The 288,358-nt window shown below is 33.6% G+C and overlaps 13 protein-coding genes and 1 non-coding gene across 26 annotated transcripts; 7 read left to right on the top strand and 7 right to left on the bottom strand.

Moving 5' to 3' along the window:
* Positions 1–16,515: 16,515 nt before the first annotated feature.
* On the bottom strand, positions 16,516–22,083 carry LOC123705613 (protein tailless-like). Of its 2 annotated transcripts, none has more exons than XM_045654485.1 (3): positions 22,033–22,083; positions 17,027–17,766; positions 16,516–16,880 (listed from the first exon to the last, which is right to left on the bottom strand). In XM_045654485.1, the coding sequence occupies exons 1-3, from the start codon at positions 22,055–22,057 to the stop codon at positions 16,692–16,694; spliced, it is 954 nt and encodes a 317-aa protein (XP_045510441.1). In that variant the 5' UTR covers positions 22,058–22,083; the 3' UTR covers positions 16,516–16,691. The 2 variants fall into 2 exon arrangements, with proteins under 2 accessions (XP_045510441.1, XP_045510442.1); XM_045654486.1 differs by lacking the exon at positions 22,033–22,083 and adding an exon at positions 17,856–18,008.
* A 10,488-nt stretch (positions 22,084–32,571) lies between these two features.
* LOC123705612 (ras-related and estrogen-regulated growth inhibitor) lies at positions 32,572–53,020 on the bottom strand. Its single transcript, XM_045654483.1, has 5 exons — positions 52,816–53,020; positions 41,503–41,559; positions 41,129–41,202; positions 33,905–34,081; positions 32,572–32,952 (listed from the first exon to the last, which is right to left on the bottom strand). The coding sequence occupies exons 1-5, from the start codon at positions 52,901–52,903 to the stop codon at positions 32,719–32,721; spliced, it is 630 nt and encodes a 209-aa protein (XP_045510439.1). The 5' UTR covers positions 52,904–53,020; the 3' UTR covers positions 32,572–32,718.
* Positions 53,021–56,718: 3,698 nt separating this feature from the next.
* On the bottom strand, positions 56,719–70,275 carry LOC123705611 (protein GPR107). The gene is made up of 12 exons (XM_045654482.1): positions 69,962–70,275; positions 68,969–69,079; positions 68,725–68,885; positions 63,688–63,818; positions 63,481–63,581; positions 63,196–63,300; positions 62,799–63,082; positions 61,826–61,943; positions 61,198–61,328; positions 59,314–59,455; positions 58,202–58,350; positions 56,719–57,340 (listed from the first exon to the last, which is right to left on the bottom strand). Exons 1-12 carry the CDS (start codon positions 70,046–70,048, stop codon positions 57,250–57,252), a joined length of 1,611 nt encoding a protein of 536 aa, XP_045510438.1. The 5' UTR covers positions 70,049–70,275; the 3' UTR covers positions 56,719–57,249.
* A 2,910-nt stretch (positions 70,276–73,185) lies between these two features.
* LOC123705293 (rho GTPase-activating protein 1) lies at positions 73,186–83,447 on the top strand. Of its 2 annotated transcripts, XM_045654028.1 has the most exons (9): positions 73,187–73,579; positions 73,655–73,789; positions 77,964–78,079; positions 78,903–79,060; positions 79,154–79,471; positions 79,543–79,781; positions 79,909–80,109; positions 80,202–80,308; positions 80,378–83,447. In XM_045654028.1, exons 1-9 carry the CDS (start codon positions 73,531–73,533, stop codon positions 80,546–80,548), a joined length of 1,494 nt encoding a protein of 497 aa, XP_045509984.1. In that variant the 5' UTR covers positions 73,187–73,530; the 3' UTR covers positions 80,549–83,447. The 2 variants fall into 2 exon arrangements, with proteins under 2 accessions (XP_045509985.1, XP_045509984.1); XM_045654029.1 differs by lacking the exon at positions 79,154–79,471 and having other exon boundaries at positions 73,186–73,579.
* Positions 83,448–86,226: 2,779 nt separating this feature from the next.
* Positions 86,227–103,081, top strand: LOC123705292 (PHD finger protein rhinoceros). Of its 4 annotated transcripts, none has more exons than XM_045654024.1 (6): positions 86,227–86,504; positions 87,355–87,676; positions 88,982–89,176; positions 89,277–89,493; positions 92,042–92,231; positions 92,311–103,081. In XM_045654024.1, exons 2-6 carry the CDS (start codon positions 87,501–87,503, stop codon positions 99,216–99,218), a joined length of 7,686 nt encoding a protein of 2,561 aa, XP_045509980.1. In that variant the 5' UTR covers positions 86,227–86,504; positions 87,355–87,500; the 3' UTR covers positions 99,219–103,081. The 4 variants fall into 4 exon arrangements, with proteins under 4 accessions (XP_045509980.1, XP_045509982.1, XP_045509981.1 ...); XM_045654026.1 differs by lacking the exon at positions 86,227–86,504 and adding an exon at positions 86,706–86,757; XM_045654025.1 differs by lacking the exon at positions 86,227–86,504 and adding an exon at positions 86,707–86,990.
* Positions 103,082–110,342: 7,261 nt separating this feature from the next.
* Positions 110,343–132,452, top strand: LOC123705291 (protein nervous wreck). 2 transcript variants are annotated; one of them, XM_045654022.1, is made up of 18 exons: positions 110,343–110,458; positions 113,107–113,250; positions 114,335–114,420; positions 118,000–118,144; positions 119,709–119,845; positions 119,962–120,115; positions 122,432–122,659; positions 122,899–123,084; positions 123,163–123,399; positions 123,504–123,648; positions 123,714–123,883; positions 123,967–124,116; positions 124,206–124,472; positions 124,552–124,665; positions 124,755–124,863; positions 125,796–125,990; positions 127,702–127,736; positions 128,540–132,452. In XM_045654022.1, the coding sequence occupies exons 1-18, from the start codon at positions 110,438–110,440 to the stop codon at positions 129,011–129,013; spliced, it is 2,997 nt and encodes a 998-aa protein (XP_045509978.1). In that variant the 5' UTR covers positions 110,343–110,437; the 3' UTR covers positions 129,014–132,452. The 2 variants fall into 2 exon arrangements, with proteins under 2 accessions (XP_045509978.1, XP_045509979.1); XM_045654023.1 differs by lacking the exon at positions 127,702–127,736 and having other exon boundaries at positions 128,540–128,725.
* A 446-nt stretch (positions 132,453–132,898) lies between these two features.
* On the bottom strand, positions 132,899–143,240 carry LOC123705215 (atypical kinase COQ8B, mitochondrial). 4 transcript variants are annotated; one of them, XM_045653907.1, is made up of 9 exons: positions 143,076–143,240; positions 142,191–142,776; positions 140,870–141,086; positions 140,266–140,475; positions 136,331–136,446; positions 135,616–135,778; positions 134,989–135,191; positions 134,042–134,194; positions 132,899–133,621 (listed from the first exon to the last, which is right to left on the bottom strand). In XM_045653907.1, exons 2-9 carry the CDS (start codon positions 142,767–142,769, stop codon positions 133,334–133,336), a joined length of 1,929 nt encoding a protein of 642 aa, XP_045509863.1. In that variant the 5' UTR covers positions 142,770–142,776; positions 143,076–143,240; the 3' UTR covers positions 132,899–133,333. The 4 variants fall into 4 exon arrangements, with proteins under 4 accessions (XP_045509863.1, XP_045509866.1, XP_045509865.1 ...); XM_045653910.1 differs by having other exon boundaries at positions 142,191–142,496; XM_045653909.1 differs by having other exon boundaries at positions 142,191–142,496; positions 143,187–143,229.
* Positions 143,241–152,555: 9,315 nt separating this feature from the next.
* Positions 152,556–164,488, bottom strand: LOC123705227 (phosphatidylserine lipase ABHD16A). The gene is made up of 9 exons (XM_045653923.1): positions 164,308–164,488; positions 161,790–161,843; positions 161,407–161,714; positions 161,167–161,327; positions 160,846–161,096; positions 160,604–160,768; positions 157,695–157,879; positions 157,432–157,624; positions 152,556–154,216 (listed from the first exon to the last, which is right to left on the bottom strand). The coding sequence occupies exons 1-9, from the start codon at positions 164,386–164,388 to the stop codon at positions 154,118–154,120; spliced, it is 1,497 nt and encodes a 498-aa protein (XP_045509879.1). The 5' UTR covers positions 164,389–164,488; the 3' UTR covers positions 152,556–154,117.
* Positions 164,489–172,436: 7,948 nt separating this feature from the next.
* LOC123705479 lies at positions 172,437–178,209 on the top strand. The gene is made up of 3 exons (XM_045654262.1): positions 172,437–172,644; positions 176,293–177,585; positions 177,670–178,209. Exons 1-3 carry the CDS (start codon positions 172,437–172,439, stop codon positions 178,050–178,052), a joined length of 1,884 nt encoding a protein of 627 aa, XP_045510218.1. The 3' UTR covers positions 178,053–178,209.
* A 53-nt stretch (positions 178,210–178,262) lies between these two features.
* LOC123705157 (peptidyl-prolyl cis-trans isomerase-like 1) lies at positions 178,263–179,427 on the top strand. The gene is made up of 2 exons (XM_045653818.1): positions 178,263–178,624; positions 178,960–179,427. Exons 1-2 carry the CDS (start codon positions 178,554–178,556, stop codon positions 179,402–179,404), a joined length of 516 nt encoding a protein of 171 aa, XP_045509774.1. The 5' UTR covers positions 178,263–178,553; the 3' UTR covers positions 179,405–179,427.
* Positions 179,428–217,162: 37,735 nt separating this feature from the next.
* Positions 217,163–227,005, bottom strand: LOC123705375. 2 transcript variants are annotated; one of them, XM_045654119.1, is made up of 9 exons: positions 226,987–227,005; positions 226,583–226,791; positions 225,904–225,978; positions 221,299–221,370; positions 220,851–220,946; positions 220,431–220,502; positions 219,387–220,184; positions 218,859–219,158; positions 217,163–218,376 (listed from the first exon to the last, which is right to left on the bottom strand). In XM_045654119.1, the coding sequence occupies exons 2-9, from the start codon at positions 226,662–226,664 to the stop codon at positions 217,532–217,534; spliced, it is 2,340 nt and encodes a 779-aa protein (XP_045510075.1). In that variant the 5' UTR covers positions 226,665–226,791; positions 226,987–227,005; the 3' UTR covers positions 217,163–217,531. The 2 variants fall into 2 exon arrangements, with proteins under 2 accessions (XP_045510075.1, XP_045510076.1); XM_045654120.1 differs by lacking the exons at positions 221,299–221,370; positions 225,904–225,978; positions 226,987–227,005 and having other exon boundaries at positions 226,583–226,865.
* Positions 227,006–228,227: 1,222 nt separating this feature from the next.
* LOC123705061 (nuclear pore complex protein Nup153) lies at positions 228,228–252,247 on the top strand. Of its 3 annotated transcripts, XM_045653635.1 has the most exons (8): positions 228,228–228,590; positions 230,257–230,481; positions 231,043–231,316; positions 231,390–231,719; positions 233,619–233,772; positions 247,412–247,707; positions 247,873–250,496; positions 250,743–252,247. In XM_045653635.1, the coding sequence occupies exons 1-8, from the start codon at positions 228,537–228,539 to the stop codon at positions 250,920–250,922; spliced, it is 4,137 nt and encodes a 1,378-aa protein (XP_045509591.1). In that variant the 5' UTR covers positions 228,228–228,536; the 3' UTR covers positions 250,923–252,247. The 3 variants fall into 3 exon arrangements, with proteins under 3 accessions (XP_045509591.1, XP_045509590.1, XP_045509592.1); XM_045653634.1 differs by having other exon boundaries at positions 247,412–250,496; XM_045653636.1 differs by having other exon boundaries at positions 228,529–228,590; positions 230,343–230,481; positions 247,412–250,496.
* On the top strand, positions 246,343–246,418 carry Trnas-gga. Its single transcript has one exon. It is a non-coding gene; the product is annotated as a tRNA-Ser (tRNA).
* Positions 252,248–259,990: 7,743 nt separating the features above from the next.
* On the bottom strand, positions 259,991–261,299 carry LOC123705427. The gene has a single exon (XM_045654188.1). The coding sequence runs from the start codon at positions 261,153–261,155 to the stop codon at positions 260,091–260,093; it is 1,065 nt and encodes a 354-aa protein (XP_045510144.1). The 5' UTR covers positions 261,156–261,299; the 3' UTR covers positions 259,991–260,090.
* Between the last annotated feature and the right edge of the window lie 27,059 nt (positions 261,300–288,358).

Genomic DNA, 288,358 nt, shown 5'->3' with positions numbered 1-288,358 from the left:
ATCAAACAATAATAATAATGTTTTAAAAATGGTAAAAAATATTAAGGAATAATTCTGTGCCTCCAGTGAATAAGGGAGTAAGACGAGTTACCCTTTGGTTTTTATTGCACCATTGGATTCAGCTCGTCAAAATACACAACATATCAAAAGGTCATATCTCTAGCTGCATCCTAACCCATTTTTTCGAATGACCCAAACGGTATATTAAGTAGGGTGTGATAAACGGTATAAGTTACCTTATCCATCATTTTAGGCAATCACAAAGGAACTATTCGTCTCGAGTCAAAATAACCCACGAACACAAAGACTTATGTGTAGTTATACTTTTTGAATAAAGACTTAATTCATTTTGTTCCATCCGTGCTAACACTATTTTAGTATAAACGCAGTTGTGTCATTTTTCTAACATGAGCAGGAACAACTCTTAGTGTCATTGGTTCAAGTGACGACATGAGACAGTTTCGCATTATTGCCGTGTTGCTACTTGCTATTGGTCTATTTGAATACTGCACGGAAACAACGGACACTATTCCTTTTTGCTTAATAATATTTTTCAATCGTTTTTTATTTATCAGTTAACTTGGGATACTAATAATATTTCTATGGAAATTAACTATTTTTTGCAATAGATATTAAAAATACAGTTTTAATTAACACATTAAAGTGCATGATATTATACTCTTTGTTTGTATAAATACAGAATGATAATTGAATCATCTAAAAAAGCCAACAAAAATGTTAAACTTATATTTTCTTCTTATATTTAGGAAAGTTTTATAAAAAATAACTAGCTTTTAATTTTTTTTTATTTAATCTAACTAACTACAATAATACTATACTTAATTATAGTCGCATAAAAAAAAATTATAACCAGTCTTGCCAATTATTATAGAAACAATCTCAATAAAATATATACCTTGTAAAAGTAAATAGGTACGTTTTTTTCAGTGCTATATTTCGAAATCTTGTCTTTTTTGGACGCCGAAGGCTATTTTAATGTAGGTACCTACCTAAATTATTTATAATGCTTGATATTTGTATGATACATATAAGTATTCAATAATTATTTTAAACCAGAATTAACAATACTTGTACTTATGTAGGTATACCTACTAAATTATTTTTAAAACGATAAATTAAATTAAATTAAAAAAACACAAAATATGCAAAAATAAATTAAAATTATTATTATACGAACATAGAACCTCCTTTTATATAACCTTTTTGTTTTAGGATGAAAAAGAAAATAGTTTGACAGGCTTAGTGCTTGACAAAGTGGTAAGTCACGTATCGATAAAAATACAATAATTATTATAATATCTATCTTTTTCTTCCCTAATATTTACGTAATTATGCACATAAATTTAAACAAGATTTTTAAAGGTTTCCATTTTTTTTATTTTCGTGCTCTTCTAGATTGCGTAAAAAATAGATGCGGTCTTTAAACAGACTGGACTCCTAATAGGTACTATTTGTAGCTATCATTTTGGTAGAAAATATGTCAACATAATTTAAAACTCATACTGCCATATCTATAGAAATTAAAAAATAGTCTCTTTTTAACTTGTAGTCAGATACGATACAGATATATATTTGTTGAAAGGGCTACAAACTGAAACAATCGATATTTATTTAATGTGAAATGACATCACTTTAAACTTTTTTCCATACTATATTCAAAATCTGTGGATGTGTCACCCGCTACTATCGATCCCCCTCAATACCCTCGAAAACACGCTTTATGGGGGGGGGAGCCATTTCGAACATTTTGTATGAAGTTTCCTTACTGTATGTATCTGTATATTGTGTTATGGATACACTGGACGTACCACATATTTTGAAAAAATTGGGATATTTACAAAATTCTAGTCTTGTATTTGTCAAGATACTTCAAAGTGCGTGCCACTAGTCGTATTTGCATCCAAGGCACCTTCAAATCTGTGCTTAATTTTTTCATAAAATCTTTGCGGCTCATTGTATTTTCTTTATTAATTATCTATATTATTATGATATTATATGATATAGAAATTGTTGAAATTCCATACCATGCCGTAAAATATCGCCACTTACCACCTATAACTTTCCCTGTAAGGTAACTGAACATACAGGAATATGGTTTTCGAGCTTCTCTTATCTCTGTATAGTGCTTGTATCCTCAATGTATAACCACCATGACATACTTATTCTTTTTTTCTCCGGACAACATCTTCAGCCACCCAATCCTCTTGCTTGGAGTCCAAATCCAGCGGAGGACAATAATCGTCATTTACTAAAATTGAAGGTTTTTCGTCCTAGTGTTAAAGTTTTCTGGATCCTATTTTATACTCAATATATAGTATATAATACTATATCATGTAAAACGTGACTTGGAAAAAAAAATATTCAAATAAATCACAAAATAAAAAATTTGAAACAATCGTAAAAAATACGAAAAGCCCAATTATACGTCGAAATGACGTACAACATCCTCTTTACTACAAAATGGCGGAATTTACCGGGATGAGCCAACTATGTACTGCTAGGTCTCGACGGCTAATGAGTTGGTTCTGGATTTGGAAGCGATTCGATGGTAAATATAGAAAAGACAAAGATATTTTGCCGTGGTGTACGTCAAATTTACGTAGATTGGACTTCTAGGGTTAAATGCATATTATAAACACCTAAATGTTGTTTTGTTTTTATTATATTTAATAACGATAAAAAAATCCGTTGATTTTATTCGTTTTTCAAGCTACGTGCATGGTTGTTCCACTAAAAGGCCTCAATTGAGTCATAAAGTATCTACACAAATTTCAAGCATAATAAGTCGCATCATTTCTATAAAACCAAAGCTGACAATAATATAAGTCGTGTTAAGTGATTATGAACATAGTGCATTATGGCATAAGTCGTTATATTGCAAAGAGCAAAAAAAAAATATGTGAATACATTGAGTTATTCCATGAAGTTCTCGTTCATAAGGCCACAACTACAAAAAAACACGAAAAAAGTATATTTATGGGGTTGTTACAATATGTGTTCATATGTAAAACTAAAGTCTAACATCATATCTTACCCATACAAGCTTAAAAATTTGAAGTTATAAAGATTTAGTATTGATATATAGTTTTTTGTCTCTCCTGAAAAGTGCTGTTTTTGAGTTATTCCCTTATTCACTGGAGGCACAGAATTAATAATTTAAAATGATAATATAATAAATAATTTTTTTATTTAATTTTATCCATTCTACTATCAAAATCTTCAAAATCAATTTAGCGGTTCAGAAAATATATCGTAACATTACATACTTTACATTTACACTATAATACATTCGCATTCATAATTTAGAAAGTGTATCATACAAAACACACCACAAATTTATCTATAAATATAATACATTTTTAAAAGAGTTTTAATTTTAAAGTTAAATAAATAATTTGTTTAAATATAGTTCTTCTAGTAAACTTTATATCGAGTACAGCGTTGGTCAGGTCAAATCACTACGATCACGTGGCGGCAGTGAGGCGCGCGAGCGAGCCTGCGCGTGTCCACCTCCCACCTACCCTTCACCCCCGCGATGCTAGATTTATTTTCATAAAATCTAATATATAAAAATCAATGCCACTTTTCGTTGTAATTCCATAACTCGAGAACGGCTGAACCGATTTCGATAATTCTTTTTTTATTATATTCCTTGAAGTACGAGGATGGTTCCTATGTAGAGAAAACGTTAATATGTACCACGGGCGAAGCCGGGGCGGACCGCTAGTTATGTATAACAATCGACTTACTGATGAAATGTGATAGTGGATTTCAATTTTGTGTATTTTCTAGTATCGTTTTTGCAAGATAGAACTGCACATTTCACCATGTTTATTCGTAAATATGAAAAAAAATCCAGAGCAACGCACTTCGTGAGCACTCAACCACGACCGCGAGCGCTCGCGGCGGGAGCGTCGTGTTGTTCCCACCTGTGCCTACTGTTCCCACTTGGTTGTTCGCACTCTATAGATAGTATATATACTCTAAGGGTGTACCTAACTAATTATTTACATTCTGAAGCTGGGGTTCCCAAACTGTGCGCCATAGAAAGTGTAGAGGGGCGCCGTGAGTCGATCTGCTTAAATTCCCGAGTATATTTTTTTGAGCGCTCGAATCAGTAAGAAATATAGCGTCATAAAATGACATACAAGATTTTAAATTTGCTACGACGATAGGTAACCTACTTACGACGTGCGCATCGCCTTACTTGTTGATTTCTTAGTTGATCCTAACTGAAACTCTTTATGGTACGGGAGCTAGCAACGTTTAAAAAAAAGTCATTTTAGTATAGTTGGCTTTTTGATATACTGTTTTTTCTTGCTATTTCGGTTACAGTCCGGGCTGTCTGGCTGGCCGCAGTGGTTGCGTTTAATAGTGCGCATCTTATCTGCACAGGAAAATATCCTTAATTTAAAGTCATTTTTTAACGCGTAATTTTTAATCTTTTGCCTTTAGATAGATCCATCAGACATAATTTTTTTATTGCAAGACGTTTTTTTCGTTGTAAAATAGGTGCCATACGCAATTTTTATTTCAAAATAACTAAAATGTCATCGAAATAAGTGAAATTACATCAACATGAGTCCGCTTAAAAGGTAAGTAATAACTTTATTATTTATATTGTATTATCCTTTTTTAATACTTATATTGAATACCTAATTAGTAAACTAATATTTTTAATAGATGGTTTCATATTTATTACACTTTTGGGTATAAATATGAATTTGATGATATTTGTATTTTCTAGTGTTTGATTTTACGCGAATATTATACATTTTGAAATTAAAGACTTGGGAAAATAATACAATGAATAAATCGCGTTTAAAATCCGTTAAAAAGTCTTTAATTTCTTGATGATATTTGGTTTTTATCAAGTTTACATTAACGTCCTATTTGAGGTTCGTTGGGAAAAAGGAGGCGATATGGTAGATTGTTGCAAAAAAACTGTAAATAGTAAAATGAATATTATATATAGTATAAGTAACACAGTGATTACTTATCCTTCACTGGGACTCATGTTGATGGAATTTCACTTACTTCGATGATATTTTAATTATTTTGAAATGAAAATTGCGTCTGGCACCTATTTAACAACGAAAAAAACATCTTGCAATAAAAAATGTATGTCTAATGGATCTATCTAAAGGCAAAAGATTAAAAATTACGCGTTAAAAAATGACTTTAAATTAAGGATATTTTCCTGTGCAGATAAGATGCGCACTATTAAACGCAACCACTGCGGCCAGCCAGACAGCCCGGACTGTAACCGAAATAGCAAGAGGAACAGCATATCAAAGAACCAACTATACTAAAATGCTCACTTGTCAACGTTGCTACCTCCTATACGATTAGATACCTACCTATACTGCACTCCGCCACATCTGCACCAACCTATTATAAAAAACGGCCAAGTGCACCGAGGGCTCCGAACAAGCCTGTTTTTTATTATATTTTAAATGTAACTTGGCAAGAACGATGGAAAAGGTTCGATTTCCGGGTGTGACAGGCAATATTTCGGAAATCTATAAGTTAAATTTTCTTAAATTCAAAAAAAAATAATGGAATCTACAGTAATAATGCATTATTTTTATTCGGATGGCGTTACAAAATTCCACTCGGTTTATAAAAATCAATTAGGTATATCATTTTTAGTCTAGCTACAACTTGACAAAAGGCAAAAAGACGGGGCTGCTTTAAATGATTTCAGTTTTTCAATCTTTGTTAAATGGAAAGGTTTAAATGGTGAGAAACATAGAAGACAAGTATCTACTGTTAAATAATGATTTATCTACTATTTAATCAATAATCAATAATAATATAATATGATATTTTTGATTTAAGTAGCCAATTTGTATTGGCATTATCTATTTATAAAAAATTGGTCATAAAAAGCACCTATCTGTTATCATTAGTCACAGAAGAAGTACATAATAAATTAATAATCCCTGAAAATGTTACCTATCTAACTATCACGGTTCATAAGAGTCTGGTGAGTGGTGACAGACCGAAGGACATACAGATAGGCAGACAAATACCGAATCGTTTACAATATATAATATATGTAATATAATAGGATTCTCGTTTTGCTCTTTGTCTACGTAGCCTAAAACTAAAAATGACGCATCCAAAACATCTTAGCCACTGCAGCACCATTTTAGTTAGTAACGTGAAAATAAAGGTAGCGAGTTCCTATGTCCCTTAGTGGGGTAAGGGGCAGATGCATTATATGCATACCATACATCTGTTTCACTGATCGATTTTCTTTAGGGACAAGTAAGTGATCAGGCTTCTCGTCCTCCTCTACTCCTTGTCTCTTTCTCGTCTCCTCCGGGAATCGAACCCTCAGGACCCCCTGACTCACTTTAATATCATAGAGATTATGAATATACCTGGGCTATATGAAAGGAAGTCGTGTTATTTGTACCCATTATAACTCAATATCAGTTGAGCGAATTTTAATTACTTTGGTTTGTTGCATGCTTACTTACTTGTATTTGTGTATAAAAAGCTTACAAAATGTAGCGAGTAAGTAGGTACAACAAATATGTCTATCCATCCGGGCGGATCTAGGTAATTCCATATTGATTATGCTATGGCTGCTGCGTAGTTAGATATAGGTAGTAAACTTCTTGGAATTTTGATCATAAGTAAGTAGGTTTAGATTTGTGGAGTAAGTAAGTGTAGCATAAGAGATAGGTATAAATTGCATAAATTGATATTTTTACGTATCTTGTTGTATTATAAATCGAATTTTCTAATAGAAAAACTTTTTTTGAAATATAAAAGATACAACGCCGTTTATAGGTCATCCTTACAAACAATAACCATAGATTAATACAATAGTCTAAGATCTGGGATTAGAAAAATATACTTAACCTAAGACTCTCATCTGTTAATTTTTGAAACTACCTAACTACACATAAAGGTTTTAATTCAATATTATGAATTTAAAAACATATTATATATAAGTATTATCCTTTATTTTTATCGTATCCTTTTCCCGCTAAAAACTCCTATTTTTCAGGTCACTCCTCTCTCAGCCACAGCTAGTATTGGTAGGTATTCTCGATATCGAAATCTCGAGTAAAGTGCAGTTTTCCTGTCATTTGGAAGGCAGAGCCAAGTTGGCTTCTCAGAAACTTGGTGAGCTCTGGTACAGCTAGACACTTAGACAGTATTTCACGTCGCGCCATCATACTTTTTAGTGTATTTTTACGAATCAAACGAGCCCAAACCAAAGTCGTTAAAGTTGAGTCAATATATTACTGAGTTCCTATGGCCACCTTCCGACTCCATAATAAAATCAGCTCTATGTCATGATAAATGATAATGTTTCATCGCTATCCAATTTACGTACATATACAAAATTTCAGCTCAATCGGTTTCCGGGAAGTGAATCAAAGTTACCTACTTGCTACCTACATTTCAATCAGGTCAGACAAAAATGCTCATAAAATGAAACTAGCGGGCCTATCCAAATAAAACTTTTATAGGACCAATGGCCGCCTCCTTGGTACAGTGGTTGACGCGTGAGCGTAGAACCGAGGGGACCTGGGTTCGATTCCCGGTGGAGACGAAGAAAAAAAATGTCTCGGTCTGGTAGGATACAGAAGGCTGATCACCTACTTGTCCCTAAAGAAAATCGATCAGTGAAACAGATGTATGCATAATGCATCTGCCCCTTACCCCACTACGGGGACATGGGACTTCACACACAATAATTCGACACCATTCCGCATCAAACAAAAAAAGAATCACGTAAATCGGTTCATAAAAAAAAAATATACCGGCCGAATTGATAACCTCCTCCTTTTTTTTGAAGTCGGTTAAAAATCGTCGCCTTACTCCATGACGTGACGGTATTGCCATGATGCGAACTTGAATTATTTTACTCTCAAGACTCTTAATAAAGTTTCTTCAAGAAGTTACTTTTACCTCCCAGTAATAGATGTGATATTCTAGTCCCGTATCTTAGACTATAAATACTAATATTGAAAAATGCAGGACGTAGGGAATATGGAAACTCAAATTATTAGTTCGCTCAATATTATGAAACAGAATTTTTGTATTATGATGTTCTTTTTTGTCGTCACTCGCAGGACGCAGTCATTCGCCCGCTTAGTAGATAGGGAGGCGAGGTAGCTAAATGGCGTAATTAAACGGCGCCGTCGAGACTTATCAAAATCGATAGATAAAATAATTTCGAAAAGAAAAGCTTCTATGGTAAAAACCATTTTAGCGGTGGGTTTGGCGTGTACGGATTTTCAAAAATGTAAAAAAAAATAGTTACTTGGGCATTCTCGAGCGCGTCAGATATTCATACTACGTATGGCCCAAGTGCCTCTGATAACAACGGTATACTAATCTGCCGGTTTGCGTGGTGGGGATAGGCATATTAATTCGTCAAAAATGCACAAAAAAAAAATTTACTCGAGCGCGTCAGATTTTTGGAAGCGGTGTTAAGTAGGCCCCAAGGAAGCTCCCCTTAAAAAAACTGACGATTTCGGCGTGACGATAAGTTACGATGAATTTTTGAAAATGCAGAAAAAAAAAGTCCTTTTGAAATACTCGAGCGCGTCAGATTTTCATAGGGGAGGTTTATCTCGGTCTCCTGAAAGCATATTTTCTTAATCTGACAAAAATGTTGGTGGGTTCTCTTAATCTGACCGAAAAAGGTTTGAGAGTTTCTTTTTTTTAATCATCGTTATTTCATATCAATTTTTCTTAACACCCTCAGTTTTCGAGATATACTCAAAAAATCGGGAGTTTGAGTTTTTATGATGCTTCAAGTCAAAAAGTTTTAACTTTGGACAAAAATGTAAAGAGACCTTTTTTGTGTAAAATAAAATTACCTTTTTTGTTTATTCAAACTTTTTTTTTGTAAAATGTATCGTTCGCGACTTATATACTGCAACGCGTTTTTCGGAAGACGAAATGGCTCCTCCAGACTTCCGGTCACGCGGAAACCGGCAGATTTTGTATTTTTAGTAAGTTTTAGATTATATTCTTCAAAATAAAAATAAAAACAATCGCGCTCGAGAATGCCGGATTAACGTTTTTTTTTTACAAGTTCGCGACCCTATAACTTGGCGGCGTCAAGGACTTATCGTCAGATTAGTTAAATTTAGTCTTAAAACACTAAAATCAACCCCCAATATCTTAATCTGACGCGCTCGAGTATTTCAGACTATCGATTTTTTTTTACTAATCTGATCGTCTATCCTGGGCGCGCGTCACTACTTAAAGAGCTAAATAGTTAACAAGGTTGTTCTATTAGGTCTAAGGTATCTCTCATATCTTAAACTGCCACGCTCGAGTATTGCAGAAAATTCCCCTCTTCGCCTCCCTATCTATAGTTAGGTAGTACGTTATATTTTGCAAGTAAAATTTTAATTTACAGTCACTCAATTACATACTACCCCTTTGAAACAAACTGTCGCTTCGGTCTGACAACATGTTTAAATAACGTAGAGAGTATTAATTATTTGTGTAAACTTTTACAAATACAGCAGTCGGTCTGACAACATGTTTAAATAACGTAGAGAGTATTAATTATTTGTGTAAACTTTTACAAATACAGCAGCAGACTTTATACAATGGAGCTGAAAAAATATTATTATACAGGTTGTCCCAAAAAGTAGTGATGAAAGGAAGCTGGGAGGTAGGTGGTAAAAACGTCATAACTCCGAAAATACGAAAAATCGCATAACATTAATGGGGGTGATTTTGATAGCCCTCTAGGTCCTCTACCTCCCAGCTTCCGTTCATCACTACTTTTTGGGACACCCTGTATATAAGATAGTAATATAAATGAAATACCTTACCTAATATTGTAGGTACCTACTTATAACTTAACTAATATTAAAAAGAGTAAATATTTGATATTTTGTTTATTCGCTACGATTAACTAACTAGCGAAACTACTGAAAAGCGATTACTTAGATTTTTTTAGAACTTCCTTCGTTTTACTACAATTAAATTACCTACTAAAGTAAACTAAACTTTATAGTAAATATAGGACGTAGGTAATACGCAAGAATATCGATAACTTCCGTAGTATAAAGGGATATCGTAAAATCGCTGGTAACCTAATTTCCTTGCGACATAAACATCACCTAAATATACATAATATAATAAGAATATCAAAGTAAAGTTAAAACTTACTTTGATATTATGTTTGAAAATCTCTACTATGTAATTTACGTTTTTACAATGAATATTTTCTTGTGTCATCCCGGATCAACCCGGGCGAATGTTTGTTTTTTTCTCGCGGCTGTTAATATTATTAATGCGTAATGGTAAGTTACACTTAACACAAGGTAAACAATTTCGATGTTGGCATATAGAGGTAGACTTGGGAAAAAACACATTAGTGGTACATTTGTCGGGAAAACAAAATTTGATGTGAGTGAAACAATGGATGGATAATGCAGCGTCGTCGACTGAAATCTAGTGAAAAAAGTAAAAACCGGCCAAGTGCGAGTCGGGCTCGCGCACAAAGGGTTCCGTAGCAGCAAATATAATAAATTACAGTTAAATCAACCTATCTCAAAAACTATAAGAGATACTTTGATCAAACCAAAAATCGTTGAAAGAGTTAATTAGCATGCATCACCTCTATTTTTTTTAGAATTTTATACCCCGTAGTTATAAAAATAGAGGGGGGGGGACATACTTTTTACGACTTTGAGAGCTGATATCTCAAAAACCGTTCACTTTAAGAAAAATGTTTTTTAGAAAACTTTATATCATTTTAAAAGACCTTTCCATTGATACCCCACACGGGTATGTACATCGAAAAAAAAAATTTCATCCCTCAGTTACATGTATGGGGGGCCCCACCCCCAATTCTTTTTTTTACTATTTAGTGTCATATTTTTGTAGCGGTTCATACAACACATATTCCCATCAAATTTCATCACTGTAGTACTTATAGTTTCCGAGTAAATCGGCTGTGACAGACGGACAGACGGACAGACGGACAGACGGACATGACGAAACTATAAGGGTTCCGTTTTTGCCATTTTGGCTACGGAACCCTAAAAATGTAAGGTCTCTCACCAGAAATCGATATTCCATATTTCGTCGGAAGCTCATCGCTGTAAAATAATAATAATAAAGTAATAAGTGTTTTGCAGTTCACTTCAATTTTCAATTTGTAAAAAATGCCCAAATCGATAGGTGCGTCACGGACGAGTCACGTTCAGGCACGAATCACTTCATACAAAAGTATACTTGCAATAATGTTTGATCGAGCTCCGGGGTACAAACGTGGCACGGCCAGGTCGAGCCACGGTGTAGCGTAAATCAGCCTTCAAAAACTTTAACGATATGATTGTGACATCTGCCAACCCACTTTTGGCCAGCATTGTGGATTATGGCCTGTGCCCTCATAGGAGACCCGTGTCCGTGCGAACGTGATGATAATGATTCAGTAGCTTCATCTTCGCTGGAATTAGCATATAGAACTGATAGAAAAAAAAAATAACAAGCAGAAAGGTGGCGGCACGAAACGCGAGTTTTCAATAAATTCAGCGTCGAATTATTGGAAAATTGCTCACAACAATCGGGCACTAAAATATTGACTTGGTAAACAGACAAAGGTAACTAACCAAATTCCAATGAAAGTAGATTCATGGCTGTGTTGTATTTCACAGAAAAATATTTTGGAATCATGTATGGGACAAGTTGATATAGGTACTTAAATTTCTCCAAAATATTTTTTTTCGGGACTATAGGTACCTCTATAATAAAACTCAGATTGTTTAATTCCTATTAATAAAGATTCAATAATAACATTTCTTTTTAAGTAATAAGTTCGTTGTTAGCTTTGAAAAATAGGTTTATTTAAATATGTATGTAAGTAGTGGTTACAGGAATTGTTAATACTTATCTAAGATACTTATATAGCTATTTACTTGCTGCTATTTATGTAACCATTTGAAATAATGACGTTTATAAAATGTTATAAATAGGCTTAGTAAATAGGTAAGTAAATTCTTATATTTGCAACAATAGACATCGTGACTTCATTGAGAAATATCATCACGTAGTCAAACCCTATGATGTGACAGAAACATAAAGGACTGTCGCTCTATTATCCTTTATTAAATTCACTCAATAATCGGGCCATATTTAGTTAAGTAGGCTTTTCAAATTCATATTATGTCTCCCATCCCGTACACCCGTGCGAACAACCCTACTTGTAAAAACGAGAGCCAAACTATTTGCCCCTAAAGCTGAGGTAAGTTTCGTCAAATGCCAACCAATAAATCCGCGGGGATGGCATTGCTATTATGTCAAAATGACAATACAAAAATTGACTGACGTGACCGAAAGACTAAACTCTAGAAGTTAATGCGGGCTCCACCACTTGGAGTTTATTGCGAAGTCAATCCTATTGAGTCGTCGTTAAGGGAAAAAGTCCCGCGCCTTTACAAATACATGCACATATTTTAAAATCGCTTCTAAATGGACTACATAAAGTGACAAATAGAATGATCGCAGTGATATCATTGTTACAAAGTCGGGGTGATATAAAAAAAATGTTGAAAGGGAGTGAACAAAAGCTTATAAAAGTTGTAGATTAATCGGGGATTTACACACAATATGGACGATGCACACATGTCAGGGCAGAAGATCTGATGATCCTATAGCTATATTATTTATCGTTGTCAACGGAATGAGGAGTGATAGTAAACGCAAAATAATTTACTACTCAGGATCTTTTGCGTTTATTAATTAATAGGTGCATTATATTTATTGGGATTCAGGTTTTCAATTTCAATGTCGTATTTTCTTCTATCCTATAAGTTACAAACTGTATCAAATAAAAAAATAGAATATTTAAAGCAAATTCAATATTAAACTTGAACTCTATTATACAAGCGTTCTCATTAATGTTACGTGCACGGAGCACGTGTGACCGTATTCACCTGCAGGACTACGAACGGCCGACGGACACTGTCTTTGTTAAGAAAATCCCATCATCGCAATTCGGTGAACCTACGCAAATTGTTACGCGTGATAGGCGCACGATGTAATAGCAGAAACTTACGTGAGCTTTCAGACTATGCACAGATAATTAATTTAGAAAATGTTATAGCACCAAGCGGGTTAAGAAAATAGTCATCATCATTCATCATCATCATCATCATAAAATTGGACTGTCTATTTGTATCTAATATTAAACTATTCATTTTTACTAAATAAATTACCTAGGTACGTTACAAGGTCGGTACCTATAGAGAGATTCAAATTAAGGCTATTTAGTATTAACAATTAACATACTTGCTATAAAATCCATCTTAATAATTGATTTGAAATAACACTTTGATCGGTAACTAGGTAATTGTAATTAGTAATCAAAAGCGTGATTTATACTTTTATAATAATAATCATATAACTTCAATATATGTACATAAAATTTATCTTCAAGCGTCTTGACCATTAATAATTATCGTTCAATTAATTTGAACAAGTGAATGTGGAAAACTAGAGGCATTCCCTGCATTAATTATGTTTTTTTGAGGAAAAAACTCAATGTTAGCACGTAGGTATCGGCACAAACTAATAATAATATACTACGTATGTATCGGTCAACTGTGATGTTAGTAACTTAGGTATGTTCACAAATAAAACAAATATTCACTACATAACATTTATTGGATTGTAATTGGAACATCAATAACATCGAATTTCTGGAATATATTCGCTAGTTAAACATAATAATTATCTCCTTTGAAAAGAACAAATTTGTAATTTAATATTTATTATAATAACCTTTCATAAATTATATTCGTCAGGATACAGCAGGAACATAACTAATTGAATTAAGTTGAATATTGATTATTTGATCAAAACATGTATTCCAAAACATAATTCAAAAGTCACACTGAAGAATTTCTAAGAAATAATTTGCACCAAAAGTAAATATACTATTAGGTATATAATGATAACGTTACTACCTACTAGCTAATTGACAGAATACATTCTTCTGCACAAAGTACATTTCCAAATGGTGAATGTAGGTAATAGATGAGCGAGCTGTTTAATAGCATACAAAAAGCATATTATTCACTAGTTATCCTATTTAATGATTATTAATTATGGATAATAACTTATAATTCTCTAGAACTTAGAAGACGTTTATTTTATGAAGTATATATTCAACCATCTACATATTATCTATTTAAATTATGTCTTACGAAAAATAACAATAACAATAGGTTTACAATATCAAGTGACTGATATTTCACCGTTAATAAATAATTTATAATTAGTTAAGAAGGGAGACGATGGAATTTTGATAAAATGCATCGTTACTTAACATATAATCGTCCATATACCTTTAGATATATAATAAATTGACTAGATAACAATACTTTTAGTTTATTTTAATGAATAAACTCATATTTTTTATCATGATTAAATTGACACAATAATTTAAAAAGAGTTCAAGAAAATAAGTGAGTAGGTACATCAAATTACACAAAAAATGGGAACCCCGTCGTTTTTAGGACAGCCGGTTAAAACATTGTGATAACACTTATATACCTACCTATTTAGAACATCACTTAGCTCCTATAAGCAATAGTATCTATAACAAGCATACCAACAAGAAATGCATGCAATATAAATTAAGTGTACTTATTTTAACATAACATTTCCACGGTAAATCATCTCATTAATTTTTCTAAGTTGATATTCTTGACCTAATAAAACCGAAAAAAAGGCAGCTTTAATAATTTTGCACTAGGGTAAACGCAGGTATTAACGACCCCTCTAAGGCAATTTCAAAATCAACCATATTTTTTAAGTATACTGGTTCTTCTAAAGATTTATAATTTCATTTTATATGCTAGTGTTATGTATAAAAAATGTATTTATTGAAGCAAATACATTCTAATAAAGGATTATCTTGTAAAAAATAATTTACAATGTGACTTAGTCGATTGTTGCTATTACCGACCCATAAAAACGGCTGTGAAGCTATTAACGATTTTTATGCAGCTATTCCCGATCGTATGTGAGAGGAAGCCTTTTTCCAGCAATGGAATGTATAGAAGCTAGTGATGATGATGATTACCGATCTTAATAAAATGAAATAAAAATGCAAATATATTCGTATATTTTTATTGTAGTTATTTTTAATAAAACAAATGAGTACTTTTTAGTAATGAACTAAATAATTACAAACTTTTAAATTAATCAACATAATACTATTAATATATGTACATATATTAAATTAAGGATTTCAAACTCTAGGATATTTCGTTATGCTATTTGATTGATTGCTTCGGCGAGTTGTGTTTTACTGAATACTTTTCGCCGCTTTCGTGGCTCCATATTTCTGGAAAAAATATACCTAATTATATGTTTTATGTTAATTGAACCTAAAAAAAATATAATTTTTAATAGGCACCTATTATGTCATAAAAGTAATAAAAATATATTTGCACGCTCAATTACGAGCGGAATGTTTAAGGATCAATATTATCTGTATATACAAACATCTTTATTCTACATTCTGCAAATAAAGCAATTTGAATTTGAATTTGTAGATGAGAAACTAAACAATCTATATTCGATCGGTAATAGCTTCCTATAGTTGCTATTGCCGACCCACATGGGTCGGTATTAAAGTATGTAAGTATAAACCTAAATTGTATTACCGACCCATAAAAAAATGGTTATTTTAATTCATTTGACCATCAGACTATAAAATAGATTATAATTGATTAATGTCATACAAAATATGAACAAATGCATATTGTTTAAACAAAAAAAACAATGATTTACTACTGTAACTATTCGATAGGGATCCTCGAAAATATCATAACTTTGTATAAATTGACAACGCTAAAAGACACAACACTAGACAAAAAAGTTTAGTCGCTAATAGATTTTTATGAAGACTCATAGCTTAGATTTAAACTGGTCCATAAGACCACTTGTGTTAGTGTGATATAATAACATAAAAGAAAATAAAACAAAAAGTTACGTTGCTGCCATTGCCGACTTACGGGTCGTTGATACCTGCCACGACTTAAACTGGTGAAGCTAACACCGTCCCATTTTAATTTTAAGTTTTATCGTTTCAAATTACTTTTTATTAATAAAATGTTGTAAGAAATGAAAAGTTGACACTTAAATGCATTGACATTTAGTAATATAAATTAAAGTATAGATGTCATTTGTTTGTAAATGTCTTAAAAAGATACTCACAGTACTTACCCGAAGGAACAACGGAACAGTACGACACGTCCTGCTTCCACGCTACCCCGCAGCAACTTACGCATTTTAACTCTTTTTTGCTCAGTTACTCACTCTAACGTTAAAGTATACGATGCTCAATTAATACATTCGTGTATAACTTTGCCTACCTATAGCTAGAATAGTTCTGGAAACGTTTAAATTTCGAATTACTTTTATAGGTCGGTAATACCTTCAGATTTTCGATGGGTCGTTGATAGCTGCGTTTACCTTACAGTGATCTGTCTATATTAGCCAACGATGTCATAACATTAGCAGATTACACAGAAGTCACTACCATGACGTCATATTTTGAAAATCTTGTTACATGCCACCATGTAACTATTTTGGCACTTGAAGGGGATTCTGCTCTAATACCGCCCCTCTTCATCCAAGTACCAAAATGGTCCACAGCTCTAGAAAATCTGTAGTTCCCTTTTCGTAGTATACATCTCGGTGATTAGTTTTTCAACTGAAGTATGCCCAATTGTGGCACGCAGGAACAAGTCTTCGATGATGTTGGACTCTACTCTTTTCATTTTGACCAATATATGCATAAAGTTACTGAGCCGGCTCACGTCGTAAGGGTGAACGCTCAGTTCATACTGTAACAAATTATTTATTTATTTTAATTATTATCACTGTCGAGGCAGGTTAACGAGCAAATAATAAATTTAAAGTGAAAAATTATATATTTTTTTAATTTATTAACTAAGTACTTAAAAGTTAAAAATAGCTTATTAAAAATTACCTGATGCAAGGAGAACTGGTAAAAGCTTGAAATTGCAGATATGGCAGTTAAGTCTTCGAATTGCCGTGTCCTTTGAGTGATCAGATAATTGTAATTAAAAAGAGTTATTGCTCGAAAGCAAGAATATTCATTACCATCTGGACGGATGGTATACAAATCGTTAAGGATTAGTTGAAATTCATCGACGGCAACCATATTAAACATTCTATGGTTCGGGCCTATAAGAGCCCTTAAGCTTATGGGTTCTATCAATTGGGTTAAGCCCAATACGAAAAGATCTTTCCAAGATTCTTCCAAAAGAATTGTTCTGTCGGAAAGTGACAGGCCCTCAAAGCCAGGTACATATCTAGCCCAGTTGACGTTCAAGAAAACTATTTTTGCACCAGCTTCTCTTAAGGCTTCCGGCGACATCGAGGGCAGCGAGATGGGAGGTGGAGTTGGCACTCTCAATACGACAGGGGGTGGTGCAGGCCACGGACTAATACCATTGTAGAGAGGTCCATAAGGATTATATATTGGGACCATAGGAGCAGCTGGTATAGGCACAGGTTGCGGCAGTGGCGGAGGCAACATATTAGTGGGGTCTGTGGGAGCGGCAGTCGGTGGTTTGTTCACCACCAAATCCAACGGCGGAGGTGGAGGCATACCCACATCTGTGGGAGGGAGCGCTGGGTCTACATAGTAGTACGCCATTTGTCTTCGTAGAGTTGAATTTCTGGGCCCACGTTCGTGTTGCACAGCTGTAACAAAAAAAATATATTAATAAACACCGAAGTGTTTCAATCAAATGGCCCTCTTGTTGTTAGTAATTATTAAGATCTGTAAGCACCATCTTTATTCATGCCGGCGTTGAGACATTTTGACAGACGACAAGCCCGACATTGATTTCTATGAGCTTTATCGACGAGGCAAATGCCTGGGTTCCGAGCTTTACAAGCGTATTGGCGGTCTCTTCTCACTGATCTTTTGAAGAATCCAGCGCAACCATCGCAAGCAAACACTCCATAATGTTTACCGGAGGAGTGATCCTTGCAAACAACGCAAGGCACGTCGAATAATATGCGGTCTGCAACAAAACAGGGGAAATTTATGTTTAAGCGTTATACGACGTAAGCTTTTACATACAGAAGAAATCCTTTGCAGTTTAAATTAAATTCGAATCGCGTTACTACTTAATATAGAGGTATAAATGAATTTATTCTGACAACACGAACAACAGCTTTTGTCAGGCAGGTCAGGCTAGCAGCTATAACCACTTGTTGCGAAGTCATGCATCGAGGCTCTTTCATAATTGATAAAAATCTGAATTAACAATTTTCCAGTAACTATCTACTAGCAGATAATTTAATTTCAATATATCCAATATTTGTGGACACACGCTTTGATGCTCGAAAACGTCGAAAATATAAACATAAACATCATTCCCGAAACGATGATGTAACTTAATTGCAAAGAGTAAACTATTGGTGAAAGCTCAATGAGCACAGATCACAGAAACTATCAATGAATATACAGATTAAAAATTCTTTGCCCGGAATCCCATTGACGACCTTAGGTACTTTGTGTTCAATTGTACGCCAAAAATTGCTATATCGCCCTATGTGAAAATCAACTAACCGCAGCTGAATTTCGAAAACCGCACATTTAATGTTTACATTTAAAATTAACTAAACAAAAACAGTTGACATCTTCAGGAAAATTACTTTGATTGCAATTTTTATGTACCTAATACTCTTAGAAAAGTACATGCTATTATTATTTGCACGCGATGCAAACATAATTTATTGGTATTTACTTAAATTTAGTAGGTACTATAGTCATAAATCAAAGACCTACAAGAGCGTGACGATTCCAACTTTTGAAGTCAAGTTGGAGGCGAAAAGTAATTGTATTGGACCCGCTGCGGGAAACTCCGCCCTTTGCAAGGGTGACTCCACCCGACATTTAACAACCGCATTCACGCCTTTACTTTATCGGCCTTTCTGTCAAGATATTATAATCTTTAAAAGTATACTTAGTCATAGAATATAAAATAGGAACGCGATAATCAATAAAGTTTTATCCTTCACTCAGTAAACGTTGTTGGGAATTAAAAATATAGCGAAACAAAGATTTTCTCCGCGGCGTTTCACATGTACCTAGGTATCATACTTACATGAATACTAGGACACGAGTAAATTAACTGCAACTATTCTGCGCCATTAAGCAGGCATCAGTAACGAACATCGCGTATAGAATATCTTTTACCTACAGTAGGTAGGAACCTAAGTAATTGAATAATAATTGAAAGTCAGAAAGTAGGTAAGATTACCGTTGTAATAAAAATAATTGAAATATCTATCTAATAAAAATCAAATCGTTTTTAAAAATGAGTACATACCTATTCTAGTATATATCTATATTTATGTGGAATCGATCATTAACGATAACATTTTTGACGTAAGTACACATAACATCCTTTTTATTTGAATTGTAATTGCCAAAGTACTATCCCACGGCACAAAACAAACCGTTTAGCAGAAAGAGATCAGGAGATAATAACGTTTTTATTAATACACCTCCAAACGCAACCCCAGTCGAAAAGGCACAAAGGCACTTCCATTCAATAAGACATACCGAATAAAACGGTGCACATGAATGCCTACACTTGCGGAGCAGGAAACGCGGTGTCGAATGTATGATGATGAGAAAAAAATCACGAAACTTCTGAGTAAGTATAGACAATAGAAGGACAATAGGATAAAAGCCAAGAAGTGGGGTTTGGGAACATTGACGTCTCAATACAACTTAGGTAATGACAGGTTCCAAGATAACATTGGGCAGTTACGTGAAAACATTGGATTTATTATCTAGGTACATATTGTATATTACTAAACTTATAACCTTTTACATGTAGATACGTTCTCAATAGAGAACTTTACGAGATGTGGTGTAACGTTTCAATGTTATTAATGTTCGAGTATCCTACCATGTACTTATATCAAAACAATGCAATTCCTAGTAAACGTCGATGAAATTATTGATTTATGATCATGCAACAGCCAACATGTACATTGAAATTGTAGGTTTGAAGTTACTGAATAGGGTAAATTAGAAGATTTATTTACATACATTACGAACAGATACCTAGCATGGGAACAAATAGACACGCTTTTACAATAGAATTACAATTCTGCCCACGTATGATCGTAGTTTCACTCATGTGGGACAGCTGAATTCATCTCTACCTTTTAATGCGTTAAACCTACTTTTTGATAGTTGAAATATTTCCAATAGGTACCAACTTTTAATTTTTTTTTATTTTTGCCATATCCAGTATTTCGTGTTGTACTCTAATTTTATAGATAGAACCGGCCATTGTTGTTGAGTTGACAAAGTAGTTTATTTTTAAAAGCTTCTTGCGTTGTAAAAGAGATCGGAAATAGAAAATCTATTGTTTTATTATTAGCCTACAGCAGCGGATGGGTATGGAACATTCATCCCTTTTAACGATAAATATCAACCCTAACGTGCGACCTGTCACCTGTGACCAGTATTGCGTGACTCGTACGCAGGGTTAAAACTCTTAACGAGAGACTATTAATCGACTGATAACGACATCAGTCGGTTTTTAATTATTATGAATCGTTTTTAGTGTTTTAAATTCGACCAATATAAACCAACACGGATACATAAAAATAACTAATTAGGTAGATTTTTATAATCACGAAATTGGAACACCTTAAAAATATAATAATAAATAATACACATTACACACATAATAATAATATGAATAATATACTTACATACACTTGAGATTGAATAACATAAATATCCTGCTAGAGAAGTAGAGTAGAATAACGCTACGAAATAAGAACCTCCGCAAACATTTCTAGGACCGATGTTTGAAAACATCATAAATTTTCCAGTACAAACTCATATCTATATATAAATTTATAAAGAATAGAAAAATATAAAAAAATATAAATTCATATCTATATGTTAATATTCTGTTATAAATGAGAAATATCTGCATAATTAAGGTGAATAACATTTCCATAGGAATTTGTTTCAGAAAATGTAATTTGCAGTGATACGTTTTCGTGAAATTGAATCAAGCTTTTCATTAAAGCTCTCCTCAAATTATTTTGAGCACACTTCAATAATTCTCAATATTGAATCTTTATTCTTCTCGTACATAGTTAATTTCTTTTCATCGATTGATTTATTTATTATAACCATCGAATCTCAAACACAAAACAAGTAACAACATGAGACATAAGCATTATAGGTACATATGTAGTTATAACATTTATATATTTCACTATCGATTGCAAGCAGAAGTATAGAAAACTAGTTATTAATCTTAAATGTTCCGAAAATTTACACTTGAATAGCCAAAAGTAACAGAACAAACATAATTATGATCCATCTAACGCACATTACCATATAATAATTAATTCTTATGTATTACAAGTTTGCAGAATCTACTTTTTCAGCTAAGTTTTTTATCGCTAAATAAACTATTAAATAAAACAAATGATATTACATTGATACGTATTATTAATAAGCATTCGTTGAGCTAATAATGTTGTAATTGACTATCGGTATCATGGTAATTCGCCGGGATGATGGGGTGTGAACGGAGGCAGATGCGTGGATGCACGCGTGGGAATAGCATTTTGTTTTGTTTCGAAGCCCAAATTAGCTGTAACACGTCATCTCAACACTGCACCATTCCCACTATTTATCTAACCAATTTATCTTTGGTCATTAGTCAACAAGGTAATACTTTTTTTATTTTTCAATACGTAATATTAAAGTATCTATATAACAATATTAAATGGTGTGGTACTATAAATATATAGTAAAATAAATAAATAAAGTAGATATGTATTATTTCTTTTATTATTTACATAAGACGTTATACATTGCAAGTAATATAAGATTAATGAGATATATTATAATACATATATTAAATTTAATATATCTAAATATAAATAAAGAAAAAGAACATCTATACTTACTGGACGTGCTTGGAACCGAGTGCATTTTGCGTCACTCGTTAGAGCAGGCCTGCAAAAAAAAAATTGAGTGTCACATAAATTCATAAATTTAGATTCATACTATAATATTAAATCTTAAACATAATTATATATTAAATATATATTAAAGTACTATAAAATAGGAAATAAAAAAATATCTTGCCGGTCATCATATAAGTTTTTACTTTTTTTTTAAATAAGATGAAATATTTATGCTTATATAATCATTATCTAATACAATTAATATTTTACGTTACTTAACATCATGTTTGTCTTTTTGTTCTCATGTAATTATACCCGTGCATTCTGCATAGATTCATTGTTAGCACGAAGGGCGAAACATTCGTAGAATAACTTACATCCTATACCTACATATTACGTAATATATAGCTACCAATATAAAATTTCAGTTTCAATATCATAATGTATTAATATATATCTATAAACGGTTAATATAATGATTTTTTTATAGGAGTTAATAATAATATTTTCATAGTTTCACTCATACTTTAAAATATACACATTGCTCTACAATTTATCAGGAATGCATATTTTTTATTTAATTTATTTATTGTTTATGGAATTAAAATAGTTCGCCATCATCATTTGTTACTAAATTAATGTAAACCAATTTTCTCACACTGCTCTACGTGCGAATTTAACCCTCAAGTGCCGGATAGTCACTTGTGGTTTTACAAGGGCCCTTCAAATTCATTCACGAAGTAAAAGAAAAAGTAAAGAATCGCAAATAATTGCAACAAATGTAAGAAATAAAGCACTATTGTTTATTTCACCTAACATCTTTTTTGACACAAAGCGAAGCACAACTTATTTTTTATTAATTATTCTTATTGTTCGACAATACTTGTTAAACTAAACGGCTTTTACGTCGAGTGCTCTTCGACAAAACACGTAGCTATTTAAAGCGCCAATTTCACAATTGAGTATTTGTAAAAAACTTTATATTTAAAACTGTAGGACTTTACATTTGCTCTAATATTAAAAGGACAGCCATAGTTTACCATATTATTATCGTGAGATATATACGATATATCGTTAACCTAGTTTCTAACTTTTCATAATTATAAAACATGAGATTATAATATATGAAATGGTACAATACTTAGGCATAACCAAAAGATCAGTAAGAATTCGGAGAAAATCCAAATAATGATTAAAAGTTATTGAGTATTATGTTTGCGTAAACAGAACAATGCATCCACAGTAGCAATGGACTTCGCACTCATTGTTTGTTTGTCGGTCATTTAGATGTTAAAGTTGCATTTTTTGCGACATAATTATTAAGTTTCGCAAAACAGGTAATTACCCGAGGATAATCCCTGTAAGTAGAGGCGGACAATGGTGCGGATGAACCGGCCGGGATCGAAAGGCCCGGTGTTCAGCGGAGGGTTGTCAACAAAGGCAACTTCAATAATAACATCGGAAAGTCGGTAGCTTCTTGCTTTTAAAATTGGGATGCAAAAAATCCTCGTAGGTAATACGTTTTTCACATATCCGAGCACTTTTGTTGTTTTTTTTTTACGGTAATGTGGTCGTATCTCGTTGTAAACGTTAATAATAACAAACGATTGTATTCAAATATTATCAGGTTATTATTATTCAAGGTAAATAGGTAAATGGTACAAATATATACAATTGATAGAAATCAAATGATATTCCTATAATGATGCCACATCAGCTACTCTGAAAATTTCATTTTATTATTCAGAAGGCGTCAATCGAAATATTGAAATCTAAATGTGGTAAGTGCAAAAATTGAATTAACATGATGATTATGTACATAAGTAGATACACAGTTTATTGATTCGTAAACCATGACGATTTTATTAGCTTGTGAATTCCAGCAAAGATGACCGAGATGCATCGTATTACTTACGTAGATATATCGATAGGAGATGAACTCGTTTACTTTTAAATGAAATCATATGTATCATCGAACGATGGGTATCTAAATAAATTATCCATAGAAAATCTACTGTTAAAGATACGAACGTCGTCTTTTCTTATTAAAACTCTTATAATAACTTTTCATCAAGCAGCAAAGTATAACTAATTGAATGTAATTCTACCTGTAGAATGTAGATGATTAAAATATATCAGTCACTAATATAACTAAAACTGGTTACAGCTTTTATATCCTAATGGAGCTTAATTTCAGCTCTCTTCATAAATGCTGCAAATAATGTGCTTTGACAATCATTTCAGTAGGTAATTACTAATTACCTACATATTGAAGTAATACTTCTTTATCCCTACCACGCGTGATTCGACGTATTTCTGTAAAGTTGCATATAGTAAATTATTTTTTGAAAAATAAGGTCATATAGAAGGGTCACTTCTTACTTGTGTACACGTTTTTACACGTACACATTTTTTATAAAAAAAAGACCTTCGCCATGCCTTCGCCTCTTCAGTTTCCCTGTTTGCAATAAACTCAAAAACTACTGCACTGATTTTAATTATATTTTAACCAATAGATAGATAAGTAGCATGATTCCAAAGGAAATTTTTTACTGTATATTTTTTTAAGTTTTGCACAGAGCACGCAAAGCCACGTGCGAAAAGAAGACTATAAAAATATCACATATTATAATACTCGATGATATGAAATTATCAAATTGATACATCTTAGAGAGATATCTAGATCAACGTAACATTATATTACGCTCCACATCACAATCACATACCATTATCAGTTTAGCTTACTGTTTAATAGCTGATAATTATGTATTTCCACCGTTATCTTGTATATTAGGTTACAGCATTAATACTATTGTCAGTTGTACCTTTAATTTTAGATATAGGGTAATCAATTAAATGGATTGTCTTCATTGTGTGCGTCTCATTGTATCTGCCACGGAACGTACAACAATCTGTCTATAAACAAAACAAGTTGTCTATTTGCATCACGATTTCTGTTATTGACAACTAGCTATTTATAGAGTTTAAAATAATAGTTTATGTTCGTCTCAAATGCATTTAATTCTTAAGTATATTGTTTTAAAATGGCAATTATTCAATCAAATTCGTAACATAAAACCAACATGTTACAAAAAACCGTCTTAAAGAATAATTGAATATAGTAATATACTAGCTTACCGCCCACGGCTTCGCCCGCTTTCTCTAAAACGATTTGAGATTTAAACTATCCTATCTCTCAAGTTGTATCGAACTGCACATGGTGTGCGAATTTTATTATAATCGGTTAAGTGGTTTAGGAGTCCATTGAGGACAAACATTGTGACACGAGATTTATATATATTAAGATACATAAAGTTTTCTTACATAGCAACAATGAATAATAAATAAATAAGCAATAAAGTAACAAAACGTTGCATACCCGGTCAAAATACAATTGTATTATATTTCTTGTCACGAAAAACGAAAGTTAGACAACCAATGAATGCGACGAGAATCAACAGTTTAAAAACAAGCTACAGGTGTTAGAAGCAACAAATATTAACTCTCGCTTACCGTGTCCGAAACACATTAAAGGCGATTTTTACGAGTTAATAAGTAAGTGAAAATTAATTTATAACATTAACACAGGGAGCCATTATCGATTTTAATTTTAAATTAATTTAACGCCACTGATAAAGTAGTTAGTATCAATAGAAACGTGATTTTAGGATTCATAAATAATATTTCCTATACGTTCGTGTTATTGCATTAATTCACTGTAATCCCTCTCGTCGACCTGTAAAATACTAGGTAGGTATAACCCATTCGCTTGTTTGTAGAGCGCGTCGACAGATTATGGAACTTACGATTCTATGTAATGGATTTGTATATGTGTACCAATGTTTTATGCGAATTTTAATCGAACTATATTTTTGCTATAATTTCAAACACATTTCAAACGAACACCTAAACACAACAAGATAAATTATTAGAAATTTTATGAAATAAATTGCTTTAAAGGCTTTATTCAGACAACACAGATTCATATAGTGCTCACTCGGAACAATAGCAACTGAAATCGATGTTCCCAAAATCGATGGAGGTTCTTAATTCGTAGCGTATTTTTACGAAAACATTCAATAAACACTATTCTTTGTCTATTTGTTTTTTCAGTATTAGGGATTTTCAAATAATTATCTAGTAGTAAATAACTTTATCTTCACGAAAGGCGGAGTTATTTTAATGAATAAATCTCAAATTGTCGAAGCCTTTCGCTATTTAATATACTTTGTTTTTATAGGTACTTTATTAATTATTTGCTGTTTAGGAAAAGAACAACAAAATGTAGATATTGAATCACTTTCTATAATAATAACGATAGACAGTTTGTAAAAATAACTTCTTTATGCCTTGTCGGTAAAAAGCGTATCAACCACAAAACATGAAACCTTTAACCGCTAAATTTTGTTGAGCTCAACATATAATTTCAAATGTAATTATTGAAATTAATACATACATGTTTAACCGATGTTTATACGGCCTTCATAATATAATTTGTATCATAATAACTGTATTTGTATAGTTTTATTGAAACTAGTTATTTCTGTTAACATATCTACCCTTCAAAAATGTTATTTTATTTAACATTGATTTAATAATTACTACATATAATATAAAACAAAGTCACTTTCTCTGTCCCTATGTATGCTTATATCTTTGAACTATGCAACGGATTTCGATGCGGTTTTTATAATAGATAGAATAATTCAAGAGGAAGGCTTTAGTATATTATTTATTAGGTTTTAGACAAAGCGAATGAAGCCGCGGGTGGTAGGCTAGTATCTAATAAGCTGCCTGCCCTATCTATACTTCAATATTTGTACAATTATTATCTTAATACAAGTAGAGACAACTCTTAGAAACCAAAAATCATTAAAACATCAACAGATCATTACAACAATCAACATCATCCTGGCTTGATATATATAAGTGTTACAAACATGATTTTCTTATTAAATATTTTTAATATTTTCTTATAAAATATGTTATTATATAACAATTTTGAACATCAACAAAAAATAAGTTTACGCGGCATTACAAAACCCGTTCTTCCCACAAAGCAAGCCAAAATAAGTTAATATGAAGATTATTATAATCGCATATTGCTATTAATATTGTATATTTTTTATATAAACTGTCGAACCCGCATCGTTTGAGCTTTAAGTGCTGTTGACATTCGAGCTACGCCGGCTACGACCTACCACAACGCGTAGACATACGAAATCACGTTCGTGAATTAATAGGCATACCACAAGATTGTACAAGACAATGACGCTCAGAAAAAAAATCAAATTAGAATGCATAAAAGGTGTTAATAAAATTATCTATGTATAAGTATTTATTTAAAATTATATATGTTTGTTTATCAGCTATCTACTTTCGATAACACAAGCGAAAGCTAATGGAATCAGATCGTGCCGTGTGTGAAAAATGTCCTGAATATTAAAAATATACTAGCGGTCCGCCCCGGCTTCGCCCGTGGTACATATTAACGTTTTCTCTACATAAGAACCATCCTCGTACTTCAAGGAATATAATAAAAAAAGAATTATCGAAATCGGTTCAGCCGTTCTCGAGTTATGGAATTACAACGAAAAGTGGCATTGATTTTTATATATTAGATATACACAGGTACATATATTACAATATCTAAATCTAAATCAAATTACAATATTACAATATAATTATATTTTAAAACATTCGTAACGCTCTAATATTAAACCTACGTAGCTCCCATACCTTTAAATAAATCACTAAATACACACAATATAGATATATAAATAAGTATACTATATTAATAATATATGATACCTATTGATTCTGGTTAAACTACATTGTAAATTCTTCCAACTAAAGTATCAGTATTTTTCACAGAACATATATTGTAAAATACATATATCTAAAAATCCGTGTAAACTTCACTATATAAATTCAATATTTAATTTAAAACGCTTTTGTGCAGTTAATAATACTAAAAGCTGTTCATATTTTGCACGGAAACAAAACAAATATTATATAACATCAAAACAAATATTACATTTCCAAATGTATTTTCTTATATTATACATTATGCATAGCTTTATATAAATATTTGGCGTTTAGTTTCATGTGAAAATGTCGGTAGAACTTTACAGCTCCGCAAAGTTATTAAACAGAAAGATAATAAAGTGCTAATTGCTAAAAAGTGCGTGAATTCAAGAATAACGCCACTCAATCAAAAATATTTTCTTAAACTAACCACCTAGAATAGTCGTAATTTGAAATATTTCAACATCAATTTAATCTATGCTTATTAATTATATTTGCCTATATATTTATTACTAATTATAAAAAACTAGCGGTCCGCCCCGGCTTCGCCCGTGGTACATATTAACGTTTTCTCTACATAAGAACCATCCTCGTACTTCAAGGAATATAATAAAAAAAGAATTATCGAAATCGGTTCAGCCGTTCTCGAGTTATGGAATTACAACGAAAAGTGGCATTGATTTTTATATATTAGATAACCACATTTAAAAATTAGAAACCCATCGCATTACAAAAAAAAAATCTTAAATAATTTCGCAAGGGCAATAAAGTACGCTGAAATAAATTGCGTAGCAGCGTTACAAAGGGGTACAACTCACCTGGACACAAAGAAGTAAGCACTCTTTATCACTGTTTTATCACTTGTAAGTTTATTGAATTTTAATTGCCACGGACAAGCTACTGTCGGGCGAGAGTCCAGTGTCGAAGTGAATCCGGCGCACAGCGGCACAGCAGCACGGTCTTGACGAACAGCGAGCTACCGCGACGACGATAGGGGTGCAATTGCGGGGTGCGTCGGGCCGCCCGAGCGTCCGTCAACTGTTAGGCTGCCTTTACACCGAATCAGAGCGATGAAATATAAACATGTTATTTCCTTTGCGAGTTATTTAACACGGGATTACATACGACTGAAAATGGAAATATAAAACATTTATTTCTAGATGAGAGTTTCCGCGCACGGTGATCGATGTTATTATTCGAATTCAAGCTCTCGACAATTAATTAAAGATTCGATAAAATTCCCGTTAAGCTTGAAAAACATGATCGGTCTTAATGATATGCTTTCATGAAATTGTTTACCGTATGTTTGTTTTTCTTGACGACAATTCTATTGTTTTCGCAAGGTTTTCACCTATATTTCTTTGTGTATGGGCTGTATGGTTAGGACATACACGTCATGTAAATAGAGATACATATGGATATAATGTATCTCTATTTACATGACGTGTATGTCCTAATTGGAGATTTTATCACGAGTTTAATCTATACTTTTGTAATAACATGTACATATAAAGCTGCGAGTTTGTTTGTTTGAACACGCTTATCTCAGGAAATAGTAACTTGATTTCAAAAATCATTTCATGGTTGGTTATGTACGTGATCCCTGAGTGCTAGAAACTATATTATGTACCACGCGCGAATCCGGGGCGGACCGCTGGATTATTTGTATACGTTTTGAAAATAATCCAAGATATGAATTATATTATATTGATTCAGTATATAACTAATATAATTTACTATTGTACACACATTAAAGTGAAAAACTATAAAGAGTTTTCAATACATTATTTAAATGTTTATTTATTTGACTGCAGAAAACTCTATGTAGAGTTTAAAATATGGGTAGATTATAATTGCTAAATAAAAACTTTAATTTTATTCAATTCTTATTCAAACAGAGCCGATATGTTAATAAGTGTTATTCCAATTTATAATTACAACAATTTTGTGAAATCCTGTGGAAGCATTACCGATATTTTAATATTGTAAACTGAATTTCGACCGTGCGCGCTCTACCCAACTATGGTAAATGCATTATATTGATTTGAGATGGGCTTCGCAATATGTTTATCCATTTTCAACCAAGTAATATTTTTCATATTAAAGACCGAAACAGATTTTTAAAAGATTATTATTTTTCGTATTTAGTGTTTTTCATAGGTTTACAGAGGTTTGAATTGCTAATATGAGCATTACGTGCACCCGGTTCCACTAACACCTCTCTATTACCGTTGAGGTTCGGATTATTGAATGTAAACGCTTTTCCCTTTGGACCTTTCAAACACTGTGTTTGTTTTGCTTCGATACTAAAAGCATTAAATGTTTGAGAGCTATGTTCAATTGCAATAGCCGTTAGTTTTTTTTATAAAATATTTTATTTCTGGTTTGGAGTTTTTATGAAAAAATTCATCAGTGGATTTAAAGTCAATGTCTAAGATAAGATTTCTAGGTACATATTTTATTGGGTAAATTAATAACAGAAAGACGATTTTGTTAGCAATTGTTATCATTGTGAGAAACTACATTATGAAAAACTTATTGTTGGTATATTCAGCCCAATTTTTTTTTCATAAAATTAGATATAAATGTTTTATTATATATGTATATCCTTTTTTAATTCGAAAAAGTTTAATATGAAACAAAAGCTACAATTAGGTTGTAATAACTTTGTTACATTCGTATAAAATACTAGCTGTGCCGCGCGGTTTCACCCGCGTGGCTCCGCTCCTGTTGGTCTTAGCGTGATAATATATAGCCCATATTACTCGTGGATAATGTAGCTTTCGAATGGTGAAAGAATTTTTAAAATCGGTCCAGTAGTTTATGAGCCTATTCATTACAATCAAACAAAGAAACAAACAAAGTTTTCCTCTTTATAATATTAGCGTAGAAAACCTTGTTTTGCTTTTATTCTGTTATCGGCTTAAAAGGTCAATTAAAGCGTATGGTGATGGCTACTTTAACAAATTTTAATCCTGCCAATTATAAATTCTGCAATATCGTAACGGAAAATAAAAAAGATTAATGGGCCTCTCGGAATTACTATAATTATATTCTACAAAATATAATGTAAAAGAAGGATATGATTATTTTACATTATTATGATATGATTAATTTTACAACAATGTAAAATTATTAATTTTGGGGCCACTCACGCGTGCACTCCGTTCGCACCTATCCCGATAACTAGTGCCTGCTCTACGGACTACGCTTTAACATTGCCTTTCGGTGCCTGGATCTCGGTCACGAGGACATATTTTAAAAGCATTAACAAATTTCATTAAGTTTTCAAACTACAAAATGTGCATTTCATATATGATATTAATGTAGTCTATATACTGTAATTAATAATTTATAAACGGCTTATGTTGTAATGTCCCATTTTTACATAAAAGCTACACGCTACAGAAGCTTTAATATAGCTTTAAGTGATTTTTAAATGAAGAGATTTAATAAAAGTATTAATTTTTAAAATGAGAACTTATGGACATATTTATTTTTATTTAATACCGCAGCTCAGATGAATGCGAAAGTTCCTTTCAACATTCAATTCCCTCCTAAAAGTATAGTATGACACCCTATCATGTCAGTACTGAATAATAATAGTAAGGACAGACAATTTAATAGCGGTGCCATCTTTGAATCTGACATAATGACAACTGTCAAATCTATAACGCAAATCAAAATTGGGCCCCCATTGGTCGGCGCCTGAGTGCGCCCCGCAGCGAAGGGAGGCGCTTTTATTTTAACTTAGGGCCACTTACAGATTACCCTTTCTTTATCTGACTCTGGGGTTGCCTTTTGTGAGCTAGTCATTTTTTAATCGCAGTTCATTATATTTTATTGTCGTTATTAAAATGTTTTGAATCAGATTTCTTTTTGTGTAAACAAAAGGATGAAACGAATGAAACGATAAATTCGGGATAATACATTTATTATATTATTATAATTAATAACTAAGTCGTTATAAATAACGAATATTCACATTTCACATTACACGATGAACTTGACAAGAAAAATCTCACACATCTCTATCCATTTACAACGGATACAAACTCACTGTGTTCTAGTTATTATTGGACGAACCCCGTTGATAATTGAATAGGGTACTAATTGCGTATTTTGGTTACAATGGTATATCATTTATTTGCATTCCTACACCGGCTACACCAAATCAGTAACAGTACGTACTGATTTGGTATACAAGCAATGACACGCAGTGTAGTGTACCTACTTATATACTAATTTACACCATTCATTCGCTATTATACTATTGTTATACAGCAAAATATAATGAACAACGCAGTTAACGCGACAAAAATAACTAAAAGAAAATACTTTTAAGGGATCATCCCAACAATCACCAAATGCACGTGACACCATCCGTTATCACATTCGCTTTTTTAATTCAGTTACATTATATTTTATATCTCAATGTATTTATTATTATATGCATATACCTTATAAAGTCACACGTAATAGAATATCGTCTTTTTATACTTTAAAAGTTTTCTATGTACCTTTTTCCTCCATTAAGGAAGAGAAAATTCTCGTTACTCTTTGTCATAAAGCTAGTTACATTAATTAAACTAATAAAGTATTTAGACTCGGTCTTTACAGTAAGTAAGGAAATGGTTTTTAAAAGGGCGTCTTTTGTCTATGTGAAGCGTGTTCTATATAATGCATAATAACCATTAACATTTTTTTTATTTATTTACTACTACATAATTTTCACCTTTTAACAAACTTACAGGAAAACGTTTCTGATTGGAAGAGTGAACATATTGTCATTACAACAATAATCATAATATATCAGTCTCCGACACCCAAATGATATAACACGTTGAAGTGAAATCACGTTAAATGCCCGCGACCAAGTTAATCTTTTGGTAGAGCGCTGTCACTTTTCCCGCGCGAATATACGCGATAAGCAGTTTTCGAACCTAACATTCTGTCCAAAAGGCTATGTTTTGCTCTCCTTCTATGAGTGAGAACTTCCCGGCAAAGCTCGTGGAATACTTCGCCCACTTGATTGACTTGCTCGGCCGCCGCAACCTCAGCGAAACTGCATTCAAAGTCCTTTGCGAGAATTTCTCCCTCTTCTGGGCTCACCTGAAACGCAAATCATAATATTATAATATATATTAACTTTATTCAGGGCGTTCCGAGAAATGTAATGTCGTGTCGTGTATTCGAAACAGATAATAAAATCGTATTTTAAAAGAATTCTACGAATAGAGAGGTAGAGGTTTTATATTATTCTTAATAGAATTTAATAATGTAATGCTTATTCTCCGTAATGTTTATTTTTATTTCAATTTCTTCTTACTGGGTATTAGGAAAAATCCATTTAAAAATAACGGGTTCTGGAAAATCGTTGAAGTGCGCAGGTAGGTACCTACTAAACGGGATCACGTGTTTGTAGATTTCTCTCGTGCTCTTGTTTGTAAGCAGCTTAAATCACTTATGTAAAACAGAAGCATAAAATAAATAAGTACCTATTGAGAATTAAATGGTATGTTGTTTTTTTTTATAGCAGGTTGGCCCATATTGATGACCCAGTTAGCGTGGTCAGTGGGTTATATTACAAGGATAGGACAAAGATTGTATTAAAAAAGCGTGTTAAAAAAGCGTGTGTGCCGAGCACACGTGGCAGAACTGAAACTTCTTTGGCAAGATTCAAAGTTAAAAATATCGTCGCCTTACTCCATGACGTGACTGTATTGCCATGACGCGAACTTGAAAGTTGACTATCAACGCCCCAAAAAGTTTCATTTCAAAAAGAATATGGTTATTGATTTATTTTCCATTCAGGTTCGTTGCTTTGTTTGCTTTATGATTTAAGATTTTTGTTTACTACTTTCAGCAGTTTAATTTTAGGTCAACAACAAACATTGTTAAAAAAGCAGATTAAAATCAGGAAAATTTGGAATTAAAAATAATAAAACTTACTAAATATCTCAAATTTTAATATTTTGTAAATATATTGAAATTTGAAATCATTATAAATCATTGCGGTATCAAACAACGCTGCGTTATATAAATAGTTTGGGAATCGACTTACCTGCCGTAAATGTACCATATCGGCTTTATTCCCGACAAGAGTCAGGGGCACATCGGGCTGCAAGCTTTGTTTCGCGCGACGAACATAATTGAAGGACTCCCGATCCGTTATAGAATACACAAGGAAAAGCCCGTCCGCCCACTGTGCGATTTCGTTTCCCGGTAGCTCGTCAACATTCTGAAAATTTTAATCTAACTAAGCAAATTATGTAATGATTTAATGTTTATAAATTGCAAAATAGATTTTTTTATAATTTTACAATTACATATATAAGTAGTAAGTTACAAAATATTGAAGTGATTATATAGTTTTTTTTAGTATGACACAAGATATTTAAAACTATGAATATGATGTATAATATCAACACAACTGGATATTTACTAGAAAAGCTCGATATCGAGCTTGAGCGTTACAGAGCGTAAAAGAAAAAGATACGCTAATAAAACAGTAAAACAAGACAGGTAAGTATTAGTTCCTTAAATTTTTAATATTAAACACTTGACCGTAATTTGAAGCTTACTTATTGAGAAGGTACCTAGCTTTTTCCGCCTATTTTCCCTCTCTTTCTCGTTGTATATATGCTATCTCTCTCGCACACGGCACACCTCCCACCAGGTGGCGCGGCCGGCGCACGATAATGTGCAGGCGCTAGATCTTCTTCATTGGCGTCTAGCTTCCGCCGCGAGAAGGTTGTCTACAAGACTACAACCTTGGTGCTATTAAGTATTAAGTATTGCATATTGCAAGTGCTAAAAGTGTGAAAAAGTGTATCCCGTCGGATCGGTACAGTGAGTTATTTTTACATCTATTGTAATGACATTTTACTTAAAAATGAGCAAAAATCTTTTAAATCGACGGTATATCCGTTGGACTTTATTTAAAATGCTGAGGTCTTTTAGTGAATCCTTCAGCAATAGTTTATTTTTCAATATGCTTTAAATACTTAATAGCATGTTAGATATTTAAAATTAACGATACAACCGTTACATTTTACGTGAAATAGTAACTTTTCTTTTGAAATATTTTATAAGTAATGCAATATATACTAATGAATATTTGAATTTCTAATACTGTGAGTAAAGCAGATTTTAACGGATTTACCGTTCGGCTTTACTCGTATCGTTAATATTACTTTTGTGATTATTTGATATTGACTAAATATATCAAATACCCTCTCTTTTATATAGATATTTTTATTTTATTTCATTTTTAATGTGTTTTTATTACAAGGTTACAAGTGAATATTAATAGTATGTATGGATAAATCCAAGGCTAATCCTATGAGCCAACTCAAAGCTTAACAGGCATGCAATCCATTGCTACGACTTTATTACATTGTCGTTATCACTAGGAACGGTTCGGAGTATAGTTTATAACTAAAAATTATCGAACGAGATGAGTCAGCTCAAAGAACAAATTATATAGGTATTACCTATAACAGGAACAAATTGATGTTAGCGTAATTGCACGAATCACAACGTGTCCGAACATGTCGAGATATGTTATAAATCGTCCGGGAGTTAGCCGCTCATCTGAATAATGATGGAATACGCACAATGCACATGTTCAGTAGGTACCATGAACGTACCACACATTCAAAAGTATCCGTAGTCTATACGTGTCCTTTTATGAGTATTAATCTGATCCGTATATAAGCGAAAATAGACATAGGTATTACACACAGCAATTTTGGTTTGAAAATTACTTTTATTTATATTACGTTTCCTATGTTTCAAATGATGCAACTTTTTGGTTAAAACGAGTAAGTGCCAAAATTTTACATTTAAATTTTCTAGTTTGGAAAGAGACTTTATCGTATAGTTATCGAGATACCTTAATTAGAAATTAAATTTAGAGACATTTCAAAGGATTTACTATTCACATATTCTAACGTTTTAGAATAATATTATAAACTTGTACACCTTGACAAAAAGTAAAAAATTGCGGGTGAGCGGAGATTATTTTGTGCAATAAAACCGTCCTACGATGGTATGGCCACGTATGGCTGCGTTCGTAAGGAATGTTAACGGATATAAAGCAACTGAATGTGACATCGATTGTATGAACTAAATTAAATATGAATCGAAGTTCATTTTAAAATTTTGTGTAAATGATTTGAATTTTGACTTTATTAAATAGTTAAAGCCTTCTTTTTATATATACATAACAATTAATTACCATTGTCAAATCAATTCTTATTTCATCCTGGACAGCTGTTGCTAGCATTGGAAAATAAGTTAAAGTACCTTGTTACTATATTATTATTTTAAATGATTATTAACTTCTAATTTTATATTAGCACCTTAAATCTTGCTCGAAGCAGATTACATAAATGTGGCCGCTAGGTTTAACCGCTACTCCTCGCAGGTTAGGTTCGTTAGCCAGGTTAAACCCACCCTCGCAGGGTGACTATTAAGTATTTTTGGGAAGGCCCTACTTATTTCAAATTACAAACATCCCTCGCGCAGCTGTCGCTCGCACGGAAATAGGTGCAAATATATCAGCCCTCGCGGGGCTTTGATTACAACCGCCCTCAAGGAGAAATGGTGGAAATATATATCAGCCCTCGCGGGGCTTTGATTACGACCGTCCCTCACGGGGAAATGGTGCAAATATATATCGGCCCTCGCGGGGCTTTGATTGCGGTTGGTGCAAATACAAAGGATTGATCATTAAAATGATCATAGATATTTGCTTTCGTCAACGAGGACCCACGAAAATGTTAGAGATGACAGTAACGGATCTTCACTCTTCTAAGGTAGGTAGAAAAAGGTTTTGAAATCTAATTCACAGTGGGCCATCGATACAATATAAGTATAGTAATATAACCTAATAAATACAATAAAATAGGTAAGAGACGTTAAATAATGGACGCATGAAATGAATACTTTGTATCCTAAAAGGTTAGCTTACGCTTATTTAATCAGGAAACCACCATTGGTTTATCAATTATGGAAATTGCGACTTGAACAAATTGTATTTACCAATGCAGAGCCTCACAATGCAGAGAATCACAACAAAGGGAGGCGAGTCGGATCAAATATCATCTCGCAGATGATTTGTGGCGGTGGTTTCCAGGATTGTCACCAAGCCTTGTGTCAATGGTATATTTGTTATCGTAATTCCATGGCACTAGCCGACCAATTTTCACATAAAATCACCTGAAGAGATTTTTTAATCGCAAAGCGATTGAATGTAACAAATTACGATTGGTTATGTATAGTTGACCTCTCATAGGCCTACTTTAGTTGCCCGGTCTTGTAGGCAATTTATTCGACTTGTTTATCAACCCATTTGGCCTCATTATGGCACCCATGAGTTTTTCTTCAGGGCTCAAACAATAAATCGCTGAGGGATTAGGATAATCATTTGCTTAGACAAGTTTCTTGTCATCCCTTCAGGATTATTATATTATACATATAATAAACTTATATGCAACTATTAACGTAAAACGTTTAAGTACTCAACGAGTGCTGTGAATTCTGACTATTGAGTTACTTAGGATAGAGGATAATTAATAACGGAAGGTCAATCCTTCCAAACAAAAGCCTCGTATTATTAGATATTACTTGGAACCCCTACCCTTCACGAGAAAGCTCTGCCAGATGACTTCACATTTCTTTGATTTGAAGGGGGGGGGGGGGGGGGCAATAAATGCAATGCAATACAGACTATACGGCTTTTGAAACATTATAAATATACCAGATAAGCGAACTAAACCTTTCTGGTTTAGTTCTTGCTATATCGATATCCGTGCCTGCTTCTCGTGGTTGCGGTTGAATTAAGTTTATCAATGGTCATAAATGCAATTCTATACAGATGATATACTGCATTTTAAACATGACAAAGTCTAGCAAGCCAACTAAACTTTGCTAGTTTAGTTCTTACTATATCACTGTCCGTGGCTGCCTCTCGTGGTGGTTACAGATGACTAAAGTAACGTCCTGTCTTCGCATCCACAACCAACTGTCCTTTCATAATCTTAAAAGAGATTCATTCGACATAGATCCCCACGAGTTCAGTTCTTCATTTTTGCACTCGAAAAACTGTGGACAACCCACGAGCAGTGCCTCCATTGGTAGCAGTTACAATCAAGGGGTAACTAAGGTAAGCTAGCCATATTAGGGATGTTGGAACAACCGACCATATTCAGGGCAACTTTCTTTGTCCAGTTTAACGTTTAGGCAGTCGTAGCATTCCTACGGAACAAAAATGGGATCAGATCTGCACCCTTAATGCAGTTAATCGAAAGGAGATACCTTCAGATGACGATAGTATTCAGAACGCACCATATTCCTGAACATAATAATGCATATTAATCTGTTGCCATTGTCCTGCAGCAGAATTCCTTAGCGATAATTTGTTCTCGTTAGAGCGAGCGAGGGTTGTAACGATAATATGAGAAATCCTAGTCAGTTCGAGGCCTGAACGACGTGTAAGAGTACTGCTATTTCAGTAGTAGTAGCACCGAGAAGGGCGAAGGTATTCTGGAAAGCAGAACTGAAGGCCCGGTCAGCAGCACCATTCACCTAATAGACAGTGTTTAGTGCTGCACCACTAGAATCTGACTCTGAAGGTATACAGAAATGTATACTTTTTCCAAATATCAAATGTTATAGTCGGAAGAAAAATCCTATTTGCCTCCGTCTACCCAAAAGACATACGGAGTAGCTAGTAGAAGTTGGTTGAATTAGAATAAGTATAATTAAAAACCTTTGTTACTTACTGGATAAATTTGGCTCATTTCCTATCTGACGTTCATATAGCTGTTGATGGCCTAGATGTTATGCACAAACACTTTCATTATAAATAAGTCACGTTATGTAGTCCCGAGACTTTTGGTATATAAGTTCTGATGTAAACCATAACTATACCTTAAAATTAATTTGATTAAAACTTAACGTACTTAGCTGTAGTAATTGCAGGTTTGGGAAACAGATAAGCTCTTATCATTTTAGTCTCTAACTTCTTGAGTTCATTATATGTTTCCAGTACAGAGTTTAAAACCTATCAGTTTTAAATAAATAATTCATGCATTGCACTGAAAGTACCAGCCATGTTTATATTATGATCGGTGGCGTTGGCTCTAAACATTAATAGACACCGCACGCTTTGGTTGGATGTTACATATTATCTGTATTATAATTTAAACCGCTTACCTGGTTTATTTTATTACCTTATCCAAGGGATGACCTTTTAATTTATTTGACCCTAAAAGTAAAGACCAAGGTCTCTACTTGTCCGCTAGTAGCAGGTTGGGTTAGAACTGTGTGAGTTGAGACAGCTGGTAAATCTATGTTATGAGGATTCAATGGTGCTTCTACAGAAGTCTAATTGAATAAATAAAGGTTTGAGTTTGAGGTATTCTTGCCTCGTCGGTGATGAGCTGTTGCTTAATTTTGTAAGTAACATCTAAATGCGTAATTAAAAGTCGTTACTTGCTCTTTCGCAGATTTACGCTAAAGATAGTGGAAATTGTAGTAACTTTAACTTTTCAAGCCCAAAAGGTTAACTAAGGTACGCTTGAACCAATCTCATAAGTTCTAATACTTTTAATCATTATGATTTACTTTTTGGTTCTTATTTGATTAACTTTTTATTGTTAATATAAATAATATAAAAATTTAAAAATTTGTGTGATTTATTGGTATACTATCTGCACACCTTACTCTTTCAAATAAAGAAATAAGTAATTACTTATGTACCTATTCAAATTCACATTGGCGTCCATATATTGTACACCAGGTGGGTAACAAACAGGTCTCAATAAGTAAGCTTCAAATTACGGTCAAGTGTTTAATAGCTGTGTTTTACCTGAAATAAAACACATATTAAATACTTACCTATATTTGAAGCTTACACTTAACGTCCACCTGTTGAGTATTTCGACTCAATGAAGAAGATCTAGCGCCTGCACATTATCGTGCGCCGGCCGCGCCACCTGGTGGGAGGTGTGCCGTGTGCGAGAGAGATAGCATATATACAACGAGAAAGAGAGGGAAAATAGGCGGAAAAAGCTAGGTACCTTCTCAATAAGTAAGCTTCAAATATAGGTAAGTATTTAATATGTGTTTTATTTCAGGTAAAACACAGCTATTATAATGCTAAAACAGTGTCTAAGTTTAGATTTCTGCTTGGTAACCTAAAAAAACAGCATTACGCCCAATTTTTAAAAGCCTACTACGCCTTCTGATTTTCCATAAAACATTACAGAATGAAAATAACGGGATTAATTAGTGATTATTCGTTGACGTAATACCCGGATTATTACAATAAAGGGAGGTAAAAAAAGGAAATATTGCTTATCTTTATAATAATTACCCAATTATAAAGATAAGTAATTTTTTTATTTCGATTTTCCGTACCGTCTAAAATTTAAAACTAATTTACTGTAAATGTGATTGTAAAGCTTTTGTTTTAAAACCACCTTGTTACGTAGCATTATGAGCGATGAGAATAAACAAAAAGAAATATAAAATAATTTTCATAAAATTCCAGCATCGTGTAATTTGATAGACAAGTGAAAAATTATACAAAGTATCCGTGTAAATTTGTGCAGAACTTGGATGAAAAATCTACTATATACAAGGTGAAAGGTAAGACGTTTGACAAATTTAGACAGGAGCTCTTGAGTAGAACTCATGAAACTGAACAACTTTTGTTCTACAACTTTGCTGAATTCGTAGAAAAAAATTTGGACTTTGTATGGAAATCTGTCAGCTGATTAGCGAAGTTTCCTTACAAAGTCAAATTTTTTTTTACGAATTCAGCAAAGTTGTAGAACAAAAGTTGTTCGGTTTCATGAGTAGAAGCTCCTGTCTAAATTTGTCAAACGTCTTACCTTTCACCTTGTATAGGTACGAGTAGGTACCTATTTCAAACAGAATTCATAACGTTTTATTAAAAAATGTGTGCGTGTACTAGTGTACACACGTAAAACTTCTTTATGACCTTATTTTTCAAAAAATAATTTACTATATGCAACTTTACAGTAATACGTCGAATCACGCGTAGTAGGAATAAGAAAATGATGGCGCGTAACGGAAAACTGTCACGCGTAACGAAAAATTGTTACACTAAATTTTTTCCAACCCCGATAAAGAAGTTTCACGTCAAAAAGTAATTAATTAAAAGGATTTCATATACGCACGTTGTTTAAATTTTCACATTAATTTAAAACTACGATGCATTGTAGTACATGTTTAAAGTAGGACGTGTACTTACCTTAGGACAAGTGTCAAGGATTTCAAATAAAATTGGTTCACCGTCCAAAAGCGCCTCGTGTTTGTATTTACTTTCTGAAAACCAAAATAACATATTGAAACATCTCGATGTTCGTCTTGTGTTGAAATCTAAACAAAAGGTTAATCCGATGCAAGTGATGTATAAATAAAGGAATAATGGAAGTAGGGGTGCGATGAAAAGTGCCTTAGTTAAACAAAACCAATATTTTATCATATATTTTATAACTTTCTACATATTAGTTATATAGTTATAATAAGTTTATTAAAAGAACCTCTTTATTGTACCTATATTTATTTTCTTTTTTTAATTATTATAGAACTATAAGTACTTAGTAAATTTAAAAATAAAGTTACCTTGCTGGTGGTCGTATTCTCCGATGTATCGTTTAGTCAAAAATCGTACCGTCAGTGCTGTGGAAAAATAAAAAGTGAGACTAAAAAACCAAACTACCTATAATATAAACAATGATCAACAGTTGAAAAGTTCTGTTTCAACATTTCATAAGCGTTGATTCAAAATTTTTAGACCGTCTGAATTATTTATAATAACATGCGCACGAAATTGATAATGTAAATAAATAAATGTCGAATATAAAACATATCCGCACGAATGTATGAATGAATGTACCTAACTCAGGCGAACGCACTAGCTTCGAAGATCTGAAATAAATTATATTCGAAATCTACTCTGGTTTAACCGAACGGCACTTGTAAATTATAAAATCAAAATACAAAAGGTGGATATTTCAGGGATATGGATTTAATTAGTACCAAAATTCAATGCATCGAGATTGTATACGAAAATCACGGTCTCCTGCAGTTTCATAGCGTAGGTTGGTGTAACAGCATACGTTCTATTATTATCATTTATCAACCACTAATTAATGATATAGATTCAAACGATCAATAGATATTCAATGCGCATCAGGGTTTACATGTATGCACCGATAATCCTAAAGCCTAATATGGAACCTTAGTATGGAACAATGATATTACACAGAATTTCAGTTCAATTAACATATTATATAAATTAGGTAGGTAACAATGGTCATAGTTTGGGCTCAGTGTCCTTTTATTGGGCAGTATGGGGCAGTATCGATTTGTTTTATTGAGGCACAAAAGATATGCTTACTGTGTGCAGTTTGAATATTAAGATATTTTTCAATGCATCCTGCACGCCTGCCTGACCCATCTGCTATCAGCGAACCGTATCGAGTATACGCTATACGGACTTTTTATTGAAGAAAATTAGTCCACAAAATATATCCAGCTAATGATTACATGTAGTTAAACCACGACTATATTCTGAAATACATTTTTACTATCCATGCAGACAATAGTTTTATTGAGTCAGTCCAGTCAAAAATACTTTTATTATTATAAGATGCAGAGTGATGCAGATGTATACTATTCGTCATATAATAATTCAGCAGAGGCGGCAATACTGCTCGAAAAATATCTGATAAACGTCATCTTACCAGTCCTTATTATATAAATAAGATCTTTGGCACTCACGCAGTCAATATTCTGATCTCATTTGTTAAATAATAATTGACCAGTATAACTTATGTTTTCACGAATGAGACACCACACACTTCGTGTCAGAGAAGAAAATAATATATATTATCTTATTATCTTTTAGAAAAAAAATGTAACAGTAAATAATATATGAACATTGTTATTTATAGATTGTATACTATATCTGAATTTTATTAGAAAAGACTGCTCTCAAATTGTATTAAAAAAACGAGAATACAGAGAGAGCTTTCACATAAAACTCGTACATTATTTTCTGTATCCAATATCAGGTTTTTGTGTTTTTACAATTTTTTCCGTAACACCAGACACGACAGCTTTTCGCTACAGTATAAGAAAGATATAATGAATATTTTATCAAATAACCTATGAAAGGATTTTAATTAAAGAACGAAGCACAACGAGAGTATAAATTCAATGCTTTGATATACGCTATAGTAGATATACCTTTCTATTTCCTATGATATTATAAATTATAAAACACGGTGGCGTAATAACGTTTTTAATTTTTGATTAGATATTAATTATTATGCCTAGCTATTTATTATCTATGATATCAGCGAAAACGCATAAAACGGTGTAGAATGAATCCACTACAATACGATTGGGAACTAAAGATGCACTAATTGCATTGTGTTCAATGTTTTTATAATATTTTATATTTATAATATTTTTGTTTATAAATACATCCACATGGATTTACGTGTAGTGGATTCATGCACTAAATTTTTTTCACAAGGCGCAAGCAACTCATGGAAATAGGCTAATAGATTGTTACAGAGCTATGATGTCAGGTCAAAGTTCACTTTAAAATGCAATATCACAACAATATTTTGTGTAAGTAACACTTTTTGCTTGTGGTGGATTGATTGACATACAACAAATGAGTAGATCGACATAAGTATCTATGAAAAACTTTAATTACCTAATAAATAAAGCTTCTTAGCTCAATATCTCAGTAAAACATCATTGTAATTGTTGAATTTGAAATGCTTTATAAATATAAATAAGAAAGGATGAGGGTTCGAATCCCGCCCCGTGATCGATTTTTTTCTATTTATTAGTTGGTTTGTAATTGGTTATCATAACTGTACATTATACTTTTTATATGAAAAATAAGTATAATCAAAAATAATCTGAGAACACGTACCTATTTGATTCAATAAAATTTAAGATTTTGTGAGTCAACATGATTTAATATTAGGTAAGTGCCGAAAACTATATGACGACTCTAGAATCGAAAATGAGATAAAAATACAGTAGGTACATGTATAATATTTTCCCGGCAATATGAAGAGATCTGTGAACTGTGAAGAGATCAAAGCAATGTATTCAACACGACAGCGTTCAGCATACCATTGTGAAGTACTTACTTAAAACAAAGAAGTGCTTTAATTATCCAATGTTTAGAAAACAACGGGTCGTATTTATAAACTTAGGTACAAATGTTTTGAACTTTATAAACTACGTGAGGAATGGTGCAAATTTTAAAGCTCTCATTAGGTAATTACTATTTTCAGTTGTCTACACATTCCTCGTTCTTATCCGGAAAATAATAACATGGTAACAAAAACATTTACAGAAATGTAACTAAATAAACAAAACTTATGAAAGTTGGTTTTAGAAATTTAATTAGTGGTAGTAAGAGCTAAGTATATGACATGAAGATATCATGTACTAATTACTATTTTTTATGTCAGCTCGACCTTTTTTCTGCAAATGTGTATTGGGATAAAGTAAGTAAGGGATGGATTGACTATCGAAATTTAGTAATGGACTGCGATCTCACCGCTCATGACAGTATGAAACACATTAGCTATTAGTATTTGACGGCGATTTTCTTTGAGAGTGTGGTATATTTCCCGATGTCGGTCCATTACGTGCCGGAGCGTGTTTGTAGTGACATTAAAACTAGTTCGGATTTATCATATTGCAATTTCCAAATACAATGCGCAATTTATAGATAGTATCTACGTCATAGGTTCGGTATTTGTATAGGTGGTTCTTTTTTTCCGCTATTAAAAACTGTTACATCGTTTTTTTTTAATCTCCGTATTAAAACCATCGTTCGTGGGTTTATGACCGTTTGGAAAATTTAAGGGGAATTCTTTTCCTCTATATTAACACGTGTGACGTGATGCTACTTTAACGACTATGACGAAATAATCCGGTTAGATAAAGCATTAGGTATATACTCGCAAATAGTCTTCACGTTTCTTGGGATATTTTCAGCACAACAAAGGTCGACCTACGTGCCATTGTCTTATCTTTGGATCGCAATTCTTGGCTAAATTTACTATTTTTCATCGTGAATTTAAACCGATAATAATTCACCGAAGAGCATTTTTTTTTTTTACAATCGATAGGCAGACGTTTGACCACAATTCCTACCTGATGGAAAGCGGCGATGTGGTCTACTTGGGTGCACATCTGCCTAGGAGGAGCCTATTCACCATAGCTTTGAAGAGGTCCTGGGTTGTATTGCTCAGGAAAAATAGTGGTAGGGAGTGATTTCCATTGTTTGGCTGTTTTAATTATGAAAGAAGACTCGAAGCGACGAGTTCGAATGTTAGGGATATCCACAATGAAAGGATGAAACCCCTCAGCACGCCTCGAAGTACGATTGAGGAAAGGAGATGATGGAATTAAGTTGTGTAAACCTAGCGCACACTCGCCGAAGTGCAACCTGTAGAACACCGAAAGACATGCCACCTCACCACGGTGCTCAAGACTCAAGAGTCGAGCATCAACTAAGGGGGTGTTGTTAATAATACGTTTGGCACGTCTTTCTATTGAATTCAAAGCTCCAAGGTGGCATCTAGCCGCGCCTGCCCACAAGTGACTACAATACTCCACACACGAACGGACTTGAGCTTGGTAAAGATTAAGAAGCTGTCCCGGTGTGAAGTATTGCTTGCAGTATTGCTTGACCTTGTTCAGAATACCGAGCTTCTTGGCGGCCAGATGGGCCTTGGATTCAATAAACTGACCGTAGTTGATTGTAGAAGATAAAGTGACACCAAGCAACTCCAGACAGTCGGCTATTGCTAGAGGCACATCTCGAAAGATCGGAGTGGATGTTATAGAACTCCGTTTTGCGGAAAACAGACACGCTTGAGTTTTGGATGCGTTAAACCCTACAAGATTGGCATCGCCCCAATCGGACACAGCCTGAAGAGTTAGGTTCAAGCGAACAACCATGTCCTCCCGAAGAGATTCGGTCTCAACCTTTGAAGTGCGGGCACTGGACTTGTATCTTTCGACAATAGTGCTGTCATCTGCATAACTAAACATATTCGGAGCAATCATGTCGTCTATGTGCAGAAGAAACAGTGTTTCCGAAAGAACGGACCCCTGCGGAACGCCGGCGCGGAGAGAGTATAAGAAATTATATTCTGATGTTTTGTTGCTATGTGTCTATAATCGTTTATAAGTACGAAACTTATTATGAGATTATTATGAGATTTGGGATAAAATAACATGATAACTGCTTGATACGAAATTTATTATGAGACTAGCTGTGCCCGCGACTTCGTCCGCGTGGAATAGTGACTGCATAGTAGTTACTACTTATCTTAAATTATTGAGTAAACACAGACTACCATAAATAATTAAAAGAACTGTAAGTAAAATTTATTACTAAACTGAGCTAAACAATACAAAAAAAAAGCCTTATTAATTTTCTACGTAAAATTTCTTTTAAATTATGTCATATTATTTTTAGGCACCAGGGGGGAGGGGAGCAAATTTCTTTTCCTTCCTTCCTTGTATGGATGTTTTTAACTATGTATCGTGCAGCAACTGATCAGCTTAATCGATACTCAGTTTTTATCAAATCCAGCACAAAATCCAAATCAGATCTTTCCTGAATCCTGTCTCACGCCTGTAGGTAGTAACTAAACCGTTTAGACCGTGCAATAAAAATTAAATAAAAAAAAAAAAAACAGCGCTACGAAGAAAAGTGCATACATAGAAAAAGGAATAAATAATTTCACAAACTTCCCGAAGATTTTTAAAAATAAATACCATTTTAAATATTTATAAAAAAAAAACAAAGTCATCGGGGCTGCCATGCCAACATCATCATAATATACCTCATTATCAAAATACATATATGGTACTTAATTTTAAAGATCGTCGGGAAGTTTGTAAAATAATTATTCTGCCCTCAGAAGCCAAAAAGCGGTATCTCAAAAAAATGCCAATTTCAGATTTTTGTTGCATCTGATAGCTTAACAAATTCCTTACATGTTAAGTGAAGTTACATGGCGCTATCTCAACCAGAAACCACCTAAAACCTACTAAGAAAATATTGCATATCTCAAATTTATACGATATTACTAAGGAGCTGAGAGGTATATCATTATTTTTAAACACAATGGCCGTATATTTACGCTTATGGTGGAATCGCTTAGAAATGTTCTTATAATTGCTGGCCAAAATTTTCTAAGATTATTGGCGGTATCTGTTGAATGCGTAGCGAACTATTGATAAATTTGTGAACGAATTCTTTTGCACGATGATACACACGATAAAAATAATATAAAGAGTGACTGTATTTGTTGTCAAAATTTGGTTGGGCCAAGGTTGGGCATATGGAAAAAGCAAATAGATCCAGACATAATAAATCTGATACAGAATACAAATAAAATGATACTGTAATATATTCTGTGGACTTACAAAAATAATAATGCTTCCTAGGATAGATATGTTCATTGTTCAAGTCTGCTGTTTTCAATCACAGGATAGTCGTTTATAATGAGAATTTTGTACCAACTGGTAAAACTGGTGTTGTGGCATCAGGAATAGGCATGACGACAGTATCCATAAATGATCGTATTAGTGTTTTTAAGGGAAAATGTATAATAAATAAATTAAATATAAGTAGTGACTTAAAAATCTTAAAAACATTAAGATTAATGAGATTATCAATAAAATAAAACATTGAAATTCTGCAGTTCGCCATTTTGACTAAAACACGCGTGACGTCACGATTAAGTAAACAACTCACGTCAGATGTATTTTGTTGTTATGAATATGTTGAGAATACGCATTTTTATTTATTTTCTATTGTTTCACGTATGCTTTATCGACTCAGAACAGAAATATAATTGCGAATTCACGAATACGTGGTTTCGGGGTTCTCCGCGCCAACTTTATACAATAATTTCTTATTATTTTCTCGCTTGAAATAATTACTAACACATTTTTGAGCATTATTTTTATGTGGATTCACACTGCAATACTGCACACTACTTATAAACTTTGAAATTCGTTTCTATAACACATATTAAATAAATATTTCTTTAATTTTCTTCGCAATGTGTACAAATAATTACGTATTTACCAAAGAGTGACGTCACGCCTATGCCATGACACCTGCGAGCTGTTTTGGCACAGTTAATAAATATTTTTTGAAAAATGGCTTTTATCTTCGTTAAATTTAAGTATATTACCGAAATATAGGGTTTTTCTTGTATAGTAAACGTATACACACATTATGGAAGAGGATTTCAAAATCTTTCGTCATGCCTATTGTTTCACCGAGATGACTAAAATATAATTATATGGGCTGACTGAATTATATGTGTTCAGCGCAAAATAAAAACTGGACATTCTTTTCTTTTCTAATTTATATAGATTATAGTTAATTCGGGTGAAACAGAATTGTTATAAAGTTTTTTGAAGCCGGCCACACTTTTATGTCTGCTGATTCATTTCATCACAGAGTTGAATTATCTATGAAGCGGATGAAGAATAAGACACGATTTTAAAAACGAATGCTCTTCCACCTCCAAAGAAGAAAATTTGCCAAGCTAAGCTAAGCCAAGAAGGACAATATTTTTAAATCCCTTCAAAATATAGTGGAGAGAGCTCCCTACTTCTGACTGATTTATGACATAGATACCGATTTTCAAAATTTTAAATTTTGTAATTATTTTAATCTTAAGTTAATTAAAATTATTTCCAAATGTACTTTTTTCGGGTTTTATTTTATTTTACATGGATTTTTAGCAAAAATGTTTAGAAAAACATTTGTATGAAAATTCCTATGAACACACTATAACTAAAAGCGGTAACTCATATTAATAAACATATTATTCGAAGCCCAATAGCGGTATCTCAAAAATGAGGTAAAAAAACTTATTTTTTCTGTTTTTTAAACATATCAATAAGAAATATGGGTATGATTATCTAATATTATGAATGAATAATTTTAAAACTACTTTACTAAGTTGACGCGAAATCAAAAAAACTAAAACATGAATTTTCTCGAGTCTCACTTTTTTGAGATGACGCTTTTTGGCTTATGAGGGCAGTATTTATTCCTTTCGGTTTCTTATTTTCATGTAATATTTTCAAGTGAGCGAGACCTACCTCTACCTCCATATTACATTCCTACATCATATTGATATCTATAAGTTTGTTGCTCCTTGACATCTTTTAAGTTGGGCCGTAACCGTGCACAAATTGTAATGGACCACAGTGGCAAAAGAAGTGGTATACTTAGGAAAAAATATTGCCAAGGGCCAGGCCTATGTAGCTTTGAGTAGAGTTCAAAATTTCCAGGGTGTGGCTATCCTCTCGCTCCCATATCCCCTCTTCTTTCACAGACTTTCAACCCTTCCCTTTCCATCCCTAGTAAATGGCAGAACCGATTTTGGTGTAAACCATATCTAATTGTACCTATATGTACACGTCATATCCTGTAGTTTGATGCTCCATTTGGTTTATTTATCCCCACTGTCACCCCTAAAAAGCCCTAAATGTAATAAACGGATGAACCGATTTCGATAAAATATGACTAATTGTAATTCACACGTTGCTCTTTCATATTTTGATATGCCGCTTGAGTATATTATTTGACCACATTACTCATTCCCAATTTTACCGCTGTAATCTAATAAATGGATAAACCGAATTGGATAAAAATATAACTAAGTGTACTTCACCCGTTATGCACTTTTATTTGATATGTCACTTGGGTATATTTGACAACATTCGTTTTTTTTCATTCCCACTTTTACCCATAAAAAGGTATAATAAGTGGATGAACCGATTTTGATAAAACATGTCTAATTAAACTTTACACGTCATGCCCTTTCATATTATGATATGTCACTTGAGTATATTTTTGACAAATTCATTTTTTTATTACCACTTTTATACGTATATTAAATAAATGGATGAACCGATTTGTTACTGATAGGTCGTTCACTTTCATTTAATATATCACTTAGGTACTTATATTTGATAACTTTCGTTTTTTTCATTCCCACATTTACCCCTATAATAATATACCTAGGTATAATAAATGGATGAACCGATTTTGATACACTTTATCTAAGAACCAGCGTCGGAAAATATGCTGCCTAACTAAAAAAACCGCATCTAATTCGGATTACCTGTTAGCGAGCTACGGTGGCACAAACAGACACACACACACAGACACACATAGCGGTCAAACACTTATCACCCATCTTTTTGCGTCGGGGGTTAAAAATATAATACGACATAATTTAAAGGACATTTTATGTATAAAATTTACCTAGAAGTAAGAATAATTCTAATTTGACCAACCCCCCCCCCCCCACCCTTGGGCACTTTCGATATGATCACTTGGACATTTACAGGAATAATAATTGTAACAGATAACTTACGTTTTATCGTACAGTGCCTTGAATGCCTTAGCAAATGTTCGCCGTGAATACTTAAATGGTCATAACTTTTTTATTTACGAACCGATTGACATGAAATAAACACTAAATGTTAAATGAAGATTACCACAATATATTAGTGAAAACCGCATCTTAATCGGATAAGCCGTTTCTGAGATTAGCGTGCACGAACATACAGACAAACAGACAAACAGACAAACAGACAAAAATTTTTTTAACTACAGTTTTGGGTTTGGGATCGATTTAATAATAGCACCTGCTATTTTTTTTTTATATATTTTGATTGTACAGACACGACTTTTCTAGAATTTTATTATATGTATTGATTTGGGATAAAATAACATGATAACTGCTTGCACAAGCAGATATCGCCTACGATGAAATGCTATTGGGAAACATAAGTGTATTGGAATTCATACTCGCTGACCCATATACATATCAAAGTTTGTACCAATAACATTGTTGGCGCCAAAATTAGATGCGTAACGAAACTAAACCGAATCGAGCAAATCTTTGAAAGTAATGTTGTTCAGGCCACGTGGCTGAAATTCATTGCTGTAGGTACGTAGATACGTTCGTGGGCTGTGGCTTAGGATTTGATATACCGCGCTGAAAACGAGAGGCGAGACCGCGGTAAATTATGGGACGATTGAAATGAGAACACTGTTATGTGTTCTTTAAATTTATTAAAAAGCACGATGTGCTCGTGTTTATTTTTGTTGTGTATTACACATCTGAATATTGACGTACCTAAGTATTTCAAACGTGAGCACTTTAGTTGGAATATAGATATCTACATAATAAATTATAAATTTATTATAACTGAATAACATCTATTAGATAGATACATCTAGATACCTATGACTAAACCATTTGTAAAAAAGTGGGTTCATTAAAACAAGTTCCGCGCAATCTTTGAATGTACTTAGATATAACAGGTAAGTAGGTATTTTAGACAATTAGGTACCTACTCATCCATACTAATATTATAAATGCGAAAGTAACTCTGTCTGTCTGTCTGTTACTCAATCACGCCTTAACTACTGAACCAATTTGCATGAAATTTGGTATAAAGATATATTGATACCCGAGAAAGGACATAGGATGGGTTTTACCCCGGAAATCCCACGGGAACGGGAACTATGATGCCGCGTGTGGAAAGCTAGTGTACCTAAGTATAAATTATATATACCCACACTAATAAAAAAAAACCCTTTCTCACGCCAAAATTACAGAGTGGATTTTGTTGAATGTTTTATTCAAAAGTTTTATGTTTATAAGTATAGGTAGTAGCTATTAGTCCTCGGCAACATAATAAATACCTAATGTATTTTGAAGGATTTAATCTGAATATGAATGTACGCATGAGCAAACGAAATCGTGGCTAATCTATACCTACCAATAATAAAAATCGAAAAATAAGCGAAAAACTTCCTGAACGGCTGGACCGATTTTTTTAAAGTACCTAACCTAAGAATACAAATCGCAATGCAAGCAAATGCTACTGAAATGCTCAAAACATGCGCAAACTGCCATATTTTACGTAAAATCACATAAGAATTTTAGCTCGACAACAATTCTAATATTCATTAATTTGCTACCGCTTTGTTATGGAGGAGTTGCTAAGAAATTATTCACATTCGTTAGGAATGAAGATATAATACTAAAATTTATTTTTTTACAAAATATTGTATTTTCAACGAACTCGGCAAGTAGCAGAAAGATATAGAAATTGATCATAAATTTTTATCCAAAAAAATTAATAGTAATTTTCAGTAGAAAAAGCCCAAAAGATACTTATAAAAAAACTTGTCAAAGATTAACTACGCTGACAGTAAAGACATCTAAAATGTGAAAGCATTAGTAGGTACCTACATTTGTACATACAGAAAACACATGCCATTTTATTTATATTTTACTGGAGTACGCCAATCATCATTAGCAGCGTTATATTATCGTATTAAAATTTAAAACATAACATTAAATAGAATCTGGAAAATATTCAGGACCTTGAGACACCACTTGTAGTTCATCGTTTTATTTTTGTATTAGCATTGATGTCGTTACAATGCGTAGGATTATTAAATACCACATTTTTTTATATCACTTAAAATGTATAAAGTAGGTAGTGATGTTTATTGAACGCAATTATTGCGAATATAGGTAAATAGTCCTCTTCACTTCCAGATTTATTATTATTTTGAACAATTCACTGACGTATTTTAATTCTCAATTAATATACCTACTTAGGCATTAAAAATCTCCACGCGAAATCATTCAAAATTAAAGCCAACTTTTGTTCCATGAAACTTTTAAAAAATAAGTCAAATATAGAGAATTTTACCAAAAGCAAAACACATAAATATTTTTTGTAAATTTTTGTGAAAATTAAATAACAGATATTGGAACTAAACACATAGCCATTATATGCCTCGCACTGTCACTCACGTACCACTTTTCCCGACGGACGGGGCGCCGATCACCGCGACTTTCACTTCTGACAGCGACGACTTCTTCCGCCTGATCCCGCGCGTGGTCATTTTGCCGAGATCATGGTCCTGCCGCGCAGCGAGCCTACGGAATGCCCGCGGGCGCCGAAGCGCGAACACTGTTCCGATCGAACCCCGCTCCCGCTTGCCGGCTAAAAATACATAAGGCGACACAGCTCTGACATCGGCTCTCGTGTTAATGGGTCAAGATCTGGCCAAGATCAGTTGTGCAAATAGGCATGTTTACGTCGCGGGCTTCCTGACGCCCGCCCCACGTGTCCGTGGCGATAGGCCAACGTCGCCCGAGGCTCTTGACTTTGTTTTGTATGAACTTGTACCATATATCATCTGCCCAAACAGGTTGGTTACAAATTGATTTTAGACAACGTGGAAGCAAATTGAAATGAACATCTATTATTATCATTTGTATTATGTGTCAGTATGTATTTTGTTATGTGGAATCAAATAAATGTTCCTTCTTCCTTGATTTTAGGAGCCGTCCCTAACTATAGGTATATCCCTATCGATCTATGATCTACAAGCAATAAGCGGCAACCCACCCAATTCTAATGGCCACAAGGTTGGTAAGCATATATTTATTTATTTATTTATGCTTTATTGCTCAAGATAAATTACAAAATGAGACTTAGCCTAGGATACATTACAACAAACGGCGGTCTTATCGCTAAATAGCGATTTCTTCCAGACAACCGGTTGTACAGAGAGAAATTAAGTAAAGGATAGGAATAGGGCAGAGCACAAATAAATATATACATACAAAAATAAAATAAATAGGAAATAAAAATAAATAAAATAATAACAGCATAATATACAAGCCACAAGAATGAGATAAATAATATACATATGTTCACAAATATATACATACATACTTAAGAGAAGAGAAAAAAAAATACCTATATAAATATATCTAATAAACATACTAGGGACATTGAGAAAGATAAAAATCACGAACCATATTTTTAAAAGTATCATATACTTAAAACTTCAATATCAAATCACATTTCAAAACATTAGTTAAATAAACGAAGAGTAAAATAAATACACTAACAAATTCGCCAATTATTTTAAGTGCCGCGGCACTCACAATTCATCAAGGATTTTGATGTATCCGCACCCTTGGTGCGAACCTTCAAATTTTGCGACCTCTTCAAAAATAATATAGTTACTATCCAACGCCACATGTTACAATATATTTCAGGTCGCAATATATGCGTACCGAAGATATATCTCAAGCTATCAACACGTCCGTGACGGATTTTCTCATTGTGGAAAGGCCAAGATAATTCGAAAACAAAAGTAACTGAGTACTTTTAGTTAATGCAATATGTTCCTCCATCGGAATGCCTGGCCCGGCGCCAAACAACATCTCAGGTACAATTAAAATGTCCATATGTGTTAAGAATGGCATTATTGTTACATTTATAGACAATCAACTCTGGATCACTGCGAGCTTGCTATAATAAAACATCGTGGAGTAAACATGGGATGCTTATAAAAATATTACATCACTTTTAGTACAAAGTACAAACTATGGTCTATACTCTATGTTACAGTTTTACGGATTCAAAGACAATAAAATAAACCATATTATCATCATCATAATTTTATTTTGTTTAATAAACATCATTTCAAATCGTAATGTAGCACTTAAACATGAATATTTTTAAATAGACAATATTATATACATTGTTAAGACTTAAGATACATTTATTTCTTCATCAATATTGCTTGTTATTTTTTTAATCGCAAATAACTGATTCTTAATAATGTAATTTTAATCATTCGTATAATATAAAGGATTAAACAAAAGTAGATAACTTAAATTAGTCTTATATAAATGGAACAAATTATCTTAATGTCATAAAATAAAATTAGAAGCTTTATATCGAGGTATTGTAACTTCTACTGTACATATTATCGTTATATTTCTTTTATGTACCTATTATGTTTTAAGTCATTTATCTGTTACATTATGATATGACAAACTGAACACTTACGATTATTAATAAAAACGAAACTCTTCACGAAATAAATTAAATACAAAAATATAATGATTGAATTAGTTTATTATAAGGTAATAATTATAGGTACGTTTTAATAGGAATGTATAGTTTTTAGGTACTAAATTATCATTTCTCTATTCATTAATAAATACAATACATACCTACCTACTTATTTAGTTCATACACATTCTTAGTTCTGGGAACATTTTTGACCAATTCAATATTTTGTTTTTTTAAGTAAGTATGTATTTCTTAGGAGCAATGAAATAAAATAATTTCTTGGTGATAAATGTTGAAAAGTAATAAAAGGACATATAATAAATTTATAACACAGATAAACCTCGGTGTATTAATCTAAAGAAATAAAATACTATGGTGATTTTAAAAGACGATTAATTGTACGTAATAGTTCTTTGCGTCATTATTAAAAACGGCCTATTCATTACTTTGTTCAATAGTATAAAAATCGAATTTTAAATTCGATATTTAAACACTCAAAAATGTTTAAAAATGTTGTAAGCGTTAATTTTTAATTTGGAAAGCTTATTTCTTTTCAGTTTTCACACTTCGTATAGTTTTTAGTAAATATACAGTCAGCATTATTTTCTTTGTTTCGACTCGCTACTTTGACTGGCTATAAAGTACATAAATATCTGTCCATTTAGATGTATTTTAATGCTTATTAAATTCAGATCAGTTTATAAAGATAATTATCCCTTGTTTATTGCATATTATTTTAAACTATAATTATTATCATGAACTTTTATAAACATATTTATTATATTTTTAGTAAATAAGATCAATGACACAAAGAGAAATTTCAATACTTACATATTTCACCGGTTTCACAACTTCTTAGTATGTTTTGTTTGGGTTATTTTTATTAAAATACAATTTTTAAAATAAAATTAAGAATGGGTTAAAAATTATGTACTTGAAGAAATTTTAAAATACATTAAAGTAGATAACACGAAATAGGTTAAAAAAATTATTTTTAAAATGTCAAATATTTTATCAGGCTCAATATCAAAAAGTTGCAGAACCGTTTTTAAAACTTGTAATAAAATAAGAAATATCTAGAAATGAAAAATAGTTATTCATTTTTTATCTATACATATTTTGTATAATTTTTAACTGTATTTATTATATTACATTACATAAATACTTAAAAGATATTATTACATATTTCTTAAGACAAGCTACAAAAAAAATGAATAGATTTTTATAGATTAAAAATAAAAAAAGCAATCAAATAGTGAGAAAAAATTTTAAGTTACATAAAATAATATTTTCGCCAGAACAATAATAAACATTAAAATAAACTGCATATTATATTGGACTAGAAGTACCTGCATAGCTTTTCTTCAAAATTTAAGTACATAAATACTAATTCATCAAAATAATAAAAAATGACTTTACCCATTTCCAAATATATATCTTCCCAAATTCAAAAACATGTTTTTATTACACTGAATAAATTCAAAGCTTTGTATTACGATTTTTGAATTTCATTTTACTAGACACTGTTGTAGTATGAAATAAACCACCAGGTAATATTTAAAATCCTCAGGTAATAATGAAAAACAAATTGTTTAATAATAATTAATTCTCAATGTATATGGACGATAATAAAAAACAAATTGTTTAATAATTAATTCTCAATGTATATTATGGACAATAATAAAAAACAAATTGTTTAATAATAATTAATTAAATCTTAACACTACAATATTGCTATAAACATGTAAACATACATTTATTCTCACAGGGAAAAAGTGGTACACGGAAAAGGAAGAACAAAACAGGATTTAGTTTATTTTACAGAAATTAAACAACATTATGTACATCAATAATAACTTTATTATGATAACATTCGATACTTAATAAAATAATAAAATTAAGCAGTAAACCGTCATTAAGATATTAATAACAATAAGGTAAATTCAAAAGTAGTGTTACCACTTTATTCCCTGAACAAAATATTAATTCATAAAAACATAATTTTATTGCTTATCTATCAATATTTACGATAAAACCACAACTCTAAGGGTGATAATTGTTTCAGTCTACTTTATACATCTTCACAATTCTCTTACAATTTAATCTACTCCTAACTACACACATAATAAAATAATAAATTCACATTACATGCTTGTCAACAATTATAATACAGTCAGTAGTTAGAAAGGGTTAAAAATTACTTGAAGAAATTTGAAAATACATTAAAATAGAGAACAAGAAATAGATTATAAAGAAAAAAATAATCATTTAAAAAGATTTCTCCAGACAAGCAATGTAATATGACTGAATTAACCGGTCCCATATTTGTAAGTATAATAATTTAGTCTATCTACTTTTGATTTATTTATTTTTTTATTCAGAATTTTCTTGCATAAGAGGTTGCATATCTTCGCGCCTTTTCTCTCTATTTGTTATACCGTCGAGGACGCCAATTTCCGATAAACTATAAAAGAGAATAGAAAATTATTTAAAATCATATTGCTTCCCAGTCACTATAAATATATAGATAATAATAATTTTAACTGCTAAATGTTTTCACGAAAATTTTCTGGTCAGTGTTAGTTGTCATACTCCTCGGACAGCATTCCGCTCTCTTTGTTACTTAACAAATTATAACAAATTTTAATGTATAACAAAATGGCATCAAAATGCATTGCGTTTTTTTAAAGATCTAAGCATACATAGGAACAGACAGACAGCGGGAAGACACAGCAGTTACTCTTTTTTAAACTCTTTTTTAATATGTACAGAAATGGTCAGGTTACACTACACCGTGTCGTTACCGGGCCGTGCCCAGTACGGGGCTCGGTCAAACATTGTTGTATACTTTTTGTATGAAGTTATCCATGACTGAACCTGGCACGGACTGAGTACGGCGTTGAAATTTCTATGGATATAAATGTGTTTCCTGGCTCTGTCACGGCCCGTCGCCGGCATGGTGTAGTGTGAATCATGCTTTATATGTATGGAAATGGTCTGTTTACGGTTTTTACAGGGTACCACCCTGGGAATTTTTAGTATATTGGAATAATGTAATATTTAGTAATAGCTGTGCCTCGCGGTTTAACCCGCATTGCTCCGCTCCTGTTGGTCTTAGCGTGGTGATATATAGCCTATAACCATCCTCGATAAATGGGCTATCTAACACCGAAACAATTTTTCAATTCAGCCCAGTAGTTCCCGAGATCACCGCGTTCAAACAAACAAACTCTTTAGTCTTTAGATTTATAATATTAGTAAGGATTTTGCGTTTTTGTATACAATTTATTTGAATAGATATTAATGTAAATAGCTTCATACTCACACTTTAGGTTCGACGTCATCATATGTGGGTGTAAAGTACGGGTTGGCGGCCGCGGGGCGGAACTTGTATCCCGTCATCACGAAGAACACGAACGTCGCCATTTCACGGAACATCTCGTCGATCCACGAGTATTGGAACGGGACTGTGTTCTGTAAACCAATATCATATATTATAAACTAGATTTTCGCCCGCATATTTCCCATTCCCGTGGTATTTTCGGGAAATATAATAATCCAATTTACCCCTGTGTGTACGCCAAATTTTATGAAAATCGGTTTAGCAGTGTTTGCGTTAGGGAGTAACAAAAAAAAACTCACATATAAACTTTCGCACAACGACGTCATAACCTAATAGACATCTCATCTCTTATTTTTACGAAGATACGTTTCAGACAACATCCAGGGTGCGGGGGAGCGATAAATGTATCAACCGTTTTTATTAGTTTGAATAGTAAAAGTACATCACTATCGGTATATGTCAAAAACAAAAGAGAAGAATATATAGGCATTGTCACACTTGAAAGAGAGGGATGCAACATTTTTGACAGAGATTCTAACCAGGTTAAGTTGAGCTCTAAACATACTAATTTTTTCAGAGAAAAAATATTTTTGTATAGTGACAGGAGATGTCCATGGATCACATATGTGGTCGATACTAAACGTCAGACGCGTGGTATCGAATATATACTCTAGTGTGACATGTAAGTTGTACTCATTAGTCAAAGGTATTAGTAACATGTTCGCTTTAGATACGGTGTCTAGTAGGTTATAACGTCGTTGCTTTGGCATTGATAATATTAGTAGGATTACAAGATTTTTAGTAACTTGCAATGTATGCATCTTTCACCAATTGAGATGAAATTAAGATCATTTTTATGATCATGAATACAACATTGTTGTTAGGATGACAATATTATGATCATGAATACAAAATTTTTGTTAGGATGACAATGCATGATTGACTGTGTGACGTCATTCTAAATCCAACGTGAAGGCATATCCAAGATTGCAATTTATTAATATTTTACTATATGACTTCGGGTTTTTTGTCTATGCCTTCCTAAAATGGACAAATATAATGTTGACAAAAATCAAATTATTCATTGATCTTACCTCAAGTATAGTAACGATGATTCTAGTGAAGTATATATAGCACAGTATCATCACATAGAAATGTCTGAACAACTTCAACTTTCGTAAACTAACCGCAGCCTTGCCGTCCGTCGTCGACGAATCCTCCAAGTGGTGTATTGACCTGAAATATAAATAAAATATATATGTTTACTAGCGTTTTTAACGCGGCTTCGGTCGTTTTCATTAAAACTTTGTATTTTTATATGTTTACTATTACGAATATTCAATATTTGAAAAGCATTCAAACTCAAAAACTCAAACTCAAACATTTATTTATTCAATTAGACTTCTTTGAGAAGCACTTTTGAAACGTCAATACACATTTTTAACATTTACCACCGATTCGGAAAGCAGTATCTATGGAGAAGAATCGGCAAGAAACTCCATAGTTGCTCTTTTAAAACATTCCAGTATTACAATTTAATTATTACAAAATATGTAAGTAACTGTACGTACATATATATATTATCATAAATCATTGTCAAAATATTTTGCTCATTCTATATCATAGCAAACACAAAGGCAATAAAAAGTAAACAACTATTTTACTTCGCAAAATTTTTCATAAAATAAGTTCACTTCATACTCTTTCTAATTCATAATTCGCAAGAACGGTATAAGATATCTTATGCAGACGGAATCTTATTAAAATATCACTTCTATTACCTTTATGCCTTTCGTTTATGAAAATAACAGAACGATGTATCGCGTCTTTTAATCGACAATCGATATATTTACACTTCTACAAAGTGCTAAATAAACAGTTTAAAATAGAAATACATACTACGTTTTTATTTTACAAACACGATTAGAATAACACATAAGTTGAAATATAAAAGTAATACAGATTAATTACTTCTTTAAGTGCGTATATGTGCGTATTGTAAATATAATAGATACTTGAACAATTTTACAGTAATTTTATACGCTTTAATTAATGAATATAGGAAAATAGAATTAATTATGCAATGCAATTTAAGAGATTACAATGATTTCTGGCTTATCCCGGCTCTGTAGTGCATAATATAATTTCACCTATAGCACTGGGATCACGAACATTATAATAATTGTTGAAATAATTTTTGAATCGGTCCAGTAGTTCCTGAGATAATCGCATTTTAACAATCTAACAAATCAACCAATCAACTTCCAACAAACGCTTTAGCTTTATAACTATAGCTTTAAACTTGAAAATATAGAAAAATAGTATCTCAAAAAAAACAGCAAAGATGATAACAGCCTCCTTGGTACAGTGGCATACGCGAGAACGTAGGACCGAGGGGTCCTGGGTTCGATTCCCGGTAGAGACGAAGAAAAAAAAAGAGTATGTGTACTTATGTACACGCGTTAGAAGTTATACTTCTTTGGCGTATGGAAAAAAAATACTAGAATATACAACTTGAACATAGTTATCAATTTTCATACCACCTAGAACTAACTTCATGCTGTTAAATTTAGGTGTGGGTGTGCGCGCGCATCGTAAAAATTCACTCTCATCATTTTTCTCCAGCGCGCCAAAAGAAGTATAACTTCATAAAATCTGCCCGTTAACCTATTAGGGGACACGGGACTTCACATTTTTTTAATGATCTACCACAACTTACCAAACTCCCATCCTATCCTTCCTACTAATATGTATTATAAAATCGAAAGTTTGTGAGGATGGATGTGTGTGTTTGTTACTCTTTGACGCAAATACTACAGAACGGATTACAACGAAATTTTGAACACATATTAAGGTTAACTTGGATTAACACATAGATAGGTTTTATCCCGGAAATCCCACGGGAACGGGAACTATGCGGATTTTCCTTCGAAAACGCGTGCAAAGCCGTGGGTGGAAATCTAGTTCACTATACATACCACACAACAGGAAACATAATGGCACCGCAGCAAAGCACATCCACGAACATTAACAAAATCCTCCAAGCGTTGTGCTCAACCGCGCCCTCTTCACTCTCGGCTATTATAATTTCCGCGACGTTTGCTACAACCTAGAAAAAAAGGTTATAGCTTTACTTATAATAAAATCGTAGGAAAGTCAAAACTGTACATTGAATGGGGTAGGAACGGGTATTAAGGCCATTTATATTTTTACAGAGATGACTGTTTTAAAATGAGAACTGAGAATAATAGAGAAATGGAGAAAAGGGAGAGTTTGTGTTTATTAAACCTATTATTATATGAAAAAAGCCAACTAAATTAAAGTCTATAATATCCTACTAATATTATAATTAATGCGAAAGTTTGTGAGGATGTGTATGTGTGTGTTTGTTACTCTTTCACGCAAATACTACTGAACCGATTACAATGAAATTTAGCACACATATAGAGGGTAACTTGGATTAGCACATAGAATAATTTTTATCCCGGAAATCCCACGAAAACGGGAGGGTTTTTCTTTGAAAACGCAGCCGAAGCCGCGGGCCGAAAGCTATTTATGTCATAAACTTAAAAGTCAAACAAAAATCAACAAAATAACCGCACTTACCTGCAATGGAATGACAATCATGAATATTTTCTTATCCCGATCAGCCAGTATATGCTTTATGAAGTTCCACCCGGTGCCAACGAGTACGATGGTTACGAATAATACTGCTCCTTTTAACCTATAAAATGATTAAATATTATTACTTAGGTATGTTGGTTTTAATGAATTTTAATAAGAATATATATAAAAATATATGAAATAATTGTTGGGCATTTATCTCGCTCAAACTGCTGGCTGGGCCGATTTGGAACTGAACTTTCCTATTCACTTTTATTAAATATTTAGCGTAATGTAAGAGAAAGTAAATAAGAAGTGACGGAAAATATTTCTCAGTAATAAAAGCTATATAATGTAATTATTTGTGTTATGTTCAATATTAACAAATGCTCTATTGGTTTATGTTAAAGCTCATAATCTATACTAATATTTTAAAGCTGAAGAGTTTGTTTGTTTGAACGCGCTAATCTCAGGAACTATTGGTCCAACTTGAAAAATTCTTTCAGTGTTAGATAGCCCATTTATCGAGGAAGGCTAAAGGATGTATATCATCACGCTGAGACTAACAGGAGCGGAGCAATGCGAGTGAAACCACGTGGCGCAGCTAGTATAGAATATGAGTTATAACATTAGCACACGTTGTTTACCATTACAATAAATAAATTGTTGTAAAAATGACTACTACAGAAAATTATTGTCCAGGAACTATTCAATAACGAATAAAAATAAACTAGAAACATAAACAAAGTCGCAGGCAACCGTTGGTGTAAAAATAATCGTTTATAAAAATTCTATTGAAGCAAGCAATTAATTTCATATGCACAGAGTAAATACTAAATACAGTTAACTACCTATGCGTGTCTAACCTACATTACCAACAATGCATTTAAAAAATTAAAACTACCCAAGCACCTAATAGCCCCCACACCATAACTATCAATTATCGAATATATCACAATGTCAAAGGAATACTTACAAATGGGTTATATAGTACAATATCGCCCAAGCTGTGACGTGTTCGCCTCGTGTTTGTATGAAATGATAATTAATTCCATGGAAAGCGAGCGACATGGCCTTCAAGTACACCAGAACGCACATTATAATGTGAATTCGAAACACTTTATGTCGACTGGTTTTGAGAATAAACGTCCAGAAACCAGCACTGAGGAAGAATATAAGAGACATCATGCTGTATAGAGCTGGCAGTGGCATTTCACCCGCTGACAAGAAATTGCCATCGTTACTTTCATATATTTCTATCTGAAATGTATTATTATAATTAACAACTTAAATATAAATGTGTATTAAGTATAAACTTTATTATTGGTTCTATGTTCAATAAAATAATTATAAACAAAATTGTGTATAATTACCAAAGCATTAATAGTAGGAGCTGGGTCTGTACTCTCATGGGGACAATTATGGAAATACAGATTGTACAAGCCCTCTTCTTTATCAGACGCCACATACATCGCAAACTGAAATAAAAATAACATATAAACTAACAGCCTCCTCTGCATAGAAGAAAAATATATGGTTACATATTGTCGAAAAATAAATTACGACCTTTATAATATGTAATTACTATGCTTTATCAATAAAATTCCCATACAATGCCAGAAAAACGTTAGAACAATAAATAGTTAAAGAAAACTTACGCTGGTATTATAATAATCAAATCCATCCCGCGTTTCTTTTGTAATTGGAAGAACAGCATATGAACATTGTGGTCCTAAGTTGTCCACAGTATTATCATTCTCTATTGGAAAAAAATAAGCAACAATTTAATTTACATGGAAGTATTCACAATTTTCAGATATTTTCAAGCATATACATTTAAGGCATTATTAAAAAGATTTATTTACCAGAGACAGATCGCCTGCGTCGATTCAAAAATATGTACTGCGATTGTCTTTTTATCCTATCTATTGGAATCATTGATTTGTTTTGGTAAAGGTGTAGAGCTGTCACCTCTCCTTCACATGTAATGTTTAACCTGAAATAAAGTTACGAGTGAATAGGCTTCTTCTAGGCAGATATGCTCCTATATGAAACACATCACTGCTTAAAAGCAGGTAGGAGACCGGTCAAACGTCTGCCAATTAAGTTTGTATATAAACATCTCCAATGCCATAATTTTTCAATAAAATGCTACAATGCAATATATGCACTTTCTGTACTATAGAACCTAAATGGCATATAATATATACTTTACATGAATATTTTGTCATTGAAACATTGAGTTTCTAGGTAACATAATTTTAAGGTAGTAACATAATAATTTAGGTAACTAAGGTAATATGGAATAGAATATAGTTCTATTGAACGATGATAACTAGAATTTGTCACAAGTAATTAATCTAGTGATGTCTTCATGCATCAATGCATAGTTTATGTAAAATTAAGCAAACACACATTGATACACATACAAAAAAACATTTTAGATGCATAAAAAATTCGAATTCGCATTTTTATAATTCTTTAGATGACTATACTATAAAATAATAGGCAGAAATGAGCATGATCATGAAAATATTAAAGTACATCATAATTGTAAAAAAAGTATGCAATTGCAACAGCAAATAAAACAGGACAAGAAAATTGCCATAGCATGAACATGCACCATGAACTATTTGAAAATATCTAGTATCTTTGAATTGAGTGTGAATTATCACTTGTATTGCATGAGGAAAACAATCCAATTTTATCATTTTGTATAAAATAAACATACTCCTATAAGTATTAAATCAGGTTATGTTGAATTTGAGACTATTGAAAGCTAAGTAAGTAACCAGTTCTAGTTACTAATGAAATGTTCATTTTAAAGAATTGTGTTGTTGTGTTGTTGTTTTGAAAATCAAACGTGTGGTATGCTTGCATTGCTTATCTATGTTGCATTGACTAAAATACACATTCGCTTTGCGCATAAATAATTATAATAACTTACTAAAATTAAACTATAAAACTCATTATGATTTCAATACACATATGAAATGAAATGAATGTGTTCTAGCAATAACAAAGCATAATATTATCTTCAAATACTAAATGGAACACATTATTAAAAAACTAGATTTGCGCCCGCGACTTATTCGCTAATATTAGTTATATACCGCGAATATTAGTATTCATAATATTATATTGAAATAATATTCATATTCATCATATTATTAAAAAGAAAATATTGGCAAGAACTGTACAAAAGTACAAGTGCCATAACTCATAAGCATTGCCGTCTTTACCATAGGGGCACAGGGGGCCAGTGCCCAGGGCCCCCCATCGTCTGGGGGCCCCCTGGAGGAGATTTTTGGAGACAATTTTTCTCACATATATCTCAAAATATTTTATTAAAAGCAATACACTTTTCTCGTTCGATCATTTTCAGATTTATTCGAATCAAAACATCTATGTATAGAAATAATTCGAGTGATTCGAACACCATTATAATTAACTTATCAGACATTTACTTGAATTATTTTCGGAATTATGAAAATAATAACAAGTATAAGTTTACAGAATACCTAGCTTTTAATATGGGCGTTGTGACAAAACTTTAATCTCTGGGCCTGTAGACAAGTGGCAGAAACGCTAGAGAATAGAATCCGCTATTGATACTAATAATTGATATCCCACCAAAAACATAAATGTAAAAATTGGAGCCGAGTTCAGTTTTTACATTCATGTTTTTGGTGGGATATCATTACTTTTTGGACAGAAAATTACTCTGCAAATTTGATTTACTTCAAGAATATAATACTTTTTAAATACGATTTTTTTTTTGTTGCGGTTTCTCTGTATGGTTTGTTTAGTATTATTTTCTATATTTTCTTGTATCTTTTGAATGTCAGCGCACATTGCCCTGTGCAAAAAATTATCTGCAATTTTTTAAACACGTTTTCTGTTTAAAAAATTACATGATTTTCTAAACATCCAGCGTGAATTTGTACACACACTATTACCAAGATGCAAAGATCGTTGTAGAAGAATCGTCGCCGTGGTCGCCTTACTCCATGACGTGACGGTATTGCCATGACGCGATCTTGAAATTTTACTCTAAACGCGCCTAAAGATGTTTCACTTATATTATATAAATTAAATCATTGCGACCTTCGACGAAGCCTTCTTTCATTACACTGAAATTAGGTAAAACTAAACTACGAACACGAACACGAACGCGAACGCGAACGCGAACGCGAGCGCGAACGCGAGCGCGAAAGCGAGCGCGAACGCAAACGCGAGCGCGAACGCGAACGCGAGCGCGAACGCGAGCGCGAACGCGAGCGCGAACGCGAGCGCGAACGCGAGCGCGAACGCGAGCGCGAACGCGAGCGCGAACGCGAACGCGAGCGCGCACGCGAAAACGAACGCGAACGCGAGCGCGCACGCGAGCGCGAACGCGAGCGCGCATGCGAGCGCGAACGCGAACGCGAGCGCGAACGCGAACGCGAACGCGAACGCAAGCGCGAAAGCGAACGTGAACGCGAGCGCGAACGCGAACGCGAACGCGAAAGCGAACGTGAACGCGAACGCGAGCGCGCACGCGAAAGCGAACGCGAACGCGAACGCGAGCGCGCACGCGAGCGCGAGCTCGAAAGCGAACGCGAACGCAAACGCGAACGCGAGCGCGCACGCGAGTTCGAGCGCGAAAGCGAACGCGAACGCGAGCGCGAACGCGAACGCGAGCGCGCACGCGAAAACGAACGCGAACGCGAGCGCGCATGCGAGCGCGAACGCGAACGCGAGCGCGAACGCGAACGCGAACGCGAACGCAAGCGCGAAAGCGAACGTGAACGCGAGCGCGAACGCGAACGCGAGCGCGCACGCGAAAACGAACGCGAACGCGAGCGCGCATGCGAGCGCGAACGCGAACGCGAGCGCGAACGCGAACGCGAACGCGAACGCAAGCGCGAAAGCGAACGTGAACGCGAGCGCGAACGCGAACGCGAACGCGAAAGCGAACGTGAACGCGAACGCGAGCGCGCACGCGAAAGCGAACGCGAACGCGAACGCGCACGCGAGTTCGAGCGCGAAAGCGAACGCGAACGCGAGCGCGAACGCGAACGCAAGCGCGCACGCGAAAACGAACGCGAACGCGAGCGCGCACGCGAGCGCGAACGCGAGCGCGCATGCGAACGCGAGCGCGAACGCGAACGCGAACGCGAACGCAAGCGCGAAAGCGAACGTGAACGCGAGCGCGAACGCGAACGCGAGCGCGCACGCGAACGCGAACGCGAACGCGAGCGCGCACGCGAACGCGAACGCGAGCGCGCACGCGAGCGCGAACGCGAGCGCGCACGCGAGCGCGAACGAGAGCGCGCATGCGAGCGCGAACGCGAACGCGAGCGCGAACGCGAACGCGAACGCGAACGCAAGCGCGAAAGCGAACGTGAACGCGAGCGCGAACGCGAACGCGAACGCGAACGCGAACGCGAACGCGAACGCGAACGCGAAAGCGAACGTGAACGCGAACGCGAGCGCGCACGCGAAAGCGAACGCGAACGCGATCGCGAACGCGAACGCGAGCGCGCACGCGAGCGCGAGCTCGAAAGCGAACGCGAACGCAAACGCGAACGCGAGCGCGCACGCGAGTTCGAGCGCGAAAGCGAACGCGAACGCGAGCGCGCACGCGAGCGCGAGCTCGAAAGCGAACGCGAACGCAAACGCGAACGCGAGCGCGCACGCGAGTTCGAGCGCGAAAGCGAACGCGAACGCGAGCGCGAACGCGAACGCGAACGCGAGCTCGAAAGCGAATGCGAACGCGAGCGCGAAAGCGAACGTGAACGCGAGCGCGAACACAAACTCAAACTCCAACACCAATTCGAATTCGAACGCGAACGCGAACGCGAACTAGTACTTGTAGATCATAAAATTATTTATACAAAAGAATCAATACATTATTTGTAGATGTAGCTTCCTACCATTTTAATAAGAAACGGCTACGAAAGAATAATGTGTGCGTGTACTTGTGTACACACGTAAGAAGTGAAACTTCTTTATAATCTTATTTTTCCAAAAATTATATACATATATGCAACTTTACAGAAACGTCGTCGAAGACATCGAATCACGCGTGGTAGGGATAAGAAAAAAATGGCGCGTAACGAAAAAATGTTACACTAAATTTTTTTCCAACCCCGATAAAGAAGTTTCACTTCAAAAAATCCAGATGCTAATATTAAAAAGATAAATTTGAAAAAGAGAAAGGTAATTTGAAAAAGTAATTCTTAAAATATTTCTTAATTAAATTTAATTTAAGTCAACTTTGGAGCGCCATTACAGCAGCAGCAAAAAATAAGGAAAAAAAGTTTCATCAAAAGACCATATACCTAATACAAAATTGGTCAGAAGTAACTTTTTTGTAAAATGTATAAAAAAATGGAGCAAACATTTTCTCATTTCTTATTGGTTACTTCTATAAGTTTCAATTTAGGGCAAAAACACATATATTTATGGGAAAAAATTTGTATAACCAGTTTGGTTTCAAAGGGCCCCCAATTCTTGTGTGCCCAAAGGCCCCGGCATAGTCTAAGACGGCCCTGCTCATAAGCCACATTTAATTCTGATTGAATCATATAAATCTACATCCTCAATACTATTTCTATAATGCATTAGCAGATAAGGGAAATAACATTGCTGTGCAGAGTGCAGATGCTGTATTATATAAAATTTGCTCTGCAATATAATTATAGTAATGAATAATCTGTGTAAATAAAAATTATCACCAACAGTTTTTTTAAGTTCAAAAATTTAAAAACGGTTTGACCAAATTTTATCTTTTTGTGAGGCAAGGTCCCTATTTATAAGGGAAAAAAATACAAAAAAAGGGAAAAGGAAAAGGGATAATAGTGCAAAACAATGTCTGCAGACGCAGCTAGTAATGAAATAAAATATCTTTTACATACCTGAGATTCTGGAAATCCATCTTCAAAAAAACAATAGCTGGGTGATGGGGAGATAATAACGTACTGCTCTTTTCAACGCCTTTAAGAATGCAGGTATCTGAATGCACCTCCAAGTATGGATTGATTGCATCATTCACAGTTCTGTCCAGTGTAAATCCATACTGTTAAACAAAACACAAGTGTCTTAAGTACATTTTAAAAATTATTTACAAGTAATATATTAAATGTATGAAAATTTGTTTACCTCTCCTAAAACAGGCCCTGATGGCAATTTGAAGTTGATGACATGCACATCCAGTATGCCTCCTTGGAAAAATCCAAATGTAGTGAGATCCACATAGTGCCGCTCATCATCCTTGAATAAGAAATAAATTAGTTGAAATCATGAAAAAATTAATTTCCATTCATTCATTCATATGACATATATTACATACACAACATTATGACTTGAATACAAGTGTAATAGAGTTTTTTTTATTTTTTATTGTGTTATTTTCACAATTTATCACAAAAAGATCTTATACTTTTATGGCACAGTAAATATTTACTCTTGCTATAAACTAACCAAACTACATTTTTTATCTTTATTTTCTTGCGGAACATCATTTGATAAGAAAAACAAGACATGCGATTTGCATTTTGTAACATATTTGTATTAAACAAGGATATAGATTTTACAAGCTTCATGAAAAGTATTTTGCATGATCAATTCTCAAGCACAATGAATTATTTTTTGGATACAGATTTATATTAAGGTTTAAGTCTGAAACTATTACATTTAAATAAGATTAATAAGTCACAAAAACAAAACAATTTTGTGCCAAAAAAACAACACTTTTGTTTACTTTGATCAACAAGCCTGAAAACAATGAAACAAATGTTAAATGATTTAACATCAAACTTAGTATGATTAATTTAAATGTATTTCTAAGAAGTCTATTTAGTTTGTTTTATGGCAAAACATATCAAACATCAAACAAACATAGAAAGAAATAAATCCGGAACTGAAGTTATTGATATTTGCATGGAATTTGGTATATTTAGTATAATAGTTACAGAAAAGTATTTATTGTTTTCCTTATTTTTTTTAGAGGTACAACAATATTAGTTTTTCTAAAACAGGCGTCTCTAAATCAATGTTATGACTTGAAACAAAGAGTTTAATTCCATATATATAGAGCTACCCGCGTTTTATCAGATTAGATATACCTACATAATAAATATAAAAAATACTTACCACTAGGGGAAGTTTATGAATTCTGGATGTTACTGAAGCTGCAAAAATAGCTATCAGAATAAAAGCCTTCTCTAGAACAGAAATCATGTTTCATGTCTAGCTTGCGCCTTAAATATTATAAACACAAATTCTTCCCCTATAAATACTTCAAATTTGATAAAATCACGACAAATAAAACTTGGCACAACGTTTTAATTATTACTTTTATGGAAAACTATATACACATCCTAATGATAATTAAAATTTCAATGTTTTGTAATCCAGCCGTTCATCATTCGCCACCAATGCTCGAGACTCGAGTTCGAGTTTGCAATTTACCATCTACGTCAATCGCAAGTGTCAATTATGACACGTACTTGTGGTAAAGATACAGATAATAATTCGTACAATCACATGGGTAATTTTATTGGTATAATATTATAATTATAATGGTATATAGGCTAAGTATATAGGGTATATACTTGGGTATATATATAGTCGAGCCAATTAACAATTATAATAATAATATAAAAAATTAAATTATAACAATATAAACAACAATTAACAATAATAGGCAACATATTTTGACGTCTATCAATTTTATCTTCATAGGGTGGTAACCTGCATATAAACATCGATTAAAGTAAATTAATCGATACGGACTTGAAACATTTGTCAATCGAACTTGAAAAACATGTCAATAATAATTTATGATAATTTTTATTCCCAAGTAATCAATGTGAATCAATGCATTCGATTCTAGATGTCAGATTTCGATTTTTAGAGTAACGTCTCTGGTATTTAAAAAGAAAAACACAAAATTGTAGCGACGTCAGTTCTTTGAATCAGAAATTGTTTATTATGTTTAGAATGGTTTATCAGTAAAATCAAATCCTAAAATTACTTGTATCGGTCATTATTATTATAAATATGTAATCATAATTGAAAAAAAAATGTTGTGTGGTTTTATGAAACCACGGTAAAAGTGAAACTGTTCGAACGGTTCCGAACACTGCTTTGTGTAGCGCATGTCGCGTGCCGAGTAGGTATACCTACTCTGCAGCCGCGATACACGCGACAAGCGCTACACAGACCAAAAAGTTTGAGACGATGTAATAAAAGTTTCACTTTAAAAGTTAAGCAAATGTGCAGTTCTAACAAAACGAAATATCATGTTATTCTATGTCGTCATTACTAGGTTACGTTGTTGAATTTTATTGAACTGTCAAATGTTGCCTATTAAAATGGCTCTACTATAATATAGGTCTACCAGAATCTGATGGCATATTTATATTTAAGAAATAAAAGATTTTCATGTGGCAACTTATTTGACAACTATCAAATTGGTTGTCAAATTATTTGTCTTTTTTGCAGTTGTTATATAATTTTTAGGATTTTGTCTAAAAAATCTTCGAAAATGTCGAAAAAGCCGCTGTGGTCACAAGCAAGAGGTGTTGTTTATAATGTGTATAGAAAAATATTTGATGGAGAAGGGTCAAACACATCACAATTTTCAATTTAGAAGATTTTATTGGTAAATTGGACTTACCCGCTTTGATACTTTTAATTAAAAAATATTATATGTAGGTAACTATAATATTGTTTGTTGATTGGAATATAATTTTATGAAAACTTATTACAGGAGTTTCCAATACGGCTATTCGTCCAGTCCAATCTGTCCAAGTCAATTTTATAATGTGTGTTTCTGTTAATACTTACGAAAATAAACATAGTTTTATTTTACTTTTATTTTATTTTATAAAAAATTATAAGCAGTCTAGTTTTCTATCGATATAACATCGATATTTTCACATGGCATAATGATAATGAACATACAAATATAGGTATGTGTAAATAATAATATGTATTACCTGTGTAAAAGTAATATGTATATTATACATGTAAGTATGTACCTACATAATATTAAGTGGATATCTCATTATTAAGTACAGTATTGTCCACTTATGTAATGTGACTAATGATATTGAGAACAAACTAAAAAATAAGCAGTATCAAGATCGTTCAGTCCATTTTCCCTAGGGTTGCACACTCAAAATTTTGATTTCCCTAATTGCCATCAGATTCTGGTTTACCTATAGCTTCAATTAAGTAAACCGTAATCTGTGCTTTTACGCCACGTTTACCGTATCTTACAAAACTTAAAATTCTGCTATTCATGAGTAATATAAACGCGAAAGTTTGTATGTTTGTTTGTTACTTGTTCAGTCAAAAATTTTTGAACCGATTTTCATGAAATTCGACTGGACATAAATCGCACACTGTGCTTCTTGCTGTGCTTCAATGTTCATAGATACTATAAGAATTCTTTTTATAATGAATTTATATACGTTGTAATGGTACGCCACATTGATAAATTTATTCGTTAATATTATGTCAAACTACCACAATAATTATTTTGATTAAGATTCTGATCTTGATTCTGATCACAGATTCTGATGAACAAAATTGAATGACTTAGCCTCCCCATTCGCAGTCTGGTAAAAATACATTTCCAGACATTTCCTTACAATTTTTGAATGGAAAGACAAGGGAAAGACAGGAGCTAACCGAATACCTACCGATTCTTTACGTTATTTTCATTATAGGCAGGTAGTAGTGTCATGTAATCACTATTTAATGTAAAAAAAAACATTCGCTTTCCGCCGTTTTCGTATAGGTATATATTATAATATTAAGCATTAGATCTTTAATAATGTGGAAAAGTGTTTGAGGATGTTTTTTTAAGAAAGAGTGATATAAGAAGAAGGGTTTAGGCCGTTTAGGTCATCGAGCTATTGTTGTTAATCTAAGGTTGTTAGTATCTCAATGGTTTAGGTTTACTATTAGGATTTAAACAAAGCGGAAAGCCGCGGGTGGGTAACTAGTAAAGAACAGTTTACATTCACACACACGCGCACAGCTGGTTTTTATTAAATACATATAAATAAATAAAGTTCTTCATGATATATTCAAAATCTGCTAAGAAAAAAATACAAAAATTCAATATGTGAAAATTTCGCAAACAAGCAAAAGGCGCGTTAATCGATATTATTAATGTTCGATTTCATTATTTTCTAATAAGGCGAAACCACAGGGCGAACCGCACACATACAATAATATTTTTAACCAATAATTTACGGTTACAAAAAACGTGCAAAAAAAGATTTCAAGAAAAGACAAAAATAAAAATCTGTACCTATAGCACTCTGGCAAGCTTGAACTGTCACACACAACTTACAAGTGGCAGCCCTCTGCTAATCAGACTTTTGCGTAAATTGTTGTATTTGTTCTGACTTCCGTTCCGTACCATCGTTTTTCATAGATACCTACATATTATCTATTGAGTATTCATACCATCCTATAAATTTAAGACGTAGTGGATGTGAATCACTCCTGTTTTCTCTGAATAAAGTGTTATACTCATGTGTAATTTGTAAACAATAAACATTGGCTAAAACCATGAATATCTCGAAATTTAATTAACGTTCCTAATATTGGTTTATAACTTGTTATTTGAATTTTGCGACTAGCTAAAGGTACTTTGAAACTAAACATATTTATTGATATATCGGTTTAAACAGCCTGTTCATATGGAGTCAGAACATCAACCTAAATTAAGTCCGATACGAGCGTTTCAAGGTTTGTGTGACATATTCTAAATAGAGAAAAGTTTTTCGTATGCCCTCAATTTGTGCATTTTTTTTTTGTGAACAGTTCTACATGGAGGTAGTATGGATCCTGAAGATGATGACGCAAATTTAAACAATCTCACGAGTCTTTCAGATTACCACGATTATGAACCGAGTTTAGAATTCGATGATTCCGAACTGATTCAAGCCACTGGCCTTGGTAAGTTTGTTGAAAGCTGATTAAATTTTTTATTTTTTGTATAATTTCATTGCCTTATAAATTATAAACTGAAGAGGTAATTATTATATATGAAAATTTAAATTGTTCTGTAACATGTCCTTTATAAACCAAGAATTTGTATATTACTATTATTTGTGTAAATTTAAACAAACTGCAGCTGATACATGAATGGAGGTCATTAAATATTATAAGTCAAATTGCATTTGTTTCTCAATACATTACAACTTTATAAAGTGTAAATTATTAGATTTAGTAGTATATAAGGAATAGAAATTCTTAATTTTCTATGTGATTAACAAGCCATACTGCTTAATTGTAAGGATAGTGTTGAACTATAGTATATATATATTTGTAGTTTAAGTTGGTGCTGTTTTTATCTATCTATATATATATATATATATATATATAAACTAGCTTTCCACCCGCGGCTTCGACCGTGCAGTCAAAGAAAAACCCGCATAGTTCCCGTTCCCGTGGGATTTCCTGGATAAAACCTATCCTATTTCCCGGGGTAAAAAGTAGCCTATGTCCTTTCTCGGGTATCAAAATATCTCTATATCAAATTTCATGCAAATTGGTTCAGTAGTTAAGGCGTTATTGAGTAACAGACAGACAGACAGAGTTACTTTCGCATTTATAATATTAGTATGGATGAAACCTGTTTCGCGTTGTCACAACATCACCTGTTAACAGGTGGACCCATTTCGATAATTCTTTTCTTGATATATTCCTTGATGTACGAGGTTGATTCTTATGTAGAGAAAACGTCAATATGTATCACGGGCGAAGCTAGTTATTAATAATCACAATGTGAATAAATGAGTTGAAATTCTCAGAATAGCTATAAATATAATTTACATTGTAAATTATAAGCTTTATTATTACTAAACATATTTTGTTTATAGTTAACAAAAGTAGTGAATAATATATGTGGATTGATTCTTTTGGAATTTGGCAATATAAAGCAACTAGCTGATGATTGACATTCTTTGTATAATAACAAACATAATGAAAAAAGAATTATCGATATAGGTTCAGCGGTTCATGCATGATTCTGTGACCAACAATAAAAACAAATCATATATGTAAATAAATTGACTGGTGGTTCTTTACTCTATATTATATAAGTCTAGATTTGCAGCTGTGTCATTTTGTTTTGGTTATAATTAATTATTGAAAACATTTTCACAATTATACATTAATATATGTAATTAAAGTTAACTTTCTTTATTAAACAATATAAACTATACAACTATGTATATAAACTGTACCACTAGTATGATGACTTTATAAAGCCTTAAGAGTTTATGAAGGGATATTTGAATATATGTATATGTCACAGTCATCTGGTTGAATCTGCAATTTGATTTAATGACTATGTTTAATTGAATGATAAGATAACTCACCAAATTGTTGAATGTAATGTTATGTATAGTAGTAGTAGTTATGTATAGTTTAAACGGTGTCTTGATGGTAAGTTATTATGTTACTTTCATTTTGTTTTAGCCCCACAATCATCTTCGTTTGGTAAATGTCAAGCCTCAGCAACCCTTGCCATTCAATGAACGCTCTAGTCATTCAATTGAATGTCCTCATTTAATGACTAGCATATTCATTCAATTGAATGTCGTCATTCAATGAATATGCTAATCATTCAATCAAATAGCTGATTCAACCAGATGACTGTGACATATATGTATACATACATACTGCATATATGCAGGCCCTATAAATAACAGAAAGAAGGCTCTATAGTGCATCATAATTACCAGACGGAAATCGGAATAGATATATGTATATATTATGTGCTTGATGCACCTTGTGGTTTCACTTATGGCTGAAACCACAGTGTCAATCTGCCTTTCATACATTATTTCTCTCTGGGTCTTGGACTATTTTTATAAAAAATTCATCTTAATAGTTTTACGCATAGATTTATTGTACCTTTTATATCTTATTTATTATGGATATATTGTAATGTGTTTTAAAAGTTTATTATTTATAACTGATAAAACACCAACATTCAATAACAGATATAATACATGTATGTTTGATTATATTCTGTTTAAAGAGACAATCTTATCTATTCCTGCCCACTCATGTTTCCACTGTTTATGAAGGGAACATGCACCTTGTTACCATATAACTTTTTTAACACAACACTTCATATTAACTATATTGATATACTTTATGAAATTTATGAAAATATAATAAAATTTATCTTATGAATTTTCGTATTCGCATCCCAAAATGTTACACATGACGTATTTTCTGATTGCATTGAGAGAGAGTTAAGAAAATATGGCCTATATTTAAATTATTTTTCTCATTGTAAAAACTGTATTGGATAATATCTGTTAAGTTTTTAAAACTTAACTCAAGTAGTTTTTGAGTAAAGTTTAAAAAAAAAGAACAAACCTATTTTTTTTATGTTGTAACTTTAAATTTATGATTTTAGCAATTTTTCCTTTAACTGTACTATATGTCGTTGCTACCTACCAAATTTCAAGATTTTGTGTTCACGGCAATAGCCCTGTAGATTTTTATTCCCTTGCGAATGTCGAAATTTGCGAATGAAGTTCATGAATATAATATATACAGCTACATTACTCTAAATTTTACATATTTTCTAATCGGCTATTTGTCTTTTTGATCTCTCCCTAGGTTCAAACGAATTAAAAGATGAGAATTTGAAAATAAAATACTCTATCCACCTACCTAGGTATGTTAGAAAAATTAATAACTTTTAAAACTACTGGAACCAAAGAAAAATGTCATTAAATAAACATTGCCGAAAATAATGCCTATTAAACACATTTTGTCTCTTCTGTATAATAAAAAATACATCTAAGTGACTTTAATGAGGGTATAGGTATAGAGATAGCTCTTCGATTTTATGATACTCACAATTATTATAAATCAGGTTTGATACTTTCACACCCACTCACATAAATATTCAATTCCTACTAACTACACTTATTGCATACTAGCTTCCGCCCGCGACTCCGTCCGCGCGGATGTCGGTCTTTGCGTGGATGGTTTATTTCTCCATTTTGAGTAACTCGGATATCTTATAAATATCTATTGGACCCAAATACGGCTAGGTCTATAATAATACGCAACGTGTGTTCGCGGTACCTACTACAGAACAACGTCTATGGATAACTGAAAAATTGAGATTAATTTTTTTTCTACGTATTTTTCCAGGATAAAAAGTATCCTATTTTACGCCCAGGATAATAAGGTATAATTATACCAAGTTTCATCGAAATCGAACCGGTAGTTTTCACGTGATGTCTTCACATACAGACAGACAGACAGACAGACAGACAAAAATTTTTTTAATCACATATTCGGGTTTGGTATCGATCCAGTAACACCCCCTGCTAGTTATTTTTTCAATATTTTCAATGTACAGAATTGACCCTTCTACAGATTTATTATATGTATAGATAATATGTATTACGTTATTAATAAAAAATAAATACATAATACCTTTCATGAATATATCCGGTATAACAAATTTTTTAATGTTAATTCATACAAGACAGTATTGCATTACCTCACCGAATTTTTTTTAAATTTTGAACCCTTTAAATTCAAAAACAGTATTGAACTGTTAGATAACGTTGATGTTTTTGAAATCGTCGTCAATCGATAATGAATAATAATCTTGCTTAATATATAATAATAAAAAATGTACAATACCATAAACTTCATTATTAATTTCTCATGTTCTCCATTTGCTAGCCTGCAGCACTTTACCTATAGTTCGAATTGTATGACGTAAATTCATTTCATTTTAAATTGTTTGACTATGAAGTTGTAATTGCAAGCCTTAGCACTCATATTATTTACAAGCCCGCTAGTAACCGCTGCAATATTGTCCACCCACCCCACACCCCACATTGCACCTAACAGCCTTTTATTTTACACCGTTGTCAGTTGCTTATTGATAGTAGAGCTATACACATCTCGGTGATACCTTGTGTTTGTTATGATCTACTGTTATATTAAAATGTGGTCGATTCACGAGGACGTGACTTAATTAATTTTCAAATGAAAATGAACTATTTAGTGTGTTTATTTAATTTCATGGAGCAATGAAAATTTCATCGATGTTATAAAATGTTGTGAGGAAAATTAATTTTAGCGCCACTACCACCGGAATTGCTTGATTTGTCGGAAGAGTTGATTACACGTTCAAGTAGCGACGGCACCATAGAAGAAAACTTTGAAAAGGAACTCGGTCCGCAAACTTACTCTGAGGTAATAATTTTGATCACTCGTTTATTTCATAATATTTTTTTGTTTGCAAGAATATTTTTGATGGAGCAACTTGTTAAAGCTTTGTTTGTTTATAAACTTTTACATTATTTTTGTGTCATGTCGATATTTTTGTGTCAACGCTATGCTAGTTAGCGGAAATAATTAATAACAATGCAGCTATGCGAGATTAACTTAAGTTACTCATATTTAATTATTAAAAGTTAAGTTAATTTTAACACTGACCCATCGAAATAAATTTAGACCTTTTCAAAATATTTAATCAATAAGTTGAAATTTAGAAAGCATGCGTCCTTACTATCGTGTGCATAATACAATTACCCTGAATTTCAGAATAGATATAGATATGTAGTACTGCGCGGCGCTCGATCGATATTAAAATCTAGGTCTCCCAGGGTAGCGCAACAGATTCAGGTCATTATTAACGTGGGCGTACAAGCGACCTCTAGAACAGTACACGCTTCGTAGAGTTCCCGCTAACTTAACACCTACAACATCCTCATTATATTGTTATCATCAAAATATACTAATTATTTTTGTTACATGAAGCGTTAATTTGTTATCTCTTATTACTAATATTTATCCCTTATTTTTCTGTTCTCATCAAAACCTCCGTTACATTCAAATTTTATGAATTTTTAAATCTTTTGTTATTTAATAGGTCAAGTTTTACACTTGAAAGACTGAAATAGAATCAGGTAAATTATATTCCTTTTCATTAAATGTAGGTCAGTACGATGCTTGAATCTTTCAGGTTGAAGTTAATTTATTTCTTTATAAATATCGCTTGTATACATTTCTGCAGATTATCTCATGCTCCCTCGACTATGACTTGTTCTCGGAACTAAATCAGAGTAGGTTGGTCGAAGTAGTAGGCGATGATGATATCGGTCGCCGAATCATTGTAGTATCGGCTTGTCGCCTGCCTCCTGCTAAGGACATACATCCTGACTATTTGCTGCGGTAAGCCTCGTTGTATTTATGGACTCCATACTAGTCAATTAGATTAATTTCTTCCCTGGCATAATTTCTAAATGAGGTTTATATCATCAACAGGTTCCTTATGTTCACATTGGATAAGTACGTGGAACAAGACTATAGTGTCATCTATTTCCATTATGGTCTCACTAGCAGAAATAAGCCACCTTTGTCTTGGCTTTGGAAAGCTTACAAAGCGTTCGATCGAAAGTACAAAAAGAATCTCAAAGCTCTGTATCTCGTACATCCAACAAATTTCATACGAATCGTTTGGCAAATGCTAAGACCCGCTATTAGCGTTAAGTTTGGTAGGAAGATGATGTACGTTAATTACTTACATGAATTACAACAATATTTAGATTTGGAAAAAGTTCAAATTCCCGAGCGAGTAATTGAGTGAGTATACATTAGTTAGTTGTGTTTGTCTTGATTGGTTTGAATTTTATTTTTGACTGTGTATATTTTAGGTACGACAAAGTCCTTTTGTCAAAAAATCCACGTGCCGCAGAAATAGCGCGTCAAAATATGGAACGTGCAGGAAAGCCTCAGGAACGAGGGGAGGCCAGCGCTAAAGACAGCCTGTCGCCTCCCTCCACCCAACAGTTCGGGGTTTCTTTACAGTTTATCAAGGAAAATAATTCGGACATGGTTGATGCCATTCCGCCTGTAGTGCGGCAGTGTGTTGAGTTTTTGTCGCAACCAGACGGTGGGTTTAATTTTATTTTCACTTTTAAGTTTTAATTCAAACATAAGACATGTTTGAAATAAAACTTAAAACATAAGGATACTTAAAATAAAAAGAACTAGTGTATAATGTTACGTGTTTGTTATAGCTTTGGAAACAGAAGGCATATTCCGGAGATCCGCAAATTTGGCAGTCGTTAAGGAACTGCAACGGGCTTGCAACAGAGGGGAAACAATTTCGTTTAAAAACGATCCTCATATTGCTGCTGTGTTATTAAAAACATTTTTACGGGATCTTGAGGAGCCCCTGATGACATTCGATCTTTATGACGAAATTATTCAATTTCAATGTGAGAATGCGGCATGTTTTTATCTCGCTATTTTAAGTAAAATTTGTGGTTTTTCGTTAAAACATTTTAATTTTTATCTTATTTTTTTTCAGCCTGGCCAATAAGTGAAAGACCAAGGAAGGTAAAGATATTAGTCTTGGAGAGACTTCCGCTGGATAACTACAAACTGCTGAAATACGTTATCCAATTCTTATGGAAGGTATGTATTAACCCATGTACGTGTTATCGCTCCGTCGAATGGCCGGTTGCAACTTTGGCAATTTTTCAGGTCCAGGACAGAAGCTGTCTCAATAAAATGACAAGTAGCAACTTGGCGGTCGTGTTTGGCCCTAACTTATCTTGGCCTCCGACTGGACAAATGTCACTTCAGTCAATTGCTCCCATCAACGCATTCACTGACTTCCTGCTCGAAAATCAAGAAACGATATTCATTATTTAATAATCGAAGTTGTATGTTTGAGTACGGCATAATGTTTGAGATCGAGTCCGAGGAGACGCTGAAAATATGAAACCATTTAATAAAAAATAATATTATAAGTTAACCGGCAAAATGTGTCGTCTTTGTCGTACCTAAATTTGAGATTATTCTAAACGTAATTTATATATTGGATGGTCTAATTAATAATTTTCTTATCAATGGTTGAAATAAAACCTAGTTATATTCATAATAACATATAAATGTTGATGTCTAATAGTATCGTTTTAAAATGAACGGTAGTAATTATTGTTGATGTTGTTTTGTAACGAAGAGATCTAATATTGTTCTTATGAAGTAAATGTTAACAGGAATGAATATATTATGTACATGAAATGTGTGAAAAAAATTGCCAAAAATTTGGTGCCACGTTTCATATTATGGTAAAATAATTCTAAAAGATAAGAATGGCTATCACGTTATTACCCGCTCCTAACCTGAGATACTTGTTGTTATACTATTTGCACGTTAGTCATATTTCTTAAGATATAGCTACCCTACTTTGTTTCACCACAATATTATTCCACTCAAAGAGGAACTTCAGATATTTGTATAGGCCTGTTCTTAATTATATAAACGATGAAAAGACAAATAAAAATTTATTAGCGCAACCTAACATTATGCACGTCTTATATTAGTTTTCAAAAAGCGTTCATCAAAATATAAATGCTTATGAGATTTGTATGTCTGCGCATTGGATCCAGCTGATTGTTAGCAGTACTCAGCACATCGGAAATAGCGAATTTGAAGACTGATTTTAAACAATAGTAGAGTGGAATGGTTTCTAACGTTAGTTCTAAATACGCGTGTGTTACGTTCACATTATGGCGTATTGGTTTTAGCACTTTTCTGTGTTTGTTCTAATTCTAATAGCTTTAGTTGTGATCATTACTCGATTCCAATTAAAAATATGTCAACACACTCGTTTGTTTATAGTACAATTATTAAACCACCATTATCATAACCTTATTTAAGTTATTTAAGTATGTATATCGAATGATAAAAATCGCACAATAGAACGTACGTGGTAGAAGGGTGCAAATACGTTGTATCAATATACTTTTTATTTAATGTTTAGTTACTAATATTTTTCATCTCTTGTAAGTTTTTAAAATTTTTATTGTAAGTAATTGCGCATCCATCTTGAATTTTTGACAATTTTTTTAAGTTGGACTGTAGTAACGATATAATATGTGGTAATTAGGCATAATATGTATTTGTCGTTAAATGGATGTTTCATATTGTATTATAAATTAAATATAAGAGTATGGAAATTTGTTATTTGTCAACGAAACAAAATGGGTATTGGGTATTTATGGATCTAACCAAAAAATAAAAATGTGTATAATTATTTACTTATGTTTAGTTTCTAAAAGTATTTGTTGTAGTGAATTCATGTAGATATTCAGGGTGTAGATGAGATTGTAAGGAAGTCAATACACTATGTGTAAAAAAGTAGCGATCTGGTCTTGGAAGAAAATGTATTACCTTCTTATTTTTTAATAAAAAATAAATAAATATGCACTAGGTGCAGCACAAAATAGGTGGTGGCACTCAATTATAAATTTTATAAAATAAGAATTTATCAATTGATTAATTTACATTTGACATAAATTAATTATTGATGTAACACCCTGAATGTTTAAAGCATATTCAAAGTGGTCTAATTTGTATGTATAAAAGCACCATGATACTACTACATAGGTGCAAAACGAATTAAGGAAATTATATAATTTAAGTGGTTTGTAAGTATACCAAAATTTAGGATTAATCCAATTAGGTTATAATAAACATACGATGTTAAATGATATTTTGTATAACCTTTTTATAAAAATACTAAGTATACATTATCATATTTATTTGTCCGATTGTAGTTGAATATTTGTCTTTGTTTCTACTTGTATTTTTCCATGATCTCTATATATTTTTGATGATTTTTCCTTTTTGTACATTCCTACATTTATCTGTATTTTTTTCAATTCTATCCTAATAGTTACATCCGATGAAATATTTGAGAATATCAAATTGACCATCGATATTGCGATTTTATAGTATAAGTATAGAATATATAACGTTCATATTATGATGTTTCTGTGGATTGTAAAGTCAGTAGTCACAAATTGATGTTCAAATGTTAAAATTGGTGTGAAAATATTGTAGTGAATACTGAAAAATACATTATCTACGAGAGCTTCATTTATATGTTTCATTAGAAAAATGTTGATGGTACGGATAGACACGTGTCCTAAGCTTCATAGTTATGTCTGTATAACCGAGCCTTATAAAAAAGTAGGGACCGTTCCTTTCTTCTGGTTGATAAGTAATTTGGTATATTAATATGTATATCTATTCCTATATGAATTGTAACGATGTAGAGTATGTTCTATTACGGTCTAATTTTTGTTATACATTGGTAACATTATTTGGGAAATTGTGTAAATGTAGGTATCACAGTTATAGTAAGACCTGAAAGTGCCGTGAACGGCTTGTATTTATTATACAGTTTCAGTTCAACAACATCGTATTATTAAATAATTATTTGAAGGATCAGTTCAAATTTTTACTAAGTTGTTAGACATAAACCCCGTTATTTCATATGTTAAAGTTTACTTTCATCTCTTTTTAGATACTTACAGACTTTGCCACTGTAGCCTATATCATATATATTTACATTATCATACATTAAACATACTCTATTCTAATTTCTAGGTAAATATATGTTAAATGCACAGCGAAGTAACCATGAAGTAACGATATATCGTTGATTATTAAAATATGAGTCGTTGTTTTTTTTCACAGTTTTGTGTTAGAGCTAGCGCGCAAGAGCAACTTTTGTCTCCGCAACTATTTTGTCTCTCCCATCAACTCTATAGGGAGTTGCGTCGCTACGTGCGCGCACTTTCTTACTAGCCCATGGAGTTTATGGGAGAGACAAAATAGTTGCGGAGACAAAAGTTGCTCTTGTGCGCTAGCTCTTAGCGGGATATCATCGCTAATTTTGTGTCACTTAAATTTTAATCACGAAGTATAATTTCGGAGAAATATTCTTCAATGAAATACCTATGTATTGAATTCTTACAAAATATTTTGAATTGCGTATCTTTTATATCTCACGGTGTCCTACGTTTACGATCTGCCTGAATGGTTCCAAACTATTTTAATATTAACCGTCTTTATATACAGTCGTCCGTTATTATATAATTATATGTATAATAATAATAATTAATGTAAAATAAGTAATATGTTTGCGTGAGGGGAATATTTTGTGAAGCTATTTAATATAAATGAAAGCACCTTAAATTTACAGTGTAAGTATTTAAAAAGTTAAAAACCTTGAATCTCATATAATGACATTCCACGTCAAACTATAATAATTTCTCGCTGAATGAATATTCATGTAGGTACCTACATCGGATATGTTTGTGGTTTAAAAGTTTAAAATTGTTTATTTTACATCGCACAGATATTTAAACGTTAAGTAATATTTTAATTGATATTACTATGACATATCTTTATATCTAAATTGTTTCTCTGTCCTTTTCTTCATTTCTCATTTTCTTAATCTATACATACCAAAGTTGTGAATTTAGAGCAACAGTCATTATTACGTACAAAAATTACATTATAATATTTGTTATCATTATTTAGAAGTAATATTATAGATTAGGGAAAACATTCGATGTTCTAAAGAATAATAATAATTTAAGTTAAGTAAGTAATTGTTTATTTTAACAATATGTTTAAAAACATTAAGCGTAGATAAATAATTTATTGTCTTAATTAAATTTGAATTGAAAGTTAGTGGACCTTTATATATATATGCTACCTAGGTACATAATATTATATTACTTTAATCAATCTGAAATTAAAGTTTAAAACAATCAACGTCAATAACACAATTTTTGTAAATATTGTATTACCATAATATTAATATATTAATTGAAAATAACATTTGTTTTATTTATTCTCTCCTAATTATTAATAACAATATATGTACAAATCTAAGTATCTTTGGTCCCGTGCCGAGCCAATACGAGCTATAAGTTATTTTTCTAGATCAGAAGGTGAGCATTAATGTTTATGGAATAATTGATAATAGCAAACAGTTTTTTCTCAAATCATAGCTACATTATGTGTACACTGTACATTATATCCACGAAATAAATAGTCTTGAAGTTTAACAAAAGATTTGAATTTGTTCGCGGTGTTTGTACTTTGCTGTGGTACTTTGTAGTTGAACTCATCCGAAACGGCTTGTCCGATTTTCATGAAATTTTGTGTGCATACTTTTCATCATATTTTCCCTCCCCTTATATCATAATAGTAAGGCAGAACGGCGTTTGCCGGGTCGGGTAGTATTATTTACAAAAAATATTTTTATCGATATCTGTGATCTCAAAAATGTTTAATACTTATTTACATATTATAATTATTACATTACTCTATCATTAGGTATACGAATTTGATAAGTTTTCACTCTTGTCCACAGTCCACAACATTTCCTTATTATTTTTACAAATAAAATGATTTCAATAAAGTTATACCTAATAGGATTCCAATGTATAAATAACAAAGTGGATCGTAGTTCGTACCTACATATTATTATAGTAATTAATTGTGATAAACAGGTGAGCGGCGCGCTTCGGCGCAGCGCTCTTGACGTTCGATCCGAAGTATCGAAACGAAAGTAGAGCAAACGCGAAATTAAACAAGTATTCATAATACAGCGGCAATAATGTTGTTGTTGGACATTTGTTGGAGTGATTTTGCAAATATTTTAATAATGATGTACGGATGGATATAATATAAACAAATTATTGGTAAATGGGGGCACTAATTACCTATATTATTGAAATTTTTCCTTTGAAATTTTATGTGAATAAAAATGTAAATTTCTTGCAAAATCTCCTTTAAATGCGGTGTGTAATTATATTATGAATAACGGAAAAACAAATCCGTTTTGGTACTAGGTATATTGCTTCTAAAATTTTCTAGATATTCTTTTTCCGTTTTAAAGCAGTATCTACTTCATGAAGCACAGTCATGAAGCATAAACTACCTCCGATTAGACCGAATAGAATTCACTGAGTTACCACTACATACCTAGTAGGTATGAAGCACAATGAAGTGTAGTAGTAGGTATTCTACATTTTAAGTTTCGCTAGGGCTTAATTAAACTACCTAGCAACACTATGTATATTGTATATGACGTAGGTATCGATTCTGTAAATTTTTTGAACAATGTTTCCATTTCTTAAAATTATTTTGAAACAGTTACAGAGATTGTAGATTTTGGAGCAAAATAGGCAGTCATATGCATGTAAGCAAATTAACTTATTTTATACGTGTAAAACATTGAGTAAAATACATTTTATTGAAATCGTACATTTTCTAATTACTTTTTTCAGTAATAGCTGAATTGTGTATTTCGAAAATAAAAGTGTTAGATCAAATATTTTTGTGATATATTGTATATTCACTTATATTAACGCACAAATAACTGCATGAATGTACTCAAAAACAAAAAGGATGCATAATTCAGTCTATATTTTTTATAATGGCAATTGGTAATCAACTATAGCTCACCAGGCGCGAGCGCCAACTAGTGACTAATTTCCGTAACTTCTTATTGATATCTCTCACCGAAAGTTCATGTAAAATTTAATATTTGTGTTACATATTTACTAATTTTATGCTTATTTATTATGTGTTTGTGAATAATTTGTTATCCGATGCAATGAAAAGATAATTTCATCTAAATGTTCACGCTATATAGCAAGTGCCGTTCGGAACCTATGACATTCAATGAACTCGATGTGCGTTTTGGCCATTTTACTTGGCTTGCGTTAGTGATTCGTATGTAGTCACGTGATCTCAGTGGATTTTGGATCAATGGCGCCAAATTGTTTATACAGAAAATGTATGTACATTAAAACCTTTTTAAAAGTATTTAGTATGCATAAAATAATGTAAAATCGACCAGAGTATGATATACATATACATATCTATAGGTTTATTGAAATGTAGTTGAACAAAATGATGCGTAGGACTAACGTCAATCTGGCAACAATACAGTGCTGCTATCTATGTTGTCAATTTTGTTATGTAGTTTCAATGGAGAATATCTTTGTGATAAATATTTACTGTTAATGTTCCACAAAAAGAAATTACTGGTATAGTTTCGTGTCCAGTGTTATTATTTTACGTATGATTTCTTTTTACCCGTGTGATTATCTGCATAAATACAACAATTGCTTCGTTTGTGTTCGATAGTCCCATGGAGTACGATACTCTGGCCCGCCATACATTTTACTCATGCAATAGTGAAACGTCAAATGAAATTAATAATCATTTCCCTCGTTTATTCTAAAATAATGAATCATTGCTAAGATTTTAAGAACAACAGGTATTTGATACACTTTTCTGTAATCGTTGTTTAAATATTGCACTTAACAAGTTGACATTTTGTTTCTTACGTCAAAAATATTTTCGATATAGTAAGCTAAAAGACATAGATAATTATGCGAATTTCTGTGGTTAAAGTTGGATTTAAAGTTAATTTCCTTTGATTTAGTAGAAAAGATAAAGTATATCCATTACTGGACATGTAATTATACTGAAAAATGTTTGCTCTTAAAAATCTTAATTATCACAATTGGGATGTATTAAAAAGTAGGAATATATCAAAATAATCGTTATTATACTCAATTGAATTATTACATCTACCTCTGGACCCTGAAAGTAATTGGTTACTTATTTTTGTATTTCAGGCTGTACTTGTTGGTGTCTTGTGGCAAATTGAAGTACCATTATGTAGCAAACTATGTGACATTTTACACAATGTTATTACCACGCTCAAAGTGTAAAGTAGTGTGGGGATCGTGAACATGTAGGTTGTGAAAAAAAACTATTAAAGATGTCGTTGAGAGGCACAAAGCGGACAAGTGGGGTCCGCGGGGACGAAGCAGGCACATCCAAGCGCCGCAGAGTGGAGTCTGAAGACGCCCTCTGGCAGCTTCGGCCTGTGAGTGACCTCAAGATGTCATCCATTTATAACAGAAATGCCTCTGAGGCACCTGCAGAACTATTCAGGTTTGTGCTCCTTTTTATGAAGTGCTTTATTTTTAAATAATATTGTGATACAAAATACATGTGTTATAATAATACTATGTTTTATGCATATGCAATTGTTCCTAAACAAGTGAATTGTGAAATGTATCTCAAATAATATAATGGCAAAATGCTATTTGCTCTTAATTATAAGTATTTATTGTATTTATTTATGTATCATGTGAAATGCAATGCAAATGTTATTTATGTGAATGAAGGAAATTTTAAAAATATAACCAATACTTATTATTATTATCATATATAATAAATTGTTTTTAAAATTTTCTTTCACTTTATAAGCTGATGCAATTTGAATTATATTTGTATACAATTTAATATTACTTGCTCAGCAATTGAACTTAATTTTACCATTAATTTTAACATTTAACTCTTAGTGCCATCTACTTTTCATTTATAAAATGGAAGGTTAATTTTGATTATGAACTAATTTGTGTGTTTATTATACACAAATAAGAAGATTGTAATAAATAATTCAACTTTCTTTATAAAATTATTTGAACAAATAATGAAATATAAACACAAAAGATGCTTTCTTCTTTAAATGTTTTCAATTGTATTTTGTCAAAGCATAGCTAGGTATAATAGTTTTTTTAGCAATTTATTTAAAATTATTGATGAATTAAAATGATGATCCAATGCCATCATTTTAAAAAGCAATTTACTTCACTCCATTCCATAAATACTTCTTTAATAAATTGTAAGGATTTCATTTAATAGTTGGTATTGAGAGTTATAAATAAATTAAAAACACAAATGTTTGTGTATGTTCCATGATGACTTTAGGATTTTTCTCTGCATCATATTAACATGAAGGAAATAGAATTTATCATCATATCATTTGAAGTGTACCAGCAATCTGTTAACTAGTTAACAATTGTAAAAATAGCAAGTTATGTTTTAATAGAAAGGCATTGTAATAGTAAGTGCGATATATATTTCTTATGTTTAAAAATATGTATTAAACCTGCTTATTCATTTGTAAAACATAATACGTTATTGATAGTTTATAGTGAAGATTATCTGCTATTGTATTTAAAATTCATCATGAAAATAAGGATTGTCACTAAGTTTTATCATTTCAGAATGTATACTATAATTTAGAACATTTGTATGTACATATATCATTTCATTAATAAAATGTCTCAAATTTTTCTAATTTGAAGCAAAGCAAGTGTTGTAAGAAAATATATTGTATTTCAATCATTTCACGTGCAGGCATGACAACGTTGAGCCATTCGTAACAGTTTTGTTTCATAAAAATTTCAGGAAAGATTTCATCTCTATGATGAAACTAGCTGATTCTGAGCCACTAACACCGAGTGATTACTGGATTATCACAGATACTTGGAAGCAAGATTGGGAGCGAGGGGTACAAGTACCCGTCAATCCTGATTCTTTGCCAGCACCAAAAGTCAAAATCATTAAAAACCCAAAGCCACCAAACTTTGTTGAATTTAAACTGTAAGTAGGAAGCAGTCTTGACTGTTTCAAGTGTTTTAAGTTTTTATTTTAATATTTTTTTAAAATATATTTCACTTAAATTGTGAACCTATTTTTATAGACCCAAGGACAAATACATTCATCTTACCAGAGATGCCCACTATGAAGCAGACAAACATTTGCTCAGTACAACACCAACACAGGCAGAGGCTGCTTGTGGCTATGACCTCGATGCCATGGATACAGCTTGGCTGAAGTTGTTGAACGCAGAACGTGCAAGAGCTGGTGCAGCAGCCATTACAGAAGATCAACTTGAAAAAGTGATTGAAGAATTAGAGGTAGGTTTATTTATACATATAACAGGGTTTATTGCTTAAAGTATGTCATGTCAACATGACATAAATATCTTATACAAATCTTTCAAACTGGTGTTTACCTTTCTGTGGAATAATATCGGTATTTCTTTCATGAATCACAAGAAAAAATAAAATAATGTAATATTTTGATTATCTGGTAAGATATAAGAAATAAATAATTGTAATAAAAATCACCATACAAAGGAACACAGGACATAAAAAAGATACCTTGACTTAAAATTGAGTGGCTAAGTTGTAGATCAACATTTATTTAGCAGGTTTAATAGTGGATTGTCATATAACAATTTTTAGTTTAATTATCATCAGCCTATATACATTCCCAATGCTGGGACACGGGTTTCCTGTAAGGGGTCCAGCCATAATCCACTATGATGGCCAAGTGTGGCCTATATGGAGTTTTATTTAGTCTTAATAGAACAGTTGGCCTTTATTAACAGGTTGCAAAGCAAAAGGTTGGACTTTACTTGATTCTAATTATATATTATGAGATTGTAAAAGTTACAGGTACATAATATGTACTTTTATGCCCATATTATGATATTTGCTCCACCTTTGTGAAGTTTCTATTAGTATAATAATAGATTAAAGTTCAGCTACCTGGATTGACAATAATTGCTGTGCTATAAATTTAAGCTATATTACTAAATTGATAAAGTTGAAAAAATGAAGAAACTTGGGCGATAACCAAGCAACTTTATGCCAAGTTGATGAAAAACGAGATAGGCGCAGAAATCTAAGACGACCAGACCTCTGTTGATTAGAGGCCGTTGAATAAAGCTTAAAAATTATTGGTGTAAAAGTAAAAAATACCAGGCCAAACACCGGGAATGCTGGAAGTTAACATTGACCCAGGCTGAGGCCCACTGGAGCCAATAGTGTCTCAGATGATAATAGTGTGAAAGAACAAAAAAAAATCTTTTGAATAAAGAAAAAAGTAAAGAAGCATAATATAAGTTGTGCTATGTTCTGAAAATAATTTGCTTTACTATACAGAACTCGGATCATTCTTATGACTGAAACCTGCAAAGAAAAACTGATAATCTAAGAAAAGTAGTATGTATACTGTATAGGTATACTACACTTAGGTCGAAAGACGACTTGCAACTAACACAGCTATGTAGACTCTAACATTAAAATTCAGACACTATAAACTACCTTGACACCAAGATTTTGTATTCATCAATATCTTTGTTATTTGAGGTTTCCATTAGTCTATCGTTAATACACTTTATTTTAAACTGTTTCCTCTGAAATGGGGAGCCAAAAAGTTTATATGTTCTGGAATTGAAACAAGGCGAAAATGCAGTATATGGTAAAGTATTGAGAACCGAATAAGATGGTAGAAGTTTTTTTAAATTCTGTTCTGGTTATATGACTTTAAAATAAGAACCGATAGCCCTCTATCGGTTCATATTTCCTTGTAATATTTCTATTTTTTATTTATTTTCTGTCGACTTTTAGGTGTTATTTTTCCTATGAAATCTAAATTTTACATTGTATACATTGTATAATAAATATGGTATTGAATTTTGATGTGTAATTAAAAAAAGTCCTCAGAAATAGAACTCTAAAATTGTACTGATGTGCTATTGTAGGGTTAAGAATAAATAAATAGATAATAAAATAAAAAATTAATGTTATCTGTCACCTGGAAAAGTTAGGGAAAGTCGAGAAGTAAGTGTCCAGCACTCGTTAATGTCATCTTTCTGCCGACAATTCGCCACCACACGCGGCAAAGGTGATTCAAGAAGAAAATCACGCTTAAGTGTGTTTTAACTCTGTTGGGTTAAAACAGACATAAGCATGGTTTTCTGTGGACTGACTGAACTGAGCATGAAGTCTGTTGACTTACCAATTTTTCTGAAGCCTGTAAATATTTTGTATGAAAATCAAAGTACATAAGGTTAGGCTGTTGAAAACAACTACTTACCATTCTTCTAGTTCAAAGAAGTCACATTTTAAGAGGAAGGCATTTATTAACTGCCAGGTTAAGGACAACAATGATAAATACATAAGAAATTGATGTATTTTTTTACAATTTAATGAGAGGTGTGATACAAAAACTGCAGTTTGTTATGACCCCCCTACCAAATTCTCACTTCATCACTTAAAAATCAATAGAATAAAAATAACAACTTTTATTAACAATCTATAAATATATAATACAACTTTACGAGTTTTTTAATGAATGGTGGTACATATGTTAAACAACCCACATCCTGACAAATCATAGAAAATTTCAATCTAAGACATAATAATGTGAATAACATGTTTTCAACATACATATTTTTCATTTTGAAGAAGCAAGCAAAGTTAATATTAAGAAATTCTATACATTTTAAACACTGTATTATTTTCTTTAGTACTCAAAATTGTATGTTAATATAAAAATATACTAATTTTTACAAGACTGAGTGAGAGGAGGAAGATTTTTTAAATAAATAATTGTATAGATAAACATCAACTGTATTATGTGACATGTGTTTGATGAAATATTTTTTGTCTCCAGGTACGGACATGGGAGAAGATTCAGTCAATTATAAAATCTGAAGAGGGTTTGGGACTGGAATATGACGAGAATGTCATATGTGATGTGTGCAGATCTCCTGATTCAGAGGATGGTAATGAAATGGTGTTTTGTGATGAATGTAACATCTGCGTGCACCAAGCATGTTATGGCATTACTGTTATTCCAGAGGGTAAGTTTTGTAAGTGTTCATGCTATTATAATATCTGAATAACAAATCACTTTTCAACACGAGTTTATTTTTGTTACAGGACAGTGGCTATGTCGCCCGTGCCGAGCCGGTGTCAAACCAGACTGTGTTTTGTGCCCAAATGTAAGTGGTGCCATGAAGTGCACTCCTTCTGGTCATAAGTGGGCTCATGTCAGTTGTGTTCTTTGGATACCGGAAGTGTCTATTGGTTGTGCCGAAAAAATGGAGCCTATTACAAAAATAGGATCAATACCCCAGTCACGCTGGTCCTTAGTTTGTGTTTTGTGCCGTGAGCGAAAAGGAGCCTGCATACAGTGCTCTGTAAAGACTTGTAAAACAGCTTATCATGTGACTTGTGCATTTAAACATGGGCTAGAAATGCGTGCAATTATTGAAGATGAAAATGCTGATGATGGTGTTAAATTACGGTCATATTGTCAAAAGCATAGTGTGAATTCTAAAAAAGAAAAGTGTACTGGTTCTGGTGAAGAAGAGGAGGAATCCAAAAGAAAGCGTCGTAAAGACATGACTTCAGAGGAAAAGAGCCAAGCTAGAGCAGCTCGCCTGCAAGAAATTGAAGCTGAATTTGATGAGCATATTGGTATCAACGATATTAGCTCTCATCTTGATGTTGACCAAGATGCCATAAGTTACATTTATAACTATTGGAAGTTGAAAAGAAGGGCTTGTCACAATCGCCCGCTTCTACCGCCAAAATCTGACAACAATGAATTATTAACTCATAGACAAGAACAAGCTGATCTAGAGAAGATGAAGAAGTTTGTTCAACTTCGTCAAGATTTAGAGAGAGTACGAAATTTATGTTATATGGTTAGCAGGCGAGAAAAACTTTCACGATCCTATTTTCGGATGCGCGAACAAACATTTCACAAACAAATTGCTGTGTTATCAGCAGAGGTTACTATATCGGCGCCCGAATTGTCGGCTATTATTGAGGCAAATCATGGACCTTCTATTTACGACAGATTATACTCTGGTCCAAATGCTCCTGATCATGAAAATGACTTTGATGATCTCCTTGCGCGAATAGCTCCACAGGAATCTAGTGACGATAAAAAGAAAGATCGAAATGGTCTCGTTAGAGGTGCAAAGTCAACAAATCCTTACAAAAAGCTTTATGTCAATGGATCTCGTAGAGGTGGTGTGTATACAGGTCTCTCTAGTGAAGAAAGTGGTGCAGAAATTAGTCGTTCTAGTAAATACCGAGGAAGAGCCATAGGGTCAAGTACAGATGATGATGCAAAGAAATTAAACTCTTCAAAGAAGAAAGTTTCACCCAAAGGAAAAGGGAAAAAATCACCTAAAAAGTGCGATCAGAGGAAGAAGAAAGTACCACAATCAAAAGCAATTGTGGAAAGTAGTTCAGAAGAGGATACTGTAAAAACACGCCAAAAGAAAGATCAATCAGGTAGTAAGACACTTCAACAAATGGAGAAAGAAATGGCTGCTGGTAGAGCAGGAGATTCTGGGTCAGATAGTGATGAATTAATTCCAATAAGATCTACTCGAAACAATAAATTTCCAGTTGATATTTATTCTGATAGCAGTGAAAGTGTAAAAGAGGCAAAGGTCAAAGTTGATAAATCTCCAACTGAAAATGATTCTTTACAATCATTGCCTAGAACAAAGGCAGCAATGAAAGAGTTCATTCCTAGCCAACCTGAAAACAAAACATCAGCAGATCCCAAACCTTCACCTAGAAAGAGAGGTAGAAAACAGATTAATAAAGACAAGAAAGTATTAAATAAATCTATTGAGTCTGATGATGAAGCAAAAGATAAGGAAAATATTAAAATTGCTAAACAAAAAGATAATCCAACAGATTTAATTGTTCCTCAACGCCAAGCTGCTAAGAAGGCTTCTGAAAATATGCGCTCTACTACTACATCAAAGAAAGATGAAACTTGTGTAGAGAAGCCAATGAGTAGTGATGATGCTAAAAATAAACAAAAAACGAGTCAAGTCAAGGCTAAGGGTAAAGAAATTAAGGATCCAAAACCTGCAAAAGTTGGCAGAAAGAAATCATCAAAAGATCAAAAAGAGACCATTGCATATGTCCCACAAAGACAGGCTGCGAAAAAAGCGGCAGCACATATTAAGAGTGGCCTTGGGTCTAAAGCTCCAGTTGTAGAAACAGTTGATGCTGACAAAAAGAAAGATGTTGATAAACTAAATACGTCAAAATCTCCAAAGAAAGATGACGCAAAAAGTACTAAAAATGTCAAAGAAGAAAGTTCAAGTTCCTCATCTAACTCAAGTAGCAGCAGCTATTCTTCATCGTCTAGTTCTGATGAAATTAAAGAAAAGCCAAGTATAAAGCCTACAGCTAAAGCACGCGAAATAAAGCCATTTCCGAGGCAACCTTCGATGTTTTCACCACATGTATCTAGACCGACAGTGGATTTGCCCTTTCTCGACAAGGTGTCAAGACCATTGTCTTCAACTAGTGCCTCTAGTGATTCCGATAGTTCGAAGGGATCCCGATACTCTATTACGCGTCCTCGCAGACGCAGAAAAGCCAAGACTGTTACAGAAGAGTCCCCTCACAAGACTCCAGACAAGAAGCTTAAAACTTCCGAACGGAGGTCCGAGTGTGGGGGCTCATCACCGACTACTGAAAGAGAGGAATCGAGTCGACCCAACAACACGGTTCCCGCCGCGCGTGCTCGGACCAGAAGCACTACTGCAAGCGGAAATATGTCTGATAAGTCTGATACCAGAGCAAGAAAATCATCTCGGGAGCTCGAACATACCTCTTCGCCAAAACAAAATACCGAAGAGAGCAGTAAGTCCGTTGAATCTACAATTACGAAACGGCAAACGGACGAGGCGGTAGAGGAACAAACTAAAGAGGAAATTGCTATAATTGATCAAAGTATCAAATCTGATGTATCTGTTTCAGAGAATATGGTGATAGCTGATGATAAAATATCTGATAAAATGTTAAGCCCGGAAGAGTTTAATAATCAAAAGGAAGAAGTTAAGGATGAGAAAATTTCTGATGATACAAAAGTTTTTGAAATTGAGGCCGAAAATAAATCATCAAGTAATCACGCGTTTTCAACAACAACAAATCTATCGCCTCCTAAAGAAACAGTAGATAACTTTGAAGATGATGCTATTAATACTCATGAAACCTGGTTATCACAGGCTCCAAGTCCACACATACATCCACCTCCAGTTGAAAAGCCAGGTGATCACGAAAAGTATATGACAGAGGATAAATCACTTGATGCAGATTTTACAGACAGAAGTAGTATAAGAATGATAGCTAAGATACAAGCAAATCTCAATGAAAACACTATGATAAAATCACCAAAGACACCCATGGATGCAAGAACAAATACAATTGATTCTATTGATGTAGATAATCCCATGTCGCGAAATAGTAGGAAACGCCCCATTGATAAGAAATTTATTACACAGGATGCTAGTCATGTTCAAGGAGTAGAAATATCAAAGAGTGCTAAGATACCATCTGTCGTCAATATTTTTCCCAATAGAAATATGTTCTCGCCACAGCCTCGAGAAAATGAACATTATGAAATTGACGTATTCCCATCATATTCGGAATTCATATTAAAAGAAGATTCAAAGGAACAGGGTGCACAGGAAACATTAAATTTGGTTGATAGACTCAGAATGCAGCTAAGTAACAAGAAAGCACAACCAGAGAACTTAGTACCGGATGAGAGTTTTACAAATGAAAATAAGGATATGGTTATTGATCTGATTGGTATTTGCACACCTAAGAGTGATCATGGCAATATTAAGGACAGTTCTATAAATTTAATTAATGAAGAAGAAAAACATAGCTCGGTAAACGAAACATTAACACACAATCATATTCCAAAAACAGTTGAGGCCCTTCATAACTTGACTCCCCAATCACCTCAAAATCCCCAAGCAATGCTTACAACAAATTCCACACTTTTTCATCAAAATGATCATAACATTCTGCGAACAACAAATGAAAAATCGATGGACTCCATGGGGTCTAAACACGAATCTCATACAGAACATACTAATGATAGAAAGTATGATGATACTGCTTCATTTAATGAGGACTTAAAGGAACCCTCCACAGTTAAATCTGATATGCACTCTGCTTCTGAAATTGGAGATAATATATCATTGTCAAAACAAAGTGACGATTCCCAGTCTATATCAGTAGTTGACCACTCAATTGACAACAATGATTTGATACCAGACCATCCAACCTATGACAATAATAATTCTGTTTTAAACTCAGAGATTGCAACTTTGACCTCTCCATACATATGTAATGATGCAAAATGGCGGGAAAGCAAAATAGCAACCAGGAGATCTTCAACCTCGAGCACAAATTCAGAAGCATCCCTTGGATCTCAAAAGAATAATTTGCATCTAACTACATGTGGTCGCTCAGATCCACGAGATACTAGAGATCTTCGAGATCCCCATCAAAGTGGCGCTATAACTGAAATGGAACCATACCCACCAATGCCCGCCTATCACGTAGATCCGGCGTTATCGCTGAATCAATATGCTAATTATGCGCCAAGTCCTTCTCCTTATATGGCACCATTGGCTCTACCACTGTTTGCTCCAGGAGCATGTCCTTCTTCACAACTAACCTTACCATCTCCCGCGCCAGGAATATATCCTACTTTATCCTACTCTGCACCACCATTGATGCCGCCATTACCAAAACCTGTATTTTCGAGTATTTGTGCTGCTTTCACATCTTCTTCTCAGAATATTGCTATTACACGCGCCATGATTTCATCGCCGACATCAAAACAAATAGATTCGCCGTCTGAAGATATCGATGTAACAGGCAGTGATAAAATGTCATCGATTGCGCCCTCCAGTCCCACCATAAGTGTGGGTTCATTTACCGAGGGAAGTAATACAAGAGATGCATCCAAACTAAATGAAAATGCGGAAAATTTGATTAATTTACAAATACCAGAGTCAAAATCGCCTGCCAAAGTAATAAAACCTTTGCCGCCAAAATTACCTGGTAAAAGCCCCGGAATATCACCAAAACAGACTGAGGTAACAAAAGCAACAAAGAGAATAAGCAACAAAAATAATAGAAGTCAAAGGGGACGAGGTCGTTCGAAGAGCCGCGGCCAAGGAGCTCATAACTTCCCTGCATCTCACTATATGGGAAATTCGATTCAAAGTAAACTTGTTGGAACTGTATATGATTTTGAGGAAGAAATAGCCAATGACGGTGTAGATTTAAAAGCACTTAGAGAAAGGCGTAAATCAATTGATGTAAAAGATGATCGTAAATCTGAACATAGTTATAAGGAGCCATCGCAATCTCCTCGCACTCCAAATCCACAACAAGTAATGATCGAAAGAAAAGATAATAAATCACCAACTCCAGAACCCCAAGATGGTCCAGAATCTCCAGTAAATAAAAATAATTTGGAACATACAGGTTTTTCACAAGTACAACCTGTTCTTCCGGGTCCTGTTGATATGCGTACATATTCTATCGATAGCCAGCCTCCAGCTGCCACTACTGATGTCTATCATACCCATCTCTTAGCTTTCGCAAGTGGAACTGCTGAACAACAATTAGCTGAAATAGATGAAGAAGTTGAAAAACAACTGCACACTGCGTTAATGGCGAGCAATCCAGAAACGGAATCACAGTCAGATACATCCAATACCCAAGTCAATCACGCCAATAAGGAAACTTTGGTGGCTCAGTTACCAAAAGTGTCATTATCAGACTCAAGAAATCAACTTAAAGTAAAAATTAAAGGCCCCTTTTTAGACGCAAACTACTCGGCCAGCTCTGCACCACCTGTTGTGCCAAAACCACCTGTACCAGTACACGATCCTAATACGAGCTTATTGAATGTATCCACAAGCTCAGTTGCGTCAACAGGCTCCACAAACCTAAGACGTATGCGTAAGAAAGAACTTTTACGGCAGTATTGGACTCAGGACATGAACATGGATGATCCAACCAATACTGCAACCATAGGTATCGTGCCGCCTCCCGTAGCACCACAGCCTCAATTAGCCAGAGCCGTCATAACAATACCTAAAGCTGTCGCTTCAATGACTAGTATACCAACACGAGAGGATTACAAGATGACGGAAACTACCGTGGAAAAGAAGAAGCGCAAGTCCAGCGCGCTATCGCGTGAACTAAGGCAATTAAATAGTGATATTGATCTGTCAGATAATGTTAAATTGTCAAAATTCGTAGCTGGGTTAGGACAGTATCCAAAAAGACGAGCGCGTGTTCCTCCTCCTAAGCCCAGTCCTCCTTCACCGAGTGAAACTTCACCTGTTGCACCTAAACTTAAGATTAAGATCGGATCTAACATAGTGCAATCGATGCCCGAGGATACATCGGGATGCCAGTTTCGACCTCCCAAAAAGCGACTCCAATCGCAAGTCATACCTACGCCTAGCATGGAAGACTTAAAACGCGAGAGTATGATCTACCGTCGCATGGTAATGGCGGACTTCGAAGAAGATAAGAAACCCAAGAAGCCTAAAAAAGACAAAGGAAAGAAAAAGAAGGACAAAAAGTGTGATAAAGAGAAGCTATTAGTGGTGAACAGTGAAAGTGAAAGTGCGACAAAGTTAATAATAAAAATAAAGCGGCAAAAGGAGGAAGAAGTGAAGCAGGAGCCGGGAGACGGTAGCGCGCTGGCTAGCGCGGCGGCCGTGGTGCCCGAGCCGACGGTGGACCCGTTCGACTACGACCCCAAGGCGCCCGACCCGCTCGCCATCGACCCGCCCTTCTCCGACTCCACGGCCGCGCTGCGCCGGATACGCACCGAGAAGGTGACGCCCATCCGCTTAAAACGCAGCTCGCAGGGCTCGGGCTACGTGATGAAGAAGGCGCGGCTGGAGCAGGCGTCGCTGGAGGCGCAGGCCGGCGGCAGCGCGCCCGAGCCCGCGCCCGACGACCCGCCCGCCGTCAGGTGATACGGCAAGTTTAAGACGGGACTATAAACTCTTCTTGTTGTGAGTGAACCTTTATTGTACATAGTTACTTCAGGAATTTAATTTTACCTTTAAGTGTAAATTATTTATTTGTATAAAACGAAAGCTCAATTTATATCTTAAATATAATTCGAAGCATGTCGGAGTATTTAATGAATACACAATGTTATGTGATTTGAAATAATTTAAATCAATAAGATTTATATACAATTAACTGTATGACTCGTAATATGGAATCTCATGAATTTGCTTCATAATTGTAACAGATGACTATGACTTCATTCACATCATATTTAATGGTATTTATGTATGTATTTATTATTTTTTTACTTCATTTTTACCAACTCCCTTTTATGTAATATAGAACATTATATTATAATATATTTTTATTTAAACATAATATTGAAAAAAGACAAGAAATGACTTGAAAGTTTTAAACATGAATTATAAATATATTCATAATCATTTTAACTGTCCATTTATACACTTTGTATTTGTCCCATTGAAACAAGTAATAGAATACAGAAACATTTATATTAAATGTCTTCAATTGCCACTGAATAGGAGAATAATTCAATTTTACTATATTAGCATGTTTTTTTTTTATAATTTACATATATATTATTGCTGTTCTGAATTATGTTTTTATTAATTATTAATATGAAGCTAATTTTAAATTTATTCACATTACACATATAAATCACAAATAACGATAATCTAATTAATTTATGATCCAAATCCTTTTCAATGTTATAATGAATATAATTAATAATGATAATTTTTATTGTAAATTAATATTTCGTCTATTTGCATATCACTTTTTGTGTATCAATAGGAGTAACTGAAAAATTACTTTTTGTAATGAGAATTTGAGGTCAGATTCTTATCTTATGAATTCGTATGTTGTATGCATAATAATAATGAATGTGCAATATTTGCCAATACTCATCGGATAGTCAGGTTTGAATCGACCTTCACGGCCGGTAGTAGTTTTAAGTGCATGTTTGTTAAGTGTAACTCGTCTCTTAAATGTTATTTCATCAGTTTGTAAATAAAGCATATTTATTAAAAATCAATTTTAGCAAATATAACGAAGGAAATTTCAGAATTGTGGTTAATTCTTTGCACTGTTGTAAATTTATAGTTTTATTGATCATTAATCAGAAAGAACCTGAGTTTTGATATTTCCTCTTGTTAATATACATTGTCAATGTTTATCGAAATCTAAGATTATCATTTCATTGTACATGTCATCGATATAAAAAAGTAGTTTAATCGAATTTGATCTTTGAAACGTGGTAATAATAAGCTGTCATGTGTTAATTAATGTCAAATTGTACAGAAATTCGTGCATATTATATCTGCAAAATGCAATTCTTTGCTGCTTACACCTACTTCAAAATGCATCCATTTCCTCACACATTTACAGTTACTTTAGAACAATTACTATCTTAGTCGTAGATGGTGTAATGAATGACACTAAAATATTTATTTTTATACAAAATCCTAGAAAATATAAATTTTAATTACTAAACATGCCGTTATGTCGATTTGGGATATAATTATTATTGTTTGTAACGAGAAAATCGAAAGGCTTTTAAAGTGTGCATTTATTATTTTAAGAATTTTGTATGATTTGTATCCATTCACAAAAATAAAAGTTTAAAAACTAATTTGAATGTAAATAATATATTTTGTCGACTATATGAGTATTATTTTTTATACTGACTGGTTGAGATTTCTTTTCACACAATTTGTCTAGGTGTGCGTAGATTTATGATAAATAATATATTATGTACACCTACATTCATAGGCTTTCTAGATTGTGCACGAATTTCAAGTGGTATTTTCTTGCGCTCGATACATTGAATAGAAACAGAATCATTTTTGACGTATTGTAAATTATGTTAATTATTTTTAATTATTTATTGAAGGTACGACATTTTCACTTCGATAATAATAATTTGCGTTCGAAGACATGTTGTATTTTTTATTAGATTAAATATGCAAGTTGTAGTTACTTGACCTTAACGTAAAACTTTTAAACACATTTTAAGATTAATCCCCAAATAGTACGAATCTTATATTTGATGATGACTGTTTTCTGTAAAACGTTTTAAATATTTAATCAATAGTAATTGATTTTACAATTCTTAATCTTTCGCTTTGATCAAAGAAATGACATACTTTAAACTAAGTATAAGGGGGGGTTTTAGTATTTATTTATAAAATAATTTGTCGCAGGCGATACCAGGTATGTAGTGAAAGAATAATTATAATAGATTGCATTCTGCAGGCCGCTAACCTTTACTTGCTAATATTAAAAAAAAACTATTCGCAGGCGAAATATTTTGATTTTAAACCGATTATAATATAAAATTATGAATGTCAGCTTAATCAACGAAATGATGACATGTAAATAAATAAATAAATGAAAAAAAGTAATAATTTCAGAAATATAGTTATTTTTTTATAGGGGTTTATTTACGATTTTGAATATAAAGGGAGCTTGTTGATGCCTATTGTAAAAAAAATCTCAAAATTTCAATAATATTCTCTGTTTTTCAATCAGGAAATGTTCATATGTATTAATAATATAATCGCAATCTATAATAATATATAATTATTTAAAATTTATTTATGCCAATAATAAGAATCGTGAATTCAACAACAAAATCACATTGAAATTGTCTTCCTACTTCTGGTTAAATCTCATGTTTATTTCTACACTCGCAACACACGCTGCTTTCAAAATCAAACTGAAAGTGTTTATTCGGCACTATCACATTTGATATCACCTGTCTACGCACAATGTTTTCACAAGATATAAAATCATCACACTTCAATGTTTGTCGAGCATTACCTTATTACTGTGATTTGTTTTAATTTATATATATTAATTTTTAAGAATATTTAGAGTAATATGTATTTCGAGATTCCAATCGTTGATAATGACGTTATCTCTGCAATGTAAATAAATTAAATCTATTAATTGGCGATAAATATTAAATGATTTTGGTACTACTATATATATTTGGTGTTATTTAGATTTGAGCTTTGAGCGTATGATTTTATATTTTAATTTACCGAGTTTTAACTACTGTAAGTGTTGTTTGGAATCGTATTTTACTTTTAATATTGTAAGCGTCGTTAAAATGAGTGTTGTTGAAATATTATATGTGTTACATGTACGTAAGAGGTTATAACTTGTAGCAGTCTCAGTAGTGTGGGCCGCTAGAGGCCGCCCCGATCTCTTCGCTTCTAGACTGCCTTGGAGCTTACTCGAGTCATTCGAAATAACCTAATAATTACTTTATAGCATTAAATGTAGTCACAAGCTTTCGATAGTGACCGACCCTCAGGTAGCTCTCAGTGATGGTTTGTGTAGTATCTGTTGATGAGAGACAATCTTTCATTATGATATTTATCTACTATGTAAATGATTTTGTGTGCCACAGTCGCAAAAATTATCAATGTTAGATATAATTGACTTGGCTGAATGACTCAATACAGTCATTAGGTTAAATACATATATTATTATTTATGTATTAGTCCATAAGTGTAACTTTAAGAGAGATTAACACCTAATACCATTATCCTTATAAGTATTATGATCAAGAATATTTCCATTGTTTTAAAAACTTAGATTGTTAGTAATTAAATTTAAGAATAAATTGTACAAACTACTTATGTACAGTGTAGAAGAGTAAGTGACAGAAAGAGAGATGCAAAGAAAGCAATGTGTAGCAAAAGGATAATGTAATGTAACGCGGGTGTTGTAAATATTGTAAGTTTCAATGTGCACATAGTCGCCTCCTTCATTAATAAATTTTTTAGATCAATTACTCATATCTTTCATTTCTTTTTACACATAATATAATTTAAGGTGATTTCCTTGACACATACATGAATAAGTTTTCAATGAATTAATAGTTAGTTGTGCTTCCTGAAAACGACTAAAAATAAATAAATCACTTGCATTAATTCAATTTAATTAATCAGTAATAAAAAGTAAAATCTACATACTATGTACCTAGATAATATTATTATAAAAATCATAACATATGTATTCGTAATCCTACCAATATCTTAAATGTGAAAGTTTGTTACTCCATCAGCATAAGATCACTGAACGGATTTTGATTATACTTAGCAGTGATGTAGGCTTATGTACAAGAATAACAAATTGTAGAAATGTTTGCTTTTGCCCGGCGCTGATGAAATCGCGCGACACAGTATTATTTTTTTACATGATAGTTTGAGAAAGAATGTATAGATGTTTGATATTATTTCACGCAAAAACCTCCTGAGCAGGTCTGTATTACGTCTATATGAGATTACGTACAGGGATAGATTACAGTAGTAGGTACATAATATTATGTACCACCCTCAAAGGGCCGAACAAAATGTAAGCAAAAATAAGTTTGTTGGTATAAGACCAATATCGTTTAAAATAAACTAATAGCACCAATAAATAACTAAGTATGTGGTTTCAATCACAATTAATTTTTATATTAAATTATACATTGTTTTCTGTGTTTATATTAGTATAGACTATAACTGTTCAAAGTCAGCCTTATAAATTAGACGGTATATCGTCATTATATTGAGAGAAATTAAACAGGCTGCAGTGGGCGAGTCGTTTATTAGAATCAAGTAACTCGAGTAAGTATTATTTTTTAGGCTTGTTTCAAACAAAGAGGTATCTACAATCTTCATCTTACGTATAAACCACAGTCATTATAAACTGTTATAAACTAATAACTGGAGGCATAAGATTTGAACGCCATTTTGACGTCACAACAATATGATCGATCCGTGTTCCGAGAATGCACGCCAAATAATTGCGAATTTATTTTGATCTATTTTGGAAAACGTTTGTTTTGATTTATATGTAGATAATATTTTAAAAACTGTACGCTAGCGGTTAAAATGGAGATTTAATTTTCGAAATAGGTAATTGAATCCTTTACTTTCAAAATCTAAGTTCAAAATGTTCGAAATATTCAGATTTGTTCTATAAATTTCATCTTTACTTGATGGTGAGTATTTTATTTGTTTGGCGAATTGTCAGTTTATTTGAATGTGCGTCAATAACAATTTGATAAAATTTACGTTTGCATGGACCATAGAAATCTAAATAACAAGATAACACTGTTATTTAGATTTCTATAGTATGTACTATCCATACATGTAGGTAACCGGGGGATAAAAAAAATATAAGTAGTGGAGATAAATCGCGAATCTGTAATTAAATGAGGTCAACAACGACAGATCTTTAAAAAGTAATACTAAGTAAGAGCATTTTAAAGAATTTTTTTTTTTTCTAAAATAAATTGTGGCCAGATATTCCTGCGTATCAATTAATATCATATTATATTAAGTCGTTAATGTAAGGTGGTCCATTTGAGTGAGCGAAGCCGCGGACGGAAAGCTAGTCAATTTCACATGCACTTCATCGATTTTTTGTGTTAAGTAGACAAAAGAGAGTAGTAAAAGTTACAGAACTTTTCAAAATCAAAAATGTAACTATACTTTTATAACCTACCTAGTTAGTATCTAAGTAGTTGTAGTTACCTACTCCAAAAATTTCCAACCAATTTCATAATTATAATATTATCCTTCATAAATAAACCATCTCCGAACTCTATATTTTTGCCTTTCAATTTTAATTAATAGAAGTACCTAAACATTTTATTGTTATACAAAATTCATTAATAGGTATGTACTTTTCTAAAACACTAATCTATAATACTCTTATGTTATCGGTGTTCGTATCATATCTTTAGATTACAACATTATCGAGTGTAAAGGATTTCAATACTTCAGTTGATACAAGTTTAATTTGAAATTATAGTTAATTTTTTGCATAACAATGACTTATAGTCACACTTTCGAAAAGTTAGTAACCGCGTGCTTGAAGTCATGTATTAGGTATGAATGATTTTATACTAAAAATATTTGTTCACATAGTTTTCCTTCAATAAAATTGTCAACAGTTTTTTGTTAATGACAAATAAAACAAAATGTCCAGTTACTATGAACGTAAATACGGGACTACAAGATATTTTCGGGTAAGTTAAAGTTTTAATTATATTTTCACATAATATAGAAGCCCAAGGCACCCACACGTTAACTAGGATATAGGTACCATATAGATAGGCATATTCAATTTATCGGGACAGGTTATCGTTGAGTATAATTTATTCCCGATCGCTGCCACAAGGAATTACTAATCGATACGTCGACTGTAATCAAAGGAAAAACCATACCTTTGAATATATAATAACAAATTTCCCCGATAACTAAGAACAAATTACAGCGATGACAAAGGAATATACCTGCCTACTAAACTTATTTTCTTTAATAATTTGTGTTATTTTTATACTTAACTAAGTACGTTAAAATTATGGTAAAAATATTAAAAGTAAAAGTGAATGAGCCAACAAAAATTAATAAAAGCTGTGACAGGATTTTAGCTGTCTTCATTAGAATGATTTGTATTTATTCGTAGACTAGCTTTCCGCCAACGGCTTCACCCGCGTAATCAAAGAAAACCCCGCATAGTTCCCGTTCCCGTAGTATTTCCGGGATGAAACCTATCATATGTCCTTCCTCAGGTCTATTGTAGACCATTCCCCAAGTTTTCTTTTAAAAAATATAAAAGATACACTCTACAGTTTTGAATTTCCTATGATTTTAAGGATGGTTCTTATGGAGGAAAACGAAAACTCAAAACATGTAGGTAGGTACCATGGGCGAACCCGGGGCGGACCAGTTTAGTATCTATTAAATTATAAAAAAGTCTTTCTGCAGCTCGTATTGAGTGAAATATTCTATCAAATATTTAATTTATTGTTCATCAAATTATGCCAAATCACCAAGTTACCAATTGTAAAAATTGTAAAGCAAGCATAGATATACCTAAATGATAAAATTTTATGATAAAAATAAATGTCCTCTGTAGCCATATAATTTAAAGTTATTCTGTTGTAGTACATAGATACGTTGTTTTCAATAAGTAGGCTATAGTTTAAAATAACCTAGCTTATTATTAGGAAACAGGTAATATCTAGTTGGACTAGCATTTTAAATGGAAAAGCTGTAGAATATCGTAACAATAATTATCCTCAATTTTATTTTAAAAAAGCCCCATTAACTGTTCGAGTTCCGTAGGCGGATTTTAGCAGTCATTAGTAAATGATACCATATAGTCATATCGACTATCTAATAATAAGAGAATAATTTTGTATATGTAAAGCTTTTTTGCCTCTATTTTTAATTTGACATCTATATTTATATCCATATACATCGCTGGCTGTTCCCCGCAGTTTCACCTGCATTGCTCCGCTCCTGTTGGTCTTAGGCTGGTTGCAGATCTTGACCGACCATCAGTGCGTACCGTCGGTCTTGACGATACGCATGAGCAATTGTGTGACTATGACACTAATGCACATGACAATACGCGTGCGTATGGTCGGTCTAGCTATGAACGGTTTTATGAATTTCCATACATATGACAAGCGCGACTGACGTACGCACTGATGGTCGGTCAAGCTCTGCAACCAGCCTTAGCGTGATGATATAATATAGCCTATAGCCTTCCTCAATAAATGGACTATCTAACACTGAAATAATTTTTCAAATCGGACCAGTAGTTCCTGAGATTAGCGCGTTCAAACAAATAAACAAACTCTTCAGCTTTATAATATTAGTATAGATTACGTTTTCTGTTAGAAATTGCTCTATACTCTAAAAACTAGTGTAGTTTTATAGGTAAGTATGTAATGGTATATTGTATTAGTACATAATCAGTTTTGCATATTTTCGCGAAGCCGTGCGCGGAAAGTCAGCCACAGATTTCGTGCCATTTCCTTGGAGGTATTGTTTGTGTAATTCCGAGGTAGTTGCCGGTTTTTAAATAAACGATTTTAATTTTTTTCATTGTTTAAGAAGTTCGTGTATCATCCAGCATGGTGACAGTCAGCTTTAGCTCCGCTTGTGGATTTAGCCACCGTTTCGTAGCAAAAATATAGTCATTTAGTCCAGCTTGAAATTAAAGCAATTAAAAAGTCAGGTGGTTATAGGTTGGTGGATTCTACGTCAGCTGGTCATACAAAGATGTGAAATAAACACTTGTACTAATGACGCCAGCTTTTTAATTGTAGTTATTAGTGGGTGTAAATAATAAATCCGGAAAAGAGACTATCGGAACTGCAGCTGACTGTCACCATGTTCGATGATACACTTATCCGGCGCCTGTCTCCCGGACCATACGAGAGGGGTACCAATGCCCAATTAGATTCAATGCTTCATCAATTATTTAGTAAAAAATACATGTTTCCTAATTTTTATTTCACTGCGGACTTCTAAGGAACATTAGAATTTGTACCTATTATAGTTCTTATTCTGACAACATAATAAGCCCACACCGGCATTTTAAAGCGACTATCTATCATCGATTATACAGGTTACATAGTACTAGGTACTAACAGTGGTCCTACATAATTATGTCTATCTAATGTCTATGTATTATGTAGAAAGAAATAAAACATACTTATAACAATCTGAGAATTCAACATGTGTAAGTAGTTATTCATAACTATTGTTAATCAAGACAAAAGACTTTGGCAAACAGCAATCAAAATATTTTATTTTACCTACATTTCACAATAAAAAAATCGCTGATTCGTTGTTTAAAAAAATATAAAAGGTATTATTGCGACATGGGAATTCTATCGAATCGATAATCGAAAATTGCATTTTTCATTAAAATCATATAAACAAAAAACGGGCAACTTTTTTACACAGCCTCGAAGCAAGAGATAACCATGAAATAAATCCCACCAAAAACATAAATGTAAAAATTGGAGCCGAGTTCAATCGTTGACTTAATTTGCCAAAAAAAGAAATGAGATCTAAATGTGTGCCAAGTTCTGCAGACAGTCCAGAAATTTATTTACAAAGATGTATTAAGTTCTTAGGTTGACTGAAAACTCAATTGTTTTATTTTCCCTTAGAGAACAATGTTTATTCCAAAATATCACTTTTTTAATTTGAATAATATAATTATTTTCACAAAGCAAACAACTAATGACCTAGAACCCCATAATTTGATGAGGCTAGTTTTACATACTGTTTATATTTTGTGAGGTTCTAAAAACTAGCCTCATCAAATTATGGGGTTCAATAGGTCATTAGTTGTTTGCTTTGTGAAAATAATTATATTATTCAAATTAAAAAAGTGATATTTTGGAATAAACATTGTTCTCTAAGGGAAAATAAAACAATTGAGTTTTCAGTCAACCTAAGAACTTAATACATCTTTGTAAATAAATTTCTGGACTGTCTGCAGGACTTGGCACACATTTACCTAGATCTCATTTCTTTTTTTGGCAAATTAAGTCAACGATTGAACTCGGCTCCAATTTTTACATTTATGTTTTTGGTGGGATATCATTACTTTTTGTACAGAAAATTACTCTGCAAATTTGATTTACTTTATAAATATAATACTTTTTATATACGATTTTTTTTCTTGCGGTTTCTCTGTATGGTTTGTTTAGTATTATTTTCTATATTTTCTTGTATGTTATGAATGTCAGCGCACATTGCCCCGTCATTATCTGCAATTTTTTAAACTCGTTTTCTGTTTAAAAGATTACATGATTTTCTAAACATCCAGCGTGAATTTGTACACACACTATTACCAAGATGCAAAGATCGTTGTAGAAGAATCGTCGCCTTACTCCATGACGTTACGGTATTGCCATGACGCGATCTTGAAATTTTACTCTAAACGCGCCTAAAGATGTTTCACTCATATTAATATTACGAAAATTAAATCATTTCGACCTTCGACGAAGCCTTCTTCCATTACACCATTTATGGTAATTATTTTTGCATGCTTGTATTGGCTAAACATGTTTGTGCTTTATTAATATAATTGTATCACCATTGAATACCATGTTTAAAGCAAAATAAAGATTTTATTTATTTATTTATTTATTAACACTGAAATTAAAACTAAACTAAACACTCATAAATAAAGAATAAATAAATGTGAATATGTAAAATTATATATTATTTTTAACTGTATGAGCAATAAAGGCAATATTTTTATTAAAATTTTCTTTTATTTTACGTTTAATAACAGTTTTGAATAAAGAAATCATGCAATCGAAGTAATCCGCCCAAGCGAATACTAGCGCGAGTGAGTGTGATGTCAGAGGCGCATCGAATCTACAGATGTTTCGTAGGTACTAAAATATGTAAACTTCAATAATCTATATCTCAGTCATTTATTGATGGATTTCAAAATTTTTTTCGGCCACTGATTAGTTTTGATCTATTTTTTAAGACTAGTAAGGTGAATATACTATTTTCTTTTTTTTTAAACTTTTCCATTTTTCCATACAAACAAAATTTATGTCATTGAAAAAAAATTTAAATACAAATAAATTCAGTATTTTCTGATTTTTTCCTTTGTACACTCACTATTACCTAGTTGATTACAAAATTTGAACTTTCTAGGTCATCTGGAAGTGGGTTAGGTTTTGTATATGTCTATAAGTCAGTCAGTCTTAAAAATTGCGATTTTTGGATATTAATATCTACGCAACTGTTTAATCTGTATTTATGAAATTTAAGGTTCTTGTTTATCTTAAGGTCCTCTTGATATGTACCAAATTTGGTTTATATAACTTAAATAGTTTTTGAGTTATAAGGGGGTGAAAAGTGGCTCGAAATGGTTCGTGTAAATATACACACGGCTGCTGCTCGCCAGTTCTCTTCGCTTGAACTCGGCTTGACACGCTGCCGCGTGTCTAGATATATTTTTTGGTATCTTCTCTATGATTTTAATCTTCCTTGTCTTAGCATAACGAAGACCTTTATATTCAACGAATAAATCTAAAAAAAATATTTTTAACCTCTCCTGATTAAATAATTTACATGTTAATGACATAAGGTCATAGTTCACAAAAATAATTGTAGCTATCAAAATCTTGAGAATACTGTCTACTCTGTGGGTTCAGCCAATCTATGGTGATAAGAGGTATAGGGTACGCATGCGTAAAGTCTGCCTCGGGCAGGCGACGAGCAAAAGCGGCAGAGCACGGTCACGCTTGCGTGTGTCGCCATCGATCCGAGTAGCTTCGCGTTCATACCCGTCGGCCGCCGTCGCGGCGATCCGCCTCGCCATGCAACCCCCGCCGAGAAAGGTAAGCCCACCGTTGTTAAGTTCACGGCTACGACAATGACTGCCCTCAAGACCGCGACTCCCTCACAGAATTTAGCGCAACACCTACACCTACTAACTGGTCTCGTTTCTTGGCATCGACGATGAAAGATTACTAGCACACATCCAGTTTTTGGACCCTCTTTAACAATCAATTATTATGTAACATGAAAAGGAATTCCATTGTGTATTAACTATAGCAATAATGTTTATTATGTTTCAATGAGATCGTTGCGATGCATGATTGAATAATTTGCACATCCTTTAGTTTAATAATGGAAGCATTTGAGAAGGTAGCATCATGTCCATATTCGTGCTTACTTACTATTTGCAGTTTTTATTTAGTAGTTTGTAAGTAAAACCCATTCAGCCCTACAACAATAATAAATGAAGCGTAAACTTTTAATTTAAAAAATAATTCTTATTCACGACAATTGTTTGTACTTATGTATTTAAATATTACGTTTGTTTTTTTTTTTGTATATGATCGAAAATTGAACTGAGTGTATTTTAGCACTATGAATATGAAATGTATTAGAATATTAATGCAGTAATAATTCTTTAGTTTTTCAAAATTGTGAATAGTAAAAATAAATTTTAATAATTTCTGGAGAAATAATAAGAATTATTATGTAAACATTTTTTCATTGCAAAACATTACAGTACACACTGAAAATTAAAAACAGGTTATTCGTAATTGACTGCTTATATTTTATGTTTATAAACATTATAAAAATTATGAAGTTTGACCAAAGGAAAACTAACTAGTTAAGTTAATTCTAATTAAATTTATTTTAAAATGGGACAATCTGTTTTAAAGCCCTTAATAATTTTAACAGGCATATTGCAATTTTATTGCTCTTTCAACATTCAAAATTAGTTTTTGGGGGTACTTTATTCATTTTATGACCGTACTAAGGACATAATAATATAAAAGTCCAATTCCAAGTTCCTACGTATTTCGTAAAAGGAGCATTATTTTAATCTTAAAAAAAAGTCAATTTAAATTTTCTGGGATCAATTTATATACAATACCAGTTTAATATGATTTACAAAGGAATATCCTGGAAAAAATTCTCTTGAAATAAATATAAAATGTAAAGAAATAAATAAATGTAGGTACTTAATTATAATTCAGAAGTTTGAGAATACACAACAAATCGCAACTTAATACAAAAATGTTTTTGTTAAAAATAAATGAACAAAATTATTATTTAAAAAGCCTTATAAGTGCATTATTATTAAGTGAATAAACCTTTTCAAAACAAGGTCGAGCTTATTATAAATACCTATACAACACCGCTCTTTTACTTCACCTTTGTTAATTTTTTGGAAGTGCATCTTATTTTTACTTTTTTCGCTTTTTGTACCAGATTTTTCACCGCCTTGACTTATTTTGTATCGTTCTTTTTTATTTTAAAGTTTACTTTTTTATTTTTATAGTTGACTTGCAGTTCAAGGGTCATTCATTGTCTCAGAAATTTTTGGTTTGCTGTTTCATTTTCGTTATATTGTATCTAACATTTTTAATACAGCTGAACAATTATACAAGAGTTTAAATGCGAAGCGCATAATAGGTAGATATATACCTACTTACCTATTACAATAGCGAAATTGAAATCATACTTATTATAATATAATTACAACTCAATTAATTATAGTGAGGTTAAACTTAGACTCAGAAAAGGCTGTACAACGTACCTACCTACATGTCTTTTTATTTTTTACAAAATCAAGGGATCAAAATTGTTTTTTCCGTAGGATTCCTATAGGTTATGATAAACACAGGTACTGTGTTAGTTAAACAAGGTTATGAAGGTATAAAAATAAGGTTTATCTTAAATCTTTTTTTTAATGTATTAAAAAAATATAAAATAATAATAGTTAAAAATATAAAATTGACTTATAATGGTTCTTTAGTCCGATCATTTTGAGCAAATCAAATAAGATTAGTGAATTCTTAAACACATATGGAAACAGGGGCCTTAGACAAACGTACGTAACGCCATGGAATAGAAACTGCTAACGCTAATTATTGACATAAGCTCATGACATTTTGGTAATGGTTCGATCACACTACCAACGACGCAGACGACCACGACCAAAGTTCCAATCTTGCCGAAATTTGTTCAAAATCAATATTAAAATCTCCCGTCATTCTGGTACTCAGGAATAAAAAAATTCGAGGTCAATTAATAAAAAGAAATAGGGTTTTTTGCGATTTTCGCCGAGACGGTAAGTTTATCATACAATCACCTGAACCAAAATTGTATATAATCTAATTATCTATAAAAAAGGTTAAATACATTTTTTTCTAGGAGCCACCGTTTCTATGAAAAACCTGTTTGTTTATCCATTGATCTCAAAAATTTTTTTTCCAAACACCAATACGACAGGAAATTCTTAAATTTCATTTTTAATTGTGTTTTGCACAATTTTATTTAATTGCGACTGGATGAAAATTTTGTTCGTGGTCGTCGTTGTCGTTGGTAGGGTGACCGAATCCTTATGCAAAACATCATACGCTTATGTCAATTTCTATCGATAGCGTATTCTATTCCTTGGCGTTTTGCCGTTTGGCTAAGGCCCCAGTTGTTTAATCCTTTTAGTAACTGGCTACATTGTCCTCAGAGTAACTACACGAAGTTTCTGAAAAATCTACACTCTGAACAAATCGCCAAACTTCACGCTAAGAACCAACATGAGTGTGATTTGCTTGAAGATCTCCGCACCTACACCATCAAGCGCTCGGCAATTGAAAAATCATATTCCGAGGTAAGTAATTAAAATAAACAGCAGTTTTACATACATTATACATGATATATATGATTATAATTATTATACCTAATCATATATATATGTCGTGGTCATATCGTAGATTTGATCATATCATGAAATGATCAAATCTACGATATGACCACGACATATACATAACAAATGATTTTAAAGATATAAGCAAGTCCTACACGGTATACTTTCGTGACCGTAGAACATACGAACGGCCGCGGCGTAGCACTCTATATTACTCAAATTGTAACTATATTATGTCGGAAAGATATAACAGAATCATACGAAAAAAATAGATGTTAAATACAAAACATTTACTTATTCCTTCGAAGGTTCAGTACTGTTATTTATATATTTAACGCAAAATAAAATTTATAATAAAAACATCACATTATATCATTTCCATCAGAATACTTTTTACTTTTCTTTTCATCTGCTTTCCACAATTGCAAGACGAAAAATCATATAACATGTTATTGAATCTTAAACATAAATACGCTATTGAAATTGAAAAGTAGGAATATTATATTTATACGTATATGGATTCGCTGCAAAGCTCGTAGCGCTTCTACGAATTCATTTTCTCCATACTTATTGGATTTCTATCAATGGATTTATATTTTCTTTATCAAAGTAAATACAACAAAATATTATCTTTATTATTCCAGCATTAATAAAACATAGCTTAGTCTAAAGGTAACGGGAAATTAAATTTTACACAGGATTTTACTTGAATATATTCCTATTTTATGATTGTAACAGTATCGTAAACATATCCAATAGAACAATAATAATTAATAAGGATAGGAGAATGACCTTTTAGTTATCTAATATTATTATCTTAGTTTTTACTTATAAACATTGAAACTTATGAAAAATTATTCGTATACGTGCAATCAAACAATTCAGATTTCAGACAATTCAAGACAATGCAGTCCTAATCTTAAACCTCAAAGAAAAAAAAAGTCTATAGCCTTTTGTCGTTTGAATTTATTTCATCATAATATTATGTATTACAATATAATATTACATACAAGATATTACAACATTGCTTGTAATGTTTCATTCCTAGGCTCTATTGAAAATATCTTCTGCATACCTGAACAAGAAGATACCTAATATACCTGATATTAAGGTGGATGGAGCTGAAGAAAAATGGTAAGTATTTTCTTTATAATACAGCTAATAAAATTTGTCACGAGGTGATTTTTTTCTAGCGACGTTGTTTTGGATAATGGTACAGTTTATTTTACTATTTAACCTGCACTGCCACGGGTCATTTTCCGCTTTTATTGCAACTATAATCCTAGTATCTAAGCCTATTTAAACTTAAACTATTTACATATTTTTTAACATTATCAAAGATACAGATGGGTACCTAACGCTAGTAAGTTAATCTGGGTTATAAACATGATAATAATGTGAAAAAGTTCTTCATTCCGTGCAATAAAAGTGTGCGAAAGGTTGAAAGGAACATCTAATTATATTCTTTCATGGAGCGATACTCAACTACACGATGGGCTAAGACCTGAGTAGATAGCTATAGAAATAATATTCGAAAAACATAACATTCACTGAGGATGAAAATGTTTACCTCACATATTCTATTCCAAGTATTATGAATGCTTCTTTTTACAACCTGTATTGGCAATCGGTAGCTTAAAGAGTCCTTTACAAACAAATGACGTATGTTTTAAATTTTTGCGCATTGTATGAGTAGATTAATATGGGTAAACCAGAATCTGATGGCAATTAGGGAAATCAAAATTTTGAGTGTGCAACCCTGGGGAAAATGGACTGAACGATCTTGATACTGCTTATTTTTTATTTTGTCCTCAACATCATTAGTCACATTACATAAGTGAACAATACTGTACTTAATAATGAGATATCCACTTAATATTATGTAGGCACATACTTATTATAATATACATATTACTTTTATTTATGTAATACATAATATTATTATTTACACATACCTATATTTGTATATTCATTATCATTATGCCATGTAAAAATATGGATGTAAGGATAATGCAGATCAAAACTAGATAATGCTAATATTTTTTTTTATAAAATAAAATAACAGTAAAAGAAAACTATGTTTATTTTCGTAAGTATTAACAGACAAATAATTATAAAATTGACTTGGACAGCTTGGACTTGTCGCATAGCCGTATTGGAAACTCCTGTAATAAGTTTTCATAAAATTATATTGTAATCAACAAACAATATTATAGTTACCTACTTATAATATTTTTAATTTTTAGTATCAAAACGGGTAAGTCCAATTTACCAATAAAATATTCAAAATTGAAAATTGTGATGTGTTTGACCCTTCTTCATCGAATGTTTTTCTATACACATTATAAACAACACCTCTTGATTGTGATCGCAGCGGCTTTTGCGACATCTTCGAAGATTTTTTAGACAAAATCCTAAAAATTATTCAACAATTGCAAAGAAGAAAATAATTTGACAACCATTATGATAGTTGTCAAATAAAATTGCCATATGAAAATCTTATATTTCTTAAATATAAATATGCCATCAGATTCTGGTAGACCTATAACTATTTACATTGGTACGAAAGAAAATGTATAAAACTTTTGACTATGGCTAATTGAGTAGCAAGCAAAATGCATGCATGATCGCGTGGGCGAGCGTGGTCCGACGTGTCATCTGTCATGGAACGCAACGTTGACTTGTTTGCGTACGTATCCCATCTAAAACCATTCACTCGAAGTAATCGTGTTCAACAGTCTATCACATCCCTCTTGAAGTGTAAATTTAGCTTGGGCAAACATTGTTTTTCCATTAAATATAGGTATTTATAATAAATACCGAGATACGAACTATATGAACTCCGAACAGTACCTATCGAATCTCGAAAGTAGAAACTAGATATCGTGAAATAATACTAGAGAATATTTGGTCTAGACGAAAATAGATTTCCATTAAATAAATTCCCTAAACAACTTCTGTGCATTAGTGTCAGCGTGGTTGCAAATTTCGTAGCGGATATATATTATTTATGTACCTACGTGAATGTGTGATCATCATAAAAGATAGGAAGTTACACATCGAGCGCTTCTTAAGCAGTCCCTGCGGAGACTATTTTTTTAAAGCTAATTCTTAAAGAAGCTAGAGTTAAGTCTTAAGGAAGAAACTTATAGCTACCCAATATTATGTATTTAAGTTATCTAAATAGAGATGCCTATTCATTTCAAGTCTATATTTATATCTGAAATTTCGTATTATTGTAAACAATGAAAGACTTAATGAGGAAAGCAAGAAGCTACAGTGATTTCCATCACATTGCTGTCTTCCAGGCATACAAAACAATGACCTCCTAGCCAATGTGACTTGATGAATACGATCCATACAAATCTATTATATATATAAATGAAACCCGTTTTTCTTGGTCACGGCATCATGCGTGAACGGGTGGACCGATTTCGATAATTATTTTCTTTAGGTATTAGTTATATTCCATGAAGTGCGAGGCTGGTTCTTCTGTAGAGAAAACGTTAATATGTACCACGGACGAAGCCGGGGAGGTTTATAAATCTTTTTTATTAATGAATATATTTATACAATTTTCAATAAAAACGTTTTACTTTTCTTTCAAAATGCTTAGCCATAGAAAAATAAACTTATCGTTTATATTGAAATACGTCTCTAAAAATTTAATATTGGCAAAAGCTTCCTGTTGAACTAAGCAAATACCAAAAGCCAACGGGTCTATGTCTAATACTTTAGTCCAAATAGTCAAATACTTTCCCCAAATAAATAGAGCCAGCGGAGTGTGATGTCATTTCGGTCTACACAAATAATTTTGAGCTGCTATTACTTGATCTTTCTTGGTTTTTGCTTTTTATTTTAAATACTAATCGACAAATGTGACAGAGATGTGAGAACCTAAGTACTACAATCAAAAAATTAATAATATTAAGTATATAATCAATAGGTACTTACGTTTTATTTTTTTCGCATCTCCAAATACTCATATATTAATTAGTAAATTTTAAAAACTGTAGATGGATAAAATGAATTAGGTCATATTAAGATAATATATAGAGTAAGATAATATCGAGTAAGATAATATGGAATCCACAGATAATAGGATATCCTAGATTCGTTATTTAATACCCGATGGAATCGCTATCGCTTCAATACCTACGTATCGTCACTATTTCAAATTTTTTTAGAAATCATCTAAAAAGGAAGTTTCACAAGTATTTTTCTTATACATAGAATATAATTATATGAATATGAGTCAGACATAAAACATTAGGGGATTATTTTACACGAATAATAAATACCTAATTTCAATAATTTGTTTCCCGTGTTTAGATTTTTTGGGTATTAATACTTTGGCTAAATAAATGGTTGGAATATAATATAAGTCAGAAGTACAGTACGATTCACGAAAGATGACCATAAATGGCGCCCGTCTGCGCATGTTCACTCACGAAGAAAAGACATAAGACAAAACATAGAGACAAAATAATATTTTAATGTTGGTCAAATAATTTATTTTTTATATTTTATTTAAAATTAAATCCGCCCGCGCCTTACCTCGCACCTCCATAGGGACCTAAAATATGCCTTCTGCGCCGTGGTCATCTTTCGTGAATCTTACTGCACCTAGGTAAATAACGGGAAACAGTTTCTGTTACGTAAAGTTTTTAAAATCGATACCTACTTTATATTTCATGATTATTAAAATGCTAGGAACATGTGGAATGTGTGGCGAACTGTTTTGGAAGAAAACGAGAAGTTAGCTCGCGCCCGCCTCGCCGCAGTCGAGGTTTTTCAACAGCAAATCGCCGACGAAGCTAAAGTGTTACGGCAGCATAAGATGAATGTTGCTAAGAAGGTAAGAGGAAGTTTCAGCTCTTTTGATTAAATGGCCTTTCTTAATGAATTGAGGATTGATAGTTATGATGATAAAGTGTTTTTTTAAAGCTGATATGCAAATACTTATGTACAAAATTCATATATTATTATGTAGGTACATCAGCATAGGAAAGTAAAAAATTTTAAGAATATCTACCCACTCATATAATCTTACCTCAAATTAGAATTATGTAGGTTTCGTGGCCCTGTTATCCTACAGGCTACAGCCTTAATGTATTGTAAAAACGTTACTAAGTGTAACGGTTAAATCCAGCTGAATTTCGTGGAAATTTAGATTTGATACTTTTGCAGAATAATGTTGCCGTTTTTTAAATATATATATATATATATATACAGGTACCTACTCTTATTTGAGGCTGGGTTAAAAATTTTCTAATGGAATATTTACAACCTCGGCTTGAATAATTAATTATTATTCTATCAATAGAACTTAACAAAAGTCAGCGCTAAATTAAATTAAAACTTTTACAACTGAAATAGATGCTACAACTCTACGGTCTACCGCGTCGGAAAAGTTAGGACTTACCGTTGGTTTTATTTATGAACTTCGTTAGACATTGCTATAAATGGCACAACCTTTCCATTATTAAATTGGAGTTGAAGATTCCTATTCTAGGTAATGTCAATCACAGAGAAATTATAAACAATTGATAATAATGTAGTTTCCATTAGATTGATAACTTAATTTTCATTAAATATAAGTAGATAATATAAATAGCAATCTTTGATATTTTGAGTAGGAGGATAGTAGATTTACTACCGCAAAATGTAATAATTTTCCTTATAAATGCCTATCATCTATACATATAATAAATCTGTAGAAGGGTCAATCCTGTACATTGAAAATATTGAAAAAATAAATAGCAGGGGGTGTTACTGGATCGATACCAAACCCAAATATGTGATTAAAAAAATTTTTGTCTGTCTGTCTGTCTGTCTGTCTGTCTGTCTGTCTGTATGTGAAGGCATCACGTGAAAACTAGCGGTTCGATTTCGATGAAACTTGGTATAATTATACCTTATTATCCTGGGCGTAAAATAGGATACTCTTTATCCTGGAAAAATACGTAGAAAAAAAATAATCTTAATTTTTCAGTTTTATCCATAGACGTTGTTCCGTAGAACCGCGAACACACGTTGCGTATTATTATAGGCCTAGCCGTATTTGGGAATTGGGTCCAATAGATATTTATAAGATTTTATTGTCAGAGGTACCTACTCAAAATGGAGAAATAAAACAATCCACGCGAAGACCAACATCCGCGCGGACGGAGTCGCGGGCGGAAGCTAGTTACAAATAAAGTTCGTTGTAGTTGCCAATTAATGATCAACTAAGTAACTTTAGACTGTAGACTAAGTATTAACAATTCTCATTAAAATTGTATCTTGAAACATGTCTAAAAGTTTTCATTGCATAATTTTAAATAATCATCAACATCTCTCATCGCAAAATTGCAGTAAACACAAAAGTTTTGCCACGTTTTACATTTCGCTAATTCAAATATATAATTAATGGTTGATAGAGCACAGACTTATTGGCTCAAGCTCACAAAGAACTTCAACTCACTGTTCTGGACGTGGATAAAAACAAAAAGCTGTATTTTGATGAGGAACACACAGCTCATGACGTGAGGGACAAAGCTAAAGACATCGAGGAAAAGTAAGTCTTAACATATAAAGTCAATCATCTCCCTGTTTATACTTACATTTTTTTAAATTTGATTCAATGATTCTTGTTTTATCGTCACAAATATTCATGCGTCTAAACAATTTTAGGCTGAAAAAGAAAAAGGGATCTTTCTTTCAATCAATAACATCGTTGCAAAAGAACAGCGCCAAAGTCTCTTCTCGGCGGGATCAGCTTGAAGAAAAATCAACGGGCGCTAGGAATGACTATTTGTTGAGCATTGCTGCAGCCAACGCTCATCAGGTTATTTAATTTTCTTACTTAGATACTTAGATCATCAATAGCTTAGATACCTATTTGAAAAGGCTGCAATAATTAGTTTATGCAAAGAACTTCCATCATAAATTAGCTGTCTTATTAGTTGTCGCCATTCTTCATAGAGAAAGAAAGAGTTATCATACCATATCTTTGTTTATTTAACATATTAACTCAAATGTCGGGCATTGTAGTTATGAAGTTTGTTTGTTGTTGAATACTAGAGTACTTAGAATAATTCAAACAGTTGTCCATTGTTATGAACATTGAAATTATACGAATGACTTATTTGACTTAGGTTCAAAAGGCGCATGGTTACGACTTAACAGTGTACTTAGAATTTATAAATTAACTTCAACGTCCGTCTTAATCTTGAAATTAAAATTCATTCATAGACTGTTTAATAATAATACCATACCCTGAAAGTTTATCGTTAACAGCACTTATATCAGACGCGAACTCTTAAAAGTTGCAAGGATATTGAATGTTTTCAAATTCTATTCAGTAAGACAAAAAAAGTAAAGCGCTATCTTCCATATTATATGAATAGGGTAAACGCAGGTATTAACGACCCCTCTAAGGCAATTTCAAAATCAACCATATTTTTTAAGTATACTGGTTCTTCTAAAGATTTATAATTTCATTTTATATGCTAGTGTTATGTATAAAAAATGTATTTATTGAAGCAAATACATTCTAATAAAGGATTATCTTGTAAAAAATAATATACAATGTGACTTAGTCGATTGTTGCTATTACCGACCCATAAAAACGGCTGTGAAGCTATTAACGATTTTTATGCAGCTGTTCCCGATCGTATGTGAGAGGAAGCCTTTTTCCAGCAATGGAATGTATAGAAGCTAGTGATGATGATGATTACCGATCTTAATAAAATGAAATAAAAATGCAAATATATTCGTATTTTTTTATGGTAGTTATTTTTAATAAAACAAATGAGTACTTCTTAGTAATGAACTAAATAATTATAAACTTTTAAATTAATCAACATAATACTATTAATATATTATGTACATATATTAAATTAAGGATTTCAAACTCTAGGATATTTCGTTATGCTATTTGATTGATTGCTTCGGCGAGTTGTGTTTTACTGAATACTTTTCGCCGCTTTCGTGGCTCCATATTTCTGAAAAAAATATACCTAATTATATGTTTTATGTTAATTTAACCTAAAAAAATATAATTTTTAATAGGCACCTATTATGTCACAAAAGTAATAAAAATATATTTGCACGCTCAATTACGAGCAGAATGTTTAAGGATCAATATTATCTGTATATACAAACATCTTTATTCTACATTCTGCAAATAAAGCAATTTGAATTTGAATTTGTAGATGAGAAACTAAACAATCTATATTCGATCGGTAATAGCTTCCTATAGTTGCTATTGCCGACCCACATGGGTCGGTATTAAAGTATGTAAGTATAAACCTAAATTGTATTACCGACCCATAAAAAAATGGTTATTTTAATTCATTTGACCATCAGACTATAAAATAGATTATAATTGATTAATGTCATACAAAATATGAACAAATGCATATTGTTTAAACAAAAAAAAAACAATGATTTACTACTGTAACTATTCGATAGGGATCCTCGAAAATATCATAACTTTGTATAAATTGACAACGCTAAAAGACACAACACTAGACAAAAAAGTTTAGTCGCTAATAGATTTTTATGAAGACTCATAGCTTAGATTTAAACTGGTCCATAAAACCACTTGTGTTAGTGTGATATAATAACATAAAAGAAAATAAAACAAAAAGTTACGTTGATGCCATTGCCGACTTACGGGTCGTTGATACCTGCCACGACTTAAACTGGTGAAGCTAACACCGTCCCATTTTAATTTTAAGTTTTATCGTTTCAAATTACTTTTTATTAATAAAATGTTGTAAGAAATGAAAAGTTGACACTTAAATGCATTGACATTTAGTAATATAAATTAAAGTATAGATGTCATTTGTTTGTAAATGTCTTAAAAAGATACTCACAGTACTTACCCGAAGGAACAACGGAACAGTACGACACGTCCTGCTTCCACGCTACCCCGCAGCAACTTACGCATTTTAACTCTTTTTTGCTCAGTTACTCACTCTAACGTTAAAGTATACGATGCTCAAGTAATACATTCGTGTATAACTTTGCCTACCTATAGCTAGAATAGTTCTGGAAACGTTTAAATTTCGAATTACTTTTATAGGTCGGTAATACCTTCAGATTTTCGATGGGTCGTTGATAGCTGCGTTTACCTTATTAAGATTTTTTTTCCCAGAACCGTTATTTTTTGGTGGAACTGCAATCATGCATGCAAAGCATGGAAGCTGCCGTATATGAGAAGGTATCTGAGTTTCTGACCTTGATGGGTCGAACAGAGTTACTTACGTGCTCCGCCACTCAACATTCTTTCGGAAAAATTCGGGATCAAGCACAACAACTCACCAGGGAGTACAATTTACAATGTCTTTATTTGTACTATCCAGTTTTGAAACAACATATTCAGGTATACACCCATGTTACTTTCTATTATTGATCTATTCTGAAATTTATGACGGCCTAATAAAACTATTGTTTGCATGATTAGTATCTACCGTATTTATGTAATTTATTATCATTGTGATGCGAACAATTAATTAATTGTTGACTTGATAAAAGCATTTAACATAATTATTATGTTAAATGATTTTATCGGATTATATTCAATATTGATTATATTCAATATTTAGACATTTGATTTTGTAGTATGATTTTGAACCCTGTGACAATGATCCTATTGATACGGTTACAATGGAGCATGAAACTGTTGCACAAACTTTGGCTCAAGAAGCTCGTCGTTGGGCTACTAGAGTGGTCCGAGAGACAGCTCTCGTAAGAGATGCTACCAGAAAATTACATTTGTATCAAGCTATGAGAGATGCTGGTCAAAAGGTTGGTAATAAATAATATAAAACAACATTAAACACTATGAAAACGAACATGACATTTTAATTTTGATACAATTTTAAGGTTGATCCGAATGACCCAAATGGTCCAGAGTTAGAGGTCCGAATGGACGAACTTCGCACAAACATAAGACGCTCTGAAACATCTAAAGCTAAATACGAGGCTAGATTAGAGTGTCTCCGAACTGGAGGAGCTCCTGTCGACGAATGGCTGAAAGAAGTCGATTTGTTAGCTGTTCAAGAAACATTGCCGCGAAGCAGCAGTCTAGTCAGCGTCAGAACCGATGCTTCTGGTGCAGCTGTAAGTGATAAATTGTTACTTGCAATTTTTTGTCTTATTCCTGAAATATATTTTGTTTCAATTTTTACTTTTGTTGTAATTATTTGATTAATGGATTTTTGTAGGACCAACCCAGTTCGGATTCATTTTACGATAGTGACAATACTGAAGGTGAAGCTGCCACAACTTCAGCCGTCGCTACTACGTCTGGACATCAACGAACTACTTCTGATTCCCAACATGAAGATGAACATGAGGACGATGAAGACGGTAAAATATTTTACATAATTAGGTTAATTTGCAAGTATCTTATAATAAATGACAATTGTTTGCAGCGGAATTGGAAGAAGATCGTATGCGTATAGAACAGCTTACCGTCGGCTGGGATGATCCCACACAAGTGAACTGGGGTGAATCGGAGCCTGAAACAACGGCACCTCCAGCTGAAACTATTGAACCACCAGCACCTCCGCTTTATAAATGTACCGCTTTGTACTCATACACGGTAAGCTATCATAATAGATAATAGAATTGGAAATAATTATTTATCGAATATTTAATGAGTAAATCATTGACTTGTTTTTATAGGCACAAAATCCAGATGAATTATCTATCATTGAAAATGAGCAATTAGAAGTCGTTGGAGAAGGTGATGGTGACGGTTGGCTTCGTGCTCGTAACTATCGTGGCGAGGAGGGCTACGTGCCACACAACTATTTGGATATTGACAGGGAACAGGTAAGACGATAACAATTACAAATCCTCGACATGTTTCCTTTTAAAAAATTAACTGTAAATTGTTCCCTTTTAACTTTGGTTACTTTCAGGCTTCAAGCGCTCCAGGATTGGTAACACAGATATCTTTCTCATCTGTTGACTACACGGTAGAAGGTGAAGATGCTGACGTAGTGCAATCCCCAGATCAAATATCTGTTATTTCAGCACCGGTCACCAAGCCTGAAGAACAAAAAGTTGAACAGCATCAAAAACCCGCTCAAGCTAAGGAAGTATCGCTACCAACTCTCGGTTATTGCTTTGCACTTTATGATTATGATGCCGAAGCCTCAGATGAACTCAATCTTGAAGAAGGACAGGTACGCTTATTGTAAATTCAAAAATAGTGTTAGTATTATTTTAATATGCCTTAATTAAATTATACTTTATTTGTTGTAGATTATCCGTATCGTCTCCCGAGATGCACATGGTGTTGATGATGGATGGTGGCGCGGGGAAGTTAACGGCGTTATAGGAAATTTCCCATCTTTGATAGTCGAGGAATGTGATGAAGTAATGTTTATTTTTGTTGCATCATTATTGTTAATTTTATTCTTAAAAGTGGATGACGATATAAATTTGTAATTTGGATATACTTCCAGAATGGAGAACCATTGAGTGGTGCGGATGAGGACTGGACTCCGCCGGATTCAGCTCCACCAGTGTTTGCTTCTCCTCCTGGATCCCCAGGTGGTGGCTTTAATGATGACCGTAAGCGTTCAAGATTATTTAACTTTACTTTCTTCTATTTTATTCTTGCACTAGTCTCTCGTACTTTGACAACATTTTCCTTGGTTCTTTTCTAAAGACTTAATTTTTCCTTACATATTCCATACGTTTTTCCTTCTAAAGACTTAATTCAATTCGTTTTGAATTGTCCACGTACGAGTGACGAATTATGTCGGTGTCTTGCAGCGCAGTATTGTATATTTCTGTATTGTATCGTACAATCATAGTGGCAACACATTGTGCCGTATCTCACGCCATAGATAGCTTCTTGGCTGATTGGGTAATTGGTTGTGGTTTTTATTCCCAATTGGCATGATGTGTTTTTAATAATGGCACGTTTAAAGATTCTCGATAGATTTCGGTAGGACAATCGGCGCTACAAATCACAGGTCCATTCGTAATCGCTGTAATTGCATGATATTCGTAATTTGCACGAAATTATTACATAGAAATAACTGTCATATTTAATATGCAATTACGCAAATAGAAAAGAACAGATTTCCATTGTTTGATCAAATATTACATAGGTTAGTTACCGGACAACGCGCTTTAGAATTATGAAGACTATAATATATCCTTATTAATTTCTTTTCTTTTGCTTTTTCTTACCTTCTACACTTGCTCCAACTTTTAATTAAAACTACTATATACATAAGGGATCAAGAAATTAATTGCTTATCAATTTATGAAACGACACAACACACAAATGGCTAAGTTTGTTGCATCGTCACCGCTTATCTATACCTTTTGTCAATAACATATTTATGACAAAAATAGAACAAGTTAGAGAAATGGATATATGTGCCTGTAATCCGTATAAAAATGGCACTGAACTCATATGAAATTCATACTTACTACGAAAGTAACCATGGAAACAGCTTGCTGAAACATTTGCCCTTCTTGGACGCTGCTAGAGGTCGAGAATGAAAACAACAATGTAAAAAGTGCTGCGCCTCCTGCTGATCCACCGCCACCACCACCAGCAGGCATGGGTGACTCTATGGACAGTCAACCAGATTTCAGCTTTAATCTAGAACTAAGTAGGAATCAGCACGATCAGTACGACACACAATTTTCGCCTCAACAAGGTGGCGCTCCTGCTATAATCGGTAAGTAATGCGAACAAATAATTTTACATTCGTTTACATGATTGGTGATTCCAAAATGCTTCAAATGACTAATTAAAAATGAATAACAACTTGCAATTTTTCGATCGATTTATTAATAAGGTAAAATGAGCTTGGTTTACTTATTAAATAATAAAGGAAACCTTGTGTCTGTGACCCCTATATCTGAAAAATAAAATAGGTAGATATTTTGAGCGCTAATATTCCAACGCTACAATTTGAAGAAACCCATTGATAATGTATGGCGCAAGTATGGCGCAATCTTGGCGCAATTTATCCTGACGTTAGTTTCTGCTATTATGACATAATAGGATTACAATCTTATCTATTCTAGGAGGTAGCAACGTTGACAAGTGAGCATTTTAGTATAGTTGGTTCTTTGATATGCTGTTCCTCTTGCTATTTCGGTTACAGTCCGGGCTGTCTGGCTGGCCCCAGTGGTTGCGTTTATTAGTGCGCATCTTATCTGCACAGGAAAATATCCTTAATTTAAAGTCATTTTTTAACGCGTAATTTTTAATCGTTTGCCTTTAGATAGATCCATTAGACATACATTTTTTATTGCAAGAGGTTTTTTTCGTTGTTAAATAGGTGCCAGACGCAATTTTTATTTCAAAATAATTAAAATATCATCGAAATAAGTGAAATTCCATCAACATGAGTCCCAGTGAAGGATAAGTAATCACTGTGTTACTTATACTATATATAATATTCATTTTACTATTTACAGTTTTTTTGCAACAATCTACCATATCGCCTCCTTTTTCCCAACGAACCTCAAATAGGACGTTAATGTAAACTTGATAAAAACCAAATATCATCAAGAAATTAAAGACTTTTTAACGGATTTTAAACGCGATTTATTCATTGTATTATTTTCCCAAGTCTTTAATTTCAAAATGTATAATACTCGCGTAAAATCAAACACTAGAAAATACAAATATCATCAAATTCATATTTATACCCAAAAGTGTAATAAATATGAAACCATCTATTAAAAATATTAGTTTACTAATTATTCAATATAAGTATTAAAAAAGGATAATATAATATAAATAATAAAGTTATTACTTACCTTTTAAGCGGACTCATGTTGATGTAATTTCACTTATTTCGATGACATTTTAGTTATTTTGAAATAAAAATTGCGTATGGCACCTATTTTACAACGAAAAAAACGTCTTGCAATAAAAAAATTATGTCTGATGGATCTATCTAAAGGCAAAAGATTAAAAATTACGCGTTAAAAATGACTTTAAATTAAGGATATTTTCCTGTGCAGATAAGATGCGCACTAATAAACGCAACCACTGCGGCCAGCCAGACAGCCCGGACTCTAACCGAAATAGCAAGAGAAACAGTATATCAAAAACCCAACTATACTAAAATGACTTTTTTTTAAACGTTGCTAGCTCCCGTACTAATCACAGTATGCAATAAATCACAGCAATAAATGGACAACTATCGTGTCAAATCTAGAATTCTTTATTTGTGAATAAGTATTATGTCGTTTACAAGTCGTTTATTATGCAATGTTTGGGTAGGTACAGCAAGTTATAAATTGTTTCATTAATTGGATGTATGGAGTTTTCATAATAGGTATCCTGATTTCGATAGTTTATATTTTTTAATAATTATTCATGCTATAATAAACTATGTTGTGTTAATTTCCCACATTTTTTCCATGCTTCAGTCGATGAGGTTCTGGGTGAAAATATTGAAGACGAGGTTTGACTTTATGTTTAAAAAATAATATTTAAATACAATAATGATGATAATGTGGTGTGCTTCGTGCCGCTATCACAATGCTTTTTATTTGCTTCTGTGTTTATATTTTGTAATTATCTACTGACGTGCTATATGTAAAGTAGGTACTTATATGCCATAAAAACGCAAACATAAATGACAATACATGAACCTACCATGGAACAATGTCTATTCTTTCATACAACTTTATTTTAATATTATTGTCGTTTATGTGTGTCTAAACTGTATCTTATATTTTGTGTGCTAATTATCTACTTATATTTAATAAGAGTAGGTATTATATATCTCGAGCTATGGTGAAATATATTGTGACTAGTTTTATTAAATATATATGTGATATATCTATATTGAGTAGGTTTGACGAACACTGTAGTTACAAATTGTCTATCAACGAAGAGTTTGTGTGTAATATAAAATATAATAATAATAATTAGTAGCCTAAAGTAAAAGTAGATAGACATTCATCTCATCACAAGCATGTTGCCTAAATAAAAGCATGGTGTGTTGGATGTAGAAACAAATAATAGCTCTACAGTTAAATTAGTGAATTTAACAGAATCGGAATGACTAATCTTTTATCAAAAGAATATTCTTAAAAGCTTCTTAATCATCTTCTGTAAAAAAACGTTAAAAGTTGCCCTGCTGAATTTGTAACAACGCTACAGCAAGGATATACATATATATGCGAGTAAAAGTGTTGATACCTAATGGGTATACATATCTTTATATGAAATAAGAATGATTAAAAATTGTTTTGATACTAGGAAGAGGAGATACCCCCCGCCCCGCAGTCGAAACCGCCGCCGCCAAAAGTTGAACTACCCACCGAAGATTGCGGCCTAGGCGTGGCACAAATAGTAATCACTGCCGCCACACCTATGGTAGAGGAGCCGGATCAACCATTCCCACCTACGGAGCCGGAGCCGGAGCAGCCGGAGCAACAGCATGAGGAACCCGAACGCCCGGAAGAGAACGACGACGAAGAATCCTCCCTTTCCGAACAGACCGCCGTGTGCTTGCGCGAAACTGATGAAGGCCACGCCGACTCTGCTCCGCACCCTGCCTCGAGCTCGACGGCATCCGAAGGCGAATCGACCGGCGCTTCCGTAGCTTCCGGACCCCCGACCGCTCCCCAATCCCCGCCCTCCGCGCCCCGCGCCGGCCGCGCCTCCATTCCCGACGAGTTGGAGCCCGCGCAACTGGCGAGGCTCACTGATCTCAAAGAATCTAATGCTTAACTTAATGAACGCTATTTTAACGTTATTCAGAACTTTGTAATACGTTTTCTACGCGTTTTCGTGAACGCAACGTCTACGCAATCGCTGTAGACGATCGGACTCTATCCGCAGGCGACGACGCGACGTTGACTGATATTTATTGACATCAAACTTTATATTAATTGCTATGTTTACTGTACAAACAGACTGCTTCTGATCGTCTACGCAATAAGACCGTTTCTCACGTTAATATTTTACACAGTACCGAATGAAATTAGTAAATTACCTACCTATACGTTCACTTACACACTGAGACGCACCGACCCTGCGTCAGTCCACAATAATAATACCTAGGCCTAACTTTGTCTGACTTCGTGTTATTTGAGACTCATACATAGATAAACATAATTTAGTACATAATTAGGTAATGGCGTTTGTAGGATTCGGTACGTTATATTTCAATATAAATTTTCCGAATGAATTCAATTCTATTAAGCCGGCTACTCACGTACCCGCCGCATGGGCAATATTGGAACAATATCGGTTGGTCGGAGGTCGGAACAATTTCAGTTGCCCCTGCTGTTGGTACGGTCTCAATGGTTATTGCTTAACGTTATTTTTTGGCAGATTGCGAAAGTCTAATTAGTTAATGAATAATATAATATTCAAATGATTACAAAGTGTTTTAACTTTATAAAAATCCGCCTTTCATTATTTGTGAATAAAATATCATCCATCATTTGAGATGACCTACTTACCTTTTAAATTAAATACTACTTACCTTTTAAAAAGTAAGTATTTAACAGTTGATGCAGGATAAATTCCAAAGGGTATTCACCCGATTTGACAAATAAATATTATAGTCAATAGTATCTGACCAGAACCTGAAGCCTTAGAACCATTTTTAAATTTTATATTTAAGTCCTACAATTCATTTTAGGGAAACCTGTTCATGTTGACTATAAAAATAATTACTATAAGAATTTCTATAAGGCTCTAAACAGCTTTAAAATTGCATTTTTGACGGAGTGGGAAGCGGTCGTGATATGTAGAGATGTGTATATACTTAGTTAATAAAATAATATAATATGTATCTAACTACATTATAACTAGTTAAATTTTGCTGTAACACAATTTAGACCCTTGATTAGTATGACGAGTAGGAAAATTACATGTTGGTCGTAATGTTTTGTTTGGATATGTAACAATGTTGGTAAATCGATAACAGTATTAAAGTATATGTTGAGTCATTTTAAGATATACGTTTAAAATGTTTATGTATATTTTTTATTATTTTAGTGATTAAGTTAGGAATAGAAAAATATGTTCGAATTTATTTACAAAATAGCCCAATTACACATTAGTTTAATTTGTCGTTAGATTTCATATTGTAGGTATTAGTTAGATGAACGATAAACGACGACGAATATGACCACCTACGATTTGAATTGATGATTTACTTATATTATAATTATGTATAAAGTTTTTATTGAATAAAGCGTTCGCACTTACGCCCGATTTTAATAATTAATCCTATCTGATGCAAAAATCGCAACAATAGATTATCATGCATAGAAATCCATTATCTGAGAAAAGCTTGTCAAAATTAATCGAAGAATTACCTTTAAACGGAGAGATCGACCGATAATATTTATTGGAGAGGAAAGCCTATCATAGATAATGTGATACTTTATAATATATCGGGCGTTGGTTAGATAAAAATTCCAACCATGACAATCGACACACTACCTAATTTAAACCTTTAAAAATTATTATACTTTTTAAAATAACCAAAATCGATAGGTATTAAATAAATGTAATAGCTGCTTGCGTTGATCAGGTAAACTAAATTTATTACTTACATACATGAATGCATTTACTCAAAGGCCAACGTGTGCGATTAGTGTTAACTGTCTCTTGACGTCCCAAAAAAATTAAAGGGTCGTGCTACCTTTTCCTTTTGTTAAAAGTGAATTACCTACACCAATAAGCTCTGCCACACAAACTATGAACTTTTGAATTTTAAGAAATTGGAAATCAACAACACTGTTACCTATTGATTTGGGACGTCTCAGACGAAAAGTTAGAATGATACAGGGTGTTACTACCTTCTCGTTTTTATCATCTTTCATATTATCACCTTTTCTTTATCATTATATCGATTTGAGTAACTAGATAGGTACTTATTGCATAAGTATCTATTAACTTTTCTTAAACTTTTGTACACATTATATAGGCGCCACTATTACCTAACATCCTAAAATTTCGTTCATATTATAGGTTGGTACCTACCTACATATCGTTAATTCAAACAAAAATTAATGACTGCTTCTTTTGTTCGTATGTAATTATCGATTAACTACCTACTTAATACTCATGAAGACTGATTATGTCATTTTTAATGTATAACTGATGGAAGGACTAATAGTGGTGTCAACCTTTTGTTTTAAATTTCATATCCGCAGCAATTTTAATAGAATTTGATTGCTTTCCTTAAGATTTGGCGCCTTAAATCTTGATGATGAACCTCGTATATTTTCCAACAAAGAAGTATCAATTCAACCTCTACTTTTGCATATTAAGTAACCCGCTAATGGTACTTACCTACATATATTAATGATTAATTATTTATTAATGTTTATATTCCAACTAATATCCTTACAGGATATAAAATATTTTAATGAATTAATGTTTGCAGTTTTATCAATGTAGTTGTTTGTTAGTATTGTTACTTAGATTCAATGTGTTAAAATTAGTACAATTTTAATGTAAGTTATTAACGTAACGACCTTCTGTAGAGTATTAGAACAGTGTCAAATATAACATAATGTTATTGTATTCAATATTCAATTCGCACATTATAATGTATTCACTTTAATTCATGTAAGTAGGTATTTGGTGTCAGATGTAATCTGCCTACAACAGGACGGTGGTACTTGCCTACACAAATCACTGTTTTATAAAACGTTATAGGTTTTGTAAACCAACAAACGTATCAAATACATCAGTGGTCAAATTAACGGCAAACTAATTAAACGTACTCGTAGGGTAAGTCATGTTATAGCTCTATATAATGTTGTATTTCCGAGTTGTATAAAAATATACCGTACCTACTTTAAAGTTGGTTGGTGACAACATTTATAATAGGTTCATATTCTATTGAAGTATATTCATAATAAAAAGTTTTATATGAAACTAATTTCACATTGGATTATCTTGAAGGACTGTAGCACTCTGTACTATCACTGTTTATATACTTATACGGTTACAGATATTTGTCAGATTACACTGAATACATGTTGTTCGTGATACATACGTTGCAATATTCTTAGTGTCTACTGTGTCTAAGTGTTGCTTTTCTTTAGAAGAACCAATTAATATTTAGATCATATTAGCCTTCAGAGTGCTGGCCAACGATATTCTACGGAATTATTATAATATACAGAAAATGCGCACTCATTATTTGTGTTTTATTTCGATTTGTTCTTTGAATATGTACCTATATCCTTATCCTTCTAATTTTATAATTATGTTAATGTAATTTTGTTTGCAAAACCTATTAAATCGATCTGAATAAAATTTGGTACCTTGAGACCTGAGAAAGGTCATAGAATAAGTTTAACCGCGGAAGTCCACGGGAACGGGAACGAAAATGCAGGCGAAGCCTAGAGCGGAAAGCTAGTAATATACATATAAAACACAATTAAATTTAATGTACATAATTACCATTAAAACAAAGGTAAAAACAGTAAAAATTAACAAAAACTGATTGCCTTTTACAGATTTGATAATAAGTTATCAAGACGCAAGTGGGCTTATAATTTATTCATTTTAATATGCAGATATATATTGTAGAAGCTGGATGAAGAATGCATGAAACGAAAAATTAGAAAGAAAAAAACATTCTTAACATAAAACATTTATTTTATTAATTCAACATTAATTTACAAAATATTTATCATACAGGCTAGTCGCTATATCTACATAGAAAAATGGCAAATATTGTATCTTTTTCATTATGTTAAATGTTAATACTTATAAACACCAAATACATACAATATAAATACAATATATGAGGTAGCATTATTCATAAAAAACCAACTTTCACTTTGTTACAGTATTGGATTTAACCAAACGAATTTATTAGTAAAATAAGTTTCTTTTGTTATTAACAATTATAGCACAGAGTTTTAAAAATATAATTTTACCATTAATCAATTAAAGTTATTAACTTTCCACACTTTATTTTATATCATAATTTTTTATGATTGCTGAATTCAGAAATCCGTCATGATAGCTTAGTTTATGCGATTTATTTCGTCTTTGTACTTATTTTAACGTTCACTCGAAGCCATTGCTCTTATACTGCCTGTAGATATCTTGGAACATTTCGCGGCAGTTCATTTTGACCTTCAATTTTGAACAGAGTAGGAAGACGCCAGAGAGTTTGCGATGCAAGGAATATATTTCTTCTGGGGGTGGACATAGTCTGTGCGTTAGTATTGTGGGCACGAGGGATTGTATTCGCTTCGTAGTGCTCTGTGAACCAAAGTCGAAGCCCTGTGAGCCTTCTTTGGTGAATACTTCGCCCATTATCATAACTGTGTCCACGTGCGTTTCTTCCATTAGCTGAAATGTGAAAATAGACATTAGATACATATATGTAAAGGGGAAATTTTTGAAATTATTCCCTGTACAAAATGGGAATTTACATCATGGCCTAATTTGTCTTTTTTTTATTTAATTACTAGTGGTCCGCCCCGGCTTCGCTCGTGGTACATATTTTGCAATAAAAGGTAGCCTATGTCCTTTCTCGGGTATCAAAGTATATCCATACCAAATTTCATGCAAATTGGTTCAGTAGTTTAGGCGTGATTGAGTAACAGACAGACAGACAGAGTTACTTTCGCATTTATAATATTAGTATGGATACATATATTTTAAAAATAATCTACTTACCAATTTGAAGAAATATGTAGTACTAATATAAAATGTGTCATAGTGTTTTAATAGGAAAGCTCAAAAGCTAACATTATTAAAATTACACACCTTAGACTCGTAACCTGTTAAGAATTTCATATCACGCGACATCTGTAGAATAGCATCTCGATCACCCTCTGACGCTGCGTTTATAATCTCAATGTATTGATCCATAAACTCTTTCGAGTATTCACGCGTCGCACCGAAATCCAATAGAACCAACTAAACATATGAAAACAACAATGTTAATCAAAGCATAATTATTAACAAAATTCAACATCATTGTCACTTCACTTCAGTATTGGTTTTCAAAATTGCATATTCTACAAATCTTGAAAATTATTATTTGATATGTATAAATGTGAGTATTTACTCACATCCAACTTTAAATGAAAGCTAATTTCTCTAAAACTATGATTTTTTTAAAGAATTATAATCACGGAGTAATATTTACTTAAGGGGCTGACAAGACCAAATTGAAGTTATTTGAGCAGTTTTTTAAGAAAAGATTCTAGCCCATCAAAAAAAAATATATGTTAATATTCATCATATTTCAAAGACCGTGGACGGACTCGATACATAATTGGACGAAATCGGCTCGATAGAAAATAATTGCAAAGATTGCTCTTAAAATCATCATTAAACGATTCTATGTCTTTATTTTTTGACATACGGGCCTGCAATTTAAAACACGAAGTCAACATAATTATACCTGAACCTCTAACGAATCATGTTTCGCATATCACCCACACTTTTCCTTAAATCACATATTTTCTTATTATTTTCTTCTACGACCTGGCCCCGCCCTGTAACAGTGATATTGCGCTCTCGTTTGCGCACATTGTCCAATTGTATGGGAGTAAACGAGAGCGCAATCACTGTTAAATTTGGTCTTGTCAGCCCCCTTAAACTGCACTGTTCATCAAATTATGCACATGACACAAACAATACAAAAAAAATACATGAGAAAAGTCCCGCAGAAAATAACGTTTGTTACGTACACTAATATTTCTTACCTGTTTAGTATTGGTGTTATAAAAGAAGTTCGCCCAATTGGGATCCGTCTGCATACAACGCAACACAAACATCTCTCGCAAGCAAAGCTGCATGATTTTATAAGCGATGTCGTATCTCGTCTCTTCGTCTGCATCAAATAGCTTGTCTATGGGCTGGCCATCTATTAACTCTGTGGTCATCACTTCTGGCGCACATAAATCGTCTATAACAAAAAAAATGTACTCAGTTAAAGTATGTTAAACAGTCTATGAATTATGTTTATTTACACATAAACACAATTAACAACAATAAGAGCTAGCGCGCAAGCGCAACTTTTGTCTCCGCAACTATTTTGTCTCTCCCATCAACTCTATGGGGAGTTGCGTCGCTACGTGCGCGCACTTTCTTACTAGCCCATAGAGTTGATGGGAGAGACAAAATAGTTGCGGAGACAAAAGTTGCTCTAGCGCGCTAGCTCTTAATAATATTTTCAACTTTGTATTTATGCAACAGTAATTTCATCTTAATAATTATGAATTCAATAGTATTTACAGAAATAATATAGCTTACAGAAAGATAGCTTTGAACAAAAGCATTCTTACATTATACATTCATTCCAGGAGTAAATACATATTAACAAAACGTACCTATAACTTCAGGAACGTAATACTCGGGGAAGGGCGCTAGAAGCCTCTTGAACTTTCTAGTACATTCCGCCTCTCGAATGTAATCCACTTCCCAAGCAAGCTCCTTCTTCGCAACCTCCACAACATTATCTATGAACATGCCCTTCGGAAATACATTCCATACCTAGAAAAATATATTCGTCTAGTTGCATATTTAATTTACATACTTGAAAATAAATATGCTAGGTCCACACACACAACTAACCACACAAACACACAAATAATTCAGTAGAATTGGTGTAAGTTGTAGCAGTGAGTAGGCTGAAAGGAAGAATACTTATAAATGTTTCCATTATATATATTATATATTAGATACTAGCTAACCGCCTGCGGCTTCGTCCGCTTTGTCTAAAACCTAATAAATTACATATATACTAACACCTTCCTCTTGAATCACTCTATCATGAGTGAGTCTATCTATTAAAAAAACTGCATCAAAATCCATGCGTAGTTTTAAAGATTTAAGCATACAAAGGGACATAGGGACAGAGAAAGCGACTTTGTTTTATACTATGTAGTGACTTACTTTCTTATTTCCCAAATAAAAAATTAAAGGGGTTACCTAACAATCAATAGCAACAAATCGAATAATTATAATATCGTTGTCATATTATAATAATAAATGAATATAAATTTATTGTAAAGTTCAAATAAACAATAAAATAATAAGTTATACCTTTAGAACACCAACGAGATTATCAATGTCACTATTAATTCCCTTGGCTACACCCGGATACTGCACTTTCATAGCCACTTCCTGACCACTGTGTAGAACCGCTAAGTGTACTTGGCCTGATTAAATAAAATATATTAATCAATATTGTCTGTTAGAGAACCAATTAGGGTAGTCAATTTGAAGTTCGATGTTTAAACGGAAAGTAAAGATATAGTGACTTCAAGGATCTTTGAAGGATTCTATCCAATTTAATACACACTTTTAATTTATTTTTTCTATCTTCTTCTTCTTCTTCTTCTTAAAGTGCCTTCTCCTTTGGGAGGTTGGCGATCATTAGGGCTATTTCAATTTTGGAAACCGCTGTTCTGAACAATGATTTAGTGCTCTTCCCAAACCACTGACGAAGATTTCTGAGCCATGATATCCGTCTGCGGCCAGGTCTCCTTCTACCTGCCACTTTGCCCTGCATGATTAGTTGAAGGAGTTCATACTTCTTGCTGTTACGCATCACATGACCGAAATATTCGAGTTTTCTTTTCTTGATTGTTGTCAGTACCTCTGTTGTCTTTTGCATTCTAGCTAGCACGGTGGTATTTCGTACACGTTCTGTCCAAGATATTTTAAGCATCCTTCTATACACCCACATCTCAAACGCTTCCAGTTTTTTGGACATAGTCTCTGTCAGCGTCCAAGCTTCCATACCGTAAAGGAGTACAGAAAAGACATAGCATCGTGCAATACGTGTCCGGAGCTTAATGTTAAGGCGTCTGTCGCATAGAACTCGTTTTAACTTAGTGAAGGCACTACGTGCTTGCTCAATCCTACAACGAATTTCAAGGCTGTGGTCACCTCTATCATCAACCATTGTGCCTAAATATCGAAATTTGGAAACACGTTCAAGAACTAGACTATTGAGATATAAAGGTTGTGTGTAAAGCTCTGGTGTTCGGCTAATTGTCATACACTTAGTCTTTTTTGCATTGATGTTAATACCATAGTCAGCACTCACGGAAGCTACAGAATTGACCAGATCTTGTAGGCCACTGACTGACTCCGCGATTAGTATCGTATCGTCTGCATATCTCATGTTGTTAAGCAGTTTCCCATTAAGTGTGATGCCATGCGGGTTGTTGTCTAAAGCCTCTGAGAATATAGAATCGGCATATAAGTTAAACAACAAGGGAGATAAAATGCAACCTTGACGTACACCTCGCTGAATCTCTACGTGTGAAGATAATTTGCCATTTATTCTTACATTTGCACATTGGTTCCAGTACAGATTTCTTATTAAACGGCAATCCTTATAGTCTAGACCAATTCTCTCGAGCACCTCCATTAGCTTAACGTGCTGTACCTTATCAAAGGCCTTTTCGTAATCGATAAAACAAACAAATACATCCTTGTTCATATCCCAGCACCTCTGTATCAACACTTGATAGCCAAAAAGAGCATCTCTAGTCCCAAGACCGCTTCTAAAACCGAATTGGGTGTTCGAAAGCGTCGCTTCACATTTCGAGTAGATCCTATTGTGAATTACTTTTAAGAATAATTTCAAAACATGGCTCATAAGTGAGATAGTTCGGTACTCGCTACATTTCTTGGGATTCTTTACTTTGGGAATTGCTACGAATGTTGATTTGAGCCAATCTGATGGGATTGTACCTGAATCATAGATAGCGTTAAAGAGGTTTGTAATGTAATCTAAATTACATTCCTCAATTTCCTTTATAAGTTCGATTGGTACTTCATCCGGTCCCACGGCTTTTCCGGTTTTTGCCTTCGAGATAACGTTGCAGATTTCGCCTTTTGTAATTGATGGACCCATATCATAACAATTGAAGTCCCCAGGATCAGGTCGTCTATCGCGAAAGAGTTCTTTTACATAGAGTTCCCAAGTAGTCAGTAGGTCATTGGTGCAAGTGGTGTATTTGCCATCACTTTTAAGAATAGCCATTTGGTTACGTCCTTGGTTTTTAGGTGTAATAAGTTCCTTTATCTTCTTATGCATGCCAAAGCTGTCATACTTCTTGTCTAGATCTTCTATTTCGGAACATAAGTTACCGTACCAACATTCTTTTGCTTGTCTTATCTTTTCACGTATTAGGGCCTGTATCGTATCATACTTTTCTTTGTTTGTTTTATTCTCGCGTCTCGTTTCCATTAGATCTAAGATTTCATCCGTAATCCATTTACTCTTCTTTATTCTTGGCGGTGATGCTGCTAAGATCTTGTTGCTAGCGTTAATAATAGAAGTTTTTAAGGTTACCCACCCTTGTTCCGTGTTTGAAGAATCAATAATATCATTACCCTGTTTCAGCTTACAAATATTGTCATTAATAGCTTTATGAAGTTCTTTTCTACATTCGAGATCTTTCAACTTGTCAAGATCGATTTTGTTACTTGTTCCGCGACGACATATTTTCTTCAAATTTACCTTAATAACAGCTACGACAGGATTGTGATCAGAACCAATATCTGCACCAGGATACGTCTTAGCAGATTTTATGCTATTTCTATGCCTCTTACTTATCAACAAGTAGTCTATCTGGTTCCTTACGATCTTATCCATCTTATCGGCCGGTGATCGCCAAGTGTAAAGCCTACGTGGAGGTAACTTAAAGAACGTATTGGCAACGATGAAATCGTGTTCTTGGCAGAACTGCACTAGTCTTTCCCCCCTGTCATTCCGAATGCCAAGCCCAAAACTTCCAACAACATCAGATACCGCACCTTGACCAACTTTGGAGTTAAAATCGCCTGTGACAATTGTTAACTCATTAGATTTAGTCAATTTGAGAGCTTCTTCTATTTGACTATAGAATGTCTCATTCAGTTCGTCACTTTTGTCAGCTGTGGGAGCATATGTTTGAATTATGTTGATGTTGAATGGCTTTGCGTACAGTTGTATTAACATAACTCGGTCTGAAAGGGGCAAAAAATTTCTTACACATGATTGCATTTTGGTTCTAAGAAGTACTGCAACTCCATATCTATGATGTCGACTGTCGTCGCTACCAGAAAAGTACATTGTAGCATCACCGGATGTTAATGTCCCACTTCCATACCATCTCAAATCACTTATACCTAGGATATCCAGCTCCATCCTGTTCATTTCCTGTACAAGGTTTTCCAACTTTCCGTCTTCATATAAACTGCGGACATTCCAAGTTGCTATCTTTATGGCTGACCCGGAGATTCTTAGCACCCTCTGGCCACTTAAGGCCTGCCGGGGACTGAGGGCCATGGTTATATTAGTCTCAGCCATAATGACATCCTGGGAAAAAAATAATGTGGTGGTTTTCCGTTGCCTTCCACATCGCTGTTTGCTGTCCTAGAAACCAAGGGTTTCAAGTCAACAATGTGACTGATGACTGTACGTGCTTACTAAGCTCCCACTCACTCAGCCTATCATCTACGCAGCTGCCCGTAGTTGAAGGAAAATGCCTATTTACTGGCGGCATTGACTCGCCATGTCACAGCGTTTTCATTGGATCTTTGTAGTATTTCTTGAGAGAGCCTTTCCTAAGGGCTCTCCACTACACCCTCCAACGCTGCCGGTGTGTGGTCGGGGACTGCACTCGGCAGCTAACTGTAATATCTTACAGTCGTTCCATTATCCGCCACCTATGGACCCCGGTAGTAGCTCACACCTAAGCCCTACCTATTTTTTCTATGCAACATTTAAAGCTTCATTTAAACTACTAAAAACCACATCATCAGAATCTAATGATTTTTTGTACTGTATCAAATATCTAAAATCTACGAAGAATGTTGTGGTAATGTAAATGTAAGATGTACATATCATTTTAAGGCCATAAATAAAAAAATAAAAAATAAACTAAAAGTTACCACAATTTTTTTTTTCATTAAAAACCTGATCTTTTATGATCAAAGAGGAAAATTAGATGAGTTTGTTTCATAGATTTTCAACAAACCTATAGATGCAGCAGCAAACGGCTTCTCTTCAAAGGACTGCACCCGATTTCGCCAATCAGGCCCGAGCTGTGACGTCATAACTTTCTCAACTTGCCACGTGGGCATGAAGTCGGCTGACTGACGCACGCGCTCGAAAATTCGCTGCAAGTCCGACGGTATCATTGACTCGTCTTGTATGCTCAAGAGTTGTCCCAATTTTAGGGCAGCACCTGTTGGAATAAGTATGATATATATTTCTCTCGTCACGGAATCACGCATGAAAGGATGGACCGGTTTAGACAATTCTTATTTTTATGTGTTTGTTATTTAAAGAGGAAGGATCTTTTGAAAGAAGAGCTTGAGAAATTTGTGCCAAACATTTTAGAAAATGCGAAATCATAACGGCCATATTTACTTCATGGGTTTGACAATTTGCACAGACAGGACGTCTGTCGGGTCGGCTGGTGGAATATTAAATTTGATATGGGGTATCCCAGAAGCTCAAAAGTGGAAAATATTTTTGTATTGTTTCAGTAAGCAAGAAATATGATTATATCATACATAAGTATGTTAGCCAAAGCCAAACATTTGTACTCAAAATATATATTGTGTATACTAACTAACCTCTTACTTTGCAAAGCGTGTCTACAATCCTTTCAGCATTGGCTGGAGAGAGGAATGCATTACTGGTGTCATCCGGTTTCCCCGTTACGGACTGCAGAGTGTTCCTGGCATACTGAGCCACTGTGCCCACTCCCAGACCAGCTGCTAACGAACCAAATGAAATCATTCTACCTATACGTGAAGATGGAACTACTCTTGGCTTGGAACTTGCGCTCAACTGTGAACAAAAATGATTATGTATATGTTATAACTTCGATACAATATTGCCCTATATGAATATGTAATGTATACATAAGAGTGTGCGTTTGAAGTGAACAGTGTCTGAAGTGAAACGTCATTGGCAAGATCATTGCCTTACTATAGCCCTTTTCACCTATGATGATTCCTGTGACACTTCATCGTGTTCCGAATTACGTATTTTATGTTTAAAACGCCAAAATAATTTTAGTGCTTAGTATTTTTATTTTATGGCGGCTTTATTACCAAAAATATAAAAATGAAACATCTTAAGCTTATAAATCAAAAACAGTATTGTTTAGTTTAATATAATGAAAAATAAAATAACACAAAAATATAATACCTATGCAATTCGTGTACATGAAATGGATCGTTGAAAAATCATAGAGTTGGAAAATCAAATAATCGGCGCCCATCTTGTGATCGTTTGTCAATCGAGTCAATCGTCTGTATGAGTGCATCAGCCTTGTATACAAGTTGCCTTTTTATATTGATACTTTACGTGGTATTCTGTTATTGTTACTTATTGTTATTGTTGACTTTTTGTTGCTGTTTTTTGCTAAGTTTCCATAGTTAATTGTTGGCGAAATGCCGAAAAAGCTAATTTTGGTACTTTATTGAAATCAATTTTATTTCCATATAAAATATTATCGATTATCGGAAACAATTGATACGATTTCAGTAAAGGACATCTCTACGCGTGTCAAAAATCGATGTGTCACAGAAATCATCTTAGGTGGAAAGGACTATACATTACGTGATATTGCCATGACACAATCTTGAATTTTACTCTCAATGCATCTAAAGAAATATCACTTCAATAAAAAGCCCATAGAAAACATCTAATTTATAGAAAAGTAATTTTGTTGTAAGCTATGTCTGTACACTTGTACAGTGTACCTTTATTATTCCTGTTGTATAAGAAGTTAATATAATGTAGATGTTGTAATAATCAGACTGAGCAACACATTCTGCTTGAGAATTATGCATTATTATATGGTTAGTTTTGTTAATGAAAGGCAATTACTTGTCTTTAACTTCATTATTTAAGTATTAGTAAGTTATGAATAGAATAAATACCTACTGATACTTTTAATTTCTTCTTTACAACTGGTTTAGCTGCTGGAGATGGTTTACTCTGCTCAACATCAATAGATGTTACTTTTTCTACTGGATCTGATGCATGTTCTAATACCTTAGGTGTAACAATTGGAGTAACTTTAAGCCGATCCACTTGAGATTTCAACTTTTCTAAAGGCACAACAATTGCATTGGAAGGTATGGATCCAGAGACATTAGTTTGTACTTGTGACTTCTTCAAGCTTTCAAATGTTTTGTCAAATTCCTTGTTCAGTTGTTCAATCTCATCTTGCAATTGGGCATCCATAGTCTGTTTTTCAACATTACTATTAAAATTGGGTACATGCATCAGAGCATATTGCCTAAGACCATGTACCACAACCAAAGCTCTTTCGAAAATATCTTTAGGTGTATCAGGGTTTGCTTTATTTGTAAAGGTGTTAGAAGGACAATTTTGGATTAGCGGTTTAAAGCTTGAGTTATTCCATATTAGTCTAGTGCTTTCTTGTTGTAATTTAAGGCTAGCCTCCACAACTTGACGAATACCCCTCACTACACCTATGAAGTCGTTAATATGAGACATAATATCCCTGAAAGTTAAGTGAAATGTACAGAAAATTTACAGGTTAAACAATAAACATGTCACATAAATAAAGTATATAAAAAGCTCAGAGTTGTGTAATCTTCAAGGTTATTTATAATTTCATAGTTAATGGTATATTATTGCATAATATTTAATTTAAAATTGCACATAATAATAAATAAAATATAAATTATAAATGAATATAAAATATAAATTAAGGTAGAGATTGAATGTGTGTAGGTTGAGCAATTTTTGAAAGTTATATAGGTACTTTAAATTCATTATAGTAATGAAATTGTTTCTTACAGTGATTTTTAATCAAACCGTTATTGTAACGTTTAATGTATGTAATGTAAAACTTCACTTATCACAATCAATTATTATCACAAATCACCGCATATGAAGAGTATTAGGTACAATTTTAAAACCCAAAATCATATCCCAAATCTGAATTCACGTCCAATTTGCGTCCAATTTCAATTCAAATGTATGTCAATGTCAGTATTTGACAGCTTCAAACAGATAATCAACTAAATATCGTACAGATTTCATATTAGATTAAACGTCTTATTCACGGTCCATCTTGACGTACGTCCCGCCAAGGTCATACACGATGCACGACGCAAAACGACCGTGAATAGTATTGACGTACGTCAATAATTATTATTATTACGTTGCTGGATGTGCACGACCAATTTTTCATCCAGCGAGCACCCCCACCACCGCGAACGTCGTGCAGATGGACAGTGAATAGGCTTGCTGTACAGCAGATCAGTGTTACCAACAGAAATTAATGTAAATACTTGGAAACGTGGCCTATTGATATGATTTTTTTGTGATAACTTAGTAGTTAGTTTAGTTTTGTGATAACGTAGTGAGTACATGAGCAAGCAAGAAACAGTTATTTTATATTTTTATGTACACAGGAAATACCCAATTATCATTACTTTTGGATCAACCTAGTACACATGGACAGTTTATATTCAGAAGTTATTATTTTAAAAGAACTCCAAGGCGAATTGTTGAATAACAAAGATTTTATGCAAAAGTCCACTGCAGAAAAATGGCAATTTATTTAAAAAAAATGTCCTAACGAATTTGTTTGTTTAAAAAAAATGATTAGCTATATTATACTCTCTGTTCCCGCCACTTCAGCATTTACTGAAAGAGTCTTTTCGGTCATGAATGTGAAGTGGCGGGAAGAGAGAAACCGAGCTTCATTAAAAATTAATTAAAAATGAGCTCTTGAAATAAATTTAGATTTGGAATGTTTGGATTCATATAATTCATTTAAAAATAATGAAAAATTCTTAGGTACTGCAAAAAGTACAAAAAAACACATTTTTAAAAATATTTATTTACTCTTTATACATCCAGCACAGTGGATTTCTGGTGGTTTCAGAGGTCTCTTCTGGTGGGTAGCTTGATACTTCGGTGGCAACACTGGCAGCCTTGAGCTGACGTACAGCGGGGATGGACCGTGAATATGCGTCGTGCATCGTGTATGACCTTGGCGGGACGTACGTCAAGATGGACCGTGAATAAGACGCTTTACCTTTGTTTGTACCTTTCTTCCCGCTTACACAGGTTGTCCCTCAGAGCGTTTTCACATTGTCCGGTCCGATATCGGATATCGGACGCCTATAGCCGATATCCGATATCGGAGGCTAAGTAAAATGTATGATTTACGTACCTGTCTTTCACATTGTCCGGTCCGATATCGGATATCGGAGCCAACACCGATATTCCCGTGAACTATCGGACGATAATGTTCAGTGTTACCAACTCAATTTTCGAAAAGGTAGTATACCAACAGCAAAAAAAGCACTAGTTTGTGTATTTTCAGTCATTTCTAGGCGCTAAATGTAAAAAAAAAATCCTTTCATTTACTTTAAACCTTTTTATTAAGAAAACATTCATTTAAGTATTTAAAGGCATTAAAAATACGATTTATACGGGAGCTATTTTAATATCGTCCTATAATATACGGCAATTGGCTGAACTGAAGTAAACAAAAATATATTGTGTTCTTAAATTCAACCGTATCTTCGAAATATTAGTATCTTTTATCTTTATTTACTCATTCTGCCTCGCTCCTCCTCCTACTCGGACTACTGTTGTGCTGTAAGCTGTTTATTGTATTGTTGTCATTGAGTCACAGATTTAGTGCTTTGTTTTAGCGCCGATATCAAACCTGTATAATAAATAGCACATCTAAATAATATTAAGTAATTAATAATATCAAATCTTTTTTATATTTTACTTTTCCAGCTGTTTTTGAAGTCGGTTTCTTTATTGTAGTTATTTTTACTGTATGTACAACTACGATCTATCAGTTGATTTTTTTTAAATCAAACCCTTTTTATTGAAAAGAAAATTTACAATACGGCAATTTTGTTTAGTTTTCTCTAAAATTTCAGAATTAGAATGCGGCGACCCTTAGACTAAGGATTGGTCTCCGCGCGCGCGCTACGACTAGATACCGCTCCACCTAAAAACAATAGCTCCGTGAGTGCGGCAACTCAGTTCTGTAGTGTGTGTAAGGCAATTTGTAAGGACGCTAGTGTGTGTGAAGAATTGTACTGCCAGCTACATAAATTTTACCCCATAAATGGGAAATGGGCTATCTTGGAAAGAAGTTTGAAAAATATTTTCATTTCATTTTGGCCTTGCCGGGAATCGAACCCATGAACATGTGACTCAAATCCACTTGCGATGCCACTATACTATCACAAAGGTTTTTTAAAAGTAAAAAAGCAGTAATAAAAAAATAACATATTCAGAGTCAGTTAAACAAGGTTAAACAGAAATAAATTATTGTTATTATCATTTTTTTTATAATATGCGTTAGTACCTAATAGTATTGAAAAAAAAACATTATGAATAAAATAAGTTCAAATTAAAAGTGTGTTTTTGGGATATGCAGTACGGCAACACTAAATGGCGTCGTATTTTCGTAAACAACATTTTCAAAGTACAGGTGAAATATCGAATAATACGATTATTCCTGATGTTACGTGATCCCAGTGTCTTTCTTATTATTTGTTGTATTTTTTTTAAACAGTTTTATGGCACAAACAGGCATTTTACTTCAGGTTTTGTCCAAAATCTTTAGAAACTATCGGTACACCCTCTCCACACAATGCTTGTGACACGACTGGCTCGGGTACGCCGATTTCGGCGTACTTTTAGTTGCCGCATTTTTCGAGTACGCCGGCGGTATCTAGTCGTAGCGTGCGCGGAGACCAATCCATAATCTAAGGCGGCGACCCTAAATTTTGTCAAGAACGCGCGGCGACTTTTGAGCTTGTTTACCATTTTGGTTGTCATGGCTATATTATTATTAGTCTGTGGTATTATGTACATTGCGGAATCTGTGACTGTGAATTAGTTAAAAGGCCCTACTCACGGTTCAACACAACCCACAATCTGCTGACACAATTTGTTGAAGTCGCGATTGAGCGTTCTCTACTCACGATTCATCCAACCCTCAATCTGCTGATACAATTTCATTCCGCGATTGCTTGCCACAACGTGTGCACGTCACGTTGATGCCTGGCCTGATGCTAAACCTCAACGCAATAATACGCATTATTAATGGATATACTAATTTATGAAATATAAGATAATTATCTTTGTAAAGCTTGTATTTTTTCCAATTTTATTGATAGATTTCAAGGGCTATAAAGTATAAACGGCTATAAAATATAAACATCTTCCTCAAATATGTAAAAATGTCTTTCCCGCGTTTATCTCAAAACCGCCATTTTGCGATTACTGCGCAGCGCGATTGAGCCGAGATTGGAGCAATCACAATACTCACGATTCAACACGCACACAATCTGCTGAGACAATTTGTCGGGTTGCTTCCGCGCCGATCCAATACACAACATGTTGGGTTACGCCCCCAACGTGCCCTCAACTATACTATTCACGACACAATCTGTCAGCTCACTGCAGATTGTGTCAGCAGATTGTTACTGAAATTGAATCGTGAGTAGGCTACTTTAGTTTAATTTATTTCTGTTTAAATATTTGCACCCCCAGATATTAGGTAGAATGTACATATTAGCACTATAAAATTGTAATAACAGCACCTACATTTGTAAATGTAATTTGAATTTGTATTTGCTAGTTTCGTCGCTTTAATACTGAGTTGATTTTTTTTTTTATTTTATTTGTATAAGAACATATAGGTAAACCAGAATCTGATGGCAGTTAGGGAAATCAAAATTTTGAGTGTGCAACCCTAGGGAAAATGGACTGAACGATCTTGATACTGCTTATTTTTTATTTTGTCCTCAACATCATTAGTCACATTACATAAGTGAACAATACTGTACTTAATAATGAGATATCCACTTAATATTATGTAGACCTATAGGTCTACCAGAATCTGATGGCATATTTATAATTAAGAAATAAAAGATTTTCATATGGCAATGTTATTTGACAACTATCAAATTGGTTGTCAAATTATTTGTCTTCTTTGGAATTAATGAATAATTTTTAGGATTTTGTCTAAAAAATCTTCGAAAATGTCGAAAAAGCCGCTGCGATCACAAGCAAGAGATGTTATTTATAATGTGTATGGAAAAACATTCGATGAAGAAGGGTCAAACACATCACAATTTTCAATTTTGAATATTTTATTGTTAAATTGGACTTACCCGTTTTGATACTTAAAATTAAAAATATTATAAGTAGGTAACTATAGTATTGTTTGTTGATTACAACATAATTTTATGAAAACTTATTACAAGAGTTTCCAATACGGATATTCGTCAAGTCCAAGCTGTCCAATTCAATTTGATATTGTGTGTATCTGTTAATACTTACGAAAATAAACATAGTTTTTATTTATTTTATAAAAAAATTATTAGCATTATCTAGTTTTGATCTGCATTATCATTACATCCATATTTTTACATGACATAATGATAATGAATATAGGTATGTGTAAATAATATGTAATATGTATTACATAGATAAAAGTAATATGTATATTAAACATGTAAGTATGTACCTACATAATATTAAGTGGATATCTCATTATTAAGTACAGTATTGTGCACTTATGTAATGTGACTAATGATGTTGAGGACAAAATAAAAAATAAGCAGTATCAAGATCGTTCAGTCCATTTTCCCTAGGGTTGCACACTCAAAATTTTGATTTCCCTAATTGCCATCAGATTCTGGTTTACCTATACATACTTACATGTATAATGTACATATTACTTTTATCTATGTAATACATAAGTATTATTATTTACACATACCTATATTTGTATATTCATTATCATTATGCCATGTAAAAATATGGATGTAATGATAATGCAGATCAAAACTAGATAATGCTAATAATTTTTTTTATAAAATAAATAAAAACTATGTTTATTTTCGTAAGTATTAACAGATACACACAATATCAAATTGACTTGGACAGCTTGGACTTGACGAATAGCCGTATTGGAAACTCTTGTAATAAGTTTTCATAAAATTATATTGTAATCAACAAACAATATTATAGTTACCTACTTATAATAATTTTAATTTTAAGTATCAAAACGGGTAAGTCCAATTTACCAATAAAATATTCAAAATTGAAAATTGTGATGTGTTTGACCCTTCTTCATCGAATGTTTTTCCATACACATTATAAACAACACCTCTTGCTTGTGACCGCAGCGGCTTTTTCCACATTTACGAAGATTTTTTAGACGAAATCCTAAAAATTATTCATCAATTCCAAAGAAGACAAATAATTTGACAACCAATTTGATAGTTGTCAAATAACATTGCCATATGAAAATCTTTTATTTCTTAATTATAAATATGCCATCAGATTCTGGTAGACCTATAACAGTCATACATGATTTAATATAAAAAAGTTCTAAAATTCACTACGACCACACAACATGTTCTAATAATAAAAAAAGAAAAACAGCATATAAAAAAACAAGCCTCACAATGAAATTGAATATTGAAACTAGATTCTGACTCTGCAGAGGGTACAAATCCATACTCCGCAGTAAGCAGATTAAACCGGTTTGAAAAACATCAGTTTATTTATTACTATTTATTTCATTTAAAATAAAGTTTATTTTTTGTAACACAAATGCATCCACTGTTTATTTTAATTCCCAATATATCTACTTTTCCACTTTCTGGCAACACTCATGTTATCGGGACGATATTATCGGATAATGTGAAAGGGCAAATTGTGTCCGATATCGGATATCGGCTATCGGCTTCCGATATCCGATATCGGATCGGATAATGTGAAAACGCTCTCAGGGTTGTCCCAATTTACAAAATGCCAAGCGTTTGTAAACAGCGAAATAATACAATTCAAAGAATATACTACTCTCTACCGAGATACAATTTGACTGGGACATCTATACGACACAGAATAATAACTTAAAATACTATCGTTAATAGTAACTAATACAATAATATTGTAATAGTGTGATTATGTGCATTGTGATAAAAGATGAGAAATGAAAAAAAATAGAAGTTTTAATAACTTGAGCGACTCTGACGAATACTAATGACGAATATTGGTTGAACATTAATAAAATATAGAATGAGCGCACTAAAATTGAGTTGTCACCCTTTAATTTCCTATATATGTTATAAATTATAATTGGTCTTGCTCTCTTGAAATATTTTGAGACCGAGACAGTAAAATCCGTTCAATAAAAGCACACCCCGGACACTCCATACAAAATTATAGTTTTGACAGTCACACTGTAGAGACTGCAAATGTGTGTGTAAACTCTTTATGGTTGGCACATTTGTGACTAGCGTAAAAAAAATTCGCGTTTTTCTGATGAAATACATCCGTAAACAGCACAATATCTAACCATTTTCTACGAAAAACGATAATCACAAATCCAAAATAATAAGATTGCTTTAAGTCAATTTGATTAAGAGGGCTTATTCAATTTAACGCAAGTCAAAATCTCCGCGATCTATTACGATAGATCGCGGCTTGCGCTATCCTTTTACTATGAACAGCATAGGTCCACAGGAGAGCGCCGAGCAACATGTCCTCTCTCTGGGAAGGCTCGCTGCCGACTGATTTTAATCGGGTCGCGCGCAGTGTTTTATAGTACTTTAAAAAAAATTGTAGAAAAATAATAGAGGTACCTTAGTTGATTTTTTAAATTTAATCTTATAAGTAAGACGTTCTTTTATTGCAATATGTATAAATTATATTCAACTAAGTCAAATATCTTGGTGAAAATAATCATTTTGTCGACTATAATTTCTAAAAAAATTCACATTGTTCGGATTTTAATTTCGTAAGTTAGGAGTCCAAAATAAAAAAATCTTTTAACTAACTATTTTAATAAGGATTTTTGCAGTTAGTTAAAAAAAAATGTGTGTTAGATCTGTCAGCAATTTCAGATATTTTTAGCTTCGAAATTGACACTAAAAGTGAAATCAAGTAATCATCGGCTCAGTTATCTTGATGGTATTCACAAATACTGTATTAATTGAAAAAAACTCTTAACTAACTATATAGACAATAAAATTTCCTAAAATTATTAGTAATTCATATGTTTGTAAGATAAGTGGTTGATGGACAATCTGGTTTGAAAAATCACATATTTGAGCCAAACAGCGCACGGACCGCGTACACGGCCTTAATGTTGTCAATCTTCGTTGCGTTTCGTCTAAAGACGTCGTTGGTATCGTCCTTGCGGGGAAATGGGTACCATAACATGTCTGATCGTGCGGGGTGAGGTAAGTGTTTAATTTTGGCGGGAGGCGGAGAGTGTCCGTTCTGTAGCGTTTAGCTACTATTATATTGTATTCTGTGATAAAAGCAAAAAATATTATGACAAGGAATTAGGTATGTACGGTATACACACAGGTATACACAAGATAAATGTATAGTGACATTACTTCTAGCACTACTTTCAGTCAACATGTAATTCAGGACATATTCAAATAACGAAATAAATTTAATTAGACAATAGAAAGTTAATGAATATTCAACTATGCTTTGTTATTAATTGATTAGTATCGAGGTAACTGTGTTAAATAATTAATGATAAGTAAGGCCCCATATTATGTATGTCAGACGGCTTTTGAGTTTTGAGTGGCTTTTTCCATGAACTTATATATCTACACATTTCTTGAAAGAAAAAAATCGTGAAGTCCATATTTAAGTTCTTTGAAAATCCTATCATTATTTCATACTTTAAATTACGTTTGGGTTAGAATTTTCTAGTCACGGGGCAGTTACGCTTATCCCCCTCCCCCACACTAGATCCACCATTACTAGCAATTTCTGTACATGTATTGAATGACTATGGTAATCTATAGTATTAAATATTGGGTATCATTTAAGCTATCACCAATTTAATTAGTTTTGTGTTTCTTAAATAATAGGGTTTGTCCTCAAAATAGTAGATCCGTCACCAAAATGTAGTCACCAAACAATGAACAATGCAAAATCAGTTCCACAATAAATCACCTAAAATCCTGAGATATAAGGTCTAGTACCAAATAAATGTTTTTGTATGTATTATAATAGGTGTGTCCTAATAAGTATTTAAGCAAACTAATTTAAAGAGATCACCAATAAATCATTTTATGTTACTAGAAAACAATTAAAGTTAAAATAATCAATATTTATTCTTAAAAATAATAACCACTGAATAATCAGCTCTGGTTTAATAGCTGGCTTATGGCTAGCATAATAATTTGTAGATAAAACACTTAATTAAAGTTAAAATAATCAATATTTATTGTTAAAAAACAATAATCACTGAATAATCAGCGCTGGTTTGGATTTCTAAGGGCGCCCCCTTTTTCTTTTCTGGCCGATAAGCACATTTTTTGCTTCTGGTGGGGGGTTGGCCAGCTTTAAGCGTATGGCTAATCCAATAATATGTTTGCACATAAAAAGGAGTCGCAGTCAGGGATCGATAATCGATTTATTTGATGACAGATCTACTATTCTGAGCACAGAGCTATTATTTAAGTAACAAAACTGTTATTAAAAGAACGAAGTTTATATTCATGTAATGCAATATAATTTTATTGGTTATCGATATCTTATTTTATACACATATTAACATTAATTTGATAATTCATACCTGGGAACAATTTTTGTTTATTTGAGAACGAAAATATTTCGTGGTGATAGATCTATTTATTAGGTGATACAACTTGATGACAAATATAAATTTTGGTGATCTATACATATAATAAATCTGTAGAAGGGTCATTTCTGTACATTGAAAATATAGAAAAAATAAATACCAGGGAGTGTTACTGGATCGATACCAAACCCAAATATGTGATTAAAAAAATTTTTATCTGTCTGTCTGTCTGTCTGTATGTGAAGGCATCACGTGAAAACTAACGGTTCGATTTCGATGAAACTTGGTATAATTATACCTTATTATCCTGGGCGTAAAATAGGATACTTTTTATCCTGGAAAAATACGTAGAAAAAAATTAATCTTAATTTTTCAGTTTTATCCATAGACGTTGTTCTGTAGAACTGCGAACACACGTTGCGTACACACGTTATTATTATAGGCCTAGCCGTATTTGGGTCCAATAGATATTTATAAGATATAATTGTTAGAGTTACTCAAAATGGAGAAATAAACCATCCACGCGAAGACCTACATCCGCGCGGACGGAGTCGCGGGCGGATGCTAGTAGAAAATATAGTTCCCTTAAATATTTATATTTAACATTATCATATGGATAAGATGTGGATATTTCAAATCCATCGCTGAACCAAAACAAAAAAAACTTTGTATGTATAAATGTTTATTTCCATAGTTCAGATATCTCACCAATATCAACCAACAGGGATTATGATATCATAATATTAATTAATATTAAATGCTAATAAAAGGCTATTACACCTATATACAGTTACTTTGGGAAATTAGGTAAATAGTTTACACAGTATATATGACTAAACATTTTACGTATATATATTGAATGAAACATTGATCTACCGTCAAAAATTACCTGATAAAAATATACTTGTGTCAAATATGATGAGCAAAATGTACATATAAAGGCAGTTGAATATATTTATAATTTAAATATATTTTAAAATATTACTTAAGGGTGTGAATAAAGCAAAATTACCAATCTTAAATTAGATGAAACGTGTAATATTCAAGACCAAATCTTATTGATAATTATATATTTTGAGACTGAGACCGCAAAATGTCTACACTTATGTCGACATATTTGACGATCCGTATAATATAATTCTTAAAATATACAAAACCCTTGCTCTCTGGCCTGGTGGTTACAACTGTGGTATAATAATACTATATTCTTTGTAGTTTTTCTTATTTCTAGTGTTTTCTTTTCTCTCAACAAAATATTATATATTCAAAATGTGATCCAACGAAGTGAGGAGTGGGAGGGGGGCCTGATGATACAGGTAATTTTTATTACCTAGTTTTGGCACCAGCCTCAATCTTATTTATATGTACTGAAAATGTGTCAACTTATTTTACATATCTGATGTGAGAAAATAAACTATTTTTTATTTATTATTATCTAAAAATATATAATATATCAAGATATTATTTATATATTTAGATGATATTTTCAATGATTCTGTTTGATCAAACCCATAAAATATTATAATTGACTTAATAAAAAAAAAATTACGAAGTAATTTTCACACTTTTACGTTTTCTCATTGACATGGTAATACCTATTATGATTTTTTTTTCCTATACAATTATATTAAAATATTTGCGAGATTTTTGGTAAAGAATCCTCGAAAATATAATCTAGTTTGCTATATACTATTTTATTTTTTAGATTTGGTATTGAATATTACACGTATTATCTAATAGAAGATCGGTAATTTTGCTTTATACCCCCTCTTAACATATTTACTACTCGCTTTGCATAATACGATAATAAATTTTAATATCTACACAGTAGGAAAATAGAATTCGCATTAATTGGTGCTTCATTAATAAGCTTGGTACATAGTTATTAAATAATATGTATTACATTATATACTAATGTGAAATTACCTACTTACATACAAATATTCACTATAGGTACGTAATTTCGTATGTACCGAGTCACACACCTTGCACCTATTCCATATAACCCTTTTAATTAATAATTATGTAGGTATAATTGTCATTCAAGACGAGCGTTTAGATTGATATTATGAGAAGTCCATATCACACATTCAACATTTCTAGTCACATTTTTGTCACACTAAACACTTCACTGATTTCCATCAAGATTATTATTGTCTCTCTTCAACTTTCCGATGTTGTAAAAGCTGACAGAAATACTGTGACTTTTAGAAATGTGAATTATGAGCTAGTTTTTTAAATGTATAGTTTTCATAATATCAGCGAACTGGGCCTCCGGGAGGGGAGCGCAATGTGTCGATTGAAAATCGCGCATGTACTTGACAATCTGTAAACAAGAGTATAGTTCAACTATAGTTAGGATATAAACAATAAACATACAAAAATAATTCATATTAGTAAGAAATTACTTGTAGGCTGATTAACTTGAGCTGGCAGTTGGCACGTCTACACATTTACACAAAATTAACAAAAGCCATTTATGTATTTGATTTTTTAAGATATTGTATGTATTATTTGAAAGTGGTGTAGTTCTTAAAGGATTTAAGTATGTATAATCGTACTATTGTATTTTTTTTTAATATCGAGACCGTTCTTGCCCCAACTCGTCTCTTTCTAATTACAGTAGATGAGTAGAACGCCTATTAACCGTATCGCCAATTAGTCGAATGGGAGCGTTTCATGTAACTAATATTTTTGGACATTTCTGATTTTATTTTTAAAAAGTTATTATTGTCATTTTACTCATTAGGTATAATAGTATTTTCAATATCAGTTTAAAGTTTTTTGATATCTGCAATAGTAACGGAATAATTGCCTTTGCACACTTAACGATTACACCCTGTATATCTACAACGCACCCATTTTACAGATTCGCATTCAATCAACTAGAGTCGCATTCAATCAAAATCATTAATTATTTTTGAACACCCCACGCCCACTTTGGGCGGTCCGTGCAGTACTTAGCCTACAAAAGAAAAAAATATAATTTTAGAAAAATTGCTATTTAATTTTCAACATAATCTTTTTGGAATTCGTGGATCAGCAATTGGATCAGCAATTTTCTAACTTCATAAACCCGTTTAAATAAAACGTTTTCTTGAGGAGTGGAAAGTACGCATTAACATATTTTCTTGTTAGAAAACTTTCAATTTTGACTAAAATTTGCATTTGAATAAAAATGCATTTTTCAGAATTTACATTAATTTACCAAGAATATCGGTTGTTCCCAATGTCTTACTGCGGTATGACGATCAGTGTTCCTTGGAAGTATTCGTAAAGTTGTTAATCCGTAGTTAAATTTTGCTGAAAATCTCTCAGATCTCTTAATTGTGACATATCCTAAGCATATTTGATAGAAATACCATCTAAAATTTGAATATCGTAGTCAGTAAGAGCGGCCGCACCTTTTCGCATACGGCACGCGTATGTATGCGAAGGGTCATCATCCCTCATGAGTAGAAATTTCTGGCGCATTTGCAGTCTGTGTGGGACAATAACACTCTTTATTACCTCCTCGTATTATTTTCGTGAAGTTATATTACCTTGGGTACAAACGCGCCGGATTCGTGCGTCAAAGTTGACTCCTACCCTCATTATGATTTTCCCATGATGCTATGAATGTTCTGTGTATGGATGGACCTCCTGAGGATGCAACAGATGGCTAACTATCCCAATCGTTCTTCGGACTCGTGTTCTTCTCAAATCCGGATGAAAATCTAACCCGATCATTGGTGATTAACAGCAAAGGCGTCCACTTGCAACATACCTGCTAAACGTTCTCGTGTCTAAAAGCCGTCGCCCGTGTTTTGCTATGCTAAAACATGTAGCGGTCTTCAGGCATAAAGATTAATTTCCTACGATCACCTGTGCACTATTTCGTCACTTACGAAGTGCTGATGCTTCTCTTATAGCCTTTGCAAAAGTTGCGCTGTTGTGATGTTGGCTCGTCTTCTGGCCTTCATTTGGTGAAACGAAACCTGTTTCTACATTATTATTCGATATTTATCCGTATGCCGACCAGCCACATCCCTGGCACTGCATTAAATCCTTATCCACCGAATTTAACTACGGATCAACAACTTTACGAACACTTCCAAAGAAAACAGGTCATTAGCCGCGTCCAGACCGACCGAGCGCGGCTCGCGAGTCCCGCTCGCGAGCCAATAGTTCGGCCGGTGTGGACGGCGCTCGGGCTTCCTCGGGCGCACGTTGGCTCGGCCGAGCGGCGCTCGGCCGAGCCATGCGTTGTCGGTTTTTGGCGATGCTCAAAGGCGGCTCAGTCCGAGCTGCTCGCCCGGTGTGGACGGACTTAACGACGCTCGCGAGCCAGAATAAAAAATGGATAAAGAAGACAGTATTCGCTTAATACAACTTTACGGAAGCTTCAAAATATTATGGGATTCGAAAGATCCAGATCATTTAAATAAAAACAAGCGAGAAGATTCGCTCGGGAGCCGCGCTCAGCCGGTCTGGACGCGGCTATTATCTATACATATAATAAATCTGTAGAAGGGTCAATTCTGTACATTGAAAATATTGAAAAAATAGCAGGCGGTGTTACTGGATCGATACCAAACCCAAATATGTGATTAAATTTTTTTTGTCTGTCTGTCTGTCTGTATATGCTGTCATCACGTGAAAACTAACGATTCGATTTCGATGAAACTTGGTATAATTATTTCTTTAATGTCCTGGGCGTAAAATAGGACACTTTTTATCCTGAAAAAATAGGTGGAAAAAAATAAATCTTAATTTTTCAGTTTTATCCATAGACGTTGTTCTGTAGAACCGCGAACACACGTTGCGTTACCCGCAGCGGATTCTTTTTTTTATAAGATGTCATTGTCAGAGTTACTTAAAATGGAGAAATAAACCATCCAACGATGATGGACATCCGCGCGTCCGTCGCGGGCGGATGCTAGTTCTGTAATAAGATGTTGGTAGTTACCTATTCAATTTTAAGTAAGAACAAGTAACTTTTTTAGTAATATGAATGGTGATTGTATGAATGGTGCCAACACTTATTATTTAAAATTAGGTTTTTTAATACTTGCCAATTTTAGTAAAAATTTATAGTTTTATAACAAAAAATGAAGATCCTTATGATCCAAATTTCCACCTTGGTAAAATTAACATTTTTAATTAAAATAAAAAAAAGCATTAAAAGTATTTAATTTTTATTAGAGATCTTATACTGATCTATAATTCTTCAATTTACAGTATGACAATTCGTACAATACAAAATATCCCTAGACTTTGTTGAGGTGTGTAGGTGTGTAAACATTTTAATAAATTTACAGGTGCATGATGCATGTCATGAGTGACAAATTATATTAAGTGATAAATCACTGTGTCGTGTGTAGTAACAATGTAGCCCATTTGACATAAACTCTTTCTTATTATATGATATATATCAATAAAAACATTGTTTTATTAATTTATAAATAGCTGCCCTTAACTAGATCCCCGCATAAATGCGCGGTACCATACTTTTACAAACCTAGTCTATCTAAAATTTAGAACAAGAAACAAATCCATTACCAATTGCAGGGCACGTCGGTTGGTCTCCGATAACTCTTGTTGGTCAATAGTGGCCCGCTGTGCCTCCGTCATTACAACGTATCGATCTATCGCCTCTCTCAAAGAGTTATCCTCACTGAACCATGGCGGATAACGAGATATTAGCAGTTTAATCAGAAGATTGTTCCCACAGTTGGTGCCGAGCTGACCTTGTCTAAGTCAAACAATTCATTATATTAATCATAAACCATAAAATACATAAATATTCATATTTATAAATATACCTCAAGCAAATCACTTCGTCTTCAGTTCTTCGAATAATTTGCACGGGTCCCTTGTATTGAGTCAAAAACTCCCCGACATTTAAGTCCACATAAGACCGTACCACTTCTTTAACGAGCGAAGCCCAAGATTTCGGCATTTGGTTTTGAGCAAGTGGTAGTAAATCATCAAAAGTTGCATCCAGAATCTAAGTTACAGAATTTTCTAGTTAATTGCAAAAATATACTAATATGTAGTCCATTGAAATGTTACATTTTTTTAGGCCTTAGGGCGCTTGTGCACTACAAGGAATTTTACTGTCCGGCATTACGATTTTTTACGGTCCGCTGTGGCATGAAAAACATCGAAGAATTGGCTTGTGCACCACCTATCCGTCTTTACTCAGATCAGTGCGGTACAGTTCAAGGAAGTTTGGCGTTATAATGCTATCATAAATTATTGTTATATGAATATGCAATAAAAGTAAAGTTCCGTAAGAGATTTAAAATGCCTGTTTCACTTATTTATTTTAATCGGTGACGAGGAGCTAAAGCTATTCCCACTTGAACTTTAACTGACCAACACTTACTTAAATAATAATTATAGGTCAAAAAAATAAAAATAACAATACCGACCTTTCAAATCACATTGCAAGCTAAAAGAAAGTAAAACAAGAGCTTACTTTCAATTGGCATATGCAATAAAATTCAAGCAAGTGGGCATACGAAAACAATAATATACAGCGACTCGTAGACACAAAAAACCGTCCGAAATAGGAAAAAGTGAAATGTCGGACAGTAAAATTACGTATATTTATTTAATTATTTATTGCACACACAAAAGAAATAGAGACACATAAAGTACAGAAAATAAGAAAATAATGTGTACAAAGTACAAACGGTGGCCTTATCGCTAGGTAGCGATCTCTTCCAGGCCACCGTATGTAATATGTAAGGAGAGACGTTAAAAGGAGGTGGGTGAGCAAAAAATAAGGCTTTAGGAAAAAGGATTCCCAGAATTTTCCCAGTCAACCCATTTTTAATACATTTTTTAATACACTAAATTTATTATAAAATTGGTCTCATTCTATTATCACGCCGTTGCAGATCGACTTATATTCGGATCTTAGACCATATACCAATATACAATATAAATGGATGAACCGATTTTGATTAAATATGTCTAATTATACTTTACACGTCATGCCCTTTCATTTGATATGTCACTTGAGTATATTTGACAAAATTCATTTTTTTATTACGACTTTTATACCTATATCAAATAAATGGATGAACCGATTTTGATAAAATTTTACAAATTGTTACTGATAGGTCGTTCACTTTCATTTAATATATCACTTAGGTATATTTGACAATTTTCGTTTTTTTCATTCCCACTTTTACCCCTATATACCAAGGTATAATAAATAGATGAACCGATTTTGATACACTTTATCTAAGAACCAGCGTCGGAAAATATGCTGCCTAACAAAAAAACCGCATCTAATTCGGATAACATGTTAGCGAGCTACCGTGGCACAAACAGACACACACACACAGACACATAGCGGTCATTTTTGCGTCAGGTTTTAAAAATATAATACGATATAATTTAAAGGACATTTTATGTATAAAATTTACCTAGAAGTAAGCATAATTCTAATTTGACACCCCACCCCCACCCTTGGGAACTTTCGATATGATCACTTGGACATTTATAGGAATCCTTATAATTGCAACAGATAACTTACGTTTTATCACTTTTATCGTACAGTCTATAATATAATGCCTTAGCAAATGTTCGCCGTGAATACTTAAATGGTCATAACGTTTTTATTTATGAACGATTGACATGAAATAAACACTATTTTAGTGAAAACCACATTTAAATCGGATAAGCCGTTTCTGAGATTAGCGTGTTCAAAGTTCAAACATACAGAGAAACCGACAAACAGACAAAAAATTTTTTAACTACAGTTTTGGGTTTGGGATCGATTTAATAATAATATCTACTCATTTTTTTTTACATATTTTGATTGTACAGACACGACTTTTCTAGAATTTTATTATATGTATTGATGATGATATTTAATAAGTATATCATATATAGAACAAATAATATATAGTAGTAGGTATATAACAAAGAAGAAAATAAGATAACAGTAAGGAAATAAGAGGAGGAAGCTAAGCAAGAGAAAGATAGTGTGACTTAAGAAGGTGTTTAAAACTCTTTAAGGATTGCGCTTGACGAACTTCTAGTGGAAGTTCATTCCAGAGTTTGGCAGCACGAACAGCAAAGGAATGACTATAAAATTTGGTGTTCGTGACAGGGACACGCAAAAGTAAAGTTTTGGAAGGACGAGGGAAAGGAGAGGTAAAGTAATCAAATTTATCTTTGAGATAGTGAAGAGCTTTAGGATCAAACAGGACGGAGAAAAGAAGATGAAGGATGTAGGAGTTACGACGGAAGCGGATGGGAAGCCAGTTGAGTTTTTTGCGATAGTCTGCATAGTGCACAAGCTAGTATTTCTTAGTAGTATTTAGAATAATGGCGTGCCATACCGGACCGTAAAAAATCGGAATGCCGCGGCCGGACAGTAAAATTCTTTGTAGTGCACAAACGCCCTAACCTTGCGTTTTTAGAGGACGCAAATTTATTTTTTTATTTTTTATATGTAGGGGAGTCAGTGTGAATCTATCACAAGTTTGTGGGTTCACCACCCTTGTCCCACGGCAGCCCTCTTGAAAATAGCGGTTGAAAAGCTGAAATTGCGTTCTCTAAAAAACGCAACCCCAAATGTAACTTTTCAATGGACTATAATGTGAGATAACAATAATTAGTGCAATACATACTAGAAGTGTAGAACGTGTAGTGTTAAATACCTTTAAAACCTATAGGTACAAAAGAAAATAGTTACAAATGTTTTCCTTACCAGTGAATTAATTTCTGGATAGTTTAGTGCTGCCCAAGACGCTGTATATCCACCGATACTCCACCCATAGATAACAATATTTTCGATGGGAAACTTGAGTTCGTTTATCGCGTACTGCACAACGGCGTCAATCGAATTTTGTTCCTGTTTTGGAAACGGCATACCCTGCAGGATAATATGGGATAAGAACTTAGTAACACGAATTCTTCAATATTCAAATTAACATGTTACGTATTACTTACAGTGCTCCCAGCAAATCCAGGGTGATTCCAACCTAAAGCGGAATAGCCAGCTTTAAATGGGGTAGTAATTATTCCTATCTCGTAAAATCCAGAGTTTCCTTCACAACATATCACCAGAATTTTTCCATTTGTATGATGGCGATTTTCAACAAAGATAGTGTCAATACAATTAGCATCTGACGTTATAATTTTCGCGCGCTTCCCATTGTATGTTTCAACTAGTTGAGTCCGTCCTTCCATCAAAGGCATCCCTGTCAAGTTAATAGAATAATGAAATGCATGATTCAAATGAGTTTCAATGAATACAAGGTGTATACTTACAAAGTAAATTTTGGATGAGCCCTAGAGTTCCGGGATAAATCAGACGCAAAGCAAAAGTATGAACTGCTATAAATGCAATTACTTGCAATGGTATTCTTTGGTAAATTGGCAAATTTATATTTGAGCACTTATTGAAAGGAATGTTTTCAAACCATGAGGAGCTGAAAATACACGGTCAATAAAAATTCATATAGTTATTTCAATGAATATTGAAAACATAATAAACTATTCACAAAATACCTTGCTTTTGCCGGCATTGCGAATGAAACAGGCCAGGCAGAGAATTCAAAATCATATTTGCGAATTGAAGTCATGTATGATTTATCATCTGTCTTTGGGCTAGTGATCGCGTATAGAAAGTCTCTATATTGAGAATTAAATGCACGGCCAACAGCTCTCATAAACAACGAAATCGCGATAAGACATCCAATTCCAGAAAAGAATTTACTTAAGAAAACTGTTTCATCCCAAGAAAAGAAACCTCTTCTGTATATGTATGTACACATAAATGGTGATGTGTAACCAGCAACGGTGAATATGCTTTGTGCCTGTAAAAGGTGAAAGTTAATAACTATAATTATAACATGAAAGTTAATACATCAAACTATATTAATGATACTTACCGTGGAAATTATTTTGTCCCCAATTTTTTCTAGTTGTTTTGGTTGGTACAACTTCTGTAAAAGATTTATTTTAATTAATAAGGTAGGTATATCAATGTTTGGGTTTTTCTTATTTTCACTGTTATTTAGATAAAGAAATATGAATTGCCAAAATATGCTTATTATAATAAATAATTATTATTGCTATTGCTATATATTGGCTATTGGTAATAAATTTGGTAGTTTGGCTGCATTGGTTTGGGTAATTTCCTTTTTACATTTTTTGTTAAGAGGGGGTATAAAGCAAAATTACCAATTTTCTGTTAGATGATAATGTGTAATATTCAAGACCAAATTTGAAAAATAAAATATACATTGAATTAGATGATTTTGCTTTATATGCACCTGTAAGGCACAATGACGGGCTTTATAGAGAAATAATGTGAATGTGCAATAAGGCAGATGATTGAAGTTTGATGACAAGATAAAGATTTTAAAATTCACCAGTGCATGTCTTGTTCTTGATTTATAATATGTATATTAGATTCTATAATTATATTTGTTCATTCTTACTTTAAACTAAAAATATGGGAGCATGTTGTTTTTAACAAAGACTTGTGTAGAGTTACATTCATATTACAGCCTTTTAAAATTGCCCTAAATAACGAGTTGATGTTCAACATGTGTCATGTCCATAAGGCATGGATACATATGCCTGTAAATCAGAATGTTGCTGGCATGAAAGTTACTGGCATGTACAAGTAACTAGCACACTGCGGAGTGAGGATACATTTGCAAGTAATACTGGCATGCAAGTTGTGCCATTGAATTCCAGGATTGAGGAGGATTGGATATACAGGATGGTTCATGGAAGTCATGAGAGCACCAAACATGGATCAATTAAAGTGAATAAAACATGTCTATGACTACATTGAATTGGCTACTGGCATGCCCATTGCCCATAGATGTCACAAGTTCTAAGTAAGCAGCCTCCCACATCCCTTCCATCAACATGCATGCAAGAAAATCAAATTTGGGCTAGCTATTTGCAACTAGCTAGCTTTCAGTTACAGGCATTCATCAGGTGGTTTATTGGTGGTTGCACTAGTGCAAGCTACAGGCATGTAGGTATATCTCCAGCTTATGTGCACATAATCAAAACAAGATTCATTCTATAAATAAGTTAGTTAATACAAATAAAATAAAAATGATTAAAAAATCAAGAGTAATAAAAATTTCAATACCTTTTTGTTGCGAATTATTGTCGATAATAAAAGAGTAGGGGTAAAAATTTAGAATATGGACCGTCGATGCGGGGATGGGGAGGGGTGGGGGAGGGGAAGGGGTGTCGGGGGGAACTCCTCGGTACCACTCCCCTCCCGCGCAGACCAGTAGTTCCTGAGATATTCAAGGTCAAAGTTAGAGGTTTTAATTGGGCCGAAAGTGAAAAATAATGGAGGAGAGGATAAACCTTTCCTTTCTCTCGATTCCCAAACTCCCTCCATAACCAAATTGTTGCACTATATTGCTTCTGCTTCTGCTCCAGCGCTGCGGGATGTGCAGCCCTATCACCCTTGCGTAGCTAAGTGCAGGCACCGTACGAGCCGAAGCGGCTGAGGCTGGTCGCCGAAGGCGACCAAACAGCCGAAACTGCGTAGGCGAGGGCTGCTCTCCCTCCACGCTTCCGGATTTTTTAATACACTCTAGGGGTAAGAGCGGACGGACCACGTGGAGTCGGGGTTGACAGATTTGGTTATGTGACTGCTCATCTTTTGTGTAATGGATTTATATGGGTTACATTTTACCCATAATTGTATTATTATTATTAGAATTATTTACTTTTGTATAAATTGAATTATAACTAAACATAACTGAACTGAATTATTAATTAATAGCCGAGCAGCTACATTGCTGATGTGGCTATATTTTAATTTTTATGTAAACTAGTGTTTTGTGTAATTTCTTTATCTTTACTAAAATACTTTATTTAACTTCGTGCATTGTTATTATTATTCAATATGTTTATATTTTAGAGGAAATATAATAAAAGTTAAAACATACTTATTTTAATAAATTTTAAATATTAATTACCAATTTAACATATTTTGACTTCTTTTATGTACAATAATACTAAAATAATAACTAAAATTATGTATTTTAAAAAGTATTATTGTGATAAAAATATCATTAAAAAGCTGTATGAGTGAATCATTTGCTATAGTGACATGCATCTGTCAACGTCAAAATTACGAAAAGTAGTACAAATTAAACAAATTTGTTTATTTTATTATAAAAAAAAATACGCGGCTGCGCAACTTGAAACTTCGTAAAATTACTTCTCATAGTCTTATCTTATCGCTATAAAATCGCCGATATCCAACTCGACTGTCCATATTCTAAATTTTATCCAGAGTAGGTATTTTGAGATATTAAAAACAATGACCAAAAATTAAACTTTTCACATCAAAACAAAAAATAGTTCAAGCAACACAAATTTCTTATTTCTAGAAAATATGAATAAATTGTACTGCTAACTTACATCTTTTTCTCCATCTCCATAAATTTTGAACAGCCGTGGCGAGTACAAACACTGCCATATTAGTTTCAACATTTTAGCCATATTTAAAATTTGTTAGTAAAAAAATACGCCAAGAATATTTATAACTACGAAATTATGAAATGTAATTGAAAAAAATTGCACAGCACCAATTTATAATAAAAATAAGTAGAGTACGGAATGTAAATTGTATTAATATTGATTTTCCGCTTAATAATTTAATGTGTTATCATCAGCCACTAACAAATTTATAAAGCCACGATTAAAACAAGTTAATTTTTTTAAATTCCCAAATTATTCATTTATTATATATTTTCGGCTATGCAACTGAGATCACAACCACATCACAACTGTGAAGTGTGAACTGAGTGGAACCCACAGAACAAATATACTCTAGGGAGGTGGAACCACAGAGCAAGTATGAGTGGAACCGTGGTGGAACCTGTGAGTGGAACTGAGAATCACAATTCACAGATAGGTACTGAGAATTATTGAGATTTGAGACATTTTGAGATTATTTTTTAACTTCTCTTCGATGCAAATCAACTTATCAAGATTCAAGATGTAAATTACCACAGATCACTTATTTGAGCTGTTAGTTGTCAACGAATAGCAAAGCTATTATTTGGCTGGTTTTAATTTTGTTCTTGATTTTGTTGCAACATAGTATAATTATAATCTTTATATTACAATAGTATAGAGCGCGTGTATTGCACAAATTGCTTAGTGCGCATCCAAGAAGCTTATTTGCTTATATCATGGAAATTGCACTATGAACATTAACTTAACTTGCCAAGTTAGGTGTGAAAGGGATAAAAAAACATACAGGCGTCATTCAAGGTCATATTTTCTTGTGACAAGTTAATATTCATAGTGCAATCTCCAGTGTATTAGCTTCTTGTGCGCATCGTACTCGTAGGCAGATCAGCTATAGATACTTTATAGATGTGTGTGTGACCAATAGGGATGGGTAGATGTCAATTACGTCACAGAATACATAATATGTAGTAGCTAAACGCTACAGAACGGACACTCTCCGCCTCCCGCCCCGCCATAATTAAACACTTACCAAACCCCGCACGATCTGCCTAAAAATGGTCCGTATTTTTCTGCAAGGACGATAGGTACGCAACGAAGATTGGCAACATTAATCAAATTGGCAGTAATTTTATTATTTTGGATTTGTGATTATCGTTTTTCGTAGAAAATAGTTAGATATTGTGCTGTTTACGGATGTCTATCATCAGAAAAACGCGAATTTTTTTTTACGCTAGTCACAAATGTGCCAACCATAAAGCGTTAACACACACATTTGCAGTCTCTACAGTGTGACTGTCAAAACGATAATTTTGTATGGACTATGGAGTGTCCGGGGTGTGATTACGTGTTGAGATATCGATAAGTTATGTACAGTAGGTACTCCAAAATTAATAATGCAATCTTCGCTAATTGTCGTATTTCCGAAAACACTCGAACTATTGAATCATAAGAGCCCTAAACAATGCACATGCATTTTACACCTTGTTCAAAAGAAATAGAAGTCAATTCACGGTCATACACAATCAAAAACAAATCGCAAGAAGCTTATATCCTCTAATACACTGGAGATTGCACTATGACCATTAACTTGAAACAAGAAACTATGACATTCAATGACGTCAGTCATGTTATTTGTCTCTTTCTGTCGAGTGACCACTCTGGTTTGTAAATTCAGGATTTTTCAAAATAGAAAAAACTAAAAATCATGGTCTATAAATAATAACGACATATATTTTTAACAGTAACTATTTATATTATAATATTATGGTCATACTTTATAGGTAGGTACATACAATTTTAATTGGTATAGAATGATAGTTATAAATAACTTTTGGCTACAAAGCTTGGATATGAACCGATATATAGCATTAACATCCTTTGTAAATAGAGGAAAGTTGTGTTTTGCATCAGATGCTGTTTACCAAATTGTTAGCTACTCAGATCTTCTTTTTAAACGCGTTGCTTCGAAGCAGCCTTGCACAAATTTCAGCTAACTTTACAAAGTTTATTTTTCAAAAGGTATTTTATTCTGGGTCGTAATCCTCAGTAACCTTGATGGGCACATATATTTCTTTTTATTTTACTTTTTGGAAAGCTGAAATACGTAAAACAAAAATATATGAGGTAAGTTAAAAAAGTATAAATTTCAACGTAAAAACGAACAATCTTATAACTACATGTGAGTGCAATACCGATGTCATGTGTTGTTTCATTACTAGTAACAATCTTTAAAATGGTGTTCTAAATTTTTATCATAATATTGTTATTACAATATATTCTCTTCGCTATCCATAAAAACTCGTCATCATGGTTACCTTACTTGTTAAATCTGTTTATTGAAAACTTGTTGAAAAATGATAAAGTATTAGGGAAATAACAAATTTAACATGACTGCTTACTAAAATGATGCTAAATTAGACAATTTTTGCCATTGAAATGATTCTAAACAGGTAAATGCAGGAGTATTGAGGAATATTGTAAATAACGTAAATATACACTTGCCTGTGAAATTCTATGCCAGAATTTGGTGTCCAAACACTTCTGCAATTTTGCACAATACAATGCATTCGTTATATTCGGAAAATATTCATTAAATAAGCAACAATATTAACTTAAATATTCGAAGCGACGCAATTTTTTTGACACACATGCCATATTGACAAAGTGAGAGTTGCTACAATTTTATTATGGTGACTACCCATAATCAGGGAGTATCGCTTTTTAATAATTGGTTCAGATACTTGACGAAGTGAACAGTGCTCTTTTACACATATCTGAATGGTTTAATGCCAATAATTTATTATTAAATGCCAAAAAAACCACTTGTGTTGAATTTCTACTTCCTAACGTAAAAAAGTTGAACAGAGATATTACCTTGAACGGGGAGGTATTGCATCCTACTGAGTCTACTGTATTTCTAGGGTTAACATTGGACGAGAAACTACAGTGGGGAGCCCATGTCAACACCGCTGCAGGTAAGCTCAGTTCAGCTGCATATGCAGTCCGAAAAATAAGGCAACTCACCGATGAAGATACGGCTAGACTGGTTTATTTCAGCTACTTTCATAGCATTATGTCCTATGGAATTCTACTGTGGGGCAGGGCTGCAGATATAGAAACTATATTTATCTTACAGAAAAGAGCCATTCGCTCTATATATAATTTACGTGCTCGGGATTCACTAAGAGATCATTTTAAGAATACTGGTATCCTTACTGTACCATCACAGTATATATTTAATAATATTTTGCATGTACACAAAAGCTCCGACTTACACACAAGAGTAGGAGATAGACACGATTATGGCACAAGGAACAGGAATAGAATTGAAATGCCATTTTTCCGATTAGCTAAAGTTAAAAATTCATTTATGGGTCAAGGTATACGCTTTTACAATAGAATTCCTCACAATATTAAAGAGTTTAGTAGTTCTAAATTTAAAACTTATATAAAAAATGTATTAGTTCAGAGAGCGTACTACAGTATTCAGGAATATATGGACGATAAAAACCCATGGAGGGTTGTCGCGTAAAAACCACAAGACAGTTCATTGGCATATTATGTAGTTAGATATAAGTTTCATATATTGTAATATTTACATGATTTTAAAAGAGCAACTATGGAGTTTCTTGCCGATTCTTCTCCATAGATCACTGCTTTCCGAATCGGTGGTAAATGTTAAAATAATTATGTAATGACGATTCGAAAGTGCTACTAAATAGTAGTCTAATTGAATAAATGAATGTTTGAGTTTGAGTTTGAATACTTAGTTTATTTAGCATAAATAATAATTGTCTCATCCAACAATGCTTCTGAATGACGTTGTTGGCAATTTATCAACAGACTCATGTACAAAAACTAACCTTTTGCACAGAATATTACAGCATACATAGTAGCCTTGGGAAAACTTCGTATTAACAGTGGCAATACCAAGTTAGGTGTGAAAGTGATAAAAAACATGAACTGGGCAATATTTTCTTGTTACACGTCAATGTTCATACCGAAATCTCCAGTGTATTAGATATAAGCTTCTTGACAAATCGGGTGGTAGGTGACGGTAGCCTGTCAAGTGTCAGTACTCAGTCAAAAAACTCAAAAATCCGTCAGTCGTCTTTAAATATTGGTGGTGACTGCACGTGTTCTCTCTGTGTGGAATTATATAGAGCTGTTATTACCTTACATACATACATACCCTTCTTGGTTTTGTTTGAAAAGTGTATTGAATTAATCGATTAAATGATTTACACAGGTAATGGTAGTAGGGAAAGTGAAAATGAAGAAGAGCATAATGAAAGTTCCGATGTATCTAAAATGTCTTAAATAAAGATAAATCCCCGATTTTGATTGTTTTTATTTTTGATTGTGTCATAATAAACTGACAACTGAGATTTTAATGATTACATTTATATGGTTTAAATGTAAACCTGTGTTTGAAAACCATATTTTTTTAAATATAAATCTTGTGATATTTTAACCTTCTTTTCTTTCATCATTACACCAGCTTCAGTAAGACACTTTAAAAGTACTACAAAATTTTCCAAGTAAATCAATCCAACAAAGATATATTCGCAATGTTGGGGTTATCCTCGCTATTTACTTACAAGGAATTATCGAAACAAAATCGTTACTTACAAATAAATATTAATCTCTTTTAGCACAAAACACATAATTTGACTAAATTATGCATGAAGAAAAATAGAAAATGCATTTAAACTCTCTATATACTTACATATCATCTTCGGACGCTCCGAGAATATGACAGTGACGAAGATTTCTATGCGCATTATTACTTTTGGAGTACTGTAAATAAATATATATCGTAAATTTTATGTTCAATGTGTTACATTTTAAATTACAGGAGAAATGTATGAATAAAGTATAAAATATATGTAATTTTAAATTTATAAATATGTAATTTTAAATTTGTTTGCCAAGTGAATAAAGTGTGTTTATTCCATTTAAATATGTCTTGTATTAATTTATAAGTAGTTTAAAAGAAAATGTTTAATTGGAATATCTGAAAAACGTGTGGACTTTTCAAATATTAAAGTTAATAAAAAAAAAGATCGGGTTTAGTACTATTTTTTAATAGTATTTAAAAATGTTAAATAAAAATAAGAAATAATTAATAATTTAAAATGAAATAATAAACATAAATAATTTTTTTATTCAATTTTATCCATTCTATACCTACCAAAATCTTCAAAAATCATTTTAGCAGTTAAAGTATAATATCGTAACAAGTCGTAACATTACATACTTAATACATTTACACTATGATACATTCGCATTCATAATATTAGAAAGTGTATGATACAAAACACACCACAAAATTATTTTTAATACATTTTTCAAAGAGTTTTAATGTTAAAGTTAAATAAATAATACGTTAAAATATAGCTCTTCTTGTAAACTATCGAGTACAGCGTTGGTCAAGTCACATCACTACGATCACGTGGCGGCAGTGAGGTGCGCGAAGGGTGCGCGAGCGAGCCTGCGCGTGTCCGCCTCCCACTTCCCCTTCACCCCCGCGATGCTAGATTTATTTTCATAAAAATAAATACACCAATCGATTTACCGATGAAATGTTATACCGGATTTCAATTTTGTGTTTTTTCTAGTATTCATTCGTAAATATCAAAAAAAATCTCTAGAGAAACGAACTTCGATAGCACTCAACCACGACTACGAGCGCTCGTGGCGGGAACGTCGTGTTGTTCCCACCTGTGCCTACTGTTCCCACTTCATTGTTCACACTCACATAACATTATAATATTATCTATGATGCAACTTTTTTTTTTTTGTGTTTCTTGATGTAAGCCAGAAGGGCTGACCCAAGGCTGACTACCTACATCTTAACGCGAACGCGTGGGTAAACGGAAGGTTCTCCCTAGAAGCGACATGCGCTACGTAGTATTTGTATTTTCTTTGTTGCACTAGGGCGTCCCCCCTTCTCTGCCACATCATGCCGAATATTGGGGCCAAGCGGGGCATGTCGCCGACTCTTTGCTGGCGTTGTGCGCTCTCAGGCGCTGTACGGGTGCCCAATATGGGCTGATAAGCTTTTAACACGTAACACTATCGTGCTGAGGCGGTCGCAGCGAGTGATAGCTATAAGGGTTGCAAGGGCGTATCGCACCGTTTCTTACGATGCGGTGTGCGTTATAGCTGGAACTGCACCCTGGCACCTCGAAGCGGCCGCCCTGGCGGAGGTCTACTGGCGCAGAGCGGAGGCAAGAAGTAGGGATTCAGAGCTGCCCCCTGAAACGCTCGAAACCTGGAAGCGGGAAGCGCGCGATGAAGTATTCCTAAAATGGCGACAAGAACTTGATGTGTCCTACGTGGGGGCCTGGACTCTCAACGCGATTAGCCCGGTGCTGAGAGAATGGGTAGAGAGACGGTGGGGGTCACTCACCTACCGTCTTGTGCAGGTGCTGTTGGGGCATGGATGCTTTGGCAGCTACCTGCATAGGATAGGGCGTGAAGCGGCCCCCGCCTGCCACCACTGCAGCAGCCAGTTGGACACGGCCCTACACACCTTGGTGGAATGTCCAGCATGGACAAGCGAAAGAAGGCCTCTCGAGAGTTTGTTGGGAACACGAAACGAGTTGACCCTGCAAGGCCTCGTTAAGTTAATGGTCGTTGGCGACACGAATTGGAACATGGTCGTGGCCTTCTGCGATACTATTATGAGGGCAAAGGAGGACGCAGAGAGGGCTAGGGAAAATGACCCAGCGGCTGACCCTCTGCGCCGACGTAAACCAGGCAGACGCAGACGTCTCTACGTCGAACGTCAGCCTTAAATTAATGCGAACAAACACAGGGGGAGGTTTACATAGAGACGAGCATACTACAGTTATGCTCGCTGCAAGTAAACCGGCCCCCCCTGTGACAGATGGCGGATAGCCCGGTAATATGGTGGCGTTATCATTTTCGATACCGTCACCTATTGCCAACTTATGGGCTTGGTCGGGTCGCCAAGTTGCGGCACTCTCCACGTAGGCGGTGGGGGTATAAGGCCTAGCTGTTAACCCCTGTCGCCGAAGGTGAACGGTGGCCACCGTTGGGTTTTAGTGGGTATGGCTTCCTGCGAGTCCCACATACCCCCTCATACAGCAAAACTGTAGAGGGGGATGCGTAAAAGCATTTCCCAACGTTAAAAAAAAAAAAGGGCGTCCCCCCTTGGCCTTAAAGAACCTCGGCTTGGTCTGTCGCTTGAGTGGAGGAAGCCGGAAGGGTCGGACTTGGTCGGGCGCTTGTGATGCAACTATTTATATAATAGACTTGTTCGAAAGGACTACTTTCGCGCGAATATTTCGTAAAGTATAAAGTAAGTATGGCTACGTACTAATAAAATTCAAGCGTTTCGTTCGGACATACATTGACGCAATTATTATCACTACATAGTATAAAACAAAGTCGCTTTCTCTGTCCCTATGTCCCTATGTCCCTTTGTATGCTTAAATCTTTAAAACTACGCAACGGATTTTGATGCGGTTTATATACATTGCGGTGGGAACTAGGTGATTGCGGTTATAAAACCTCACGGTTAAATATCACTGTTTACACATGCCCTATTAACCCTAGTCCTACGTTCACACGGGGTCGCACACACTTATCCCATTTAACATCCAGCGCGCCAGATTCGCGTCGATCGTCGATCGAACCACGTCCGAACGCTCAAGGTTCGATTTCGAGATTTCGATTTTTCGATTGAAGCCTTATGAACAACTAGCTTTCGGCCCGCGGCTTCGCTCGCGTTTTCAAAGAAAAATCCGCATAGCTCCCGTTGCCGTGGGATTTTCGGGATAAAACCTATCCCATGTGATAATCCAAGTTATATGTGTCCTAAATTTAATTGTAATCGGTTCAGTAGTTTACAATAGTTAGCTTTAGCTTACCGTCCGCGGCTTCGCCCGCTTTGTCTAAAACCTAATAAATTATACACTAAAATCTTTCTCTTGAATCACTCTATCTATTAAAAAAACCGCATCAAAATCCGTTGCATAGTTTGTCGTCGCATAGGTACCCTCATCTACCAAGACTAACTCCAGCTCTACCTGCTCTGTCGGATGTGGGTCCTCAATCGCGAGTGCTATTCGTTCCACCTCCCAGTCTCTGATCACCACCAGGTGCGACACGCCCCTCTTGATCTCATAAAGCCCCGAAGCTTCGAGTATTCTGAGATCAAGGGGGAGTATCCCAGCCAACAGCACCGCAAAGTTCAGAGAGATAGTCCGATATGCACTGCAGATCTTCTGGGCAAAACCCCGTTGAACGGTGTCCGGTATTAGTTCTAGTCACAGTTCTAGTATACCCTACGTGAAAAAGATTTTTTGAACGATAAGTCGATAAGGTCTTGTTGGGACTCGAAAATAAAATGACTCAAGTAGATGTGGAGAATCGATTTCACCCAAGCAGATTTTTTCTGAGAGTAAGTGCTTCACTTAATGGGTGCCTATCAGACAGGCACAACCACGGCACAACATATTGTACCTGACTAATAGACTCTCATAAGAACAACGAGGGGAAGGTAGACGGAAGTTAAGAAACCGTAGGAATGTTTTATTTATTTAAAATTAAAAATTTAAGTTTTTTTTTCTTTTTTCTTATTTATTGAAGTGAAACTTCTTTATCGGGGTTGGAAAAAAATGTAGTGTAAAATTTTCTCGTTACGCTTGACATTTTTCCGTTACGCGTCATCTTTTTCTTATCCGTACCACGCGTGATTCGACGTATTTCTGTAAAGTTGCTTATTAGTATTTTTTTTTAATAATGTCATAAAGAAGTTTCACTTCTTACGTGTGTACATTAATTAGGTAGCGTATCATCATAATAATTATTATGTACCTACTGGACATTTTACTCGCTCGCTTTTCAAGAAATTTGTCCCTTATTTTGTTGAGCCATGGTCACCTAGTTAGTAGTACACAAGCTCTAGACGAAAAACGCTCTCACTTGGACCGGTTATATTATGGTGAAAGCCAAGAAGCTTATATCTAATACACTGGAGATTGCACTATGACCATTAACTTGTAACAAGAAAATATGACCTAGAATGACGTCAGTCATGTTTTTTGTCTCTTTCTGTTGAGTGACCACGCTGGTTTGTAAATTCAGGATTTTTCAAAATAGAAAAAACTAAAAATCATGGTCTATAAATAATAACGACATAGGTATATTTTTAACAGTATTTATATTATAATATTATGGTCACACTTTATAGGTACATACAATTTTAATTGGTATAGAATGATAGTTTAAAATAACTTTTGGCTACAAAGCTTGGATATGAACCGATATATAGCATTAACATCCTTTGTAAATAGAGGAAAGTTGTGTTTAGCATCAGATGCTGTTTACCAAATTGTAAGCTACTCAGATCTTCTTTTTAAACGCGTTGCTTCGACTGGTCAATTTCAAGCCAAAATCATCAAAGAAAAACTGTTTAGCGGCCTTGCACAAATTTCAGCTAACTTTACAAAGTTTATTTTTCAAAAGGTATTTTTTTTCTGGGTCGTAATCCTCAGTAACCTTGATGGGCACATATATTTCTTTTTATTTTACTTTTTGAAAAGCTGAAATACGTAAAACAAAAAAATATAAGGTAAGTTAAAAAAGTATAAATTTCAATGTAAGAACGAACAATCTTATAACTACATGTGAGTGCAATACCGATGTCGTGTGTTGTTTCATTACTAGTAACAATCTTTAAAATGGTGTTCTAAATTTTCATCATAATATTGTAATTAAAATATATTCTCCTCGCTATCCATAAAAACTCGTCATCATGGTTACCTTACTTGTTAAATGTTGTTTATTGAAAACTTGTTGAAAAATGATAAAGTATTGGGGAAATAACAAATTTAACATGACTGCTTACTAAAATGATGCTAAATTAGACAATTTTTGTCATTGAAATGATTCTAAACAAGTATTGAGGAATATTGTAAATAACGTAATATACACTTACCTGTGAAATTCTATGCCAGAATTTGGTGTCCAAACACTTCTGCAATTTTGCACAATACAATGCATTCTTTATATTCGGAAAATATTCATTAAATAAGCAACAATATTAACTTAAATATTCGAAGCGACGCAATTTTTTTGACACACATGCCATATTGACAAAGTGAGAGTTGCTACAATTTTATTATGGTGACTGCCCATAATCAGGGAGTATCGCTTTTTAATAATTGGTTCAGATACTTATTTTATTTAGCATAAATAATAATTGTCTCATCCAACAATGCTTCTGAATGACGTTTTTGGCAATTTATCAACAAACTCATGTACAAAAACTAACCTTTTGCACAGAATATTACAGCATACATAGTAGCCTTGGGAAAACTTCGTATTAACAGTGGCAATACCAAGTTAGGTGTGAAAGTGATAAAAAACATGAACTGGGCAATATTTTCTTGTTACACGTCAATGTTCATACCGAAATCTCCAGTGTATTAGATATAAGCTTCTTGGTGAAAGCCGTGGTGAAAGCGCTTATTGTAATCTGTGGTAATCTGCAAGTATTTGAATTCTCTTTGGTAATCTTAAATCTGTGCCGGGCTGACTATATATAGTTATCTGTGGTACCGGGTGCCCTGGCGGCAGTGATGCCATATCTACCAACTTTTTGGTAGATCTACCAATTTTCACTTCAGTCTACCTATCTACCACCCTAGACCTAAAAACTACCAATTTTTTAAATTCTTTGACATATCACCACTTTGCGATATGTTGCCGTTGCGTAAGTCATGCGACGATGCGTCAAGCTAGAGTCCAGACCAAGAAGCTTATATCTAATACAATGGAGATTGCATTATGACCATTGACTTGTAACAAGAAAATATGACGTTGAATGACGCCTAACTTGGCAAGTTGGTGTGAAAGGGATAAAAAAACATACAGGCGTCATTCAACGTCATATTTTCTTGTTACAAGTCAATGGTCATAATGCAATCTCCAGTGTATTAGATATAAGCTTCTTGGTCCAGACCAAAAACCATAAAAAAAAACAGCAACAGTTGACACTTGACAGTTCGTTCGTTCATGGTTCGTTCGCGCCAATTTCTGTCTGTGGGCTGTGGCCGGTCGCCCATTACCGATTGTGTCGTTTTGTTGTTAAAACTAAATAACTACGTATTAACGGTGCTGATTGCTCTTTGTTCTGTGTTGCATGTATTTATTTATATAATGGATTCTGACAGCAGCGAAAGCGATGCACAGATTTCTAGGTTAGGAACTCCGCCACGAAAAGCTAGAAAAAGGCACTATGACCAAAAATATATGAAATTATGGGAGAAAGACAAGGAATTTGCAGGTTGGCTTCAACAAAGTACCAAGGGTGAAGGATATTTTTATTGCAAATCATGTAGGTGTGATCTTAAATGTTCTGGTGGAAGATTTATTCTAAATAAACATGCAAATAGTTTAAAGCATGTAGCATGTGTGAAAGGTGAACTTCTCTTCTGTGGTTTTATGCTCAGTTTAGTTTAACTTTTAATTAATAATGAATAATTAATTACAATTTTAAAAACGAAATTACTAACCATCAATTTATCATTGATTGCCTATGATTGTGCAGTGCATGGTATTTTAAATCTTAATTTTATGCAATTTCGTTTTATCTATTTTTTAAATATAAATGTTAAGTACTTGTTTTCAGGTATAGCAAGTCAACTATCAATCACCCAGTTTGGGCAAACTCAGTCAAAAAAGTCATTTGAGGATAAAATCAAATTTGGAGAAATAAGAATGGCTTGTTTTTTGGCAAAAAATAATTTACCATTTAACATTGCTGGTTAGTATGCTTGCAGTTTGGTCTACAAATTCATTATTTAATAAATGCAGGCTATGTTTTGTTGTATTTCATTCACAACAAATTAATTAAGACACTATAAGTATTCAAATAATAGTATTTTTCAGGTGACCTAAAGAAACTTATTCAAAATGTTTGCTCGGATTCTGAAATAGCCAAAGAAATTACATTCGAAAAAACTAAGGCACAAGCCATTGTTTCAAATGTAACAGGAAAATTATCTCACAGCGAATTAGTTAAGACTTTACAAACTGAAAAATTTTCTTTGATTGTTGATGAAAGCACAGACAAATCAACAACAAAACACTTGGCGCTCATTGCCAGAACAGCAGTAGATTTCAATGTGGAAGATAATTTTTTATGTTTAATACCAATTGTAGATGGCACTGCCTCAGCATTACATAATGAATGCAAAGAATATTTTGATAATGAAAATATTCCTTACAAGGAGAATATGATTGGATTTGCAGCTGATGGTGCAAATACTATGTTTGGCTCACACCATTCATTGTCCACCCTATTTGCAAATGAGATCCCTCATTTATTCATGATGAAGTGCATTTGCCACTCTTTTCATTTGTGTGCTTCTTATGCCTGCAAAAGTCTTCCGAGGGGTGTAGAGGATTTTACAAGAGATGTGTACAATTATATCCAAAATAGCCCAAAACGTCTGGGTGACTATAAAGAATTCCAATCTTTTTTGGAAATAAAACCCCACAAACTTCTACACCCAGCTCAAACAAGGTGGCTGTCTTTACTTCCTGTGGTCAAACGGCTTTTAGAACAGCTTCCAGCTTTAAAGTTATACTTCCAAAATGCTGTTTTGAATGACAGGCTACTTGCAGCTCAGACCATCCATGTGAAGGCGATGGATCCTTCAACAGAGCTATACTTAAATTTTTTGGATTATGTCTTGCCCTATTTCCATGACATCAATAAAGAAATGCAATCAGAAAGTCCTAAACTTTACTTGTTATATGAACGGATTTTTACAACATACAAAACTATCTTGGAATGTTTTATTAAACCAGAATTACTGCAGCTGACTGAAGATGAAAAAAACAGAAGCAAGGATCTTAACTTGGACTTAGAGAACAAAATATTGAATTTAGAATATGAAAATAAACACAACCATGTACCAATAGAAGAAATATACCTTGGTGGTAATGTTATTTCCCTGTTATTGAAACAAGATTTTGTGGCTAAAATGACTCAAATGGAAATAGTACAGTTTAAAGAGAAATGTATTCTTTTTTATATAGAAAGTGTAAAACAAATAAAGCAGCGTTTTTGTTTTAATGAAAAACAAAGATTAAAATGTCTTAAATTTTTGAATCCTAAACATATAATTGAAAAACAAGCAGTCACTACTATTGCTCATTTAGGAGTTCAATTTCCAGGCAAGTTAAACATAATAATTATGTAATTATTAATGTTGTCCACTCTGGAATATTTTTTTATTTACAATACATTTTTATTTTTAGGCCTTTGCCCAGAAAACATGACCGAATTGGACAGAGAGTGGAGATTATTAAGAAACATAACATTTAATTTCCCAGAAAAAAAATTAGATCCTACACCTTCACCCGAAGAATTCTGGAAGCATGTTTCATCCATTAAAAAAGGAGACCAGTCTCCAATGTTTCCACTGCTATGTGAATTCGTGAGAAAATTACTCGCACTTCCACATAGTAGTGCAAACGTTGAGAGATTGTTTTCTGCAATTAATAACATGAAAACCTCCCAAAGAAATAAAATTTGCACGAAGACTCTAGAGGGATTGTTGCGTTCTAAAAGATTTATAGCAAACAATGGGCAGCCTAGTGCAGAACATTTAAAACTTTTTAATAAAAATATGTACAATTAAAAAAAAATAAACATTTTAAGAACAGTTCATGCATTTTTAATCTCAAAAAATCTTCTAAATTGAGGTGGTAGATCTACCAATTTTGCATTTTACATTCTACCAACTTCTACCAACATTTGGCACATAATCTACTAATTTTCTAAAATTGGGGTTGGCAACACTGCCTGGCGGCTCATAGAGGAAGGATGTATAATGGCGGCCAAATGGCGGCTCTGTGGTGTAAACTGCAAAGTGGTGTAAAACGTGCATTTGCGTGCTTAATTGTAAACAATTTATTAAATTTACAACTAATACTTAATCTGTGAAATATACCTCTATGTAATAAAGACGCCTCTTCAAAATAGGATGTAAATGTATTTAATATAATTCATATTGTTTTTTTCTATGATAAATAATTTTACGAGAACATAATACCTAGGTACTCAGATTTGTGGTTTAGGGGAGCGAATATATTATCTTTCAATATTATTAATTAATATCATAGCTCGTTACCTAATAATCATGCTTGGGTATACTAACGCAGGAATACCAGACAAATCTTGGCAACCACCAGTCGCTATTTTAGAGACAACGTGAGTATTTATCAATCTATAACTTTCATACATATTAAAACCAGACATTCTTAATTCTAAAAAATATTTTTATTTTATATAACAGTAGATTTACTTTTAACGAAAAAGAATATAGGTGCAAAATATTTAAAAGAATGTTGTGTTCCTTACCACTTCTAAACACCACTTATAATCATTTTTATTAGGCAATAATGGCTGAACAGATATTAATTATTATTTAAAGTTTGTTATATCTCTGTCCACTGAGATTATAATAGTAACTATCTATTAATCAAAGACTTACAAAAAATGGGGCTGCAGCTAGCTTTAAAATAAAAATAATAATTTACTTTCAGAATGGGGACTATTATTTTAGAAATGTACTGGAAACACACACCATTGACTTGTAGAAATTTTATGGAATTAGTAAGAAGAGGTTATTACAATAATACAAAATTTCATAGAATAATAAGAGATTTTATGATACAAGGAGGTGATCCCACAGGTACAGGGAAGGGTGGGCAATCAATTTATGGACCGCAGTTTAATGATGAAATAACTCCTGATTTAAAGCACACAGGAGCTGGAATCTTGTCTATGGCCAATGCAGGACCCAATACAAATGGTTCTCAGTTTTTTATTACTTTAGCCCCAACACAGTGGCTGGATGGGAAACATACCATTTTTGGTCGAGTTCAAAGTGGTATGTCTGTTGTTAAGAGAATTGGACTAGTAGAATGTGACAAAAATGATTCACCAGTAGACGATGTTAAAATAGAAAAGGCATATATACCAAAATAGTTTCAATATAATAATTCATTCGGCTCTAGTGTTTTATTCAATGTTTCCAAATGCCAAAAAAAATTTTTTTTTTTAAATATTATTTATAACAATTTCGACAGAGACAAATTTTGATGGGGAGCTGGAGTGAACCATCCGTACTATATATATTAATATTATAAATGCGAAAGTAACTTTGTCTGTCTGTCTGTTACTCAATCACGCCTTAACTATTGAACAAATTTGCATGAAATTTGGTCTAGAGATATTTTGATACCCGAGAAAGGACATAGGTTGTATCCCGGAGATCCTATGGGAACGGGTTTTTCTTTGAAAACGCGGGTGAAGCCGTGGATGGAAAGCTAGTAACAAATAAAGTTTATAAAGACCTTATTGATCCCATGTATGCAACAAAAGTTATTCGGGGTCAAAGGTCACAATTTGATAGTACTATCTATCCAGTTGCAGTCAAATTTTGACTGGCAACCTAGTCAATTTATGTTCCTCCTAATAATTATAAATGAGTCGATACATATCAAACTCTGGTAAGTCCACTCCCCGCCAAAATTGAGATAACAATGGCGCCAATTTTGAATTGTAAAACTAAACCAGTCTCTACCTTTCAAATTTAGGTAAGTCAATCGTATCTCTATTAAAATAAGGTTTAAAGTAATTATATCGCGGGCCTTGAGCGCGGGGACCGAATCGAGAAATTCCGTAACGAAAAACCTCACGCTCTCCACTCCGACGGGCGGAGGTGTGGAGGAAGGAAGGTCGAATTCCTCCATCGAAAAAGAGAGAATTCACGACTAGTCTACTCGACTGGCCGGCCGTTAAGGCCCCAATGGATGATGTCGGAAAGTTGTATATGGGTGATTATACAAAAATGGGGTAACTTTTAAGGATATTTTGTTTACTATATTTTTATATCAGATTATTACAAACTAGGGTGTATATGATAGCTAATCTAATGAATATATTGTTCCAAATCGGGCCAGCCACTTTTTTAAGTAGATTGTGAGATATTTTAAATTTTCTGGATTTGGCCTCCAGGGGACTGACAAGGCTAACATAGTACTGATAAAAAACACAATTTTGTAATATTCTTAAAGAAATTCAATGAAAATTACTACAAATCTCTCAGTTTTAATAATGGCACATGTCTTTTAAGTATTAAAATCACTTAGTTTCATTTTAAAATGATAATTAATAATATATTGTGATACTGGGAAAAAATAATGTCTCAATTTTTAAAACAGCCTTCTGACATTTAACGCAACGTGAATTTTCTTACTCTCTTACTTAACTTACTACTTTGACTTAGTTTTACTTAATATTTCAAGTAATGAAATGAAAATGAAAAATGAAAAAAAAGTGCGAGTTGGACTCCTAACAAACCTATTTTTTATTATGTTTGTAACTTAAAATTTACACTTTTAGCTATTTTTCCTGTATCTGTGTTATAAGACGTTGCTTTTTACCATATTTTAAGACTGTATACACGGCAAGCATCCTGTGTATTTTTTTATTCCCTTGCGAATATTTAATTTTAAGGAAATTTGCAGTATTAACGGATGTAGGTATCTTTTAATTGCGTTGCGTTATAAGTTTGATTTTTTTACAGCCCCAAGGGTTCTTAATCTTGAGAATTCAATATAAATTTCAAATTGATACCTCCATGCGCTTCAAAAAACGTCTTAACAGACAAACGGACAACAAAGTGATCCTATAAGGGTTCTGTTTTTTCCTTTTGAGGTTCGGAGCCCTAAAAATCTAACATTATTTATGTGAAAAGTACTAATTTTCATAAAATTAAAAACCAAAGGCTTGAATGAAAGTCTCATCTGAGTTTTCATAAGAGCCTTTTGACATTTTTATAATGTTATTATCACAGAACAGTAAGAACATAATAGAAGTGCGATGTGGGCGTGGCCCACGTGTCACTAGTAAGGTAAGATCACCTAACTCGCTCTCAGTTGTGCGCAGAAAAATATTCGAGTCGGTTGTCAGCTGTCAAACCTTTTTTCCATATTTATTCATTAATAAGGACGTGTTGTTTTGTATTAGAGACCAAAACTGATAGCAGACACAATAATATCAGCAATCGAGGCATTTCATACCATCGGTAAGTCTTATTTTAATTTATTTTAAATATATTTTACGTTACAACTTCGCTCGTCATAATTTGTCAAAAATTTATAAAAAATATTAAGTCAAAATGAACCTTAATCCATAAGAAATAAGTACTAATATAGATTGAACAGCAAACAAGACTTTCTGGAATATTATTGCAATAAACAAACGAATGTTGGATTAGTGATGCATGTGGCGCATATCGACAGTATCGATACTTTAGAAAAGACAAACATTATAAATATTAAATTTTATTCTATTTTTCCTTAGCTTTCATTTGTCCTATTTATTTATAGATTTTCGAAAGAGCCTAATTTAAAAGAGAAATGGATAATAAATGCAACGTGACGAGTTAACTGGATGCCGAACAGCAATAATCAGTCTAACAAAGGCCACCGATACATCAAACCTCAACGAACGGCAGTTCCAAGATAAAATAATGCATATTTTCTGTTTGTTTTGTAAATATAGATTTATACTATTCTATTCCGTTTTTTATTTAAATATAATAATATGAAAAGACGTACTTAGTATAGGTAAACCAGAATCTGATGGCAATTAGGGAAATCAAAATTTGGAGTGTGCAACCCTAGGGAAAATGGACTGAACGATCTTGATACTGCTTATTTTTTATTTTGTCCTCAATATCATTAGTCACATTACATAAATGGACAATACTGTACTTAATAATGAGATATCCACTTAATATTATGTAGGTACATACTTACATGTATAATATACAATTATACATATTACTTTTATACAGGTAATACATATTATTATTAACACATACCTATATTTGTATATTATTCATTACCAGTATGCCATGTGAAAATATCAATATAATCATATTGTAGATCAAAACTGCTCATAATTTTTTATAAAATAAAATAAAAAATTAAATAAAACTATGTTTATTTTCGTAAGTATTAACAGATACACACATTATAAAATTGACTTGGACAGCTTGGACTTGACTATTAGCCGTATTGGAAACTCCTGTAATAAAATTTCATAAAATTATATTCTAATCAACAAACAATATTATTTTAATTTAAAGTATCAAAACGGGTAAGTCCAATGTACCAATAAAATCTTCAAATTTGAAAATTGTGATGTGTTTGACCCTTCTTCATCGAATGTTTTTCTATACATATTATAAACAACACCTATTGCTTGTGATCGCAGCAACTTTTTCGACATTTTAGAAGATTTTTTAGACAAAATCCTAAAAATTATTCATCAACTGCAAAAAAGACAAATAATTTGACAACCAATTTGATAGTTGTCAAATAAATTGCCACATGAAAATCTTTTAATTCTTAAATATAAATATGCCATCAGATTCTGGTAGACCTATAGTAATAAACATACTCCAAAATGTGACACATTATCCTATACTCATATAATAGAAAAAAAAAATGCACAAAAATATATTTATTTGTGAATTATCGATAACAAGGCTGACATCCCTTAGAGCATAGCATCAGGTTAATGTCAAGTTAATGTCATTAATTTAGAGTGACACAAATTTCAACCTTATTTCTATGTGTTGAGGTTCAAAGTTATATCTATCGAAAATTAACGCCCTCTGTTGTGGAGTAGCTGAATGTTTTCGAATTTGGAATTTCTGAGCAAAGAGAAACAAAACAGCTAATATACCTAGGGATGTTATACTAAAATAAACCGTAACATAGTGATTTAGGGTACATATTGAAATGCTGAATTTATAACCTTAGTCGGTTTTTACTCAAATTAAGCTGTCCAATCAAAGGCATAGTTTACTTGTAGTGTACTGTATAACTATCGGTTTAAATGTGTGGGTTTGGCGACACTGGTTTTCATACTAATTATGACATTATAGCACTTCTATTATGTTCTTACTGTTCTGTGGTTATTATATTAATTAACTTTTAACTTATTTTGAGGTAATTTTACTTCACAATATTATACGTATACATATTTATCTAATAAATATAACAAGCTATATGACCTGAAAGCATCAAAATCAATACTAAAAATAAAATAAGATCTTTTAAATAAAATTATTAGTAGTTTGTTTCAATAGCTCTTTTCTTTGCTACTCTTTTTTAAATGTTTCTTCCCTAGTCAAATTCAGTTTCTTTTAGCTTGGCGCATGATGTTTTGAACTGAAATATTAAATAGAAATGCTTATACCAATAGCAATCAAGATAAAAGTTCTCAAAAACGATAGAATCATCAGTACTATGGGGTCGCGTCAGTCCACTGACGCGATATCTGACATAGGACTGATGCCAGCGGATTGATAAAAAGGGACTTAATATGAGATTACAATCACAAATTGACAACATTTCAAAATTTTAAGCTACTTATTTTTTTATTTTAATGAAAACTAGATCAAAAATTATGATACACGTATTTTTTGCTTTTTCTAAATATCGAAGTTTTCATTCATCTTTTTGAGTTTTAAAATCATCTCATTCTAAAATGTCGTAAGCGCCAAATGACGTCATACATACGGAGGAATACATTTTTTCCTTTGCCACACTAGTTTAAATTAAAAAGAAATCTTGATTCTTGACAGTTGACAATTGACATTTTGGCACATTTGTCACTTTGATTCGTCAAGTTTTGTAAATATTGATATTTGTTATTTGCTGATCCAAATTTTAAACAAAAGAAACTTATTCACAAGTACTGATGATGATGACTTTATGCAGGATTTGTTAAGGGGTGCTGGAAATTTCTGGGAAGCAAATATACTATCCCAAAAACGTTGGAAAGTGTTAAATAAATACAACTTTTAGTAAGTAAACAAAGTCTTTTATTTCAAGAAAACTAAGAACACTATAGGCACTATTTGTATAATATAAATAAATTGGTCCAGCTCCAATCAAACAAACATCGCGGTAATGAGATTAAATTAGAAAACCAAAACACAATAACACGATTTAAAAGTTTGTTGACATGATTCATTCACAAAAATGACATTAATATGAAATTTGACACATGCCATACCCTGTAAATGTCAGTGATAGTTTTTTTTTAACTTTTTTTTAAATTAGGCTAAGGCTCATTTTTATTCCTCCGTATGTATGACGTCATCATCACATTTATCGTTTTTATTTAATTTCTCTTAAAATATGCAATAAAAAAATGAAATAATTTTTTTTCTGTAATCGCAAGAGCAAAATAAAGAAACGGTATTTTTCTTTTATGGCCTTATAAAAAATGAAATGTTGTCAATTATGTTTTTTTGCCATATTTCTAATATCAACAAACTATATTTTTACAAATCATAGTTAACCATGTATGAATGAAAATAAAAATCAGATTAACAATAAAATAACGACTCACCATAGGACTGAAATGTTGACTGGCGCAGCACGAATTTAGAGGACAAACACAACCCTAGCGCTGGTACAGTTATGACGGCCGTCAAAATATGGGATGCACAAGTAACTTCATTACCAACATTAGTATTTAGACCAATTTAGACAAGGATTTGACCTAGACTTGGTGATATTTAGCGAGAATTTCAAATTTAAAAAACACACAACGGACTGACCAATAAAAACGATGACAAAGTTTATTTTTATTTTTTAAATAAAATGTTAAACATTTCGTTATGAAAGTTATACTATATAATACTATGCATATCAAAGATTGTCCTGAATTAGTAAGTTTTCTCAAATCAATGATAATGTTTATAACATAGTCACTTGATTGTTGGTTTTCGGAGTTGTGACATGCCAAAGTACTGATTATTTAAGTATTAATTTTGTTTTTTTATCAATTTGTATTTTAAATAAAGAAGTGAAAGTGAGTGACCAAATAAAGGACGCTTTATTGTTTTAAAATAGATTGTTATTTGATTAATATATAATAAGACTTTGTATAAATTGGCTGGTGACATTGAGTTACCCCATTTCTGGGGGCACGGCAGTGCCCCCGCCAAGTCGAGCAAAAAAAAAAGCGGCACGGCCGTACCATCCTTTTCTCGAAGCAATTCGGGCCTTTTTCGACCCCCTATAATTCGGTTGTGGATAAAGCAAGAAACCTGAATCTTCAGTAACTAATCCGGCATTGTATAAACACGGAATATTTAAAATTTCAGTCAATTTGAACCAGTAGTTTAAGAATGACAACTTGTTAAAGTTTCTAAATTTTGTCACTCACTGACTCACCGATCATCAAAAGTCCAAGGCACTTCTAGCAGACTTAGAAGCTTCATATTTGGAATACATATAGAGTTTAGTGTCTTAATCATGGGAAAACTTAAATATTTTGTAATTTCGGTCCAGTTTTCCAAATACACCAACTGCATCAATAACTTTGTAATCCCATATAAATATATGGGATTACAAAGTTATTTATGCAGTTGGTGGTTGGTGGTGGTTATAAATTTAATAGGTGTAGATAGGTACCTACCATATGAGGCAAGGGAGGGGGTATAGGGTGGGTAAGGGTGTGTTTAGCCCATGAAACTGAACAACATTATTACTTGTAAAATGGTCGACGTAATGAAAAACAAATGATTGGACATGTCTTGAAGTACGAAAATCTAATAAAACAATATAAATAAAATAAAATAAATAAAAAATAAAAAAGCCTTTTTATTTCCTTAATTAAATATATAGTTTTACAAAAGTTTTACATTTATAGTGTTCAAGTATATTATTTTAAGTTCAACAGTAAATACATAGCTTTTTATATTATTTGTTCAAGTAAATTATTCTAAGTTAAACAGTAGTACATAGCTTTTTATATTATTTGTTCAAGTAAATTATTCTAAGTTAAACAGTAAATACATAGTTTTTTATATTATTTGTTAAAGTAAATTATTCTAAGTTAAACAGTAAATACATAGCTTTTTATATTATTTGTTCAAGTAAATTATTCTAAGTTAAACAGTAGTACATAGCTTTTTATATTATTTGTTCAAGTAAATTATTCTAAGTTAAACAGTAAATACATAGTTTTTTATATTATTTGTTCAAGTAAATTATTCTAAGTTAAACAGTAAATACATAGTTTTTTATATTATTTGTTCAAGTAAATTATTCTAAGTTAAACAGTAAATACATAGTTTTTTAACTTAAATAAAACAATATATTATAATTTAAATCTGTTATATATAAATTGTTGGCGCGACTAGCCTCCTTACAGACAGACTGGCCTCTATTTTACTCTATGACTGACAAGCAAAATATACGCCAAAATGACAGAACAATGAAATGTGAATGCCTTCGAGCGAGCGGGAGCCGCACGCATACGTGCGAGCGCCCTCATGCTGTTCGGATGTGCCTCGAAACCTAACCTATAAGTTTGCGATTTTCATTTGTAATTTCGATTGATAAATTACATTTACGACTAAAAGGCTTGCTCATTAGTTTACTGATATTATTTGCTTACGATTGGGATGTTGTTTGGTTAATTTTAAGGAACTTACATAAATACCTTAGTCTTCAAATATAATTACTTAATAGTGTCGGTCGAAATAACGAGACCAAAGTTACGTTTAAGTATTAATTGTATTCTTACATCTTGCATATCTACCAGTACTAGTAGTCGCAATGGATTCGGAAATACTGTATGTGAATGACAATCCATGCCCACACCGGATTGTCCGTATACCTGGTGATGGTTCGTGTCTATTTCATTCTTTGTCATTCTCTATGTATGGGAATACTGAGTCGTCGTATGAGATTAGACTTGCTATAGTGGAGTATGTGGTAGCGCATTGGGACGAGTTCAAAGTGTATACGTGTAGTGCTAAATAGAATTAGATTAGGTGTGACTACAAAAAAAGACCGCGAGTTACTCTCGACTATAGTCCTTTCCACCTAAGATGATTTCTGTGACACATCGATTTTTGACACGTGTAGAGATGTCTTTACTGAAATCATATCAATTGTTTCCGTTAATCGATAATATTTTATATGGAAATGAAATCGATTTGAATAAAGTACCAAAATTAGTTTTTTCGGCATTTCGCCAAAAATTAACTAAGGATACTTAGCTAACAACAGCAACAAAAAGTCAACAATAACAATTAGTAACAATAAAAGAATACTATGTAAAGTATCAATATAAAAATGCAACTTGTATACAAGGCTGACGCACTCGTACATACGATTGACTCGATTGACAAACGATCACAAGATGGGCGCCGATTATATGATTTTCCAACTCTATGATTTTTCAACGATCCATTTCATGTACACGAATTGCGTATGTATTATATTTTTGTGTTATTTTATTTTATTTTTCATTATATTATACTAAACAATACTGTTTTTGATTTATAAGCATAAGTTGTTTCATTTTTATATTTTTGGTAATATTGCCGCTATAAAATAAAAATATTATGCACTAAAATTATTTTGGCGTTTTAAACATAAAATACGTAATTCGGAACACGATGAAGTGTCACAGGAATCATCATAGCTGAAAAGGACTATAGATTATTAACTCTCAAGTCCGATTCAAATGAAAACAGATTAACTGAAATAATTAAACACCTCTCGAAACTTCCTGATGATACCGTTTGCTTATTGCCTACAAAAAATATGTGTCAACAATTAAATACTGCAATGCTAAGATCTCTCCCACATCCTGAAATAAATCTTATAGCTATAGATAGCATTGATTGTCCCAGGTACCTAACAAAAAGAGCTCGTGAATGTATAAAAAAATATGAAGACGATGCTTCTATGACTGCAGGTCTAGAAAAGAACATAATTATAAAAATAGGCGCAAAAGTCATGTTAAGGCGAAACATTGACGTGAGTCTCGGTTTAGTTAATGGATCTATCGGTATAGTGCGAAAAGTAAAGGTTGATCCTGAAAATTCAAAAATAATTAAGAGAATATATATCACATTTAATAATGAACCTAATGCATACGAGCTTGGTCCGGTCAAAACTAAATTTGAAATTATTAATAGAGCTTATGTTCATCGCGAACAATTTCCCATATGTATAGCCTATGCTATAACTATACATAAAAGTTAGGGCCTAAGCCTAAGTAATGCGCTGATGGATATAGGTTCTGCAGTGTTCACATCCGGTCAAGCTTACGTGGCACTTTCGAGAGTTACAAGTCTGGGCGATTTACATCTCATTAATGTCGACTTTGGAAGTATTAAAGCGCAGGAATCATCAATTTGTGAATACAACAGATTAAGAAGTATTTACCGTCCAGACTTGTCAAAAATTGAGACATCAAAGCCTCCGAGAAAAGCCCATAGAGACAGGGAGTGGGCTTTGAGAAAAACTGTGGCTGAAGCTCAAGAAGTAGTACCGGAAAAGAAAAAGAGGAAGACTACATATAAAAATAAGAAAATATCATAAGACCTTTAACAAAATTCGTTAGAAGTAGATGGTATCAAAAAGAAAGGCTCTACAAAAAGAAGTGAGATCCCATCAAAAACATCCTGTAAAAAACCCAAGTCTCGCAGCTCAGTCTTTCTACCGTCAAAAGTTGTGAGATCCATGTAATACCAAGTCGGTTAATCTATTTAGTGTCTACTTGAAGGACCTTCTGTCTTAAGTTATTACATAAGTTATTATCATGCCAATATTAAAAATATTTAACGTTTTAAACAAATAGATCGACTTGGACATCGCATGAAAACAAAATGAATATTACAATATTATATTAGATTCTTTAGTCTCTCGCGCCTCACGCGATTGAAACTCTCGTTCCTGTTGGTCGCTGGCCCGTCGTGCTGTGTAGTGTGATACATACTAATAATCAAATCAAGCGATGTCCAAGTCGATATATTTGTTTAAAACGTTAAATATTTTTAATATTGGCATGATAATAACTTATGTAATAACTTAAGACAGAAGGTCCTTCAAGTAGACACTAAATAGATTAACCGACTTGGTATTACATGGATCTCACAACTTTTGACGGTAGAAAGACTGAGCTGCGAGACTTGGGTTTTTTACAGGATGTTTTTGATGGGATTTGTATAATCACCCATATAATATAGCTTTGTAACGAAAAAATTTCGCTTGCGCGATTCAGAGCGAGGTGTCGCTACAAAGGCATAACATGCAATAGCTTTACCGCGGCAGTCCCCGAGTGCCACACGTCGTTTTTTTCAAACTCCGGTATGTCCGTCGACAGTGGTTTGTCAAAACTCAGGCTAGTCCATTTCGACGTGATTTCGACCAATCACAGCGCAGTATGGCACGAAGATGGCTGCCATTTCCAAAGAGTATAGTAACTATGTACTAAGGAAGCCATTTCTCTTAATTTTGTTGAAGCTAACACGTGTGACCAATGCTATTAAATCGTTTTTATTATTAAACTAGGTTTCCGCCCGCGGCTTCGCCCGCGCAGTCAAAGAAAAACCCGCATAGTTCCTTTCTTAAGGTAGCATTCGGATCTGGGCGGTCGCGACCTGGCAGCCACGGCCCTGCAGCCGTGACCCATTGTCGCTGCTGTGCGAATGCTACCTTTATTACGCAATGACAAAAAGAAAAATGATGGTCAGAACGCTGGTACCGGCCGGCGGACTAGTCGCGTGGGCGTTAGTCGAACTCGTCGGATAAATAGCGAAAGTCAAACGATTTGTAATACAAAAATTTTAGAATTTACCAATAGCCCATAAAAAAGATGTAGGTGGTAGTGACATGCCATACTTTTCCGGTTTGACTTAAAACCCGTCATACCGACGCGACGCGAATGCGTTGATTTAAAAAAAAAAAAACAATTCAACCATTCAACCCTTGATTCAACCATTTGTACCAGGCTAACTTTTGCACAGGTAACCATCGTCGTGCAGCCATTTACGAAAATCGCCATGCCATACTTTTCGGACGATTCCAAATGGTCGCCATACTGCCGAAAATCACCATCCGTGATAAGATGTATATAATATAACAGTATAACGAGACTATTAAAATAAAGGAAAAAAAAAAATGGAGATCATGACCAAAACAATTTTTCAACAAACAAATTGAAATAATTAATAAAATAATTATCCATTTACGTTATTTTGATTTTATTTTTTGCTGACCCTACTATATTATATTGTCAGTGTCAGCTTTGGCCGCCATCAAGAAGCTTACATCTAATACATCGCCATTGAAGATTCGCTTCTATAATGAAAAAAACGCGTAAACGCGTTACCTAGGTAAAGCCAACTAGGCGTTCGGGTGGAATGCGGCCTCCCCGCCCGCATACCGCCTCGGGTAGGTACCGCGTTCACCATAGTACGGTTCGCAGCATAACGCATACCTTGCTCTGTGGCATTCGCACGTTTCCAGCGCTAGTCATTTTTATACTTTTTTTATTGTTTAGGTAAATCTTTTTGTTGACTGTTAAGTTTTTTATTTTATTTTATTTAATTTTAATTTTTTTTTTGTTTAAGAACATAACAGTCATAAGTACATGATAATCTTCTAATATATAAAAATCAATGCCACTTTTCGTTGTAATTCCATAACTCGAGAACGGCTGAACCGATTTCGATAATTCTTTTTTTATTATATTCCTTGAAGTACGAGGATGGTTCTTATGTAGAGAAAACGTTAATATGTACCACGGGCGAAGCCGGGGCGGACCGCTAGTCTAATATATAAAAATCAATGCCACTTTTCGTTGTAATTCCATAACTCGAGAACGGCTGAACCGATTTCGATAATTCTTTTTTTATTATATTCCTTGAAGTACGAGGATGGTTCTTATGTAGAGAAAACGTTAATATGTACCACGGGCGAAGCCGGGGCGGACCGCTAGTATAATATAAAAAGTTCTAAAATTCATAAAGACCACACAACATGTTCTATTATTAAAAAAAAAAAAGAAAAACTGCATATAAAAATGAAAACAAGCCTCACGCAAACGGACTAACTAATCTTAATCTTAAAATAATAAATAAAGCTCACATTTCATTACAAAACTTAGAATACTTAATAATTTAAAATTATACCAAGTTTTTTGTTATTTGTTCAAGTTTTTAGCTTAGGTTTGTAGTATGGTGTTATTCATAGGCAGCCCTCGAAATGGGGAAAAATAAGACTATTCAGAGCGGAGAGCGAACAGTGATATTACGATTGTTAAATTTTTTTAAGAAGATAATAATTGATAATGCAATGTAAATCAAGCACTCATTTATTTTTGTACACCTTATTGTATTTTTATTATCCCTCCGAAATATATTGTATAATATGTATATATTTTAATTTTTTGCTATCTGTACCCGAGACATGTGCGGGTGACGTCACATTTGACAGGCCCACAGGTTGCTCTGAGCCCCATAGTCTGAGCCCACAGGGGTCTAGCTAGTGAGCACTGAGCTTGGTCAACTTTTAAATAATAAGTTTACTTCTGACATGTGTGCTCGAAGTGAAACTTCTTAAATTAAATGCGATTATATCTGTGGATCACAGAACAGTAAGAACATAATAGAAGTGCGATGTGGGCGTGGCCTACGTGTCACTAGTAAGGTAAGATCACCTAACTCGCTCTCAGTTGTGCGTAGAAAAATATTCGAGTCGGTTGTCAACTGTCAAACCTTATTTCCATATTTATTCATTATTTAGAGCGTGTTGTTCGGTATTAGAGTGGAAAAATGATAGCAGACGAAATAATATCAGCAATCGAGGCATTTCATACCATCGGTAAGTCTTATTTTAATTTATTTTAAATATATTTTATGTTACAACTTCGCTTGTCGTAATTTGTCAAAAATTTATAAAAATATTAAGTCAAAATGAACCTTAATCCATAAGAAATAAGTACTAATATAGATTGAACAGCAAACAAGACTTTCTGGAATATTATTGAAATAAACAAACGAATGTCGGATTAGTGATGCATGTGGCGCATATCGACAGTATCGATACTTTAGAAAAGACAAACATTTTAAATATTAAATTTTATTCTATTTTTCCTTAGCTTTCATTTGTCCTATTTATTTATAGATTTTCGAAAGAGCCTAATTTAAAAGAGAAATGGATAATAAATGCAACGTGACGAGTTAACTGGATGCCGAACAGCAATAAGCAGTCTAACAAAGGCCACCGATACATCAAACCTACGGCAGTTCCAAGATTTAAAATAATGCATATTTTCTGTTTGTTTTGTAAATATAGATTTATACTATTCTATTCCGTTTTTTATTTAAATATAATAATATGAAAAGACGTACTTAGTCTTAGACGTACTTAATAAACATACTCCAAAATGTGACACATTATCCTATACTCATATAATAGAAAGAAAAAAAAATGCACAAAAATATATTTATTTGTGAATTATCGATAACAAGGCTGACATCCCTTAGAGCATAGCATCAGGTTAATGTCAAGTTAATGTCATTAATTTAGAGTGACACAAATTTCAACCTTATCTTTATGTGTACAGGTTCAAAGTTATATGTATTGAAAACCAACGCCATCTGTTGTGGAATAGCTGAATGTTTTCGAATTTGGAATTTCTGAGCAAAGAGAAACAAAACAGCTAATATACCTAGGGATGTTGTACTAAAATAAACCGTAACTTGGTTCGTTAGGGTACATATTGAAATGCTGAATTTATAACCTAAGTCAGTTTTTACTCAAATTAAGCTGTCCAATCAAAGGCATAGTTTACTTGTAGTGTACTGTATAACTATCGGTTTAAATGTGTGGGTTTGGCGACACTGGTTTTCATACTAATGATGACATTATAGCACTTCTATTATGTTCTTACTGTTCTGTGGTGGATCACAGAACAGTAAGAACATAATAGAAGTGCGATGTGGGCGTGGCCTACGTGTCACTAGTAAGGTAAGATCACCTAACTCGCTCTCAGTTGTGCGTAGAAAAATATTCGAGTCGGTTGTCAACTGTCAAACCTTATTTCCATATTTATTCATTATTTAGAGCGTGTTGTTCGGTATTAGAGTGGAAAAATGATAGCAGACGAAATAATATCAGCAATCGAGGCATTTCATACCATCGGTAAGTCTTATTTTAATTTATTTTAAATATATTTTATGTTACAACTTCGCTTGTCGTAATTTGTCAAAAATTTATAAAAATATTAAGTCAAAATGAACCTTAATCCATAAGAAATAAGTACTAATATAGATTGAACAGCAAACAAGACTTTCTGGAATATTATTGAAATAAACAAACGAATGTCGGATTAGTGATGCATGTGGCGCATATCGACAGTATCGATACTTTAGAAAAGACAAACATTTTAAATATTAAATTTTATTCTATTTTTCCTTAGCTTTCATTTGTCCTATTTATTTATAGATTTTCGAAAGAGCCTAATTTAAAAGAGAAATGGATAATAAATGCAACGTGACGAGTTAACTGGATGCCGAACAGCAATAAGCAGTCTAACAAAGGCCACCGATACATCAAACCTACGGCAGTTCCAAGATTTAAAATAATGCATATTTTCTGTTTGTTTTGTAAATATAGATTTATACTATTCTATTCCGTTTTTTATTTAAATATAATAATATGAAAAGACGTACTTAGTCTTAGACGTACTTAATAAACATACTCCAAAATGTGACACATTATCCTATACTCATATAATAGAAAGAAAAAAAAATGCACAAAAATATATTTATTTGTGAATTATCGATAACAAGGCTGACATCCCTTAGAGCATAGCATCAGGTTAATGTCAAGTTAATGTCATTAATTTAGAGTGACACAAATTTCAACCTTATCTTTATGTGTAGAGGTTCAAAGTTATATGTATTGAAAACCAACGCCATCTGTTGTGGAATAGCTGAATGTTTTCGAATTTGGAATTTCTGAGCAAAGAGAAACAAAACAGCTAATATACCTAGGGATGTTGTACTAAAATAAACCGTAACTTGGTTCGTTAGGGTACATATTGAAATGCTGAATTTATAACCTAAGTCAGTTTTTACTCAAATTAAGCTGTCCAATCAAAGGCATAGTTTACTTGTAGTGTACTGTATAACTATCGGTTTAAATGTGTGGGTTTGGCGACACTGGTTTTCATACTAATGATGACATTATAGCACTTCTATTATGTTCTTACTGTTCTGTGCTGTGGATTATATCTTCTTAAATAACTCTCATTAACCACAGTTGACAGATATATACTACGTACATACAGTTAGGAATCTGAATAAAGCTATGTACGTAGTACTTAACTGTCAACTGTGATAAAGCACTAGTTTGGCCTTTTTAGCTTATGGCAAAATGCACAGGCAAAATGTCATGCGAAAAAAGAGGACAGATATATGTCAGTTCGACAGTTTGAAATGACATGTAGCCATTTCAATTTGTTACCTCCGGACATACCTAGCTCTACTCGTCTATTAGTTCCAGTAGCAGTCTTCGAAGTACACTTGCAGGTCACTCCATCAAGTCCGGAGGTAAGGTCTCGACATAACTAACAAAACGAGCCCAAACTCGGCACACCCAGCTCTACTCGTCTATTAGTTCCAGTAGCAGTCTTCGAAGTACACCTGCAGGTCACTCCATCAAGTCCGGAGGTAAGGTCTCAACATAACTAACAAAAAGAACCCAAACTCGGCATGCCTAGCGCTACTCGTCTATTAGTTCCAGTAGCAGTCTTCGAAGTACACCTGCAGGTCACTCCATCAAGTCCGGAGGTAAGGTCTCAACATAAATAGCAAAACGAGCCCAAACTCGGCATACCTAGCTCTACTCGTCTATTAGTTCCAGTAGCAGTCTTCGAAGTACACCTGCAGGTCACTCCATCAAGTCCGGAGGTAAGGTCTCAACATAACTAACAAAAAGAACACAAACTCGGCATACCTAGCGCTACTCGTCTATTAGTTCCAGTAGCAGTCTTCGAAGTACACCTGCAGGTCGCTCCATCAAGTCCGGAGGTAAGGTCTCAACATAACTAACAAAACGAGCCCAAACTCGGCATACCTAGCTCTACTCGTCTATTAGTTCCAGTAGCAGTCTTCGAAGTACACCTGCAGGTCACTCCATCAAGTCCGGAGGTAAGGTCTCGACATAACTAACAAAACGAGCCCAAACTCGGCATACCTAGCGCTACTCGTCTATTAGTTCCAGTAGCAGTCTTCGAAGTACACCTGCAGGTCACTCCATCAAGTCCGCAGGTAAGGTCTCGACATAACTAACAAAACGAGCCCAAACTCGGCATGCCTAGCTCTACTCGTCTATTAGTTCCAGTAGCAGTCTTCGAAGTACACCTGCAGGTCACTCCATCAAGTCCGGAGGTAAGGTCTCAACATAACTAACAAAAAGAACCCAAACTCGGCATACCTAGCGCTACTCGTCTATTAGTTCCAGTAGCAGTCTTCGAAGTACACCTGCAGGTCACTCCATCAAGTCCGGAGGTAAGGTCTCAACATAACTAACAAAACGAGCCCAAACTAGGCATACCTAGCTCTACTCGTCTATTAGTTCCAGTAGCAGTCTTCGAAGTACACCTGCAGGTCACTCCATCAAGTCCGGAGGTAAGGTCTCGACATAACTAACAAAACGAGCCCAAACTCGGCATACCTAGCTCTACTCGTCTATTAGTTCCAGTAGCAGTCTTCGAAGTACACCTGCAGGTCACTCCGTCAAGTCAGAAACTAAATATGAAGTTTATAATCCCATAAGTATAAAATACTATAAATAAAATCTTACCTTGTTGTGCCTTGGTTGTCGGTGCAGAATGCGTGAAGGATCAAGTTTGACTATGTCAAATATTTTATATACGTACAGCGATCTTTTAGTAAACGAGGAGCTGCTTACAAGCGTCACAGCGTCTACTCACAAAGGCGTCCGAGCGCCGACTAAATTACTAAAATATTTCATTACTAGCGGCCCGTCCCGGCTTCGCACGGGCATTAAACATTACATTTAGATTTGTTAATTTTAACACATTCATAATAATAATAATAATATGACACATATTCATCCCTTTTTGCGTCGAGCTCCTAAAAAAGAGTAAATAAAAAAAATAAGAATAATTAAATTCAGATATTATTTAATGATTTTTTTGTATTTATGTGTTTTTTTTTGTATATTTTTGGGGTTTTTTTTTCTTTTTTTTTATATATTTTTTAAATTTTTTGTTTTTTTTTTTCAATTATTGAGGTCATAACCCTAAAAGAAAATACATTTATTTTGTTAGAGCTTCTCTGTAAACAATATTTGATGTTGTTTTATTTTGTGGCAGCAAAATAAATTGATTTTCAGGGGCTCCGACTCGCGATAGACCAACATACAGTTGACCATGAGTAAAACATTTCTTTCGCAGATCGATCCCTACTAATTCGAAGGTTTGGCCTTGGGACTTGTTAATTGTTAATGCGAAAGATGTTTTTACCGGAAATTAAAGCCGTTTAAATGGGATTGGCAGATCAGTTGGGATCATCGGTATCCTCGGTATATGAGCTAGTTGACCACCTGCTGGGCCAGTGATAATAGTTGCTACTATTAAATTGTCCTTTAACTCCTTAATAAGCAGCCTCGTCCCATTACACATGCTCGGAGGGTTTAAATTTCTTAAAAGCATGATTGGGATTCCGATTTTTAACGTCAATTCATGGGGTGGCAGTCCAGAAGGGTTCAACGAATTTAAAAATTCCTGTGGATAATGGACTGCATCTTCAATATTCGTTACAGTGTCGATCGATTTGTATATTTTTGTTTGGCCGGGGACTTTTTGAACAATCAGATTGTTTATTTCATTGACAGTATCATTCTTAGGTGATACCATACTATAGCCCGAGAAAACAGCCAATGGAAGTCTCTTTCGTGCAAATTCTCGATATCAGGGTATACAGAATCTATTAAATTTTCCAAATTATGGAGTATTTGGCCTAGAGACTCATCCAGAAGAATGTCAATATTCAAGTAATTTATTAGGTTAATAACTAAGTGAATAATATTTTATATAAATGGGTTTAGTTCTGAAAAGAACTTTTTAATACGGTTTAGTTACTTACTAAACGAATTATTATCAAGCGTAAATTCCGCACACGTCCATCACGTATGGAGCCGACCGCGCGAGTAAGCCGCGCGGCATTACTCGCGCGGCAAGTTTATTTCGTGATCTTAACCCCCCTCCCGTACCCCTGCCCGAGTGACGCCTACAACGCATAGCTAGCCGAATACAGTTTATTTTTTAATTTTTTTTAACTCGTGATATCTTTTGAATGGATTGTCAGAATCGAATAATTCAAAAAGTAATATAAAGATATTGAAACAGTCTTAAATAATACATCATTTATTTTGATAAGGGTTAATACCAAGGTACAAATAAAGAGCTTTTTGTAGCGGTGGTATTTTAATTTCTTTTTTTCAATAAAAAAAACGCTTATTGTGACATGACTGTAATAGTTAGAGATATGCTGCCGCTGATTTTTTGTAGATAATGGTGTGTTCTAAAAAAATGTAGTATATCATTTTGTTCTATCATCAATAGTTTTCGCAGCGCACGCGATGTAAGGTAGTTTTTTGATATTTTTTTCACACCTTGGATTACGTTATCGTAATTTTAGTAAGGATGCCTATTTTTTTTGAAAATGAAATATAGCCTATGTCACTCAGAAATGATGTAGCGTTCCAACAGTGAAAGAATTTTTCAAATCTGCCAAGTAGTTTCGGAGCCTATTCAATTCATACAAACAAACAAACAAACAAAAAATCAAACCTTTCCTCTTTATAATATTTGTATAGACAAATTTTATCAAGATAGTGACAAATAAAATAATCCTTATTTCAATGCAATAAGTATCACGCGTTACAGCTTAATATGTGAAAAAATAAGATTTGATTTTAATTTTTTTCTCAGCCTATTTGTAACATTTTGATAGTTTTATCTAGTACCTTTTTGAGTTAGACATGTCTACTTACTTAAAATATTTTTAAATAAATCAATTTGTTTTATTAAATACAAGAAAAATGCTCGTTTATTCAGCACGATATTGTCAATTTTGTGTGAAGAGGCAACGGAAATTATTTTTTTCAATATTATAAACCAAAATTTTCGACTTAAAAATTAGTACCATTTAAAGATTAAGGAGTAATCTTTTTATGGTAATTATTAGTTAAATTAAGTTTTGTACTATTTCGCCGCAAAATGCATCGAAAAACTGCTTATTTTTGTCAGATTCGTAAACGCGTCCTTAATTCCTCCGAGCTTCATGATTCAGCCAGTCAGGAGCCATCCTGCCTCTAAACTTGGATACCCACCTGAGGTACACAGTGTTTACATGGCGTCTACCATGGTTTTTGTTTAATCGCAGATCGCTCATTACGGAACCCTAAGAGCAATAAACCTATAGGACTTCGGCCGAGTACTTCGCCGAGGAACTTCGCGAGTAGTGTAGAGGAGGCATTATAGTTATCTGTGATTGACTGATTGTATGCAGATATTAGAGTTATTATCTAAGAGCAATAAACCTATAGAGTTCTTATATTGAGACAGAACAAAATACATATTTTCTAATCTACTTACTCTTAGTCAATAACAGCATAAGCCAGATTGAGATAGCGATAGAGTATCTGCACTGTCTTCAAACGTAGCGCGCCGGCAGTCAGTTTGTTTTCCAACCAGCTGGTGGGCTCAGTGCGTCAAGTGTTTTTAACGAAATATTTAGAAAATATAAAGTGTACACTGTTTCTTTTTATTTGTCAGTGTGCTAAAATAACTATTGTATGTTTATCAACCGGCTATCACTAGTCGAATGGGAGTTTTGGATAAAAACAATGTGCAAATATCTTTCCATCGGTAAGTGATTTTCAGCAAATTGATAAATATTTATGTTTTAAACCTATTTGAAGGTTTTATCAAGCGCTTTTTTGTAATTTTATGTTGTAACTGTAACATTTACCCACTTTATGGGGTTGTGGAATATAGAATAATGAAATAATTTTTAAAAAATGTCACAATAATATCACGTTTGGCATTTTGTTTACCACCGTAGTGTTGTAACACATCTAGCGTATATTATCGATTTATGACAAAAAATCTATTTCATATTAACGTTGATTTATTTATTTTGTTTCATAAATCAGATTTATATTATGTAGTTGTTGTTGCAAATAATAGATGTAAATTTTTTACCGCAGGAAAATAAAACATACCACGTGGTTGTTTTATTTGCCTTATGAGTTTTAGTTTTCGTTTGTTGTTTATTAATTTCTCTTTCAGATTATTAATAAATTCATTTTGTTTTAGATTTCCAGAGCTAAATAAAAAATGGGTATAAAACATGAGACATGAGTTGATTGGACGCCGCCACAATTTGCTATATAGTGTTCACTGCATTTCGAGCCTGCGTGTTATCAAGATGGATACTCTATAAGAATTGTGCAATCTTACGCTTACGTTTTTTTTGTTCCTGTAGTTAGATAATAAATACATTTGATTAAAGAGAGTGAATTTTTATTTTGAAATTTTTTACACATAAGTTACTTTAAATGTGTAAGTATGTGAAAATTAAACGGTTGATTAAATGACAATTCTCATAGATGAGAAACTACTATTGAAATACATACTTAATATACATGCGTTTTCAAAGAAAAACCCGCATAGTTCCCATTCCTGTTGGATTTACGGGATCAAAAGTAATTTTTCCAAATTTCATTGTAATCGGTTTAGTAGTATTCGCGTGAAAGAGTAACAAACATTCATCCTCACAAACTTTCGCTTTATTAGTAGGATGTTAGGAAAATGTTTTCATTAAGACTGTCCTTTTATTAACTTGTTACAATTAAAATTCTGCATGATTCCTTCATGCTGACTGTGCCTTTCTCCTCACTCCTTTAACTTTATCATCATTTCCTTCTTTATTTTAAATTACATTTCAAGTTTTAAAATTTCTTTTATAATATACTAGCTTTCCGCCCGCGTTTTTAAAGAAAATCCTGCACAGTTCCCTTTCACGTGGGATATCCGGGATAAAACCTAACCTATGTGTGTATGTACAAAATTTCATTGTAATCGGTTCCGCAGTGAAAGAATAACATCCATTCTCGCATAATTTCGCATTTATTATATTACTAGCTGTACCCGCGACTTCGTCCGCGTGGAACAGTGACTGCGGGCAGCATATTTGAATTACAAACAGTTTGTGTAGCTGAAAATCTACTCTACAGTAATGCTTCCCTATAAACGATGTTTGACGTATGGCCATCGGGGACGAAAGCATACAGGCTCCTAGGATTGCTAACGCGTGACAGAGCTACATATAACTGGCCGTGCGAGAAGCAGCTGATACTAAGATCTACACCAACAACTTTAAGCGTCTGACCTTGGGCTTTATTGATTGTCATCGCAAAACATAGGCTCACCGGAAATTGCACTCGCTTAAAACTGAATGGAAAATTATTTGGTATGACGACTATAACTTTTTTATTTATGAACCGATTGACATGAAATAAAAACTAAATGTTAAGTGAAGCTTATCACAATATATTAGTAAAACCGCATCTAAATCGGATAAGCCGTTTCTGAGATTAGCGTGTTCAAACATACAGACAAACAGACAAACAGACAAACCGACAAACAGACAAAAAAATTTTTAACTACAGTTTTGGGTTTGGGATCGATTTAATAATAACACCTACTCATTTTTTTTACATATTTTGATTGTACAGACACGACTTTTCTAGAATTTTATTATATGTATTGATGATGATGATGATTGATTGATGATGATGTTAAGTGAAGCTTATCACAATATATTAGTAAAACCGCATCTAAATCGGATAAGCCGTTTCTGAGATTAGCATGCATACACATACAGACAAACATACAAAAAAAATAACTTCAGTTTTGGGTTCAGGAACGATTTAATAATAACTCCTGCTATTTTTTTTTACATATTTTCATTGTACAGATATCACTTTTCTACAATTTTATAATTTAAATATACTATAATGCAATTTGTGCAGGTTTTAGGCTGAGCAAAAATCTAAATAAAGGTCCTTTGAACTCCTCCCCCCTACTGCATCCTCAGCTTACCCCCCCCCCCCCCATTGGGGACTTTCGATATGACAACCTGGTCGTAATAAATTTATTTATGTGTTATTATTATCGTACATTGTACAGTGTATCAATAGAATGCCTTAGCAAATGTTCGCCGTGATTACTTAAATGGTCATAACTTTTTTATTTATTAACCGATTAACATGAAATAAACACTAAATGTTAAATGAAGCTTACCACAATATATTAGTGAAAACCGCATTTAAATCGGATAAGCCGTTTCTGAGATTAGCGTGTTCAAACATACAGACAAACAGACAAACAGACAAACCGACAAACAGACAAACAGACAAAAAATTTTTTAACTACAGTTTTGGGTTTGGGATCGATTTAATAATAACACCTACTCATTTTTTTTTACATATTTTGATTGTACAGACACGACTTTTCTAGAATTTTATTATATGTATTGATACAAATAATGTATTCAACTGAAATTAATTATAAGTTTTGTTTTTTTTATTTATTATTTCACGAATCCGTAAATGCAAAATACATTCACGATTTTATCGATTGAAGCACATCCCCTCACTATCACCTTCTATCTATCCAGGGGGGGGACACTTAGAACAAACTGACATTTATTAAAGAAAGCCACGCGATCTATACTTTGGCGAGTAAAAACTTATTTAAATAAGTTTATATTAAATCCCCAAAAGATGGCATCGCACTTTCCGAAGTTTTTGCAAAGTGAATAAAGATATTTAAATAAATGGAAATTATTCTTTAAACATTGTTTTATTTTAATAGATCGAATGCATGTCTTACTTTTTTTCAAATTCCAATAAATAATTTTGCGATTTCAATCGCTTCATATGGTATCAAATTAATAAACTTGCAACATCTTCTGAAAGCTTCTCAGTGTTGTCCTATATGAAATCAATGCAGTAAAATAAGGCAAATGAAAACCTTTCTTTATTCAAAGTTTAAATGAATTAGAACAATAATCTCAGATTTTTAATTCAGTACCTATCTTATCTAGAACTATAATTATTCAGGAAAATATTTTACATAAAAAAAATAGTGCGTCTAACTAAATAAAATACTGAAAACGTCTTATTTAATTTACATGAAAAGTGTTAAATATGATTTATTAATTGGTAACATTGACTAACTTTTTTTTGTAATTTGTATTTGATAATTCTGTCATAAAATGGCGGCGACTATACGTGAACGGTGAAGTTTATTTACGTTAAAATTACTTAATTAGTTCATTTTGTTGATAATCGTGTGAAGTTTATAGTTCTCGTGAAAGTGTGGTGAAAGTGCGTTGAATCGAGCCCTACGTTCAGGCTTTCAAAACGTTTTACTGAAAATTATGTGCACGGACAGTTTTGTTTTAGATAAGTACTTAAAAATATGTAATATTACAATATGTGAAAGCATTTAAAAAATAAAGAACTAATTTCTTTTATTGTCGTTTTCTTCATTATCCTTAGTAAGTACTTCAATTTGTTTTAAGAAATTTGACTGAATTATACCTATTTAGCACTTCCAAATATCTCATTTTTAAAGACTCCGTATTTATATTCATATAATGAAACTAATATAAATACTAATGGTATTTCTTTAGAAATTTGCGGCACGAATTAAGGGGGGGTAGGGGAGGGAAAGGGAGGGGGGAGGTAAGGGGAGACCCCCTGTGAAGTGGGGGGGTGCGGAAACCCCCCCTTCTATTTTTTTTGAATTTATATTTATACTAGCTTACCGTCCGCGGCTTCGCCCGCTTTGTCTAAAACCTAATAAATTATATACTAAAACCTTCCTCTTGAATCACTCTATCTATTAAAAAAAACCGCATCATAATCCGTTGCATAGTTTTAAAGATTTAAGCATACAAAGGGACATAGGCAAATAGGGACAGAAAAAGCGACTTTGTTTTGTACTATGTAGTGAAATGTAGTTAGAAATATACTGAAGATTATGGGCTTTCTTGACTGCTCCGGCGCTGCAGAACGTGGCGCTTGCCCCCGTGTACCTCGTTGCAGGCAGGAGTCTTCACTCGCCTTCGTAGCTTCGGCTTTTTGGTCGCCTTTGGCGACCAGCCTCAGCCACTCCGGCTCGCTTGACTCTGCCTGCTCCTCAGCACACGCGGGCGCCACGCTCCTCCGCGCCTCCGACTTTTTTAATACACTCTAGTGTATGACAGACAAGTACCACGTGGAGTCGGGGTGGACAGATTCGGTTCTGTTACTAACAATTTGTGTGCAATGTACATACAATAAAAAAAACGTTTTTTTAATAATTATACATGTTTGATACAATTTACAAGGGCAATGAATGGATCAATTTTATTTTTTTCCAATCAGCGTCTCCACATATTATATTCTTTAATAATATCATCGAAGTTTGGGTGGTTATAGTTTAAAAAATCTCTATACAACACGCCACTCAATTCTTTGAGTATGAGTCCCATCAGGGGCAACAAATGCAAATGGGTTGTCTGGGTCTGAGTGATTAACTTTTTTAAAAACATACCCATGTTGCCCCAATCATATACTGTTAAGGATTGCGGGGATGATTAAAGATACAAACTTTGATCATTGAAGCGTGCCTTTATTAATCACACAACAACATGGGGAACCTCTTACATCTTGCAGATTACAGACTATATAAAAACTTCCTTCATAACTGACAGTTGACACAGTGTCACAACCAACGCAGTGTTGCTACATACAATATTATATAAATCATTGTTAATCAACACCTCCCCCCAATGATTTATATCAACATAACTAACATTACCTACAATGAATAAGTAAGAACTAACAATACAATAATTTGTATTAACCAAAACTAACAAACTTACACAATGCGAACTTAATACACAATGCGAATTGAACTTTATTCCAATCCTAATTTAGGTACAAAATAATTATGGGAGATTTTATTTAATGGTTTCGTAAAAATATCAGCAACTTGTTGCTTTGTAGGTATATACATAACACAAATTTCCTTACATTCTATTTTATGTTTAACAAAGTTGTATTTTACATCCACATGTTTCATTTTTTTTTTTGATCAGGATTACATACAGAAAATATTGTACTTTTATTGTCTTCATATATGGTAGTGGTATTACAATTAACGTCTAACTCATTTAATAATTTCCTAATCCAACAAGCCTCTAGAGTTGCTTCATTGAGGGAGTATAACTCTGCCTCAGTAGTGCTTAAAGCTACAGTGCTTTGCTTTTTGCAACGCCAAATAACACTGATATCAAATACTTTAAATACATAACCAGTTACAGATTTCCTATCTTTATCCACAGCAAAACTTGCATCAGCATATCCAACTAGTGGTTCGGAATTACAATTCTTAGTATATTTTAAATTATAATTAATGGTACCTTTAACATATCTTAAAATCCTTTTCAAGCATTGCCATAACCTTTCTGATGGTCTAGATTGATATCTTGCTAAATATGAAACAGAAGCACACAAATCAGGTCTTGAACCTACTACAGCATACATTAAAGAACCTATACAAGCTCTGCATTTATGCTCTAAAGAGTAATCAATCGTACAATCATCAAGATTAACATTAACTTCCATGGGTGATTCACTAGTATTTGCTTCAGACATACCAAATTTTGTTAATATAGACTCTAAATACTCTTTCTGGTTAATATACAAACAATCACTATCTTGAATAATATTAATACCCAGATATTTTAATTTTTTAGATTCTAGATCTTTCATTTTAAATTCTGTATATAACATTTCTTTAACATTATTTATCCTTAAATTGTCCTCACCCAAAATTAGTAAATCATCCACATACAACAAAATGTAAATACCATCCTTAAAATATAAACAATAATCACTTTCTGCTCTTTGAAATCCTTTACTCTTCATAAAACTATAAAATTTATTATACCAATTTTTTGAAGATTTTTTAAGACCATACAGTGATTTATTCAATTTCAAAACATAATTTTTATCTATATTTATACCAGGTGGGGGCTTTAAGTATACAACATCATCAATTTCACCATGAAGGAAAGCACCTTTAACATCCATTTGATGAATTAAATAGTTCCTTTGAACAGCTAATGATAAAAGAACTCTGAGAGTTTGTAATTTCAAAACAGGAGAATAAATTTCATTAAAGCTACCTTCCTGTTGAAATCCCCTTGCAACTAATCTAGCTTTATATACATCACCCGCCTTTTTTGTAAAAATCCATCTACAATCAATTAACTTAACATCGTTTGGTTTCTCTACAACTTCCCAAGTTTTGTTATCCTCTAAAGATTTAATTTCCTCATTTACCGCTTCATACCACCTATCCTTATCGTCATAAGAATCTATATCATTATACTTTTCTGGAACATTACCATTAGAACAAGACAAAAATGATGCCATTAATATATCACCTAAATCTGAATCATCAGTAACAAAATCTTGTAAATATTTTGGTTTAGTTTTCTTTCTATTTTCCCTAGAATTAACATTATCTATATTCCTTTCTTCAAATTGTAATGATTCTAAATTATTATCAGAAATTAAAATTTTCTCAGTACTATTGGTTTGGGTTTTATCAGGACTACTACTACCAACCTTCTCCTTCCTATCCGAGATAGACTCCGCATCAATACTAACCGTTTCAGGTGACTCTGAACATGTTTCTTCCCTAAACAATACGTTTCGTTCTATGCATATTCTCCTTTTATTATCATCCCATAATCTATATCCCCCTGGAGCATAACCAACCATTTTCAATTTCATACCACGAGGGTCTAACTTCATTCGGAGTTTTTGAGGAATATGGGCATATGCAGATGACCCAAACATTCTGAAATTAGATACATTAGGACGTCTTCCTTCCCACATTTCAAATGGTGTAACATTAAGAGAAGCAGTGGGACTACGATTAGTGACATATACCGCATATCTCAGGGCCTCGCCCCAAAGCTCTTTAGAAAGTTGTGAATCTAACAATAATGCACGCGCCTTTTCAGTCAGAGTACGATTCATTCTCTCAGCTACTCCGTTCATTTCAGGATTATATGCAGCAGTATACTGCAATACTATGCCCTTTTCATCACAAAAAGATTTAAAATTTCTAGAAATATACTCACCACCATTATCTGACTTTAACTTCAATATACCATGACCAAAATGATTACTAGCATAATTATAATACGTCTTGAAATATTCAAAAACTTCAGACTTGTCTCTTAATAAGTAAACTGCAGTGAAATGGGTAAAATCATCTATGAAAGTAACAAAATATTTATATCCGTCCCACGTAGACGGGCTAACAGAACAAACATCGGTATGTACTAGTTCTAAGGGTTTCCTAGCCTTATACATTCTCCCATTAAAAGGAAGGCGTGTAATATTAGCAAGTATGCATGATTCACAATGTTTATTTTCTAAATTTTTTTCTTTCAAATCAGTTAAACCATCAACCATATTTTTATTTACTAAAGTTTTCAAACTACTATAGCTTAAGTGAGAAAATCTTTTATGCCAAATTTCTACTAAATTATCTTTTGTGTCTGATTTTTCACTATAATAACAATCATTAAATATTACTTCAAATTCTACAAAATAAAGGGATCCTAGTCTATGCCCAACCATAAACAATTCATTGGTTTGTGAGAAAACTTTAACTTCCCCTTCATTGAAGATGATCTTTAAACCATGCTTTTCCATTTTGGAAACAGATATTAAATTTTTCCTTAATTGTGGTACATAATACACATTATTTAATATAATATTAACCTTAAAATCACTTAAATAACATTTTATTTTTCCTATACCAACAGCTTCTAAATCAACATCATTTTTGGCAGCTGAAATTTTAATTGGCTTATCCAGTTTACAATAATTAGAGAATAAATTAATGTCATTTACAAGATGAAATGAACTACCTGAGTCTATAACACATTTAAAACTATTCTTATTCTGCTGTTCAGTGTCAGCGCTAAAGGACATAAAACTTACAAATTTGTTACCTTCAGTATTTTCAGTGCCGGTAAGAAATGACTTTCCTCTACCTCTCCCCTGGGTCTGATGACGAGTAGCCTTACTGTCGTCTCGGCCTCCGTTGTACTTCCAGTCGCCACGTCCACGGCTGTGAAGTCTCCAGTCACCAGTCCTGTGTCGTGCCTGCTTAGTGCTCCTACACTGAAATTTTTTGTGTCCGGGGCGTCCACATCCATAACACAAAAAGATTGAAGAATCAAGGGATTTGATCGCTCCTCTGTTTCGTTTTTCCTCTTCTCCAAGCAGTCTGTTTTTCACAAAGTCCATTTTCAATTCCTCCATAGTTTCCAACGCCGTGATAATGCTTTCATAAGATTTCGGCATGGATAGTAGTAAATAGTTAACCTTTTCTTCTTCCGAGAGCTCACTGCCAGCATCCCCGAGTTGTGCAAATAGCTTTTCCATGTCAATAAAATGTTCCATTAAAGGTTTCCGTTCATCGAATTTCATATCGGATAATTCTCTTCTTATAAATAATTTAGATCGTGTACCTTTCTTCTTAAAGCTGTCTTCCATGCTTTTAATCATTTGATATGCAGATCTTTCCTTCAAGTATTCGAGATGACTGTCGGCGGTTGCCGCTATTATAATAGCCTGGGCTTTAGCTTCCAATTGCTTGTTATTTGTAGATTTACTGAAATCCTCCTTTTCGATCGCCTCTATTGCTCCATTATCCCGCAGGATACTTTTCAATCTAAACTCCCATGCGTTGTAATTGTCCCCCGCGAAAGGGACAATTTGATATTTTTCTTTTGACATTTTGTCCTTTAATATTTATAAATTTACTTTAAAACCGATGGCTTTACTTGGCTGTGTTACTGGGCCCATAACCCTGTTAAGGATTGCGGGGATGATTAAAGATACAAACTTTGATCATTGAAGCGTGCCTTTATTAATCACACAACAACATGGGGAACCTCTTAAGTAGCCTACTCACGATTCAATTTCAGTAACAATCTGCTGACACAATCTGCAGTGAGCTGACAGATTGTGTCGTGAATAGTATAGTTGAGGGCACGTTGGGGGCGTAACCCAACATGTTGTGTATTGGATCGGCGCGGAAGCAACCCGACAAATTGTCTCAGCAGATTGTGTGCGTGTTGGAACGTGAGTATTGTGATTGCTCCAATCTCGCAGTGTTACCAACTCTCAAAAATATTTATCCCTAAAGTTTGTGTCAAAAACTCCTAAAAACGCCTAAATTATTCAGTTGTCCCCCTAAAAAAACATACAAATATAAATTCATGATGATTTAGAAATAATATGCTGTAATATGTTTCAAAAGTCTTTTTATTACAAGTTATTTAATACATAAAATATTTCGTCTTCATCTGAAGATTCAGCGTTTTTGAAATCATACATGTTGAATAAATTTAACATTTTATTGGATGGATTAAAATATGTTGTACAAGATCCACCATTTCGATTTAATGTAAATCGGACCATCATGATGCTTTGCAAAATTTTATTTAATTACGTACTGGATGTCGCTATGAGTCGCTAGGTCAAGAAATAAATATTAAAACTAGTTATGTAATTATCAATTTAAAAATATTAAACAGTCAAAAAAAAATCCCTAAAAATACCCCTAAAAATTTCAGACCCCTAAAAAATTCCTATCTCACTTATTTACCCCCTAAATCTGGGGGGGAAAACCCCTAAGTTGGGAACCGTGCAATCTGGGCTCAATCGCGCAGCCGCGTTGCGGCTGGGAGTCACTTATGAAAAAGTGTAACGCTCGGTAACGTTACGATGAGTCACCGAAAGAGGCACGCGGGCATGGTTAGCCCGCCTAAGAGCGAGAGAGACAGACATAAAAAGTCGTTGTCACGTAAAACTTTCGCCCGTATACCGACTTTACAGGCAACCAATTATTTTTATTTTTGTTATATTTAAAGATCATCTAGAAAAATCTGCTTCTTCTAGAGTTTCAGTACCTATGTGAAGAATAAATTTCTGTGATAGAAATTTTGGTGTGTATTGTGGTTTGGGCATATTTAATGTAAAACCATATTACTTCACAAAATTAATTAAAATACGTCAAGCTAGAAGCTACCCGCCGCGGCCGCAGCGTAAAGCGTTGCCAATACGTAGGTACTGACAATTATTGTTTTTGTACACAAATACAGAATAAACATATAACCTTTTGAATCATCAAATCATACTTTATATCAATAGTAATAAAGTTTATAATCAAAAATATTCAAGAAATAGACAAACAACGGAGAATTCCCGAATGTTCGTTGAAACAACATGACACAAAATAAATCTTCCTAGTGGTTGAATGTCGTACCTTACCACTAATTGAACTCATCTAAACCACTAGGAAAATCCACCAGCCACTAAAACCAATATTTGTCCGCTAAATGGGGGAGCTAAACCACCCAGATCTAGTGGAAATTCCACTGAGTTGGCAACACTGGTCATCAGATTGAGCGTTCTCTACTCACGATTCATCCAACCCTCAATCTGATGACCAGTGTTGCCAACTCAGTGGAATTTCCACTAGATCTGGGTGGTTTAGCTCCCCCATTTAGCGGACAAATATTGGTTTTAGTGGCTGGTGGATTTTCCTAGTGGTTTAGATGAGTTCAATTAGTGGTAAGGTACGACATTCAACCACTAGGAAGATTTATTTTGTGTCATGTTGTTTCAACGAACATTCGGGAATTCTCCGTTGTTTGTCTATTTCATGAATATTTTTGATTATAAACTTTATTACTATTGATATAAAGTATGATTTGATGATTCAAAAGGTTATATGTTTATTCTGTATTTGTGTACAAAAACAATAATTGTCAGTACCTACGTATTGGCAACGCTTTACGCTGCGGCCGCGGCGGGTAGCTTCTAGCTTGACGTATTTTAATTAATTTTGTGAAGTAATATGGTTTTACATTAAATATGCCCAAACCACAATACACACCAAAATTTCTATCACAGAAATTTATTCTTCACATAGGTACTGAAACTCTAGAAGAAGCAGATTTTTCTAGATGATCTTTAAATATAACAAAAATAAAAATAATTGGTTGCCTGTAAAGTCGGTATACGGGCGAAAGTTTTACGTGACAACGACTTTTTATGTCTGTCTCTCTCGCTCTTAGGCGGGCTAACCATGCCCGCGTGCCTCTTTCGGTGACTCATCGTAACGTTACCGAGCGTTACACTTTTTCATAAGTGACTCCCAGCCGCAACGCGGCTGCGCGATTGAGCCCAGATTGCACGGTTCCCAACTTAGGGGTTTTCCCCCCCAGATTTAGGGGGTAAATAAGTGAGATAGGAATTTTTTAGGGGTCTGAAATTTTTAGGGGTATTTTTAGGGATTTTTTTTTGACTGTTTAATATTTTTAAATTGATAATTACATAACTAGTTTTAATATTTATTTCTTGACCTAGCGACTCATAGCGACATCCAGTACGTAATTAAATAAAATTTTGCAAAGCATCATGATGGTCCGATTTACATTAAATCGAAATGGTGGATCTTGTACAACATATTTTAATCCATCCAATAAAATGTTAAATTTATTCAACATGTATGATTTCAAAAACGAGGAAGGCTAAAGGCTATATAGCATTACGCTAAGATTAACAGGAGCGGAGCCACGCGGGTGAAACCGCGAAGCGCAGCTAGTACTGGATAATTACTTATTTCTGATATTTTCATTCCTCTATAATATAATTTTCATTAATGAAAAACGTTAAAACAACTAATCAGGCTATTATTTAATGTAACACAAAGAAGTTTTTTATATAAAAGACTTGGAAGGTCATAAAAATAGTGTGATTAAAAAATAAATCAAAGTTTGCTAAAAAATCATATTTTTCTAATTTTCAATTGGTTTGGGGCACCTCAAAACATAAAGACACGTAAACAATATTTTGTATGCTGAATTCACTCATTAAAAGGCACCTTTCTGTCGCTATGCCATTTGAAAAAAACAAAAAAAAAATTCTTTCATACATTATCACTCCACCCTAATAGGTACGTATTTAGATAGATACAAAGAGTATAATGTATAATAGGGCATAGAGAGCCCTCTTGAAGCATATGAAGGCCAACCTATTTGACTTTGACTGGCGACAATGAGCCCTCTGGATTTTGGGGTTAGAACTAATTCCATATACCTACATATAGGTAAACCAGAATCTGATGGCAATTAGGGAAATCAAAATTTAGAGTGTGCAACCCTAGGGAAAATGGACTGAACGAATTTGATACTGCTTATTTTTTATTTTGATCTCAATATCATTAGTCAAATTACATAAGTGGACAATACTGTTCTTAATAATGATATATCCACTTAATATTATGTAGGTACCTACATACTTACATGTATAATATACAATTATACATAATATTACTTTTATACAGGTAATACATATTATTATTTACACATACCTATATTTGTATATTCATTACCAGTATGCCATCTGAAAATATCGATATAATGATAATGTAGATCAAAACTGCTTATAATTTTTTATAAAATAAAATAAAAATAAAATCAAACTATTTTTTTATTCTTCACTGTATAGGAAATACAAAATGAAGACGACACAAAATAAAAGATACAATCGGCATACAGTGGGCGGCCTTATGGCCATAAGCCATTTCTTCCAGGCAACCGTCTATTTTTAACTATATTTATTTTCGTAAGTATTATCAGATACACACATTATAAAATTGACTTGGACAGCTTGGACTTGACGAATAGCCGTATTGGAAACTCCTGTAAATAAGTTTTCATAAAATTATATTCTAATCAACAAACAATATTATAATTACCTACATAAAACATTTTTTAATTATTTAAAGTATTAAAACGGGTAAGTCCAATTTACCAATAAAATCTTCAAAATTGAAAATTGTGATGTGTTTGACCCTTCTTCATCGAATGTTTTTCTATACACATTTTAAACAACACCTCTTGCTTGTGATCGCAGCGGCTTTTTCAACATTTTCGAAGATTTTTTAGACAAAATCCTAAAAATTATTCATCAACTGGAAAAAAGACAAATAATTTGACAACCAATTTGATAGTTGTCAAATAAGTTGCCACATGAAAATCTTATATTTCTTAAATATAAATATGCCATCAGATTCTGGTAGACCTATACATATATACGTTAATATACATAGGTAGTAGGTATATTTTTTTTATCACTACTCTTCTATAAATAACGACGCAATTTAATTTGAATAATCATTTCAGGCAAAAATAATATGTGCCTGGAATAAATGCTCACATATTATATTTGCGTCGTTATTGAAATAGGAGAGCGATATTGTTTCAGAGAATACCTACAACTGATTTATTATCATTTATTTTCAACATTTTAGAAATAAGACTAAGATCTAAATGATTACAAAATGGATGGTTTTTAAAGATTTAGGTGATTTAAAAAAAAACTTTTCAGTTGTAATAATTACAAGATAATTAGCTTATATAATTAGTATGGGTTGGCTTTAGAAACTTGCGGCACGAATTTCGGCGTGATTTTAATTTTTTTCGATCGATAATAATGCCCCGAAACATACATTAGCGGCTTTTCGTGCGGAAACTTGTAATTACAGAGAAATCTTAATTTTAATTTTTGAGGTTATGTTCAAAATTGTTTGAGTTGCATTGACAAAACTACCTACAAGAATTGTGTTTGAAAGAGATTACAAATGTCAAAATGTACATTAAAAACCATAGTTCCTTCATAGTTCATTCAAAAGCATGTTGCTGAGGGACAACAATTCATACGGATTATTGGCGAGTAGTATATGTTGATTAACAATGATTTATATAATATTGTATGTAGCAACACTGCGTTGGTTGTGACACTGTGTCAACTGTCAGTTATGAAGGAAGTTTTTATATAGTCTGTAATCTGCAAGATGCATCTTGTGCATGATGATGATGCATCCGCTAATGTATGTTTCGGGGCATTATTATCGATCGAAAAAAATTAAAATCACGCCGAAATTCGTGCCGCAAGTTTCTAAAGCCAACCCATACTAATTATATAAGCTAATTATCTTGTAATTATTACAACTGAAAAGTTTTTTTTTAAATCACCTAAATCTTTAAAAACCATATAGTCTGTAATCTGCAAGATGCATCTTGCAGATTACAGACTATATAAAAACTTCCTTCATAACTGACAGTTGACACAGTGTCACAACCAACGCAGTGTTGCTACATACAATATTATATAAATCATTGTTAATCAACATATACTACTCGCCAATAATCCGTATGAATTGTTGTCCCTCAGCAACATGCTTTTGAATGAACTATGAAGGAACTATGGTTTTTAATGTACATTTTGACATTTGTAATCTCTTTCAAACACAATTCTTGTAGGTAGTTTTGTCAATGCAACTCAAACAATTTTGAACATAACCTCAAAAATTAAAATTAAGATTTCTCTGTAATTACAAGTTTCCGCACGAAAAGCCGCTAATGTATGTTTCGGGGCATTATTATCGATCGAAAAAAATTAAAATCACGCCGAAATTCGTGCCGCAAGTTTCTAAAGCCAACCCATACTAATTATATAAGCTAATTATCTTGTAATTATTACAACTGAAAAGTTTTTTTTTAAATCACCTAAATCTTTAAAAACCATCCATTTTGTAATCATTTAGATCTTAGTCTTATTTCTAAAATGTTGAAAATAAATGATAATAAATCAGTTGTAGGTATTCTCTGAAACAATATCGCTCTCCTATTTCAATAACGACGCAAATATAATATGTGAGCATTTATTCCAGGCACATATTATTTTTGCCTGAAATGATTATTCAAATTAAATTGCGTCGTTATTTATAGAAGAGTAGTGATAAAAAAAATATACCTACTACCTATGTATATTAACGTATATATGTATGTAGGTATATGGAATTAGTTCTAACCCCAAAATCCAGAGGGCTCATTGTCGCCAGTCAAAGTCAAATAGGTTGGCCTTCATATGCTTCAAGAGGGCTCTCTATGCCCTATTATACATTATACTCTTTGTATCTATCTAAATACGTACCTATTAGGGTGGAGTGATAATGTATGAAAGAATTTTTTTTTTGTTTTTTTCAAATGGCATAGCGACAGAAAGGTGCCTTTTAATGAGTGAATTCAGCATACAAAATATTGTTTACGTGTCTTTATGTTTTGAGGTGCCCCAAACCAATTGAAAATTAGAAAAATATGATTTTTTAGCAAACTTTGATTTATTTTTTAATCACACTATTTTTATGACCTTCCAAGTCTTTTATATAAAAAACTTCTTTGTGTTACATTAAATAATAGCCTGATTAGTTGTTTTAACGTTTTTCATTAATGAAAATTATATTATAGAGGAATGAAAATATCAGAAATAAGTAATTATCCAGTACTAGCTGCGCTTCGCGGTTTCACCCGCGTGGCTCCGCTCCTGTTAATCTTAGCGTAATGCTATATAGCCTTTAGCCTTCCTCGATAAATGGGCTATCTAACACCGAAAGAACTTTTCAAATCGGACCAGTAGTTCTTGAGATTAGCGCGTTCAAACAAACAATATCTTCAGCTTTATGATATTAGTATTAGTATAGAATATAATATTAGTATAGAAAAGGCTGTTTTTTTTCAAAATTAGGCATTGGCAGTCGTGATACTGATACTCTTAGATTACAAAATAAAAGACAGATGGAGCGTTGCCGAACTAAACCGAATAATTTATCGTCATTTTCAATAAAGCTATGTGTGCTGTCATTTCGCCGCTGCACTGTACGTACACGGTGCTTCTGTGTGCGTGTAATGTTGCCAGATATTGAAAAATTTCCCAAATTTTTCCCCGACTACGCAAAAAAGAGGGTTATGTTTTTCGAGTTTATGGATGTATGTATAATATTTCTTTGACACGCCCTGCAGTATAAACCGTTGGACCGATTTTGAGTTGTGAGGTTTCATTGCAATGATCTGAATTATTATATTAGTGGCGGTAGTGACGTAGGCTATATACATAAATGAGAAGTCAAGTTTGAATTTTTATTTAAATTATTTTATTACATAAAGTACCTGCCTACTAAAGTTATACTATATGGACAAAAAAATTGTATTCAATTTTTTATTAAATAAATAACATAAAAAAAGTTTCAATATTAACTATAATAATTATTAAAGTGAAACTTTTATTACATCGTCTCAAACTTTTTGGTCTGTGTAGCGCATGTCGCGTGTCGATACACGCGACATGCGCTACACAAAGCAGTGTTCGGAACCGTTCGAACAGTTTCACTTTTACCGTGGTTTCATAAAACCACACAATATTTAATTATATTATTTTTTATTTTTCATAATATATGAATACGAATAGCGGTAGTTTTTAGTCGAGAATACGGGACACTTTATTTTCATCATATCCATCATGGAGTTCACATAAATTAAATCGCTAGCGAAAACGACTATGACGTTTTTAAGCTTTATAAAAGTAACAAAATAATGTATTATGCTTATTAAAATAATCTAATAATTATCATGAACCTTTAGTGCACTATACAAATAATCACATTCACGATCGAAAAATCCAACAGCATTACCCTGAAGATCCTTTAACCATTTTACCGTTTTACCAATAAAAATGGCAAATTCATTTTCAAAATACTGGCAACATACGTTGAAGTTTTGTATTCCTTCATATCTGTAAAATTATTATTCGTATTAAAGAAATAAATCAGTCAAATAATCTACAGAAAACCTGTGAAACGATGTTTCATCTTTTTTTTTTGTTTTCGGGAACAAATTTTACAGCGTTTTATTATCACAAGACGGCATTTTTTTACTAAAATTGCAAACCCTTTTTGACGTATTGCATGACACTATATGCGCTATAGCACTGGTGCAGCGACGTATTTGTTTTTGATTTCGTATTTTCTTTGACAAGGGCGACGGGCGGTTGTCATGCTCCATCTGTACTTTATTTTGTAATCTAAGCTGATACTCTTGCCATTATGAAATCATTTTGTTACTTTCTCAACAAACTGCACTTGAAGCTTCTGTCACCAATTTGATAATATGCTTTACGGCCTGGGTAAGGCATAGAAAATCTTTGATATTCTGAAACATAGTCAAACCGCTTTTCACGATGTCTTTTAAGGTTTCTTCAGATAAATTGGAAGTCAGAGGCTCAGTTTTCTTACATTCTTGCCACATAGATAAGTCAGTATAATCTTTTGAGCAAGTACAAGAGAGTTAAAAAAAAATGCATTTGCAACTTCAAATATCAAATAACCTTTGGTACTGAGTGACAAAATACTTCAGTTATCTTTTCTTGTTCTGTTTTATCGGTTTGTCGGTCTTGATAAGGTTTTAATAAGCGTCTATACTCATCGAATATGGTGTGTCGAATAAGTCACAGATAACTATATATTAGTCAGAGACAGATAGGAATTGCTCTTAGGATAGGACAGTACTACGGGTGACGTTTAGTTCTAAAAATATGCGCCAAGCGCTAGTGTCGTAACGTCACTTACTAGTGATGACCCACGAGCTATAAAAGCCACGATGACCGGCATAGAATATCGCTAGCATAGTGATGTACCACGGAAAATTTTTGTAGGGTTAATTCTATAATTTGCAAGGTTCAAAGTATCTTTCGATACGTTCAATGGATACGAATATAACGAAAGAAATATGAAAATAAAACAACATTTTAGATTTTAGTTTTTATTTAGTTTTCCTCAGCCTATGGGCTTTATATTTTTCAAAAGCAATTTGTTGAGGTGCACACATCTGTTTAATAAGTTTTTCTTGCACACCTCCTTTTAAAATTTTATTTATTATGTTGCACCAATTATGCACATGGGTGCGTATCATTAAATTGAGCAACCACTCTTTTGCTTCTGTTTTGTGATGTGTACACCCCAACCAATTTACATCAAATCGTTTTAATATTTGTATTTTTATACGTTTTTTTAAACATGTTTCATATGCATATTTACTCAAGTAATCATGAATAAGGCCCGAGATATCCCTATAAAACATTAAAAATTTCTTTGATGGATAGGTTAAATTATTGCGATGTTTTAAAAGGGTGTATTCTCTTTGTTCGATCCATTTATGAAATATATCTCTTTTTTTTTGGTATAAGTCTCAGAGTATCTCCTACACTTAAATTTTTTTGTCACTCTCCTGCACATATACCCCGCTGTATATGCAGAAGAGTGCACGCGCAATCTTTCATTCACTGTGTTTAGAGATTGGTTGCAATTGCTGCTGCTGATGTTATTTGCTATTATGGGTCTAGTACACGTGGTATTTTCTTTATCCTCATCAAATGTTGATGAGGAACTCTCATCAACATTGGATGAGGATACGAGTTTTAAAAAATCGACTACTGTGTCTCCTACATCATCCTCACAGTTTGCGTATATCGAATGTGGACCCATAACATTGGACATCAGTAAGGATTTAAACGCATTCATAAATGTATTTGCATCAGGATTGACATTCCTATAATTGATGGCTCTGATCCTACCAAAAAAGTTCTCTAGAGGATCCTGATTTATATTTCTAGGATAAAAATATTCTATTTCATATTTTTCGAACAACAGTTTAGACAACCTTTCAAAACTCTCGACAGTTGTAACCCATCCATTAAGAGAAGGAACTCGAACCTTATAGATTTTATTATTTTTTCGAGCTTTCTTGCTATTTGCATCAATAAATTTTATATTTTTCAATATTTTTTTGGCTTCTGTCCAAAAACTGAAAATTTGATGTGTTATTGGCTTTATAGGTCCACGCAGTTTGCCCCGGACAGTGCTTCCTCGAGAACCGTTCACACTATCAAATAGCTTGTCAATGAACTCCACAGCTTCGCCTGTTGTGGCCATTGTCTCACTGACATTTTGACCCGAGGCTGTAGTTTCTGAAATATTACATAATTAAATAAGTATCACTACATAGATAGTAAACAAAGTTGCTTCCCGCTGTCGGTCCCTATGTGTGCTTAGACCACTAAAACTACGCAACTGATTTTAATGCGGTTTTTGTTAATAGATAGGTACAAGTTATTCAAGAGGCAGGTTTATATGTAGAATAAACACAGGCAAAAACTAGTAACACATAAAAATATAAACAAAAATAACAACTTCTGTTTCTATTCTATAAGACTCTTAAGAAAGCATACATTAGTTTGAATTGAATGTCTTATGACTCATCAAGACTAAATTGTAAAATATGATTTAGAACCTAATTCTTTAATAAATATTTACATAGTGTGAATTCATGCTGTTTATTATGTTGGAGACCGTAAATAAATAAATAAAAGTAAAGCGAGTGAGCGATTAAGAGGATAATTTTAGTATTTTTAGATACATAATGCATATTGATAACAGAGTAAATACTTACTGAACAATGCAGTGTATTTAAGCATTCCACTGGTAGTTGCACTCAGAGTTTGGGCAGCTACACTAACTTTCATCTTCTTCATTTTTGCTGCGTAAACATGGTGCTCTGTCAGCTTTTTATGCATTCTAGTGTGACCTAGTTGGCAATCAGCATCAAATACTGTTTGTATATCCTTCCATGTGGCAACTTGGCCTTTGAAGAGCATGTCCTTCGTGAGCAGGTTGTTCCTAAGGCCCTTAAGTAGGTGTGGAGGATCAAACACTACACTTAACTGTCGTCCTGACACCTCAATAGTTCCATCTGCAAACAAAAAAGTATATTGAGTTCAACAAGTTAATTTGATGCAAGTATTACAGGTCAGATTACAGATGAAAATTAGCACACAGGTGACATATGATATGTACTAACATGCAGATGGATATTTAGATATAATGTTGATGGGTACTTTTTATCCCAGGTGTTTTCCAACTTCTAAGCAGACATTGCATGCAAGGGCTATTCATTCATAAAGAGATTTTATCTACTCACCATTGCATTCATCATTTAAAATCCTTTTGCGTGCAGTCTCCAATTTCAACATATTTATGGCTGTTCTAAAAGTCGAGCCCTGGTCACATACAAGAGCTAAAGGTATCAGCCCTGACTCTGACACTTTAGTGACCACTTCCTTTAAAATTCTAACTACTGTAGCACCTGCAGTTGTTCCCTCACAAAAGTAGAAACATATAGGTTGTCTCCAGTTTGAGCACACTCCTTTTAGCATGAATACCAAGGCATGATCGCAAAACCTTAGTGCTCTTCCATACCCAAAGTCTTTAAATCCTCTTATCTCATCTTGGGACTCAACATAAGTGAGATGAGGTGTAAGAGCAACCTCATCAAACAAAATAGAACACAGTTTCTTCTTTGTGTCCCATTTCTGTGTTTTATGCTTTATTACTCGAAAAATATTGTCATTTAGCCCCACATTGAAAATGATATTTTCAGCCAAACGATTTAAAGTTCGTTTACTGGGCAAATTAAATATTTTTTGGAGCAACCGATATCCTTTCGGGCTTTCTTTCATTAGGGTCAACGCCAAATGCTTTTCACTGGTTGTGTATCTCATTGCCTTCTTCTTTCTGTTTGCCATTTTTAATTGCATGAATAGAAAATCTTGGGCTTGTTGTGACATTTTCTCAAAATTTTTATTAAACAATTGGCTGCAGCTAATTGTCTTAGCAGCATCCAATCTTTGCAAAAATGGCTTCTGAGTCTTGTTTTCTTCGACAGCAATTTTCCTCATTTTTTTTATAAAGCATCTGCTGTGTGAGGACAATTTGATAGCTGTAAAAGAATAAAAAATATAAAAAAACAATTAGGCTTTCACTCTATACTTTTTAGGTTCATAGAAACATGCATAGCATGAAGCAAAACAAGTGTAAAGAATTTTCTGTTAAACATTGTTGACCTTATTTTTAGTACTTTATTTTTATGAAACTAGGCTAGGTACCTATAGCTTGCGGTGAGTAAGTATAGTAAAAATATTTCTGAAGTTTGTGTTAAAAGTATAAGTACTTAGTAAATATTTACCTGCTCTGCTAATAACAAATCTTTTTGGTGCTTTATTTTTCAATTGAGTTTGACCCACACTTTGAATCACATCTATAAATAGAGAAACATTCAATTATAAATAAGGGAGAAGCAAGAATAGGTAACAATTTAGGTATCTTGAGCAACATTTTAATGTTTGCCATCACACTATTTTTTCAATATTGATTCCTATATTGCTTGTATAAAATTTCGATTTTGAAATCATTTCTTAAATAATATCAATGGCACTAAGGACATCATAACCAAAGTAAGATTAACTACTTAAAGAGATGTGCATGCAGTTTTGTGTTATGAAACCATTTTTGTTTCACAACAAAGTAGGTAGTCTTTATGAACATCACATGACAATGTTTAAATATTTTAAAATTGATTAAGTTTCTATGATTCTAAATTTCTAACCTTGGGATCCCAAAGGGTCAATCTGTATATTATGATGTGATGATTTTTCACATTTGCTTGTTGATGGTATTTCACTTGACTCAAAGACATTGAAATCTGCAATAAAACATTAATTTAATAAATTACTGTTTCTCCACTCATATAATTTTTTTGAATTGGATAAGTATCTCTGATGATCTGATCATGAATTCCTACTTATACAAATATACATACTGTTACATTAATATATGCAGGTCTTGTAGCTTTATGGTTTCTAAATGCTCATATTTATATATGACAAACAGATTATAGTATTGGTACATAAAAGCAAAATTACATTTGTTTGTGCTAAAGAGTTATTAGTAACTTTCAATTGTATTGTGTACACAGAGGTATCACATGGGTTGATAAATGTAAAATTAAAAACCATAAACAGGTAAAAAAATTGAAAGATTTTAAAAATTATTACCAGTATTGAGAAAGGAAGATGCAGGAGGGTCTGCAAATATATCTGCCGAATATAAATGATCAACTGGATGTTCTAAAATGAGAAAATGGTATATTAGAAAATTGAACATAAGCTTTAGCAAGACTTAAGTTAGATTGAAAAATGAGTATCATTACTTTATTTATTTATTTATTTATTTATTCACACACACATCAATTACCTTTACAGGATTAACCCAATGCGGTACTGACTAAAAACTAAAATCCTTATACATATATTAAAACGAATACTTATACTAAAAACTTAAACTTATAAACTTACAATCTAGTAAATGGACAAACAATGACAATATACACAATCCAATAATAAAAATACAATCCAATAATAAATACAATCTAAAAAATAATAAATTAATAACAAATAATATTAAGAAGAACCTTTGATAATTCACCCAACTTGCATGTAAATATGTCCACCCTCCCATGGAGGTCATTAAGAACGCGGAGAGCTCGCACCAGAGCAGACTTCGCAAGCAGCTTGGTTCGTGCTTGCGGTACGTAGAGTAGTGGGGGCTTGTGACGCTTCTCAACGTACTTGTCCGGCACATACAGCGAGAGGCATTGGAGTACTCCGGGATTATGTGCAAATCCCCTCAATAACTGTATAAAGTATAGCGCAATGGAGAATTCCCGCCGCACCCTCAGTTCATTGTATCCTACCATACCCAAAATGAATAGTGTAGGATACATTAACGGGTAAAAGGGGTACACCCCATATAGCTTTAAATAAAGATATCTAATGTATTTGTTCTGGACCCGCTCTAACATTATATTATATTTTTCTTCGTGGGACGACCAAACAACTGAATTGTGCTCCATGTGACTGCGTATTAACGCGTTGAAGAGAACTTTTATCGTTGTAATATTAGTGAAATCTTTTGTTTGGCGCAAAAGGAACCCAAAGTTTTTGTAAGCCTTTTTACATATGTTTGTGATGTGCTCACGAAATATCAGATCAGGTGTGAAGTAAACTCCTAAATCGCGCACCTTATTCACCCGTTGAATAGGAACGGATCCAAGCGAGTAACTGTAGTTAATACTTTTATTTGCGCGAGTGAAACTAACTACAGAGCATTTAGCTATATTAAAATATAGCTTATTTTGCAGACTCCATTCGAATATATTTAGTAAGTCTCTTTGTAGGCGCTCACAGTCCGCCTCCTCGTTTACTCGGAGAAAAACTTTCAGATCATCAGCAAATAACAGACACTGACTGTACTCCAGGACATCCGGCAAGTCGTTAATCATTAAGACGAACTCCAGGGGACCGAGATTACTGCCTTGACTTACGCCAGATGTCGTGAAATAGGGATCGGACTCACACCTCTTGAAAGAGACATACTGCTGTCGGTCTTGCATATAAGATGCCCAGAATTGCAAGAGTTTCGGTGCGCATCCTACTTCCGCCAACTTCCTCAATAAGACATCATTGTCGACGGTGTCAAATGCTTTTTGGAAGTCCAGGTATACCACGTCCACCTGAACTCCTGCATCCACCGCCGGTACTAAGTACGCCATGAGATTGAGTAAGTTAGTGGAAGTACTACGCGCAGGCCGAAACCCATGCTGTGCATCACAGAGCTGCCCTGATACCTGCTCGTACATCCTGTGCTGTATAGCGGCTTCAAAAACCTTTGCAGGTGTTGATAGTACTGCAACAGGCCTGTAATCTTGAACGCTTGCACTCACTCTACCTTTGGGCACCGGTATCACTCGCGTAATTTTCCATTGCGTTGGGAATGTATTTGCGTTCAAACAGGCATTGTAAATATGCAACAACGGTTCGGCCAGTACTCGAGCACAATCTTTAAAAATAAACGCTGGTATCCCATCCGGACCAGCTGAACGCTTCGGTTTCAAACGCGTTAGCGCCTTCCTTATGTCGGCCACGGTAAGAGCGTTGAGGCTTACGCGCGCGCTGCTGGCTCCGCACTGACTCGCTACCTGCGTATCAAGAAGTGGCCGTTCTTTGTTATACACACTTTTAAAAAAGGCTGCGAATTCATCAGCACACTCAGCATCCGTTAGAGGTATCCCTTCTTTCAAAATAACGTTAGACTTATTTGACGAACCTCGTCTTGACTTTATATACTGCCAAAATTGATTTGGGTCCTTAGTAAATTGATATTGAATTTTTTTTATATGTTCTTTATAAGAGTCATCAATGTTTTTTTTTACTATTTTCCTGTATAATGAAAAGTCTCTATAATCACATTCTAACTTGGTTGTTTTATATTTTTTGTGTAGAAAATACTTAGTTTTAATATTGTTTATTAAGTCAACAGTGTACCAATCCGGATAGTGATATTTGGAGTTGGCTATTTTTACTGTTGTTTTAGGAACACATTCCTCTAATATATTGTTTATTATCAGATAAAAATAATTTAAAATATTATCAATATCATGCATCTTATACAGGTCACTCCAATCGACAGACATAATCCTAGAGTATAACGAATTATAGTCGGCTTTGTAAAAGTTCCACTTCGGTCGCAAGTCATGATCTCTAGATTGAACCGGCGAGTGTCTGACGGCGGGCGCGACGGGCGCGACAGGCGAGGCTCACGCGCACCGCGAGCGGTGGGTGATACGCGTCCACCGGCACGAGCGCCTCGTCCGCCGCCGACACCCACACCTGCGGCTCCGGCCCCACATCGAAACCCGCGCACAGCACCAAGTCTAACTGACGGCCTAAACTGTTCGGAACGTTATTACATTGGGTGAATTCGCAAAAGTGCATGAAATATTCAAAATAATTTTTAACATTTAGAGGACACGAGAACATATTAAAATCGCCAACAATTATTACTTTCTTATATTTAGTACATAATTCTTCCAGTATTTGAAATAAAAGTAGATAGTCCCGTTCCGGACTATTAGGCGGGATGTATACAACACAACACAAACACAAATAATTATTATTTATAAAAACGTTTGCACAGGCCACTTCGAACTTACAAGAGTCTATAGACACGAAAGGTATACATACTTGTCGCAGCTCGTACCGCGGCGCGGCCACAAGGAGCGCGCCGCCCTGCTTGCGCCCATCCGCCCTGTCGCAGCGCACTATGTGGTATCCCGCCGGGACCAGTTCACAGTCATGTATGGAATCACTGCAGCCAGATTCGGTGATCGCGAACAAATCGGCACTCATCAAACCTAGGTTATTTCTAAACTCCGTTACCTTTGTTCGAAGACCCCTTGCGTTTTGATAATATAGATTAATAGTTCTATTTAGTGGCACTTTTTTTTGTTGATTTTCGAAACCAAGTCCACTCACTAAATTGCGCATTCATGGGCCAAATTTCCGGCTGGTTTAATTTATTAAACAGTGACTCTGGTAGACCAATTATGAACGATGCGTAGTCTCGTTGAGTTTTATGAATAATTTTTTCAGTTTTAATACCAGCATCGGAACCGCATATACTTTCAACGTAAGTAGTTACGGCTTCTACTGTTGTTTCAGGTTGCAATCGCCACACATGCAGGTATTTCTTACGCTCCATACCTTTTAATGTCAAACATTCCGCATTTCTTCCCATACGTACGTTACTCGATTGCTTTTGATTAGACTTATTTTTAGGTTTTTTTTGTACAGTCTTCCAGTCATCTTTCTCGCTAAGCTCCTCATTTCTTGGGCTTTTAAGCTCGCATATTGAACCCTGGGTTACCTCTGTAACTGCGTTCATATATTGTTCCGTGCGACTATTTGTAGCCCCTGTGAAGTTAACTTCTTGTCTATCTGTACTGTTGCTGAATATAATCTTCTTGTTATTTTCAGAAGACGATTTGCATACCCCAGTTGATGCGGTAATAGAGGTTCTTTCAACTAAATTATTGCTAACTTTCGTTTCTAAAGCGCGCACGATGTCCAGTATAGATATTAAGCTAGACTTCGTTTCATTAAATTGATTTTGAAGATACTTTATCGCAGTGTCTTGGCTTTCTAAACGAGAAACGATTTCGCTACGCAGTTGAAGTAAGTGCTCCAGCAACATAGCATCCGTACTACTCGGAGAGGAACTTATCAATCGATTCCCGCGCTGAGTATTAACAAAAGTGGGCGAGTTGAAATTACTCAAATTCGAACAATCGACACATTCCGAACATACCCATTTCTTCCTATAATCTACCGTGAATGCATTGAATAAATCCCGCTCAATATTTAAACATTTTAAATCAAATGTTTTCTTGCAATATTGTTTCGAGCATTCCATAAAACATTCATCGCTTATCGGTGATCGACAGCTGTTACATCTATTGTGACTCATCGTGACCGTTGGTTCAACCGGTTTCTTCGTGCGAATAATGTGCGTAAAGGACAAAGGTATCAAACGCTGAATAAATCGTAGCTCGTCCTTGTCCCCCGAGGTGAGGCGGAGCTTTCCTCCGCAACGTAATTAGGTCAAGGTCGTAATTAATTAGTACGAATCTTCAATTGACTTTGGTACTTATAATCGCAGGATACAGTTTACTTTAAAGGCAAAAATTGCGTGAGGTTAAACTGGGATTTTTGAAAGAAACCGAAAACACGTCCACTCTGCACAAAAACACAACTAAACTTTACCTCGGACAACAACTGGATTTTCCACAATTTCCTCAATGTCTTCCTTTTTACTGTAGTTATGATCATAATGATCACCTGAAAGTAACCAAATAAACTTTAATTAAATACAAGTTTTTAAACTGTCATGGTCACTAACATAATTATTAACGCAAACATACATGTTTAATTAAATAATTTAAGTTTAAAGAAATGCATAATCGTAAACAAGAAGAATAACTATTATAGGATATCTATTTCTTACTAAAATCTGGGGAAATTCTTCATAATACATGTTTCTATGTTCATTGGAAAATAACACATGTCATTATCATAGTTGAATAATCTAACAGCCAAGTGACAAATGGTATTTAGTTTTCTTGCATTAGTGACACAAATTGTTGGTTTCATCCAATTTAATTACGATATCTGTTTAATTTCTGATTTTATATGAAATGATAGCATCTTCATTTGGTGTCTATGACCTTTTGTAGTAGTAACCTATAAGCCAACCTAAGAGAGACAAAATAGAAATTCAATATTGTTTTCGGCACTAAATGTGCCTATATATATATATGCCACATGGTGATTTAACCCTTTGAGCTTCAGGAAGGATTTAATGTACAGAAAAATTAAACAAGCACAGCTACATGACATTACATATTATATACAAGCAGTGTACCTATTAATATGTACAGCTTACCAAATATAGGGCACCCCATGCTTGACTTCTTCAGTAGAAAAAAGACATGGATAACCATCTTTGAGACGGTTACCCTTGTCATCCAGTTGATATCTATCGAAGTGTTTTTGGCACACACGTTTATTTACTAACTGATCTTTTGATAGACCAAGAAGTTCACAATTCATTGGCGCCAAAAACGACAGCCATAAAGCCCTAAGTTTATCGTCCTTTGGTAAATTATAAAGGCGATGAGTATTGTTGGTTGAATTACAACCGACAGCACAGCATTTGATAGGAGCCATGGCCACAGACGGGACGGGGATGCTCTGGAGCACTGCTGTATAATTCGTATCGCAAGCAAGGAACTTGGAATCAATCTCAACTCAAGCAATAAAGCGAGGAGAAAGACAACCGAACAGTACACGAGTTTCGACACGAATGACGGCTCACGGCAACAGGCAACTGATGTCAGTTTGACAAATGACAAATAGCTTTACAAAATGGCTGCCAACATGGCTCGCGAAAGTAGCGCTTGGCGCATTTTTTTGGAACTAAGCTGTCGCAGGAATAAGTTGTAGTACTCCGTTAAAGCTAATAGTGGCAAGCGATGCTTTTCGCCACACATTAAACATTTCCGTAGCTTATCTTTCGGATAAATCATGACTTTTGTTATTTTATCAGGTTTAAATACATATCTTATAAATAAGTAATAGTTTCTTAGCATAAGTATAAGTTGGTAATTGAGACACTGGGTACTTCTCTGGCAAACAAAGTACAGGAAAACATGTCGTTTGTCGTATTTTGACTTGCAACATTTTACTGTAATAAAGCGAAATTATAGATAGAACTCAAATGAAATATATTAAATTATGATCTTAATTGTATTTACGTGTAAAATTTAATTTAGAGATATTACTGACATTAGTGTTATTTCCTTAACGGCACTGTTTAAAATCAATGTTTCCTACACTAAGAGTCGGCTCAAACGGGCCACCAGAGCCACTGGTAGCCAGCGATAGCCACTTTTTTATATATTGAAATATTGTGTATTCTGTGTCTTCCCGTTGGCAACCAACGACATAACACAGAATCTGATTTAGCGTTAATTTGTCAAAATTAAACTTTAATGATTTTCGACTAAATTTTTTGAATTTCTTAAAGTTCATGATGTTGGGGGCACCTCAAAATGTATCATCTGCAAAGTATAATTTTGTATGTGTGTTAATGAGCAATAATGACATCTTTTTACAGGTATGCCGAAACGAAAATGAAAAAAAATATTTTTCACTCCACCCTAGTACCTATAGTAAAAATGGTGCCATGACTATGTTGAAACGTAGCTTGTTGTCTATAGCTGTCTCATTCTTTCATACGACGTTTTCTTTAGATAGAGAGAAACAAATATATGTAAATTGTATACGCTCGATACAAGTACTCTATAGGTTTATTGCTCTTAGACGGAACCGAATGCAGCACACTATGTAGTAAATAAAATCAAAGATTGAAAAGTATCAGAATTTTATCAGGATATTTATGACCGTTTCATTGTCATAGATGTAAAAATAAAAAATACTATTGCATTACTTATCTATAATATTTTTGATGAATTCATGTTTTAATTATTTCTTCAATCTGTGATTTCTTCTAGCTGGCAACACTTCTATAAGAGCGGTAACGTAAAATTCATGGCTTTGTGCAGGTGTACTTGTTAAATTTAAAGATATTTCTCATCATTATTTTAAATTATCTAGTCTAGTTGATAAAGTTACTTTAATAGTGCCTGTTTTATAACGAATTCATAAAACGCTTCGGTTTGAAGTAAAAGAAACGTTGCATAAATATATTTTTACTGACACATTTGCAAGACGCCATATTGTGTCACGTTTTTATCATTGGTGAATTTATTTGTCTGAAAAATAATATAGCGTGCTGCTGAAATAAAATATTCATTTAAATACAAAGCGTCTCAACTATGAATTCTAGTAACAGAGAAAAACGTCCACGAGAATCCTGTAATACACCTAAAGTAAGTATCCAATGAATTCCCGCTCTTGGCGATAATTATGTTAAATCATAGGCCACACGCGTAGTTCGTTATTTATGATCCTTAATTATATGCATGGCGATTGTTAGTATTTTTGTATAATATAATGCATGGTCTTATATTAATATTTATGAATCTGTCTTACATGTGACCTTCGATCACCATTTCACATGTAAATTTTCTAACGTTAAAGTTCATGTTTTGAAATGGAGGTAGGAGGTAAATTTTGTTTATTCTTTCGTGACGAATCAGTTTAATATAGTTAAAACATAATGCTGGTTAGATTGCTTGACCTAAAATAAGAAATTAATGAAAAATATATACGTAATGATATTTTTTTTTTTAATTTTCGAACCAGCTAGAATACAGTATGTTAATTTTATGCTTAGATTCCTAGCTCCTTTGCAATTTGTGTAATCTTTCTTGAGTCATTTTGCTTCTCTTCAAGTCATTAAGCCCACTTTTACTCAAGTTTGTTTCTTGCATTATTATTTCTTGGGCCATAGAGGTAGAAGGTAGAAAACATTTATTCCCTCTTCAATTGACATTCCATAAGTAATAATATGTAATAAAATGTTTTTACATCTCATTTCATGATTGTCATTCATAATATTAGTATAGATTTTAGTGATGGATATCTGCAATGCAAATTTTAATGACAAATTGATAAGGTGTCATTTTATTCAAGAGTTTGAGTACAATTTCCTCAAGTATAATATCAATTGCTTGCGAATTTGCTGTAGCGGTTATTATATCTCTGTAATGCATTAGGCGTTATTGACAAACATTCATAATATCTACTTTTTATATAATTATGCGTAGAGATGTATTTTATTATGCTATTGTATTTATGGTATAGTCAAATCCCAAAGCTCTGGCACTAACAGGTTTAACTGGTCAAACCTCAGGTCTGGCATAATGACTTTGTCAAAGCCCAAATAAATGTAATATTTCGGCCTTTTACTAAACAATTTTGGTCAGTTGTTGTCTAGCTGAGGCATCTTATTCGCGTGCGATGCCTATGTTGCGTTCGCCTAAGCCCGAGACTGCTGCTGGCTTTAGTGAAATTCAAATGTATTTCGAGGATTTTCCGATGGCTTTTGCCAAACCTACAATAAACCAGTCCTTCGCAAAGAGATTGTGTTTCGGGATTTGACTATAACATAATATATTATACAAATCCATAAATATATTCAGATATATTTATGGATTTGTATATATTATATATTATGATCTTGAATCTAAGGTGGTTACTACATCCTGAATCCTGATATAACTACATACTTTGAAATGTCTGATGTATATCTTTTTTAGTATGAAGAAACCATTAAAGTTCATTGATCTGGATTAAATATTTTTGACACATAAGTTCTAACTGACAACACTTCAATAAGAGAATGTAATTGGTTCAGCTATTACCAATATTTGCGCTTAGCAACAAATTTATTGTTTCATTTTTATATTATAGAATACTATATTTTATATATTATATACCTAGTAAGCAGAGAATGGTTAAAGTTTCTAAGATCTGATTTAAAGAATGATAGGTCACTTATTAATATCATAATGCATCTTGCGAACTAATGAAAAAAAAAATGCTTGAAAAGAACAATCTTTGAATATTTATTAATAAATAATCATGTTTCAGTCATTTGTCCAGAATGTAAAATCTAAAATGTCGGAATTGTTACCAAAAACAATAACCAAGTGGTTTAGCAGTCCAAGTTCTTCCAGTGCTAATGGATCAGCAACATTAGTTGAAGTGAATGACTCATCAACAGAAGATGAAGGAACAGACTGTACATTAAACTCACCACCAAAAAAGCGTTTGCGTCGTAGCCTTTCTGTAAACGACCATTTTATGGACATTCAGGTAAGGAGTCGCCAAAAACACCATAACATTATATACCTAGAAAAATTTTGTAAGAAAAATTAGGAAATACCCTTTTGATATTTATAATGATAGCTTACTTTAAGATAACGTTCTCTTTCATTTGCTTGCATATTTCATGATATATTTCAATTATTTCCAATAATATTTAACAAATAAATAAACAGAACATTGTATCATGAAACTTCCAACAGTAAATTTGAGAGAAGTCAAACGAGTGTCAAAATGACAGCACCAAGGCTTATCCATAGACAAATTTAATGTTTTCCATTATTTTATGAATGAATTGCTACGTTGCCGCTTCGTGAATATTGCATAGCGGGAGTGTAGTTACATCGATGTTATTCCAAGTTTAATAACTATGAAATGCATTAGTATGAATACTTATTACGACGTAATACTTCGTTTCTTTTATTACGTATTTATTTGTACGATTTTTCCTTATTATTAGTTTATTCTTGTCATAAAATGTTATAACTCGTTTATTTGTAAGGCTGTATATATCTTTTATATTTGAGTAAATATGTTTATAAAAATTTGCAGACTAAATGTACAAGCACAAATACTGATGCAGCTGACATTGTTCAGAGTCCTCCTATAATATATTCATCAATCAAGTGTAAGTATCACAAAGGCGATCCAAAATTCATGTCAACCCCTCTCCATGCCAAGCACAATGAATCGACACTTAAAAGCTCTGAAGTGGTAAAGAGAGTATCTCAAATACTTAAACATTCATTGTATTCGAGTGAAACATTAATGGCCAAGGCACAGGAGTCCTTATTTAACTCTTTTACAAATTACGCCCATATTGAAGGTATGTAGTAATTTTTATGAATTAATATTTATTTTTTGATTATGCACTTTTTACTCAATATACTATTTTTCAGGTAATTCTCACAGTGAACAATACAAGGATGATGACTCTTATAATAAATCCTCATTACTTGGTTCAACATTCTATCCTGGCCAAACAATATATGGCGGAACAAACAGCCCCATTAATTCTAAAGCCACCAATGATAATAATGGAATGACAGAGCTCAATAAAAATAACAGCAGTAGAGGGCGTGACACGGGTAGATCTACTAAACACTTATTGGATTTATTAGATAGCTATGCTTCCCCATTGGTTGAAGCAAGAAGGATATCACAATATGTTAATCAAGATAGCAGTTTCAATACTTCAAAGGCTAATACCGATTGCAAGAAGGTTATTTGTAAGTGTAAATCTTTTTTTAATGCTAATAATTTACTACTAAATGCAAAAAAAACAAATTGTGTAGAATTTATCCTCCCAAATGTAAAAAAGGTGAAAAGGAATATTATTTTAAATGGGGAGGTATTATACCCTGTGGAATCTACTGTTTTTCTTGGTTTGACACTAGATGAGAAGCTACAATGGGGGGCCCATATTACCACCACCGCTGCTAAGCTCAGCTCAGCTGCATATGCAGTGAGAAGAATTAGGCATCTCACCGATGAAGAGACGGCTAGATTGGTTTACTTTAGCTACTTTCATAGCATTATGTCCTATGGCATTCTACTATGGGGCAGGGGTGCAGATATAGAAACTATATTTATACTACAGAAAAGAGCCATACGCTCTATATATAATTTGCGTGCTCGAGACTCACTAAGAGATCTCTTTAAGAATACTGGTATCCTTACTGTACCGTCGCAGTATATATTTAATAATATTTTATATGTACACAATAACGCTTATTTACACACAAAAGTAGGAGATAGACATTGTTATGACACAAGAAACAGAAATAAAATTGAAATTCCATTTTTCCGGCTAGCTAAAGTTAAAAATTCATTTATGGGTCAAGGTATACGCTTTTACAACAGAATTCCTCATAATATTAAAGAGTTCAGTAGTTCTAAATTTAAAACTTATATAAAAAATGTACTAATTCAGAGAGCCTATTACAGTATTAAGGAATATATGGACGATAAAAACCCATGGAGGGTTGTCGCGTAAAAACCACAGGACAGTTCTTTGGCATATTATGATTATAATGTACATATTATAGCACATATAATGTATTTTGTAAAATTAAATTGTAAAACTGACATGATTAAAAAGAGCAACTATGGAGTTTCTTGCCGATTCTTCTCCGTAGATACTGCTTTCCGAATCGGTGGTAAATGTTAAAATATGTAATGACGTTTCAAAAGTGCTTCTAAAAGAAGTCTAATTGAATAAATAAATGTTTGAGTTTGAGTTTGAGTTTAAACCCATAATTATTGTATTCTTTTTTTATTAAGTTTATTGAGACTTGGTTTGTTACATGTCGTGGCCATATCGTAGATTTGCTCATTTCATGAAATGGTTGAATGTCTATTGGCTACATCATGGTGTACTTAGTTTGAGCAGATCAATGATAAGAAATCGTTTCTCGCTATGACCAACTAAACGCGCGGTTTTTTTCATGAAATTAATTATTGTTTGAGGCACTGTAAGTGCTGTGTGTATGTGATAAGACTTGGCGGCCGCTGGCGAAAATTTTACTATTCGCAGTTAAAAACTTCAAAATTTGTTTAATTACAATAATATGAAGAAAGTCATAGCAAAGAATTTACGACGAAGAGGTTCGAGTACTATGGAAACTGCGGATATTTCAAGAAAAAATGCGTCTAAAATCCTATAACTATATTATATCCTACTACTATATTATTATTATAATTGTTTCTTATCTAAAAAACGATTCGCTTCTAGCACTCGCTGGCCGCTGCCGCGGCACGCTCGCTTTGCTCGCTCGGCTCGTGCGTTGTTAATCAAAATCAAACCTAACCTTAATTATTGCCTATTACAAAAACGATTCGCACTTGGCACTCGCTGGTCGCTGCCGCGGCACTAACTTAATTATGACAATTACACAGGTTCCTACGATATTCTGATTTTTTTTAATATTTTATGGACTCCCTATATTAATTTATATGATCTGGCCAAATGTGAATGACAATCGTGAAATATTGACGATTTAACGATTCGGTCAAACTATATTGGCCACATCATGAAATGCGACCATTTCGTGAAATGATCAATCATTTCGTGAAATGAGCAAATCCATGATATGGCCACGACATTAACATTATAATTTTATTTCCAGCATACAAAACAAAGGAGCTCGCAATCCCTAGTATGGCAAGCGTAATAAGTTTAAAGAAAAATACTTGTGTCCTGGATATAACAAGTTCAGCGAGACAGCTAGCAGCTTCTCATAGTTCAACAAATGTGTCGCCTTATCCAGTGAAGACAACAAGGTACATATGGTATAATATTTGGGATAGCCATCAACAATTTCAGTTACTATAGGTACATAAATACAAATGAACACAAGAAATGTTTAGAAATATCAAAACAATATTTTAACATTATTATGTTACTATGTCCACTCAAATATAGTTATAAAATTTTCTGAATATGACCAATTTCAATTCGTATAAATAATGGTATCAAAAAATTGTATAAATAATGGTATAAAATTTTTTTGATACTGGTATCAACAGATTTTGGTTCCATCCACCACAGAAACTAAAATATGCATGTTGGCAAATGGGCAGCGCGAGGAGCATAGTGATGTTCCTCGCGCTGCCAATCGCACTGCTCATCGTGCTGCCGTTATTCGACGCGATATTGCCCTCTATGGCCACACAGTGATCTACTAGCGCAATTAGAGTAGAGCCATTTTAATAGGCAACATTTGACAGTTCAACTAAATTCAAAAACGTAACCTAGTAACGACGACATAGAATAACATGATATTTCGTTTTGTTAGATCTGCACATTTGCTTAACTTTTTTAATTACGATTACATATTTATAATAATAACTAGCGGTCCTCCCCGGCTTCGCCCGTGGTACTTCTCTCCATAAGAACCATCCTCGTACTTCAAGAAATGTAATAAAAAAATAATTAATGAAATCGGTTCAGTTGTTCTCGAGTTATGCGCTTACCAACACATTTTGCGATTCATTTTTATATTATAGATGACCGATAGAAGTAATTTTAAGATTTCATTTTACTGATAAACCATTCTAAAGATAATAAACAATTTCTGACTTGAAGAACTGACGTCGCTACAATTTTGTGTCATTAAACCTTTTTTCTTTTTAAATACCAGAGATGTTACTCTAAAAATCGAAATCTGGCATCAAGAATCGAATGCATTGATTTGTGAATAAAAATCATCATAAATTAATAAATTCGATTGACAAATGTTTCAAATCCGTATTGATTAATTCACTTTAATCGATGTTTTTAAGCAGGTTACAGGTAAATTAGCTTGGAGAAATTTTTGCGTTTGTAGTAGTGTATGGTCAGCAAATAAAATAAAACAACATTTTATTTTTAGTTATTATTATATATATATATTAATTATATATAAGTATATTATATGGGATTTTAAATTAAACTATATGTGTTTCTCCTCTGAAAAAGATGAGACTTTAATTTAATATTTGCACATTTAACATACGTATAACTTTTACAAAATGACAATGTTACTAAAATGAAAAATTTACTAACCTGAAAAAGAAACGACATTTAAAGTTTAATTCTTTAGTTTGAGAAGTCAAAGGCTTGCCTCGACCATGTTTTAACACTGGAGCCATTTTGAATTAACAATATAAAGTTACAACACTTACACACAAATTTAACACTTCAACAAATACAAAAGATTGCCCAAGTGACTATGGCACTTGGTATCGCAATCAAACTTATTGTTTCAAGATGAAATATAGCTCAATTTAAAGATTGATGTTAGTACTTTTAGAAACGATTAAAGTTTTTATATAAATAAGCCGCAGTTCGCGACAATAAAAATAAAACAATAGTTTTATTCAACACTTCAAAAAAAACTTTATCGAGTTTAAACTAACGATGAACGTTAAGTTTTACATTTATTACATAGGTAATATTTTAATTTACAAGACAAATGTGAAAAGTAAATCGTAATAAACATTACCTATTTCAAAAAAAATTACGTCGAACATTGCGTCGAACACATTCATTCAAGATTCATTTCAAATAGAAACTATGACATAAGACGCAGGACGCTTGCAAGAGAGATAGATATATGTATGTGTCAAAACAAAAACTTTTACTTTTATTTCTATTTATTCGGTATAATTACGACTTAATAGTGATAAATATGATCATTATAAATACAAATAGGAATTAACAATATCACGAACACGTGACACAATTAGTATTTTACAGATTCCATACGTGGTCATACATGTTTCAAAACACAAACTTTTAATATTATTTCTATTTATTCGGTATAATTAAGACTTAATAGTGATACATATGATCATTATAAATACAAATAGGAATTAACAATATCACGAATACGTGGCACAACTCAAATTTTACCGATAACACCCGTGGTCATTCTCCTTTATCAATTAAACTACGTACATAATAATTATAATTTTTGAATGAAATGTGTGCTTTATTTTCTAACGGTACCAAACAACTGCATCTGGCACCTGCGGACAGCGTAAACTGGTTTATTCTGGTTTTGTGCGTTTTTCCACTTTCCACTATCAAGTGACGATTTATTTATTTGTTTTGTTTCGTAATTATTATGGTCAAATATTAATTATGAAACAAATTATAATGGACACGATATTTTATTGTTTCACGGTAGTCGCCTTGTCGTTTGCTCAAGGACGTGAAATTGAATGATATATTTTTTTTATAAAGTCAAAACCATTTCCTTTCAAATTAAAAGTTGTTTTTATTGAAAACAAAAGTGTTGCTAGGAATAAGTATAAAATTAAATAGTAATGTTAGGATATCGAAACATTTTTGTATAGGCCTGAACGATATAGTGGAAACGCGCTCTAAGATCTGAGTAATATACACACCACTACATATGCAAAAATTTCTCCAAGCTAATTTACCTGTACCTCTCTTCGAAGATAAATTGATAGACGTCAAATGTTGCCTATTAAATTGGCTCGACTATAATCGCGACGCTCCTTACTTGTCATTTGCCTTGTCTCACATAATGGACGTTGAAACGATGGCAGCGTGCGCTCTATGCATTTTTAGTATAGCTAATTATATTAATGTAGGTAGAAAAAGAAATATATATCGTCGTCGTCATCCTCAAACATAAAAAACATTAACACTTTTTCATTTGACCATTCCATGCTTGGCGACGACATAACTTCCAATTTTGCATACGTGTGCGTCTTGTGCGAGCGCTCGATGCGGACTGCGATCGCGCGAGTAAATGGCCAGTCTCTCGCACTCGTATTGCCGGTCCTTTGACTCGCGCGCAAAAACCGACAAAATAGATATCATTTATCAATGAGCAGGACGATGAGCACAACGAGTGGCATGACGAGTAACGTCTACACTATGTCTCTGCCTACTTTCCTCGTTACCTCTCGTACCACTCGTCGAGTGTGTGGCCGGCGTATTATAGCCTCATACATGTCCAAGAACCAAAAGGCTGTTATATTTTCTTTCATTGATTAGACTGGTGGTAATTAAAGTGCAGTTTAAAATTTAAAACTAATTTAATTTTTGTACATTCGTCTCCACAAATCATTTAAAATGACCATTGGAGTAGTAAATATGTACTGTTAAATGGCCATCTATAATTTGTGAAGTGATCTTGTGAATTTCTTGTTTTCATTGATATAAATAAATACGGAAATACAGGAATTCCAGCTGTTGGATGAGACTACCAGAGTAATGTTTATTAGTCCGAGAAAATTATTAAAATTAGCGGAAATAAATTGTGTAGTTTTGAAAATCGCTACAGTTATTCCTTGTCGGTTACTTCTAGGGCAATATTCTACATAAAATTTCCTTTAAATTGTTCTATTTTTTTTGTATGGTCGATACTTTAGGAACTACAGGGGGGGGGGGGATTTCCTTTTCCTCCCTTCCTTGTGTGGACGTTTTTGAAGATTTATCGTGCAGCTACTGATCAGCTTGATATTCACAGGCATCGATAGGTATGCCAAGTTTACCTGACCCCAAAGCACCCCTACATACTCGACTATACGGATACAAGCAAAAATCTAAAACAAGGGTCCCTTCAAGGTCAGGTTAGGTTAGGTTCAGTAGTCCTTAGGTTCGCGAGGATGGCGACAGACTATTGTGGCTGCAGTCTGTTGAAGGGCTAGGCATGCGCATAGGGTAATCGCGACTACATACGAGCGGATTGCCACCTCGGCAGGCGCGCGAGGAGTACCGTGAGCGTTCCCACCGTAGATCCCGGGATCCCCTTTTTTGTTGAGCGGAAGTAGGCCACCGTGAGGTTTTAGTCAGTAGGTCTGACATAACCGTGCTGCTGCAGCCGTTCATGATGAATTCCTCATGTTAAAAAAAGGTAGTAAGTTAGGTTTAATTAGTCAAATGCCAAAAATTGTAGGATTGGGGGAGGAGAAATCGCAAATTAAGACTTTCCTCTGTGGGATATTTTAAGTTAAAGAAAAGTGCAATAATAAGATCTTTTCTGTCTAAATGTGAAATAGGTTTGCCGGCGCAAAAGTCTGTATTGTTTCAATAAAAATGACATCTTCCGAGTTTTCGAATGCGATTGTACTACAAGTCTACCCAAATCTCAGATTGGGTAAACTTAACTTTTTTGGTGTTGTTTGTGTATCTAGTTGTTATAGTTCAGGATACATCGCCCATTTTTGCAAGTGACTACTATCAAGCTGATTTTCCGTTTGTAGCTTTATTTTGATGAGACACCGAATAATTTCGTGTACGAAACTCTCGATTGTGGTAGCTAACAGGGATAACAAGGATAAAATTTTTTGATTTGATGGTTCTCAAATATTTATTACGCAATTTGTAGGACAATATGTCTGTTGATTTATATAAACATTAACTAAGTGAAAACAAAAAAATCAGGTTGTTAGTAATCATTTATGATGACCTCGTTATCGATACACTTTGGAAAGGGGGACTCTTTGAACAAACCATAGATTTTGTAGGACAAATATTTTTTCGAATAACTTAGGTAATTATCTTGAGATTGAACAAAAAAAAATATTCAGTTAGTACTTAATAAATATTTGAGAACCATCAAATCAAAAATTTTTATCCTTGTTATCTCTGTTAGCTACCACAATCGAGACTTTCCTACACGAAATTATTGGGCGTCTCATCAAAATAAAGCTACAAACGGAAAATTAGCTTTAGCACTTGCAAAAATGGGCGATGTATCCTGAACTATTATTAATTATCAAAGGATAAACACACATCACAAAGCCTAGGGATATTTGGTATTGCTTCAAAAATCTATTATTATCTTCATTATTAACCGACTTCAAAAAAAGGAGGAGGTTATCAATTCGGCCGGTATGTTTTTTTTTTTATATGTACACCGATTACTCCGAGGTTTCTGAACCGATTTACGTGATTCTTTTTTTGTTCGATGCGGGATGGTGTCGAATTGGTCCCATAAAAATTTTATTCGGATAGGCCCATTAGTTTTTATTTTATGAGCATTTTTGTCTGTATTTATAAATGATGCAAGTGCAAGTTTGAAGTCGGTTGTTTATAACGCAGTTATTGACTTGTTTTCCCAATAATATCAGTTTTTCTTACTAATAATTGACAACATTTCAAAATTTTAAGCTACTTATTTTTTTATTTTAATGAAAACTAGACCACCAAAAACATTTTCATGTAAAATGTTGCCAAGACGAGCCCATATGACTCGCACTGTCAAAAAGTTATCAGATCTCATGTAGAGCCAAGCTTCTAACACTACACGCCCTAACTCTACAAGGCCTAACTTCACAAACTCTACACCTTAGTCAAAATATGTGGCTTGGCCATTTCGCTACATTCACAACGGCGTAAGGTGAAAAATTAATTCACTGTTCATTACTTTTGTGTTATACAATAGTTCTTGTAGTAGCGAACGGCCAAGCCACATATTTTGACTAAGGTGTAGAGTTTGTGAAGTTAGGCCTTGTAGAGTTAGGGCGTGTAGCGTTAGAAGCTTGGCTCTACATGAGATCTGATAACTTTTTGACAGTGCGAGTCATATGGGCTCGTCTTGGCAACATTTTACATGAAAATGTTTTTGGTGGGATTTCATTTCTTTTTGTAAGTTGTTTGTAACAAAAATTTTTTTTATTTTTTTATTCTTTTTTTGGGGTGTATTTCTTGCACATCAGAGACGCCTTTTTTTATAGCCCAATCTCTTGTCAAGGACATTTTATTTTTATTTTTAGCTACTTTGTGGACGTAAGAGGCAGGAGACGTTCGCAACACCTATTCATTAATATTTATATGATCTGATCTGAAGTATATTATGTCTCAATATATGTCGATTAAATTTTTAATTTTTTTTAACAAGGAGTACCTATACATATATATATCTAGGGGAACCAAGTTTTAGATTATTAGATTAGACCTCTAGCGATATCAAAATTTAATTTAAAATTACAGGTCTCATACAAACTCCCATCCCCTAGTTTAAGGGGTTGGGGGATGAAAGTTACAAGTTTTATAATTTTTTTGTTGTTTGTGTGCTAATCCTAGCTTACATACAAAATTTCAGCTTTTTAGGACATTAGGAAATACCTTAAGAATTTTGATGATCATCAGTGAGTCAGTGACGAAATTAGCGTTTTTTAGATATAAATAAAATCTGAAGTATAAAAGCTAATGTAATTAAAACTTAATATGTTCAATAAGTCCGCTATTGACAATATATCGCGAAAATTTTGTTGATCTAGCATAATCCAAACCCAAGTTATGAGGGTTCAAAAAAACGTCGAAGCGCTTCGAGAAAAGGTAGGTAGTGCCCGTGCGCTTTGCTTTCGCTTGGCTCGTCTTGGCGGGGGCACTACCGTGCCCCCAGATCAAAAATTATGATACATGTTTTTTTTTCTTTTTATAAATATTGAAGTTTTCATTTATCTTTTTGAGTTCTAAAATCATCTCATTCTAAAATGTCGTAAACGCCAAATGACGTCATACATACGGAGGAATACAATTTTTCCTTTGCTACATACCTAGTTAAAAAAAATCTTTACAGTTGACATTTTGGTACATTTGTCACTTTGATTCGTCAAGCTTTGTTTACATTGTTATTTGTTATTTCCTGATCCAAATTTTGAACAAAAGAAACTTATTCACAAGTACTGATGATGATGACTTTATGCAGGATTTGTTAAGGGGTGCTGAAAATTTCTGGGAAACATATATACTATCCCAAAAACATTGGAAAGTGTTAAATAAATACAACTTTTAAGTAAGTAAACAAAGTCTTTTATTTCAAGAAAATTATGAACACTATAGGCACTATTTGTATAATATAAATAAATTGGTCCAACTCCAATCAAACAAACATCACACTAATGAGATTAAATTAGAAAACCAAAACACAATAACACGATTTAAAAGTTTGTTTACATGAATAATTCACAAAAATGACATTAATTAAAATTTGACACATGCCATACCCTGTAAATGTCAGTGATAGTTTTTTTTTAACTTTTTTTAAATTAGGCTAAGGTGCGTTTTTATTCCTCCGTATGTATGACGTCATCATCACATTTATCGTTTTTATTTAATTTCTCTTAAAATATGCGATTAAAAAATGAAATAATTTTTTTTCTGTAATCGCAAGAGCAAAATAAAGAAACGGTTTTTTTCTTTCATGGCCTTCTAAAAATGAAATGTTGTCAATTGTATACCAATGTTTCTTAATGCGTTATGTTGGTTATTTTATTTTTTGAAATTTGGTATGGAGATATTTTGATACCCGAGAAAGGACATAGGCTATCTTTAATTGCGTAATATGTACCACGGGCGAAGCCGGGGCGGACCACTAGTTCAATATAAATTTCAAATTGATACCTCCACGCGCTTCAAAAAAACGTCTTAACAGACAAATGGACAACAAAGTGATCCTATAAGGGTTCTGTTTTTTTCCTTTTGAGGTTCAGAGCCCTAAAAATCTAACATTATATTTATGTTAAAAGTACTAATTTTCATAAAATTAAAAACCAAAGGCTTGAATGAAAGTCTCATCTGAGTTTTCATAAGAGCCTTTTGACATTTTTATAATGTTACTATATTAATTAACTTTTATGTTATTTTGAGGTAATTTTACTTCACAATATTATATGTATACGTATTTATCTAATAAATATAACAAGCTATGCCCTGAAAGCATCAAAATCAATAATTAAAATAAAATATTAAGATCTTTTAAATAAAATGATTAGTAGTTTGTTTCAATAGCTCTTTTCTTTGCTACTCTTTTTTAAATGTTTCTTCCCTAGTCAAATTCAGTTTCTTTTAGCGTGGCGCATGATGTTTTAAACTGAAATATAAAATAGAAATGCTTAAACCAATAGCAATCAAGATAAAAGTTCTCAAAAACGATAGAATCATCAGTACTATGGGGTCGCGTCAAAAAATACTTATAAAATTCCAGACGAATTTTTGACAAATAGAGGAATTCTTAAAACTTTATGTGTGCACCCATAACAAGCAACCCGCTCAACTTTGCCACCCTCACGTGAGCTATCGTTTAAGATTGACTGGCGCGATATCTGACATAGGACTGATGCCGGCGGATTGATAAAAAGGGACTTAATATGAGATTATAATCACAAATTATGTTTTTTTGCCTTATTTCTAATATCAACAAACTATATTTTTACAAATCATAGTTAACCATGTATGAATGAAAATAAAAATCAGATTAACAATAAAATAACGACTCACCTGACGACCACCGACTGAAATGTTGACTGGCGCAGCACGAATTTAGAGGACAAACACAACCCTAGCGCTGGTACAGTTATGACGGCCGTCAAAATATGGGATGCACAAGTAACTTCATTACCAATATTAATATTTAGACTGGGATTTGACCTCGACTTGGTTATATTAAGCGAGAATTTCAAATTTAAAAAAACACACAACGGACTAACCAATAAAAACGATGACAAAGTTTATTTTTATCTATACATATAATAAATCTGTAGAAGGGTCAATTCTGTACATTGAAAATATTGAAAAAATAACTAGCAGGGGGTGTTACTGGATCGATACCAAACCCAAATATGTGATTAAAAAAATTTTTGTCTGTCTGTCTGTCTGTCTGTCTGTCTGTCTGTCTGTCTGTCTGTCTGTCTGTCTGTCTGTATGTGAAGACATCACGTGAAAACTACCGGTTCGATTTCGATGAAACTTGGTATAATTATACCTTATTATCCTGGGCGTAAAATAGGATACTTTTTATCCTGGAAAAATATGTAGAAAAAAAATTAATCTCAATTTTTCAGTTATCCATAGACGTTGTTCTGTAGTAGGTACCGCGAACACACGTTGCGTATTATTATAGACCTAGCCGTATTTGGGTCCAATCGATATTTATAAGATGTCATTGTCCGAGTTACTCAAAATGGAGAAATAAACCATCCACGCAAAGACCGACATCCGCGCGGACGGAAGCTAGTTTTTTAAATAAAATGTTAAACATTTCGTTATGAAAGTTATACTATATAATACTACTAGCTTACCGCCCGCGGCTTCGCCCGCTTTCTCTAAAACGATTTGAGATTTAAACTATCCTATCTCTCAAGTTGGATCGAACTGCACATGGTGTGCGAATTTTATTATAATCGGTTAAGTGCTTTAGGAGTCTATTGAGGACAAACATTGTGACACGAGATTTATATATATTAAGATGTATATCAATTATTGATTGTTTATTGATTGTCCTGAATTAGTAAGTTTTCTCAAATCAATGATAATGTTTATAAGATAGTCACTTGATTGTTGGTTTTCGGAATTGTGACATGCCAAAGTACTGATTATTTAAGTATTAATTTTGTTTTGTTATCAATTTGTATTTTAAATAAAGAAGTGAAAGTGAGTGACCAAATAAAGGACGCTTTATTGTTTTAAAATAGATTGTTATTCGATTAAAATATAATAAGACTTTGTATAAATTGGCTGGTGACATTGAGTTACCCCATTTTTGTATAATCACCCATATATTTTATTAGCTTTCCACCCGCGGCATCGCCCGCGCAGTCAAAGAAAAACCCGCATAATTCCCGTTCCTTATGTATGTTCCGTATGTCCTTTCTCGGGTATCAAAATATCGCTATACCAAATTTCATGCAAATTGGTTCAGTAGTTAAGGCGTGATTGAGTAACACACAGAGTTACTTTCGCATTTATAATATTAGTATGGATTAAGTTTTAGACAAAGCGGGAGAAGCCCCGGGCGTTAAGCTAGTTTTTAATAAACTCATCTTAAACGATAGCTCACGTGAGGGTGGCAAAGTTGAGCGGGTTGCTTGTTATGGGTGCACACATAAAGTTTTAAGAATTCCTCTATTTGTCAAAAATTCGTCTGGAATTTTATAAGTATTTTTTACGTACTCAGCGTATGGAAACTATAAACTCCTTGGGGCTTAGTATATCGTTGCTAGGACACCCTGTATATGTATAGGGTGTCCCAATAACAACGCAAGATTTAAATTTGACATAAAACGCAGATATTAAAAAAAAAAATTGTGAAAACTTTATTATATCATAAAGTAGACAAGATGAGGTTATGTTTGGAACAACACATCAGGTAATGGCCGCCGCGGCTTTGCTGGCATATACGCGATCTTTTCATGAAATTTTCAATGACCGTTTTACATAAATGCTGTGGTATTTCATTAATACAGCGTCCAATTTCGTCTTTTAAGGCTTGAGTCGTCGTCGGCTTAATCGCATAAACCATCGATTTCAAAAAACCCCTAAATCGCATGATCTATGTTGCCAATTATGGTCCCCAAAGCGTGAAATAACACGACCGAGAAATGACTGATACAGCAATTGTATTGTTTCTCTGGCTGTATGACATGTGGCGCCGTCTTGTTGAAACCACATCCCCTCCAGCATGCAAGACGCAAATCTTTCGTCAAAATTCGCTGCATAGTGGATTCGGAAACACCAATTTTAGGAGCTCGTTGTTGAATTGAGATGGATGGAGTTTGAGCGTACATCACGTACAGCTGCGATATTTTCGGTTGATCGACCTGGTCGAAGGCGCATTGTTGTCTTTACATCACTAACAGACCCAGTTTCAGCAAATTTTTCCATTAATCTCTTTACTGATCGCAATTTCTTTGATCGCAATTTGCGTACTGTATAGCCGCAAAACTTTCACTATTTTGGTAAAACAAATTTTACAGTGAAAATGCGTTGATCCTTCGTTTAGCGTTCCATTTTTACTAACCTTATACCTTCTACTAAAAAAAAAATAACACTTGTTGATATGTCAAACAATGACACTTCGAATGGCGCCAAATTTAAATCTTGCGTTCTTGTTGGGACACCCTATATAACCTCATATCTTAATCAATTAGTTTCAAAATCCAATAAACTGAGAATTAATTACCGAAACTCAGAGGATATTGTATTTAATTTTAGGTAATAGGTATCAACCAATCTTTCTTAATTTGTAAGGTTAATCGTTTTTAAATCAATTTTTACAAAAATAAATTATTAATAAGCCTCATATCTTAATCAATTAGTTTCAAAATCCAATAAACTGAGAATTAATTACTGAAACTCAGAGGATATTGTATTTAATTTTAGGTTATAGGTATCAACCAATCTTTCTTAATTTGTAAGGTTAATCGTTTTTAAATCAATTTTTACAAAAATAAATTATTAATAAGCCTCATATCTTAATCAATTAGTTTCAAAATCCAATAAACTGAGAATTAATTACTGAAACTCAGAGGATATTGTATTTAATTTTAGGTTATAGGTATCAACCAATCTTTCTTAATTTGTAAGGTTAATCGTTTTTAAATCAATTTTTACAAAAATAAATTATTAATAAGTGTATTTATTGCATGTTTTAGTTTTATATAATATATCAATGTTTATTATTAAAAATTAATCAAAATTTAAGAGTTATAGAGTTCTTACAGACGAACGGCAAGTTGTGAACGGCAGAGGCTACTTCAGCAGTCGTCACTATTCGGCCGCAGCAGTCAAAACGGCTGAAATGGCCTCTGCCGTTCACAACTTTCCGTTCGTCTGTAAGAACTCATACTCTTCACAAAATAAAAAGCCCGTTTTGACGTTTGCTAGTGCGACATAAATAGTAACGTTACCATACTTCACGGTACTCGATACTCAAGATAAAACAATTTACGTTTACATTGGATTAACATTCTTATTAAAAATTTAAATAAACTAATACAGGGTGTCTCAAAAGAAAGTTTATATTTTGTGGATGAATAAAAAAAAAAGTAAGCGGTGCATTGAAAAAATGTTTATTAAGTATCAGAGTGCATAATATGGGAATTTATTTCTTAAAAGTAATATCGTCCAAATGCAGTCCATTGCGTTTCCTTCAGTTCCTTTCAGTTTTATGTATTCACTGAAAAGTGCTTCATATTGGTTGAGATGGTTGTTAAATCATCTCAATATATGGCGCGCGGTGTGTCCCTTAAGACACATAAAACTGAAAGGATAGAATAAATTCGATTACTCAGGCGGGTCACGAGTGGCTGAGTTGGTAAGGCATCTGCCCCGGAATGGCGGGAAGGATGCGGGTTCGAGTCCCGCCTCGTGATCGAATTTTTTCTATTCTTTATAAATTTATATTTATAAAGCATTTGAATGCCATAAAAACCAAAAAATATAAATTCAAGAAAAGGTCGTGTTCCATCGTTACAATATTGTATTCACTGAAGAGTGCTTCATATTGGTTGAGATGGTTGTTAAATCATCTCAATAGATGGCGCGCGGTGTGTCCCTTAAGACACATAAAACTGAAAGGATAGAATAAATTCGATTACTCAGGCGGGTCACGAGTGGCTGAGTTGGTAAGGCATCCGCCCCGGAATGGCGCGAAGGATGCGGGTTCGAGTCCCGCCTCGTGATCGAATTTTTTCTATTGTTTATGAATTTATAAGTCCATGGGAGTTAAATCAGGGCTGCGTGGAGGCCAATTTATATCACCTCTCCTAGAGATCAATTTTCCCGGGAAAATTTCATGAATTCGAGGTAAAGACATATTTGATGTGTGTGATGTAGCTCCGTCTTGCTGCTACCATGTTCTCTGGTTATAGCCAGGAAAGTTTTGCAGTGCAGGCACTAAAAACTCGTCTATCATCTTTACATAGCGCTCTGAATTTACTGTAACTGCACGCCCCCTTTCGTCTTCAAAAAAGTAAGGGCCAATAATTCCTCGCTAATTTCTATTCTCAATAATTTCTTGTGAGGGTATCTTAAATCTAAAGTGTATGCCAACAAACCAACTTCTCTAGAGCATTTTAAAGAAAATATCCGGCACGAAATAGCAGCCATCACTGTGTCTACCTGCCGAGCTGTCATAAATACTGTAATTTTACTGTTCGATTAAATGAGTGCCGTGAACGCAATGGACTGCATTTGGACGATATTATTTTTAAGAAATAAATTCCCATATTATGTACTTTAATAATTAATTAACATTTTTTCAATACACCGCTTACTTTTTTTTTTATTCATCCACAAAATATAAACTTTCTTTTGAGACACCCTGTATAATTGGATTAACATTCTTATTAAAAATTTAAATAAATATAATAATAATTAAACAATACATATTTTGAAATGATAAAATGTTGCGATAGGTCAATTTTTTTTATTTAATATTTTTGTTACTACATATAATATTCACTCAATCACAATAAAATCGAGGAAAATTGGATCCTCAGTCAATCATTGTATTACTATATTCAATTTTATATAGTATTCTTGTGTAGACTAATAAATATTAACAATACTTTTGCCTTATTTCATATTTAAAAGCTAAGTGTTTTGTCTTTTTTTCTTATTTGGGCAAAGTTTAAAGTTTTTTTGTTATTAATACACAATATTCTTTTTTTACAGTTCCCAGTGGAAAAATCCTAATTTCGTAACAAAAATAAAAAATACGAGACTTAAGAGTAAAGCAGAGAATATAAATAACTATGTATCACCTGCGCCTCTAGATTTGCCGCCAGCTGTGTTACAGATTGAGGGAAATAATTTACCAAAGTTTTCATTTGATACTCCAACTTCGAAGAAACAAGACACTCTTAGTGCTAGTCCAATATTGCACACACCCGTTAACACTGAAGAGAATATTAACATGCCTGAGGATTTAAATTTACAAAGTCCAATCATTAGCTTTCCTACTAAGAAAAGTAAGTCTAAAAGACGTAGTTGCTATTCATTTTCAAAACCAGTTACAGTTTCGAGTGAATCTATTAACAATAAATTACCAAAATATACTTTTATAAGACCCGAGAGAAGTGTTGATGTAACAAAAATTGATGATACAAAAACTGACTCTATTTCATCTATTGTAGGTACATCCCGGAAAAATGATTTAGCTAGTACTAATATATCAAACTGGAAATGCAATGATTGTTGGGTATCCAACAAACCTGATGAGAGCAAGTGTGTGTGTTGTGGTGGTAAGAAACCAGTAACAGAAGAAACAACAGACAAAAATAATTGTTCTGCTTGTCTGGTTAACAAATGCTTAGAGTCATCTGATTTATGTACTGCTTGTAAAAAAAATCAAACAAATAACATAATAAAATCTGATTTGTCTAAATGGAAATGTAATGACTGCTGGGTAAGCAACAATTCTACTGAAGATAAATGTGTATGTTGTGGAGGAGAGAAACCAGGCACATTATCATCATCATCAGAAAAATATAGAACTGAACCATCTAGTATGCTAAAGGTTGGAACTTCATCTAAATGGAAATGTGAAGATTGTTGGGTTAGCAATGATGATCATATAGACAAATGCCTCTGCTGTGGGGCGACAAATCCTGCTCATAAAACTGATGTTATAAAGTCTTCTGATAAGGGATGGAAGTGTAATGTTTGCATGCTTGAGAATTTCTCTAAGGTAGAGAAATGCATAGCATGTTTAACATCAAACCCTGATTCAAGCTCTGCCAGTAAAATACCCCAAAATTCTACAAAACCCAATTTCCAAAGTAGTTCTAATGATCCACTTAAAAAAATCATAAAAAGTCAATCACAAAAGTGGGAATGTCAATATTGTCTTGTGCATAATGATAATGATAAAAGCCGTTGTGTATGCTGTGATTCTGAGAAACCTGGTGCTACCAAGCAGTCAGGGTCGAAATTTAATTTCGGCATATCCCCAAACATCTCATTTAAATTTGGCATAGATCCAAAGATGACTGAGAAGGAAAAGGTTAACGAAGATAAATCCCATGTTAAGGGAACAAATAATAATGAGATACCTAAAGCTACATTCACTTTTGGCATTCTGTCAAACCAAACAAATAATGTAGTTAATGAGAACGAGCAGGCCAAGATAGGCTCTCCAATACAAGCACCCACTTTAGCAATATCCACAGAGTCCACCATGCCAGTGAAAATATCGTTTGCTTTTGGTATACCCAAGGATACAAAAAGCGAGTCAGTTAATAAGGAGAGCATAGAATCATCAGTATTTGCATCAAAATCAGAGAAGAAAATAAATGAAAATCCCCAAGAAGTGCCCAATGTGGAGTCGGCAAATTGTCTGCAATTCTCATCAAAATTATTTACTTACCCTCAAGAACCATCTGTGCAGACTTCACAAGCAACAGCAACCTCTGGAACATTGTTAGAAAATTCTGCTGCAAATATATCTTCAATACCTGTCACTATTTCTGCGAGTAGTTCAGCTAATTTCTTCAAACCTGCATCATCAACAGTTGACTCTACATCTTTCATCCAACCAGCTGATACTTCAGTTAATTTTATAACACCTCCATTATTTCAAAAGAATACTATTCAACAGTCTTCAACTTCTTCATTATTTCAAAAAACGAATGCACAGATGCAAGCTCAACCTACTGCATCGGTATCGCCCTTCTCAGTAGGTTCTGGGACTATTGCAACAACTGTAAACAGTACTACTACACAGTCTTCTTGTTCCTCTGCACCAGTATTTAGTTTTAAATCAAATAATCAGATGTTGCAAACTGAGAAACCCAAATTCAATTACACATTTGGTGCCAATAGAGAAACTACTACAAACATATTTACTTCTAGTATTGAAATTAGACCAGATAATCTCTCATCACCTACTACAAGCGATCCCAATATCGCTTCGCCACAAGGTAGAAGTGCCTTTCAAACCAATATTTTTTCAAATATTGGTAACCATACAACTAGTGGAACCGTTGTGGGTGATAACAGTGAAAATTCTGCAAGTACCGATATGTTAAGTGGATATAATAATATGTCACAAACAAATACAAGAATAAGATCTAGTATGTCATCTGAATTTCTGAGTTCGAGAAATAGTTTGACAACAAACTTGCCATTATCATCAGAATCTAATAGAAGCACAACAACTGAATCTAGTATGTTATCTGAACCATTGAGTGCTAGAAATACTTCGCCAATGACTTTACCAGCGCAATCTACAGAATTACCGACACAACCACAAGGATTATTTGGAGCACCTTCACCAGGGCCAGCTCATGAGCCTAGTAATAATAGTACATGGTCATCAAACAATATTGTAGGTACCAATTTATTTGCAAATTCTAAATCAAGCAATATTATGCAAAAACCAGTCACATTTTCATTCGGAAACAATAATATGTCATGCAATGTAAACATGGTTAATAATTCTAGTCCACTTTTTGGGGGAAGCAGGCCATCAGCGAATTCTTTCATGTTGCCTAATCAGAGTACAAATAATTCATCGACTCCATCAATGTTTTCAACTCCTTTGCCAAACCAGACCCCAAATATGTTTGGAACTGGTTCTCTACAACCGCCGAATAATACACCACCTGGCCAGTCTACATCAGGGTTATTTGGGCAACAAAATGTAAATCAAACATTTGGAAACAGTTCAAATCCATTGGGCTCAGCAGCATTCACTTTTGGATCGCAACCTGCCCCTGGACCTGGAATTTGGAATCCATCCGGATCTGGATTTGGTCAGGTATGCTAATAAAATTGAAATTGAATATTTATTTTGTGATATATAATATCGCTATTGGTCAAGCAATAATAAGTAATTATATGGGCATGCCTCGTTCATTTGTTATCCGTTTCACTGATGGTTTTTTTTCTATCTTCACATCCCAGCTAAGGCATTATGGTAATTGGAGGAGAGAATTTCACACTGCGATAGCTTTTCAGTCGCTTAAAATTTGGCATATCTGATAAAAGAAAAAAATATTTTCAGCCACCACAGGGGCAGCAGGTGCAGCAGGTGCCGCAGGGGCAGCCGGGACCGTCGGGGCAGGGCGGGCAGGCGGGCGGGGTGTACAGCTTCGGGTCGCCTCAGGTGCAGTTCTCGGTTGGCAGTGCGCCCAGCGTGGCTACGCGCCGCGTGCGCAAGGCCGTACGCCGCACGCAGCGATGAGCCGCGCCGCCCGCCGCCTCGCACGGCTAGTGACCTTGTGGGGCAGACGGACACGCGTGTGCTGTGTTCACGCGCTCTTGTGTAGTGAATCGATGCTCGTGAACTAGATGTTATTGTTCTCCGTAAACTTTTAAAGCAGGTTCTTAAGTACGTGAGAACGTACCGCGTAGTTAGTTTTATAGGGTTGCATGGTCGAAATAGTTTATATTATAGATAATTGAATATTTCATAATGGGTTATTTCAATACTATTATTACAAAATTTGTATATCTGTATCGAGAATATGAATGTTCATTTTGCATGCCACGGAAAAATATATATTGATAAATGCAAAAAGAAAACACAGCTTCTTGGTTGTTAAAATATAACTCAATAGTTAGTATTGGATAAAATGTAAGATACTGTTATAGGTATATGTAGTTGATAGAAATCCAGTATTTTTATTATAAAATATGCATTTATGTACATGAATTTATGAATGTTTTGATTTCATATTCATGTTATTCATCAATAAGTTGTTATATATGAATGATTCGTAAACCAACTAAAAAATATTTTAATACGTATCCATACGTGATCGTGGGGATTACTATTTTGTTTGTCATCACCTTTGTGTGTCTAGCAGGAAAAATAAATAAATGTGTAAAACATTAAAATAGTTTGTATACATTCACTACAGTACATATACATTCACTTTCCTTTTTATGCATATAACTAAGAAATTTTGTGAGGCAATGGAGAAGTTTCCTTTGGTAACAAATGTAATTGAAATAACTGGCTTAAAAAACGTGACTTCTTAAATTTATAAATCTATAAGGATTTTTGTAGTATTTTGCGTATTTAATAACGCACGCGAATTATCCGCAAGTGTCCTTTTCATGCAAGTATTTATTGTAATGCGTAGAAAACGCTCTCGGAACTCGAGCAAATAACCTGGATAACAGCAAAAATTATTTTCGACATGCGGACAATCCCACGTGCGTGATTAAATCCCTACGATATATAAAACACCCTTATCCTTTCTATTACCATAAAGTACTTATCGATATAAAAAAAATGAACAGTGTTTTTTTGTTTGTCCTTTCATCTCCGTGGTTTTATGTGATTTGCGTTGGAGGGAGTTAGGAATTTTGTATATAAATTTGATAGGGGCGCTAGTTTAAAAACTAACCTATCTACTAATATTCTATTCTACTCACTTTCTCACCAGACATAAATACCATGGAATCCGTTATAACAAGATGTAAACGAACAAAAAACATTTACTGAATTTTATTTTGTCCCGGGTCGACTGGGGCGGAGCTGTGACGACCGGCTACGCAAGTTTACTTTGTTTAATTAAAAATTCGAGTATAGTTTTATAATAAATTCTATTAATAATACTACTATTAAATGTAATAGTAAAATATATTAATTTACTCATAATACACTAAAATATGAACTGTAACGCTAAGAAGCTTAGGGGCCATCCATAAAGTACGTCACACGTAAAGAGGGGGGGAGGGGGTCGACAAAGTGTGACATGGTGTGACAAAGGGTGGGAGGGGTCCTAAGTTTCGTGACATCACATTTCAAAATCTAGAGGTACCTACTAATCGCGTAATTTGAAATATAAATTATATAAACTAAAAAATATGTCCAACTCTATCTTTAGGTCAATACGGTTTAAATTGTTTTGTTGACAATTTATATTTATTCGTTAGGTAGTTTATTTTTTGTTATTGTTTCAAATATTTGATATTATGTAGATTTCATAAAAAGTACTTAATTTAAATGGAAATAAAACTAATCTCGGAACTGCTGTTTTAAGTAATTTAATAATTTTTCGATGTTAAATTGCAAAACATGTGACGTCACACTAGGGAGGGGGGGGGTCTTAGAAATGTGACCACCTGTGACAAGCACGGGGGGGTACCCAAAAACTCATGAAATTAGCGTGACGTACTTTATGGATGGCCCCTTAGTGATAATCATTTCAATATTTAATTTATTAATAGATATTGTTCAGATATCTAAATTTTGGAATGATTTATTTATTTTGAAACTAGCGGTCCGCCCCGGCTTCGCCCGTGGTACATTTTTACGTTTTCTCTCCATAAGAACCATCCTCGTACTTCAAGAAATGTAATAAAAAAAGAATTAACGAAATCGGTTCAGTTGTTCTCGAGTTATGCGCTTACCAACACATTTTGCGATTCATTTTTATATTATAGATTTTCATGATTTAAATCAAAATGTTAAAGCGTAAGTTGTTTAGAGAAATCAATGGTTTTGTATATATTTTTTCTATATTATGTTAAGTATGTGTAAGCGCATTTATATAATACTAGGTTCTCGCCCCGTTTCCGCCTATATAATTTATTTGATTTTTTTTAGTTATTCTATTCTGGGCGGATAAAAATCCGTAAGTAAAAATCATTAAAATCCGTTCAGCCGTACTTGAATAAGTGGTGTAACTAATACGGCTCTCTCTTATAGAAATATGTTAAGGTTGGATTTTTTTTTTGTTGTAAATGCGCTTTACACATTATCAGAAAATGTAATGTAACATAGTATTTAACCAGTACATTAATGATAAGCTTTAAAATAAAGATGTAAATGGGAAATTGGGGAGCAAAACTAAATTATCTTTGTTTCCATTAAGATTGAATATATAATGTTTATAAATGAAAGGCTTAAAATGTTGTTAGTTAAATAATTTTGATTTGTTCCTCAATTAAAATGTCAATGAAACCGTTTTTTATTTACTCTTATTTTTAACACAGTCAGGTTAATCTAAAAAGCTTTTTGACCACTTCACTTTTTTGTCACCGTAAGATTATAAACACAGTTTATAATGGTACGGGAGCTAGCAACGTTTAAAAAAAAGTCATTTTAGTATAGTTGGGTTTTTGATATACTGTTTCTCTTGCTATTTCGGTTAGAGTCCGGGCTGTCTGGCTGGCCGCAGTGGTTGCGTTTATTAGTGCGCATCTTATCTGCACAGGAAAATATCCTTAATTTAAAGTCATTTTTTAACGCGTAATTTTTAATCTTTTGCCTTTAGATAGATCCATCAGACATAATTTTTTTATTGCAAGACGTTTTTTTCGTTGTAAAATAGGTGCCATACGCAATTTTTATTTCAAAATAACTAAAATGTCATCGAAATAAGTGAAATTACATCAACATGAGTCCGCTTAAAAGGTAAGTAATAACTTTATTATTTATATTGTATTATCCTTTTTTAATACTTATATTGAATAATTAGTAAACTAATATTTTTAATAGATGGTTTCATATTTATTACACTTTTGGGTATAAATATGAATTTGATGATATTTGTATTTTCTAGTGTTTGATTTTACGCGAATATTATACATTTGAAATTAAAGACTTGGGAAAATAATACAATGAATAAATCGCGTTTAAAATCCGTTAAAAAGTCTTTAATTTCTTGATGATATTTGGTTTTTATCAAGTTTACATTAACGTCCTATTTAAGGTTCGTTGGGAAAAGGAGGCGATATGGTAGATTGTTGCAAAAAAACTGTAAATAGTAAAATGAATATTATATATAGTATAAGTAACACAGTGATTACTTATCCTTCACTGGGACTCATGTTGATGGAATTTCACTTACTTCGATGATATTTTAATTATTTTGAAATAAAAATTGCGTCTGGCACCTATTTAACAACGAAAAAAACGTCTTGCAATAAAAAATGTATGTCTAATTGATCTATCTAAAGGCAAAAGATTAAAAATTACGCGTTAAAAAATGACTTTAAATTAAGGATATTTTCCTGTGCAGATAAGATGCGCACTAAAAAACGCAACCACTGCGGCCAGCCAGACAGCCCGGACTGTAACCGAAATAGCAAGAGGAACAGCATATCAAAGAACCAACTATACTAAAATGCTCACTTGTCAACGTTGCTACCTCCTAGAATATAATAAATAAAACTCGCTCGGTGTTTATAAACTGCTGAAAAATTTTGAACTGTACCAAACAGCTTACAATTGAACGTTCATACAATTTTTGGTACTAGTTATTGATATATTAAGAAGAGCTGGAACGTCAACACATTTACACATTGCACATGTTAGGCCGGGAGATACTGACACAAAAATTCGGGTCATTTGTAACAGGATGGCGGTCTAGAAGGGTCTTATAGTACGCAATGACAAAAAGAAAAATGATGGTCAGAACGCTGGTACCGGCGGACTACATCTTTTTTATAGGCTATCGGTAAATTCTAAAATTTTTGTGTTACAAATCGTTTGACTTTCGCTATTTATACGACGAGTTCGACTAACGCCCACGCGACTAGTCCGCCGGTACCAGCGTTCTGACCATCATTTTTCTTTTAGTCATTGCGTAATAAGACCTCTGTAGAACCGCCATTCTGTTACAAATGACCCGAAATTTTGTGTCAGTATCTCCCGGCCTATGTATGTGTCATATTTTGCAATTGTTTATAAATACAGGGTGATGTAATTGGTGTAGTACGAATATCTAAAAATCTATGAAGAATTTTGTGATACAGTAAATGGAAGAATTATAGACTATTTTACAGTATTTAATAAAATCATTTAATTTTTTGTTCATTTTCATTAGAAATGTCAATTTTTCTCACCAAGATTGGAGGATAAGGATCTCGTTAGAAAAATATAAATTTTGACTAAAATCGGCATTTTTTTTTCAAAAATCAAATTACTAATTAATAATCAGAGTTATCACATTATTAAAAAAAAATAAGCCAAACTATACACAATTTTTACTTGATGCAATCCTCAAAGATCATGGACATAGTGTATTGCGCCTTCCACCATACCATCCAGAACTCAACCCAATAGAGTTACTATGGGGCATAATTAAAGGGAAAGTAGCATCACAAAATGTGAACTTTAACTTGAAAACTGTGGAAGAATTATTTAGAAAGGAAGCAAATGCCATATTAGTCTGGATATGTTTAGTGACGTTTGGAGAAAGACGCGAGAACATGAGGAAAAATATATTCAATTAGAACCAAAAGTAGATAATTACACTGACTCATTTACTGACGGCGAGTTCTTCGAGCGATGAAAGTTTCAGTGAAGTAGAAGATTACGATTAGGTATGATTAAATAGATTCTTATTCTTCTCTATAGATACTGCTCTCTGAATTGGTGGTAAATGTTAAAACTGTTAAACTGCTAAGACGATTCAAAAGTGCTTCTAGAAGAAGTCTAATTGTATAAATGTTTGAGTTTGAGTTAAAAACCAATAGTGTGAAAATTATACAATAAACATGTAACACATATTTGTTAGCGCGTATTGGTAGGTATTACGTACTTACTACAAATATAATATTTCTTAGATATCTTTACTCGACTAAAGTCAGGACTGTGGTCAGGACAAGACTGCTCCGCAACTGCAGAAGACGTCCGTTATTTAAATCATTATCAAAACAACCATCATTTTTCTGACATAAAATGTACTATTTCTCTTTACCAGGCATACGTTCGAAGTTGCTTAGAATATAATTGTATTATCTGGGATTCACATGAAAAAAAATATATCCTTATGTTAGAAAAAATCCAAAAGAAGTTTTGTAGATATGTATTTAGACAGATGTATGGATACTATCCATACATGTACCCATCTCTGTATGTGTACGGTATGACAGGCTTTTTCAGTCTGGAATCGAGGCGAAAATACATTTTACTAGTACACGTTTATCAGGTGCTAAATGGTGGTATAGATAACCCATTTAGTCTTGAACGAATTTCTTTTAAAATTCCTCCAAAGTTCATTTATAGTGTAGCGGCTCCTTCTGGGTTGGGACTACGTCGGGGTCGTGATTTCCTTGCCGTCCAGCAAGGTGTAAGAACTGTGTCTGGCCGTAACGCCCCCATGGTGCGCTCGGTAAAATTGGTAAACGACTTGCTCGCTCTGCTACCCGAGACAGATTTATTTAATACGTCCTTATATACGTATAAATCGAATGTTTTTAAATTCTTAAGTCGATAATTAATGAAAATTGTAAACTTATCCTATTTTAATATTTTATTTTAAACTAAACATGTAATGCTTTGGGTTTTACACCTGTTAATTACTTGTTGTTATGAAATAAATAAATAAATAAATCCGAGTGTTGGGAGTGAGCGCACGTGTTATTTGTATTGTTTTTATGACCTGAAATTTAATTATTATTTGATAATTGAATGATTATTAATACTTTTATCCAATTGATTATTATTAGAATAAATAATTAACTTCATCAATTGATTTACTTTTAAAGTATAATTTTACAGGTAAATTATGAGAGCTTTCATAATTATATTTGCATAATATATTTATCTACAACGCACCCATTTTACAATTCAAGTCTAAAATGAAACTAGAGTCGCATTTATTTTTGAACATACTGTAAGTGAAATTGCATAAGGGTCAACTCACACCAAAAGAGCGGCGAAGCGCAGCGCAGCGCGGCGAAGCGCGGAGTAGCGGAGGCCCGCGACTTCTCGAGCATTCCAGCGACTTCTCGAGCAGTCGCGGGAATCCGCGCGCCTTCCCGCGATGAATTCACGGGTCGCTCTTTGCGCAGTTCGAATGCTCGCGCGCACAGACGCGTGCGGGGAGCGGGCGCGAGGGGCGGGATATTGCCAGCGGCCGCTCGCGAATGCTCGAGCATTCTCTGGAATTCCCGCGACTTCTCGCGCAGTCGCACGGTCCGTCCGCTGGAATTCCACGGAATTCCAGCGGCGCCGCGGGCATCCGCGCGACTCGTTCGAGCTTCTCATGCGATAATGAGTATTATAGTAATGAAAATAAAGTTAAAATTCATATGACACGGAAACTGCGCTCCGCTTCGCCGCGCTTCGACGCTCTTTTGGTGTGAGTTGACCCTTAGTGTGAGTACTGTGAACATGCCAGCTTTCCTTAATTGACCGATACTACCGACGATGTTCATAACGCTCATATTCATGAAAATTTTAATTCTTTTTTTTTTATGCTATAGAATAGCAACCGAGCAGACGCGTCGCCTGGTGTTAAGCGATACACGCCGCCCATATAAGCATCCACTCCACTGGGAAGTGGATGTGTTGCTATCCTCAAAGGGATTTGGAAGGATTTAGGGAGAAGGGGCGAGGATAGGAGGGAATGAGGATAGGGAAGGAGAGGATGGGTAGGGGATGGGAAGGGATGTGGGCCTTCGGACCCCTCACTCACCGTACGGAACGCGACAGTAAACTGTCACTATGGCGCCGATATTCTGTGAGGGTGTGGTACCTTCCCCGGTGCGAGCGTGGCTCAATTCGTGCCGAAGCATGCTCGACTCCCACTTCCAAAGTAATATATTATTAATAATATGTTTGAACTCCTACCACTAGAGTAGAATTTAATCTATACAGAGAAAGCTTCTTCAGAACGTGTAAATTATTGTTTTAGTTGTTATAAATTAAATTACTTAATTACCTTCTATTCATCATTGTTCATAATTTAATCATTGTTAATGGCCGATTAATCCATTCAGTGCGGCCAACGCACATGCGCGTTTTTCGAACTTTTAACATGTGCTTGCGGGCGCGTATGCGCGTCCATTCAACTTACAAAACTTACTTCGAGTGCAGCGGGCCGCACCGGTGCGTTCTTTGTTCGTCTCTATTGTTTCGAAGGCATCGAAAATATGGGTCGGTAAGGGTGTCTATACACTGACTTTTCTTTGACCAAGCGATATTCGTTTGTGACATTACACGAGTAGTCGTAATATGTTACTCGTAACATATTACGACTACCGGGCTTTTTACCTACGTCTGTAGTACGGGTCAGTTATTATTGCTCCACTAGTAAATCAGAAAATCGTATACCACTAAATGGCAACCCTAAGTGTTCAATTTCATTCAGTCAATCACTCTTTAGGTTTAAGTACGAACAACAAACTGAAAAGAGAAAAAAAATAACAGGTAGCGCTTGATCTGTTATTGACAAAAACAGCTGTAGTGTGAAACAACCTTTACTTTTAGCGCAATAAATTTTATGACCGTCCTAAAACACGAAAATTTTCAAACGCACATAAGCGCCGTGCCGCACTTGGGCAAAGTATTGAAGGACGCACTAATGCGTCCAGCCGATCTGGGTAGACTTTCTTCAACCGCGCATACGCGTTCATAGCACCACACGAAATATTTATTGGACGCGCATGTGCGTTTGCCGCACCGGGTTAGTGAGCTGTTTACTACGCATCTGCAATTAATTCGCAATTAATTCAGCAGGTAACGCCTAATTCGCCTGGAAGAAAATTTTGTTCGTGGTCGTCTTCTTTGTTGGTAGTGTGACCGAATCCTAAGCAAAACATAATACGCATAATAATTATGTGAATTAAGTATCGATAGCGATCTGTGATATAGACATACAGACGGCGGAAAACGACTATGATTTTAACCGACTTCAAAAAAAAGGAGGAGGTTATCAATTCGGCCGGTATTTTTTTTAAGCTATTGCGTAGCTTCTATCGCGGGGTTTGAGCGCGGCGACCGAATCGAGAAATTCCGTAACGAAAAAACCTCACGGTCCCCACTCCGACGGGCTCGGAGGTGTGGCTTGAAGGCATGCTATGCAATAGCTTTACCGCGGCAGTCCCCGAGTGCCACACGTCTTTTTTATGTACCTATGTACACCGATTACTCCGAGGTTTCTGAACCGATTTTCGTGATTTTTTTGTTCGATGCGGGATGGTGTCGAATTGGTTCCATGAAATTTTATTCAGATAGGCCCAGTAGTTTTTTATTTTATGAGCATTTTTGTCTGTACCTACTCGATGACTTAATTGAAATGTAGCAAGTAACTTTGATTCACTTCCCGGTAATCGATTGAGCTGAAATTTTGTATACCTACGTATGTAAATTGGATAGCGATGAAACATTGACTCAACTTTATTTTATCGAGTTCGAAGTTTAGAAAACTATCTACTATTTAGGAATATTGATTGTTAGAAGGAAAAAAGTTAAGATTTTTTAGTTACATACATACATATTGGAGTTGAAATGAAAAATTCTACCTTATGCGAGATAATCTATCTTTAATTTTGGTTATATCCCGGGCTGACATGAAGCTATATTATAACGTAGTTAGAAACCTATTTCTTGAACAAGTTTTTTTATACTTCAACACAGGAAAAGGTACTGGATTTTCATCTGATGTTAAAAAGTGTTCATTGGTTGTGGTAAAATTGCGCCTATCGTTCTTTGTTCTTTGCTGATAAATACGTGTTTATGGCCATGACCCGGGATGCACCTGTCACCTTCGATGGTATATCGGCCGACGCCTGGCCATACAACCACGCGTTTGTATCCCGGCGGTTTGTCATAGCTACTGTTGAAGCCCTTTTTATTTTGTTTAAAATGTTTAGGTGTATCGATATTTAGATGTGCAGGTCCAGGTTCGTCTGGGCTCTTTAGGCACATTGTTATATCTACTAATGCGTTTCGTCCTCTGTATGGCACACTACGGTTGGTCTTATTCATTGTTCCAAAATGTGATTTTTTATAAGTCTCCAAGCATCCTTTAAGAGCTATCGGCCAAGTGGCCGCTGCGCACCGCAACGATGTATTGAAGTGATTCTTTATTGTGGTCTCATCGCGCACTCCAGTAAATAAATCATATGGACCCTTTAAGGACACTATTTTCTTGGATTTTTGTTCGATACATTCCTTGTCAACAATCACGTACCTATTTGGTGCCAGAGACCACTTTGGAGAAGCGTCTTTGAATCGACAAGGCTCTTCTCTCTCAAATGTGGGTCTATTAGAATGTGGACCATAAGGTAATTTAAAAGGTACAGCATTATAATACGTACCAGGACACGGAGTGCTACTTTTAAGAGGTTTCCACCTTCGCATTCTTCCAAAACCAACATTCATACAAGAAGCTTTATATTTGGGAAGTTCTTTGACTTCGTGCCAAGCTGGACCTAGCAAAGAGTTTTGCCATCTTCTCTGATTTAAGATTTTCTGATTCCTATATCCCAAATTTCTTGCCCAATCTTCTAGTTCAGTCTTGTATCTCCAAGGATCTTTATCGACTTTTCTATGTCGATTAACCCGAAAAATTTCATTGATTGACTGAGGATAATATAGACAAGGATCACATCCATCGGGGCGTTCCGTATATAATCCACTAGGGTCTAAACTGGGATGTACAGTGATTTTTTCAAATCTCTTAACACTTGATCCAAAGGCCGCAATGTTTTTAGTTCGGGTAACCATATTTCCGTTTAGATTAAATCGTTTTTCTCTATTTAAATAATCTCGCCGTAATCTATAAGTTGTTAGGTATATGATAGGTACATTTATTTTGAAACTGCTATGGTGAAATTGATTACCAAATATTGTATTACAGACATGACGACCTGGATCTTTTAGCAATTGGATGACACTGTCAGATAGGCGTCGGTGTGTGGTGGTGGCACCTCAAGAGCCGGACAGTTTTCATGCTTCTTATGGTACGGGAGCTAGCAACGTTTAAAAAAAAGTCATTTTAGTATAGTTGGGTTTTTGATATACTGTTTCTCTTGCTATTTCGGTTAGAGTCCGGGCTGTCTGGCTGGCCGCAGTGGTTGCGTTTATTAGTGCGCATCTTATCTGCACAGGAAAATATCCTTAATTTAAAGTCATTTTTTAACGCGTAATTTTTAATCTTTTGCCTTTAGATAGATCCATCAGACATAATTTTTTTATTGCAAGACGTTTTTTTCGTTGTAAAATAGGTGCCATACGCAATTTTTATTTCAAAATAACTAAAATGTCATCGAAATAAGTGAAATTACATCAACATGAGTCCGCTTAAAAGGTAAGTAATAACTTTATTATTTATATTGTGTTATCCTTTTTTAATACTTATATTGAATAATTAGTAAACTAATATTTTTAATAGATGGTTTCATATTTATTACACTTTTGGGTATAAATATGAATTTGATGATATTTGTATTTTCTAGTGTTTGATTTTACGCGAATATTATACATTTGAAATTAAAGACTTGGGAAAATAATACAATGAATAAATCGCGTTTAAAATCCGTTAAAAAGTCTTTAATTTCTTGATGATATTTGGTTTTTATCAAGTTTACATTAACGTCCTATTTAAGGTTCGTTGGGAAAAGGAGGCGATATGGTAGATTGTTGCAAAAAAACTGTAAATAGTAAAATGAATATTATATATAGTATAAGTAACACAGTGATTACTTATCCTTCACTGGGACTCATGTTGATGGAATTTCACTTACTTCGATGATATTTTAATTATTTTGAAATAAAAATTGCGTCTGGCACCTATTTAACAACGAAAAAAACGTCTTGCAATAAAAAATGTATGTCTAATTGATCTATCTAAAGGCAAAAGATTAAAAATTACGCGTTAAAAAATGACTTTAAATTAAGGATATTTTCCTGTGCAGATAAGATGCGCACTAAAAAACGCAACCACTGCGGCCAGCCAGACAGCCCGGACTGTAACCGAAATAGCAAGAGGAACAGCATATCAAAGAACCAACTATACTAAAATGCTCACTTGTCAACGTTGCTACCTCCTAGAATATTACATGTGTTCTTACATCTTGCCAAAAACATTGAAGAAATAATTGACATATTTAATATCAAATTCACATTATTACTTGGTACCTTGCTTGGTACATAGAAGGTACATAGTAACTCAATGCTTAAAAGTGAAACAAATATGAAATAACGTACCAAAAACATTATATTGTCATAATATGTATTTTCTATCAAAATGATAGCTACAAATAGTCACTATTAGGAGTCCATTCTGTTTAAAGATCGCATCTAGACACGCGGCAGCGTGTCAAGCCGAGTTCAAGCGAAGAGAACTGGCGAGCAGCAGCCGTGTGTATATTTACACGAACCATTTCGAGCCACTTTTCACCCCCTTAAAACTCGAAAACTATTTAAGTTAAATAAACCAAATTTGGTACATATTAGTCGAACTCGTCGGATAAATAGCGAAAGTCAAACGATTTGTAACACAAAAATTTTAGAATTTACCGATAGCCCATAAAAAAGTTGTAGGCGGTAGTGTCATGCCATACTTTTCCGGAGCCCGCCATACCGACGCGAATGCGTTGATTTAAAAAAAACAATTTAACCATTTGTACCAGGCTAACTTTTGGACATGTAACCATCGTCGTGAAGTCATTTATGTAAATCGCCATGCCATACCTACATTTCGGACGATTCACATGCTTGATAATCCAATGTTGATAGCTTTCAGGTAAATTAACAAATTTCATTATTAGGTACATATTACTTAATAATATATAATTTGTTCCGGTAATATTATAAGTAGGTACATAGCGTAGGTCTGTAACTAGGTATGCTTTATGAATATCCTCATTCCTCATAATATCCCTGATGTATATATTTAATTTAGTGTTCACGGTGTTATATTAACTATATAACCACAGACTAATAATAAGTACTATACTACGTATACAAAATTATACAGGGTTAGTTTTCAATGACCAGCCAAAATTTAAACGATTTTTTACGATCTAGATATTAAACCAAAGGTACATTTGAAACGTTCTTGTCGAATAAAATAAAATAAAAATAATAGAATTCATTTGAAAATGTCTTAAAAACCTAAATCGTAAACACCGCCAGAATCAATGCACTTGTGTGCGTGCGCGCGTCGCCAAATTTATGTGTGTGCTAACTTCTACCTATCTAGGTTGTTGAACTGAATTGTGCTTTTGTAATGTCCACACGTTCTCTTTTTAGTTTTTAGTGGCGGACAGGAATGAAATCTAATTAAAAAAAAACGTTTTTTCTTCATTAGATCTAAAATGTTATCGATTCTGAACCATTTCTGAAAATTTGGCCGGTCATTGAAAACTAATCCTGTATATCGTGGTATAACATAAATGAAGCTTCTTGCTTAAATGAAAACAAATACAATTTAACAGAGCGACATCTTTTGTCAGCGGCAGTCGTTATTAACTAAGTTATTAACGTTTATACGAACGACTGTAGAGTGTAGAGGCTAGTAACAACCCACAACAGTTTATGACTCTTACATATTTTGTCGTAAAATATTAAATAAACAACATAAATCTAAAATTGCACATATTGAATAAATCAAAATTAACATGCGAATATTAAGAATTGTCTGCGAATTTAATTTAATAAATTTTATGAAATTTTCAAATAGCGGCGTCGCATGATTCTCTATAATTAAAGTACCTACACAGCGTGAACATATGGTCGAATTACGAGTGTATTTTTTGAAGATTAAACCACGTGTTGCCGCTTAAGTAGGTATATATAAAAAATCAATGGCGATAGGTATAGCCACGCTTGCGTCTCGCATGCAGCGTGCCGTGTTCTTGTCGGGACTCTGCCCCTACCGCACGCCTGAGCTACGGACCGCGTGACTCCGCGACTTGTTGAAAGCGCCACCTGTTAACACATGGAGTCACCGACAGTATAAGGTAAGGGTGACTACAGTATAAGTATATTTATGTACACATGTACAAATGTAACGCTGAGCGTCTCCATGTAACGGAATAGTTGATATTTTATATCCGATTTTATATGGCGAATACAGACAAAGTAGGGTTAGTAATTAGTGAGGAGACGTTTTTGGAAAACAATTTAAAATTGAGAATTCTCAATGTTGACTTTCAGTTTACGTATATTTTTTTGTAAAACTACCTACGTTAGTTACGTAAGTAAGGTGACATTTTTTTTGAGAAACCAATAAACAAAAATATATTTCTATTAACTCGGAATATGCAGGTTACCTACACAGTGACAGTACACAGGATTTAAATCGTTCAATAACATTCATAGGGCTTTAGTACCTATGCTATGTAGAGGAAAACATTGACTTATAAATAGCTACTGAAACATATTCCACAAGTGGTTATAATACCCGGGGTCAGGTACACGGTACACATTATTATTTATGTTCTTAGTTACCTACTTCTGATTTTCTGAAATCATTATCATTATTGGGTATTACGACAAATGTATTCTTTAAGAAGTTAAGTACTTCGTGTTTACTTAAATTCAAAATCACCCATAACTATACTTTTTCATCTCCTTGAGCTATATCTAGTATTCTGGAGATGTGGTATAGTAGAGACTAGAGATGCGGAACGCGAAAAATTTTTACTGTTCATCCAAAGGTATTGACGTTAATTTGTAATTTAATACGTAATATGTAAGAATGGCGAATGAAACACATTTTGTACGACCCCACAAACTTGGTGATAGCTTCACACTGACTCCCCCTACACATCAAAAAAATAAAAATTGCGTCCACTAAAAAACGCACCCCAAATGTAACTTTTCAATGGTCTAAAACTCAAAATCATATTTATAGAATTTGACTTCTTCTAGAAGGACTATTGACCAGACATAACATAGTTTTACCATTTACCACAGATTCGGAGAGCAGTTTCTACGCAGAAGAAAATGGCAAGAAACTTTGTAGTTGCTCTTTTATAATAATGTCAATTTTACATAATATGTAACATATTATTCATCTTTATTCATAATAATGATGCTAAAAAATTGTAATGTGGTTCTCGCAACCATTTTCCATGGATTTTAAGCTTCGGAAAGTTGTCGCGTAAGAACCGCTCTGTCTGTCTGTCGGGCAGTTCTTTGGCATGATTATCATGGTTCCTATATGTTACATATTATTATGTAATGGTTATTCACAATGGGCGACGTTGGCCCAACAAAAATATAATCGTCGATGTTTGCCGCCATTACGGTGATTTTGAATAAACGTCTGCAATGACAATGAGAGCCGATCATAGAGCATAGACATTTAGGTCCTCTACGCTATCGTGAATCCCCACTGGTAAGCTACGCCACTGCGTAGCTAGGTAACCAAGGTCACTCGGGAAAATATAAAAATGGGGCCCACTGCTATCTATCAAAACTGGTAAGGTTTTTTAAAGTAAAATCATTAATTATAGAAATACTTTAAAAATGCTTACTTTATCATCAGCTCTTTTTCGTGATCACTTTCACTAACAACATAAATTACAATTATTTTAATACTTGGTTTAGGTATTGGGCAATAAAACGAAATAGAAAAGATTCAAGGGCTTATGAGGTAACTAACTATACATTTATTTATTTATTTGTTCATAGATAGGTACCTACGTTGCACCAGCTTACGGTTATTTAACCTATCGCCGATGCAAGCTATATAAAAAAAATATAAAACTAAGACAGTATCACTGATTTCCTCTATTCGTCCATCCCTGCCTATTGTGAAGAGGACCCATAACATTAATAGGTAATCAACCACAATCAACACTTTTTTATACACTATGCGTCCTGTCTAACGTTTATAAGTACCTACGTCAATTTTATATATAACTCAATGTCAATTATCCTTGTAGTTTAAAATATGGTCGGAGTAGATGAACCCTTAAATTATATGGCATGAGGCATCTACTCTATGTGCAGACTTGACCAAGAATGTACGGAGCGTAATTAGCCCGTTGATCGATAAGCCTATTCATTTTAGTGATTCAATCTCGAACCATTCGAAGCTCTATTGACTGCGGTCGTTTGTAACGTAAAATTAATCCAAGCGATGTCCCTTAACAATGTTCAAATGAAATGGTTCACTAACAGATTCCAAATATTTGCGGCTTACAGTTTGTGTTACGATCGGCAAATAGGTAATGGAATTTTCAATTGGGACAAATTATCCAATTCTCGCAATTATATTTTATTTATTTTAAAAACAAACAGTCATAAACACAAAGAAATACACAATCAAAATACATAAACAGATCTATAGTTTCATTTTTTTAACTTGTTATAGTAATAAGACATTATTTTATAAAATTATAATATTGGTGTCTACTTACTTGGTGGCAAGTAACGAGGCGGTTTATCAGAAAGCACTTATCATGTCATGAACTAGGTAGAACAATCGTAGGACAAGAAGAGATGATTCCTTTTCAATAGTTTTCTCTTCGTTTTTTAATTTAAGTAAAGCAATTTAATCCAATAGTAGGTATTCCTTTTTAGGGTTCCGTACCCAAAGGGTAAAACGGGACCCTATTACTGAGACTTCGTTGTCTGAATGTCTGTCTGTCTGTCACCAGGCTGTATCTCAAAGCTGAAATTTTCACAAATGATGTATTTCCGTTGCCGCTATAATAACAACAAATACTTAAAATTAAATTAATATTAAGGGGGGACCCCATAGTACGGAACCCTTCATGCGCGAGTCCGACTCGCACTTGGCCGGTTTTTTATTGTTCTATTATTTTGTTGCTTGCTTTCTAACGCGAAGCTGACTGTTGATTTTCTGAAAATAAATGAATCAAAGACAAAAAAAGGTAAAAATGAATAATGTAATATTTTTTTTATTTAATAGAAGATAGTTACATGATCAAAAATATTATTAATTAAGAGAAGAATTAGGAGATTGGCGGTAGTAACTCAAGCCCCAGAACTACAGACACAATAGAAAATCTATTATGTCTGGGACCGATCGGGCCGCTTGGGGCTCAATGTTTTGGTCTGAAAACCAAATAGCTTACTTAACCCTTGTGCAATCAAATCCTAACATGACGTATTCGGGCCAACATTTAAGTAAATTTGTGTCCAGTCCAAGCCAACTCGATTGCAATAGCAATAGCCTCCAGCTTTAATTACCATACACACACATCTTCCACGCCAATTTTCAGTAAGGTTGAATATTCGCAGATATTTTTTTAAATTCAATCCGGTTCAAATTTAACTCATGTGAATATTATTTTCACATAATAGATTTACGAATTATTACCATTTTTATTTATTTATGCCACCTACGTTCAATGTAAAATTTCATCAAAATAGAAAACACACTATTTATTAACATTTCCATAATACTCGGGTACCACCAGAAGGACGGTACCCGGTCTTTTGGAAGGCTTACGTGGGGACACGGATCCAACACGCAGAGGCCCTTTTGAGAGTTTTAATGTGTTATGGGACACCAGCCGCAACCTGCCCATGACTGCACTATATAGAGATACAGCCCTGGGCAGTCCGCGGCCGATGTAGGACTATTACAGAAAATGGAAATAAATGACTGGACTATGGAAGGGGTGCTATGTGGACAGGTTACTGGATCTATAGGAACTATGGCGTCTGCCTTTCTACAACAAAGTTTGTAAAAATATATTGGCAGACGGTGACTTGCCCTCTCACAGATGGGCCCTCTAAAAAGTCGCTGTAACTTAGCAACAAGAGGGCAACATGTCGTGAGCAGCTAAGGGTGGAGAGGCGTCCCTGGACTTTAAACGACGATCACGCGCTTCCTGAGGGTCCAGCATCACGTGCCCACTCGCCACTTACGCTTCGCTTCCACCCTTCGAGCTAAAAGCTCTCGCGACTCCACTCTGGCCGGCCGGTTAAGGCAAGCCAGAGGCGGGGGTCCTGTCCTCGTCAGGCTTCACTCCGACCGGCCGGTGAAGGCAAGCCGGAGATGAAGACAGGGGCCTCCCCCGGGAGGCTCCTCCCCACAAGGTGTCCTGCGGGTTGACTGATTGCACGGGTGGAATATCTACTGTCACGTAGACAATAGATATTCCAACCGTGGGCGATGGGGTCGTCACATCCCTACGTATTATTAAGGGGTCGTCAGTATCACCTTAACTTCCAGAACGGTTTGACCATAAATAAAAATAAAAAAGCCTTTATTTCTCAAATTACATTGGTTTCTTACGTGCTAAAAGTATGGTTAAATGTAAGGGTTAAATGAACTTAATTATTATATTACAAACTATAACTAAACTTAAAAAAATAAATAATTAGCTATACATAAGAAGTGATGACTTATAAATTATGTAATATGTAGCTTGAGAACCCCTTTAAGTAAGGGTGAAGGCCTGCTCCAGACTGTTCCAGTATTCTCTTTTTTGCGCTTGTAACATCCACTTTTCGCCAGTTATTTTCGTTATATTATATCGTCTGCCAGCGATATACGTATAATTTTCTTGTATGTTAATCCCCATTTTTTCCCATTTAAGTTGGTTTATGACCGCTTCTAGAACAGCTGTGAATAATCGTGGAGATAGTGGATCGCCTTGCCTGACGCCCCTTTTAATTGGAAATACAGGTCCTGTTTTCTCCAGCACTATCTGGCCAAAACTTTTTTTATATAGATGTTTCAGAGTATTTATGTAGTTTATTTCAACTTTTTGTGCGTGTAGTGTTTCCCAAATTGCGTCATGCGTTTAAGTATCGAAGGCCTTTCGGTAGTCGATAAAAGCTAAATAGAGTGGTGTCTGGATTCTTGGTGTTTTTCAATGAGTTGTTCCACAGTGTGGATGTGATCCATAGTAGAGAAGCTTCTGCGGAAGCCAGCTTGTTCTATTGGTTGGAAACTATCCAATGTTTTACTGACTCGCTTTTCTATTACAGATGAAAATAGTTGAAAAAGGTTTGACCATATTATACATAAAATATTGCGATAGATGTTAATAAATAATACAAGCTGAAACTATTTCGACGCTTTGTGGTCGGATCCAGGACGTAATTTACTCGGGCCTTGCAAGGAGAATCTATTATCAAGTTAAATTTTCGAGTGCTGTCGCTGTTCATTTAAGCTTACATTGCATGAAGGACTCAAACAAAGTTGTCACTAATATCATAGTCCAGAGAAAATCCTTGTTGCTAGATTAATTTACATAGACTTCGTGGCTAACTAATCTACCCCAGGATTATGAATAGTCACTAGTAGTTGTAAAATACTTTATATCTGGTATATTTATTACTGTGCAAAAATATAGAAAAAAAAGGGGCTGACAACACCAAATTGAAGTTATTTGAGCAGTTTTTTTAAGAAAAGATATTTATTCTAGACCATCAAAAAAATATTCATCATATTTCGAAGACCGTGGACCGACTCGATACATACTTGGACAAAATCGGCTCGATAGAAAATAATTGCAAAGATTGGTCTTAACCCTTAATAAGCCATGGGGATATTATTTTCCCACATCGGCATTGCCCACAAATTAATTATTATTTTTTGTATTTTTAAAGATACGGTAAAATTTAAGGAACGCACCTAGATAGATAGTTCTTTTAATTTTTTTCTAGCAACACTTCTTTCTAAACGTCAACTTTCAATGTCAGTAGACAATCGAAGGAAAAAGTTCATTAAAACGACCATTTTTTCCCGAAATTCAAGATAGTTTTTGGATCTACCCCCAGAAAAATTCCTGTAAATATGCAATTGTTTTTAATTCGTAAAGAAGAACGTGTTATTTATCAAATATAAACAAAATAACGTACGAAAGCTGTTATTTTGGGTTATTTTTTCTAATTTAAAAAATGGTGGGAAATTAATACCCTGTAGCCGTGCAAGAAATCTTCAAATGGGAATATATTTCCCTTTATCCCGTAAGGATACCAAGTAGGTATAAAAAGTAAAAAGTTGAGTAAAGTAAAAAGTAATTTAAAAATTCATATATATTCAATAAATAATAAATTTAATGATGCGTTTTTATTTTTTGTGTGTTAAAATCAACGAGAAAATCGTAGAATTATGCTGGATATGCTTTTTGTCTCAAAATTATTTAATTACAAAATTGATTGTCCCCAAATACTGCAAAGACTCAACATAAGAGTGCCTTCTAGGTACCCACGTAAGGTTTTGCTACCACTTTGTCCTCCTCTTCGCAGAACTGTCTCAGGCCGTAATTCTCCAGTTCCAAGATTTTGCAAAACTATTAATAATCACTGTGAGCTTTTCGACATTTTTTCGGAATCCCCCAGCAAACTCCGCAAAATACTTCAAGATTATTTTTTTTAAACTTATGAATAAGATTAACTGTATTAAGTGTATATGTATTTTTTTTTCTTTTGTAATTAATTTTCCTTTTCTTTATATGTACTTAATTAAAAACTGCTTTAACGTTTTTGCATGCTGTGTTTGCCTGTAAGTGTTTGTTACATTTATCATGTTTATTTTTTGTGTTTTAAAATTTTTTGTATGGAGTAAAATGTAAACAAACGTTGGTAAACCAATAAATAAATAAAAAATAAATATGTCTTTTTTTTAACGTACGGGTCTGCAATGATAACAGTAGGGATACTACGGTTCAATGCCCACATCGCAGCTAAACCTGTCTCTCTGGGATGCTGTTAACTCGAAATTGTCAAGGAATATATATACCTGGGACAAACGATCCAGCTTGGTAAATTCAATTTCGAGAAGGAGATAAACCGCCGAATCCAACTAGGATGGGCAGCTTACGGGAAGCTACGCACAATCTTCTCGTCAAACATACCGCAATGCCTAAAAACAAATAGTCCAAGAGCCCGCTTCAGCCAGGCGCACAATATTTCATAAAACCAGAAAATTTGTCTGCGCACGTCACCAACACAGGTAAGTACGATGAGCGACTATGTAGTTTGGGTAGTGGTTACTTTGATAGGTAACAGGTAACAAAGGTGTAAAAAAAGCACCTCAATTACATTAAAGTATAAAGCTCGGTTTATTTATATTTTCTTTAGAATAGTATTTAAAATGATGTCATCCATTGCCGGACACTTAGTATGGTTTTAACCCCCTGCCGGACACCCCCAAACTCAAAAAAAATATTGTACTTACACTTACAATATAGTATAAAAGCTGAATTTTAGATATGTTACTTGGGGGACTATCAGGAGAATTTACCCCAGTAGCCGGACAGTTTTCACGGTTTTTACATATTGCCAGAGGCCTTGAAAGTCTGCGGTAAGTGCGAGCGCGAGGCAATATAATTATATTTAGGCAGGTTTGAGTGAGATGGTGAGTTTGCTCTATTGCGATCTTTTACTGCGCATCATCTGTCGTTTACATTGTATTGTGTTGAATTATTATACGTTCACTATAGTCCTTTTCACCTATGATGATTCCTGTGACACTTCATTGTGTTCAGAATTACGTATTTTATGTTTAAAAAGCAAAAAAAAAATTAATGCATAATATTTTTATTTTAAGGCGGCATTATTACCAAAAATATAAAAATAAAACATCTTAAGCTACTAAAACAAAAACGGTATTGTTTAGTTAAAACTCACCATCTCACTCAAACCTGCCTAAATAGGTATATATTTCCTCGCGCTCGCACTTACCGCAGACTTTCAAGGCCTCTGGCAATATGTAAAAACCGTGAAAACTGTCCGGCTACTGGGGTAAATTCTCCTGATAGTCCCCCAAGTAACATATCTAAAATTCAGCTTTTATACTATATTGTAAGTGTAAGTACAATATTTTTTTTGAGTTTGGGGGTGTCCGGCAGGGGGTTAAAACCATACTAAGTGTCCGGCAATGGATGACATCATTTTAAATACTATTCTAAAGAAAATATAAAAAAACCGAGCTTTATACTTTAATGTAATTGAGGTGCTTTTTTTACACCTTTGTTACCTGTTACCTATCAAAGTAACCACTACCCAAACTACATAGTCGCTCATCGTACTTACCTGTGTTGGTGACGTGCGCAGACAAACTTTCAGGTTTTATGAAATATTGTGCGCCTGGCTGAAGCGGGCTCTTGCTCTAAAAAGTATACAACCAGTGTGTTATAACATATGGCGCAGAGACATGGTCGTTTACAAAGGGCCTGATAAATAAATTAAGAGTGACCCAACGAGCTTTGGAGAGAGCAATGCTCGGAATTTCGCTGCGCGACAAGATCCGCAATACGGAAATTTGCAGACGAACGAAGGTAACTGCAGATCGACATTGCTCTCAGAATCTCCAAACTAAAATGGCAGTGGGCAGGCCACATAGCCCGCAGGACCGATGCTCGTTGGGGAATACAGGTCCTTGAATGACGACCAAGAACCGGACGGCGCACTGTTGGACGCTCTGCCACTAGATGGTCGGATGATATAGTTAAGACAGCTGGGCGTAGATGGTTAAGCAAAGCCAAAGATCGGCAACTGTGGCACAGTATGGGGGAGGCCTACGTCCAACAGTGGACTTATCCGCGCTGAATGGATGGTTGGATGGATGGACCCACAGTTTTCCTTAAATCACATATTTTCTTATTATTTTCTTCTACGACCTGGCCTAGCCAACTGCGAACACTGTCCAATTGTGTGGGAGTAAATGAGAGCGCAATCACTGTTAAATTTGGTCTTGTCAGCTCTTTAACTGGAAGCCCCCAAACTCCTTATTCATAACTAAAAGATGTCATTTCAGGTGATATTTACAATGTTGAGCAATACGGATTGCATAATATGGCAAATATTAAAATGTGATGTTAAAAATTGTGGGAGTATCCGAGGGAGGTCTCTGTCTTCTTCTCCGCACTGCCTCGGTGGTAGTTCGTAGTGACAAGGACGAGGTTCAGAATTTCTCACTTCTGGCTTGGCTTTGTTGACCGTCCAAAGTGGAACGCTACAGCCATATGCTCTTGGGTTGAAGTGTCTAATGGCATAATAGTAGGGATACCCAATTGGGCATGTGGGATGACGAAACCATTGCCGCACTTTTCCACATCTCTATCCGTTCAATTTTTTAATCTTTGTAAGACAAACGTCCATAGCCCACGGTCCATACTTGGTCCAACCTATAAAGGACACCCCGTTTCCATAGCACATATAAAACTAAGTGAGCGACTAACTGGGAGTGATGAGAAATCAATAAAACAGCAATATATTAACATTAATTTGAGATAATTAAAATACAATATGAGAAGATAATAATATTATTTGGTTGAGTGTCAACGTTACGTCCTACATGTTTTTTTTATATTTATACGCATTCAGTGTTAAGAATAAAAAAGAAACACTTTGAACAATAAATACTATAATGAGCAGAGTAGGTACCTACTATAGGTAAGTACTAAATGTTTGTTGTTGTTTAACCCTTGAAGGGTTATGGAACACAACTAAACTAAAAAGGACACAACTAAACTAAAAGTCTAACCTAATCTCAGATGAGCCAAAGCTAATAAAATGAATTTCTCTGACTCAGTCTTCATGAGTGTCTTGAGAATTTTTATTTGTTAGGTATATTTATTTAATAATAATGGCGTAGGGATGTGACGACCCCATCGCCCACGGTTGGAATATCTATTGTTTACGTGACAATAGATATTCCACCCGTGCAGTCAGTCAACCCGCAGGACACCTTGTGGCGGGGTGTCGGGGAGTAGCGACCCCGCGGGAACCGAGCGCTCCCGGGGGAGGCCCCTGTCTTCATCTCCGGCTTGCCTTCACCGGCCGGTCGGAGTGAAGCCTGACGAGGACAGGATCCCCACCTCTGGCTTGCCTTAACCGGCCGGCCAGAGTGGAGTCGCGAGAGCTTTTAGCTCGAAGGGTGGATGCGAATCGTAAGTGGCGAGTGGGCACGTGATGCTGGACCCTCAGGGAGCGCGTGATCGGAGTTTAAAGTCCAGGGACGCCTCTCCACCCTTAGCTGCTCACAATATGTTGCCCCCTTGTCGCACTATTGCAGCGACTTATTTCGGTGGCCCATACAGTGAGAGGGCGAGTCACCACCTGCCAACATATTTTTACTTTATTTTAGTAGAAAGGCAGGTGCCATAGTTTCCAATAGTCCCCAAATACCGGCCCACTTAACATCCCACTCCATAGCCCAGTTCATTTTGTTTTCCACATCTCGAAATAGTCCTACATCGGCCGCAGACTGCCTAGGACTGTATCTCTATAGTGCAGTCATGGGCAGGCTGCGGCTGGTGTCCCACAACACATTAAAAGTCTCAAAGGGCCTCTGCGTGTTGGATCCGTGTCCCCACGTAAGCCTTCCAAAGATCCGGGTACCGTCCTTCTGGTGGTACCCGAGTATTATGGAAATGAGAAACATAATAATATTAATTATCTTTAATACGGGCTACACTGTTAAAAGCAAATAAAATCATTTTGAACCGCTACTTGCTAAATAGGTACCTTTGCAGGGTTAGGTTAAGATAGGATAAGAATTGACATAATAAACGAGTTTGAAATCTAATAATCATTGTTATGACTTCAAAAAGCAGGCTGTATCATGTAGGTGCTTTTTAGTCCTTAATTTTGCAAAATAAATATTATATTTTCATAATTCATAAATAAATCTGCAGTTATTTGAAATTAAATTTAATTCAACTATAACATAACAGAGTAGCAGCAGCAGTCACATATTTTCGTTTTTAAGTTCGGGAAGAAGTTCTCTGACTTGTTTGTTTATTAGGTCAATAAGTTTGGATCGTGCGAAAGTAATTTGGAGTGAAAAAATAGAAATGATTTATAATTATTATTAATTAAATACGTTAAAGGCTTCATTTTTATGTTTTCGTTCGATTCTAGCTGGCGGTTTGATTTGTTGGGCAATTATTTCGTTGACTAAGTGTCAGACTTTATCTACGTAAACATTGTTTAGTCCAGTTGGAAAGTTCCAGGTATAAAATGTTGTCATATCTATAAGTACAAGTATATAGGTAGTGGCTTTACAGTTTACAGTCACCGGCAGTTCCCAGTGCATCGCGGATGCAATCGCTCGTTCCGTTCGTCATTCGGCCCGCCCGCCTACAGGTGACAACGCCGTGCGCGCTCGGATATCCCATAGTTTTTAGGTACCTGTTGATTACGGTGTTATTCTAATGTCTGAGCGCGATGAGTTGCCGCGCCACGGTTTTTTCATACCATTAATATTAAAAACAAAAAATAAATAAAATAATAAACGCTAATTGTTTGCTTTTTAAAATTAGATATTGTTGATAATTTTTTTACTATGAATAAAGCCATTTTGCTAATATGAATAAAGTCGCGTTAGTTCGTGTGGAATTGAAAATATACGAGCTACCAATTAGTAATAGGGTATTTTATAAAAAAATAACACATTTTTTTAATTTCGTTATATTCACAAGCGTTTCAGTACACGTAACTTCTTGATAAGTATACCTATTATTATTATTATTTAAACGAAAGTAACGCTATTTAAAAAAGTTATTAAACATAACACAAAAAATGTGACCATTACCTTACATACCATTGTGTACTTATATAATATAACATCATTAATTTAAAACAAAAATATGATGTTAACCAATTTTAATAATTATATATATTAAACTTAAAAAAAAAATTATAAATATTTTCTTATTAAAATTGACACATTGAAAATATTATTTAAAAATTCCACTCATTTGAATGAACTTATTTATTTATGAACTTAAAAACATTCAATAGGTATCTTTCTTTCAGGATTCATGAATTGTATTAAAAATAAATAGTTTGTATCTTCGTAATACGTTTCTTCGATAGTTACAAAAATTGTTTAATAATAAATAAAAATAAGTAGAATAATATATATTTAGTATAATTCGAAATATAGTCTCTACATTCACCGGCGGAACCCCAGCTCTTACAAGTTACGGTACGTATACGGTTATACCTACTATGTATAATGTATATGAATATTTTAATAATGAACATTATTAATCCGTAGAGTAGGTATAAACTCCCAAATCCACCTTTTGAAAGTTAAAAGGAAGATAGCTTAATCCCAAAGTAGACAAAGGATGGCACGAAGGATGGGAATAAGTGGGGATTAATGCTCTATATTTATAGTTATTAAAGCGTCTTATTAAGTAATAATTAATTTTAAATCCTCTGCTTTGACGCCACAGCTATTTGAATATTGCCTGGGCCTTTATATGACTTGAAGGATACTAAGAATATTGTTAACTAGCATTCCGCCCGCGGCTTCGCCCGCGTTTTTATTTATTTATTTATTTAAGTTACCCTCTATATGTGTGCTTAATTTCATTGTAATCGGTTCAGTAGTATTTGCGTGAAAGAGTAACAAGCACACACATACACATCCTCACAGACTTTCGCATTTATAATATTAGTAGGATAGGATAGGATAGATGCATTTATAATTTTTAAACGATTATATCAGTAATTTGGTATTTATTAATTATAATTAATTATAGGTACGTAGGTAATGGAAAGTTGGGTTAGTAAAATATTAAGTTGAATCTAGAAAACGTTAATAATATTTTATTGACTTTGTTACCTCAGAACTTGTATTCCAGTGAAATTTGATAATTCTCTAAAAAATTAAAATTTCAACAAAAAAATTCTTATTAAAAGTTCAACCTCGCTTACAAAATTGAAAAAATAAATATTTATCATTTTTAACACCTTTACTTGCGGCCGGATTTAATTAGACAGCCATATATTATGATAATTAATAGAAAACAATAAGCTTTAATTTGATATATGATTCATAAATGTGCGTTATGAACGTATAAATGGATCGAAATCACACCTGTTTGCACCAGGCTGCGAAGATGTTGCGGCCAACGATACGATACGAAAAACTTTTATTAAACATGATGACCTAGTCGATATTATATTATATTCTCCTCATTATAAATATACATATTATTTTGGTGTCACAAAAAAAAAAAACTATGAACGCAATGATCCTGAGGTGGGATCTTAGACTCTCCCGTAACTCGCGTCACCGACCCACGTCTAAGTACCTAGTTTATAAATTAGTGTAGTGTATTTAGTGTAACTTAGTAGAAAATATAGGTACCTATAATTTCTTTTGGCTGAATTCTTTAATTCATCTCCCTGCACACCGCTACACTAAAGTCTTGTTAAGTAGGTAGTACCTATAGTTATGAAGAAAATAAAAAAATCGTTAGCAATGAGTAATGCAGTTGACTCTTTTTTGTTGATTCCAGTATGATACCCTGGTAATAAGAGAAATTAAAGTTATTCAATTTATTTTGTTTAGAATACGAGCTGCGACTCTTGAGATCCGACCCAGGTCCGCTCAGTAGGTAATTTGATTAATTTTATTAACATCTACAACTTGCATAAGTAGTTAAACTTATTTGAAATATATCCTTACAAGTATAATTAAAAAATAATTAAATGTTCTGAGATCTCTTAAAGTTACAAGATAATTTGCGAGTAGGTACTATGGGTACATCATTTTTTATTACTTATTAATCACATGTCACAATAATAGCATAAGTTCTTTCAATTTCGCAAATTCATATTACTTAGACATGATTTGTCTGCAAATTCGAGATTAAAAGTATCCAGTGGAATTGAATATCGTATCCAATCTGTTATGCCGTTGAGAAATTACAAGATTCTAGGTATCCACCATTTGTATAATATTGAAAGTACAAAGTTATTAGGTTTTCTGCACTGGATTTCCCGTCGAGCTTCCATTGAAATAATTCCGCCATTGAGTTTTGATATTTTCATTTCTCGTATGTCCATTTCCAAGAATATCACATTTTCGTATCATGTTTCTTATCATGCATTCGCATGTTGAACATAATCATGTGCCTGTATAATAACTTTCGCATAGGTAAGTACGCTTTCGAATAATTGCGATGAATTATGGTTTGTGTAAAGTGACCGAAGCTACGAATATTCATCTCTCGAATTGAGTTTGCCGTCAGTTATCTGAGCTTTATATAGACTAGGATCGTAGATCAAGTCGTTAACCTTAGTTGTCAAGAACACCGCTTAGTGGACAATCAACGGATACATTTTTACGAATCCATTCAATATTCTGTTCCACAAAACTCAACTAGAGTCTAGAATAAGGAATGAACTTCTTATTTCGTTTGTTTATTGCTGCTGGTACGCTGCTTATATTTTATATATCAAACAATGAGTGAGTACGATACACTCACGAAAGTAAGTGCTTTATCTCAACTGTATAAAATATAATATTCGCAGTGAAAACTGATTTACGAACGAACAATATTTTAATGTATGTAGTATTAAATAGTCCTTGTTAATATCTAAGGCTACTAGACTATTGAAATTATTTTTATTTTCTATATTATCTATATCCTATTCATTGAAATGATAGCTTTCTATTTACTCTACCTAGTACGACGTACCTACTACCTACCTACTCTTATTTACGTACCGGGTAGGTTTCGCAGTATTTTAATATAATTACTATTCATTAATACACTTATGACTCTTACAAAATGCTCTATCTTAGTCTTATCTTAGGTCTTTCAAAAATAGTCTTCATTCCTTTTCTATCATCCAAATGAAATGGCTACTCTCGTAAGCTTGGTAAATGGCAGCTATTCTAAGTCATTCAAAGGCCAATCTTGTTTATTAAATTCAAGTTTAATCCGCTTAGCATAACAAGAGTAACGGGAACTTAGTTTAACCACGATTGTCATCTCTGAATACTTGAACACAATGACGAACGATTTTAAAAATATCTTTGCTTGAAGATGTGAAGAGTTCTAGCAGGTAAGTATTAAGAGGGGTTAGGCGGTCAGCGAAAACTCAGCTATTCGTGCCTTGGGTGAGGGGTGAGGAATGCGTTTATAGTATGGAATCAACTTGCTCGAAACTAAAATTCGTAGGTAAGTGCCATTCACATTTTTATCAAAAAGTGAATGAAAATATTTAGTATTTTCTAAATCTAAAATAGTCACGAAATCGAGAAGGTAAATACCTACCTATGTATTTTATACTAATCATTATCGTAAAATATACGGTTGTAATGAGCATTTATACCTATTATATATGGTATTTTAGAGGTAACTTTAGGATTTTTTTATCGAGCAAAATTTTTCCAATCGTGTTTTGGACTCAGTCATCCCATCACACATACGTTCTGTAATACATATTATTAGAAATTTCAGTGCGAAAAAACTTTAATATTTTCTTAGGGCCCTTAATTGTTTGACACGTATTACTTGGCACTAATGTAGCCATCTTAATTAAAATCTATTTCAAAACAAAACAATTGAATAGTGTTTCAATCTAAAAATATCAAAATAAGTTTAATTTATGATGAATGAAACAAAGTTAATTAAAATAAGAACCCATGCCAACCATGTAAATCTAAAATCACGCATTCAGATTAATTATATTTGCACTTGATTTTAAACAATTTCAATAACTCATACCACTGCCATCGAATACATAAATTCTGTTTGTGCGGATATGAATCAATAATAATTAGGTATACATAATTTCATCGGTAAAATTTGGTATATATAGTACTTATGTACCTATAGATATGTGGGAATTTCAATGCTGCAAAGAGTTAGAAGGTTCTATATATTATATAACTTCGAAACGGAACAGTGCAATTATATGCGTTTAACAAACTAAAGGCTCTTCTGAAAATAGGTAGAAGAAAAACTTTACATTTTGGGTGCATTTCGATAATGGGGTCTCAGTTGGGAAATAATTGTCTGGATCAAATATATATTGTGTAGAAAAGTCTATAGGTAGCATTCGGATCTGGGCGGTCGCGACCTGGCAGCCGCGGCCCTGCAGCCGGGAACATTGTCGCTGCTGTGCGGCGCTGCCAGAAGCTTACGGATAACAGCGTCCGCGACCCGGGCAGCGACTGCCACGCGCAGTAGTCAAACAGCACTCAGTCAAATAATAGTCAAATATACGAAAGCGAGAACTCGTGAAGAGACTGATAGAGGACGAAGAAGAGGATGATCAAATAATGTTGGTCTTACTATCATCTAAGAGGAATAAAATCGATTCATTATATCATAACATTATCCTTATAGGTTTTGAGTCGAGGATCGTAAAGTGGTAGATTTTTAGCAATTCATTCAACTAAAAACTCGTCGTTTTCATCGGTAAACGTTGCCATAATGTGACTCTTCGCGTACGAGCAGCGCGACCGTACTGCTTCCGGAGCGGCCCGGCGGCCGCGGCGCTGCCAAAGTCGCGAGCAGGCCACGCCCCTCGGCCGCGCGGCTCGGTCGCTTGCGTCGGTAACTATCGCATACAATTCCCTACGAAGCGGTGCGGCGCGACCACGGTCGCGGCTGCGGGGCAGCGGCTGCCGGGTCGCGACCGCCCAGATCCGAATGCTACCTTATCGTTACGGGTAGGATGTTGTTATTGCTTTGAATACATCAAATTAGATGTCTTATTGATCTTCCTATCTAATTGTATTTCTAGTGTGGATTGCGACTCATGAGGTTAAAACCTTCAGTCCAATTCAACACGCAATTGAGATGTGTCTGTCGATAACAGAATGATATCAGAATGATGTTGTTACTCTTACACCTCGTCCTGGGAACAACATCTTAAGCTGTCGATCTCGCGCCTAATCTCTCTTGGGTCGTGTCGGATTTCCGTTCCAATGGACTATAATAGTGAAACTATAATACTTAAAGCAGTTACACAAGCATATGAAGTACATATTAAATTTAATATTATCTGCCTAAATCGATTTCTTCCTTAATGTGGTTTCATTGCACTTGTTACTATCTAGTCGTGAAGTACAATTTGCATTATATTTTAACGTAAATTTCAATAACCACCTGAACCTGAATTTATTTTTATTGTTATGAGTTTCGATTTGCTACATTTGTAGGTAATGTTGGATTTAGATTATTTGTATAACGGTGAGTTAAAAAATACAGTAATCATTAGTAAATGTATGGGTTGTAAACATTCAAATAATAACTTTTATTTTAATAATTTTCTTAAGGATTCTTTCCTTTTAGCCAACTTTATAAGCTTGAGTTAGATTCTCAAAATGTATTCAAATATCTCTAAAATATTGATGTTTATGAACATGTTCATATACTTATATTCTGCAGTCCAGTTATTCAAATGTTTGTCAAAGAGTAAAATCAGTATCCATTCGTATTTAATGCACATAAAGCTATACCAGAAATTGCATTAAATTGCTCGGTAAATATCTTGAATAAACAGAATACATGTCGCAGCCAGTTTGGTCTGTTTTATTGACACATGACACATGGAAATTTAAAGGTAAACGTGTGCCACCGTGTGCTATAAGCTAAGGGGATAGTATGTGGAAGTATCATCTGAGTATACATATATATATATATATATAATATATAGTATATAGTAGTGACAATGTACGTACGTATGTAACGATTTACGTTCATAAATTTTAGGTACATAAGTATATATACATACATATTACACATGTATGTATTTACCTTTTAATTAATTAATTTATGCTTTATTGTACACACATACCAGGGCAAACAAATTTAGACTATAATTTTATACAATATTAACACACGGGCACATGTGCACGAAAAGGTGGCCTTATTGCTCAAGAGCAATCACTTCCAGTCAAATTGATTGTAAGGAATGTTGAACGAGTACGCGTTGGTGCAAATAATAATTAGTTATAAATACAAAAGATTAATGAGGTCATATTTTGGAAGATTGACTCTGATTCTTCGATTGCTAATCAATTAAAAGTATTATCTAATGTAATTTTATATTATTACTAGCGGTCCGCCCCGGCTTAGCCCGTGGTACTTTTCTCTCCATAAGAACCATCCTCTTACTTCATGAAATATAATAAAAAAAGAATTAACGAAATCGGTTCAGTTGTTCTCGAGTTATGCGCTTACCAACACATTTTGCGATTCATTTTTATATTATAGATTTCTCGCCATTTATTCCCCTTAGTTCTTGACCGTGATCTTATAAAGGTGTAAATCGACCTTTAATCAGAGGGATTCATTATTGATCACCTAACAATGGACGACAAAAACGCATTGTCGTTTATTGTTTTGTCTCTTTTAGGATTGCATGCTTTTATCAGATTGAAGCTTAAATTGTCAATGCAAAAAGTCACTACCTACTTGATTTTTCATCAAAACTCAATCAGTCCCTGCACCGTAGTGCCACCCCTTTAATCGGCGTATGCGAGGATGTTTCCTGTAACTCTGGATATTGGATGAAAAATGCTATTTTATTAAGCTGTTATATGACTAAAAAAGCATCCAATCCACTTTTCAATAGAACTGTCACATTGCCAGACGAATATTTTATAATGTCAAACCGAAAAGATGAGAATATTTAAAGATTTAAATAATTAAATTGTAATATTTTTCTATCCTCGCTGAATGTTTTAAACGGGAATGCGTGTTTCTTTGTTTGTCTTTCTTTCACCTCGCAGCGCAGTATTACTATGGTACCTACTTTTTTTCAATTTTGTGTCTCCAGTTAAGAGGCTAGAGAAATATGTAGTCTTCTCTAGCCGACGGGAATCTTTAATTATTATTTTTTTAATGTCGGATGGTTTCTTGAGTACTTGACTTCAGTATTTGACGTTAAAAACGACTCAAATAATACCAATACTGCTTCAATAGACAATATTTTCTTTTATCCATACTAATATTATAAATGCGAAAGTAACTCTGTCTGTCTGTCTGTCTGTTACTCAATCACGCCTAAACTACTGAACCAATTTGCATGAAATTTGGTATGGAGATATTTTGATACTCGAGAATGGACATAGGCTACTTTTTATTGCGAAATATGTACCACGGGCGAAGCCGGGGCGGACCACTAGTCTGAAATAAATTAAAATCTTAACAATTCTCAATTCAGAAACCGGCTGTAAAAGTTGTATGTACCTAAGCTCTTCATAAATCTATATGCAATTTAGGTATTTTCATTTTAAGCTTATATGGGATTATAAAATGAATCTCCGATATTGAATTTAATCTGCCGATTCTTTTTACATGCAGGTATTTTTTTAAATTTTGATACACTCACTAACGCGAAACTACGGATAGTCCAATTTATAATATTTTATATTGCATGGAAGAATAATAACGATAAAAGGAGTTATGAAATATTTGCTTTTTAATATAATATTTGAAACACTTTTTGATTTGAAGTACATATTTCATGTTGGCTTGAAATGTAACACAACAAAAACTTGTTCAAAATAAAAGGATGTCGGAAAATAAAAATAAACTTTACGAAATAAAAGACTGTTTGATGCAATTTTAACATGTCACAAGCTTTTTGGTCACAAGCAAGAAGCTTATATCTTATACACTGGAGATTTCGGTATGAACATTAGACGTGTAACAAGAAAATTGTTGTGTTTTATCACTTTCACACCTAACTTGGTATTGCCACTGTTAATACGAAGTTTTCCCAAGGCTACTATGTATGCCGTAATATTCTGTGCAAAAGGTTAGTTTTTGTACATGAGTTTGTTGATAAATTGCCAACAACGTCATTCAGAAGCATTGTTGGATGAGACAATTATTATTTATGCTAAATAAAATAAGGGTCTGGACCAATTATTAAAAAGCGATACTCCCTGATTATGGGTAGTTACCATAATAAAATTGTAGCAACTCTCACTTTGACAATATGGCATAAGTGTCAAAAAAATTGCGTCGCTTCGAATATTTAAGTTAATATTGTTGCGTATTTAATAAATATTTTCCAAATATAAATAATGTATTGCATTGTGAAAAATTGCAGAAGTGTTTGGACACCAAATTCTGGCATAGAATTTCACAGGCAAGTGTATATTTACGTTATTTAAAATATTCCTCAATACTCCTGCATTTACCTGTTTAGAATAATTTCAATGGCAAAAATTGTAAAATTTTGCATCATTTTAGAAAGCAGTCATGTTAAATTTGTTATTTTCCTAATACTTTATCATTTTTCAACAAGTTTTCAATAAACAAAATTAACAAGTAAGGTAACCATGATGACGAGTTTTTATGGATAGTGAAGAGAATATATTGTAATAACAATATTATGATGAAATTTAGAACACCATTTTCAAGATTTTTACTAGTAATGAAACAACACTCGACATCGGTATTGCACTCACATGTAGTTATAAGATTGTTCGTTCGAAATTTATACTTTTTTAACTTACCTCATATTTTTTGTTTTAGGTATTTCAGCTTTCCAAAAAGTAAAATAAAAAGAAAATATATATGTGCCCATCAAGGGTAAAATTACTGAGGATTACGACCCAGAAAAAAATACCTTTTGAAAAATAAACTTTGTAAAGTTAGCTGAAATTTGTGCAAGGCGTTTATTATTAACAGTTTTTCTTTGATGATTTTGGCTTGAAATTGACCCGTCGAAGCAACGCGTTTAAAAAGAAGATCTGAGTACCTAGCTTACAATTTGGTAAACAGCATCTGATGCAAAACACAACTTTCCTCTATTTACAAAGGATGTTAATGCTATATATCGGTTCATATCCAGGCTTTGTAGCCAAGAGTTATTTAAAACTATCATTCTATACCAATTAAAATTGTATGTACCTATAAAGTATGGCCAGTAATATTATAATATAATTAATACTGTTAAAAATATATGTCGTTATTATTTATAGACCATGATTTTTAGTTTTTTCTATTTCGAAAAATCCTGAATATACAAACCAGTGTGGTCACCCACAGAAAGAGACAAAAAACAACACTGACGTCATTCAAGGTTATATTTTCTTGTGACAAGTCAATGGTCATAGTGCAATCTCCAGTGTATTAGATATAAGCTTCTTGGTCACAAGTAACAATGTTTAGTGGAATGGCATTTCAAAATACGATACAAAATATAAAACCTCTTTTCTAAAAGGTTTTACTCTGTGGTTTTACTGTTAATTGTGCTAAACCGAAACACCTGTAACACCTACTAATGTTTATGGGTGGTGGTGACCACTTAACGTCAGAAGTACCACCTGCTCCTTTGACCGCTAGTACCTACGCCTTAAAAAAGTTATGTAAACTGATAATATTCTTTATGATAGACTACATTAACGTACGACCGACTCACTACTCAAAAGCGTTTCCACCACAGGTTTCCACGTAACTATTAAAACTTAGATAATGTTGTCTTTAAAATATAATCTCAACGAAGAACGATATATATTTATTATTCTTATATACTATTCTGAGGTATAAAATAAATAAATTCTCGATTGTTTACCTCAATTCTTTGTAGAGTCTATGTACAAGTGTACAAAACAATGTACAAAAAGTTGTAGAATAATTCCTGAAATATGTATCTTCTATGTAGATATCTCGTTTTAAAGTATTTCGGTATCGTGTCATAGATTTACCGACATTTATTTCAAGTGGACCGCCAACTTGAAATAAGCTCTTGTAACTGACATGCTACGAATGACATGCGAATGACCTATCCTATCCTATCCAATTATGAGTAGACATATATGACATTACAAAAATATCAAACACATTTTCGAATGAAAGTCCTCTGATAAAAATACATTTAATAATTTACAATATAAATTTAAATGAAAAATTAAATGAGCAAATACTGTAACGTCTTAAAGAAAGACGAGCGCGACGTTGAAGCGACTCATTAAAATTTATCTTGAATAGGTTTTCACATCTACCTAAGCTAAGGTATTTTTACCGAGAAAATATGTAGAGGTAAAAATATAAAGAGGTTTCTTTGCTGGTTGATATAATTTACATATAAATAGCTGTATGAGTACTATAAACTATAATCTGATAGTTATAAGCATAATATGGTTATCGTTTCATTCATTTATTACTTTTATTTATCTAGCTTCCCATAATATTTCCCACTATACTTTCTTAAATTACAGAATTTCTTACTAAATGTCTTGCGCTCAAGCTGTTTAAAAATTAAATCGTAACTAACGTACAATCAAATCTTTCTATATATTAGTAAATAGTAGATATAAAAAAGTTTTCGTCAGGACATAATAATATATTATGTACAATATAATAAAGGTACAGACATTTAGCCCTCGGACACATTTTAATATAGGATCGGAGTCAAAGGGGTTGTAATATCAATCAGTCTGTGTAGACAGGAACCGCAGGCAATTCAAGTGAGGTCGAAATGGTATTAATTTTGTCTGACTAATCAACGACCCTTGTTTACTTTCGCTATTTACATATTGCACTGCAGTTACATATTGATATTGAATCGATATGATATTGCTCAAGTACATAATAAATATCGATTAATACTAATGTATATTTGAAACGAATTATAGTACGCCGAATAAAATTCAGTAACATATACGCACATACCTTTTTTGAAACAAAAGTTTCACCTCATTTATAATTTATATCTACAAATTTGTAAACGGTGTCCATAAGAAACAACAACAAAAAGCAAATTCATATGACTCTACAAATCTATCACATTAATTATGCAGTGTAGGAAGTATATACACACATCAACACCGTCTAGGGATATTACGAATTTTTTCAATTAACTAAAAATTTGTTATAAATAGAATGCAACATATTTATTTTTTTATAAAGCCTATTTATTAGGCTATAGCTTAGAATAAAACAAAAACAGTTTTTTTGCGAAAATAAAATTTTATTTATAAAAAGACAAATGGTGAAGTAATGGCAAAAATAACGTCTTATGTGTTTTTTGAGAAAAAAGTTAATAGTAAAGAAAATTATGCCAGTTGTTGCAATAATTCAGAAAATCAATAATCAGTAAAACCACCCATGACGTTAATAACCGTCCTGCAACGGTTTTTCATGCTTTGAATCAAGTTGTCAAAGCTTTCTTAAAATATTTTAAAACTAGCCAGTATTTTTTGAAATTAAAAACTTTACACAAAATATCTGGAAAAAGAAAGGTTCAATAGTTGGCTACTTTCTATTTATTGTTTATTGCTTATATACAAGAGCTAAAAGCTAACACTGCAGCTGTATATAGTTATCAATTATTCCAATAAGACCAAATGTAATCGCACTCGATTGAACTATGCATCCAGCAATCAATCCTAAGCTTTAGATAATACTTAATTATAAATTAATGCTCAATTATTGGAGAATACCTATAAGGTACACGATTGATCATAGTGGCATTTGGTGATCAATATGTATCGTGAAGACACAAGCATTGAAATAGTATGAACATTGTACATAAACATTAACCAATTTAAGATAAATTTTGAATCATTATACTTTTTGCCTATTCCTTTTTTCCTTTTTGCCTTTTCCTTCATATACTTTTTAAGTCAATCAATAACTTAAAATGTAATTTTATATGAACGATTTAAAAATGAACGAAAAGTGATTTTTTTTTTATTGTATTTAGACTCGTACACTGTTCTGTAATAAACGTTTAACTTTAAAATGCATTTCAATATATCATTTAAGGAAGAAGTCACCAAAAGTTTTATACGACTGCAACCTACGAAACTTAAAGGTCGAAACTTAATGTAGAGTAGTAAGTTAGGCGTGCCAGTTTATAATGACATAAAAAGTAAGCTGAAACTCAACTACATTTTAAAAGTCGAGACTAGAGATTTTTCCAGTCACGGTAAAATTTCGGGACAATAACAAAAGATCTCAAAGCACTTGTTGCTCACCCCAAAGTTATTGGTCGCCCCAGGCATGCTTACATACTGTTTGAAGGGATTTACGATATCCTTACGAAAACTTTCAGAAAGTTTTCGTAAGGATATCGTAAACTTGTTTTTAAACCTTAACTTTGTAAATACATTATTAAAAACGGAAGTTTAATAAACGTCTAGCCTGTTAAATGATTTGACATTCTATCATCCAGCACTCTATACTTTAAATTACAATCGAATCATACCGCACCCATGAATCTGAATAAGTATAAGGTCGGTTTGCCTTATTCTTAAATATGTT

Source organism: Colias croceus, chromosome Z, assembly GCF_905220415.1.
Source record: "Colias croceus chromosome Z, ilColCroc2.1".
NCBI classification, from domain to species: domain Eukaryota; kingdom Metazoa; phylum Arthropoda; class Insecta; order Lepidoptera; family Pieridae; genus Colias; species Colias croceus.
The sequence above is the reverse complement of the archived record's forward strand: the minus strand, read 5'-3'. Positions and strand labels throughout refer to the sequence as shown.

Bases quoted from the DNA above. Each gene is read 5' to 3' on its own strand.
- LOC123705375 (XM_045654119.1), bottom strand. From the start codon at position 226,664: ATGACAAGGGTAACCGTCTCAAAGATGGTTATCCATGTCTTTTTTCTA. The intron at 225,979-226,582 runs GTAAGCTGTACA...GGTTACTTTCAG, and splicing joins CATGGGGTGCCCTATATTTG to GTGATCATTATGATCATAAC. The intron at 221,371-225,903 runs GTAAAGTTTAGT...TTCTCATTTTAG, and splicing joins AAATCCAGTTGTTGTCCGAG to AACATCCAGTTGATCATTTA.
- LOC123705215 (XM_045653907.1), bottom strand. From the start codon at position 142,769: ATGTCTCATATTAACGACTTCATAGGTGTAGTGAGGGGTATTCGTCAA. The intron at 140,476-140,869 runs GTTAGTTAGTAT...TTATTCCAACAG, and splicing joins CACGCTTTGCAAAGTAAGAG to GTGCTGCCCTAAAATTGGGA. The intron at 133,622-134,041 runs GTGTGTAATTTT...TTCACATTTCAG, and splicing joins TAACAGGTTACGAGTCTAAG to CTAATGGAAGAAACGCACGT.
- LOC123705061 (XM_045653634.1), top strand. From the start codon at position 228,537: ATGAATTCTAGTAACAGAGAAAAACGTCCACGAGAATCCTGTAATACA. The intron at 228,591-230,256 runs GTAAGTATCCAA...ATCATGTTTCAG, and splicing joins AATCCTGTAATACACCTAAA to TCATTTGTCCAGAATGTAAA. The intron at 230,482-231,042 runs GTAAGGAGTCGC...AAAAATTTGCAG, and splicing joins ACCATTTTATGGACATTCAG to ACTAAATGTACAAGCACAAA.
- LOC123705611 (XM_045654482.1), bottom strand. From the start codon at position 70,048: ATGATTTCTGTTCTAGAGAAGGCTTTTATTCTGATAGCTATTTTTGCA. The intron at 61,944-62,798 runs GTAAGTATTCCT...ATCATTTTATAG, and splicing joins TTGTACTATATAACCCATTT to GTTAAAAGGAGCAGTATTAT. The intron at 57,341-58,201 runs GTGAGTATGAAG...TCTCTTTTATAG, and splicing joins GATGACGTCGAACCTAAAGT to TTTATCGGAAATTGGCGTCC.
- LOC123705292 (XM_045654024.1), top strand. From the start codon at position 87,501: ATGTCGTTGAGAGGCACAAAGCGGACAAGTGGGGTCCGCGGGGACGAA. The intron at 89,177-89,276 runs GTAAGTAGGAAG...CTATTTTTATAG, and splicing joins AACTTTGTTGAATTTAAACT to ACCCAAGGACAAATACATTC. The intron at 89,494-92,041 runs GTAGGTTTATTT...TTTTGTCTCCAG, and splicing joins AAGTGATTGAAGAATTAGAG to GTACGGACATGGGAGAAGAT.
- LOC123705227 (XM_045653923.1), bottom strand. From the start codon at position 164,388: ATGGCTAAAATGTTGAAACTAATATGGCAGTGTTTGTACTCGCCACGG. The intron at 161,844-164,307 runs GTAAGTTAGCAG...AATCTTTTACAG, and splicing joins ATGGAGATGGAGAAAAAGAT to AAGTTGTACCAACCAAAACA. The intron at 161,097-161,166 runs GTAAGTATACAC...TTAACTTGACAG, and splicing joins GCTCATCCAAAATTTACTTT to GGATGCCTTTGATGGAAGGA.
- LOC123705427 (XM_045654188.1), bottom strand. From the start codon at position 261,155: ATGGTTACCCGAACTAAAAACATTGCGGCCTTTGGATCAAGTGTTAAG.
- LOC123705612 (XM_045654483.1), bottom strand. From the start codon at position 52,903: ATGACCACGCGCGGGATCAGGCGGAAGAAGTCGTCGCTGTCAGAAGTG. The intron at 41,560-52,815 runs GTACGTGAGTGA...ATTTTTCCACAG, and splicing joins CCCGTCCGTCGGGAAAAGTG to CACTGACGGTACGATTTTTG. The intron at 34,082-41,128 runs GTAAGTACACGT...TAAAATTTTCAG, and splicing joins TCCTTGACACTTGTCCTAAG to AATGTTGACGAGCTACCGGG.
- LOC123705479 (XM_045654262.1), top strand. From the start codon at position 172,437: ATGTGGGTCCTCAATCGCGAGTGCTATTCGTTCCACCTCCCAGTCTCT. The intron at 172,645-176,292 runs GTGTCCGGTATT...AGTATTTTTCAG, and splicing joins GGGCAAAACCCCGTTGAACG to GTGACCTAAAGAAACTTATT. The intron at 177,586-177,669 runs GCAAGTTAAACA...TTTTATTTTTAG, and splicing joins TTTAGGAGTTCAATTTCCAG to GCCTTTGCCCAGAAAACATG.
- LOC123705293 (XM_045654028.1), top strand. From the start codon at position 73,531: ATGGAGTCAGAACATCAACCTAAATTAAGTCCGATACGAGCGTTTCAA. The intron at 78,080-78,902 runs GTAATAATTTTG...ACATTTCTGCAG, and splicing joins GTCCGCAAACTTACTCTGAG to ATTATCTCATGCTCCCTCGA. The intron at 80,110-80,201 runs GTGAGAATGCGG...ATTTTTTTTCAG, and splicing joins CGAAATTATTCAATTTCAAT to CCTGGCCAATAAGTGAAAGA.
- LOC123705613 (XM_045654485.1), bottom strand. From the start codon at position 22,057: ATGCACTCGGTTCCAAGCACGTCCA. The intron at 17,767-22,032 runs GTAAGTATAGAT...TTTTTGTTACAG, and splicing joins CTCGGTTCCAAGCACGTCCA to CTGTGCAACACGAACGTGGG. The intron at 16,881-17,026 runs GTAATTTTTAAT...AATTTGTTACAG, and splicing joins ACCAGTTCTCCTTGCATCAG to TATGAACTGAGCGTTCACCC.
- LOC123705291 (XM_045654022.1), top strand. From the start codon at position 110,438: ATGCAACCCCCGCCGAGAAAG. The intron at 124,117-124,205 runs GTAAGACGATAA...GGTTACTTTCAG, and splicing joins TGGATATTGACAGGGAACAG to GCTTCAAGCGCTCCAGGATT. The intron at 127,737-128,539 runs GTTTGACTTTAT...TTTTGATACTAG, and splicing joins GTGAAAATATTGAAGACGAG to GAAGAGGAGATACCCCCCGC.
- LOC123705157 (XM_045653818.1), top strand. From the start codon at position 178,554: ATGCTTGGGTATACTAACGCAGGAATACCAGACAAATCTTGGCAACCA. The intron at 178,625-178,959 runs GTGAGTATTTAT...ATTTACTTTCAG, and splicing joins GTCGCTATTTTAGAGACAAC to AATGGGGACTATTATTTTAG.